General features: G+C 38.4%; 1 protein-coding gene and 2 pseudogenes across 2 annotated transcripts; 2 read left to right on the top strand and 1 right to left on the bottom strand.

The window, feature by feature from the left end:
- The first annotated feature begins 69,655 nt into the window (after positions 1–69,655).
- LOC149254911 (stress-response A/B barrel domain-containing protein UP3 pseudogene) lies at positions 69,656–70,532 on the top strand (annotated as a pseudogene).
- A 1,839-nt stretch (positions 70,533–72,371) lies between these two features.
- On the top strand, positions 72,372–213,642 carry LOC149254909 (stress-response A/B barrel domain-containing protein UP3-like). 2 transcript variants are annotated; one of them, XM_089460272.1, is made up of 2 exons: positions 72,372–72,569; positions 212,724–213,642. In XM_089460272.1, exons 1-2 carry the CDS (start codon positions 72,524–72,526, stop codon positions 213,530–213,532), a joined length of 855 nt encoding a protein of 284 aa, XP_089316398.1. In that variant the 5' UTR covers positions 72,372–72,523; the 3' UTR covers positions 213,533–213,642. The 2 variants fall into 2 exon arrangements, with proteins under 2 accessions (XP_089316398.1, XP_089316397.1); XM_089460271.1 differs by lacking the exon at positions 72,372–72,569 and adding an exon at positions 212,218–212,513.
- Positions 192,389–193,156, bottom strand: LOC149254910 (putative strigolactone esterase DAD2 pseudogene; annotated as a pseudogene).
- Positions 213,643–288,358: the final 74,716 nt, after the last annotated feature.

Here is a 288,358-nt window from a genome sequence, read left to right as displayed (position 1 = left end):
GTGCTTTGTCATTACCGTATCCCTTTGCCGCTGCTGCTGCGTGGAGGAACCCTTTGCAGGGGTCATGGATGTAGCAACGATCTTCCCCTTACTTTGGGAGTGAACGAGACAGATGAATTTCCTGGTCTGTGATATGAGCTTGCTGCCTTTCTTGGTAGTGATCAAAGATGTGGCGGTAGGTGGGGCTACCTCCGGTATCCTGTATAATGAATTATTCAAAGAAATAATGACAGCACGAGGCCTGGACTCATACACAGCATGTCGCCTCCACAAGTATGGTTGGCCTAATAATACATCGCAAACATCCAGAGGTGTAACATCACACAATACCTCGTCTGTGAAGGGCTTGATGCTGTATGGAAGGCGGCACTGCTGGCGAACTTTGAGATCTCGTCCTTCATGAAGCCACCCGATATTGTACGGCTGTGGGTGTGGTGTAGTCGGTAGGCCCAACCGCTTCACGACCTCTGCTGAAATAAGGTTCTTTTGGCTGCCACTGTAGACAATGAATTGTAGCGGCGAACCCTTCACCCACATTTGTGAGTGGAAAAGATGCTCCCCCTCTTCTGGATCTGCAGGTTCATTCTTTTGGATCTTGGCAGTGGCAACGGTGGCGCTGGGATCCGCATCAATGATTTTCTTCCCTTTGCCATTCCCCTTGTCAGGTTCTGGCTCAGGGTCAGAACATGCATCTGATTCGGAAGCCTTCAACTCGGCCACCAGCGACTGCTTGGTCCGACACTCACTTATGTTATGAGTGGGACTCTTGTGGAACTCACACCACTTTCCTGTGTCCTTCTTCGACTTCGTGGTGTTGTTCTTTTCTTGCGGCTTCGACGGGTTGTCTTGGGTCATCCCGCCTTGGCTTGGTCCTTTGGGCTTCGGATTTGCAGATCCAAAGTCTCGCTTCTTCTGTTTGAACTTTTGTTCGATTTTGACAGCGTATCTGTATGCTGTGCCGGGTGAGGAGATGTTCAAGAACACCATCTCTTCCTGGATGTATCTGTGCAGGCAGCCACGGTATTTGAGTACCAGATGCAGCTCAGAATCTTTGATACCCAACTGTGTCCGAAGGGTATGAAAAATGTTTGTGAACTCCGGCACATCTTGGTCTCGTCCCTGCCGCAGTGTGGTCCATTTGATGTATTTGTCCTCATAGCTTCTGACAGGGTAGTACTGCTCCTTGATGGCATCCCGGAAGTCATTCCAAGTGGGTGCGACTGAAAATAGTGAGCCTGTACTTTCATCCTTCTGCTCACAGTAGGTTTCCCACCAGTCCTTGACGTGGGGGGCTGCTTTGAGAAGAGCGAAAACAATCTTTTCCCGACTTGAAAATTCAGGAACAAAAAAATACCCATCTAGCAGATTTAACCATTTATCTACAGCATCTGCGTCTATTTTACCCTCAAAGATGGGGATTTCAAAATTAACTTGTACCTTAAACGACGTGGCGTTTCCAGAGTCGCTGTTGGAAGCCAATGCGTCGCCTCTGGGTAGCCGCTGAAGGATCTGCGCAAAGCTATCCATCATCGCATTCCTTTGCCGCTCGAGCGCTTCTTCGAGCAAGATTTTGATAGGATCTCCTGCCCCCTCGTCTTTCTTCTCATCCGCCATGGGAGGCCGTCGGGATTTGCGAGGCTGGTCTTGCAAAGGTTCGACCAGTTCAAGCCCTAACTCCTTATATCCCGACCTGGTTGGGGACATGCAAAGAAAAACAGAGAAAAAACAGACCGCTCTGATACCACTGATCCGGATTTAGATGGGAATGCAATAGATTACAGAGATAACCATAAATATAGAGATGCAATTGTCAGGCCAGGGTAACTCCTCATTTGAACGAGAGAAAACTCTGATTGATATTTATTCATTAGCTAGTACTTTATTTATACAAATACAAAACGGATCAGTTCATCTTCTAGATGACTGTCTGGCTTCACCTCATCTGTTTCGGATTAGGTGTCAACATTCCCCCCCTTAATCTGAAGGGATGTTGGTGAGTCCAAGCATCATTCTGAATCTTTCAAGCTTTTCTCTTCCAAGCGCTTTGGTGAAGATGTCTGCAATTTGCTCGTTTGTGGAACAATGACGGAGATGGATTGTTTTGGTCTCAACATGATGTCGGATCAGATGATATTTAGTATTGATGTGCTTAGTACGATCATGGAACTTTGGGTTCTTGGCCAACTTTATTGCAGATGTGTTATCAATCATGAGTGGAGTTGATTGTATTTGTTTTACCTGCAAATCTTCAAGAATTTTCCTGAGCCACACAATTTCTTTCGTTGCTTCAGCTGCTGCCACGTATTCTACTTCTGTTGTGGAATCTGCTGGTACTGATTGTTTGCGTGATCTCCAGGAGACAGCTCCTGATCCAAGACTCATAGCATATCCTGAAGTAGATACCCCAGTTTCTTTGTCTCCATCGAAGTCTGAATCAGAGTATCCAATCAAGTTGAAGTCGTCCACCTGTGTATACTTGATTCCAAGGTCTTGAGTTCCCTTCAAGTACCTTAGGACTCTTTTTGCAGCAGACCAATGTCCCTCACAAGGCCTTTGCATAAACCTGGAGAGGATTCCAACAGCAAATGAAATGTCTGGTCTGGTAGTAGTGAGGTAGATGAGACTTCCTACAAGCTGTCTATACTTAGTTGCATCCTCAAATTCCTTTCCTTCAATAGATGTGAGCTTCAAGTTTTGTTCCATTGGAGTAGAAAGGGGATTGCACTCTGTCATGCCAAATCTGTATAACAAATCTCCAATGTATTTCTTTTGAGAAAGAAATATGGACTTTGGGTGTTGGGTTACTTCAATGCCAAGATAGTAATGAACATAGCCCAAATCAGTCATTTCAAAATTTTTTCCTAATTCTTTCTTTATGGATGCAATATAGCTTTCATTGTCCCCTGTCATTAAAAGATCATCTACATATACCACAAGATATACAACTGTTTTGCCAACTTTCTTGACAAATAAAGTTGCATCATCAAGATCAAAATGATTGAAGTTGAGTTTCAGAAGATGCTCAGTTAGTTTTTCATACCAGGCTCGTGGTGCTTGTTTGAGGCCATACAAGGACTTCACAAGTTTGCATACTTTGTGTTCATGTCCTTTCACAGCAAATCCTTCAGGCTGGGACATAAAAACATTCTCTTTTAGATCTCCATTCAAGAATGCAGTTTTTACATCCATTTGATGAACTTTCCAACCGTTCTGAGCAGTTAGTGCAAAGAGTGTCCGGATGGTGGCCCATTTTGCTGTGGGAGCAAAAGTTTCCTCATAATCGACCCCTTCCTTCTGTGCAAAACCTTTTGCCACAAGCCTAGCTTTGTGCTTGTCAAGTGAGCCATCAGCTTTGTACTTGTTCTTGTAGACCCACTTGCAGCCAATTGGTTTGGTTCCAAATGGAGGATCAACCAGCTTCCAAGTGCCATTCTTTATGAGGGCATCATACTCCTTCTGCATCGCTTCTTTCCATTCATCATGAGAAGCAGCTTCTTTGAAGGAAGTTGGTTCAAAATCTGTAGACAAGTTCAATTCACAATCATAAGTAACATCCATATCAACAGGTGAATTAGAGTTATCTACATCACCTCCATCTTGTCGGTTTGAATTTCTGGTTCCTGTTTTTCCAATTTCATCAGGATGAACACTTTCAAGTGTCTTTGTCAGCCACTTTGGGGGACCTTTCTGAGATGGTCCAGGCTGTTCTGTTGATTGAGTTGGGTCTGAATCAAGATTGAGTCTCCCAATTCTATCAATTACATCACTTAAAGCATCATCCGTTGTTGGAGTGTCATGCAGGGGAGATTGTTCTTCAGAAGAAGATTCCACATGTTGATCTAGTATAGGAATCCCCCCTTCAAGATGTGGAATCTGATTATCAAACTCTTGAAATGATTTCGGTTTTGTGAATCTATCCAAGCGATCAAGTTGCCGCTCAACAACACTGTCAGATTTGGATGATTCAAGAAAAATGACATCTCTAGATAAAACAAACTTTTTATTTACTTCATCATAAAGGCGGTATGCTTTAGATGTGTTTGAATACCCCAGGAAGATACACTTACGACTTCTAGCACCAAGTTTGTTTCTATGTACCTTTGGTATTAAAGCATAACAGGTGGAACCAAATATCCTGAGATGTTTTACCGAAGGAACATGTCCATACCACAATTCATAAGGAGTCTTGTTTCTTATAGCACTAGATGGACATCTATTCTTTATATATGCAGCACATAGAACAGAATCAGCCCAAAACATTGTCTTTACATTTTTGAAGAAAAGCATGGATCGTACCATATTCAAAATTGTTCTGTTCATTCTTTCAGCTACACCATTCTGTTGAGGATTATAAGGCACAGTTGTTTGATGTTTAATCCCATGTTGGCGAAGATAGTGTTCAAATTCATTTGATGTATATTCTTTTCCATTATTAGTGCGAATAGACCCAATATGAGATTGTGCATCATTTTCAATCCATTTATGAAAATTCTTGAATGTTTGAAAAACATCAGATTTGTTCTTCAATAAGTAAACCCAACACATTCTGGTGTAATCATCAATAAATGTCATGATATATTTATTTCCATTTGCAGAAGAAACAAGCATTGGACCACATAAATCTGAATGAATAAGTTCAAGCTTCCTATGTGCTCTTGAATGTGAATCATGAAAAGACTGTTTGTTGTGCTTTCCTAGAATGCAAGCATCACATTGTTTATGTTTTCTAGGAATTGTAGGCAAACCAGCAACACCATTTTTCTTCAACAAGCGGAGACTATCATAGTTTAAATGTCCAAATCTAGCATGCCATAATAAACTTGATGGAAGTGCACCTTCTTCATGATGAGAAATATATGAGAAATGCTGTGCATGAGCAGAGGTTCCTTGCAGTTTAAGGAGTCTTTCTTCTTCTATACCCCTCATGACAAGTGAGTGGTCAGATGCCTTTCTTACCTCAAGCTTGCCATCAAACATGTGAATGGAGTGACCTTGCTGGCGGATGTGGACCAGGGACAACAAGTTTCTCTTCAGTTGTGGGAGATATAGAACATGATCCAGAAGAAAGTCTGGAAGACCAGGCAGTTTAAGCCTGATTGTGCCAAGCCCTGATGGCTTGATTTTTGACTGATCTGCAAATTATACTGCTCCATCAACATTGTTAGTGAAATCTTCAAAGAAATCTCTCCTATGAGTCATATGACAGGTTGCTCCTGAATCAAGCAACCAGTCATTTTTCGAAGAAGCAAGTGAAGCATTAAACAAATCTTCATTTACTCCAATATTACATTGTGCCTCAATATAGTGAGCAGATTCAGGTGCTTTACCTTTGTCTGAGTCATCAGTTTTACCTTTCTGCTGATTTCTTCTCTGCTCAACTTTGTCCCATGGTAGCTTGCATGTAGAAGCATCATGCGATCCATTTCGTTTGCAGCGAATGCAATGCAGATCTGCCTTTTCTGCTTGAGAATGTCTGCCCCCCCTGCCTCTGAAGTATCTTCCTCTTCCTCTTCGTCCACCTCTTCCTCTTGCAGAATCTTGAGCAGAATGCTTTTCTTTGTGAGCAAGGCAAACAATCTCTTCAGAAGATTCAGGGACTGTTTTCTTTCCAAAGGCTTTCTCTCTTTCAGCAAACTTTTTCACAAGAGAGTCAAAGGTTATATCTTTAAGGTTTCCATTTGCTTGTAAAGACTCAAGATAATTGGAGTAGGTAGGATAGAGTGCTTTGAGAAAGGCAATAAGAGAGATATCCAACTCAACCTTAGTGGATTTTATATCATGCATTATAGACTTTATTTCAGATGCAAGAGCAAGAGGATCATTATTTTTCAGTTCAAGAGTGAAGAGTTTAATCATGAGCTGAACAACTTCAAGTGCAGAATGTGTATCATAGAGTTCTTTCAGCTTTTGTAAAGCTTCAAAGGCAGTGGAATAGCAGGAAATATGACGACTTACTTCCTCATTGACAGATGCTGCGATCAATGCAAAGGCTTTGCTGTTCTTGTTTTCCCAAATGGCGAGTTCTTTGTCTGATGTGGGCTGCACAGGGTCTCTGTCTTCTTCTCCGACACACACACCTTTCCACAACTCATTGTAGATAAGGGTGTGTTTTACCATCCGGGACCATTCAGAATAGTTCTCCTTGCCAGTGAGAACTATTCCGACCATAGAAATGATTGAATGCATTCTGTGAAAAAAAATATCTCTGCCAAAAACACTTCTGTTGAGAGAGAGAAAAAAAAAAATCCTTATATGATAGCCTTATGCATTTTATTTTCCTTTAACATTCCATAGCATATATATATCACTGCTCACATATATATCACAGTTCAACAAAACTAAGACGCTCACTGCTTACATATATCAATATCTCAACAAAAACCGAGGGCGCTCACTGCTTTACATATATCAATATATTACAAACGAGGGCGCTCACTGCTTTACATACATCAATATATCACTGTTTAAAAAAGAGGGCGCTCCTATGACTTGACTATATCAGTTTTCAAATCCCGCAAAAATTGATGCTCAGATTACAAAAAAATATATTTCAGGTACCACACCACCTCTTCGTTGCCACAGATGTCTGGCAATGAATTGCTGGAATGAACGCTGGATTGTTGGATTGATACCACACTTCCGCTGCGCAACTTTGTTCTTACCACAGTTTACAAATAACCCAGCATCAAATACATTCAGAACGCAGCTTCAATACATTAACGCAGCAACAAATACATTAAACGCAGGCTTACAAATAACCCAGCATCAAATACATTCAGAACGCAGCAAATACATTAACGCAACAGCAAATACCATTCTCAATACATCAACGCTGGATACCATTCTCAATACATTAACGTTGGATACCATTAACAATACATTAACGCTGGATACCATTCTCAATACATTCAGAACGCAACTCTTTATAATAGAAAACGATACCTCTGTTCTTACCAAGATACCACTGTTCTTAATAAAAAACGCAGTCACAATTTAAGACAGTCTTAGGAGGATCAATAACAGACCATATCAATCATCGTATTGAAATGAAATCATGGTGAAAAGAAATGTATCAACGCTTCCATACATCGATACCATGGAGCAACTTACAACCAAATGCAGCCAATACCACAGTTCTTTATAGTCATAACAAACGCAGACTCAGTCAAAGTATATACCCACAGCTCTTTAAAAACGCAGTCTCAGTCTTTAGAAGAGCAATGACGCAGCGAAATTACACATTCATATCAAATGCAGACACCAGCGATTACCTGGAAACGCATACCATTTTGTTTGAATGGAATGAGGTAGGTTGAGCAGAAACGCATCAACGTACAGTTCCACGGACAGAGGGCGCAGTCTTCATGTCAGAACAGAGGGCGCAGTCTCATGAGAGGGCAGTGTCAGTCTCAGAGGCGTTCAAGTCAGAACAGACCAGGAGTTACAACTAATTTGGGACCTGTGCTCTGATATCATGTCAGGCCAGGGTAACTCCTCATTTGAACGAGAGAAAACTCTGATTGATATTTATTCATTAGCTAGTACTTTATTTATACAAATACAAAACAGATCAGTTCATCTTCTAGATGACTGTCCAGCTTCACCTCATCCGTTTCGGATTAGGTGTCAACAGCAATAACCATAAACACAGAGATGCAGCGGAAATAATGCTTCATTTCATTAATGGAAAATACTGAAATATGCTTACAACCAGAAATGGAAATAAACCAGTTAGGGCGATGGTAGCTTATCTCTGAGAAGAGATGTGCGGCTACATGCCTCTGAACTGTTCCGAACTGTGTTACAATGAGGCTCGAAGGCCTATTTATTGTTGAGAAACAATGGAAAACCCTTCACATCCCGAAACCTAACCCTAGAAGATGAAACGCCAAATTGTGGGCCCCGTTTGGGTAAATTGGTACATCAATTTCCCGGGGTCGCAACTTTGGCATACGATCTCCGTTTGACGCGTACGATAGCTCGTTAGAAAGATCTATCCAAGTACTACCACTTTGGGAGGCAACATCTATCCATGGACCCATGTTACCCAGAATCTCAAAAAAACGTCGTTTAGGGCCTCAAAACGGCTCCGAAAGTTCAGGACTCGAAAAACTGCTAAAAATAGTAAACTGTGCTACAATTTAGGAAATTGAAAAAGTTGAAAGAGACAGTTGTGGGGGTCCAAATGGGATAGGTGGGTGGCCACCAACATCCACCTGGATCAAGTGTAGTAAACTTTGATAGCTTAAAGATCAAAGATAATTTCCAACTTTTGAAATGAATATCTAATTTCAAAAATATCAAATGCTTTCACATCGTTGCCGCAAAATCTAGTTTGGTGCAAAGCCTCACTGGGCGAGACTAGACCTTATGGCAACAAGGGAAAAGGTTGCCACTGTCACCTCAACAACTTTTCTTTCACTTTTTAGTGGATTTAAACCACAAGAGAGACTTCCCTTAATCACCTAGAAAGATACTCAATACTAGGACTCAAGGTGATGAGTAAAAACTCTGTTGTTGGATAGAGTACTGACAAGGCCGAAGATGGCCTAGGTGTTCTATACTAGGGTTCAAATACTCCATGTCTAAGTTAGGGCTTGGAAGATAGGAAATGATGAGACATTCAATGTCATATATTATTCCAAGAAAAAAATCTTAAAATGATATTCAACAACTAACGAGCAATATCTTCCAATAGAGGCTAGGTTTAAAGAAGGGAATTATTTTATAGATGTTAGGTATGCATGAACAACAATAAAGAGTGATTTTTGCCCCCTATTTAGGTGGTGTAGACCGTGCAATATGCTAGATTGTCTTTAGATAATTTATAAATGCAATTCTTAAATTTTGAGCCCCAAACATATACTCAAACCACGCTTACATGCATAAATCTGCCCTAAAAGCCCTAACAACTTCCCAAACTCTCTAGGAGAGAAAAGGAGATGAAGCTTAGTTAATTTTAATGGATGATCAACACATTCTAGTTCAACACCTTATCCTTCTAGGGTTCAATGAAGTCTTTATGACAAAAATTCGAAAGAAAAAAAATTATGGAGTAAGGGGGGATGCCTAGGGCATTCACTTTTATAACCCTAGCTATTTCTCTTGTGAGGGGAGAAATTAAACATAGAGTCTACAGATTAAGAGTTTCCCTATAGGCTTTGGAGATAACATTTTTACATGCAATAATGAAGCAAAATTTCAATGATGATGAATCATTTAGTAATGGCATAATATAAAGCTTACTTTAAACATTAAGCATGCAAAATATCGATAACAAGAAATGAAAATTACAAAATCATCTACAACAAACAATTTTTTCAATCATAGAACAGTGTCCCTGTTGCACAAATAAACTATCTTTTAATAGAACAAATTAATTGTACACACACAGATTGTCAACTAAGGTAGGTCCGTTTTTTTCAAGGGTAGTGTGCAAAATATATGTAGGCAGAAACTAATAACTAATATTGATCAATATCAAACTCTTTCTATAAGATCATGGTACTCAATCAAAGCAAATGTCGTTTTAACTCTTCACTCTTGCACGGTGAATGCATCATTATCAAACCCTTGAATAATCAATCATTTAGCACACAACACTGGAAAATAAAATCACTCTTGTAGAATAAAAATCACTCTATTATTCTAACTCAAAGAACTAGCATTCTTGGAAATTAATTGCATATACCATTCAATCGCAATCACACAACCAACAAGGCAATAGCAATTGTCCAAACCATTGACTATGTAATACATTGTAACATATATAACAACACTCAGTCTAACACTTTGTTTTAGCAAGGACTCATAAAACTGTAGCAGCAATTGAACAATAGCAACATGATTAGAAAGGATTGATTCAAGAACTATGTTGTCACACGAGCAACTTATATTAGGTAAGCTAATTTAATACTTTGTAGCTACAATGTGTTAGTTAGAGTTTGTAATGGTGATAGCTAGAACTATAACAACACTAAACATAATATGTGAGGGAATTAAAATATTATTGCTACACTACCTCTATAACACAACAATCCTTGCTAAAGAGGAGATCCCTTCCTCCTTAGTAGGGAGTTGGTGACTCACAACATGCAAGCTAACATAACAAACCACAATTAAGCCATGAACCCATGAAAGGTTGCATTAACTTCTGAAAATTACAAGATGCATATTTCTCCAAAAGATGATGGTGTCACACCAGCATGGGGTAGAGGGTTGTTGTCTTTATAGATTTACATCACGTCTAATATGGACACCAAAATTAGCCATGATAATATCTCTATTCTGAGGCTGTCCAAACAAAGAGTCTTGTTTAACAAATTATCATAGTTTGCTAAAAATAAAAGAAATGTTGTTACAACATCTTCATTTAGTGAGAGACCAAAATGGGGAATCATAACTATCATAGTTGAGTTGGCTGAATTGTCAAAAAGCGATCCAATCCTTGCTGGCACATTGGTCTTGATTGACATAACTGAATAGCAACGCCCCTACTGACTCCTGAAAAAGGCATCGAGAAAATCGAGTATTTTATCAGTATAAAACAAAATAACAACAATGCCAAAACTTGTCTTTCTGTGTCAATGTCACAAAATTTTGGAGAAGCAACATTGCATCGCTTGGGAAAAAGAGAGTAACAGAATCCCAACAAGCCGAGTTATCTTGAAACATCCTTCTTGTCATTTTATTAGTGATGTTTCCCAAAAACAGTTAACCTCTTGTTAATATAGAATTAAAACTACATAAATTAAGGTGACATGAAAGGGTAACATACATTGGTCAAAATGGTAATCAATATAGTAAAATGATGTGATTGTAAGGGTAAAAGTGGTCGAAAAGATAAGGAAATGATAGTGAAAAAGATGTCAATTCCAAGACCAAACATCTTCCAATTGCAGCGATTGCATGTTCTCATGCAAACCCGTTAATTGACAGTCAACACATGTTGTGCATACAACTCAGTGAAATTATAGGTTGTTTTATAATCTGTAATAGCCCATATATACTTCAAAATGAACCAAGTCCAACTACCAAGTCTCTACATCTGCTAGTTTGAACTAAAAGTAATGCTGATACTTCAATGCTGGAAGCCAAATCAAAGGAAACCTCAATCTCAACCCAAGCCAATTGGGTTCATATCATTTGATACAATTAGCATATACAGGGTTCCTTGAAAGAGCATGTATAAAGTTTAGGAAGTAATATGGATCTTCATCCTTTTCGTTTTTGTCACATACTTCCCATCTCAGTGTACTACCATTTAATGCACTTTGTCTCAATTGCAAATTGCTCCTAGAACAAAGGTCTAAAACCTTTACGCAGACTTCAATTACCTTAGCCATTCTCTTTGGAGATCACAAAAAGTTGCCATATTTTCTCACCACTTCTACAGTAGAGGCTGGTTCTTCTTGGATCCACCACATTCTACTTTCCTGGTTTGTTGTTACAACTTCACGTGCTAACTTCCATCTTATCTTATTCTGCGCAAATGAGGTAAATTCCATTTGCTAGATATCTCCCACATAAGGTGAGAGACTGAAGCTCTTTTCTCCATAATAGACAAACTCATGCAGATACAACTCACATAGCAAATGTTTTTCTTCAAAACTGCGCTATTTGAATACTTCAAGAAAGGATGTCGGGGTGGTTATTTCATACGGTCTCCCTTATTTATCAATAGTAAATTGAAAAAGAAAAAAAATATCTTTAATAAATAAGGGGTAAGAAGGGGAGGGTTTTCTATAGCTCAATATTTTATGTACAAGGTTGTACATTTGCTCCTTATCCTCTTGTAACTATTGGACGTTTTCTTGCAGTTCCAATACTTGTTTATTTTCTTTCTTCCTTTAACTTGTCCCTTTTCAATTTCTGAATCATCGCTTCTTTAGCCTAGGTCTCCTTGAGATTGTGGATAATTCTCCTATGCTCACTCAATGGGATCACCCCTTTTTGTAATAACTTTCATCTGTCTCCACTTGCTCAATTATGCAAATATGAATACTATATCTAAATGACCATCCCTTCACTTTAGGTTGCATTGTTTCATCTATTGTTACAACAGTGTCTTCAAAAAGTTTATGTAAATCTCCTCTTCATCCTCTAACTGTATTGCCTTAGCTACTAGTTCTTGTGTATCCGTAGCATTTTTGATAGGTTCTTGTGTACCAACATTTTGATTTCCCTCAGGTTTCTCTGCCTCAACTGCTAGTTCTTGTGGGACAACATCGTTGGAAGATTCTTTTGTACCAACCTGTTGATTCTCCACAGTCTTCTCTACTTCAGCTATTGGTTCTTGTGTGACAACAAAATCTTTAGTAGGTTCTTGTGTAGCACCCTAAAACTCCATATCGTCCATTTCAAATTTCTTTTCCACTCCCATTGAGACAGATTTTGGATTTTCTACCTCGTCTCGTGTGTACCCAACCTCACTTATGAATTTCCCCACAAACTTTACACAACAATTTTTTAGTCTTTTCAGTTTCAAAGGGGGGAGAAGTTGCACTAGTCATCTCTTCAATCTCAGCCAGGGGAGTCTAATCTAGAGGGTTTCTTAGTATGAAATTTCTCTTTTAACATTGCAAGTGGTTTTCTCAATTCATCGTCTTCTTTCCTTCAGCTGTCAACTTCTTGAAACATGGGGTTAAATTCAGACTTACCATGAGGGGAGTTGTCATCCTATTTCTGCTTAGACTCCTCTTATTTCTCCTTGTTAGGTTGCTCCTTCAGATCCTCTACAACAATTGGTGTTTTAAATGAATGAGCAAGTGATGTTGTGACAATAACCCTAACTCTCTTCTTCGAAAACTTTCCACTCTCTGTTTGCAGGGCTTGTTCCTCTACAATAGAGCATGTTCCAAATTCCGAGTTCTTTAACTTCCCACTAGTTATGTCAACTAGTGTATCAACATGAAGGCATTCATCAACATGCGAAACCTTAGTGGATGTATCAATAGAGTGAGCTTCCTCGAGGGTATCAACAAAAGAGTCTTGTATAGGTGTGTCAGCTAGGGAATTTTTAGTGTCATTTCTTATGCTTGGCCCTGCTTCCTCCATCTCAGCATCGTCACTTTGTTCTTCATAATCACTTTCTACTTCCTTTTGAACTAACCCTATAGCAACGACCAAAAACCCTGCCCAAGTTATGCTTTGTTGCTCTAGTGCAACGATGATAATGAGCTTGATTAGCCCATGGTTTGGCCAATAAGTGTCAGGATGCTTAGCTAGCCAAATGTCATTGGCCATGTGATTTAGTGACTCCAAGAGAAAACATGACATGTTAATTAAGTGGGCCAACATTTGAACATGATAGTTAAAAATTACTTCAAACCGACTTTCACAGATAATGTACTTTTAATTGAAGTATGCTATGTCCTCCCATGGGTGTGGGAGTGAAGTTCTTTCCACCCCTTTTCCTTTGTTTCTAACCTATTCCTATTCCATTAGAAAAGTATCCTTTTCTAGTGGGACTAAGGTCTTCCTACTGAACCAACGTGTCTCTGTTCAAGGCAAGATTGTAACTTTAGCGATTACCTCCTTTGTAACTGCTACTTGAATTCCCCTCAAAATTGAGTCCCGCTTTGTCAGGCTCTATGCAAATTCCAGGGAAATATCCTCATTAAATCCACACAACTTGTTGAAATATGCCAACCATCCTACATAAAAAATATATATGCTCTTGGATAGTCTTTCGGTGCATCAGTTGAGTCGGGTTCATGATGCACATTTGCTTCCCCCCATATCTTTAGTTGTTGATGCAAACACTGTTACAGGTGCAATGATCGTAACATGCAATTGCTCATTTTGAGAAGAATGTTGAATTTTGCATAATTTGGAAAGTTAGTTGCAATTGTGTGTTTAATTGGTACTTGGGGTGCCATAATTGGCAAGTGATCCAGAATATACAAACATATTTTGAAAAATTACGCCGAAGTAATGACGACGAAAGGTGGTGACTGATGGATGGTTTTGGAAATGATGAGGTGTATGCAAAAATTAACTATCCATTGTGACAAGTCACGATGTTGATATTCTATCGTGCAATAACACGATGCGAATCCCCCCCCGTTGCCCCGCAAAACTGAAATGGAAGTTGTCCTCATCCACCGTGGCATTGTGGTAATGTCACACTTGAAGACAACAATGCAAGTAATGAGAGATATCACTTTTCAAGTACTTACTAGACATGATGACGTAGTGACTAATTAGGACGATGTTGACTCCATTGGGAGTGCATGTTGATGAAGCTCGTGGTAGGAATTTTTGGTGGGTCCCTTTGTGCGGTTGCAGTGGCAGTAGTAATGATACTTCTTCAGTGTAAGCAATGTCCATTGTAGCAGCAAAAAAATGTAACATCAATTGTAACCACAACTAGTTTTCAATGGAAGTACCAACAATAGGACCTAACTTTTAGTATCAACATCAATGACAACCTCTTTTCCTCAACATCAACAACAACATCAGGGCTTCAATATCAACAAGTATGTCAAAAGATTGTAAAAACAACATATGAAAATATGAAGCTATTATTCTCTATAAAGAAAAAGATGTAATATATTGACTACTAGCAAGTTGGTTTTTAGTCGACACCTATCTAACTATGCCCCAAAGGGGTTTTCACCATTAGATATATTTTATTTTCTTTGTTTTTGTATTTATCTCATTTTTTTTTTAAAGTGGAAAATGAATTAAGTGGTTGGCAGTGTAGAAAGATTCTTCCTTGCCCCAACAATTTCAAGATTAGAATATGAGACAATGTGAAAAAATGAATCCTTAGAATATGGCTTATGATACAATAGAAGGTAGTTTCCATTGGCAAGCAAAGATGTTTGTGACCCGTTGGTAGTTGTGAACTTAACAACCCCATTGTCTAAGACTATGTCCACTTCATAAGGACCTAGCCACCTGGTACAGAGATTTCCCTTAAAATACTTGAACCTAGAACCATATAGTAGAGCCAAATCACCTTTCTTAAACACCTTTGTCTTAATAAACATGTCATGCCACTTGGTGCATTGTTGCTGGATGCTATCAACCAAATGATGTTTTTGTGTTGTAGTCAAATCCAAATTCACCTCTAAAGCGATCACGAGTGTTTAGTCAAAAATAAGTGGAGACACCAACTCGTTGTCAGAGATGGGATAAATGAAATTTGCATTCAATAATTTTTTAAGTTATTCCTTAATGATATCTTTTAAAGTTGGGATCATTCATTACTATGGTTTCCAGACAAGATGGCACCCATCCTTTAAATAAATATGATGGGTACATAAACCAAGATGAATTCCCTTCATGTACGTATAATCCCATGTGAAAGATCCTTTATGCTTTCTCAACAACTAAATTGGTTTTTATGTTTATGCAGGAGATAAATTAGGGTTAATATTTAGGATCTTTTAGGGCTCCATTTCAATTGGTACACTCTTAATATTTGGGGTAGTTGGTATCTTCTTAGTAATAAGATCATTAGTGACATCATCCGAACTGGGATCATTCATTATAGAGTTCAAAAGATGGGATACTCACTGATTGTCAACAAAGGAGGTACTAATAAGACTTTTGATAGTGTCATCTTCTATTTCATTTTTAAAGCACAAAGCCTTACCAATAGTAAGGAGTGGTTGTGCATCATCCCTTTATGGATAAAATTCAGACCACAAAGGGTTTTCATAACCAACAATTGGTTTAGCTATAGGGTAAAGAACAAGTTTCTTTGTATTATTTCCACCAGATATTGTCATAAAACATGATGTAGACCTGATAAATGCATATGTAGTAGATAACCTTAGTTTTCCCAATATTAGGGTACGTCCTCCATTAGAGAAATTTTGAGGTCTAAAATGGGCCTCAAAACAAAAATGTACAACCAAAATCAACTTTATAAGAGCCAATAGGATTCAAGATGATGATGTCAACCATGGGGGCAATTCACAATTTTTGGAGTAAAAAAGTAAAAAGATTAAAAAATAAATAATAATAAAAAATCTATTTTTTCAACTCTTATTTTCAACTTATGTCCCTATGTTTTTACTCAAATTTCAAGCGAGAGTATTCATTGGATGCATTATTTAATTCCTCATCCAAGGAGTACCCATGTTTCATACTTTTGATGGACCCTGTTATACGAAAAATGAGAAATACATGAGAAATGTAATTGCAAACACATTTTTTCATTTATTTCTAATTTTTTGTGTAGCAGGGTCCATCAAAAGTATGCAACATGGGTACTTCTTGGATGAGGAATTAAATTACACATCCAAAAAGTTCTCCCACTCAAAATTTGAGTAAAAGTGTAGGGAGATAAGTTGAAAATATGAGTTGAAAGATTAGTTTTTTCTTCTTTTTTTTCCCTCTAAAATTTCATGATGTAATCTAATCTTATTTTATTATTTCCACTATTATTTTATAATATTCCTTAGGGGGGCCATTTTAGACCTCAAAATTTCTCTAATGCCTAGGCAGGTCATAGGATATAACACGTTGCATATTCCCAGGAGTCTACTGAAATGTTTATGTCTTCTAGAATTCCCTCATGCCAAATTTTATACCTATCATCTAGTTCCAGTACAATAGGGATTAGTCTTAGATCGGTGAATCTGAGTAGTTCAAAGGTTTCACTCCTCATCACATTTATTGCAGTGTCGAAGTCAACCAATGTTTTTGGAATTGTTGTTCCTCCAATGTGGATAGTTATTGTCGGATTCTCTATGTCATCATACTTGGTAAGTGGAATTTCACCCAACATCAATTCTAACAATTTTCCCACCACATGGATAATGGGAGGATCTAGGGGCTTCCTACCAGGTTTCTTTAAATAAAGTTTTCTTACTATTTTTTCATAAATTGGGACATCTTTGATTGCTTGGAGTAATGGAATTCAAATATACAAATTCTTTAATTCGTGCATAAAATTAGACTTAGGTTGTTGGGTAGCCTTAGCTACAACTAATCTCTCTACATAAGATGGATCCAAAGGAGTCTCAATGTCGATAGCGCAACCCCGACTGTTACATGTCCAATTGTAATAGTGGCATCAACTATTGTAGGAGTTTAAGTAGTAATAACATCACCAATAGTTAGCATGGTCTTAGTAGTAGTAATGTTACTAATTGTTACGAATGCTCCAATTTGTTGTTTATCTAGTGATATTTGGTTTGGAGTTTATTCGTGTTGAAATTCAAATGGATGATCGAATTTCTGAGCATGATAATTACATGTGATTGATATACACATTTTCTTTTATTATTTACTTTGTCCAATTATGTCATCAAGTAATTACACATTAATAATTTATCCATTAAAATATAGATCACAATGCAAAAGAGACAAGAAACACTAGGGATTAGGCTAGAGGCCAGGGAAAAACCCACAAGGGGAAAACCCATCAATCCTTTCTTTATATATTATTATTCAACAAGATAAATCCAAGTCAAACTAACCAGTGATCCAAGTTCCAATTTAGTGTCCATCAACAACCCAAACTCTGCCATAATTTTTTCCACAAGATCTTCAATAAGTCTTCCACATCCCTGTCCTTAGATTTCACGTCCCACAGAGATAAAATGCCTTAGGTAGATGCCATTCTTCAAACATAATTATCCTTCATATTGCTTGCATTTATGACAATCCACCTTTAGCTTGCATTTCATAGATACATGAGTCCTCCTATAGCTCACATTCTCCATAGAGATAAATGTCTTCATGTAGCTCGTATTCTTCATAAATAATGGTGCCTCAGTAAGTTCATATATCACATAAATATTAGCCACAAACATCTGAATTCTTCTTCCAAAGACGATCACTGAATTTCTTTCCAAATGATGGATAATAGGTGCCAATATATAGTTTTTCATTCATGTGAAGGGAGACATCCTTTGGGTAGGCCAACTTATCTTCATGGAGGGCCGACTTGGCATATTAGAGGGACAAATGACACTTCAAAAAATTCAAATTTACTTATTTTATAAGGGTCATGAAGAACATGCTGAAAAATAATATATATATATATATATATATTGCATAAAATACATATTGATATAATGACAACTATGAAGACCGAACCTAGTTATAATTTCAACACTTCCTCTTAACTAGGGAGGTATTCATAATGAGTCATCAAGATATTCTCAAGTTTAAGACTAGTATAAGAACAAAGGATCCAAATTGATAAGAATTAATGATTATAATATCATCATAACTAACATTTTTAAATTACCAAGGCCTTGACAAGTATGCTCTATCTCTCCACTAGATCAAAGCACAATGTTGGGAGGCATTCAATAGGACACCACTGCCTCTTGAGGCACATACTCCACCTAGGTCCACTAAAGTATGTCCTCAAAAGACCATTCCTTAACCCATTGTCATAATAATTAACACTAGGAAATGTTGGTCCTTCGAACCATTCTTTATCAGATCAATGTACATGACTTACAACTGTTAGTCCTGGTCATAGTAAAAATATCAAGAATTTCAGTCTCTAATGCTTGTCCAATCCACCATTCTCCCTATCCGTGTTCATGTATTTGAATTACAGTTGTTACTCCCGGCCATAGTACATGACACATGGAGAACAAAGGTGTCCATCCTCACTCCCTCTCAAACAGGGAGGAGATATCCACAAGACCAAGCTTGTCTAAAAAATATTCATCCTTTCCCTTAGGAAGGGACTTCATCAATTTATCGACCACCTGTTTGTCAATGGAGATATATAGTAGCTTCATGGCTCCATTCTGCAGCATGTCACAAATCATAATGTGCTTCAACCTTCCTCGTTCTCTGACAGTCTTCATAAAATATCGAATCTAGCATGTTGTGAAATAGTTTATCAAACATTTTACGGAGCCAAACTGCTTCACAACTAATTATACAAACTATCATATATTCTTTTACCTCCATAGTGCAAAATAATCCTGCTTCATGCTCTTCCAAGAAACTATACCAGTTCCCAACCATCAATAGTATCTCTATCATAGGCACTTCCATCCCAATCGATATATCCTCAAGTCCCAAGTTGTAGTGTAAGATCTTGCATGTCAAATTCTTCTTCCAAATCCCTCTAAAGTCAATATTTCTACCTTGAATTATAGTGAGCACCAGTATTGCAGCAATAATGCTGCAACTACTAGGTTGCCTACTTTACTCTTATCAACCCGGTAGTTCGTAACAAACTTGGAAGCGACGGTGCTGTATGCACAAGTACTAGTTCTTACTGCAGGTTGTCACTTGGTCAGCTGGCGCAAGATCACTAGGAGCTCAAGCCAACTTCTATGGATTCCAGAAGAAGCTCTATATGTAATGAAAGAAATGAAAGCTTACTCTACAGAGGCTACTCTACTTGTAGAAAGGAAAAAGATTGAAATGTAAAGTAAACCTAGCAAAACCCTACTTAACCAACTAATCCTATTTTCGCAAAAAGAAATATGAAAACCATGAAAGGAATGCCATTACCTACTCAAGGAAGTAAACAACATCTACTCAAGCTATTTCTAGAAGTAAATGAGAAAAAAACTTCTTTTTGGATTTTTATATATTTTTATGGGAAATTGACATGTATGTATTTTATTGTGTGTGAAGGTGGAAGCGAATAGGTGGTGTTGAAGGGCGAATTTGGGGTTTGAGGAGATGTAGGATGGTTTAGATGGGTCCTAGGAGGTCTCGAGTGGCCTTCTTGAGGCTTTTCCCGCAATCGGCCTTCAAAAGGAAGCCTACAGGAAAATCTAAGGAGGACACAGGTGATCTACAAGTGGTCTACAAGAGGATGCCGAGAGCAGTTTTGAAGGTTTTAAAGGTGTGAGAGTGGGTGGAAAGGGTAGATGAAGGCTGGGATGATGTGTTAGGGCACCTAGGGTTCACCAAGGATCACTAGGAGAGGGAAAGATGGTCGGGAGAGAGGAAAAAATCCTATGGAAAAACGTAGAAAACTAAGGCAGATTTGAGGTGAACTTTGGGAGACTTGTAGGGCATAGATCAGGGAGAGAATGTGATGGCTGATAGGCTGACCAGCTGTGAGAAGAAATATGCTACAAAAGAATTGATAATCAAACAATGAACTCAAGCAAGCAAAGAAATTAAGTACATCAAAAGAATAGAATTTTGCATCAAGCTAATCTACTTATGAGCTATGGAAAGAAATGTTGTAAAATGTTATAATGAGAGAAAGCATGGAAGAAGACTTATTGCAAAGACAGAAATGAGCATGGTGAAAGAGATCTAAAGAAAAGCATTAACCTTCTAACAAACTGCAACACTAGAAATCCTATGGAGAAGGAAAATCTGTGTTTTTGTGGTAGCAAGAGGGTGTTGGCCTTAGTTCATGGTCCCAAAGGGAGGAAAGGAGGCCAAAGCACTGTTGCTAGCCTTTTGTATCTTCTTTCTATCACTGTTTAACCTTCTATATAGAAAACACCAATGGAAACAACCTTCTAAATCACCAAAAGAAACCTATTCTTAACCAAGAAAGAAATTCATCTACGGTAACTAATTCATAAATTGAAACAAAGCATATAAATACAAACAAGAGGAGCTTGGATGCTTGGATTGAGCCCTAACCCAAGAGCTTTAGCCCTCTGAGGTAACTCAGTGCTATCTCAAAAATGATCTCATCTTTATTATCAAAATAGTAATAGGATTACATGAAACTGTCACCAAAAGTAAGCTCGAAGTTGAGCAGAGCAAAACTGCAATAAAAATCCAACAAAAATTTGACCCTAGTAAGGCCCTAGGCCTCTCTACTTATACAATTTAAGCTCCCAACAGCTTCATTAAAATCAGGGAGGCTTGGTTCCCAAGGCTCGAGATAAACATAAGTTATCCTCCACTTGTTCGACTTCCTCCTAGTGCATTGATTTGGCTGTTTGTGCTCCGAGCTACATGAAGGAGAATTCAAAGTGGGGAGTAATAAACGAGGGGGATTCCCTCCTATAAATCCTCTTCTTTGTCCACTTCAAATTATTGCTGCCAATTGTCCATTGAATTTTTGAATTTGTTTCAAAATTCAACAAAAATCTGCATTAAACACATATTAGACCTCATGGCATCATAACTAACCCAACTCACTCCGCAAGCATAAATATAATAAAAAAAATGCAATAAGCTAAGAGAATGGTTGATTTAACTATGTTAGGAGGCAAATTGAGCCCATATAATTACCCATTTATGAGGCTCATCATCACCCCCTACTGAAGGTGTTTCTCATCCTCTGAGAAACTTAGTCCATATCCTTGTCTTTGATGGCGTGGTGGCCTCCCTAACATCCCATGCTTCTGATGTGATCTCCTCTTCTTTGTCATGGAATCCTGCGTTTCTATCTACCTCTTCCCACTGCTGTTGCTCTTTTTCCTCTTTTATACCTTCTAGCATGCCTAGCAGCAATGGGGGACTCAATTTGAGGCCAATCCAATTAACCTTCAAACTCTACATGGAGCGCTTGTATAGTGGCACTCTCCCTAATGCCTCTTTCATCCTTGATGGGGAGTGATACTCCCTGATCTGAAAACTATATGGTAGGGTGTTCCACCTCCTCATACAAGCATGAATACAGTCATCCCCAAGTAACCTTTCTATATCCTCAAAATGTGCAATGGCTTGAGCCTGATCATTGATATATTTAGGGGCAATTTGGGGATTATTTGCAAGCATCTGGTGTGTGCTGATGAGAGCCATGGGATCTGATGGCTCAACTCTGATCATTAGTGGCTCATTCTTCTCCTTTACCATCAACTTCCTTATTTCTGTTGCCCTTAACTCTTCATGATTCATCCATGAGTCCATGGCCATTAGTTGCAGGTCCCCTAGCCTAGCATTGGGGTCCCACACATTCATGTCTGTGAGGGCCATGTTATGCAGATAGAATTCTACTATTTTTGCCTTGTCTTTTGATGAGCTTTGGTCACATTGTGTCCATAAACTATCTGTAATCTTGAAAAGGCATTGTACCTCTCTGTGCTAAAGTCTTTATCTGAAACTGTAGCCATTGGTCCTTGAGGTATAATCTATAGGATTTTGTTGGTGTTCTACATTGCGGTGCCTCCATGGACCAGCTGGCCATGCATGCCAATTGTGTCTCTTTCTCCTTTAGCTACCTTCTTAGCAATTCATTTTCAGTTTGGAGTTGGCTTCTTGCAATTGCCTCCCTATGTTTGACAACACTTAACTCCCTGCCCATTTCTCTAAGCTTGTTCTCCATGTGGCCAACATCCTCAACTCCCTTGGATTTGGCTATTTGCATCCACCTATGTGTTCTTATTCTTTCCTTTTCTAATTCAAAGAATAGGGGGATTGCAAATGTTTGTGGAATTATCCTTCCTCCTTCAAGGAGATGGTAATAGGAGGCAAGGCTGGGCTGGGGATCAGGTTCTTGTGGCTCTGTAGCTTCCTCCTTCCCCTTTGGCTGTCCTTCTATCCTTTTTTCAAGTTTTTCGGTCTCCTGTAGTCTTGACAGGGTCTCCTGTAGAACAGTCTGTGCCTCCTGTAGAACTGTTTTTGAGTCCTGTAGTTGCACTTTTTCCTTCCAGGTGGAAGATCTAGGAGTTCCTCTTTCATATGTGATAGGGGTTTTAGAGGGAGATTCTTCCCCTTTGACAGTGGGTGAATCTTCAATTGTAATGGGCACTGTTGAAGATGGCTGGGGTTTCCCTGATTTGATCCTTGTTCTTTTCTTGGCCTTGAAATACATTGAGGTCTGCCTCTTCCTCTTTTGTTTTGGTTTAATTGGGGTGCTGAGGGCAGTGAGAGTAGCTGTTGCCTCTCGTTCTAGGGTCTCAGGAGACAATTCTGTCTTTTCTGCCCCTTTTTCTCCTCCTTCTGTCTTTTTCTCTGCCTTTGTTTTTTTTGTTTCTTCCTACTCTGTTTTGGTTTCTTCCTTCTTCCCTTATTGTTCCTTAGTTTCTTCATCTTCTCCCCCTTGTTGCTCTTCCTCCTCACTATCAGAAGGATTTCTATCATAAGTGAGGGCCTTTTTGTCATCTTCTGCTGTCATGTTTCAGAAAATTTCCCATGCTATGGGGATTGTGAATGTATGGAGGGCCTCTTCCACTAAAATTTTAATTAACCCATGGTGAGCTAGCTGATCTGGACTCCCTGCCTTGAACTTAATGCTGGAGTCTATGAGGGACTATAGGAGGAAATAGGGGATGCTGAGTTTCTGGGGTGTTGGAGTGTCCATGCCATATCTCAGCTCATGAAGGATTCTAAAATGGTAGCCATAGACTATGCTATACCTCCCTTCACAGGAAACATACTTGATGATTTGGTAACTAACCTCATCACAAGGGTAGGGTATGCTTGTCCTTCTAATGCCATTTTTATCTTCTACAAGATGTTCATTGTTTTGGAAGAAGTTTCTCTTGGCAGCCTGTCCAATTGGTTTTTCATCTTTGCTCCAAGGTGTTACAGGGAAAAGTGTCTATATAGAACTGCTCTATCCCACTAAGGTGTGACAGCTGCCTTAGAAACAAACAGAGAAAAGCTACTTTCGTTTTTCCTTATGAATTATAGATAGAGAGGAACATAAAGACCAACCTCTATCTTGCGCTAATCTCCTAATTCGATCCCTCTCTTTTTTGATAGTCCTCAGCTACCTGCTCCCTTGCACGCCCAGCTTCACAAAGTACCTGTAAGATCATGGAAGCATAGCACTATACAAAGACATGGATCTATAATCATAAACAATCTAGGATCAGATGTAAATTGACCATACAAATGTAGCAAGCATCAATGACAGAAAAGCATGGAGGAAAACTTGAATAGCTTTTATTGATAAACAAGAAAAGAGCCAGGAGGAGTTACAACCAGTTTTTCTGACCCAGCATCAACCTCCCAACAAAGAAGCCCCTCTTCACCTCAAACAAAGCTTAGATCACCCAACAATCTGATGTTTGTCTCAAGAAACCAACAACAATTCCTTACAGTATGCAAAATTCCAGCCTCTGGATCTCTGGGATGAGGGATCCATATATAGATATCTGTAATGGAGATGAGTCAGCTCATGATTTGATTAGTGTCTTCCCTCTGATATTTCTTGCTTCCACTTGGAGATTGATGGCCTCTTACTCATCCTTGGTTGAATTCAGTGAGGCAAGTGTCATAGGAGAAGATTCTGGAAGCTTCCATTGCCTCTCCACCTCGCAGAATGACACTGCCATTTGTCATTTCTCGCCCATCGCACCCCACAAAAGGGATTTTTGAAATGCAACGCACCCACATAATGTATTTAGGTGAGATGCAACACACTTAGCCAGTGGAGCAACTGAAATGATCCTGTTTTGACCAATTCTGAGCAGTTTTTCATGGAGAACTTCTGGGAGAAGCTGTAATCTGTTGACTTTATTCCTTTAGGGGTTAGAACACACTTTTAGGGACTTAGGAACCCTTGGTTTATGGACATTTCATGCTTGGGGTTGTAGGGCCCAAAAATGTCTATAACAGTTGCCCCCTAAAGCATGAGGTCGTTAATCTTTTGATGTCGAGTGAAATGCTTTATTATGAGGATCTGAATTTCTTTCAATGCTGGGAGGAGACCTGTAATAAGATACAATACAATACATTATCTTCATAATATTTTCATGATCTAGCTGAGGCGGGCATTCCCATGCTCAACTTTATAAATTCATTTTCATGTACATAGGACAGACAATCGTCTGAGTGTAGACTGATGATTCTGATAGAGCCATCATCCTTTTGATTGGATGATCATCTCTGCAGCAATGATGTACATTTGATGTCTTTATTTTCCCTGAATATATATCGCAGCCCGGATGGATGAAACTAGATCTGGGGTCTTCAATCTCGTTTGATCTTCACTCGGAGTACAAGTCGATCCATGTGAGAAATGTTCTGAAGTCGAACATGGAAAGACATCGCTTGATTACCAGCCAATGATGTAAACTGTTAACAAGCGCGAGAGGAATCACTGATAATGATAATGACCCTCAAGGTACTGCAGTACAATTCACGTGGTGTGAATAAAGGACTTGGCGTCGAACACCACGCAAAATCTTTCGGTCGAAGGCCACTGATGTAAACCTATCGCCGGAAGTGAGAAACTTGCCATTGAGGCATGCAAGCTTCAAAGTACTGAATGGGGTGTTCCTAGATCAAATTCTTGGATAATGAGCTGATGTCGACAAGAAGTGATCCGTCACAGGAGGGCTTTAATGAATCCCACATCAATGGCACGGAAAGGAGCAAATGATTTTAATGGAGGTGAAAACGATCTGGTGATATAAGGTTCAGGGTGGCGGTCATGAAAGAATGGAGCATAAATGTATGGTAGTGGGTGAGACACAGGTGAATTCTCTGAATGACTTCTCCTGAACATATCGGCGACACTGATGTGATGGATTGGTAGCATTAACCCCAAATGTGGATGGTATGATGTGACCATGGTGATGTGGCCGGTGAATGAAACAACCCAACCCGACTCGGACACAGAGTGGAAGTGTCATGTTCAAGAGTGACTTGCTACCAACAAAGTTTCTTCAAGTTTTCTTCCCAATTTTCCCCAGTCATTGCTGACCAATACCTCTTTATTTTTGTCAAGCTTGAGGAGGATAACATATGCTTGTTTTATAATTTGCCCTTCGGGCAAACCCATCGCTATGTTTTAACGAGCCTAGCGATAGTGAAACTCGTTCTCGTCTATAGACAAGTTTGTCGCTATTACACTTTTAACGAGTTTAACGACAAAGATAACTCGGTCCTTTTCAATTTTAGAGAGTCTGAAAAGGAACGTAAAGGTAACTCCAAAATTCCTTTTTCGTCATCTAATCCCTTAAGTCCAAAAAAGTATAAAATAATATATAAGGGATGAATTTTCGATACTTTTAACGAGCCGAACAAAACAAGCGCTCGATCTTTTTGTGTAATAATCCCTCAGGTCCAAAAAGATTAAAATCTAGAGGAGGGATAGCACTTCCTGTCCCTTTAACGAGCTGGAGAGGCCAATGGCTTGGCAATCTTTTCATATTTTACGAGTCAGTTGAAAAGAGCTTAAAGGAGACTCGTATTTTGAGGAACGAGTGATAAAATGGGTAGCAGCTGATTCCAGGTAAGGTTTGGAATTTTCCAATCACGGCAGTGTCACAAGGATGGCTAGTGACTTAACTCTTCGCAGCTGTTCCTCAAAATGGGTAAACAATCAAATGGGGGTGAATGATCGGCCAATGAAAAAGTGGAGGTGACGGTGCAAACACGACCAAGGCTTTAATGGATGAAGTACTACATTCACGATGGTTATTTACTGGGGAATAGTTCATTTTTTAACGAGCTTAAACGCGGGGGGAAACATTTGCTCATGGATTATGTTTAACGAGCTTGAACTATGTGCTAAAACTGCTCGATGCGAGTTTATTTTTTAACGAGCTTGAACCTTGCGGTAACACTGCTCGATTAATCCAGTCGTGTGATAAGAATGTCTCATATAACACGACAACTTTTAGAGTTTTGCCCCACATCCTTTCTTTATGAAAAATAGGAAACGACCAATCCTACGAGTTTAAAGGGTTAGAGGACCTACAAATTTAAAAAATAAATAGTCGCTCTTCGCTTGCAAGCCAAAAGGTTTGCATGCCCCCAGGCATAAAACAGAGTTTCAAGGTTACCCCTTCTTTAGTCCGTTAAAACATTTGTTTTATCGAGAGAGGCCTACCTCTTACAAGTTACCCAAAGATCGTTCTATTCACAGCGCAAATAAAACACTTCTTTGGCGATGTCTACCGAAATAGACAAAGGTGAGTGAAGGAGGCTACTCCACTCACATAACTTTGACAAGAGAATCTTGTTCTAGAATAACCCCCTCTTCCAATAACGGACGGGGGTACATACTAGTCATATTCTCTCGCGGAAACCTACCTTATACCCGAAGTTTTCCTGCCGAAGCAGACCAGGGTGCATGCCCCCTGGGTTTCAGTCATGTCCCCCCGAATCACTTGTGCTCATCGGGTGGACGGACTGGAGATTGAGACATTTCTTGCGTGAAAAGACCATTCAGGGATGGTATATGACTATTTGCTATGCGTGATCCGGGAAATGAAAGCTGGTCTACGAGCTTGACCACTCTTCCTTCGTGCGGAAAACACATCACTCTAAAGAGTGATGAGACAATGGCTCTCATGTAATAAATATAGTCTCTTCCAAGGAGTAGATTGTAATCCAGGGGTCCTTGAACTACCATTACGTTCATGTGAACGATTTTCCCTCTCAATGTTATGGGCACATTGGGAAGGATCCCTAACGGTCGACTGGTTCCTTTGTCAAAACCTGTTAGATTTCTCATCTCAGGTAAAAGCGATGGCGAACCAAGCGCTTTCCAAGCAGTTGAGGAAAGGATACTCACAGAAGCCCCCTCATCTATGATGGTACCAGCCATAACCATTCTATATATTTGAACAATGATTCAGAATGGTATACTAGCTGGTAAACAGGGTCTGCCTAGTTGATTCCAGTCGAAGGAGACAACTAGGTTGCTTGGAGGTGGGACCGAATAGACGGCCGGGTACGACTCTGACGAACTTCCTTCCTGCGGTAAAGGAACGGGTAAATTGCCCCCATATTCGCTGGAGTTTGTGCTTATGAAAAGAATTTGGATGGTGTCATCCTTGTTCTCTTCAGTGACTGTATCATCTGAAGATAGAACCTCTGAAGGCAAGACCGGGTCAACTGCCGCCTCGACCTTTTGAATTTCATCTGGTATGGATTCAGATGGTTTATATTCATTGATAGATGCTTCGGCCGACCACCTGAGCGGGCCAGCCAGATTTTCAACTAGTGACGGACTCGGCAAGAGTTTTTTATATCCAGGAGGAAGTCGTAACGGTGAAACCGGACGATCATCCAAAACTATTTTAGCTTCGTCTAAGAAGGGACAACGGTGGACGGCATGATCGCCTTCGCACAGTTTACAAGGAAATCTATATTTTCCTTTTTGTCATGGGGCTTCACTTTCACTAGTTGACGGTGTGTTTTCAACATGACTATCAGAGGTTGACGACATCAGGTTGTGCAAACGAGGAGACCAGTCCCTTAAGATCCGAGGGATGCAAGGACAATCTCTATAATAGTGGTCTCCTTTGCAAATGACACATGGCGATTTAGGCCTGGTCGGTGCAGTGTGTGGATTTTCGTTAGACGACACTCGTTTGCCCCCATTCGCTTTTGGCTCCTTCTTCTTCTTCTCTTTCTTCTTCTTTTCCTTCTTCTCCTTAGGTACTTGACTTTTGGCTTTACCAGCCCCATCAAGCGAAGAGGAAGGAGGAGAGGAAGAATTAGAGGAAGTATAAGGTTGGTGGGTAACTCTGGACTCGTCTAGTTGTTGATTCGATTGTTCAGGAATTGTGGTGTTCTGAACGACAGAGGATGAGAAGAGCCATACAGTCAAACCAATTGTCAGTCCTGGAAGCGACAATGTGGCCATATGGGGTGCACCAACATCTCCCCAAGAGGAGAAGGGACTAGGATTTCCTCCAAGGGGAATTCCTTGGTTGGTGGACTCCATTTTCTCAACCCAAGATCAACATAGGAAAGGGTAATGAATATTCCGTTTAAAATAAATTTTAGACGCTTTGACACAACTTGTTTTTTCAATTTTTAATAGTTGAGAAAAAACAAAAGATGACTCTAGTCTCCTTCGATTTTTAATGAGCCTGAAGTGACAAGTGCTCAGATGGACCTTTTCTGTTAAGGAGTCTGAAAAGGAACGAAAGGGACTGCTCTGGAAATCTAGGTAGAGGGATTACCAAACCAATCGCAAAACTGCAGAATACTTTTTACGGTACGACAATCAATCTTCCCGAATGCTATGTTCAGTGCATTGCGATCGATAGGGCAGCAGACACGGCTTCCTATGGATAAAGGATTAAGCCTATTGGGGTCTCCCAAAATATACTCGACGGTACGTGGGAGCACAAGTCCGTACTAGGACTTATCGTCTCAAAGTGGAGGAATCACCCAACCATCAGTGAGAACAACAGTTACCAGGTTTTACGACGCCGGAATACGTCTCTAGCCTAGACTTCTAGATGTTGTGTGTTAAGTTCCAAAACGTTGTTAGATTCATTGAATTTATTTTAAGTTGATCTTGTTTATGAAGTTTGCCTTTCAGGCTCACCACGAGATGTAGATGTAATTCCTAAAATGCAATCTAAGATGATAAACAAACTTTTTATCTCCTTTGTGCAATGAAAATCTTAGCTACTAGGGAAAAGAAAGACAGAATCTTTTCACAAAGAGAAAAGAGCACACTCTAAATGCACTTTCCTAAATCAAGCCAATCAGACTGTCTATATGCAAATGCACATGCATGTATTTGTTTTTGACTTTCTTAGTATATGAATGCTAAAAAGAAAGTTGATGCACAAATCTGAATTTCTTTTCAAGCGACAAATATCAACAAGTTTCTTTTCGAAATCAAAAAATGGAGACGATCACAACACTTTACGATTTTGAACTGAATACTTGTTCTCGACACTAGAAAATTACAAATTCAGACCAAAAGCAATAGTAACAGGATAATCGACTATCAACAAAAATCAAACTCTTTCCTACGATTAAAATCGACACTTGCGACAGTTTCAAATAAAAGGACGACAGTACGATTACGCTACTTTTGCAAAAGAGAACTGTAAATGACTCAACAAACACACAAAAACATCTACAGTTCTTTTGTACAAAGGAGGCAGAATAACATCAAGGAAAAGGGGTTTCAAACAGACATATACTGATCACAGGCAGCAAAATTCAGGAATAGAACTGGAAAGAATGAACCACAGAAGCCACAACTGCACAGAGCTAGTCTGATCAGCGCACCTGTAACACAGAGAATCTGAAATGAAATGCAGCTTGTCCACTCGAGAAGTGCGCTGAAATTCAGAATCTCTGAACAGTACCTGCGTTGGGCCAGAAACGAGACTCTGTTCGGGTTCCAGGTCACAGTTTGCAGTTCAGTTCTTGGGTTTTGGCCGAGCAAAAAGCAATCAGTAATGCAACAATCAGGGGTAGATCTAAGGAGGATCTAAGAGCTATCACAGGGCAATCAAATAGTTTGTGAATCGACTGTTTAAATCATAAACAGATCCAGTAGATGGATTGAAGTAGCAGTTATCTACTTTGCATTTGTTATGGCAAATGCAGTTCGAATGCTACTCGTAAGTTTATGAAACAGACAACAAAGAATGATAAACAAAGAAACTAATTATCTCCCCAGTATGGTCGCCATTTTGTTACAGGGAAAAGTGTCTATATAGAACTGCTCTATCCCACTAAGGTGTGACAGTTGCCTTAGAAACAAACAGAGAAAAGCTACTTTCGTTTTTCCTTTATGAATTATAGATAGAGAGGAACAGAAAGACCAACCTCTGTCTTGCGCTAATCTCCTAATTTGATCCCTCTCTTTTTTTATAGTCCTCAGCTACCTGCTCCCTTGCACGCCCAGCTTCACAAAGTACCTGTAAGATCACGGAAGCATAGCACTATACAAAGACATGGATCTATAATCATAAACAATCTAGGATCAGATGTAAATTTACCATACAAATGTAGCAAGCATCAATGACACAAAAGCATGGAGGAAAACTTGAATAACTTTTATTGATAAACAAGAAAAGAGCCAGGAGGAGTTACAACCAGTTGTTCTGACCCAGCATCAACCTCCCAACAAAGAATCCCCTCTTCACCTCAAACAAAGCTTAGATCACCCAACAATCTGATGTTTGTCTCAAGAAACCAACAACAATTCCTTACAATATGCAAAATTCCAGCCTCTGGATCTCTGGGATGAGGGATATATAGATATCTGTAATGGAGATGAGTCAGATCATGATTTGATTAGTGTCTTCCCTCTGATAGTTCTTGCTTCCACTTGGAGATTGATGGCCTCTTACTCATCCTTGGTCGAATTCAGTGAGGCAAGTGTCACAGGAGAAGATTCTGGAAGCTTCCATTTCCTCTCCACCTCGCGGAATGACACTGCCATTTGTCATTTCTTGCCCATCGCACCCCACATAAGGGATTTTTGAAATGCAACGCACCCACACAGTGTATTTAGGTGAGATGCAACGCACTTAGCCAGTGGAGCAGCTGAAATGATCCTGTTTTGACCAATTCTGAGAAGTTTTTCATGGAGAACTTCTCGGAGAAGCTGTAATCTGTTGACTTTGTTCCTTTAGGGGTTAGAACAACACTTTTAGGGACTTAGGAGCCCTTGGTTTATGGACATTTCATGCTTGGGGTTGTAGGGCCCAAAAATGTCTATGACACAAGGTAATCCAAGAGGAAGGGTAGTAACCCTACTGATAAATTCTGGGGTGATTTCCATGGAAATACCTCTAAGAGTGATAGTGGCATGGGTTCTTGAGTGAGGGACTAAAGAAAGGGAAAATTCCTGAGCAACTTCCTCATCAAACCCTCAGAATTTCTCAAAAAATGTCATCCAATTTGCCTTGGTGAATATGGTTACTACTTGGGGATGTTCATGGAGCCTGGTTGAATTAGTGGGCTCCTTCCTTATGAATCCTCCTGTCATTGTGCTTATACCCCTTTTGAACATCAAATGTAGATATGGAGACAAGAATTTTGAAGAAAACAGGAAAACAAAGGAAAATTGTGTTTTGTTTTAAGAAAATAGGCAGATTTTTTTTATGTAATTCCTCTTCTTCTATGGACTCAATTCCTCATTAAAATGATATCATTCCTTGCAAATATTGATAATAAATGTGGGTATGCATGGAACCTACCTCCTCAAGCCAGAAATCGAGCAAAAAAAACCGTGTTTTCTTCTTAAAAACAACTCACTGCCCCTCCTGTAGAACTGCCTGGAGGTGCTCTTGTAGAACGCCGATAGCAAGAGGATGGATGAGAGTGATGGAGAATGATGGTTTCAAGGCTGTGGGGTGGCAAGGAGCTTGCTTTAGCTAAGTGGACGAGGATAGAATGAAAGAAAAGGTGGTGAGAGTGTTTCGAGGAGAGTACTTATTTCTTCTTTTAGATATTTCCGGTGATGGGGGTGAGCTGGAAAAAGGTACGTTGGCCATATTTGGACCGTTGGTACCCACCTGCCTTCTCATCATGGTTTCTTCCTGCAATCACCTCTCATCATTGCATCAGAGTTTTCAAACCCTCCACTACCTGTCCTTGGGATCTTTCTCTGAGTTGACTATGCGCACGTGCTGTGACATCTTCGGATGAGTGCAGTCAACTGGATGAAAGTGGCCAAGTTAACTGGCCACCTTTTCTCGTTCAACCCCAACCATCTCATTCGCTTATGCATATCTTTCAATTACACAAATGCAACAGAGGAGCGGGTTAGTCACTTACCTGAGAGTTGAGTGTATGTGCTGTGAGGTATTTTGGCTCCTTTTACTGCTGCATGCTCTCTGCTTTCTGAAGTATGGATGTTTGTCCTGTGTAGGTATCCTCTAGCTCGATCTAAGCTTCATATGTCTCCTTCAATCCCATGATTTCACTTCTTTTGCTGCTGTGGCTTGATTTTAATAGGATCAACTGCTACAGGAATTCCTACAGGAGCTCTTGTAGCTACTCCTCCCTTTAAAATTTCAGCTTATTTCTGTACTGGAAGCTATGAGGGTGATGCTAGAGATGCTGATGGAGATGGAGAGGTACTAGGTAAGCTGCAGGTGAGATTTGAGGTGCCGTTTCCTTTATTATTTTGTTTTTTTCTAAAAACTGGTTTTCTGTGTTTTTCTATGACAGGAAGGGGAAAAAAATGATGATGATGTGATGCAGGTGTGGAATGGATGGCAATGAGGGTTGATAGATGTAGGAGGGTTTTCATGTTCTTCATCAAGCTTCCCAACCCCTCAAACTACTTTTTGGAACCATTTCTGGCTCTCTGTGATTCCTACAAGAGCCTCTTGTAGAAAACACAGGGCCTCTTGTAAAACACACAATTTTCGGAAAAAAACATAGTGGGGTGGAAGAAAGGTCAGAAATGATGGAGAAGAGTGTGTAGGAGATGAAATAGGCTCTTTGGCATATTCTCTTTCTCCCTGTGGTCCTCTTGCAACCTGAAATACACATTAACATTCAATTTTCCTTTTCTTCTTTTTCTCCTCTTTTTTTTTTTTTTTTGAAAACAACTAGGGCGCCTCAAGGAGGTTTTCACCCTAATTGCCTGCCCTGGGCGCCTCCATGGGAGGTTTTCACCCAGGAACCTTATTCTCTTTTTTTTTTTTTTGCATCATTGAGCCACCTCAGAAGAGGTTTTCAACTCAATGATGGGACTCAAGCACCTCATGGAGGTTTTCACTTGAGTCCTTATTTTTTATTTCTCTTTTCTCTTTCTTCAGTGAGTGGGTGAAGTGGAGGCTAAAACATGCTCCAATACCATCACTGTCTTATTCATATCTTCAATTAACTCTCGCTTGGAGAGGGGCTTCTTGTAAACTTTCAACCTATGTCCATTGACAAGCATGGGGATGGCTTCCTCATTAATGGTTCTGATCAGAACTTAACCATTGTCATTGCATTTTTCCACAGTATAGGGCCCTAGCCATCTTGTCCTCAGCTTGCATTTGAGTTCTTTATACCTTGAATCATAGATCAGTGCCCAATCTCCCTCTTGGAATTGCTTCTCCTTGATATTTTTGTCATGCCATATCTTCCTCTGAAGCTGAACTACCTCTATGTGGATAAGGGCCTGTAATATTTGTTCATCCAATCCATTGAGCTGGAGTAGTCTTTCCTTCTGTGCATGGCCGAGGTCTAGGTCCAGATGAGCTACCATCCTTAGTGTATTTAATTCAATTTCTATTGACAACAAAGCCTTCTTCCCATAGACTAGTTCATAGGGTGTGAACCTTGTGGTGGTCTTCCATGTTGTGTTGTAGGCTCAGGTGGCCTCAACTAATTTGTTCGCCCAATATTTTTTCGCTGCTGCTCACTACCTTGGTCAGAATTCCTTCCAGAGCTCTGTTAGTGACTTCCACTTGCCCATTGGCTTGTGGATGGTAAGGGGTGGAAGTCCTGTGCTTTATTTTATGATGTGTGAGCAGGTCTTCAATCAAATTGGGAGTGAACTGGTTGCCTTGATCTGTGACCAATTATCTTGGATACCCGAACTTGTAGAATATGTTTTCTCTAAAAAACATAGCTACTTTTTCCTCTATTGCTGCTTTGATTGCTTTTTTTTTTCCCATTTTGTCAGGTAATCGGTGCACACAATGATGTATTGCTGTTGTTTTGAAGGAGGGTTGATAGGGCCCACAAAGTCCATGCCCCACTTCTCAAATGGCTCAAAGGTCACTTGAGGTTGCATGGGAATCTCATCCTTTGGAGTAGGTTTCCCCATACTTTGACACCGATCACATTGGCTGGTGTATCTCCTCACATCTTGATGAAGAGTGGGCCAATAGTAGTCTGCTTGCAAGATCTTGAAGGCAGTTCTCTTTGCTGCAAAATGACCTCCACAAGGCCCATCATGACAGGTCAGGAGGATCTAAAAAACTTCCTCATCTCTAACACATCTTCTCAAGATCTGATCTGGGCCAAGTTTGAAGAGATTACCCCCAATCTAGGTGAAAGGGGCATTTTCCTCACTATCTTGCTCTTCTCCTTTGAGGACAGGTGTGGTGGGAACTGTTCTGAAACCAAGTAGTTTGCTATATCAACGAATCATGGAGAGAGTACTGAGATAGAAAACAGGTGTTCATCTGGAATTTGATCATCCACCATTCCTTCTTCACCTGCAGGCAAATTTACTCTAGACAAAAAGTCAACAACAACATTTTCTTTACGAGGCTTATCAACAACGGTCAATTCAAACTGCTGCAGTAAAAGCAACCATCTAATAATGCGAGCATTTACATTTGGTTTGTTCATTAAATATCTAACTGCAGCATGATTAGTGTGCACGAAGGTTTGATAGCCTGTGATATAATTTCTGAATTTGTTTAAAGAATGCACAACAGCTAGGAGTTCCTTCTCGGTCACTGTATAGTTTAACTCTGAGTTTGACAAATTTTTGCTTATAAAGTATATGGCATAAGGTAAATTTTCATCAATTTGACCTAAGGCTGCTCCTATTGCTTTGTTCGAGGCATCTATGTGAATGTGGAAAGGGAGGGCCCAATTTGGGCCTCTCAAAATTGGGGCAGTCACAAGTTTACTCTTCAAGGTATCCAAGGCTTCTTGACAGTTTTCTGACCATACAAATTCGACATCTTTGCCTGGAAGACCAAACAGTGGAGAGGCTAGCTTGCTGAAATCTTTAATGAATCTTTGGTACTACCCAGCTAAGCCTAGAAAACTTCTAACATCTCTCACCTTTTGAGGAGGTGGGACCCTTTGGATGATGGCAACTTTGTTGGGGTCCACCTGCAATCCTTGTTGAGATATTGCATGACCTAGCACGGTCCCTTCAGTCATTAAAAATTCACATTTTTCTAGACTGAGGGACAGGTTCATCTCAACACACTTGTCCAAAACTTTTCCTAAGTTAGATAAAGCTTCCTGAAAGTTAAAACCATAAGGAGTAAAATCATCCATATATATTTCCACTGCATCATGAACTAGTTCAGAAAATATACTCAATACCGCTCTCTGGAAAGTGGCTGGAGCGTTGCACAAACCAAAAGGAAGGAATTGGTATGCAAAGGTACCCCAAGGACAAGTGAAAGTGGTCTTATCTTGGTCTTCCGAGCTGATTTGAATCTGATTGTACCCACTAAACCCATCTAGGAAGGAGAAAAACTTTTTCCCCGCCAGACCATCTAACACTTGATCTATGAAAGGCAAAGGAAAATGGTACTTTTTAGTGGTTTTGTTCAATTCCCGATAGTCGACACAGGTTCTCCATTTACCATTTTTCTTTGGCACCAACACCAAAGGAGAGACCCATTCACTGTCAGAGATGGGGTAGATGAATCCTGCATCAAGTAATTTTTGCAACTCTTCCTTAACAATGTCTTTAAGTGCTAGATTCATCTTCCTTTGACACTGCTTAACTGGTTTGCAATCTTCCTTAATGTATATATGATGAGTACACACTGAAGGGTGCACTCCCTTCATCTCCTTATAACTCCAGGCGAAGGCATTTAGATGTTTTCTCAATAAGCTGCACAACTCCTTCTCCTGGGAAGTGGATAGGGATGGATTTATTTTCAAGGTTCTTTCTGGGCCGAAATCTATATTCTTAACATAGAGAGAGGTCGGGTCGGCCATGCAGAGATAAGTTAAGGGGTTGTCTTGGGTTTATCTCACTATGTCCTCTAATGGTAAGACATTGGGGGGTGGATTCTGAATCAAATTTTCAATCATATCATTCTCATCTTACAGTTTTCCCCCCATGGTGGTTTCTAATTCACAAAGCGGTGCAGAATAGACTTCATCCTCATCCTCCTCCTCCAACCAGAGAAGTAGATCATGTTCTATCAAGGGTTGGGCAGGAGGGTATAGGATTAACTGTTTGGAAATATGCCCGTTCTTAATGGTCATGTTCCCTGCTCGACAGCTGATGTAGGCATCGACAGTAGCCAACTAGGGTCTTCCCAGGATGAGAGGATACCCAGTGAGCTTTGCCTTCGGCTGGAGAACTAAGAAATCAACAGGGTACTCCCAAGAATCAATGGAGACCATCACATCTTCCACAATCCCTTCAGGGGTCACAGTGGAGCAGTCTGCTAGCTGCAGTGCTATCGTGGTCTTCATCAAGGAGCCTTGGAGGTTAAGTTTGAGCATTATGTCCTTTGTCATCACATTAATGGTAGCTCCCAAATCAATCAAGGTATGTGGGATCGTGGTGCCATTGATGTGGACATCAACTACTGGGCTTCTAGAGTCTAGATATTTCGAACAGATTACCTGTCCCAACATCAGGTTGAACAGTTGTCCTATGACATTGATGGTTGGGGCATCTCTCTTGCGCCTTCCTGGATGCCTAAAGCACTTCTCTTTGATCAACCTATTGTGTATAGGCACATATTTTATGGCTTGGAGAGGTGGTATCTTCACACATAATTGTTTCAGTTCTCCTAGAAGTTCAGTTTCTTCTCGAGTAGGTTGTGTTGTCCCGGATAGTCTCTCAGGAAAGGGTGGAATTGCTTTAGGTTCATTTTCCTCTTTATCTTCCTCAACCTCCCTAGGTGGAGGCTGGCTACCTGGGAGAACCTTCCTAGATTGCAGGTTAATCTCCTGAATCTCCACAGCATAAGTTGGGCATGATGGTTCCCCACTATATACTTGCTGAGCCTGTCTGTTGTTCGGGTTCGGGTTTGGCTGGGCAGGAATTTGGGGTTGCCTTTATGGAGCAGGAGGCAATGGTTGTGGTTGAGCAGGTGGTGGAGGCAAAATAGCAGGAGGAGAGTTGTATTGGGGCTTCCACCCCCGATGAGATGCATTCCACTGAGGTTGCGGCTGAGCGTAGGATTGAAATGAATGAGCGGCTGGTTGGGCATGATATTGAGATGGAAAGGACCAAGGAGGAGGCGTGGACCAGGAAGGATGAGCAGGGGGTCCCCAAGAAGGTATGGAAGTGACTTGGTTGGGGTTGTAGTATGCTTGAGATGTCCCTTGCATCCCCTGCTAGTATGGTCTAGGTCCATGTAGTCTCCTTTGGTTCATGAAATAGAGTGGTTTAGTGGCTCCTTCAGCCCCCTGGTATACATCTTTAAGTCTAGGAAAGGAAGGGCACTTATTTGTAGAATGATATTCTTCACAGACTGAAAAAACCCCTATAGAGTTCAAGGGAAATTCGTTCCTAGGATGCCTCCTGGTGCATCTAGGACAAAAGATGGCCAAAGCCCTCTCTTCTTCCTCTTGTTTCCTTTTGATATGCAAGGTATCCATTTGCATGGCAAGAGTCTGCAACATCTCACTTTTGAAGTCTTCCAGCATGTTTCTGAGTTCACCTTTGATGGATGAATTGGAAGAGGAGGTATTGGCTATGGGTTGACTCCCCCCACCTCTCTTTCTAGTTGCTCTAGAATGGTTTCTAAAGACAATCTTTATGTCCTCATAAGATAGTTGGTCGATGTCTCCCCCGGCCAGTAGATGGAGGGTGTCTAGAAGGTCTTCCGGGATTCCCCTAAGTAGAACCAACTTCAGAGATTTAGGGTCAAGTGTGCACCTAGCCCTTTTCTAACTGAGTTGGAACCTCTCTTCATAATCTTCCAAGGATTCATCACTTCCCATGGTCATTCGAAAGATTTCTTCCTTGGTATTTTTTGACCTATAGTAGTCTCGATATTTGTTATTAAAGGCCTGCTGCATCTGAGCCCAAGTTGTGATGCTATTGCCAGGTAACCCCATGAACTAGAACAATGCTGCATCCTTGAGAGTATAAGGGAATAGTTTCAACTTTTGCTCATCTTCTGCATAGTCATAGGTTCGACAGATGACAACAAACTCAAACAAGAAGTTGTCAGGATCTTCTGTAGTCAAACCATGGAAGTGGGGTAGGGCTGAAGGAATTATATTCTTCATTTTGGTGTCCCCATTGGTCTCCCAAATGGGAAAGGTACCCTATATTCTCTCTCCATTTCCCCTATCATTTTTGTTTTAAGCCATTGGCTCAAGAGGGATGTTTTCTTCTTATTCCCCTATAGGTTCTTCAAATATCTCTGGTTGTTCACCTAAGGGTTCTTCTTGATCACTGCCACCGAAGAAGAGAGAAGGTTGGCTGTGTGATGTAGTGGGGGTGTTGGGCAAGAATTTTCCTGAATTATCTCTATTCCTACGAGGCATGAAAGGAAATATTTTTGGTTGGTTTTTGTTTTTTTCACTGATTGTACCTGCAAAACTAAAATGGATTGAACAATACAAATTGCAACTAACTGAAATGAACTTTGCTGAAATGAAATTTGCAGAATTGAAAAGGAAAGCAAGGAAATGCAGAAACTGAAAGAAACAACTATTCTACTTTTGCTGAAATGAAATTTGCAGAATTGAAAAGGAAAGCAAGGAAATGCAGAAATTGAAAGAAACAACTATTCTACTTTTGCTGAAATAAACTACTTAGCAGAATTTTGCAAGAAGAAATAGAAGAAAGCAGTAATCACAGAATACTTTGATGCTTCCCCGGCAACGACGCCAAAAAGTGGTGAGCACCAGTGTTGCAGCAATAATGTTGCAACTCCTGGGCTGCCTACTTTACTCTTATCAACCTGGTAGTTTGTAACAAACTTGGAAGCGATGGTGCTATATGCACAAGTACTAGTTCTTACTGCAGGCTGTCACTTGGTTAGCTAGTGCAAGATCACTAGGAGCTCAAGCCAGCTTCTATGGATTCCAGAAGAAGCTCTATATGTGATGAAAGAAAGGCAAGCCTACTCTACAGAGGCTACTCTACTTGCAGAAAGGAAAAAGACTGAAATGTAAAGTAAACCTAGCAAAACCCTACTATTAGCTCTGCTACAATTTTGAACCGTTGAGGGTCAATGACAGCTTGGCAGTGTTGTTGGTGCTTAAAGGAGCTCGCAGCAGTCTCTTTTTCCTTCCTCTTTCAGTTTCCTCACACCATCTTAACCTCCCGCTGTTTCTATTTTCATTCAAAATCCTTCGCAAACCGTAAATTCCCTTTTACCCCGCTGTTTCCATTCTATTCCAAAAACCCGCGTAAACCCATGTTTATTTAGCTTGGCGCTTGACACATGACCTGGGCATATAACTTGGTGCTCTCATATAACCCCCCCTGCTTTGATCTCCACCATTGGTCGCATCCTGATCTAACGGTGTCCGTCGTTTCTATCGCGCGCTAAGTCTTGTTCTTATCTCCACCATTGATTGCGTCCATTGCCAAATCTAATGGTGGATGCTCCCCCTGATCACGCGACCTGCGTGCACGTTAACCCGTGGGGGCGGTGGTTTTTTTCTCCCACGTGTTGCTTTCTTATTCGATCGCGGTGGTTTATACAGAAACCACCGAGCCCCATAAGTGGTGCGGGGAAACCGCTTACCGCCCTTCCCGTACGACCCCCCGCTCATTAACTGTCGTGCTGCTTCCGCTTCCGATAGCCATCCGATCATCCCCGCCCATGATCCGATGGTCCTCTTTCTTCCCGCGCATATGCCTCCCGATAACCCACATACGCCAATCTCCACCATTCAATTCGCCAGATCTAATGGCTAATATTCCATCGCGCTTCTGTTTCCTCCTGACGCTGCCCTCCAAGAGATCTAGGCCGTCCATTTGAGCTATCCAATGGTTAATGTTCATGCCCAGTCCATCGTCCGTTTTCAATGAATTTTTCAGTGTTTTTGGCTTGTCCCGTGCACGCGAAGAAGGAAGAGATGATCCAGTACTCAGCGCATTGAATCCTCAGCTACCTCATTCAAAGAGAAGCATGGCCAAGGACGAGAAGGACGATCCTCGAACAGTTCAATGAGTGTAGCCATTATTGAAATTCATTCAAATAATACCTCATCTGTTTAGGAAGGACATCAAAGTACCAAAAAGGCCGATTTTGTTCATTTAAAAACTCAGCTTGTAGTAGAAACCCATATCTGATAATAAATGTGGTTGGTGGTCCATTATGACCCCTCTGCGCATTGAAAATCAGAGAAATTTTGTAATCAACCTCTATATATAGCCAGAAGACAAAATTTAATAGGTTGATGAATGTTATTTTGATGTAAGGTTCAACTTTTGGAGACTGTAACTATCGTGATACTTGCAGCGTCTGGTCTTCATTTTCAGCTAATGCAAGCTTCTTTTGTTGTTAATTGCTCACTTTCCACTTCTTCTTATTTGTTACAGGCTGTGCCTGTTATGCATTTATTCATGTGCTGTAGATGTTTAGCATTAGAGGGGCTGTCATCCCACCTTTGTGTTAGAATCTAGCTTGTATCAGTTATAAGAGAATGGTCATGGGGATCCAAGTCCAATACATCCAACACAACAAAATTTCTCTTTTTAATTTTATGCTAGAACCCCATTCAATTCTACATATCATTCAAAAGAAAATATATCTCATGAATGGGGATTTGGATTATACTGAAGATCCAAGATTTATAGGTATTTGGTTAGAATAGAAGATTATATACAAAAACTGCATTTGACTCAATGCTTTAGATTTAAAATTTATGGAAGCTATACTCAATAATTACAACTCAATTCTTCACAATATTGAGCAAACAAAAATCAAAGATCATAGTGCTTAACATGTATTGAAGTGTCCTAGTGAGCCTTTTAGGCCTATGAGAAACATAAATGCAATTCAAGGTGCTTGCAAACCAAGGTAGGAGACCTAATTGTTATGTAATTACTAACCCAAATAGGTCATAGTGAAAAGGTCAATAGGTCACTAAATCTAAGGAATCACAAAAAAGGGAGAAATATGAATCCTACTAATTCCATTGAGGAAAAACCAATAAAAAGAAAGCTTCATAAAATATTTAATCCCTAACTCTATATATTTTAAATAGCCATGCATCTTGTTTTATAGGGATGTCTATAGTAGCTCTATTAATGTTTGTTTTTAGCTAATTGCACTAGAGGCAAGGAGATAACTGCACGTAACAGTAGGACGGAGGCAACCACAACCTTGGTCAACTAATGCTTTTAGATATCAAGGATCCTTTTCTTAGGCATTTTCTATTGGAATGCTAACCATTTCCATTGCTTGGAATGATGTTAAACTTGTGGGAACACATGTAGGGAGAATGAACCATGAAATCCTTGGAGTTTAGTTTCCAAACCCCAAACATGCAAGAAAACCCACAATGTACACAATCATCGACACACATAACCAACAAACAAACAACAAAGATTTGGTTTGAATCCCTAAAGAGATTGAAGGCATGCTAAACCTAACATAAGTGGATTTTTCTTACATTGAATCTTTTAGGTCTAGTCCTTGAGCATGCTAGTCCACTTACTTCAATGCAACTTCTTTTATTTCTAATCCCACACTCCAAGGACCATATTTAGGACCTTGCCTTGGATTCTAGTTTCCAAAACCCAAGCATGTAATTAATAACATGCAAGGAAATCCATAATAGAGATCTATTATCAACATGTAAGCGAGCCCACAATGATTAATAGTATGCAAGCAAAGAAACAAACAACAAACATTTTGTTGGAAGCCTTCCTAGAGTGTTTGAAGGTACACCAAACCCAACATTTATGGACTTATATTACAACAATCTCTCAGGTCTAGTTCCTATTGTTGGACCATGATTTGTCGCCATTTCACCATTATTTATAGACATCCTTTTAACTATTTATGCCATTCTTTCATCCATTGATTACTCTAATACCCACAATTTCTCGAAAAAGCATCACAAGCATTTCCAATGTTCAAAGTGGTTAATTGTCATACATTTTCTTCATTTTTAATGAATTAATTAGGATTATGATTGGTTATACTAATGACAATTTGGCCAATTCAAATTCTATAACACAACTCAAGTTTCTATAGCTATCCGTGCTTGAGGTGGTAGCACCATTCTAGAAGGAAATTCGACACATGGACTTTGTTTGTAAAGGTTCCAATATGGAATTGTGTTGGTCAAATTCCACCCAAATCGCATGTATGAACCTCCAACAAGAGATCAAAGGAAAAACACAATAGTTTTGACCATTCAACTTCAAATGTAGTTTCTGACCAAATGAAAATGAATTTAGAAAAAATAAAACATGGTTTTCTTCATAGCGAAGCCAATTAGGCTCCAAATAGGTGGTTTCCTCAAATTTATTACAGTTTGAGAGATTTTCCTGGTTATTTGGAGCCATATTTTCTAGATTGTGTGGACAAATAGATTGACAAATCTTATTTGATGCCCATTTAACAAAACATAGTAACACGAGCTATTATGTAGCAAATTCATGGCAAAAAATAATCACATCTTCAAGGATTTGATGCTCTGAATTGTAGAAATTGAACTATGGTAGAAATAAACCATTGAGATGTTCCCTTATGTAACTAGTTTTTTTCCAAGAGAGTCTCATAAATTTCTATTTGGAAATCTTATAAATTGATTTATTTTTCAAGCAAGAGACATAAAAAATTAAGTAGAGAATTGCTTTTATTATCATTTCCTTTTGAAGATTTTTTTTACACTTGAACTAATACAAGCTTTGTTCATGGAATATATGTGATTATATTTTTTATTCTAGTCTCATTATCTGATTTCTTAACAACTCACATTCACTAGGAGGCCCCCCTGAGGATATGTGAGAGATAATATAGATGTCCTTTGTTGCTTAGATTTAATTTCCTTTCACTCTGCAAATAGATTTGCTCATTTCATTTGAATGCTCTGTTTTAATTCAAAGCTTTGTTTTCACTTATTTCTTCTTGTTTTGTTAACAGGTCAAGTGCTTGACAATTAATAAAAAAATACCAAAAAGATTTTACTTTGATTGTATTTTAGAGCTTATTCTTAGATTCATGCTTATATAATCTATTGACGGTGTTGGGTACCGCCAACATAGAGGGGGTCTCCCTAATGTGAAGTCCCATTTAGACCTCACAATGTTTAGAGTAGGATATCCATCCGAACTATCAGCCTGACCACCATAACTTAAGGTTTTCCTTGATCTCAATGGATAACATAAGAGATTATGCATATAACCCTTTGAACAAACAAGTAAGTTGACATTGTGAAACACCAATTGCAATGTGTGAAAGGAGGCCTTCACGAGAGGGGAGACAAGAGTGAGTATCTAGAAGGAAAGTAATAGTGCTATCCTAAGAGAGGCACACGAGAGCAAGGAAAGACTAGTTAGTTATCTAGCGAAATAGTTCACATAGACACAACGATCATTAAAGCACATACAACAATCATTCAACAAGATAAGTACCGAAGCCAATGAACTAGTTAAATTTCCTTAGTACATATGAACATAACATATACTACAAACATCTAAAGAATAGTCTTACAACATTCACGATGCATGCATGAAAATGTGTTGGCTCAATGATATTTTGACTATTAGGTGAAATATCCAAGTACATAGTTACAATGGTGAGGCATTAGTTCCAATAGTGGAACATTAAGTCACTTATTTCTTCTCCAAAAGAATGATCTTCTCTCCTATGCCAAGTTGAAGAAGCCAAGGCTAGATCTCCAAAGTCTAAGCCTCCAAAACCACTTTTCTTGAGTTATGAGGTTTTTTTATAACAAGGGGAATGAACTTTCATATCCCCGTGACTCTTGAACTACCTTCATGACTCTTGAATTTCCAATGTGGCCTTTTGACTTCTGTAAGACTCTTTTGTCCATATGTGACTTTACATATTTCACATATGACTCTTGGACTTCCACCTCTTTTAAATTTTGTCCTTTTCCTTTAATAATACATCATTACATTCTAAATCATGTGGCAAGACACATTGACACCTATGATATTGTAATGAAACTTGTTCAAGCCACAACTTGGCAATGATGGCATGGCACTTTATGTTGATGCCGCAATGTCAAGTTGCTCTTCTTGTTGTTTTGTCTCCAATATTCATGAAATATCTACTTTGTTCTTCATCATCACCATCCAAAGGGTCTTGGATCAGTATTGGAATCTTCTGAGTCATCATGAAATGTCTTCATTTTGTCTTGGTCCAATATCTCTTCATGTATTCATGATGGTTCTTCTTTATGCTTCCTCTCTGCAAGTGCTTCTTTGTTTCTTCTCCTTGACATCTTCCTTGAGTATCACCTTTCCATGTTGAGTTGGTACACTTGCCAATGAAGATCACTCATGGCAAGGAAAATCAGTCTTCAAATCATTTATTATATCCTACTTTACCCATGGAAGAAGTGGCTTATGATAATCCTGTGTGAGAACTGAAAGAGGAAGGCTTAATGAGGATGGCCCAATTGAGTTCAATAGTGGCCAAGGAAGGCACCACTACTCTCTAGAAGTGCACCATGCGCTATGAGGAGGGGTTCTTTCAGTTCGAGCGCAGCGGGAAAGTGCAAGGAACAATGTGATGAGCATGTTGACTAAGACTGTGCAGTGCGCAGGGTTGAAAGGAGAGGAAGTCAATGAATACTCAATTTGAATTGATAGTGACTAAGAGGAGGCCTCATTGTGCTCTAAGACTACGCCATGCACTGAGGAGGAAAGATACGAAAAGCTTCATCGCAGAGGGGAAGTCTAGTGGGTAAGAGTTGAAGGATTGTTGACTAGAATTGCACTATGTGTTGGGAAGGAAGGGGAGGCCTAAAGGGTAGTGCATTTTTCCTCACTGGTGGCCCATTGTCTACTAAAATTGTGCCATACACTGAGAGGGAGAGGTTTGAGCCAATTTTTTATGCATTTGGCAAGGCTAGTGACTAAGGGTTCAGTCACTGTTGATTAGAATTGTGTTATGCGTTGAGAGGGAAGGGAAGGCCTGAGATTAGTTCAATTTTCCTCAAAAGTGGCCCTCTGTCTACTAGAAATGTGCTATGCGCCCTATGCTAGCACAATTTGCTTCTGCAGGGGTTATCTGTAAGAGGAGATTGTGTAGTTCACTGAGTTAGGCAACAAAAGGTAAGTCACTTTGCCTAGGAGATTTTTATTGCATTGAGAGAGAGAGAGAGAGGAGAGCTTGTATGGAAAAAATTTCTTTTGCAGAGGGCCACTAGAAATGCTTCATGCACTATACAAGGAAATTTTTCTCAAAACTCAGTGCAACGAGTCAGTACAAGTAAGAAGGGTTAGGTGACTATGCTTTGAAGGAGATGACCTTGAAGAGGAATCAATACATAAGTCTAGGGGGAAGATATTTCATCAATAAGCCTCGTGAATAGGCAATTCTCATCACTTGGTCAAGGATTGAAGCCTTCATAACTTGCACTAGGTAGTAGGACCAAGAAGAGCTCCAAAATGGCTAAGTGTGGTATCAGTAGAGTAAGAAAGGGAAAAACATACAAACAAGACTAAAACATGGATCACACACATGAATGCCATCAATACAAGCCATGGGAATGCACAAGACTCATGAACAAAAATCACACCTTGAAATGATAGGAAAGCGACAATTATTTCTAAGTGCGATCGTTGAAATGACACATAGCGATACTTAGAACACAAGTTACGACAGAAGTATCAACCACGACCAGGAAAGTGTGCTAAGCTGTAGGAATGTGTCTAGCACATATTCAAACATGATATGCAAAAAAGTGCACTGGAACTACCTCTAGTAATGTGCAAAGGTGCGACACATACAAGAGTGAAAACAACTAATAGTGACACCTGCGACAGTAAGAAAATGCGAAAACGACACTTGCAAATGCTAAATAAATTGAAAGTGACAAATGCCAAAGTGAAGATAACATGAAAACATCACTTGTTAAAGTGAAATTAATAAAAAATTATAGCCACGAACGTGAAAGCGACACTTGTGAAAACAAAGGCGCACAAAAGCGATAGTTGGTAAAATCACTAAAATAGAAGTACAATTGCAACAAAAGTGAGGGAGACTATCAAAGGGAAGTGCGCACTGACTGTTGACATAGGTTGAATGTTGCATACACATTGTATTGATGGACTACCTTTCCAAGCTTGCATAAAGGAAGTGTGCTTATGAATTCATCAAGGACTGAACATGTGTGGGCAAGTGACTTTGACAAATAGAAACTAGGAAGAAGACTTAAACACTTAGGACAACATCAATCGACAATGAAGTGACCATAGAATGACAGATCGTAAGATCTTCACTAAGATCCAAAATTCAAGTGTAGGAAAATTTTTGGAGTGCGTTGATCACAATGTCAACATAATCTTAATTGGCGCTGTTTTGGAATATGCATCAAATTGTTATCAATAGTTTGTTTCTTTTTCGTTATTGCTTTCTAAGATAGTTTCAATTTCATTAGATTAAATTTGCTTTCCCAGTTTGATAGTTTAGATTTCTTTTTTAAAATATCTTCTATTAAATTTATTTCGAAGCTTTATATATTAATATCTAGAATATAATTGCAAGGTTCATAGAATAATTTTCCTTTTCAAGTCAAGTAGATCAAGTTTCCCTTCAAAGCACGATAAAATAAATTTGTATTTTAAAGTTCAATAGAATAGGATTTAATTTCCTTGTTCCATAGAATAGATTTCAAAGCTTTCATAATAGAATATCTTGCCTTTAAATTCATTCAATTTCAAGTCTTGGGTTTGATTATAGTTTTTGAGAAAGGATATGTATGCATACTTACTAATATCTCGTCAAAAGTAGGTTTTTATTTTCAAATTACAATTGTTTTTATAGAATAATTTTCTTTTTAATTGAAAGTCAATGGCCTAGCACATATAGTGTAGTATGCTTCATAAGTTGACAAACCCTGGGGTTGACAATTAAATGCAAATAATTTAACTGACAATTAAATTACCCAACACATATTACTAGCCAATTCACTTGCTTCAATGCAAATTCTTTCATTGGTAATTTTGATCTCTGTGGACTATATTTGGAACCTTGCAAACACATATATTCATCAACACAAGCTCATATATGAGCTCAAATTTATTCAAATCTCAATTTAGTTTTGGTCATAGGGATTTTTATTGGCTCATTGATCCAAGTGGATATTGGTGGCCACCCGCCAATTCCACTTGGACCCCCACCATTGTTTCTTTCAGTTTTTCAGTTTCCATAATTGTAGCACAGTTTACTATTTTTAGCAGTTTTTCGGGTCCTAAACTTCCATAGCCGTTTTGAGGCCCTAAACGATGTTTTTTTTGGCAATCTTGTACTAGCAATTTTTTCTCAAAAATCATATTTTCGTTGTATTCCTCAAAGAGATCTTTCCAACGATGTATTATGTGCGTCAAACAGAGATAATATGACTGAGTCGCGACCTCGAGAAGTTGGCTATCCAACTAACCCCAACGGGGCCCATAAACTCTTGGTGTTACATCGCCTCGGGTTAGGGTTTTGGTTGTTTAGGGTCTGCTCTTATTGTTCAATAATAAAAGGGCCCTTGAACCTCATTGTAACACACTTCAGAGGCATGTAGCCGCCACATCTCTTCTCAGAGATAAGCTACCATCGCCTGAGCTAGTCTTATTTCCATTATGTTTGTAAGCATATTTTAGTATTTGATATTAATGAAATGAAGTGTTATTTCTACTGCATCTTTGTATTTATGGTTATATCTATAATTTGTTATGTTCCTGTTTAAATATGGATCAGTGGTATCAAAGCGGTCTACTCTTTCTTTGTTTTTCTTTGCATGTCCCCAACGAGGTCGGGATATAAGGAGTTAGGGCTTGAACTGGTCGAACCTTTGCAAGACTAGCCTCGCAAATCTCAACGACCTCCCATGGAGGATGAAAAGAAAGACAAGGGGGCAGGAGATCCTATCAAAATCTTGCTTGAAGAAGCCCTCGAGCAACAAAGAATGTGATGATGGACAACTTTGCCCAGATCCTTCAGTGGCTACCCAAGGGCGATGCATCTACTTCCAGCAGCTACTTTAGAAGCACCACACCCTTTAAGGTACAAGTTAACTTTGAAATTCCCATAATTGAGGGTCAGATAGATGCAGACGTTGTAGATATATGGTTAAATATGCTAGAAGGATATTTTTGCGTTCATGATTTTTCCAGCTGGGAAAAGATCACTTTTGCACTTCTCAATGCAGCTCCCCACATCAAGGACTGGTGGGAAACCTAATGTGAGCAGAAGGATGAAAGTATGAACTCACTATTTTCAGCTGCACCCACTTGGAACTCGTTCTAGGATGCCAGCAAGGAGCAGTACTGCCCTGTCGGGAGCTATGAGGATAAACACATAAAGTGGACAACGCTGCGATGGGGAAGGGACCAAGATGTGCTGGAGTTTACCGATGTTTTTCATACCCTTCGCACAAAGTTGTGTATCAAGGATTCTAAGAAGCATTTGGTTCTCAAATACCGCAACTGCATGCGCAGGTACATCCAGGACGAGATGGAATTCCTGGACATCTCCTTGCTCGGTACGACATAGCGATATGTTTTCAAGATCGAGCAAAAGTTTAAATAGAAGAACCGAAACTTTGGATCTGTGAATCCAAAGCAAGGGAAAGGTGCCCCCAAATCACAAAACAAAGGAAAAATCCAAGGCGTGGTGACACAGGCCAACTCGCCAAAGCCGCAAGTAAAGAACAATGACGTGAAGCCGAAGAAGGACACGATCAAGTGGTGTGAGTTCCATAAGAGCTCCACTCACAACACAAGTGAGTGTCAGGCCAAGCATTGACTGGTGGCCGAGCTAAAGGCTTTGGAATCAGATGCATGTTCTGACTCTGAGTCAAAACCCGACAAGGGTAATTACAAAGGGAAGCATATTATTGATGCGGAGCCCAATGCCACCATTACCACCACGAAGATCCATAAGGAGAACCCGAAGATCCAAAGGAGGAGGAGCGCCTCTTCCACTCCCAGATGTGGGTAAAGGGTTCCCCACTATAGTTCATTGTCGACAGCAGAAGCCAAAAGAACCTCATTTCAACAGAGGTCATGAAGCGACTATGTTTACCGACCACAACACATCCACAACCGTACACCATCGAGTGGCTTCACCAAGGATGGGATCTTCGCGTGAGCCAACAGTGTCTCCTTCCATACAACATCAAGCCCTTCACGGATGAGGTATTATGTGACGCTGCTCCCCTTGATGTTTGTGATGTATTATTAGGCCAACCATACTTAGGTAAGCAACATGTTGTGTATGAGTCAAGGCCTCGTGCTGTTATTGTTACATTGGGAAATAAGTTTTACAGGATACCAGAGGTAGCACCGCCTACCACCATCTCTTTGGTTACTACAAAACAATGCAGTAAGCTCATTTACAATAATGGGAATTTTTTTTTCCTGATGATATGCCCTCATGGAAAGAAGAAGACAGTGGCCACGACCTCTAGATAGGGCCCCTCCACACGACAACAACAGATGGACAAGGTCATGGAGGAGTACGAGGACATCTTCACCTCCGCCGCAGGGGTGCCTTTGAATTGTCAGGTCAAGCACTCCATCAATCTAACCCCTGGTGCATTGTTTCCCAATGGACCAATCTATTAGCACTCCATTCTGGAGAACAATGAAATCAAGAGGCAGATTCAAGAGATACTGCAGAAAGGTCACATCCATCCAAGTTCATCGCCCTGTGGGAGCCCAATCGTGTTGGTACAGAAGAAGGATGGGACTTGGACACTCTATATTGACTATCGAGTGTTGAACAAGATCACTGTCCGGAATAGGTACTCGATCCCACAGATTGATGACCTTCTAGAAAAACTGAAGGGGGGAAATATTTCAGCAAGATCGACTTGATATCAGGATATCACCAGGTACCAATCGAACCCTCCGATGTGTGGAAGACTTCCTTCAAAGCCAAGGAGGGCCTTTTCAAATGGTTGGTTATGCCTTTTGGGTTGACGAATTCTCCTGCAACCTTCATGAGGCTGATGGGTGACATCTTATGGCCAGTCACCAACTCATTTGTAGTGGTATACTTGGATGACATCCTGATCTTCAGCCAAAGCTGGGAAGAGCACCTCCACTACATCCGATAGGTTCTCCAAACACTGAGGCAACACAAACTATGTGTCAATTTGGAGAAATGCACTTTTGGCATGACCCAGGTTCAGTATCTGGGATACATTATTGATGAATGGGGGGTGCATATGGATCCAACCAAGATCCAAGTCATTCAGGATTGGCCAACTCCAACCACTCTGACAGAGCTCCACAACTTTCTGGGTCTTGCCAATTTCTACTGCAGGTTCATGTTGGGATTATCTCATATCACTTGGCCCTTGAGTCAAGTCACCAAGGGAGAATCGAAAGCAAAATTCTTTTGGTCTGAATCTCAATAGAAGGCATTCATAGAGTTGAAACGTCACCTCTGCTCTTCACCAGTGCTCATATTACCAAACTTGCAACAACCATTTGAGATCGAGACATATGCCTCTGACTATGCTATTGGGAAAGTCCTTACTCAACAGGGGCATCCAGTGGCATATCACAGTGATACACATTCATACACAGTCCGAAATTATCCCACTTATGACAAAGAGATGTATTCCATTGTGAAAGCTTGTCGACAATGGAAGCATTACATTTTGGGGAAGGAAACGGTCATCCACACAAACCACCGACCCCTGTAGTTCATACAAACACAAGGGAAGTTGCAGAATGATCGCCATCAGAAGTGGTCCACATACCTGCAACAGTTCCATTTAAATATCAAGTATAAGAAGGGCGACACTAATAATGTTGTAGATTGCCTCAGCTGACCATCGATCATGGCATTAACCACTGTGCTCAACTCTTGTGGGAACGAGACTTCTGATTGGCCACTTCTCTACAAAAGTGACCTAGAATTCGGCCACACATACCAGATGATCTTGGAGGGTCAACAAGTTCCAGATTTTCACCTCTAAGATGCCCTATTATGCCACTTGGGACACCTTTGTCTTCCTTCAAGTGAGCGTGCCAAGATGATTTAGGAAGCACACTACAGTTAGGTCATTGGGAATTTCAGGGTCGAGAAAATGGTGGTAGTACTGCAAAAGTATTTCTATTGGCCAAATCTTCGACAGGATGTCAGGAAGTACATCATATCCTACACTGTCTATGCCATTTCCAAACTGACCATCAAGAAGCAAGGCCTCTATACTCCGATACCTACCCCTAGTCGACCTTGGGAATCCATCTCCATGGATTACATGGCAGGCCTTCCTTCTACTAGGCATGGAAACAACTGTGCTTTTATGGTCGTCGACATATTCTCGAAGATGGCCATTATGGCTACCTGCAAGAAGAATATCACAACGGAAGCCACTACCAAACTCTTCTTCGAACGAGTGTGGGTACACTTTGGGATACCACAGTCTATCATCTCAGATAAGGATAGCAGGTTCCACAATACATTTTGGTCTAGTCTCTGGTTGATGCTGGACACCAAGCTCACTGAGTCCATAGCTTTCCATCCCTAAACTGATGGCCAGACAAACGTCGTCAATAAGATGATCGTACACATTCTGTGCATGTACAACTCAAAGCATCCATGCAAATGGGATGAGAGCCTCCCTTATGTCTAGCACATCTATAACCAGGCTCTCCACAGCTCAGATGGCCACAACCCTTTTGAGGTGGGCTTCGGATTCCAACCATTGTGCCCCATTGATGTGGCCATGCCATTTGCAGCTACTCAGGTAGATTTGGCTAATGTCCAGTCTGAAACCAATAAGGCAAACAACTTCGTTGAGCGCATCCATCATATCCGCCAATAGGTCCATGACATTCTGGAGAAATCAAATGCCAAGTACAAGCAGCGACATGATCAACACCAGGTGCCACACAAGTTTCAGGTGGGTGACAAAGTTTGGTTGCATTTGCAAAAGGAACGCCTTATCGGAGTCTATTGGAAACTCAGACCACTCTGATATGGTCCTTACACCATTACCAAGTCCATGGGAGACAATGCATTTGAGCTCAGCATTCCCTCATTCCTTGGCCTGCACCCAGTGTTCAATGGGGACTGCCTTCGACCATACTTCCCACCATTGCTAGACACATCAAACATTGCAGAACAACTCACACCTACAGAGTTAAATCCAGATTGCATGGAACAAGCCAAAATTGATTGGATCATGGACATGTAGATGAAGCACACTCGCCAGTAGAAGATCCAACTGTATCAAGTTGTCAAAGCAGGCCAACTCCTTCACCAAGGAGAGTGGCTCACTAGGGACAAAGTTCAGCAGAAGTTTCCTCATCTCATGGAGGAACTCAACGCAATGGGGACCATTACTTCCTAGGGGGGGAGGAATGATCCGGGTGGATATTGGTGGCCACCCGCCAATTCCACTTGAACCCCCACCATTGATTCTTTCAGTTTTTCAGTTTCCTTAATTGTAGCACAGTTTACTATTTTTAGTAGTTTTTCTGGTCCTAAAATTATGGAGCCTTTTTGAGGCCCTAAACGATGTTTTTTTTGGCAATCTTGTACCAATGATTTTTTTTGTCTAAACTCGTCTTTTTTGTCGTATTCCTCGGAGAGATCTTTCCAACAGAGTATCATGCACGTCAAACGGAGATAATATGACCAAGTCGTGACCCCGGGAGGTTGGCTATCCAACTAACCCCAACGGGGCCCATAAACTCTTGGTGTTACATCTCCTTGGGTTAGGGTTTTGGTTGTTTAAGGTTTGCTCTTATTGTTCAATAATAAAAAGGCCCTTGAGCCTCATTGTAACGCAGTTTAGAGGCATGTATCCGCCACATCTCTTCTCAGAGATAAGCTACCATCACCCGAGCTAGCCTTATTTCCATTCTATTTGTAAGCATATTTCAGTATTTGATATTAATGAAATGAAGTGTTATTTCTACTGCATCTTTTTATTTATGATTATATCTGTAATTTGTTGCGTTCCTGTTTAAATCCGAACCACTCATCGCCTTTGCAATCATTATTGTTAGCATGGAAAGTGGAAAAAATTTGGAAAACACTTTAAGGAAGTGGAAGTCTATTGCATTAGAAAGGCTAGATTTCTGTTGTGAAGATGTCCCTCAGAGATTGAAGGAATACAACATTATAGGAAAAGGAGGAACATGAATAATAGTCAAAGGCCTAGTACCCAATGGAGAAATTTTGTGCAGCGAAAAGACAAGGAAACCCACAATTAATAGCATGTAAGAAAATATACAATCATCCACAAATTAACAACATGGTAACAAACAACTAATTCTTCATAAGAAACAACAATTACCAAAACACAAGAAAATAAACAAAACCCAAATGTAAGCAAATCCACATGTTATAAGTACCAAACAAATTTCCACAAATATTTTAATGTGTTTAAAAGTACATAGGTTCATAAGATGGAAGGATTAAAATACTACCAGAGAAATATGTTTCCTTCACCCCAATACACACTCTCTTCATAGTTTCATGACTAAACTCTCCATTTTTCCTTGCAACAAGATCAGTAGAAGTAAAATGGAGTTAGAGATGTTCATTAAATAGTCTAAACTTAGATCACAAAGATATGCGAACTTCACCTTACCTTCGCTTTGTTTGCAAGTATAGAGAAGGCTAAAACCCATTTCAAAAATTCCATTGGTTACCCACAATAAACAGTTCCAAACCACATACCATCCTATATTTGAATGTGCGCGTTCTTATCTTCTTTTATAGCTCGACAACTTAAATGGAAGGCCAAAACTCAAATGTATCCCACCCAACATGGGACTACATAAGGATACGAGGGCGGGTTTTCATAGACATGGTGCTATGGGGACCACAAACAAGAGTTCTAGTAATTGAAAGTGGCGGAAAAAGAAACCACACCAAGTCTAATGGTGAACAAGGAACTTATGCATAGTTACAAGGGTAAGGTTAGACCACTTCAAGATGTAGAGACCACTCCACTATTGGGTAGATTGGAAATGGCTAGGAGAAGGGATGCCTTAGCAAAAGCGATGATAGGCCACCCACCATGACACTATTCAATATACAACGTATGCCACCATCATACAATGCTCAATCGACATCAATGTTGCCATAGGCCATGTCAACTCATCCATATAGACAATTCTTTAATGGAAAATTGGCTAGACCGCCACTAGTATTTTTCCCCTCACTGCTTTATCATGTTTTCTGGTTAGTACCAAAAGAAGGAATATAATTTTCCTTTACGAGTCCAAATTCTTTGACTTTACATTAGGTCACTTGCCTTTTATGAATTTTTATAATTTTTTAAAAGTTTTTAAAATTGGAAATGAATAAATAAATAAAAATAAATAAAATTTCATTCATTCCATTTATTTTAATATTATCGATGGGACATAAATGCTTAAAAAAAAATTGTTTTTAAATTAAAAAAAAAATATCTAATATGAATCTTTTAAAAACACCGTGGATCTTTTAGATGAAATTTTTAGTTTAATTCTTTTTATAAGAAAATATTACTTTCCATGTTATGTTTTGATTTTGACAGGACTAAATCTATGAATCTTTTAAAAACACTGTGGATCTTTATGAATCTTTTTAAAACACTGTGGATCTTTCAGATGAAATTTTTAGTTTAATTCTTTTTACTAGAAATAAAAAAAAAAAAAATATTGTCTTCCATGCTATGTTTTGATTTTGACAAGACTAATTTTATAATTTTCTATTTTAATGTTTTTATGAAAACAATTGTGAAATTGATTATATATATTTGATTAGAGAAATTGATAACTTGCTTAATTTCGTACTTCCATGATATGGTTTGATTTCAACTTCTATAACAATAACATCTAAGTATTTACTTACGCCTTTTTCGCAGATATAGGTTTGTGGGGGGATTTGAATCTCGATTCTCATTGTACAAAAGAGGAATTGACAACTAGGTTGATCTCTTACTTGCATTATATGGGGTCGATTTCAAGTTACAACCACTACCATTATAAATTGTAAGTGCCTACATATGCCCCTTCTGTAGGCATAAGTGAATCAAGGGCTTTGAACCTTAAACCTCCTCACACATAAGACTTCATTTTCACGACCATCACTAATTGAGCTAATCGCAAGAGTTTTTTTTTTTTTTTTTTTTTTCAGACGAAAAAAACATAATATTATATCAGGTAAAGATGAGAGATACATAAGCATAGTTCAGGCCGTCAACACTTTATTATGATTGCAATCGCCGATTAAATTACCCGTAAAAAATTATCTTTTAATGTTAGTACGACTTCTCATTTAATTTTTTAATTTGTATATTTAGTCTAAAACTTATTTAATTTCTTATTTTTTTATATTTAATATTTCAAATATTATTTCAATTTTTATATTGGATAAAAAACACTATTTTATAATATATTTAGCATTGTTATGTCAATTCCTTGTAATTTTTTATATTTAGCTTAAAATTTATTAACTGAATTTTTACATTTAAATAAAACACGATGTTAATAGTTGAATTAACCACTTTATAAGTAAAAACAAAATTTAAATGATTTTGTAAAAAATAAAATAATATATATATATATATATATATATATTATATATATATATATATATATATATATTTGATAGGAATAACAATTTTATAATATATTTAGCATTGTTATGTCAATTCGTTGTAATTTTTTATATTTAGCTTAAAATTTATTAACTGAATTTCTACATTTAAATAAAACACAAGTTGAATTAACCACTTTATAAGTAAAAACAAAATTTAAATGATTTTGTAAAAAATAGAATTTAATTAAAACTAAATACTTTGTGATATATGATTATTATTTCGTTAGTTTATTTTATTATTATTTTGTTGGTTGGTTAGTGTGTTTGTGATTAAAGGAATTATTGTTTAGTTTAAGAAAGTACAATTTAGACGTTTTACATTCTCAAAATTATCTAGAGATTACATTTGGCCTATGTTATACCAACCTTTAACATGGTTGGATTTTTAGTGTCTCCTTCTGACTACAATGAGTTTTAAATCATGGCCATTTTGTAGAATAAAACTCTCGAAAGCCAATCATGCTAACAAGATTTACCTTTTAAAAAGGAAATTAGGGTGGGCTTTGATCCACTTATGTGTGCACTAGTCACAAGACCATTTTAAATATGGTCTCTCTAGGTGCAACCACATGTTTGACCACTACTTAAGGTGCCCCATGGCTTTTAGGCTAGGCCCTCACATAAATTAAACCTTACGCAAGAAAAACTCCTCACTTTCAACCATTCTATCTAACCCCTTTGGGCTCTAATAAAAAAATGACATGGGTTGGGCATGGAAGTATATACTAGTGACAAAATTATTTTTTCATTTTTATTATAGTCTAGGTGCAGCCACAAGATAAACCATTATTTTAAAGTGTCCACATGAACTGAACCCTATTCAATAGTTAAAAACTCCCTGCTTTTCACCATCTAAGAGAATTGAACTTCATCCAAACTCCTTACTTTTCAGCCTTAAATCCAACCTCTTTGAATAGAAAAAGATACAACTTAAAATTAAATCAATGCAATGCAAGATAGATCATAGGATCAAATTGATCTATCTTGGTTGTTTGTACACACAAACTATGTTTACACCTCCTTCATTTTGAGCAACATATTAATAAAACGTTTTAATGGTAAGACTTTTTTCTAATTTCCAATCACTTTATATTTTTTTTGGGTAAACAGCAACAATGGATTTGAACTGTTGACCTTTTTGCATGGAGTTCCTTAACAATGCACACATTCACCATCAATCCAAAGCTATGTGGGCAATTACTTCATATATTATACATAATTGACAATGAAATATTTTACTCAACATAGATATTGAATTATTTTATTTATGGCCACATCATACACAATGAGACGTTTTTTAGTTAATCATTTTGAACAATAAATAAATAAAATGTTTTCACAATTAAAAAAATTCAAATGTTTCACCTATTATAGATATAATTGACACATAAATATATTGCTCATACACATTGAATTATTCTATTTATAATTTTTTGATTATATATCCATTAAATGTGAGTATGCATTCTCTATATAATTATTAATATTCCTTTTAAAATTATTACATGTAAATTTCATATTAAAACAATACACTTCTCTCGTATTATAAATTGGAAAGTAATTATAAATGGAATTATATATATATTTCGAAGTAGTATGATTAGTATAATTATATATAGAGCTCTCAAAATTCTGTGGATTTATAATAATAAATAATTCAATGCCTATGTTAAATAAAATGTTTCAAGGTTAATTATGTCTATAATATATAAAACAAAAAAAATAATACTAGCAATTGTCCGAAAAGGTACAAAGGGAGGCTGATAGGATTATTAAATTAGAATTGTTGAATTTCTCTAGAAGAGATGTTGGTTCAAGCCTAACGGATGAGCAATTTGAGCTAGCTAAACGCCTTCTAATTGTTTTTTTATTATGGTAAAATTATATTGATAATTCATTGGTTTTGCTTTCAAAAGCTTGAAGGAATTTGAAGAGCAGGTATAGAATTGCTAGAATTGCTTTGTGGGATTTGATCCCAAAATCACTGATTTGTAGATATATACTCAATGAAATGTTAAGCAGCAGACATGCAGAATTCAGAGTAGAATGAAATGGATAGGCCTCCACAATATTTTTTGAATAATTTATACTTATCTGTGCACTCTAGGGTATGTCTGCCTAAAACTATATATTTCTTGTAAACCTACGCTATATGGTTTAGCCACAGTTTTTTAGAATATAAATTCTAACTGTTATTGTCTAATAACATAATGATTTCTAGACTATGTGATTAGTTATATTTTTCTTGTTCTGGCAATGTTTTGGTAGCCTGAGGTATTTATCTATATATTTTTCCAAGCAAAACTTAATGAGAACCTGAGGAATACTTTGTCACATTTTGGATGGCATTCTTGATAAACCCATGAACATAGACTAGTACCCCTGATCAAAAAGGCTTTAATCCGGCACCTGCTATCACAAAATTAGCTAAATGCCTAAAAACATTGGCCATAGCCAACTGAACTAACCTCTTCGACTAAGATATATGTGTGTGGCATTTAATTCATGTCTCTAACCTCAAAAAAGGGAAGACGTTAGGTGAGACAAGTTTTTTTGAATACGTTGAAGTATTTCCAAGGTTTAGGACTGTTCTTTATGCTCAATTTTTGTAGTAGCCACTTATTCGATGCCTTTAAAAGGGCCAGAACTTTTGTTCTAAGTCTTCTCGGAGGATTCCATCCACAAAAGCAAATTTCATGGCTGAATGATATAGCTTTAGCTGTTGCATTTTCTTTCTCCATTATTGGTCATATGTAATTATTAAACCCGGTGATGGGGTAAAAGATAATTTAGTATCTGCAGTTTATATATGTTAGTATCTGCAGTTTATATATATATATATATATATATATATATATATATATATATATATATATATATATATATATATATATATATATATATATATATATATATATCTAGATATATATATATATATTGGAATGCTTCACAGAAACATACTTCTAGATAATTTAGTATCTGCAGTTTATATATATAGATATATATTGGAATGCTTCACAGAAACATACCTCAAGGGGCTGCAGTGCAAAGAGAGGCTTCCTTTAATAAAAGATTAATAAACTTATGCTATCCTGATTCACAATTGCTTACATATTTAGCGTTTTCCCTGCAACCTTTATGACCTTTTCCTTTTACTTGTTGTCCTCTTGAGGTTTGCTTCGAACTGAGAGTCCATATATCCAGTGGGCTGCGAGGTTTGTCACTCTGTCCTGTCATACGACATAAATTGCCGACAACTTGGGGGAGTCGTTTTTGTTGATTTGGTCATGGCGTTAATTGAAGTGAAGACGTTTATATGTAAATACTGAAGACCTCACCATTGTGAAAGATCCAATCCTCTGTGGATATGATGTGTGGAATCTAAACAGTTCAGAAGGTAACCCCCATAAGAGCTAGCTTCTGCAGACAATGACAGAGGCATTTGAGTTAATCATAGGATCAATCGCCATGAAAAAATAATGTGCATACACTATGTAGGTTGAGGTTGATGGTTGTTACATCGATCTCCATGGGGGCATGCTGCATATGGATGATATAGATCAGTCTCAACCAGTGTCGGGGAACTCCTGTAGTGTTGAATTCTTTGAAGTACCTACCAATAACTATCAGCTAAGGCAACCGAAACCATTCAAGGATTTCCAAGGAAGACAGAAAAATTTCACCATGCACTTCACAAAAAGCCAACAATGCTGCTCTTCAAAAAATAAGAACTTCAATTTTCTAAATTTTCACATGTGTGTCTTTGGTTTTACTGAGAATTGTTTGTATCTTTTGATCCCTTACTGTTCTCCACTAATCTCTTCCTAAACAGCAGCAGAAAATAAACAACACTCTGTGCCTCATGCAAGAGGGTATTTTTTTAGAATGTAGAATGTAACATATGCAATCTACATGTATTCTGTAGCAACAATGTGCATGCACTATTCAGTGCGAGAAGGATCCTAGCCCTTAGTAATGAATGGAACAAGGGCTACTATGTGACTCTTGGACATTGCCATTTATGCTGTGAATCTTCTTTTCTCATGAGTTCACAAATGAAATGTTTTGAAATTTTCATGGGTCAGAGTTCTTTTTCAGTTCAAATGATATTCAATTTTTTAGCAAAATTTTGCTGTGTCCTAATTGGAAATAAAAAGTTCATATTTTCATTATTCTTTTGTTATCATTCACAGGATTTTGTTTCAGATGATTCAATCTTCTGTGGGGTTTTTGATGGCCATGGTCCTTATGGTCATCTTGTTGCCCGTAGGGTCAGGGATTCATTACCAGTGAAACTGCATTCTTTTTGGCAATCCTTCAAGGATAAAGCAAACAACATCAATGCTACCGATACATACAATAACAAAAAGAAGGCAAAAAATGGCCAAAATGACTTGGGTGGTGATGGCCAAGTCAGTTCAACAAAGGAGTCCAGTCTTTTTTCTGCCTGGAAAGATACCTACCTGAAAGCGTACAAAGTAATGGACAAAGAATTGAGGTCTCGTCCGACTATAGACTGCTTTTGCAGTGGAAGCACTGCAGTTGCAGTTGTTAAACAGGTAATCTGCAATTAGTCGATATATTTTATATGTATTAGTTATGAATGAAATTTCGTTTCTTTCTGTTTCGTCCTGTTTTCTGCTGTTTAACTTGAAATAAGATATAGACGTTCCTTGTACTGAGGTAAAACTACATACCTTCTGTTTTAGATTTATAAGAAAAATATGGTACATTTTCAATGCCCAAAAAATTAACATTCTGTAGTTGTAAGTTTCCTTTATCAGAGAAGCAGTTCTTGGTTTAAATAGTTAACGGATGGAATAGCTGTGCATTTTATCCTTATTTTAAAAGGGGTCAAAACTTAGGTTACAGGGTAACTGTCTCTGTAGGTAGTATTCTCTTTTTCTTAAAATTCTACTCGGTGGAATTATTATTAAGCTGACAAATGAAATAATAGCAGCAAAGAGATACAATTACATATAAATCTTACGAAAGCCAGATAATCAAGAAAGTAGGAAACTATAGAAAAGGAAAACGAAATAACGTTAGGGGTGCTGACCGTCACCAAAGATCCCTGTGAAAATAAACAAGACATAACTCAAATTGTAGACAGCTTACCTTGAAAGCTTAACATTTTCTGGTAGTTGAGAAAACCCCTGAAAACTGAAAGTAGGAACACAGACTTTACCAGGATTAACGCCAGAGGGAGAGACAAAGACGACTGTTGAGGGGCACCAAATCTCATCTTGAGGCTACTGTAAACATGCAAATCTGTGGACACTCTCCCCAAAGAACCTGAATTTCTGACAGTCGCCAGGGTAGACTGGACAACAAAACCCTCGCGTTGTATTCCCAGCTTTGAGTTTTATTGAACGCATGCATGCAGAGTGCAAGTATAGGAAAAACCCCGGTGCAGGGTGGTGACCAGACGAGTAAGTTTAATGGGATAGTTAAATCCTAGGCAGGGTTGAAGCTATGTACAAAGCCCGAAGTCTGAGGACAAGGGGGCTCGACAGCAGAATCCCTGTCATTGCTATCTGCTTTTGAAATATGGGAAGGTGGAAAACAACCCTTCTGGGAGTGGTTACCCTTACAAGAGAACCCGAAAGCGGACGAGGATAAATGGTTACGACTTGAAAAGTAAACGTAGTGGATTGCAATGGCAGGACAACCAGCAAGAACAGGGACAGAACCCCTCTGTGGTGGATACCAGAAAACTTACAGCAAATAGTCTAGCAGTTATAAGACAGTAATTATAATTGACTGCAAATCCCCAAATTTTCCTGTATTGGGATTAATATCTCAGCACACAAAAGAAAAGTAAAGAATGAGAGATGCAACGCATATTATCCTGTAGGTGAGGCGAAGAAAAAGCATGGCCACAACAGTATAAAAATTTATAAAAGCTTGTCGACTAAAATACAAACTGAATTCACTTAAATGGGGTTTCAACTGATAGCCGAGGTATTACTACCAAGCGGCGAACCCAGAAACTTTTAGGACAAGAATAGAACCATCAAATGAAACAACAGAAACTATATAATTATAATGCAGGAATAAATGTCCAGGCTAATGAGTTCATGGAGCTTATAAATTACATACATCCTGGTAGAACCCTTGTTTTTAAAACAAAACCCTGGATTCATACCTAGACTGTCAATAAAAAATTGCAGAGTCGGTAACCCCGTTTAATATGAACAACACCCGTCTTAGGGTTTCATAGCACGGCCAGTGTGGATACATAGCCGTATCGGGTGAAGCCATTGCTGCGGGTGTGAGCCTCCAAGCGACTCGAACCCTTCACTGAGTAACCCCTGTGAATAATTCATGAACAAGAATTATGGTTAATGCATCTGTTGCAAAAAAATACCCTTAGCTGCAAATTAATGAGGAACTGAACGCAGAATCGAAAGAACAGACCATCATAAGGGAATTAGTTACCTGTAAAATTTAATAGTCCGCTGTCGTGCAAGAAACTGACTCCTGAGTAAACAATCCTGAGCAAACATGATCTGGCCGAAAACAGAGTAGCGAACGGAGGAGCGAACCAGAGCAGTTTTGTGAAAGGCAGCATAATCCCAAATGAAAGCCCTCCAGGCGAAACCGGAGGTTGATGAATCCCCAGGTGAGCAGCCTCCATCAGATCGCCAGAAGGGAGCTACACCATCGATCTGGCGGGGATTCCAATTGTCGGATTGGAGGTCAAAGGCGGTGCAGAGATGTGAGCTCGGAGTCAGAGAAAGCAGGAAGTTCTCGGCGCAAATAAACAGAAATCACGACAGATCCTACGAAAGGGACGGAAAGCCGGAAGTTCTCGGCACTGACAATAAACAGAAGTCCGTCGAATATGGATGCCAAGTGTCAACCTGAGATTGAAACAAGATAAACCATTATTTTAAAGTGTCCACATGAACTGAACCTTATTCAATAGTTAAAAACTCCCTGCTTTTCACCATCTAAGAGAATTGAACTTCATCCAAACTCCTTACTTTTCAGCCTTAAATCCAACCTCTTTGAATAGAAAAAGATACAACTTAAAATTAAATCAATGCAATGCAAGATAGATCATAGGATCAAATTGATCTATCTTGGTTGTTTGTACACACAAACTATGTTACACCTCCTTCATTTTGAGCAAAATATTAATAAAACGTTTTAATGGTAAGACTTTTTTCTAATTTCCAATCACTTTATATTTTTTTTGGGTAAACAGCAACAAGGGATTTGAACTGTTGACCTTTTTGCATGGAGTTCCTTAACAATGCACACATTCACCATCAATCCAAAGCTATGTGGGCAATTACTTCATATATTATACATAATTGACAATGAAATATTTTACTCAACATAGATATTGAATTATTTTATTTATGGCCACATCATACACAATAAGACGTTTTTTAGTTAATCATTTTAAACAATAAATAAATAAAATGTTTTCACAATTAAAAAAATTCAAATGTTTCACCTATTATAGATATAATTGACACATAAATATATTGCTCATAAACATTAAATTATTCTATTTATAATTTTTTGATTATATATCCATTAAATGTGAGTATGCATTCTCTATATAATTATTAATATTCCTTTTAAAATTATTACATGTAAATTTCATATTAAAACAATACACTTCTCTCGTACTATAAATTGGAAAGTAATTATAAATGGAATTATATATATATTTCGAAGTAGTATGATTAGTATAATTATATATAGAGCTCTCAAAATTCCGTGGATTTATAACAATAAATAATTCAATGCCTATGTTAAATAAAATGTTTCAAGGTTAATTATGTCTATAATATATAAAACAAAAAAAATAATAATATATGAAACAAGAAAAAGTTTTTTATATTATAATCCCAAGTAACCGAAAAGGTTATTTTCTAATTATATTAATTATATATATAGAGTTTACTTGAAATAGTTTAGTAATATAATTATTGAATTTTATTTATTTATTATTTATGATATTTTTAGTTATATATCTATGGAATTTATCGAATATGAATATATAGTTTATATATAGTTATGGTTTATAGGTTTTATGGAGACGTGAAAGTCAAAATTAAAATTAAAATTTCGGAAAGCTCTAGAAGTGATATTGGAATCAAACAAGTCTACCCTTTATCCCCTACTTTTTTTGGTTTATATATTTACAAACAAGAAGAATTGCTAAATCTGTAAGGTGGAGATGTGACCATTTGGGGGAGTTTGTGATAAGGCTTCTTGTATATGCTTATGACTTTGTGTTGATTGCTAAATCGACCCAAGGATTGCAGATGCAGCTGTATGCCCTTGAGCATTTTTGTAGAGCAGTGGGGATGCAAGTCAATACCAACAAGACTAAAATAATTATTTTTTCTAATAAAATGAAGCAGAGCCAACATATGTTCTTCTTTGAAGGCGATACTCTTAAAGAAGTAAATGAGTACAAGTACCTCAGGATTGATTTCAATAACAAGCTTAATTTGGAGGACCGCAGAAAGAATAGAATTTTAGGTGGGTGGAAAACATTATATGCTCTTCAAAATAGATGTAGAGAGACAAAGCTATGGGATTGGAAACCTACTGAAGTGCTTTTTGGGCTCCTAGTAGTCCAGTGATGCTCGATGGGTGTGAATTGTGGGCTAGCAACACCCCTATTTCAAAAAAAAAAAAAAAATGCTTGATTATGAGGAAGTTGATTGAATTTAGGCTTTTGTGATCCATATCTAGTTTCTGAGCAAGTTCAAAATAAAAAGTACAGTTCTTTATGAGATAATGTTGAGTGAAACAAGGGCAACTGCCATCGAAGCAATTGCTATGGTGAGTCTCATAACATATCTAAAAAGAATTGAGCAAATGAGAGTAGATAGATGGCCTAAAGTTGTCTTCAATGAAGACACCAGTGCAGAAAGAAAACATGGATGAGGCAAAACAACAAATGGATATATAAATGGAATATATACTTCAATGCTTGTCCCACAAATAGCAAGGAGTTAAAAAAATTTGTTATGGAGAAGTTCCACAAGCGTATATGGGGAAAATAGTAGGGTAGAAAGAAGAAGTACTATGTTGAGGAATTCAAGCTTACATGTGATCTCCAACAAAAATAGTGCAATGGAGCTAACATTTTGTGCAGAACAAAGATTATTATTGCTTAATTAAGAACTAACTTGCATCAACTTTGGTGTGAAACAAGATAGTAGAAAAGATCTAAAGAAGCTTGGGAAGAACTAGTGTGTATTTTGCGCACTTGGGGACAGTGGAATCGAAAAAACATTTCATTTTGGAATGTGATGCTTACATCAAGAAAGTATGACAATATTTGTAAGAAGAACTTCAGCGTAAATCACATGAGGAAAGACCTTTGTCGACGTGTTTCGAACCAACTAGTGTGGTTCATCGTCAGGACAAGTTGAAGAAACAGATCGAGCTATGCAAGTTAAATAGTCTGAGCAGAGCCCCTCCACGGCTATCTTGTCCAACGACTAATTTTGACTAAGGGACCAGAGTTAAAAAGTCAATTTTATAATATAGTTATATTCGATGACCAATCTTTTAACATATATAAAATTTTTATATAAATAAAATAATTTAATAGGTGTTAATGTTACTAGTTAGTTAAAAGGTTTAATAATAAAAATATAAGTTATAAGAAATATTATAATAACAATATACATAGGGTATAGGATAATAGTTAGTTAGAATGAGAAACGAGAAATATAAATAAAAGAAGGAAACAAATAATAAAATAAATGAACAAGGCTAGTAAGGGTAAAAGTTAGTTGAAAAGACAAAATTAATAATAAATCAAAATAAAAGGGGAAAAACAAATAAATAAAAATATATAAAACTAAAATAAAGCTAATAAAGGTACAGGTTAGTTTAAAAATTAAAAAATAAATCAAACTAAAACTTAGGAAAAAACTAAGAATGTGGTTAGTAAAGAACTAAGAATGTGGTTAGTAAAGGTTAGTTTAAAAATAAAAATAAAAATAAATAAAAATTAAAAATAAAATTAAAATTAAAATAATAATAATAATAAAAGAATAAAAATAAAAATACAAATAAAAATAATAAAAATCAAAATATATAATAGAGAACAAAGCTAAGGTAAAAAATAGTTGAAAAAGGAATAAAAATAATAAATAGATCATTATAATAAAATATGTATATATAAGGTATATAAATAAATAAATAAAAATACAATAGAGAGAACGACAAAAAAATAAAAAGGGGAGGGACAGGAAAAAGACCAATGGAAACCACAGAGCAAAACGGATCAACCCTAGGAGGAAGGAAGGCTCCAGGGGGAACACAAAAAGCCAGCACAAAGATTAAAAAGGGGGGGAAGGAGAAAGACTAAGACGACAGGGTAGGGATCCAACAGCTACTGATTTTCCAGCCGTCATCTCTATTGAGATTGTTAGGCCTTCTTTCAATCTCAATAGCTTCCCTGAATTTACGATGATGGAATTGAGCAACCTTAGCAACAACCTTGGCCTCCTCAATACAAACCTGATGCTTGGTCTTTTCCACATGCTCTGCTAACGCTGAAGACTTGGTTCTCCCATGTCTTAGGTCAGCTGCATGTTCGCTGATCCTCTGATGGATGGAGCGTCTTGTTTCCCCGATATAGGGGGCTCCACAAGAACAAGGGATCAAGTAGACCCCCTTCATGTTCATAGGGTCAACGGGGTCTTTCACCGATCGGAGGGATTTACGAATGGTGTTGAGGGGCCCAAAGGTAGAGGGGATATCATACCTCTTAAGGATCCGAGCAATTTTGTCTGTGGTTCCTTGAACATAGGGAAGATGGACACCTAGTCGGCGCTCCTTTAGTTCCTTAATAATTAACGCATTTTTAGTTTTTTCCTAAGTTTTAGTTTTATTTATGTATTTATTTATTTTTTAATTTTTAAACTAACATGTACCTTAGCTTTATTTTAGTTTTATATATTTTTATTTTTATTTATTTGTTTTTCCTCTTTTATTTTGATTTATTATTAATTTTGTCTTTTCAACTAACTTTTACCCTTACTAGCCTTGTTCATTTATTTTATTATTTTTTTCCTTCTTTTATTTATATTTCTCGTTTCTCATTCTAACTCACTATTATCCTATACCCTATGTATATTGTATTATAATATTTCTTATAACTTATATTTTTATTATTAAAACTTTTAACTAACTAGTAACATTAACACCTATTAAGTTATTTTATTTATATAAAAAATTTATATATGTTAAAAGATTGATCATCGAATATAACTATATTATAAAATTGACTTTTTAACTCTGGTCGCTTAGTCAAAATTAGCCGTTGGACAAGATAGCTGTTGGGGGGCTCTGCTCAGACTATTTAACTTGTTATTGAATTGAGACTTCTGTGATCCATATCAAATTTTTTAAGAATTCTTCGGCAAAAATCACATGGAGAAATTTTTGTCGGCGCGTTTCGAACCAACCAGTGTGGTTCATCGTCAGGACAAGTTGAATGAGCAGATGTGGCTATGCACTTTAAATAGATAAGGCAGAATATCCACTGACTCAGATTTCACGATGAGGTAACAACTAAAAAGACAACAGCTAAATTTGACCTGATAACGGCTAGTTTGACCATGATAAGAGGTATTATATTAATTTATATTATTATTATTATTATTTTTATTTTTATTTTTATTTTTTATATAAAGGAAATTTCAGTTATTAATACAGAATAACATAAAATAAATTAATTACAAATCAATTAATTTTAAATATATTAATAAACCTAAAAAATTTGTTAGAAATGTATATTAGAATAGGTAAAATCATTAAAAGATAATAATAAATAAATAAATAATTTTAAATATATTAATTAATAAGAATAAAATTAATTTTGCACTGTTAAATAAAAATATTAGTGAGTTATAACGGCTAGTTTGACTATGATAAGGGGATATATATATATGGTTATAGAATAAATTAATATAATAAAGTAAGTAAAACATAAAATAAATTAATTTCAAATATATTAATAAAGTAAAATTAATAATAATAATAATAATAACATAAATAATTAAATTAATAAAATTAATTTTAAAATATTAGTTAGTAATATAAATATTCAATTTTTTTATTTTTATTTTATTTTTTTGAGAATTCAAGGGTTGGAAATAAAAATTAATTCAAAATAAAATAAAATAAAATAAAAAGAGTATATTAAAATTAATCTAATAGTATATTAAAATAGATTAATTTCAAAATTCCCTTTATGTAAATTAAGATTAAATTGATTAAAAAATAAAAAATATAACTAAATAATAATAATAATAATAATAATAATAAATATACCATATTAAATTTACATAAGATTAAATTGATTAAAAAATAAAAAATATAAATAAATAATAATAATAATAATAATAATAATAAATATACCATATTAAAGTTTAAGTTAATTAATTAAAATAGATTTAAATTAATTTTTAATAGTCCAAAAAGATTTTACATAAAAATAAATAAATAATAATAATAATAATAAAGAAATTACCATATAAAAAATTAATATATTGATGAAATAAGGGTGGAAAAGAAAGAAAACTACTAGGAGGAGAGGGCTGGGATCCAGCAACTACTGATCTTCCAGCCATCCTCTCTATTGAGATTGTTTGGTCTTTTTTCAATCTCCAGGGCTTCCCTAAATTTCCGGTGATGGAATTGCGACACTCTAGCAATCACACTAGCCTCCTCGATGTAGACATGATGATTGGTTTTCTCCACATGCTCTGCTAAAGCGAAAGACTTAATTCTCATATGCTTGAGGTCAGCTGCATGCTCACTAATCCTTTGATTAATGGAGCGACCAGTCTCACCAATATAGGGGGTCCCACAAGAACAAGGAATAATATAAACCCCTTTCATGTCCTTAGGGTCGATGGGATCTTTTACAGATCTGAGGGATTTACGAATGGTGTTGAGAGGTCTAAAAGTTGCAAGGACATTATGCTTCTTAAGAACCCTCGCAATCTTATCCGTGGTCCCCTGAACATACGGAAGATGGACACTAGGAATTCGCTCTTTAGGCCCTCTTTTGGTTAACGAATTCTTAGCTGCTTTGAGGAAAGCCTTTTGTCCCAAGTGTCTACTATAACCGTTTTCAACAAAGACATTAAGGAGGTGGGATTTCTCCTCCTCGAAGCTCTTATCATCAGAGATCTTTAAGGCACGAGTTGCAAGGGTGTTGAGAACCCCCAACTTCTGGGCCGGGAAGTTTCTTCAACTTGTCCTGACGATGAACCACACTAGTTGGTTCGCAACGCATCGACAAAGGTCTTTCCTCATGTGATTTAGGCCGAAGTTCTTCTTACAACTATTATGAATCACAGAAGCCTCAATTCAATAGTATGACAATATATTAGCAACAATTTCCTCACATTGTCTTTTCAGAAAAAACTTAAAAAAAAATAAACCAACCAATCATCCATTAAAAAGATAATTGAATTGTAAAAAGCCAAATACATCGATCGATGCTGATAATTCCACAGGCTACTTTCAATCTAGTGGACGATCCATTCATCCATATATATATATTCTGTGGCTCTCTGAAAAAATATATTTATATTCTGTGGGGCCACGAGGATTTTTAGCTACTCATTATTTCACCTTTTGGGTTTGGTAACGATCCATTCATTCATATATATATATGTTCTGTGGGGCCACGAGGATTTTTAGCTACTCATTATTTCACTTTTTGGGTTTGGTAACTCTCCCCACTGCAAAAAAAATTCACGCGATCAAATATATAATAGACCGTTTCCAAGCGAATCTAAGACTCGGTTCTTTTTCTGCAACATGGACTCTTTGCCATCCAAGGTAGTGGAACATGTTGTTTTCTTCAATGTCAAAGATGACACTTCGCCTGAAATGATCAATGCCTGGATTTCTGGCCTGCAAGGGTTGACTTCATTGGATCAAGTGTTACAATTAACAGCAGGGCCTGCATTGAGATTCAGTTCTGGGAGTTATAAATATACCCATGCTCTGCACAGCAGATACAAGGATAAGCAGAGCTTAGCTGAGTATTCTGGTCATCCCGACCATGTCCATGTAGTGAAAGACCTTGGTCTGCCCATTGTAGATGACATATTTGGTCTGGACTGGGAGGCTGACCTTGGTGGGTTTGTGATGCCGTCCTACGGGGCCATCAGGGTTGCAGTCTTTAAACCAAAGGAGGGCCTAACAGAGCAACAGAGGGTTGAGCTGGTTGAAATCCTCAGTGGGTATAACGATATGTTTCCATCAGTTCTGCAGGTTAGTTTTGGTGAGAATTTTTCCCCCGCTAGGGCTAAGGGTTTTACATGGGGCTTCCTGTTACTTTTCCCTGGTGTCAACGAGCTGGAGGAGCTTAACACGAATGAGGAGCATGTCAAGATACAGTATGAGAAGGTTCTGCCGCTGATGGAGAATTTTATGGTTCTAGAGTACACTGTCTCACCCAACTCTGCAAATCAATGATTTTGAGTTCCCCTAGTAGGAACTTTGCACAAGTTTTAGACTATGATTTCACGCTATGATACAACAGTAGATTTTGAGATGTAAAGTGAAACTGAAATAAAACATAGAGCACTATTGAATGAAGTTTGTCTTTGAGTGTGAATTAACTTGCTTTGGAGTGAGAGCATCTATTAGGATATCGATAAGAATAGAAAGGATATCAATAGGAACAAAATAATCAGAAATTACATTAAGAGGCATAGTTTTCTGTGAAAGATGTAATTGTTGTATTAAATTGAATGAAGTTTGTCTTTGAGTGTGAATTAACTTGCTTTGGGGTGTGAGCATTTATTAGGATATCGATAGGAACAGAAAGGATATCAATAGGAACATAATAATCAGAAATTACATTAAGAGGCATGGTTTTCTGTGAAAGATGTAATTGTTGTATTAAATTGATTGTTTGTAGCCATGGCCTGTGTAGCTTCTTGTGGTTGACAATGTGAAAGGCCCCCATGCTAATGCAATTAGTGACCACCTGCCTCCAAAGTGCTGCTTTGCAAATGCAAACACTACAAATGACAAATTAAAGAAAAGAGGAAAGACAAAGGAACCGTTGTTGGAATGCTGAAGAGTGGTACAGTTGGGGAGTTAAAAGAGATCAGGATGCCTGATCTTCTAGTTTCTCCCAACAAAGCCACTGCCTATAAACCCAAGCATAATGATTGAAGAGGGGTTCTTTGGCAGAGAAGAGAGGGAATGCTGAGTAAAATCCACTTGAATGTAACCTGTAATGTTCTAGAGAGACAGACTCCATTGCAATTCTGCAATTGCTTAGACATAAAGATGCACATAGCCATTTGATGTTGGGGTTTTTCCTTTGGGATTCTCCATGGCAATCATTGTTATCTATTGTGTGTAATTGTTTGTGTGATTCAATTGTTTTGATTAATTGCTTCATTTTGGTGTATTACTGTGTGAATTTCATTTAATAAAAGTTCCACACCCTATCTTGGCCACAAGGGGGGGGGGCCGGCTACCCCAGGCCATCCATCTAACAGCCCATGGGAATCGATAGTTGAAGAAACAGAGCTGTTGACCGTTGTAGCAATTCCTGGTTCCCGTTTCTCAAACTTCTCCTGAAAATTAGCTCTTCACCCATATACGTCACTATTGGTTGTGTTTGGGAGAGATCGTATGCACTCCCCAACAGTTGCAACTTGCTCGATTGTTAATTCTTAGCAACATTCACACACTTTAAGTGTCAAACTGAATAGCCACAACATTAAGTTCAGTTTGTTGGAATCAGCGGGTGGAATCCATAGCCCAATTGTCCGTTTGCTTGGTTTCTGGCATAGTGAATATGCTTATGTACTGTGTTGATCATTAGCTATATGCAATGTGCCTCTGTAGAGAGCTAGGGAATTGCTTACAGCCATTGTTGGGTTCTGTTCCAGTATTAAATAGCCAACACGGAATCAACCAATTCACCCTCAAGCTCGTAAGTTGATCATTTAATTACAGTTATCTACTCCTGGGTGCATAATTATTAATTATATATGTGTGTATCTCATGAGAATTGCATGCATCCTGTTATCACTTGATTGTATTATTAAAGGGTAGACATATATATCATTGATTGAGTCTGGGTGCTGAACTTTAATAGAAACGGTGTGTACTGTTTGGTTGACATAACGCACAAGAGAGTGGGCTTGCTCCAAGGTTGACCACCAACATTTGTTGGTTTGACAACGAACTTGGTCAAACAGTTTTGTAACCGATTTAGTTTTTAGTTACGGTTAGTTTAGTTATATGTAACGGTAGCTGTTCATAGGTTATATTGAATACCATGTAATGAAATCATCATCGAATAAAACAGATTCATTTCAGTTTCTATTTCTTGGTCTTCTCTCTGTTCTTGATTCTTTCTTTCTCTGCACAACAAGTGGTATCAAAGCCTGGACAAAATCTCCTGTGATTTATTCCTGAGGACGGCTGAGACTTGAAGAATCGTGCTGAGCGGCAGACTTCCTGAGGGCAGCGTGACGGCTTGGTTGTGGACGCGTTGTGAGGGACGGCGTTGTTGAGAGCGTGACCTGTGGACGGGCTTGAATATTGTTTCCCTGAATCCGGGTATGAGTTTGGACGGCCCTGTGGACAGCGGCGTTGCAGCAAATCCGGGTATCGTTTTTACACAGAATTTTTTGTTTCCCTGAATCTGTCGGTGTTGTGAGACTGCAATCCGAGTATTGTTTTTACACAGAATTTTTTTGTTTCCCTGAATCTGTCGGTGTTGTGAGACTGCAATCCGAGTATCGTTTTTACACAGGAATTTTTTTTTAAAGAGAAAAAAAGGGTTTTGCAGTTTTTTTTAAAAAATTAGCAGATTGCAGATTTTTAAAGATAGCAGTTTGCAGTTTTTTTTTTAAAAAACAGCAGCAGATTTTTTGAAGGAAGGGTTTGCAGAATTATTATTATTTTTTTTTAAAAGACAGCAGCAGATTGGAAAGATTGGTTCAGAAATTTTTAAATTTTACAGCAGAGAAGAGTGTTGTTTTTACAAATACTGTAGAAGGAAAAGTTTGCAAGAGAGAGTGTTGTTTTTACAACTATTGTAGAAGGAAAAGTTTGCAAGAGAACAAAAGATTTGAAACTTGTCTTTCTGTTTGAATTGGGGAAGTTATTAGTTTTTTTTTTTTTTTAAAAGACTGAAACCCTAGGAAGGAGGAAAATGGCCAAGATGTCGAATGCTAGATTCGAGGTGGAGAAATTCACCGGAAAGAGCAATTTTGCTCTTTGGAAACTGAAGGTCAAGGATCTGCTTGTGCAACAAGGGTTGCACAAGGCATTGGATGGGGTTACTAAGAAACCCACAACCATGACTACTACAGAGTGGGAGGACTTGGATGCCCGTGCTCTCAGTACCATCCGGCTATGTCTAGCGGATGAAGTTCTCTTCAACATCGTTGAAGAGACCACGGCGTCAGGTTTGTGGGGAAAACTTGAAACCCTTTATATGACAAAATCATTAACTAACAGAATTTATCTGAAACGACAATTATACAGTCTTCGAATGAAAGAAGGTTCAAGCGTTGCAGAACATTTGAATGTCTTTAATACACTAATTTGTCAATTAACAGATATGGAAGTAAAAATACAGGAAGAAGATAAAGCCATAATCTTGCTGTGTTCTCTGCCTGAATCATGGGATCACTTCGTAACCTCGATCAGCTTCAGCTCTGCTGATTCTTTGAAGTTTGAATCAGTCGTGGGAGCTCTTCTGTCTGAAGAGGTACGAAGGAAATCCAGCACTGATACAACTGCATCAGAAGCCATGGTTGCTAGAGGACGCTCAAAGGAAAGAGGAGACAAACCAAGGGGAACTTCCAGGTCGAAATCGAAGGGCAAAAAGTGTAAGGCAAAATGTTGGAGCTGCGGTAAAGTTGGACACTTGAGGAAGGACTGTTGGAAACGGAAGGAATCCGAAAACCTGAAGAACGAAGCGAATCAGGCTGATTCAGGTATTGTAGACGAAGTTTTATCTGCTGAAGATTTGTGTACGATAGATGAAACTTCACCTGAATGTAATGTCTCTCATAGTTTTGATAGCTGGCTGTTAGACTCTGGTGCTTCGCATCATATGTGCCCACATAGAAACTGGTTTACTTCGTATGAAAATGTAAACGGTAGTTCTGTATTTATGGGTAACAATATGTCATGTCAGACTGTTGGGATGGGAGATATCAGGATTAAGATGTATGATAACACAGTTAGGACATTAACTAGTGTTAGACATGTGCCTGATTTGAAGAAAAATTTAATCTCTTTGGGAGTGTTGGATTCAGATGGTTATAAGTTTACAGGTCAGAATGGCGTTTTGAAAGTCTTCAAAGGTGCCCTTGTGGTTATGAAGGCAGAGAAGGTCGGGAATCTTTACAGGTTAAAAGGAAGTACTCAGGTCGGTGAAGCAGCGGTTGCGTCGGAAAAGGAAGAAGCAGGTACTTGTCTGTGGCATCAGCGTTTGGGTCATATGAGCGAGAAAGGTCTTCACATACTGATGAAACGTAAATCTCTTCCCGGTCTGAAATCCTTGAATTTAGATTTCTGTAAACATTGTGTATATGGGAAGCAGTGTAAACAGAGATTTAAAGTTGGTAATCATAATAGTAAAGATGTTTTAGACTACATTCATTCTGATGTGTGGGGGCCTTCCCCTGTTATGTCATATGGAGGTGCTTTGTATTTTGTAACGTTCATTGATGATTATTCTCGTAAAGTTTGGGTCTATCTGCTAAAAAGGAAAGCTGATGTATTCAATGTGTTTAAACAATTTAAAGTAATGGTAGAGAAAAGAACAGGCAAATCTATTAAATGTCTAAGAACTGACAATGGTGGTGAGTTCACTTCTGTTGAATTTGAACAATACTGTAAGGATGAGGGCATTGTTAGACACAAAACTGCTGTTTATACTCCTCAGCAAAATGGTGTTGCTGAGCGTATGAATCAGACTCTTATGGAAAGAGCCAGAAGCATGATCAACAATGCTAACTTGCAAAAGGAGTTGTGGGCGGAAGCAGTATCTACTGCTTGTTATTTAGTTAACAGATCACCCTCAGTAGCAATTGATTGTAAAATTCCTAAAGAAGTCTGGACAGGTCAGTCTTGTGACTATTCTCATTTGAGGATATTTGGCTGTGATGCTTATTCTCTGATTCCGAAAAATCAACGTTCAAAGTTAGATCCAAAGTCGAAATGTTATGTCTTTGTTGGGTATGACTATGCAGTGAAAGGATATAGGTTGTGGGATCCTACATTGCGAAAGATAGTTATTAGTAGAGATGTAACATTTGATGAATCATCTTTGTCAAAATCAAATGTTGAAAGAATTGAACAGGAACAGGTATCGCCGAGTCAACGAGTTCAGTTGGAGGCCAGATCTTTCAGTGGCAGTCGAAAGGAAGGAGAGACTTCTGGAGACAAAGGTGTTGAAGACACAAAGGAAGCCGTTGAAGCTTTTGAACCAGAGCAAGTTTCTGAACCAGTTCAGCAACCAGTCGCTCTGAGAAGGTCTACAAGGGCAAAGAAAACTCCCAAAAGGTATGAAGATTCTGCTGCTTCATCTTTTGCTTTGGTTACTGAAGATGGGGAACCGTCTTGTTATCAGGAAGCGATAGATGATACAGATAGCGAGAAATGGAAAAAGGCTATGGAAGAAGAAATGGACTCCTTAGCCAAGAACAATACCTGGGATCTTGTAGAGCTTCCTGAAGGGAGAAGTGTTGTTGGATGTAAATGGGTCTTCAAGTTGAAACGGAAAGTTGATGGTAGTATCGAGAGGTATAAGGCGAGACTGGTAGCAAAAGGGTATTCTCAGGTTGAAGGTATAGACTTTCATGAGATTTTTTCTCCAGTTGTAAAACTTGTTTCTATACGTACTGTGTTGGCACTAACTGCGTTGCTTAATCTTGAGTTAGAACAGTTAGATGTTAAAACAACTTTTCTACATGGTGATTTGAACGAAGAGATATATATGGAACAACCAGAAGGTTTTGTGCGAGGTCGCAGCAGAAGATTAGTTTGCAAGCTCAGGAAATCATTGTATGGTCTGAGGCAGTCTCCCAGACAATGGTACAAGAAGTTTGATTCCTTCATGGTGAGCCAGAACTTTATAAGAAGTGAGTATGATCATTATGTGTACTTCAAAAGTTTCAATGGCATATTCATTATCTTAGCTTTGTATGTTGACGATATGCTTATTGCAAGCAAAAGCATGGAAGAGATCAACAGGTTAAAGGCTCAACTCTCTAGGGCGTTTGATATGAAGGATCTTGGAGCAGCAAAACATATCTTGGGCATGGAGATACACAGAGACAGGAAAAATGGTAAGCTTTGGTTATCACAGCAGAAGTATGTGGAGAAGGTACTTGAAAAGTTCTCTATGAATAATGTGAAACCTGTTAATGTTCCGTTAGCTTCCCATTTTAAGCTTTCTTCGGTTTTGAGTCCTAGAAATGATGAAGAAAAGCAGTATATGTCTCATGTACCATATGCAAATGCAGTAGGCAATTTAATGTATGCGATGGTATCTACAAGACCTGACATTTCACATGCAGTTGGAGTTGTCAGCAGGTTCATGGCAAATCCAGGTAAAGAACATTGGCAAGCAGTGAAATGGGTGCTTCGATATCTAAGAGGCACAAGAGATCATTGCATCGTCTTTGATGGTAGTGAAGGATCAGTCTGCGGATATGTAGATGCTGACTATGCAGGTGATTTGGACAAAAGAAGATCTACTACAGGTTACGTCTTTACTCTTGCAGGTGGAGCAATTAGTTGGATGTCAAAGCTTCAAGACACGGTTGCATTGTCCACTACCGAAGCTGAATATATAGCTGCTTCAGATGCCAGTAAAGAAGCAATCTGGTTAAAGGGTTTGCTCGATGAAATCGGAAGGACGCAGGAGAAAGTGAGTGTACTTTGTGACAGTCAAAGTGCTATTCACTTGGCCACAAATCCTGCCTATCACAGCAGAACCAAGCACATTGATGTGAGATATCATTTTCTGAGACATGTGATCGATGGTGGAAAAGTAGCTCTTAAAAAGGTCCACACACGAGAAAATTGTGCAGACATATTCACAAAGCCAGTTACAGTAGAGAAGTTGCGGTGGTGTTTAGCTTCTCTTGGCTTGCAGGAAAGATGATGAATGGGAAAGTTGTTGTCAAGGTGGAGTTTGTTGGTTTGACAACGAACTTGGTCAAACAGTTTTGTAACCGATTTAGTTTTTAGTTACGGTTAGTTTAGTTATATGTAACGGTAGCTGTTCATAGGTTATATTGAATACCATGTAATGAAATCATCATCGAATAAAACAGATTCATTTCAGTTTCTATTTCTTGGTCTTCTCTCTCTGTTCTTGATTCTTTCTTTCTCTGCACAACAACATTTACATGGCAAATAGACAGGTTTTGAAACCGAATCTGAAACAGAGCCATTCTTGCTTGTTGGTGAATAGCATTTGCAGAAGCTTGAACTTAATGTGAAAGAGAATTGCAGAGAAATAAACTTCTAATTATGCAGAGGAGAATCTGTGTTGGTGAGACAGACAAGCCATAGGCCTACCATTTGTGAATCATTCCCACACTTAGCCATTATCGATTCACCATATCATTTATCAACGTAACTCAACCTGGAACCATAATCATAAGGAAACACAACATAAACCACACCACCAACAACAACATGGTCCACAATAAAATTTGCTTCAAGCCTGTCCAATTCACCTTAGAAGGAAAACTGCCCTAAGATTGTTGCACCAAACAAGAGTCAAGCACGAACAACTTCTTCCATTGGCTGAACTGTTCATTCCATCATGGATTGGGTCTCCATGCATAAACATAATTTGAACAGCCTTGCACACGGATGCCTCCTTGCTTGCCTCAAATGAACTGTTCAAGGCCTCTTTGTCTAGCAATTGTCCCTCATTAATTTTTCCACAAAATGGCTGACCCACACATCCTCAAAACATTACTAACGTGGTTACCTCTCTGACCACTTGCGTGGACCCGGCCTGTTTACACGCTACTGCTTCCATCGGGGCTGACCCTTGACTGCTCAATTGCCCGTTTGCTTGAACCATGCCTTTATGGAGTTAGCTGACACTACACACAATGCATTCACTTCTTCTATTCGTCAAGGCTTGCCCACTTTCGATTCTTCCTTGTCCAACATGTTGGGCCTGTGCACCCAAGTTTGTTGCCAAGAGTGCCTGAGGCAAGAGCCAAAGGCAAGATGTCTTGTCCATCGTCCAATGAAATGCACCGACCACCACCAAGTTGGTCCATCAAGCCCTAGCCAAAGCCATGTCTAGGCCAAACATCCATTGCAACATTGAAGAATTAGCCATCTCACATGGTCCCAATGTCTGCCTCTACACGGGCATGCCCCGTAGTTAGTTCATGCAAGGACAGAAATTCCATTAAGTTGCCAACACTTGAGTGCCAAGTCATCCTTGTATGTTAGCAACTTGCTTAAAATGCACTTCAAACAACTGGTTTTTTTCAGCGAGGAAGAGACCCTTACAGATTCCCTCACTAATTCGTTCACTACCATGGGTGAACATGATTGTAACTGTTTTCTCAGTTGCATTCTTACGTTCCAACACAAATCTCCATGTTGCAACTCCACCAAAGTCATTTGGGCACTTAGTTGAACCTTCAAGGATTCATGCATCGACCTTTCATGCCCAACCTGAGATAAGCAATCATTATAACCCATGCATTCAAACCAGTATGATGCACAACCATATGTTCATCCAACTGAAGTTTGCATATTTCATTTAGCCTATCCGAGTTGTCAACATGCCTTTGCATCAACACAATTCCCTTTGTGAGCTTGAGCAGAACTCTATGCCTGTAAAAGTCTCCATGAGTTGAGCCATCCCTGCTTGCTTGCCTAATATACAACAGTTGGATTGGACCTACTTGCCCATCCATTTATCATAAGTTGGACTAGGCCTACTCGCTTGTCCAATATTCACACTACAAGAACATACTTCCATGTCTCTCCATTTTGTCATTAGCTCCTCAAAGCACGGCAAAAGGAAACCTTATGGTCCAAACCATCCTGACAATTTGGCCGATATCAGTGTGTCAGTGAGTGACAAAGTAATAATTAGACTTAGCCAAACCATCCCATACTGATTTCGATAGTGTACAATGCCCATTGTTATATACCTATGTTGGTTTGTTCAATTGATAGTCATGTTCCACCCACCTCCAAGGAACTTCGTCTTGGTTACCTTCCATACACAAAGGCACAATACAAGTGTGAAGCTTTGCTGCAACCCTTGCCTCAATCATTATGAGGCACCTTTCCCATCATCAATTCAACCTACCCATGCAAGCCAACTCAATCACCAACTTGGCATGCTCACCCCTTAATTTGAATGAATTCGCCCTCAACTCGTCTTGTCTTTGTTACCCCACAACTCATCTCAGCTTTGCTTCACTTGAACCCACCCATGGCTCACCTTAGTTTGCCCAAGATGCTTCGAATGTCCATTGCAAGTCCACCATTTTTCCCAAGATAACTTCTTCACTGGACACCAAACTCTACCAAGAACCTTCCATTACATCATTCTATTAAAACAATGCACCTCTAGAGGCTAACTTTGCATAGTTCACAAGGTGCTACCATCTGACACATTTTGACTCCTATAGTTGCTACTACAATCATAACTTCACTCCAAATGTGCGCTTGACTGCTACCAAGCCTTAATGTTTTTTCCACTCGTAGTTGGATCTGTTCCATAAGTTTGTTCTTCCCATCAACTTCCAGACGTTGCATCCATTCCATAAGAACCTTCAACCTACAAATTGCAAGGCTCGACCAACTCTTCAAGTGGGAACAAACAACCAACTTTGTCTCCTTTTGTGGCTGCCATACCCAAGCTACTTTTATGTGAACCTCTCACAAAGGCATATCTCCATGGCCAAAGACTTCACTAAAGTGATCTCCACATTCTGGCACAAAAGTATGAATTGCCCCATCATCTCACAAAAGGTAGCCTTCACAACCTTCTCCAATTATATCCATGCCTCAAAACAACTTGTCACAACAGTGAAGAGCATCTGCCCAAATCTTTTTACACTCTAAAATCACTTGTCACAAAGGTGACAATGGTGAAAAGTATCACCAAAACATTTAGATCAGCTTTGCTACCACCTGTCACATGGGTAAACATTAAATAATTTTCCATTTTTTTTGTCTAACCACATGTAGCATTGGTTAGTTGAGTCTGATGGAGTGGCTCAACAGTAACTCTAACCACTAGACTACACATTCACCAAAAACCCTGGTCATTTCCAAACACTCCAACAAATAGTTAACCTACTTATTCAACATTACTATTCGTGATCCCACACTTGGCCATTATCATTTCACCAAGGTGATTTATCAATATAACTCAACCATGAACCATAAACATAAGGAAACACAACATAAAACACACCACCTGCAACACAATAGTACATAACTATTTAATGGGGAAACTTTCTCCTTCGAGAGAAAAACCCACTGAACCATGATTAGTTAAGTTCTTTACAAAGAGAACAACCACCAAAGTGTCAGGCTCTGATGAGGCCAAAAGTTCAAACCAAGAGTCATTCACAATACAACAACAAGAGAGAAATCACTTCTACAAACTGAACTGCCACAGATGTTGCTACCACAATCTTGCACTTATTTATTGGTCATTAAAACAATCCACTATGATAAGTGTCTAAATTGCAACAATGTTTGTCTCAAGCCCGACTAATTTGCCTTATAGGGAAAATTGGCCCGAGATTGTTGCACCCAACAAGAGTAAATTCTGAAGCACCCCTTCCTCTTCCCTCCTTAGACAAGGTCTCCACTCTCGTAAATAGAACATGAATAGTCTCACACACTTCTTGCATTCCTCCTTGCTGGCCTCAAATGAACTCTTCAAGGTCTCTTTATATAGCCATTGTCCTTCTCATTTCTTTTTATTGTAATAAAACATTTGATCCACATGTTTTCCACAAAACGTGCCTAACTTGGTTGCCTCCCTAACCACTTGGGTTGTCTTGGCCTACTTGCACACATTGTTTCCATCAAGGCTGCCCCTTGACATGCCCCAAGTGGCTCAATGGTGTTATTTGCAACTCTACGAAGTTTGCCTAAGAAATTGTTCCATTACCCATTGTTGGAATCGTGACAACAATTAAAAATAAATCTATATTGTAAAAACCAAAATTTACTTCAAGTAAATATTTGGTAGTTTGTATAATGGGTGGTAGTTCATGCAATGGTGCCAAGTTAGATATATCTATGTAGCCCGAGAGATGGAATGTAATGTTGTTGTAAGCCTTATCTAAGAATATTGTAATCTTGTTCGTTGAGCAATATAATACCGATACTTGCATTGTGGATGTTTCCTTGACACGCTGTCAGGTTTTTACCAAGTAAATCTTTGCTTTCTCCTAATGCTTCTATGTTATCTCGTGTCATTATTTCTTTGTAATTAATATTTTATTCAAACTCCTAAATATCAAGAAGTGGTATAAAAAAGAAGTAGGGGTTGTAAGCCTTGAAGCAATTTTTGGAGATCCTTGATTTAGTGGAAACCAACACACATAGAAGGAGCCAAAAATGTGCAAATACAAAGGTCGAGCCAGATACTTTAGCTGTCTTTTAAATCTTGAGCAAAGACAGAGGTTGAGTTGGATACCCTAGTTGTTAATTGTGCATGCACAGAGAAGAAGGCATGTGTGGTTGAGGGAAGTCTGTGTAGAGGAGAAGGTCCATGGAGTTGAGGGAACTCTGCATAGAGGATAAGGTTTGTGGAGCATTATGACATTCTATTCATGCAACAAGGGAGACTACTTGTTGTTTGCGAAGATACAAAAGTGTGGTTTTAGAGTTAAAGATACTCCAAAAGGAGTTTTGTTCGTGTCATAGGTTATTTGAGATGTAGAGGTTATTTGAGGTTTCGAGCATCTAAATCGTGCCCGAGTTGGTGAATGCCTATTACCCACCAAAGGTGGGTAACCCCATAACTTTCCCCCTAGCTTGGACAACTAACTAGCCAACAACCCTATACATTGTTCAGTTATGATGATATGCCACATTCCTCTGCCATTTGCACCGATCATACACCTCTCACCATCCGCCATTCCTCTTGAATGAAGGTGGGCTACCACTCGATAGGTACTTTAACCATTTTGAAATCAAGTGCTTTTTACTTAATGTTTTGGGCATTCTAACATAGATAAACGGGTGATCTAGATGATTGACTGATCTTGACTGTAAACTTATTTTCTCACCTTACTGGGGGGTTAGGTTTTAGCCCTAGTCTAGTGGGATCTTCTCTGAGGCCTCAGGGTTATAGGAGGGGCACTATTTGAGAAACTTGGATTGAAGTAGCGTGTAATATCCTAGGAAAAATTTTGCCCTTGGGTTTTTAGATAACTAGGGTTGCCAATAAAATCCCTTTGCTCATCCAATAGTGAAACAAATAACTCATCCAAATAACATTATCCATAATAATATCATTGTTCATTTAACAATAACAATACCATTGTTCCTTCACAACAATATCACTGTTCACTGAACATATCTAGTGCAATAGTTTATAGTATGGTAATTTAACCAGTCAAATACAGTTCCAATTTCAATAGAATGTAACCAACTAATGGTGGTATGCAACTTGGATTCCTTTTAAGTTATGATCAAAGAATTTGTTGGTATAACTTCAGGCCAATCCACTACAGGAAGACCATTGGTCAAGTCCGAATTCTTCAAGATGCCAACTAATTCTGTCTAGGGTCTGTTGAATCCGTCTTCTACTCATGTTAGGAGACTCTACTGAATTCATCTTGCTTTAATCTTATAAACTGTGAAATGCCAATTCTACTCAAGCATTTTGAGATAGGCTCCATTTTGGGATCAAAATGTTTAGTGCCTTCACCAATCTACTTTGTGCAAATGAATAAGAGACATATTTCAAACTTCTTCTAGGGTTCAACATTACCACAAAATTTCAATGAATCATCTGAGGCCTTTTGGCCTTCCATAATAGGTCGAATTTGAGGCTTGTTAGGCCTCTTTCCAGGGGTCTGTCCTCCTTCCTTTGTGTTGAAGGAAATGTAATTAGGTTCGGTCTTCATAAATGTACTTTTGATATTTGTATTTATTGAAGAAAAGAAATATTATTTTTATAATATATGTCAATGAGTTTCTTACTCATTGAAATAAGTCTAGCACTATTGAAAGTGCTATAGGTGAGTCAAATAGTCAAAAGAATAAGTTGAAGACCTTAAGGGCATGTTATACCTTGTATGTATATGTATTATTATGGTCAAGAGAATACCTCCAAGCAAAGTCACAAGCATCCTCCAAGCAATGACATCCTTGAAAGAAGAAATCTAAAGCATAAAAGCAATCCTCAAGTTGGCCTGCAATCAGTTGACAAGTCGGCCTAAATACAGTTGACAAGTCGACCTAAATGGAGGGACAAACTTCTTTATATAAAGGTTGTCCACTCCTCTATAGCGTACTCACTAAAGCTCTGAAATTAGTGAAGAGACAAGCGAAGATAAGGTCTTTAAGGGCAGCGTGGAAGAAGTATATAGAACCGAAGTTAGGGGGAGCATTTCTGGGACAACTATAGCCACACGTGCGAAGTTAAGGAAGGTTGCCTGCAGTTATGACAACAGTCACTAACAGCTCACAATATTTCATTGTTTAAGGCTCAATCCAAGCCTACAAGACCACTCTCTCAAGCGAAGGATCAAGGAGGAAAAGTGAAGGTAAGAGGGTTGTTCTAAGGCTCATTACAGTCACACGTGCGAGGGAAAAGGAAGTTGCCTCTGCTGTCATAACAACCCTACATTACAGTCATCCAAGTTAGTTGATTGGTGAAGAGAAGAAAGGAACCATCATAAGAAGAAGGGTCTCATCAAAAGTGTTTTCTCTAGTGCAAGTATCACAAGCTTACTAACAAGTTGAAAGAAGATCGAAGTGCCGAAAATAGGAGGACGAAGCGCCGGGAAACAAAATACCGGAAGAAGTGTCAGGGTATATGGTGTAGAAAGGAGTGAAGACGTGACTTGTGCTTGGAGGATCTCTTTGTTAGGGGTCTAGTGTTTGGCGTTGATCAATAGAAGCTTCAATAAGAGAAATTCACTAAAGGGTTTTCCTCTTAAGAGTAGAGAGGTTTTGGCCCTGACAGAGAGCCAACATCTTGTGTTCTTGTTTTTATGTTTTGGTAGCAGTTTGATGATGTACACACATATGCACTAATAATAAGAAGAAAAAGAATACACTAACAAGAAAAGTAGAAAGACTCCACAAATTGTTATCAAGTAACGAAGAATCACACTACACTACTTTGCCCTAGATTCTTCAACATGGTATCAGAGCTAAGGTGAAACATCAAGGATAGGGCAACTCAAGAACACTCATCAAGGAGAAGCATCTACAAGGTTGAAGCGTCTAGCCTAGAAGTCTCAATCACTTCAAGGTCAAGAAGGGTATACAATCCATCATTCATCAAGAAGTTCTACAAAGCTAGAAGAAGAGCCTTATATAAAGGCACCTACAAATAAGAGCAGATTGAAGCAGGACCTACATCTAACTACAAGTCTTCAAGCAAACCTCATCACCATGCAAGTTTACTTGGAGAAGGCAAATTGAAGAACATCAAGATCTAGGGAAGACAAGCCATCAAGCCTTTAAGGAGGAAGCAAATCCATTACATCTCAAAATCTATCTAGTAAGTACATATCCCCTTTTGAATATACATCAATGTCTTTTTGCAAGGAAAGCAATAAATTGGTAGAAACCAATAACTTTCTTGCATGGGAGAAGAGGATTGATCTATTACTCAAGGAGAATGAACTCCTAGAGCATATCAAAGGGAATACCGCTATCCCTGCTAAGGAACAAACTCAAGCCTTAGCCAAGTACAATAAGGATGAGACGAGAGCTCAAAGGATTCTAATAGAATCAATTAAAGGCTCTCATTCCTTATGTCTCCAAGTTTGAGACATCAAAATAAATTTATGATAAGCTAGTAGAGCTATTCTCGGTATCCACAACTGGAGAAGTAATATCTCTAAGAAATGAATTATACAAGATGAAGATAACAAAGGAAGGAATAGCTCCCTACTTCATGAAAATATCTGAAATGAGAGATCAACTTCAAGAGCTTGGGGAAGTCATCTCTGACAAAGAGATGACAATTGTAGTACTCAATGCTCTACCTAAGGAGTGGGGAAACTTCACATCAAGCATATATGCCAAGAAAGAAGTAACCACTCTCAGTGAAATGTGGTCTCTATGTAGGACAGAGGAAACCAGACTTAGGCAAAAGAAGACGTGGGATCAAAAGAGAAAGTATTTGCTACCATGGCCAAAAGAAAGGGTAAATTTGGCAAGTTTGGTCCACGAAGAACAAACAACAAATACATGTTCAAAATCCAATGTTTTGTATGCCAAGAATATGGACACTCAAAAGGAATTTTTCTAAGCTTAAGAAGGACAACAACAACAAAAGGAAGAGGGAAGAAGCTCACATAACTCAAGAGATGAAAGAAGAAGGAAAGAAGCAAAAGAAGGAAGATCCTACAGATCTCTACTATGACTAGGTCAAACTCTTTACTTCTAGACTTTTTTCAAAGTTTTGAGTAGGATAGGAGCATGTAGGAATAAATTAAAATTTGCATGGCTAGAATCATCCTCCAGAATCTAGTAGCATGATGTACATAGAGTTCTCGATACTCATGAAGATTTAGCATTTGTGATAAGAACAAAAATGCATGAGTAGAAATATCTTCTAGAATATAGGAGCATGACATATATAGCTCAAGATATTCATGTAGAAGAAGCATACCTAGTATAGGACCTCATCCATGATGAAAGAAAAAAAATTGTTCATGATTAAGAATCTTAGAAGACCTCCATCATCAAAGGAAAAGAAACATTTGCAAGGCAAGGATCTTTAAGATCCTATGATGGAATCTTCAAAAGAAGGTTCATGAACCAAGGCAGATGTCTCATTGGGAATCCCATTCATGGGATTCAAGAAAAGGATGATATGCATGCAAGCTAAGATGAAGCAAGAAGGGCCACACCAAAGGATGATCAAAGGAGAATCAAGATGAGGTATGTATGCATCAAAGTTTAGTCATGTTATCATTTGTATATTATTAAGTCATGGGTATAGTTCTATAACATGATCAAGCATGAAAGAATCTCTTTCACCAAGAACATGCTCGAAGGCATGTACCACAATGCAATGAAGGTCAACAAAAGAATATGCTCACATAAGGAGCATAAGATCGCTGACTAAGAAGCAAGAAGAAATGTTGACAAGTCCAGAAAGCAAGCAATGAAGGAATGCTCTCACAAGAAGCATTAGATGGTTGACCTATCTATCTAAGAAGAAGCAAATGAAGAAAGAGATCAAACATGTGAAGAACACCATGATCACCGAGAATCACTATCTAATAAAATGCTTTGAATATATCTCCCGAAAGAAGGCAGGACCACTCTAACAAATGAAGGAGCCTTGACACTTATGAAGGCCTTGGAGATATAAAAGATGCAAATAATTGATTATACTCTACAAAGATGTCGTGATGAAGAAATCGTCCAGCAAAAAACAATGTTGAAGCAATATCAGGATTAAGTCATGATGCGCTACTAGGTCGAAGCATTTAAACAAGAAAGTACAACGAAGCATCCATGAGAAGAATATTCCGAAGCATGGACAAGATGACAAAGGAGTAGCCAAGATGACAAGAAAACCTGATGAATGACAAGAAAGCCACTTTCCACGAAGGAAGCAATGACATGACAAACTAGGGATGAAAGTGATCGATGGATGGTGCCCTACCTAGAAGAAGTTCGAACAAAGGCTTCATGACATCAAGAAAGGAAGGAGATCAAGCAGCTAAAGGACCCACCAAGAAGAAGCTGCTGATGAAGGAAAGAGTCCCCAGTTAAGAGGGAGCTCTGATAGGTCCCTGATCAAAAGGGAGTTTTGGATCACCCTTGATTACAAAGGAGCGACAATTGTGTTTGTCCATTTCATGGGTCATGCACTAGACTAGGACTAACAACCGTAAGTCTAAATGAAGGTCGTGAATGGAAATATATACACAAGATAGACACATCATTCTTATCTTCACTTGGAAAGAAAGAATGGGAGGATTAGGTAATCATCTAGCATATGATACTCTTTGAGGATGTGTAGGGAATCCAAGACAAGAGTAAGCAAGAGGATCGATATTCTTTAAGGGTTGGGAACCCAAGATAAGAATAGTCCTAGAAGATCATACTCGGAGAACACCCGGGTGGGTATGTACCTTGAGAGACAATGATGAAGGTGTCTATAAATCATTGGTCTCGCCAACATTGTAGCTCATGGTCTCATGAAGAGATGGAGTTGTTAGTCAAGGCCTTGCACTATGGCAATGTTGATGAATATGATGCTATAACAGATGGATTGCTAATCCGGTTTCTCTTATGTGAATTCTTCAAGATTGATAATAGCCAAACACCTTGGAATGTTATATGAATACCTCCCTAGCTAAGAGGGAGTGTTGAAGGAAATGTAATTAGGTTCGGTCTTCATAAATGTACCTTTGATATTTGTACTTATTCAAGAAAAGAAATATTATTTTTATAATATATGTAATGACTTTCTTACTCATTGAAATAAGTCTAGCACTATTTAAAGTGCTATAGGTGAGTCAAATAGTCAAAAGAATAAGTTGAAGACCTTAAGGGCATGTTATACCTTGTATGTATATGTATAATGGTCAAGAGAATACCTCCAAGCAAAGTCACAAGCATCCTCCAAGCAACGACATCCCTGAAAGAAGAAATCTAAAGCATAAAAGCAGTCCTCAAGTTGGCCTACAATCAGTTGACAAGTTGGCCTAAATACCGTTGACAAGTCGGCCTAAATGGAGGGACAAAATTCTTTATATAGAGGTTGTCCACTCCTCTATAGCGTACTCACTAAAGCTCTGAAATTATCAAAGAGACAAGCAAAGATAAAGTCTTTAAGGGCAGCGTGGAAGAAGTATATAGAACCGAAGTTAGGGGGAGCATTTCTAGGACAATTACAGCTACACGTGCGAAGTTAAGGAAGGTTTCCTGCAATTACGACAACAGTCACTAACAGCGCACAATATTTCATTGTTTAAGGCACAATCCAAGCCTACAAGACCACTCTCTCAAGCGAAGGATCAAGGAGGAAAAGCGAAGGTAAGAGGGTTGTTCTAAGGCTCATTATAGTCACACGTGCGAGGGAAAAGGAGGTTGCCTCTTCTGTCATAACAACCCTACATTACAGTCATCCAAGTTAGTTGATTGGTGAAGAGAAGAAAGGAACCATCATAAGAAGAAGGGTCTCATCAAAAGTATCTTCTCTAGAGCAAGTATAACAAGGTTACTAACAAGTTGGAAGAAGATCGAAGTGTCGAAAGTAGGAGGACGAAGTGCCGAAAGAAGTGCCAGGGTATATGGTGTAGAAAGGAGTGAAGACATGACTTGTGCTTGGAGGATCTCTTTGTCAGGGGTCTAGGGTTTGGAATTAATAAATGGAAGCTTCAATAAGAGAAATTCACTAAAGGGTTTTCCTCTCAAGAGTAGAGAGGTTTTGGCCTTGACAGAGAGCCAGCATCTTGTGTTCTTGTTTTTATGTTTTGGTAGCAGTTTGATGAAGTACACACATATGCACTAATAATAAGAAGAAGAAGAAGAAGCTAACAAGAAAAGTAAAAAGACTTCACAAATTGCTATCAAGTAACGAAAAATCACACTACACTACTTTGCCCTAGATTCTTCAACACTTTGCACAAAATAGAAATCGTTCTTTTAGATAGATTTTCGGTGGTTCCTCCTCCTTATTTCGGCCTAGACAGAGCACAAATTATCCTTAGTAATTCAGTCTAGATTTTGATCATAGATCAAATCATAGACTTTGCTTTCCTTGAGGCTTGACTTTGAGGTAGGTAAACAACGAATTTAGACAAACTTTCTTTTGCAAAGATCATCAACAACTTTTTTTGAAGCATCTTTATCTTTTAGAGATAAAAGATGGACTGAGGCCATTCGATCCCTCCAAATAGGCCCCAAGGCCTTCTCGACTTACTAAGACAGTCTCTGAAGCCTTCATATCTTTCATTTGATGTTTTTCAGTTTACTACAATAGATCCTGAGGCCTTCTCGACCCTCTGTCTCAAGCTTTGAGGCACCTTCGGCTGACTGAAACAGACTAAGGGCCTTTTGGTCTGCCTTCAACATAAGTTTAGGCCTGTGACCTTCTCACAGATGCAAGGATCAAACACGATTTTCTCTTCCTATGATAAAAATGAAACTTCTGTCTTAAACTAGGGCTTTGACTGTTTTTTTCATAGATTCGGACCAGGACTTCTTGGCATACTCCTTTAACATAGAGATTAGATGATTTCTTGTCCTTAAAAATAGGTTGACTTGTGAAGGTTGTTCTCTCACCCAAAAGCTCTGATACCATGTTGATTTTTCATAGGTCTTCTAGCTGATAATTACTTCTAATGATTTTACTTTAACTTTTCATTGTATTCACATTAATCATTAAGCAATTACACAAAAGACCTTCAATAGTAGAACAAAATTGATAGTAGGATCATAAAGAGACGACCAAACACGAGACACAAGAATTTACCTTGGGAAAACCCCACATGGGGGAAAACCCAAAAACCTTTTCTATAGAGAAATTTTTAAGATCAACAGATACACATTTGATCTTTCTTAGTCAAAATGAAGTCAATCAAACCAACAATGTGTTAGAAAATGTAATTAGGTTCGGTCTTCATAATGATCTTTGTACTTATATCGTTGTATATTTTATGTAAAAACAAAAAGAAGAAAGAAAAAAATTATTATTATTATTATTATTAGTATTAGTTAAGTATGTTCTTCATGCTTCTAGGATTAGTTGAGTCAAGGTCCTATTTGGACTTCTTGTAAATAAAAAGAGAAAATAATTTTCTAGATGTAATTTTGGGTCAAAAATGCCTCTATATACCAAGTCAACCCTGCCCCAAAGGACATGTCTATTCGCACCCCTCCAGACAAAATAAATAGAAGATGATTTGAGTTCATTTGAACACACAATTTGCTTGATTGGTTTTGAAATCTCAAAGACGGAGGGCCAAAGTCTAAAATTGAAGAAGGTTTGTGTAAGTTCTGCCTCATCGTATCTATTGTTGAAGATTTGTTGTTGGTCTCATATTGTTGATGGATTTGTTGTGCGGAAGGAGGGTTTGACTTAGCATCTAGAAGGTTGGTCATGGGTCTTGGATATTTCACTCTGATTTGATTCTATAAGAAGATTTTATTTTTATTTTTTTTAATGGTTCTCTTGGTTTTCCCCTTGGAGGGGATTTTCCTTAGCTTGGAGCCTATGATCTTCATATTTTTACATTTGATAATTGTTTGATGAAAAATAACATAATTAAATTAATAAAAAGCCAACAAATTTCACAAGTAGTTATCAAAGAAAGAGATCTAATTTAATTTGTAAGCCTCCCGATTTTTCAGCACAATGTAGCCTTGGTCAAACCTGGTCAACCAACTCTCATGTCAAGTCACCAAACTGCCCAATACACTTGGCCTGATCTAATCTGCTAGGGCTGAAATTTGGCCTGCTTCTGCACTAGAGAAACTCAGGGCTGTTGCTTAAAGATGCCCAGAAATTCACCCTTTTTGTCACACGTGTGAAGTCCTTCTTTTTTCATTTCTGCTTCGCTTGGATTAGAAGATTGTTATCGCTTGAGGTCAAATGGTTTCTAGATGAGGAGGTCAAATCACATAAATATATATTTCTTGGGAGGTCGAATGGGTGCCACAATAGGGCTGGGCCAACTCGACCAAGTGGAGGACAACTTGACTTCTTTAAGGTAAAAAATATTAAAATTAAAAATTCAAATTCTTTCTTTTGAAGCCGACATGAAGAACATGTCCAAAATATATTATTACATATACATCAAGGGCTAAAATGTTAAATAATGAAGATCGACAACTACAAAATTTGTTAGGCTAGTAGTAACTCCACGAATGAAATTGTTGTTTTTGCATTAAGAGAGAATATGAATATATACAAGGAGAGGGAGACTATTGAGTTTCATCTCCCAATGCCTCTTTGTCTTCCAACTTCCTTTATTTTTCTATTTACAATATTTACATAGATTTTCCTAATCCCAAATATTAGGTGTCAACATCCCCCCCTACCCCTTAATTTGAAGGGATGTTGGTGAGTCCAAGCATCATTCTAAATCTTCCAAACTTTTCCCTTCCAAGCGCTTTGGTGAAGATGTCTGCAATCCTCTCATTTGTGGAACAATGTCGTAGGTGGTTTGTCTTGGCCTCAACATGATGTCGAATCAGATGGTATTTTGTATTGATGTGCTTCGTTCGATCATGGAAATTTGGGTTCTTGGCCAACTTTATTGAAAAAGTGTTATTAATAAAGAGAGGAGTTGAATGCACTTGTTTCTCCTGCAAATCTTTTAGAATTTTCTTTAACCACACAATTTCCTTCGTTGCTTCAACTACTGCCACATATTCTGCCTCAACTGTGGAATCTGCTAGAACTAATTGTTTGCATGACCTCGAGGAGACAACTCCTTATCCAAGACTCATAACATAACTTGAAGTAGATACTTTGGTTTCTTCATCTCCATCAAAATATGAGTCAGAGTATCCAATCAAGCTAAATTCATCCACTTGTGTACACTTGAGTCCAAACTCTTGAGTTCCCTTCAAGTACTTTACAACTCTTTTTGCAGTAGACCAATGACCCTCACAAGGCTTTTGTATAAACCTGGAGAGTATTCCAACAACAAATGAAATGTTTGGTCTAGTAGTAGTCAAGTAGTTGAGACTTCTTACGAGTTGTCTATACTTCGTTGCATCCTCAAATTCTTTTCCTTCAATGGATGTGAGCTTTAAGTTATGTTCCATTGGAGTAGTCAAAGGATTGCACTCAACCATGCTAAACCTGTTCAATAGATCTCCAATGTACTTCTTCTGAGAGAGGAATATAAACTACGGATGTTGGGTTACTTCAATACCAAGATAGTAGTGAACATAACCCAAATCTGTCATTTCAAAACCTCTCAGTTCTTTCTTTATGGATGCAATATAGTTCTCATTGTTTCATGTCATCAAAAGATCGTCTACATACACCACAAGATACACAACTATTTTTCCAACTTTCTTGACAAACAAAGTTGCATCATCAAAGATCATAATGTTTGAAATTGAGTTTTAGAAAATGCTCAATCAACTTCTCGTACCGGCTTGTGGTGCTTGCTTGAGTCCATACAAGGATTAACAAGCTTGCATACTTTTTGTTCTTGACCCTTCACAACAAATTCTTCTGGTTGGGACATAAAAGCATTCTCTTTCAGATCTCCATTCAAGAAAACAATTTTTACATCCATTTGATGGACTTTCCAACTGTTCTGAGCTGCCAAGGCAAAGAGTGTCCAGATGGTAGCCCATTTTGCTATGGGGGCAAAAGTCTCCTCATAATCGATCCCTTCCTTTTGTGCAAAACTTTTTGCCACAAGCCTGACTTTATGTTTGTCAAGTGAGTCATCTGCTTTATACTTGTTCTTGAAGACCCACTTGCAGCCAATTGGTTTGGTTCCCAATGGAGGATCAACCAACTTCCAGGTGCCATTCTTTATCAAAGCATCATATTCTTTCTGCATCGCTTCTTTCCATTCATCATGAGAAGCGACTTCTTTGAAGGAAGTTGGTCTGAAATCTATAGACAAATTTAGTTCACAATCATAAGAAACATCCATATCAATAGGTGAATCAGGATTGTCTACATCACCTCCATTATGTCTGGTTGAGCTTCTTGTTCCTGTATTTCCAACCTCATCAAGACAAACACTTTCAAGTGTCTTTGTGAGCCATTTTGGAGGACCTTTTTGAGATGGTCCAAGCTGCTTAGTTGACTGAGATGGGGCTAAATCAAGATTTACCCTCCCAATTCTGTCAATCACATCACTCAAAGTGTCATCTTGATTAGTGGCTTGAGCTTCATGCAGGGGAGAGTGCTTCAAAAGAAGATTCTACATATTGATCTAGTATAGGGATCCCCCTTTCAAGATGTGGAATCTCATTATCAAACTTTTTAAACAACTTTGCATGTCCGAATCTATCCAAGCAATCAAGCTGCCGCTCAACAACATTGTCAGTCTTGGAAGATTCAAGAAAGATCACATCTCTAGATATATAAACTTCTTGTTAACTTCATCATAGATATGGGATGCTTTGGAGGTATTTGAGTACCCCAAGAAGATACAATTATGACTCCTTGCACCGAGTTTGTTTCTTTGTTCCTTAGGTATCAAGGCATAACAGGTGGAACCAAAAACCCTGAGATGTCTCACTGAAGGATTGTAGCCATACCACATTTGATAGGGAGTCTTGTTTTTTATAACATGAGATGGACACGTATTCTTTGTATACATAGCACATAGAACCACATCAAACCAAAACATCAACTTAACATTCTTGAAAAACATCATTGAACGTACCATATTTAAAATTGTCTTGTTCATTGTTTCAACTGCACTGTTCTATTGGGGATTATAAGGCATGGTTGTTTGATGTTTGATCCCATGCTAACGAAGATAGTTTTCAGGTTCATTTGAAGTATATTCTTTTCCATTATCAGTACGAATAGAGCCAATATGAGATAGTGTATCATTTTCAATCTTTGCATGAAAGTTATTGAATGTTTCAAAAGCTTCAGGTTTGTTCTTCAATAAATAAACCCAACATAGTTTGGTGTAGTCATCAGAAATGTCATCATATATTTATTACCATTTGCAGAAGGGACATGCATTGGGCCACATAAATCAGAATGAATGAGTTCAAGTTTTCTATGTGCTCTGGATTGGGAATCATGAAAATACTATTTGTTGTGCTTTCCTAAGATACAAGCATCACATTGCTTAATTTTCCTAGGAATTGTAGGAAAACCAAACACCATTTTCTTCAACAAATGAAGGCCATCATAGTTCAAGTGCCCAAATCTAGCATGCCATAAAAGACTTGATGGAAGTGTACCTTCATCATAGTGAGAACTGTATGAGAAGTTTTTTGCACGAGCAAAGGTTCCTTGCAACTTCAGTAGTCTTTCTTCTTCTATCCCAGTCATGACAAGTGAGTTATTTGATGCTTTTCTGACCTCAACCTTGCCATCAAATATGTGAATGGAGTGTCATTTCTGGTGGATGTGGACCAAAGACAAGATTTTTATCCTCAACTCCAAGAGGTATAAAACATCATGCAAAAGAAACTCTGGAAGACCTGGCAGTTTGAGTTTGATGATGCCAAGCTCTGATGGTTTGAGTTTTGACTTGTCTGCAAAGTAAACTGCTCCATCAACATTGTTAATGAATTCTTCAAAGAAATCTCTTCTAAAAGTCATGTGGCAAGTTGCTCCTGAATCAAGCAACCAAGCATCTTTCCATGAAGCAAGTGAAGCATTGAATAGGGCTTCAATTAGTCCAATGTTGCAATGTGCCACAACATAATGAGTGGACTCGGGTGCTTTTCCTTTCCCTTTGCCAGGTGTTTTACCTTTTTCTTCATTTCTTTCTTGCTCGATTCTGTCCCAAGGAAGCTTACATGTGGAAGCATCATGTCCATTTCTATTACATCATATGCAATGAAGATCAGACTTTTCTCCTTGGAAATGTCTGCCCCCTTGCCTCTAAAATTCTTCCTTCCTCTTCCTCTTCGACCACCTCTTCCTCTAGAAGAATCTTGTGCATGATTCTTCTCTTTTTGTGCAAGGCACACAACTTCTTCAGAAGACTAAGGAGTTGTCTTCTTCCCAAAAGCCTTCTCTCTTTCAGCAAACTTCTTCTCAAGGGAGTCAAAGGAAATATCCTTAAGTTTGCCACTTGCTTGCAATGACTCAAGATAATGTGAATAAGTGAGATATAGTGCCTCAACATAGGTTGTGAGAGGAACATCTATTTCAACACCAGTGGCTTTTATGTCATGTATAATGGATCTTATTTCTAATGCTAAGGCAAGAGGGTCATCATTTTTCAACTCAAGATTGAACAACTTGATCATCAATTGAACAACTTCAAGTTCAGAGTGTGAGTCATATAATTCCTTCAACTTCTTTAAAGCTTCAAAAACATTTGAAAATGGTGAAATATGACAACTCACGTCATCATTTAGTGACGTTGCAATCAAGTCATAGGCCTTGTTGTTCTTGTTTTCCCAAATGACAAGCTCCTTATCTAAAGTGGGTTTTTTCCGGTGCATTGTCTCCTTCTCCTTCACAAACTCCTTTCCACAACTCATTGAAAATCAAGGTGTGTTTTATCTTCCTAGACCACTCATGGTAGTTCTCTTTGCCAGTGAGAACTACTCCCACTATGGATATGAGTGAATGCATCATCAAAAATATTATATGCTTTCAATTCAAAATCACAACCTTACTTAATGTCTTCTATTAGGTAAAAGATTGATTTAATTATGTGGATATAAAAACTTCACAATAATTCTTTAATGTGGCATATATAACATGTCGCCACTCTTTAATATATTAATGTGCCACTACTCCTTAATATGTTACCACTCTTTAATATAATATGACACTACTCCTTAATATAATATGTGTCATATCTATTTAATTCAACACACTTCATATATTATATGCCCATTATATATTAATCACATATGGCTCAATAAATAAAAGATTTCAAACAATTTGGAATGAAGTCTTTGCTTAGCGCATTTTCACTTCTCAATGTTTGTGCAATGAGTGGTTATCTCCATCTAAAACAAGGACTACGACCATAAAAAAACTATTCAACAACGCGCATACCAGCCAAAACGTAGATAATCTTTGTATGTAGATGAGGGATTCGGTCTGAGTTTTGACTTGTCACGGTGCATACCACTGAAATGCGAGCCATTAACGCAAAGGCATTACCACGACATTACACCACACCAACCATACGCAACTAAATCAACACTTCAACAAACCAACAACATTTGAACAAAACCATCCCACACGAATTTCAAAGTACAGTCTTCAAAACAAAGTAAACACATAACTCAACTCATGTATTCTTCACGAATTTTAGGCCATAAGCACTGGCATTTGCAATGCACAGTCTTCAAACTTAGCCTTTAAAAAAAGTGTTTAGCGCATAGCGACAGCAACTCTTCTTTTACAAGTTGGTCTTACCATACGTCTTCAACGCACAACAAAACCAATGAACCAACGCTCACTGAGGATGTTCAACGCAACTCCAAGGCTCCAAATTCTGGTAGAGGGATAGAGAATAATGGCAGGGAAAAAATGCGGAAAATGGCAGAAGTTACAACACAAAAAAAGGCTAATTTAGGACCTATGCTCTGATACCATGTCAGGCCAGGAGTAACTCCACGAATGAAATTGTTATTTTTGCATTAAGAGAGAATATGAATATATACAAGGAGGAATAGGCACTGGAAATCCTTGTGCTGGTCAAAAATAAAAATAAAAAAAATTCCATATTTTCTTTACATTTAATTTTTTCTAATTCCTTCAAGGCAAGCCATTAGGGCTATTTAGTAGGACCAAATGTTGATTTTCTAATGCAATTAGGGTTAGAACAATAATTCTGAAATTATGATAATTGCTTTTGATGTAGATCTTCTTTTAGCTTGTTCCAATATATCTTTCAACAATTATCCTTAAGAAATTCAACGATAAATAATAGTAGAACATTAGAGATAGCAATGTACAAAAGAGAGACAAGATTTACCTTGGGAAAACCCAACAACCTTTTCAATATAGAAATTCTTCTTATTCAATGAGAGACACACCTAGACCTATGGTCAAACCTGGTATTCTCCTCCAAGTCAAGTCACCTAAATAAGATCTTGCACTTCGTTCTCGGTCATACACTTCCAAAATTTCGGCCCTCACCACAAAATTTCAGCACTACAGCAGTTGCCTCAGTAACCCAGAAAATTTCAGCCCCTTGCAGCAATTGCCCCATAAACTGTGAATCAAAGAGAGATTCCTTCACATGTGCGAGTTGCTAGAGAGAGATATGAGAGAGAAAACTCAACCTTCTTCTTTCTCCTTCTTTGCCCTTTGTCCTTTTCTCACTTGCCCAAAAATTGTCTTGGGAGAGGAATGCAAATTGCCTAAATGAGGAACTCGAACTACCTTTATATAATAGTCTGTCTAGGGTGAATGGATGTGTCTCTTGGCCAAGGCCGACTTGACTTGGAGGGACACTGACTTGTCACTTTTGGAGCCAAAAATTTCATTTTAAAAATTCAAATTTACATCTTTTAAAAGTCACAATGGGACTTTGACTCAAAATAATTTTTTCTTTGACTCAAGCATTTATAAATATGCTTTACAATGATAAATATAATTACATCAAGTGACCACAAGTACATTATGAAGATCGACCATAGTTACAAATTCAACACTCCCTCTTAACTAGGGAGGTATTCATAATCATTGTCATAGATGTTCTCAAATTGAACAAATTTCTCTAAAGAAAAGGTTATCCATTATTATCAACATCATCATCTATCATCAACATCCACTAGCGGTCATATCCAGGGCGGTACCAAACCCATGGCAATGTCATCAACATATCAGGACTCACTCCTCTATAGTGATCAGTCCTCAAATCCCATGGCCACCACCTAAGCCAAAATGTCGAGACCCTCAACTAGAACACAATCACTAACCCTTATTGGTGAGCACTATGAGCCAAAACCTCATTCAACCCCTTCCTGGTTGGTAATCGGGTCTAGATGTTGAACCAGACCTCACTCCACCCTACCCGGTGTGTGATCAGGGTCTAGGTGCTCACTCCACCCTTCCGATGTGTGATCAGGGTCCAGATGTTGAAGGAACTCACTCCACAATGCCTAGTGTGTGATGAGGGTCCAAGACTTCACTCCAACATTTCTAGTGTGTGATCAAGGTCTAAGACCTCACTCCACCATTTCTGGTGTGTGATCAGGGTCCTCCTCCAAGAGACACTCACTCAACATTGTCTGTTGAGCCCTCTAGGTCTCTTGGACCCATTCTCCCTTTCGGGAGAATGTCCATCTGTGTTGCAGACAAATCAACACTCCCTCTCAATGAGAGGGGTGATCTCCATGAGCCCAGCTTGTCTCTGAAGTACACAAACTTGTCCCTTAGTAATGGCTTCGTTAGAACATCAATTGTCTACTCATTGGTGGAGATGTACTCGAGCCTTATTTCTCTCCTCTACACCATGTCACGAATGTAGTGGTAATTGATCTCAATATGCTTCAACCTATCATGGAACATGAGATTCTCTGAAAGCTTCACAGAACTTTGATTATCGCAGTGTATCATTGTCGGTTCCAACTTTCGGATGAACAATCTTGCAAACAACTTCCAGAGCCATACTGCTTCAGTGCAAGCCCCATTGGATTCGACGTATTCTGCTTCAGCGGTGTTGAGTGTAATCAACCTCTGCTTCCGGCTTATCCACGATATCATAGTGGATCCCAAACTAAAGCATACTCCTGAGGTACTCTTCATGTCTTCAACACTTCCTACCCAATCAATGTCATATATCCTTGAAGTTGTACATCCTTGTTTGCAACATACCTCAAGCCATAGTTCATTGTACCTCCTAAATATCTCACGATATGCTTTGTTGCAATCCAATATTCGTGTCTTGGTTCTACCTAGAACTGACTCAAGGTGTTCACAATAAAGCAAATGCTTAGTCTGGCGTTAACCAAATACATCAACATACCAATCAACTGCCAATACATAGATGGATCTACCAATCTGGAGTCAGAGCCTCTTAACTTCTTCAAGTTATTCACCATGGGAGTTGCCATGGATTTGCAATCCATCATATTGAATCTCTAAAGGATCTCTAACACATACTTTCCTTGACCAAGGAAGGCTTCACCAGGTTTTTTCCATACTTCTAATCCCAAGTAATAATGCATCAACCCAAGATCCTTCATGTCGAACTCAGAAGCCAACTGCTTCTTGCATTGAATGATAAGAGGCTCGACACATGTCAGAAACAAGTCATCAACATATAATAGTAAGATCATATGTGCATTCCTCACAACCTTAAAGTAAAGGTTTGGATCGACTTCACTTTTGGTAAATCCCAGTTTCATCAGATAGTTTTCGATATGAGCATACCAAGCTCTTGGAGCTTGCTTGAGTCCATACAAGGCCTTTTTCAACCTACAAACATGAGACTCTTTTCCATGTACCTCAAATCCTTGAGGTTGCTCTATGTACACCTCTTCCTCAATTACTCCATTGAGGAAAGCAATCTTTACATCCATCTGGTGTAGTTCCCATCCCATGGAAGCAACAAGTGAAATGATGGATCTAATGGAGGTGTACCTAACAACTGGAGCAAAAGTCTCATCATAGTCTTCTCCCTCTTTCTGGGAGAACCCTCTAGCCACGAACCATGCCTTGTATTTGTCAATACTACCATCTGCAACATGCTTTATCTTGTATATCCATTTGGAAGTCACCACTGACTTCCCTTCAGGCCTTGGCACAATCTCCCAGACATCATTCTTCATGATTGATTGGTACTCTTCATTCATCGCTTCCTTCCACACTTGCTAGCTAGCTACTTCTTCATATGTGGAAGGTTCTTCATCAATAAGTTTTTTCATGAGAGCTGCATAGCTAGAGAACCTCTTGGGTTTCTTCACTTCTCTAGATGTGCCATCAGGAGTTGCATGTCCTTTTGCCTCTTCCAATGTGGATCTAAGCCATGCTAGTCTCTTCTTGATCTCTGGAACTATGACTGGTTCTGTTGGATCTTGAGGCCCTTCTGGCCTTCTAGTACATTTTGTAGAACTCGAGTGCTCCTCCCTTAAGGCTTCCTATTTTACTTCTTCCAAGGAATCTATAGAGACTTCCTTAGACCTCCAATATGCCACTTTCTCATTGAAGGTGACATCTCGACTGACCTTAATTCGTCACTATTCTAGGATGAAAATTCTATAGGCTTTTGAAGATTCATTATATCCAACAAATATGCCTTTCCTTCTTAAAGGCTCAAGCTTGTTCCTCTTATCCTTAGGAACATGAATATATATAGGACAACCAAAGATTCTCATGTGCCCAACCTGTGGCTTCTTTTTGGAGAAGGCTTCTTCAGGAGTCATACCTTCCAAAACTCTATGAGGACTTCGATTTTGAATGTACAAAATTGCTCGTGATGCTTTGCCCTATAAGTTGAACGACAAGTCCAAATCATGCATGATGTCCTTGACAGACTCTTCAATGGACCTATTCTTTTGTTCAGCTACATCATTTTGTTGTGGATTATACAAAACAATTAACTCCCTCCTAATTCCAGCTTGCTTCCAGAAAGCAACCAGTTCCTTTGAGGTGTATTCTCCTCCATTGTCAGATCTCAATATCTTGATCTTTTTACCTGTCGAGTTTTCCACTTTAGCTTTGAATTCCTAGAACTTGTCAAATACCTCATCTTTTGACTTCAAGAATATATCCATCTCTTCCAGGAGAAGTCATCAATGAATGTTATGTAGTATAAAAAATTTCCAAGTGATTTTACAGGCATCAGACCATAGACATTAGAATGAATAAAGTCCAAAGCTTCCATAGATTTGTTGTCATTGTTTGGAAGTGGTTTCTTGATGTTCTTCCCAAGTGCACAGCCTTTGCATACACCATCGTTCTTCATATGTAGTTTAGGAACCTGTGACACTATTTCACTTAATTCAAGCAATGCTCTGAAATGAAGATGTCCATACCTTCGGTGCCATACTTCACTTGGATCTATTTCGTCATGTACTAATGCTTGATCAGGTTGATTCACAAGTCTTTAGAATCTTCCATCACGAATCCCAATAACCCTAGCATCATTTATACTAGAGCCCTTTGACCATACAAGTACTTTTCCATCCACAAAAACAACCCTATATCCTTTATCTTCTAAATAGGAAACAAAGACAAGATTCTTTTTCAAACCTGGTACATAAAGGACATTGTTGAGATGTACGTATTTACCAGATTCCAACTCTATGGATGTCTTTCCAAATCCTTTGACTCCATAGTTGTTATTGTCTCCCAATTCAACCCTTTGAGATAACTTCTTCTCTTCATGCTTGAAAGATTCCCGCACTCCCTAGTCATGTGTCTTGATGCTCCACTATCTGCCAACCACAAGTCATTATCATCTGCAAAGGAACTTGTCAAGGCATAATAGTAGAAGAAATATTTTTCACCTTTGGGCTTCTTTGACTCTTCATCTTCTTCAACTTTTGCTGCAGAAGCATGTTGTTTCCCTTTTCTTTTCTTGTTAGCCATATTATGACACTCTCTCTTGAAATGTCCATATTCTTGACAACCTCAACGGATGAATCCTCAAGCCCTCCCACCTCAATCTGCAGGAATAGAGCTATTAGATGAGGGGAAGACGAAGAATCACTTGGAACAACAAATTCGTTTGTCGCAGATTTAGAAGCTCTAATACCAGTGTACGTTGGGGAACTTGTGAAAGACTCATATCCGTGTGGATTCATCGAAAGGTGAACAAGAAATTCAAACTTCTCTTTCATTAAAGACCAACCAATATCACTTTCAGAAAATTCATAACAAAAATGAATTAAACGATCATGAAAATCATCGAGAGCTTTATCAGGTGCTTTTTGCAATCGCCTGATTTTCTTGAAAACAAATCTGTAGTCATACATGCCAAAGGCACGGAAGAGCTCTTTGACAAGATAGTCGAAAGAGTGTATGGACGCAGTCGGCATTGTGTAACACCATTCCTTGATGCATGCTTTCAGATGTGAGAATGAGCAACCTACAAGTAGCATCCTTGCAGTGGATGTTGTGTTTCTTGCAAAACTCAAGAAAGCTAGCAGTGTGCTCAAGAATGGTTGTTTCATCCTTGCCATAGAATTTAAGATTTGACAAGTAATTAATGATTCTCGCTGACACTTTCAGATTTATGATTCTAGAAAAACATGTAGGGGTTATGATTTGGGGAGAAGCCATTAGATGATACATAAAGTTGAAAATAGACTTCACGGGCTCAACTTGTCATATGGCCCTCCTTTTAGCACCATAAATGTTGACGGTGCTAGACTCACCAACATTCAAGGGATCTCCCTGATATGAAGTCCCAATTAGACCTCACATTGTTTGGTGTAGGAGTCCCATCCGAAATACGGCCCGATTGCCGATGTAGTGGGTTTTAATGATGTGCCTTGGCTGCAATAACACATAGAGTGATGTATAGTGACTTTGGTGAGAACAAGTGTGTGACCCTGTGGAAAGTCAAGTGTGATGCATGAAGGTTCTAACACACGAAAGGGAAAATGAGTGAGCCCCTTAGAAGCCTATAATAGTACGCAGCTTGAAAGGAACACACGAGCATAAATGACATCACAAGCTAATATGTGAAATAGTTCACAAGTTAACAGTGATGGAATTAAACAACAACATGCATTCAACAAGATTCGTACCAATGCAAACGAAATAGTTCATAAGCATAAGCGTAAGTTAAATAACATACATTGCAAACATAACAAGAATAGTCCTACTATATTCACAACATATGCATGAAAACGTGTTGGCTCTGAGATTTTATTAAGTGAAAGTTCCAATCATACATACACCATTAACGAACCACTAACCCCAATAGTGGAATGTGAAGTCAACATCACTTGCTCCTCCAAATAAAGATACTCCCTCTATGCTACGGAGAAGCCAAGGCTCTCACAAACTCCCAAGCTCCTGATTCTAAGCCTGGGACTAACCAAAAGCTTAGCTCCCCAAAAACCCCTTAGATGAGCTATGAGGATGTATTTATAACATGAGGGGTTGACTCTTCAACTCCCCTTTGTGACTTTTGGACTTCCCTCATGACTTTTCAACTTCTTTACAAAATGACTCATTACATTACATCATGACTCTTCACATTCCAATATCAACACTTGGAATTCCACTTACAAATTAATTATAAATAAATTACAATCTACACTTGAACCCACATAAGACCAAATTAGGTAGAACCAACTAGACAACATAATAAGACAAAACATATCATGCTTGATTTTGGGGAAACTATAGCTCAACAACTTCCACTTGATGTTTCTCGACTACGTAGCAGTGCCAAGCTTGGTATTGTGCGATGATATCCCCAAATTGTGTGAATCGTCTGGTTGGAAGAAGACTCTAGCCTCCATGGCATCCAGGTACACTGACTTCGAACCAATTTGTGTTTCTTTCTTAAGCAGGAGCAACATTGTGTTGATTTTGACAGGGCCACTGATGTACTTGTGCATACTTTGTCTGTTCACCTCCAGATCTTCCTTGATGGTTATCTGTCTCCATTGTTCCAAGTATTCATCTATCTCATGCCTGACCTGGTTCCTGCGCTTGATCTCTGTGAGTGAATCGACTGATGGGATCCTGTGAGATTTCACCAAGAAGTTCAGATTGTTGTATAACAGTGCATACAAGGCCTGAATGTTACCAATGAATGAGCCGAGTTGTTTGTTGTTCTGGATTAGCATCTGAACTCTATCTTTCTCTAGCTCTGCCTGTTGCTTTGTTTTCTCTTCCAATTCAAGCGATGCCCCTTTGTATTGCATTGACCATTCATGCACGACAATGATGGAAACTTGTACATTCCTAAGAGTTTTGACAAAATATTTACACTATTGCTACAAACCATGCAAGTGGAAAATTGCCTTATGCACGGTAACAAGCTCCTCATAAAGACTTTGCAAGGTATCTCCCAGTGTCGATACTTCACTTTGTATCACTGCTTTTAGTTCTTCCAAATGGACCTGTGCGAAAGCTGCATTTTGAGCTTTTGCTCAGAGTTGTTCAACCTCTTTCCTAGCACCCTGCAAGTTCTTTTCCATTACTTGTTCTCAACAAACAAATAATTTGTATTTGACTTTGAAGCACCTGCAAAGGCCAATTTGGATGTGGCAACATGCTAATTTTAGGAAACATTGGTATGTTCTATGCTTTAGAGCAATTTTACTTCAATTTCTCTAATAGCCCAATATCAATATCTAGTTTAGCAATCACATCAATATGATAGTAAAATGCAGATAGAACATAAACATAAACGGTAGAAGACACACCGAGACAAGAGGACACAAGATGTGGCACCAGCCAACGACAAACCCTAATTGTTGGAAATAATACTAAGAGGGGGGGGGGGGGCGGTGAATTAGTATTATCAAATTAATCATTTTTCATTTCCATAATCAGATTCATATACGCTGCTTCAGTTAAGGGAACTCGCGTGTACACGCAACTGTGTTTAGTGCAACTAGCATATATCCTGCAAACTTATGATTCAGTTAATTCATCATCTATTGATCTTTAATTAGTGCATCAGAACCATATAAACAGTAACTAGGTGCAATAAAAACATAACAGATCATCACACATAAGAAACACACATGAACACCAAGATATAAGGTGGAAACCCAATGTGGGTGAAAACCACCTGCTGCAATCGTCTCTGTCTTCTTTTAATAATAAGAGAATTCTATTTATTGTACTAGTGCAGTCTTATACTAGTACGCAGGCTTCTACATGTAGAAGGCTACAACTTTCTCTTGTTCTCCAGCTTCTACTGGAAGGGAGCTACAACCCCCTAGCTCTTGTACTAGCTGATATGTTTACTAGTACGTAGGTGCCGGCCTACAGAAGGCTACAACCTTCTTCTTTCTTATAGGGACCACGTTTCATAAATTTTCAAACCGAATCCATCAACAACATCATTCAATCATCAAATATATCTGCATCAACCAATCTCCTATTGAACCAACCACAACCAAATCAATCAATCACTTTGACAACCCATCAATCTGATCTTTCAAAATGTTGTCAACAAAATACATAACCAGAATACAAGCCAGAACCCAGAACACTGCAACAACAAACAACAACAACTAAAACATAGATAGTAAGGTATACGCTATTTTCATGTGCTGAACCTGTGTGTATACACGCTTTCCTCAAAGCCAACCAGCGTATACATCTGCAAATATTAATTCATAATTACTGCAACTATACCAAACTTCAGTTATGCCCAAATCATATCATTTACAGAATAATATATGCGTCAATATTCAGATCTAGAATATTCATGAGCAAAAACACATAATGATAGTTCATTTTACGCCTTAAGATCCTGATCCATCCTTAGATCTTATCCTCCATCAACTGCTAAGGTTCCTCCTTGGTTCAGATCCAACAATGCACCATAACCCAATAACCTGCATACTAGATCTCACACTTCATCAGATATTCAATGCTTAACTACCTTGGCCTAATGATCTTCTCCTCCTTTTATAGTTTTAGGCCTTTCTCAATACCATGGACCAAAACCACTTAGAACCAATACCTTGGATCAAATACCTAGGGTCAATACCTCGGACTCGATACCTTGGACCAATACCATGGATCAAAATACCATGGACCAAATACTTCGGACCAAAAACTTAGTTTTCCAAGGTATACGCGCTTTTCCTTTTGTGAAAGTGCGTGTGTACATATACGCGACTTGTATACAGTGAACCCATGTGTATACGTGGCTTGGCCAATGGTGAACCTGTGTATACCTCTCTTTCTTCATTCTGTGAAGTCTGATCTATAACTTTGAGTTGTTAACCTGCTGTATTGTGATCTGTCATCTAAGAGGGTTGCCATCAAGGACAACACCCGTGTCATAATTGCAACACCAATGTGGGGAACCCTTGATCAATTCTTCTTATAGTCTTCAATACTTCAACAGAGAGAGATAGTAGAATTTACAAATCTGATAATTTATACCATCAGCAAAAGAGCCCTAACAAGAAAAGTCAACGTTGGTCAACAGGGCATATTTGACCCTCAACAATTCGGTCAACTTCAGTCAACTTCGGCCTTCAAACAACAAGATGAATTAGCCCTCAAAACAGTGAGAAATCAGCCCAGTCAAAATCTAGTCAAACAGTCAACCTGCGGTCAGCCCTAGCTGCAGTCAACATTGGTCAAAGTCAACATATTACCTCGATTTGTGTGCCCTAAAATGCGCTCTGTTGGGACAAAATTTCTCCACCAAATTCCGCAGTCAAAGATGGTCAACGCAACCCAAAAACAACCTCTAAAATTTGGTCAAACTTGGTTAACAGAGCCCAAAAAAACCTCTGAAATTCAGTCAAACTTGGTCAACGCTGAAATAGAAAATTGCCCTTCTTTCCTTTGCACGTGTGGAGAGAGATGCTGCCCAGAAATGCGTACCCAATCAGATAAGGAGAGAGAGAGACGTGTGAAGATGTGTGTGCCCAAATGAGGATGAGGCATCATGTATTTATAACAAACGTTAAGGATGAATAGACGTGACTGTTGGACTTCTGAGCCTACATAAGCTTGCTAGCCGACCTTGACAATTTGTCCATAATCAAAATAAATTCATAACTTCATTTGTACATGTCAAAATCGAATGATCTTTAGATCAATCCTACACCTCTCGGAGAGAGGAATCCAAGAAAAATATCAGCTATCATAAATAAGATGACCCATGTAGAGTTTGGTCCTAGTTCCCAGTTTTAACACTCCCTCTCAACTGGGGAGAACTCCACCTGCTAATCCATCTGCCAATCTGTACTATCTTTTCCATCAATGCACTGATCTACTCTGCTGAACTATGAAGAAGAAGAAGTGATCAAGAATGTATCATACCACTCTCTACTGACCCGTAGTCAGTCCCAATCAAAAAAGAGTGTCTCATACCACTCTTACTGACCCGGAGTCAATTCTAATTAAAGGGAGTGTCTCATACCACTCTTACTGACTCGAAATCAGTTTCCATTGATCCCAGATCAATATCCGTCATCCTAGCATAGGGAGTACAGTGGTACACGATGCATCCATCTGTAGTACTATCTCCCTATCCTCATTTCCCTACTCATTGGCCAGATGAGAGGTACTTCCCATGAGTCCCAGACTGCATGGGTAGGATGTCTCAACAGGAGAAGGATGAACCACTCGTCCTGCCTACATGTCGCCAAGGGGTATTGCAGGGGAAGCTTGAACCACTCACCCTGTACACATCAAACCACTGGGGGATGGTTGAACCACTCACCCTATGGTTGCTCACTGCTCCAAGAAGTACCCCAAGCCCCCTAGAGCTCCCAGAGCTCAATGTTTATCTCATACAGGACCCTCATAAGAGGGTCTCTTTACAACTCCAATTCGTTCTTGGAAGGCCAAGAATTTGACCTTCCCCAGGGGCTTTGTTAGAATATTGGCGACCTGCTCATCAGTCCCAATGTGATGGAACCTTATTGCTCCTCGTTGTACCATATCCCAGATAAAGTGGTACCTGATATCTATATGCTTGGAGCGATCATGAAACATGGGATTCTCTGATAATCGGATCCCACTCTGGTTGTCACAGAAGATCACGGTGGTATCCAACACATGTCCAAATAGCTCACTGAAGAGCTTCCTCAACCAGATAGCTTCACAGGAGGCCATACTAGCAGCTATGTATTCGGCCTCGGCGGTGCTCAAGCCAACCGATTTCTGCTTCCTACTTATCCAGGATATCGAAGAAAAACCCAAAGAAAAACAACATCCAAAAGTGCTCTTGCAATCCACCACATTGCCAGCCCAATCAACATCAGAATAACAATGCAGCCTCATATTTCCGGCAGTGTATCTCAGTCCATGAGTGATTGTGCCCCGAAGATATCTCAAAAGATTCTTGGCGGCAATCCAATGTATATGCTAAGGCTCAACCATGTATTAGCTCAATGTGTTAATTGCAAAACATATGTCCAGATGGGAGTTCACCAAGAACATCAATGCTCCTATGAGTTGACGATACTTAGAAGCATTTCCCAATTCAGGTCCAGCAGCATTACCACATAACTTCTTAAAGTTAAGTTCCATTGGAGTAGTCACAGGCTTGCAGTCCACCATCCCAAATATTTCCAATATCTTCACAACATATTTTCCTTGATAAAGGAAAATTTCACGTGACTTTTGCCAGACCTCTAACCCTAGGAAGTAGTGCATCGGTCCTAGGTCTTTCATCTCAAATTCAGAAGCCAACTCCCTCTTACATTTGTGAATGAGAGGGTCTGCACCTGTTAGAAAGAGGTCATCCACATAAAGTACCAAAATGAGAGGTGTATCATTTTCAACCTTAAAGTAAAGGTTTGGATCGACTTCACTTCTAGTGAATCCCAACTTCATCAGATAGCTATCGGTCCTCTCATACCAACCCCGAGGTGCTTGCTTCAATCCATAAAGATCTTTCTTCAATCTGCATACACAAGATTCCCGATCATGAACCTCAAACCCCTTAGGTTGTTCCACATAGACTTCCTCTTTGATTGAACCATGTAAGAAGGCGGCCTTGACATCCATCTGATGTAGGTTCCATCCTTGTGAGGCAGCAAGTGCTATGATCGAGCAGATGGTGGTGAATCGGGCAACATGTGAAAATATCTCATCGTAATCTTCACCTTCTTTTTGAGAGAAGCCTTGAGCAACATAGCGAGCCTTGAACTTTTATGCACTTCCATAAGCTCCATGCTTGATTTTGTAGAGCCATTTAGAGGTGACAACTGATTTGTACTGGTGTCTAGGGACCACATCTTAAACATCATTCTTCATATTTGACTTGTATTCTTCATTCATAGCATCCTTCCATACTTGTTGCTTCGCAGCTTCTTCAAATGACGAAGGCTCATTTTGAATGATAGTGCTCATGGCGGTCAAATATCCTTGATACATGTTCGACTTCTTGCTTTCACGGAAAGTCCCCCTTGATGCAATGTGCCTCTCAACATCTTCGAGAGTCTCCCTAAGCCATGAGGGTCTCCTTTTGGAGGAGGAAGGCTCATGAGGAGGAGGATCAATAAGATCCATAGGTTCATCAACATCAGCGATCATTTCGTCCTCTTTTTCACCCTGATTTCCTGTGTCAACTTCTTTGCCCATCCTTAGGATAGGAACGTTGTTGATCTTCCTGAGAGCCATATCTTCATCAAAGGTGACATCATGATTTATCTCAACTTCCTTTTGACTAGCCACATAAATTCTATATCCCTTAGAATTTTCACTATAGCCCACAAAGATTCCTTTCTTCCCACATGCACCCAATTTGCTTCTTTTCTATTTCTACACATGAAAATATATGGGCTTCCAAAAATTCTAAAATGAGAGACATCAAGTTTCTTACCAGTGAACATTTCTTCTGGAGTCTTGGAGTATAGCGCTTGATGAGGGCATCGGTTTTGAACATTCACGGCGGTATTGGCAGCTTCAACCCATAGAAACTTCGGAAGGCTCTAATCATGACGCATGGCACGAACAACTTCTACAATAGAGCAATTCTTCCTTTCAGCCACACCCTTCTGCTCAAGAGTGTATGGCGTTGTAGTCTCCCTCTTAATGCCAACTTCTCTACAATAATATTGGAATTCATTGGATTCGTACTCGGTCCCATTATCAGTCCTCAATATCTTCATTTTCTTCTCGAATTGGTTTTTGATCAAGGCTTTGAAGTGTCGGAACCAAGTGAACACTTCATCTTTCTTCTTCAAGAAGTGGATCCAGGTCTTGTGAGAATAATCATCCACGAAGGTGAGATGATATAAGTATCCTCCCAAGGAGTTTGCGGGCATCATACCAGATATGTTGAAGTAGATCAATTGCAATATGTATGTGGTCTTACTATTACTTGAGGGGAATGGCCTCCTTGTAAGTTTTCCTTTGGCACGTCCTAGACATACACCTCCATGCTCTACTTTGAACTCGGGCATACCTGCCACCATCTGTCTCACTTTAGGTAGGGCCTTATAATGAAGATGGGCGAACCTTCGGTGCCATAGTTCAGATTGTAGAGATGTGTCGCAAGACATGGCTCCCAATGGATTTCCTCCAACTTGATAGAAAGTGTCAATCCTAAACCCAAGAGTAAAAGCATCTTTAAAATTTCTTTTCTAAAAACTTACCTTTCCATTGATAAAATCCACCTTGAATCCTTTATCTTCCATTGTCGAAATGGACACTAGGTTCTTCTTGAGATCGGGTATATATAGTGCTGCTTGCAAATAAATAGTGTTACCTTGATTCAATTGAAGGGTAACATTCCCTACTCCCTTCATGGGATAGGTGGCATCGTCTCCAAGGATGATCTCCAAGTTTGTCTCTTTTTCTATCAGATTAGAGAGGGCTTCCTTGTATCCGGTGAAGTGCCTTGAGGCACCACTACCAATCAACCAATTTCCCAAAGTGTCCGGGGGAGAGGCAGTGGAGAGCGCTGATATAAGATAGTACTCTTTTTTCTTATTGTTAACAACATTGGATTCTTCATACCTAGAGTTCCTTGATTTCTTGGAGGGTCAACCATTTCTTTGATGTCCCACATTCCTTTTTCCCTTGCCATTGGACTTGTGATTTCTTTGATCGTTGTTGTTGAAATTTCCCCCAGAATGATTGTGATCATCATCATGCGATGTGTCCCTTCTATTTGGACACTCCCTTGCATAGTGGCCAAACTTATTGCAAACAAAGCATCTTCCCTTCCTTCCATTTTTGAATCCCAGTCTTCCTTGGCTTTCCTTCTTTGAACCTCCATTGTTCTTCCTCTTGGCATGAGCAGAGAATGCAGTGGGGTTGCTTCTATTATAAGGCATTTCTTGCTCCACCATTCTTGTTTCTTCTTGAATGCAGCTCGACATCAATTCTTCAAACCCTGGAATTCGATCATTGTTGAGTGTAGTGGTTCTAAATACATACCACTCAGGTGGGAGTCCTCCAAGGGTGGTGAGAATAAGTTTCCTATCAGGAGTGACTTCTCCAATCAAGAGTATATCATTCTTAATCTCGGTAATCCACAAGAAATAGGATTGAATGTCCTCATCCTCCTTCAACTTATTTTTGAGAAAGAGAATTTGATTATCATTACTAACCTTGAACATGTCGACCAACCTATCGTAGATCTCCTTGGAGGTCTTTAATTCAGAGATATAGGCCACTAGATTCTTGTCAATGGAATTCTTGATAATCTTCTTCACTTTGACTTCAGCCCTATTGTACTTGGTCTTCGCAGTAGCGGGTGCATTTGAAGGAGGCTCAGGGATTTTACCCTGCACATAATCCATCGCTTCTTTTTCTTCCAAGGTCAAATCAAGAGATATCTTCCATCCATGATAGTCAGATTTATCATGGAGCTTGTCTTGAGCCAGGAAGTAAGATGAGGAAGCCATTGAATCTTTTGTCCTTGTCCAACTGTCTTTGGTGATTGCTCTTTTACTCTTGCATGGGCTTTGTCTTTGACTTAGCTCTGATACCATGTTAATTTTAGGCAACAATGGTATGTTCTATGCTTTAGAGAAATTTTACTTCAATTTCTTTATTAGCCCAATATCAATATCCAATTTAGCAATCACACCAACATGATAGTAAAATGCAAATAGAACATAAACATAAACAGTAGAAGACAATCCAAGACAAGAGTGTGAAATTTTTTGAATCTTTATAAACATAAATCCTACTGTAGTCAGTGGTTTAGCATATCCTACTTGTTAGTTCATTCAATAAATTATTTAATTTATAAACAGTGATGAAAAACACTATTGCATACTACACTGGCATACAGATCATAAACTTAAATGATAAATGAGACAAACACACAAGGGACACCGTTATTTTTTGACAACACGTCCCCAAAAAAACCCAATGCGAGAAAAATGATGCAACAAATAGAGGGTTTGTATTATTAAGCAAGCAGAATATAAGTACAACAAGTTGCCTCTCACACCGGCTAACCTTTCAGAGAAATCACGGCAACAAGAAATACATACGAGGGTTTACCTCATTCCCCTAGTCACAGCTGATCCAATGAGCGATCTAGCTCCTCCCAACAAACACTGCGAAGTCCCTATGCAGTCACTGCGTGGGCCAACGTCTTGCCTTTAGAAGATTGTGTCACCTCTTCTGTTGGATCGATTTGCTGGAGGAAGACTGTTGTTCATCCCTCCTGGTTTAGAACCTTGCTTCCTTAGTGAAATCTCGGGCTACTGACGAATACTCTGCACTTCCATTGCTAGAGACCCTCCTGGCCTGCGTCAGTTCTGCGTGAGCCCCTCCTGGGCTTCGTAGGCCTTTGCGCTGCCTCTCTGCTATGTACTCTTTGGCTCAGAACTTCCTCTCCGATCCAAATCTCTGCTTCTACCCCTCTCACTGCAACTCAGATCACTGGTTCGATTTTCTCAGCAAACCACGCCCCAGAAAAATCGAACTGACTGATCAATTTTTGGTGTATCTCCAGTTGACCCTCAAGCCTTTTCTTATACTTTTCCTGTTGATGAATCAACGGCTGAGATTAAGTCCCTAATAAATGGCTAAAATTAAGTTAGACTTGATCCTCGTCTCTTAGAAGCTTCTCACCCATATTTTCATTAATACCCATTAATATTTTTATTTTCCTAAGTTTAGACTTGGGAACCCCATTAAAAATATTAATTATTTTAATAAAACACAATCCTGGTGGAATTTCATCAAACAATTTCTGGGTCTTGGAGATCTCATGTGTTCTAACCCCTCCACAGAATTTCAGAGCTAGAGCACATCCGATGCTACCCAAAATCAACAAAGAGGATACAAGATGTGGCGCGAGCCAGGGACAAACCCCAATGTGGGGAAACCCTTGATCAATTCTTCTTATAGTCTTCAATAGTTCAACATAGAGAGATAGTACAATTTACAATTCTGATAATTTATAACAGTAGCTCTTCAGCTTATCTCTGTGTTGTTTCTTCTGCTATTGCTTCTACTCGTCATCTTTGTTCTTCTTCTTGCTTCTTTCCTCTTCCGCTCCTATTCTTCCCTCTGATGTCATTACGCTTCTTGCACCCATTGTTTCCTCTTCTTCTCTGCTGCTAAAGTCGCTTTCATAATGGCTAGGTTTACTTTCATCTTACAACTTCGTTCTCCCCTTGGACTTCGCACAACCTTCCTCTTTCCCTTCTCACACACTAAGTTCGTACTTCTGCTAGAATTGCCTCTAGAGTGCCTGTCTGCTGCGAAGCAACCCATGAAGTGCCTACCAATCTGATCGGTTTGTGGGACTTAGAGGCATTGTAACAATTCCTCCATCCATCCTTCTCCAACCACTGAAAGGTCCCAATTAGCCACTGAAAATGGATTCTCGCACAGTGGTCTTTGAAAATACTCCTTGGATTGTATGGATTGAAGTCCCGAGTATTGAATGAAAATTTCTTTATCGCCTTCCCCTTGGTATCCATAACTCTCAAGTTCTTAATCTTGTACAATCTGATCTGCAAAGGAAGGATAGGCCAAGGTGCTTTCTTCTTCCTATGCAGAGTTATTGATAACCATGTGGAGAGATGATACACAACCTCTTGCATGATTAACTTGTCGGTGGCATACCTTGGTAAAAGATGCGGCGACTTCTGTCCATCAAATACCCTGTAGAAAGTGCCATTTGGTGAGGCAAACCAATCTACTATCTGTGATACTACTTCCATTGCCCCATGTGACATGCAAGGTGGCTCTTCCTCAAAGATCATCTTGTACAATGGAATGAGGAAGTGATCAGTTAGCTTCTCCATTACTCCTTTGTGTTTGCACTTCGAAAAAAGCTTGCAATAAAGATATACAACAGGCTCTCGTAGTGTTAAAGTCTAATTCATGCCAGGGAATGCATTGTGTGCGCAGATTGCATCTAGTAGATATGTAGACATATAAAATCTAGCTTTCCCACCCTTATGAGGACTAAGGGCATTAGACACATGTATCCACTGCTGCTGAGCCAACAAATCTGACCAGTTTAATGGTTTACCTTCGTTCACAACCTGGTCCAATAAGAAATACCACTCTTCAGGAAAGGTCTCGGTGCTCTGCTAACTGTATATTCTGCAACATAGGATGATCAACAACTGATACACTGTTATGAAACCAGCTCACAAAAAGATAGAAAAGGTAGATGAACGCCTTAGAAATAAGCCTCTTCGAGGGGCAACCTCCTTTACATTACACAAATGAACAATTCTTTGATGATACAAATCACAAGACCTCCTTTCTATATATAGGAGTCTAAGGGTTCATAATATAATCAGAGCCGGCATAACAATAATAATGTAAGGGCACAATAATAACAATAGTGGGCTTCTATGGGGCACAATAATAACATTATGGGGACTACATGGGTACAACAATATAATAAGGGGGTTGTACTAATAACAATAAGGGGTTACACTAGTAGTATAGGGGCCTAACATGCATCTCTCCTTCAAAAAGTGTTGTTCTCAACGCTTGAGTAGTTCTTGATGCTTCTGTATAAAATTCTTGTCCTCCCATGTGGAATCTTTAGCTGGTAAGTTATTCCACTTGATGAGATATTCTGAAATTGATCGATTTCGTAGCTGTCGGGTTCTTGTTTCTGTGACTGCTCCAGGCTCCAATATGATTTTTCCTTCCTCGTCAAGTTCTGGCAATATTGTTTGAACTAAGATCTTCTGCAACTTTTGAATGAGTGGCCACACTTCTTCGTCCTTCCATTCATACCTTGTTTCATTTATCCAATCTGGTTGGATATTAGAAATGGCACACAACAAGACTTCCACATCCTCATCCTTTCTTGAGAGTGCATCTGCCACAACATTTTGCTTCCATTTTTTGTAGATGATTTCAAAGTCATAACCCAACATCTTTGTGACCCATTTTTTTCTGTTCTTCTAAAGATAATATTTGTTCTAAAAAGTATTTAAGACTATCATGATCCATTTTTACCTTAAAGTGTCTTCCCATTGGGTAAGGTCGCCATTTCTTAAGTGCATGTAGTATTGCCAACATTTCCTTCTCATAAATAGCTTGCTTGAGATGTAGCCGTAAAAATACCCAATCACCTACATCAAAACATTTTTCATTGCGATGTTGATCTACATGTTGTTTTATTTGATTCTGCACCAAAGTGGTGTTATCCTTTAAAAGTTGGAGAACGTGTTGTTGATGCTTAATGTGATCTTTCACTGCTTGAACCTTTTTCTTCTTGATATGTCCTTCTATCTTTAGAGTTTGAGGAGTGGTAATTTCTTCCAATGTTTTACAAGATATGGTTGGATTCATTTCTTGATGCTCGATGTGATCTTTCACTTCTTCAACATTTGTCTTCTTGATATGTCCTTCTATATTGATAGTTTGAGGAGTGGTAATTCCGACCAATGCATTACAAGATATGGTGGGATTCATTTCTTCTTTCTCGATGTGATCTTTCACTTCTTGAACCTTTTTCTTCTTGATATGTCCTTCTATCTTGAGAGTTTGAGGAGTGGTAATTCTTGCCAATGCTTTACAAGATATGGTCGGATTCATTTCTTCTTTCTCTGGGGTTGGTTCCTGGTTTATATCCTCTTCTTTTGATGTTTCTTGATCATTTTCTTCCTTCTCTTCATAATCTATGTAAAATAATTTCTTCTCAACACACTTATGACCTTTAATGCATTTGCTATCACGATTGTAACAAAGCCCTTTTTCTCTTTTTTCTTCCAATTGTTGTGATGTCACCCTTGTAGGTTGTGGAAGTCTAGGAGAAACAACACTTCCATGTTTATAGTTGTGAGGGGTAGAATTCCTTGTTTCCATAATTTTGCTTTCCACATTTCTTGCCAACCTGAATGCCTTCTCCAATGAATCAGGGTCCCAAAGACGAACCTCAGGTTGAATGTTATCCTTTAAAGTCCCTATGGAGACATCAATCCTCTGCTTCTCTGGAATATCATTTTCGCTAATATTCAATTTTTGAATATCCTCAATGTGATCTGCCATTGAACACTTTTGTTTGAGATTTATCAATTGGCTAAAGAAAGTGTTTCTCTTTGTATCATCATAATGTGCTATCATTTCCTCCATGAAAATTGACCACGTGACAAGTGGTTTACGATAACAAAGCCATTTATACCATAAAAATTGATTTGGTTCTAAATAATTAGATGCAGTACATACCTTTTGTAACAGTGGTACACCATGTAGATCAAAATATTTCTCCATCTATGGTATCCAATTTACCGGATCCTTGCCATCAAACTTCTTCATCTCGCTTTTTCTTGATTTTAGGAGCTCGCTCTTTAAATGACTGTAACTCTGTAATTTCGGATCTTTCAGTTCTGAAATTGCAGTGGTCCTCTGCGTCATCTTTTCATTGCCACCAGTCTGATCGAAATTGGGTTCTCCAAGAAAGAGTTATTAACAATCTCCCAAGATGACCTGATTATACACCTTTTCAGAATAGCGAACTTGTATGACTTGCCACGTGTCACTGTTTTGACCTTTAGATCTGACCAATACACACAAAAAACTACAGTCCATCCTCTTTCTGTAACTTCTTACGAAATTTCAACTTGTTGCTCAGAGAGAAATTTATGACAATTTTCCCAACGTCACCTATTTAGGATGTAATTAGGGAGTCTGCAAAAACTATAACTTCCTCAGATCATATATTAGAAAATATAGCGCAACAAGATCTGAAATTCGGACCCAAGATTCAGAACAATTTCTTCTCAAATGGGTTTTTTCTTTAGCTTCTAAAACTTCGTAGCGAAAATACCACGATGACTTGTTTTAGATGAAATTCTGGAGCTTGTAAAAACCCTAACTTCCTCATATCATATCTCCGAAAATATAGCGAGACAAGCTCTGAAATTCGGACCTGAGGTTTCGCGCGAGTTCGTCTCAAATGGGTTTTTTTTCGCTTTTGAAACGTCGCAAAAAGAAAGTTATAACGAAAATTCCACGATAGAAAAGGATGAGGATGTGGATCTACCTTTTCTATATTTTTTAGGCTGTTTTCTATCTTTTTGATAGAAAACAAACATGCAATAAGAGTCACCGCAACAACGACCGCTAACGGGCAAATGTGACACTTGTGAAAGGCGAACGACGAACCGAAGCAACACTTGTACAAGTTAATATACATTAAAACACCAATAACCATGAAAAGAAACAAGCAAAACATTACTCACAGAAGCCAAACGACAAAAAACGACAAAAAAAGCGACAAAAGACGACTAAAGCAAAATTTACGTGAAAAAGCGTCGCAAACTCCACCAAAGGCTCCTTGATCTCCTTGGGAATGCTAGAGCTCCAAGATTGAATGTACAAATGAGCTCTAGGGATGTGAATTAAATAGATCTGGACTGATTGAGGCTTATGATGCAAATGCCTAAAATGAAGGAAAAAGCAACACTTGGCAGAAAGTTCCAAAAATAGTGAGTGTGCCACCTTCGAGAAACTAATTAGTGAATCCCTATTTTCTAGGGATGCTTTTTGCTTTTTTAGGAAACTTGCATGCACACTACCAAGAAGGATTGCGCAATTCCCGAGGACTGGGCAACTTCTTGACTCAGTGCATTGTGCAGTTTCTGAACTCGAGATGGTTTGCGTAGTTTCCATCATCAAGGCTGGGCTACCATCCAGAACTACGCAATTCTCAAGTTCAATGTTGGCCTGCTAAGAGGGATTTTTCAATTTATGGAGACAAGGCTAACTTGCCTTCCAAGATTGCGCAGTTTCTGGAGGCAAGCCCAACAATGCTGCAAGGTCAAGTTAGAAGGTTGCTTGTGGCTGCAAAAGTTCAGATCAAGGTCAAAACAATCAAACACAAGCACAACATAAAAAGATAATTCTTGATCTAAACACGAATACTTGAGGATAGTAAAAGATGAGATCTTGTGGACAGAATTTAGGCTCCAAAATCAAAGCATCGGAAAAAAATTGGAGGGTGGTTGTATCAGCTACAACATAAGCTTAACAAATGTAGTTTCTTTCAGACAGAGGTACATTACTTGGGACATGTTGTTTCCAAGGAAGGCATAACAGTGGATCCAGAGAAGATAAGGGCTATCATGGAGTGGGCGGCTCCTAGAAATTCAGATGAGGTAATATCATTCATGGAGCTAGCAGGTTACTACAAGAGGTTCATCAAGAACTTATTTTGCAGTGCATATCCTATTACGTCACTGCAAAGGCAAGGTAAGAAATTTGAATGGACAAAGGAATGTGCAGTAAGTTTTAAGTAGTTGAAGTAGTTGTTGACAAATTCTCTAGTTTTAAAGATTGTAGATCGAGACAAAGAGTTTGCGGTGTGTACAGATGCCTGCAAGAGAGCACTTGGTGGAGTCCTTATGAATGAAGGACATGTAGTGCGCTATGAGTCATGAAAACTGAATCAGCATGAGCAGAATTATTCGGTACACGATCTTTAGCTAGTAGTGATCATCCATGAATTGAAGATATGGAGGCACTATCTTCTTGGAAAGAGGTTTGTATTGATGAGTAATCATATTGGATTGAGGTATCTATTTGAGCAACTGAATCTGAATGCTAGACAAGCTAGATGGTTGGCCATGATTAGTGAGTTTGAATTTGAGATCAAGTACATCAAGGGTAAGGAGAACATGGTTGCAGATGTTCTTAGCAGGAGGATACAAGTGAATCATATAGTAGCTATGCATTCCTATGGGATAGACTTACAGGATCAGATCTTACAAGCAAGATAGCAGGATGGCATGTACATGGAGCTTATGCACAGGTTATAAAAGGGTACAGATGGTCAGCATGTGGATTATCGCCTTACAACAGATGGTTTGATTAGATTTAGTGACAAGATATATGCGCCAGACAACAATGAGCTCAAGAAGACTATCTTGCGAGAATTTCATGCCAAAACGTATTCAGGTTACCCAGGATACCAAAAGACATTAACAGCAGTGGGAAGTTTTATCATTGGCCGAAACTGAAGAAGGACTTGGCATAGTTTGTGGCTAGATGTTTGGACTATCAATAGGTAAAAACAGAATGTAAGCATTCAGGTGGACTACTATAGCCGATTCTGATTCTAGAGTGGAAGTCGGAGGTCATTTCCATGGATTTCATCACGTTTGTTGAGGACATCTAGACAATGTGATTCCATCATGGTTGTGATAGACAGGTTGAAAAATGTAGTGCACTTCATTCTAGTAAAATTTACGTATTTAGCTAGTTATGTGGCATAGGTATTCATCAAAGATGTAGTGAGTTTGCATGGAGTTCCAAGGAAAATTGTGTCAGACATGGATGCTAAGTTCACTTCCAAGTTTTGGAAGGAGGAGTTTGTAGGTTTGGGGATAGAGTTGGTCTTCAGTACAACTTATAATCCGCACATAGAGAGGGTCAATAGGATATTGGAAGACATGTTGATGATGTATGTGCTGCATCAACAGAGGAGATGGGAGGAGTACCTTCCATCGGTTGAGTTTGCTTATAACAATGGGTATCCAGAGTCACTGCGGATGAGTCAATTTAAGGCACTCTATGGGCGTAGTTGTAATACTCCCATTAGTTAGAGTAATCCAGTTAACAGGGTGTTGATTAGATCAGATATATTAGCAGGGATGGAATAGGATATGCAAAGAATAAAAAAGAATCTAAAGGCAACATGGGACAGGCATAAAAGTTATGCAGATCGAAACATGTTGTTTAAGGAATTTCAGGTTGGGGACAGGTGTATTTGCACATCAATTTGAAGAAGAGCTCCTTGAGGATTGGATCATGTACCAAGATGGCACCTCAGTCTTGTGGACCTTTCAAGATTGTTGAAAGGATTGGACCAATAGCCTATCGACTTGCACTGCCTCCAACAGTGCAAGTCCATAATGTTTTCCATGTGTCATTGCTTAAGAAGTATGTGAAATATGTTGATCATGTGATTGACTGATTTGTATTGCAAGTAGAGCCAGATGGAGAATTCCAGTTAGAACCTCAATGTATATTGTAGAAAAATATGCTCATGCTCCGGAACCGAGCAATCAAGCAGGTTAAAGTGCAACGGAAGCACTTTAGGCCCGATGAAGCTACATGGGAGATGTCGGATCAAATGTGGGCTATGTATCCTTCTCTATTCGTTGGTTGAGCGAATGTTTTTGTTATAAGTTTTGGTGTGATGTTTTGGTGTGTATATATATATATATATACCGCCATGATTTGTGTTATAAAGCTCCAATAAGCGGTATGAGGTGTTGTTATGGTTGTTATGTTGTTATGTGTCATGTTGGTTTGCTTCTTAGCAGGTTGATCATTGTAAATATTACATCATGCTAAGTTACAAAGCTCCATGAGCAGTATGTTTTGCTTTTAGCAGTGTTGTTAGTTGTAGGTGTCATTGAACACCGAGGATGGTGTTCCCCCAAGGGGGAGGATTTTGTCACAACTCTGGTCAAAATTCCATGTAATAAAGTTAATAAAGACAAAATAATAACCAAGGTCATCGGACACGTATTCCAAGCTGAGTGTTGGGAAAACCATCATAGTGTGGGTGTTCATTTGGTTTATTGTGGCTAAGGAAATTGGCAAAGACAATGGCAAAGACTTTGGAAAGGTAAAGTGGCATTAATTGACATTTTATTAATGAAAATAATGGAAATTAGGAGAAAAGGAAGGTGAAATATCACAGGTTGCATGTGAGGAGGAAAATGAAGGAAAATAATGGAAAATTGAAGAAAATAGAGGCCTCATTAATAAAAAAGCTTATGAGGATCAAACGGTACCTTTTGTTAGTTCAATTTTGGAGCTCTCTCTATTCTCTCTCTCTCTCTCTTTCACTCTTGGACATTTAGAGAATTATTGGAGCACTTTAGCATTGGATCAAGGAAATCAAAGGAAGGACAAAGGAGGTAAAGGGAAGCAAAGATCAAGCAATGAAGAGCATGATCAAGCAGCTACAACGGGATTACTTGCAGGTATGGAATTGCATGTGTGATTTTCTTTCTAGATGATGCATGCATGATACATGCATGTGTGTTCTTGGTTCTCTTGTTGTCGTTGGCATGGGTTTTTCCAGGTGTGATAATGTTCTTCAACCTTGCCTTGCCTTTTCTGGATAGCCATGGTGTGGTGGGTTCTCTTGTATTTGGTTGAGTTGGATTACCAGATGTATTCGAAGTTGAGTGGGGTGGTCTCAAGACTATTCACAAGGCCTAGGAATCCTTGGATGGATACACGATAAAGTCTAGATGTGAACACTTCGATTGAGCCTAGGAATCCCTTGATTGGTGAATGGTGAGATACATGGTAAAGATCACTAGTGAATACCCTTGATTGGGCCTAGGAATCCCTTGACCGGTAATGGTGGGATGCAAGGTAAATCCCAGAGAGTGGTGACCTCGTAGGCTTAGGAATCCCTTGATCGGTAATGACGGGATATACATTAAAGTCGAGAGGTTGAGATAGACAAATTCATCATGGTTTAGGTGGAGAGATCTGGAGGCATCCATGCTTGTTGAAGGCCTAGTGATCCGGTGGGGATTGCGGTAAATCCTAGTTCTATTGATGAGGGTTGAGGTGGTTTGGCCTCGAGAATCCCTGGTTGGTTTTGTTGTAAGTCTCGCATTTATGCTTGGAATGTGTCACAAGGGTGATTGGCTGAAAGAAAGATTTGGTTCAATCAATATATGGTCTGGTGGTTCGTGGAAGTCCCAGACCTAGTTGGCTTATGCATTCATTAATAAGAGCTCTTTCTCCTTTATATTTCATGTATAAATGTATCAGTTCATATGTGATTTTTATGGTTGTTATATCCTTGTTATTTATGTTGGTTATATGTTGGTTATGAGTATGTTTTATGATAGACTAGAAGTATGGATCTCATCATGTTTTGATTTGCAAATGAATGTACAATAAAATATATGACTTAATATATGATAATGCAACTATTATGATAAAGCAACAATGATTTTTTACGAATCTCAGATAAATATGAGACCCCTATGCTCAGATATGTTGTTATGACCTGTAGATTACATGTTTGTGACATGTTTTACGAAATGTCTGTCATGGCTAGTAGGGGTCAGATTGAATAGTTGTACCAATGATTGTATTAGTAGCCTTATTCCATTGTTATTTATCATTTCTGAAGGTTTCATGAAGTTTTGGGTAGTGGCTTGAGTCCTGGCCTTGAAAAAGTGGCACAAAATCCAAGGTTGTTGGCTCAAAACTAGCTGAAAAGGTCCACAGTTCACAATGTATTTCACGTTTTGTGTTAATGCTCGTACTCGTCGTTTTGTCATTACAGTCCAATCCGATGGCACTTTCAATGGATCCATCCACTAACTTTTTGAGAGTAGGTCTCATACACAGGGATTCTCGTATCTCGCCATCACTGGAAGCTCGGAACATTTCAAATGTTGAGCAACTCATGCGTCGAGCTATCGACCGCAGCCACAGCAAGTGGCGCAGGTTCCAACATTATACTCCCCAAAATGCCCAGAGTAATTACAGTCCTCTTAACTATGTAGAGGGAGATTATTTTATGCAGATGGAGATAAGTTGGCATGCCTTGTTGTGGGAGCAAATGGAAGGCCTCATTCACATGCATGGCTTTTTATGTCAACCACTGAGGGTTGAAATCAATGAAATTTCAAGTTTCCTTAGGGTTTGGTCACCTGGAAAGGTTGGTTGGCTCCTGAAGGCTCTGTAGCATGTGTGGAAGGTCAAAATCGTTTTTTTTTTGTCGATTCCACTTCCTTAATTGTACATGGGCAGTTGAATCACATCAGAGTATCCTCTTGTCACATGTTTACCCTAGTGAACCTATTAACTTGGGTAAATGTGGGAGGAGGATTGATGTTAGGGCTGAGGTTGAAATTATAAGAGGAGATAGAGTAAGTTAGTGGTCAGTTCGATGAGCACAAAGAGTGTGTATTGGCTCAGTAAGAGAAGGTTTTTTAGTTGTCAGTGAGCACATCTGAGATCGAGAGGTAAGAAGGAAGAGGATGAATAACCTTATCTTGGCTTAGAGTTAGCATGGTCGTATAATGAGTTGCATTGTGCAAGGATAGATCAACATGTGTGGTCGTACAATGTGCATGTGTGCGCAGGAGAGCATATTTGTGCAAGCTTTGCACAGAGGTTGTCTTGCTTTTGATTCACATCAGTTATTGGGTGGAGTTTGTTGAAGAAGGGAAGCATTCCCTTGTCGTATAAATATTTGGAAATTTTATTATTTGTTGAGCTAATAGAAAACACACATAGTTGCAGGTTTTCCCTAGAGTTGGGGTTTCCTGGGTATATCTTTTGTTCCATGTGTTGAATGTGTTTGTCTTTAGATTTATTTATTTTTCGTCATGCATGCTAAGTTAGAAAAACTCAATGTATTTTCAATTTAAGTTTCTGGAACAACAATTGTTTGCATTTTTGGTTTTACACTTAAAAAATTGCAAATCAGTTACCACGTTTTAATGAAATCTAACATATCTTTTGATGACATTATTGTTGATGGGAGAGACTAGTGTAATTTCACATGTTTGCTTTTATATGAATATGGATATTGGGATGCTTCATCTGCATGATTTTTATGGTGGATGGTATTCTTGATGATGCCATATTTATATATGTTTTGTTACATGGGAGTTACAAAGTTAATGAAAATTTTTCATGGACATGGTCATGACCCCACCTACTAATAAGAAAATAATTAACTAAAAAGGCCCTTTCTAAATGCATTCTTGTGAATTAAAAAGAAAAAGGGTTTATCATAATACAAACATTAGTTATAAAGCAATTTTTCCCTCCAACTATCTAAGGAGAATATAAAACCAAGCAGAAAGTAGAGAAGGGCGATGGAAAATAATAGTGAGGTTAGGTATGCATAAGTTTCAAAGTTGTCATTTTTTATATGATTACTTTATTCTAGAGTACGATAGCTTATTTGTTTTGGTTACAACATAAATCCCTCGAGGAGTGGCAAGAAGAAAGTGAGCTCAACAATTTCTGGTACTTTTATTAAGGTCGTTATCTATTTCTTGCATTATTTTCTGTTGTTAGAAGGTCTTACATTAGTTATATCAGTGCTAATTGGTGTACTTTTTGTAGAACATATTGTTGATCCAATCTTATCGAAAGAATCCAAGTTTCCCACCCCTTTGTCTTAATTTTTGGCATTTCGAGTGTTTATCTATGAGTATTTTTACATCTTAGACATTTTAGAATTTATTTCTGGTCTAGAATCTCACAGGCATCAGCCACAATAGTATAAAGTACTCATTTTTTACTAATAAAGTCAATAGTTGATAGCCTATATGTTTCTGACATATTTCCCCCCCAAAAAATTACTTTATGTTATTAATCTTTATGAGCATATTTTTTTACATTAGTGGGATAGATTGTTAGTTAATTTTTACGTTGGTGACATTATTAATTTTTGTTTTGAGACCCATTTTAGACCTAAAAATTTCTCTAATGTGTTATAAAAAATCTGTCTGTAATTTCATTTATTAATTTGTCCTCAATTTTCCCAAATTTCAATTTATTTGTGTTATATAATGTACTCGAATAGTTTATATTATCTCCCTTTCATTTGTTTCATTGTTGTAAGTAATTTTATTTTATTTTATTGTATGAATCTGTTGTGTATAGTTTATTGTAATTTAATTCAGGGCAATAAACCTCGGGCATAGTCCCATAATCTCACCCACCTAGTGAGATTCGAGGAAGTTGGCAGTGAAGCATAATAAATCTCACTCGACAAATAATGGTAAAGTGTCGACAGACAAGTGTGAAAGACATTAGCGCATTTTCGCTTCAACGCTTCATTCCAATCCCTAAGTCACATGGTGAAATAAGTTAAGCCTTGATGGTAGGGGTGCATAACATTTGATATAAGCGTGCGATTATGCAAAACGTTGGAGCACATTATTGTTATCTGTAGTTGATTATGGCTCTTTCAAGGGAGCTTGAAAAGAGCCATGAGCATGGTATATTAAAATGAAATTGATCCACAATCATGATTAATGGGACTAAATTATCCCACACTAGAGGTTGAAGTATGAGTAGGTTAGATCAATCCAAAATGGAATTTGGTCACCATGCTTATGAGAGAGAAAGGATGTTCTTCCACATCAAGTATGACTAAACCCCATTTAAATTAGATAAAATGGGAGGAGAAATAAATTTAAAAGTATAAATTATAATTATAATTAGATGTGCTCTTCAATATAGTGTGGGAAAGATGTTGTAATGACATTTAAAATGAAGCATTAGATCAAAAAATTAATAATAATGAAACATAATGTATAATTAATTAAAAAGTAATAAATAATAAATCTATTCAATTCAATAAAATTTATAATATGCATATAACATTAAAATAAATTAAAATAATAATGATTCATATTTGTAACCATGATATTTTAGAAGATATCCCCTGATCGGAGTGATATTCGAGCTAAACATGTTAAGGGCATTGATGGCAAGGTAATCGGTTGTGAACCAGCCATATTAGGGAGGGAGGTGAAGGCTCCATGTCCCACAACTCACAATAAACTTTAATGGACATGCGCTCACATGAGCGATCCACCAAATGCTACTATATGACATTCAATCAAGCAATCTCTCTATCCAAGATGGTTGGGATCTTGTGCATTTTAGAAATTGCTCAGGTGGTATCGAGCAACCTTCCGCCTTTATTGGTTTTTCCCTATTGGAAGAGGCAGTAGCGCTGAAACTATTGGCACTCTAAACACTTCAATACTTTGGGAATGCCCTAGTCTCATGCTTATGTTTTTAGCCAAAGCTTGTGGTCTGGCTCACACAGGGTTACAACAAGATACAAACTATTGTGGAAATGGAGGAATTGGGCTCCAGTGTTTTGCGTGGGGACCTAGTCAATGAGGAAGGAAACCTCATGTTTTTAGGTTTCCCTCACGCATTACTCTCTAGTTTAGACCGAGCTGCTATTGTTTAGCTCCAAGTATATTATTGTACTTCTATATATCTAGGCACATTTTGTTAATTTGAACTGTAGGTTTTATTTGGACTCTAGTTTATATAATGACTATAGAGCTAGGAATAAAGTATATAACATTTTTGGAGCAAAAATAATTTTATTCCATCATTGGTTTGGTTTCCCTAATCGAAGAACGCAGTAGGAATTGTTGATGTACCTCTTGTTTTCCAGGTAATATAAATTTTGTCAGCTTACAAAAAAAAATTCAAAAGATATTATTATTTTTTATCTTTTAAGTTAGGCACTTTACATTATGTCAAATGAGGATTACATAGAACAAAATTTTTCTACTATTGGTCTTCCCAAAGGACCCGAAGGGAAACCAGACTTGTAATATAAGTTCAAAGTCTCAAGGTTGCTAATACCTCATCTAACTAGAGCATACTGTAAATAGAAACTTATAAAAATATGTTATTGACATGAGAAGACAAAAAATACTATTGGTGCTGCAAGCAAAAAATAGCGAGTCATGACAACTATTGGGTATAATATCTAGTCACCTATTATGGCTGGTCATTACCCTCATCTAAGCAGAAGGAGATGTTGGTTGATCTCCTGGCTAGAAAAGTCAACTTGTGGTCTATATTGTCAATTTTTCCTCTCAATATGATAGAATTCTCCTAGTGAGTCATCTTGTACCTCCCTATGTGGCCTGCAATATTCAAATGACATTTAACGTTGTGTCAACTTTGCACCATGATCGATGAAGTGACAGGAGTGCAAGCAATGGACCAAGTATAGCATGAGCTACAACCCCCTTTCATGTGAGCTAGCATCATATCAAGGCGGGGTAGGGAGGGGGGGCGGGAGAACACTTGCTCCAAGGCACCTTCCATGAGGGATTTCAAATGATATAGTCTTTTATTTTAAAGAGAACGGGTACAATTTTTATATTCAAAATCTGGAATTATGCGGACATAACAACTTTTACAAAACTTCACAACAAAACTAGCAGTAGTTTGTGCATCTATGTCCAGATCCCAATATATCCATATTTTTAGTTAGTTCCTTCTACAAACCTTTGCCACTATTATGAAACACTAAAACTTCCCGTAGTTTCTAAACGAAATGCCTAAAATAAGCACAAAATGACATAACATATAACAATCAATAAGCTAATTAGACTTCCTTACTTCCTCACATTCCTCCTCTTTCTGTCTGATCGGCCCGACACCAACATATTCTTCTTTTGTCTGAGTTTGCAACTGAACAATGAACTTGTTTGGAAGCCTTGCAATAATCTCCTGCACCTCTCTAAAAATGTTGTCACTTATCAAATCGAGTTGGTGGTCATAAGGTCCATCTCCAACTTCACAACCTATCGTTCCAATGTGGCCTGCACGGCTTCAAACTTAGCATTTAAGCACTCGACATTTGCAGCCCTACCTTTCTCTAGGAGCTTGACATGATGGGTTAGGAGATCCATCCTCCCCATAAGAAACTTGAACAAAAACTCAGCAGCCCTTTTCCATCGAGTAGTGTCCTCCATCAGGGGTTTCTCATCCTGCAATTTTTGAGGCTCCATCATTGTACCTTCCTAGCTTAAATTGTTTTCACACTAGCACTCTCCTTTTACTACGACAATTGAATCCAAAGGGGATTGCATCAATTTATAACCCACGCGCTCCTTGTCCTCCCTCACCTCTGCTTGTGCCATTATCTCATGTAAATCCTCGATTTAAAGACCCATTAAATACTCTTGCTATCCAATGGATCGCCCAAACCACCCCTACAACCAATTCGTCGGTGATCGAGATGATGGCCATCATTTCACCATTAAAGCGACTCTATGTACTACAGGCTCAATTCCTTGCTAAAGCGACAAGATTGTTGCTCTTCTGATGGAATTAAATGATCCCTGCTGCGAATAATTAGAGAGAATGTCCTTGAAATCCTTGGAGAGGCCATGCATTAATATCATCCTTGCCTTATACCCTCTGTCTTGCCATCCTGCTATGGCTTTGCACATTCTCCAACTCTCATCTTGATCGAGGGAGGTATTAACTCCTCTGGCCATCATAAGCTATGGAATTGGAATATGACCTGATGGCCTTCCATCTATCTCGTAGTCGCCCTCACCTAATTGAATCTCGTTATTTCCCAGACCATCGACGACGGAATTAAGGTGACGAAAGATATGAAACATTTCATATTTTTCAAAATTTCCTAATTGGTGTTCAATTCTCAAAACATGGGTGGATTTTTATCCTTTTTCCTTGCGATCATAGGAGAAAACATCCTTATTTCTATTAAGGAGTCGTCTATCACTTTAATTTTTTTTATCCGCAAAGATAAATCTAGATCTAACTCTTTCCACATTACGAGCAATTCTTCTTTATTATTTGTTGCAACCCCTAAGCCCCATGAATATTTTATTTCAACTTGCTCGTCAAGGCAAAATAATACACCTCCCGCTCTCGGTGCCCCAGATTTCAGATAGTATAATTAATAAACATATAAAAACTTAATAAAATTTATTCAATAAACCTATAATGAGAAATAAGAATACTTGTTTTTTTTAAAGGTGGTTCACAGATATTGGGTGGCCGCTACATCCACGGGAAAATCCAGGTTGATCAACCTGAAGGGATCTACCCGTCAACCAAACAAGTAGGGCCTAAACCCAAGGGTGTTGAAGAGATTTGACCCCGTGACCTCCCCACTGGAAAGGTACTTAACAATAGGAACTTGACCAACTAAGCTAACCCTTGGGGCTAAAAATAATAATACTTAAAATCCATTTGAAAATAATGATCTATATACATAACTATTATATTCAACGCTTCATAAATTTGATTTTTTTTATTTGCTAGGTAATGTGAGCGCTTATATGACTCACACGCCTAACCTGTGGCTCGAGTAATCGTGACCTAGTGGCATCTAACTTGTCAATATCACGCATGGATCACACTTGGCCTGGGCCACACCAACCCTTAACATGGCTAGATTTTTTTCCCACAAAGTTTTTAATCGATGACCTTTAGACCACGAGGTGCCTTAACTGAGAATACCTTGTCACTGTCTGCTGTACGCCCCGTGGGAAAAGCTTATAATTTTTTTGTAAGTCGATATTTTATTCATATGGTAAAAAAGATGTACATCTAGTAGAGCAAAAATCAGGTGGTCTCACCTCGACCAGGTTTGTTCACCAATGTTTGTAGTAGGTGACAAAAATACGAAAAGGAGGCTAAGTACATCGTCCATAAACAAAAGGGCCAAAGGCACCAAAAGATAAAAAATACATAAAAGACACTTGATAGAATATTAGTCATTCCACGTAATGGAAGTTGGGTTATCCAGGGCAATTCTTGGAGGTGGTGGAGGTGGAAGTTGCACTGGACGTGCCCTTCGAAGTGAGCCAGCCAAGTCTCCAACTTTTCCACTTTTTCTACAAGGTGGTTTTGGCCTTGCCAGACCACCACCACTCGCTCTCTGACCTGGCATTGAAAATAGTGCATCTTGTCTAAGGTGGCCACCAACTCAACATGCTCCTCCCTTCGAACTTATTCAAAGACTCCACCCTATCTAGAAGAGATTGAATTAGTTCCCGGAAATTCTCTAGACAACAATGTTGAATTCAATCCAAAGGGGACTGCATCAATTTATAACCCACGCACTCCTTGTCGTCCCTCGCCTCTGCTTGTGCCATTATCTCATGTAAATCCTCGATCTGAAGACCCATTAAATACTCTTGCTATCCAATGGATCTCCCAAACCACCCCTACAACCAATTTGTCGGTGATCGAGATGGTGGCCATCGTTTCACCATTAAAGTGACTCTATGTACTACAGGCTTAATTCCTTGCTAAAGTGACGAGATTGTTTATCTTTTGATGGAATTAAATGATCCTTGATGCGAATAATTAGAGAGAATGTTCTTGAAATCCTTGGAGACGCCATGCATTAATATCATCCCTTCCTTATACCATCTGTCCTACCATCCTGCCATGGCTTTACACATTCTCCAACTCTCATCTTGATCGAGGGAGGCATTAACTACTCTGGCCATCATAAGCTATGGAATTGGAATATGACCTTATGGCCTTCCGTCTATCTCGTAGTCGCCCTCACCTAATTGAATCCCGTTATTTTCCAGACCATCGACGACGGAATTAAGGTGACGAAAGATATGAAACATTTCATATTTTTCAAAATTTCCTAATTGGTGTTCAATTCTCAACACAAGGGTGGATTTTTAATCCTTTTTTCTTGCGATCATAGGAGAAAACATCCTTATTTCTATTAAGGAGTCATCTATCACTTTACTTTTTTTTATTCGCAAAGATAAAGCTAGATCTAACTCTTTCCACATTATGAGCAATTCTTCTTTATTATTTGTTGCAACCCCTAAGCCCCATGAATATTTTATTTCAACTTGTTCGTCGGGGCAAAATAATACCCCTCCTGCTCCCATTGCCCCAGATTTCAGATAGTATAATTAATAAACATATAAAAACTTAATAAAATTTATTCAATAAACCTATAATGAGAAATAAGAATACTTATTTTTTTTAAAGGTGGTTCACAGATATTGGGTGGCCGCTACATCCACGAGAAAATCCAGGTTGATCAACCTGAAGGGATCTACCCGTCGACCAAACAAGTAGGGCCTAAACCCAAGGGTGTTGAAGAGATTTGACCCCGTAACCTCCCCATTGGCAAGTTACTTAACAATAGGAACTCGACCAACTAAGCTAACCCTTGGGGCTAAAAATAAGAATACTTAAAATCCATTTGAAAATAATGATCTATATACATAACTATTATATTCAAAGCTTCATAAATTTGATTTTTTTTATTTGCTAGGTAATGTGAGTGCTTATATGACTCACACGCCTAACCTGTGGCTTGACTAATCGTGACCTAGTGGCATCTAACTCGTCAATATCCCGCAGGGATCACACTTGGCCTGGGCCACACCAACCCTTAACATGGCTAGATTTTTTGCCCACAGAGTTTTTAACCAATGACCTTTAGACCACGAGGTGCCTTAACTGAGAATGCCTTGTCACTGTCTGCTCTACGCCCCGTGGAAAAAGGTTATAATTTTTTTTGTAAGTCGATATTTTATTCATATGGTAAAAAAGATGTACATCTAGTAGAGCAAAAAGTAGGTGGTCTCACCTCGACCAGGTTTTTTCACCAATGTTTGTAGCAGGTGAAAAAAATACAAAAAGGAGGCTAAGGACATCATCCATAAATGAAAGGGCCAAAGGCACCAAAAGATAAACAATACATTAAAAACACTTGATAGAATACTAGTCATTCGACGTAATGGAAGTTGGGTTATCCAGGGCAATTCCTGGAGGTGGTGGAGGGTGGAAGTTGCACTAGATGTTCCCTTCGAAGTGAGCTAGCCAAGTCTCCAACTTTTCCACTTTTTCTGCAAGGTGGTTTTGGCCTTGCCAAACCACCACCACTCGCTCTCTGACCTGGCATTGAAAATAGTGCATCCTGTCTAAGGTGGCCACCAACTCAACATGCTCCTCCCTTCGAACTCATTCAACTGACTCCACCCGATCTAGTAGAGATTGAATTAGTTCCCGAAAATTCTCTAGACAACAATGTTGAATTACCTACGGGTTGGGAGTTGAACGCTTACCAGACCCTCGACTAGCCATTCCACCTCACCACACACCACCACTACGTTGAGGTTGCTAATACCTCCCACCTCCACGGGAAGCCTGCTTTCTACCACCACAACCACCACGCGTTCCAATACCCGATAGTCGGGAGTGACCAACAATCTTGCCACCCCAACATGTCCTGACTACCACTATTGCCAAATATTTTGAAGTAGCCAACCTCGCCTAGTCCCCACGACCCACATATCTTGGTTTGGCAAGGGGGGAGTAGCGCCCACGACGCGAGGAAGGTCGCATATTGAATAGTATAGGAGAGCCAAATTCCCCAACAGTCTTTAGAGTCCAACCCACTAAAACTTGCCCAGATCTCCACACCCAAAGACCATATCTCCCTTCACCCACAATTCTCTGCAGACAACCACACGCTATAACCTGACTACCACCTTGCCACCAATTAAGCACCCTCGGTGAGAACGTGAGCTACTTCAGAAGGAGAAGGTGAGAGAAACTCGCCCCAAGCCAACGCTCCCCAAGAATCCTTGTGTAGCCCACACCCAAATGTCGACACCAAATACTCTGGAGAGGTGGCTCCTCTATCTCCATCGCACACTGAGAAACGCCCATGAAACCACCAGGCATGCCAATTTTCGGATCAAGCACCAAAAATGAAGAATCCCTCGCACAACCACCACCACCCCTAACAGCACCACCTCCAGAGCTCATATGTTGTATATTTTTTCCTCTAGACGCCTCCAACAGACCAACTACTCGCACCTTCCAAAATCCATCGAAGACAGAAATACCAAGTTCCCCCAATTACTTGCAACTGCACTATGCAAGCACAGTAAAACCTAGGTTGCCTTTGGAGAAAAACACTAATGAATTCACATAGCCAATAATCGTAGGGAAAGATAGGATGCCGCCACCCGGTGCTGAAAGCCCCCTGCCGACGCTTGCACTTGCCTACAGAATATCGACCAGGATCCCAACACAGGGATGAAACACAAACGCAAATGTCGTCTTGTTAAGCCATCCCGCTCATTAAACTTTCACCAGCCACATTCGTCGAGATAAGACTAAGGTTCACATGATCGCATTTAAAATTGCAATTAAACCTCCCATTACACTAGTTCAGATGAAATGACTAGGAGGCCAGTCCTCCGCCGACACGCCAACTATTAACGATCATGGGACTCGGTGGCCACATGCTTCGAGATTCTCACCCCCATTGGGGAGGAAAAGCTTATAAATTTAATTAATAAACATATAAGGATTTTTTTTATTTTTTTTTAAGTTATAAAACTTGTCAAAGGAAAATTCCAAACACACACACATACATATGTATCTATATGTATTATCAAGATTTCAATAAAATGAAATATATATAGATATATATATATATATATATATATATTGTAAGATCATGGTATTTATATTACTTTCAAAAGCATAGACATACATCGATATTTATCACTACTAGTCTACCACTTAGGAAACTAGACCAATAGCATAAGCACAAATTTTTCTCGTTGTTCTTATTGTTCTTTACTTGAGAGTCTAATAACCAAAAATTGGAATAGTTTATAGCATAGAAAACTAAAACTAAACTTAATAACATAAAAAACAACATGAAGTTGAAGTGTTGTTGCACAAAATTGTCTTGTTGATCTTCATTTTGTAGGGGTGTCCTCAAGGCCCAATGGTTGTGGATTTCTGTTAAAGTTAGACGAAGAAAGGTCCATGTTTGCCTGGTTCTTGCTAGAAGTGTGACCTTTCTATTAAGATTATCCACCTTCTTGAGAAGCTTTGTCATGCATATGATTAACTCTTACTATGTGTCTACCCTATCTATGAGAACTCTTCCCATTAGAGTTTTTATATGCCAATACAAGTTACCAATTTTCATGTAGGAGATTGTTCAAGCCCTAGTAGAATTCCCAATTATGGTATCCAGTTTGTTATCTCTTGCTCTACATGTGTATCGGGAATGAATCTTCGAGATTTCTTGACTTGTTCCTCCACATTAGAGATAACACTTTGAATAGTTGCAATGAAGGTTCTAACCCTGTGCATAAATTACCTTCAAACAATTCTAAAGAAGAAAACAGAAAATATACAAAGGAAAGAACATAAAATAGACACAAATATTTTTCCCCTGGAACCCAAAATTAGGAAAACCAGATTAATTTTTCATTACATTCCTTTCAATGTTACAATACATTATATACATGTTGAAGCATTCATAAACAACCCAATCCATTAACCATGGATTAGAACATAATTGTAGTACCCTTGATCGAATCTACAAAATACCATGGGAAAAGCCTTCATGTGTAAAACCATGTGCAAAATCCATGCACAAAACCATGAGAGGGTCCACCCAACCTCGAGTGGGTCCATCCATTTTTTTTGCCAAGATGTTGCCCCAAACTTAGCCCTTGTTTTCCTTGCCCCCCCCGTTGCGCCCTATGCAACATAACAACACCTGGAGCTAATCATGCAAAGAATATAACACATACCCAACATGCAGGGATAATATCCATGTAGTACTCCATTGCTTCTCTGGCAGCGCCTTGAGCTCTGGTGCCATGAGTTGAGGGTGGATTGAGATTAGAAGGGGGGTACAACAAGGGCGTCCTTGCTTTTCACTACAATGTTGTCCTGAGGATCTACACCTAACCATAATGAAAGGAAAATGATTAGGGGGTGGGGCTAAAAAGGAAATCTTCTCAATTAGACAAATAGGAAAGGAAGCCAAATGAAAAGAAAAGCAAAGGGAGAACATAGAGAAATAAGCGAAGGAGGGAGGAAAGGTAGAAACAATGAGAGATCAAAGGAGGAATAAGGAAGGGAAGAGACAGAGAATAGAGGAGGGAGGAGTCAAAGGGGGAGAGCCAAGAGAAGTAGGGAAAGACCATGGAAACACTAAGAGAGATGGGGTGAAAGGAAAGAAAAGGAGACATAAAGGAGAACAAGGAGAGAGGCTTAGAGTGAGCTCGAAGGAAAAATTAGATCCCCCATAACAATTAAACCCAGAGTAGGAAAGAAAAACTAGAAGCCCAAAAAACCTGAGAAGGAACTTAAGCCATTAGCAAGAGAGTCTAAAACTGAAATAGAATTCCAAATTATAACAACCAAAAGTCCAAACCTAACGTTGCTTTGCGAGGTGGCTCCAGAGTTGGAGAGTGACGCGTGAAAAAACTTCCCCCAAGGATAAAGATAAAAACCTTGAGCCTTAAGAGTTCCATGAATCAAGTTTTCCCGTGCAACAAATCCAATTATGGTCGTCTCTCTCCATGGTTGTTTAAATGCACGTGGAGGCATTTATTATTCATGAACGGATCTCCATATCGTCACCTCTTAGAAGTATTTACTTGGCTCTACCCATTACCTCCCATTATGAGTGGCAACCTTATTTCGTTGTACACAAACCAGGTTAAATGTACGTTCCCCAAACCTCGCATGAACCAAATCTGTTGTACTATAAATGATTTCAAGTTACCTCGCTTCCCTCTATTCATGTGGTGGTCATGAATACATGCAAGCTACTAGGTGGAGGGTAGCCTGCCATCCCTTCCATTTTCTTTGGTTCTCATCTAGAGTCCCAGTGAGGCGCCCTTTCTTCGCACTCTCCATGGGGAGATAAATGAGAATATTTCTACATATAGATGTGGAATTTATATAAATAAAACTAATATTATTAAGAACCATCTTATATATATCTTAACTTCGGACCTATTAATCCTTGAGAGGAATCAAATCTCTCGAGGTGCAAACTTTTTCTTAATTTAAGATGGATCTATGTTGGTGGTGGCTCGTAAAATATTGTCTTAAATAAAAAAATAATAATAATAAAACATAATGTTGGTTCAATAAAAAAGGTAATAAACAGTGAAAGGTATAAAAGTAATAAATTGATTCAATTCAATGTATTATAATGTAATTTTGTTTTTATTATAAAGTTAGAAACAATTTTTTGATTAAAAAAATTATAATATATATATCACATTAAAATAAACTTAAATAATAATGATATATATTTGTAACCTTGATATTTTAGAACATATAATTCATAAACATACAAAAACATAATAAATTTAATTACTCAGCATAGATCCATCTTAACTTTGGATCTACAAAGCGTCGAGAGGGATCAAATTCCTTAAGATGCAAACATCTTTTTGTGTTGTAATACTTGAAGAAATATTTACCCCTACAAATATTTAATTCTTCTCTAAGCTTCATAGATCACGATTTAAGATGGATCTATATTGTTCTTAATAATATTATTTATATTAATTTAAATTTCACATCTTTGCATATAGAAATAGTCATATTTTTTATTTTATTAAAACTTTAACAACACACATAGACACATATGCCCTTAACATTTTCCTTTGACATTTTTTATAATTTTTATAATTTAGTTTTTTGATGTGATATATATATCTATATATATATATAGTTTGGGACAAATGCTTACCATAGATATTTAAGTTCTTATTATAAAAAGATGTTTAAGAGAAATTTGATTCCTACAATAATATATTTATATAGAGATATGAAATATATATATATGTATATATATATATATATATATATATATATATATATATATATAAATGGTAGGTATAAATTGTGATTCATTTCACTGTATAAATTAAAACAATAATTTATATTTGTAACCATTTCATATCTGTAATAATTTTTATTTCAAAATTTCATATTTAAATTTACTTAATAAGCATATAAAAATTGTAAAAAACAAATATTATGCATATCACATTAAAAAATCAAATTATAAAAAACTATAAAATATGTGAAAGAAAAATTTCAAGTGCATATATATATATATATATGAATTAGGGTTTTTGTAAAACTAAAAAAAGTATATATATCAACATAAATCCATTTTTAACTTTGGATCTACCAAGCATCAAGAGGAATCAAATACCTTGATGTGCAACTCTTTTTTAAGTTTAGATCTATAGTTAAGATGAATTTGTACTAATAGTTTATTGTAAGTAATTGCATTAGCTTGTGAATCTACAAGAAATTATATATATATATATATATATATATATATATATATATATATATATAATTTCTTGTAGATTCACAAGCTCATGCAATTTACTAAAGCACAGGACAAAATCTACTTCTACTTTCAACCAGCGGAAGCCAATAGATCGATGAAAACAATATGAACAAGAAGAAGACAAATAAATGGCACATAACACAATATTTATCCGGGGAAAGCCACTACTCAAAACCGCTACTATCTATATTGCATTAATTGGAAGATCCGAGAAGAAAGTACAAAACTTGTTCTCTCTAGAACAACTACTGCACAAGTATAATCAAGTCTCTGCTCACAAGCTAGCTCAAGCCAAACCTAACCCTATTCTCCTACTCTCTAATCCCCTACTTCTTTGCACCATTCCTGGTCAAAGAATCTGGATGAATACAATATGCTCTGCTCAACCTACACAAGTATTTCCTATCCTCTGCCTTATGACTTCCTTTGGCCAATACTTAGCCAAATTCCTAGCCTTCAAGCTTCTGATTCGTTTTCTCAATTCCCGAGAAAATTAACCCATATTTAAATGGAAATTCCTCATCCATAACTGCGCAATCCAAAATTAGGTCCTTCTCTGATTGCATGCATGATAGTTACAACTCAGTAAATAATACAATTGATAGTACATTGTATGTGCACTCTAGTCTAAACTGGGTCTTTCTCTGAACCAACATGCATGAGTTTCTCATGAGGGAATATTCAGTTAACTGGAGTAACACTAGTGCACCAATTTACTGTTAACTCTCTATTAGTTCCTCAAACAATTTGGAACTAATTTAACTGAACTTAACTCAGTAAACTGAGGGATCTAATTTCCAACTCAATTTAAACTCATCCTGGATCCCTAAAACTTAAGGAGAACATATACATGACTTCATAAAGACTTCCAACTTGAAATTCCTAAGCTAATTAAGTTAATTAAACTTAATTGACTATTTACAAGTTGCTATGAGAATAAAATTCTATTTTAATTCACAATTTAATTCAAGGACAAATTAAATTGGAATTTCTATATTCTATTTATAACATTTCTTCTTGTTATTTTCAACACTCCCTCTCAACAAGAAAGGAATTCAACTCGATCTAATCCTAAACCTTTGGAATATTTTGCATGCAACACTTCTCTAGTGTTGTTGCTACAACAACTCCAGAAACAAAAAAAAAACATCCAAGATGAATCAATATGATGCATCTCTCATCAAAGTCTCTGACTGCCATTGCCTCTTTCGGCTAAAAACTCTATGCTTCTATTGACTCTGTCTTTCTGCACTGTTGTCAACCCTTCTCTATGCTCTTCAGCATTTGACTTCTCTAGCCTTTGTCACTCTGATCTCTGGCTGTATCAATCACCACTGATTCGTCCCGCTACTATGTACTATGGGCTCCCGTAGCAAGGTACGATCCATGAGATAAAACCTTTCAATGGACCCTGCCCAATTTCAGCCCTCTTGGGACTATCACTTCACATCACCCCACCTCACACCTGGAGGTATGGTTGCATGTGCTCCCTCTACCCACGTGACTTGAAACTTTCCGCCACTGGAGGTCTCTGCATGAATGGATGCCTCCACTCGGTCTCCTCTCAGCTTCTCCATTTGTGGCTGCTCCACAATTGTCTCAGACTGCTTCTTCTAGGGCTGCATGTTGAGAGGTAATTTACTCTCCCTCTCAACCACCAAGTCTCTAACCTTTGTCTTGCTCCTCAAGGCTTTGCATGCATCTTGTACCTCAAATGCATACAAGTTCTTAGCTAGCACACTAATTTGTTTCATCTGTCCTGTCGTCATGAAATTATCTGGAAAACAAGTTGATTTTAAATTAGTGATATCTCTCTCATCTGAACTCTGATTCAGCCGATTTGTTTTTGAAATTGGATATTTATTCACAAGGAATCCAGATCTGCTATTTGTTTCTAAAAATTTTGCACAAAAAATTTCATATCTGCTTTGCAAACTCGTGGCCCAAAAAAATTCCAACTCCGATACCATGTAGAGATTTCTACATATCTAACTCTGATACCATGTAGAATTTTCCTACAAATCTAGCTCTAATACCATGTAGAATTTCCTGTAGATTCACAAGCTCATGCAATTTACTAAAACACGAGACAAGAATCTACTTCTACTTTCAACCAATGGAAGCCAATAGATCAATTGAAACAATATGAACAAGAAGAAGACAAATAAGTGGCACATAACACAATATTTATCCGGGGAAAGCCACTACTCAAAACCCCTACTATCTATATTGCATTAATGAGAAGATATGAGAAGAAAATAAAAAGTTTGTTCTCACTAGAACAATTCCTACATAAGTATAATCAACTCTCAGCTCACAAGCTAACTCAAGCCAAACCTAAGCCTATTCTGCTACTCTCCAAGCCCCTACTTCCTTGCGCCATTCTTGGTCAAAGAATCTAGATGAATACAATATGCTCTGCTCAACCTTGAGCTTAACCTGCACAAGTATTTCCTATCCTCTCCTTGATGACTTCCTTTGGCCAATACTTAGCCAAATTCCTAGCCTTCGAGCTTATGATTCCTTTTCTCAATTCCTGAGAGAATTAGCCTGTATTTAAAGGGAAATTCCTCATCCATAACTGCGCAATCCAAAATTAGGTCCTTCTCTAATTGCATGCATGACATTTACAACTCAGTAAATCTACAATTGATAGTACATTGTTCGTGCACTTTTCTCTGAACTGACATGCATGAGTTTCTCATGAAGGAATCTTCAGTTAACTGGAGTAGCATCAGTGGATGCACTAGTGCACCAACTGACTGTTAATTCTCTATTAGTTCCTCAAACAGTTTGGAACTAATTTGACTGAACTTAATTCAGTAAACTGAGTGATCTAATTTCCAACTCAATTTAAACTCATTCTGGACCCCTAAAACTTAGGGAGAACATATACATGACTTCAGAAAGGCTTCCAACTCGAAATTTCTAAGTTAATTAAACTTAATTAACTATTTACAATTTGCTATGAGAATAGAATTTGATTTTAATTCAAAATTTATTCAAGGACAAATTAAATTGGAATTTATGGGTTATATTTTTAACATTTCTTTAAAATTTGGGTAGATCAACTCCGAAGGGAATCTTTTAAAGCCTGACGACCATACTAGCAGGGCCTAACCCCAAGGGCGTCAAGGAGAATTGACCCTGTGACCTCCCGATCGGTGAGGTACTTAACAATGGGGACCTACTATCTATATTGCACAACTGACTTTCCACTGGTTCCTCCAACAATTAGAACTAGTTTAACTGAAAACAACTTGAAATAACTACCCTTGATTACTACAAATTAGAAATCACACATGCTTAACTAAACTCCAACTCCTCTAACTCGAATTTACTGAGCTAATTGAATGACAAGAGCCATGTCACACAAGTTAACTGCATCCAAGTTATTTATTGATGTGGAGATTCATTTTTTCTCAAATTGACCAAGGAAAAATCAAATTGAGACTTTCTTGCTGCATTTTTCAACACTCCCTCTCAGCAAGAAAGGGATTATCAACCACCTCTATCCTACACCTGTGGAACTTGAACTTCCCTCTTGACAAAGCCTTTGTTAAAATGTCAGCATCTTGTTCCTCTGTCAGAATGTATTGTAGCAACATTATCCACCTCTACACACAATCCTATAAATGGTGATACTGGATATCTATATGCTCGGATCGATTGTAAAATACAAGATTCCCAGAGAGCTTGATGCAACTCTAATTATCACAATAGATCATAGTTGGGTCCATCATTTGGCCAAACAGTCCCACAAGTATCTTTCTCATTCAGATTGCCTCACATGATGCTTGATCAAGCTGAGAGCCACGGATCTTTGCTTCATGATGTACTAGGAAATAGTTGCGGACCCAACACTAAAAATTCCACCTGATGTACTCTTTCGGTCTGATGGACTCCCCACCTAGTTTTCACTTGTGAAGCCACACAACTTCACTCCCTTTTGTCTGTCTGTACCATATTCCATACTAGGTAGTGCCTTTGAGGTACCGTAAAACATGCTTAGGTGCCTTCCAAAATAATTTCGACCGCCTAACCATAGCTTGGCTCAACTAGTTGAATACATAATAGATATCTAGTCGTATGTTCACAAGATACATTAGTGAACCCACTAGCTATTGATAAATGGTAGCATCCACTTCTTCACTTGAAGTGGCATCCTCCTTCCTCCAGTTGGTCGCTAGAGGTGTCTCCATGGGTTTACAACTATCCATGCAAAATCTCTGTAGTATCTCATTTGCATACTTTCCTTGAGACACAAATAGTTCCCCAACACCTTGCCATACTTCCAACCCAAGGAAGTAGTGCATGAGACCCATGTCCTTCATTTAAAATTCCCTTGCAACGTCCTCCTTGCAAGATTTAGTTAGTTTCTCATCACCAGTTAAAATTAAATCATCAACATATAAGACAATAATAAGAAATTTACCTTCTACAAAGATGTGATAGATGTTTGCATCCACTTCACTTTTGGTGAAGCCCAAACCAATGAGATAGTTGTCGATCCCGATGTACCAAGCACGGGGTGCTTGTTTGAGATCGTACAATGCTCGCTTGAGTATGCACACATGAGACTATTGATCAAATGTCTCAAAGCTTTTTGGTTGCTCGATGTACACCTCCTCCTCAATAACCCCATTGAGAAATGTTGTTTTTACATCCATCTGGTGGATCTTCCACCCCATCTGCATAGCCAGTGCAAGAATTGATCTAATGGATGAATACCTTGCTACAGGAGCAAAGGTTTCCTCATAGTTAATTCCCTCAACTTGATAGAATCATTTGGCCACAAATATGGCCTTATACTTCTCTATGCTTTAGTATGTTGCATGCTTTACCCTTAAGATCCATCTTGGTCTCAAGACCACTTCCCAAACGTTGTTCTTTAAAATGGATTCGTACTCTTCCACATTGCATCAACCCATATAGGTTGCTTTACTACTTCCTCGACAGAGGATGGCTCATCTATTAGAGCCATGTAGCCAGTGTACCTCTCAAGTGACTTCCTTGTCCTGCGCAAATTTGAAGGAGCTCCCACATTCTCCCTTGCATCCTACACAAGTCTATCAACTTCTTTGGATGATTCTGCTTGAGTGGAAGTCTCCACTCTCCGCTCCTTAATTTGTAGTTGCTCCACAACTTCCTAAGGTTCCTCCTTTGGAGCTAAAATTTCCTCTTCTGGTGTGATTTGAAGCTCCCTCTCAAGAGAGCACGGCATAGCTTTCTCCTCATCAAACTTTACATCCCTTCGCACAAGTGTCAGGGAAGGTAAGTAGACACAATAGTTGTGAGGAGTTTATGTGTAACCCAAAAATACCCCCCAACTATGTTGTCATCTTAAGCTTCTTCCTTGATTCTTTGGAGACATGGCAGTAAACAAAGGCTCCAAAAATGTTGAAGTGCGACACATCCGACTTCCTCCCCGAGAAATCATCCTCTGGTGTAATCATACCAAGAATTCGACGAGGACTCTAGTTATATAAATAGATTTTTGTGTTGCATGCCTTAGCCCACAAATGTAGAGGTAGACCTTGGTCATGTAACATAGCTCTCACTTCTCCCATAATGTTATGGTTCTTTCTCTTAGCCATCCCATTCTGTTATGGGTTGTGGGGTGTTGTCAGCTCTCTTCGAATACCTTAAAAAAAAAAAAAAAATCATTTGAAATGTACTCAGCTCCGTTATTTCTCCCAAGAGACTTCACCTTCTTGTCAATTTCTTTCTCAACTAGTGCCTTTAATTCTACAAACTTGGAGAATGTCTCATCTTTCTTCTGCATGAAGAAGGTCGATCACTTCCTTGAGAATTCATAAATAAAAATGACAAAATATTTGTGTCTGGTAGTGGATAATGTCAAGAAAGGTTCACATAAATCATAGTGGATCATTTCCAAGATTGCATGTTCTTTGTTGTCTCGACCATGGAATGTGGATTTTGCATACTTCCCCAAGGTACATCATTTACATACATCACGCTGCTCAAGTTCTCTTTTAGGGAGGTCAATGTTTATTTGTTGCATAATCTTCAAGGTGCCATGATGCAAATGGCCAAGTCTTTTGTGCCAAAGTTCACCAACATCGCGGCTCTGCACTTTCTCCACTTTACTACTTAATGTAGGACAATCTTCCACATCTATCTTATACAAGTTCTTCACATGAACCCCGATCTGCTTCACCTATCCCATGGCTATGTGTCTTAATAATTCTTTCCCTTTGTTGAAGATCACATCATAACCACGGTCTTCTAAAACTGCAACAAAGATGTGATTTTTCTTTAGTCTTGGAACGAACATGACATCCTTGATTCTAAGAGGGGATCCCATCTCCCTCTGAAAGGTGACTATGCCAATCCTGATCATGTTGTACCTTCCATCACCCCCCAACTTGATGTGCATCTGGATATCTTTCTCCTCTAGGTCACTGAAAAAGCCTCTACACCCTGTCATGTGGAAAGATGCACTTGAGTCCAAGTACTACGTGCTCCCCATCATTGTTCTTTTCATGTATGTGACAAGGGTGAAGTAAAGATCGAACTGTGAAGCCAAAGCTTCACCTACTACTCCTCCTGAGGTATTCTTGCTTGAATTTTTCTGTGCACACTTCGTGGCATAGTGTCTAAATTCATGACAATTGAAGCATTTAATTATGGACAAATCTTCTTCTTGCCCCCTTCGCTGGATTTTAGTTTGGTTTGATATTTCTTCTCTTTTCCCTTCTTTCCCTTCTTTCCCTTCCTAACCAATGCAATTTTTTCTTCATCCTCACCCTTGGATGATGTCCCATCTTTGGTATTCCACCTTATCTCCTCTTGCACCAAATCAAACCATAAGTGTTCCCAATTCGATAATTTCTCCCGCCCATTCAATGAGTCTTTGTAGCTATGCCAACTTTTGGGAAGGCCTAGAAGATCTAGGCTTACCAAATCATCTTTTGCAACATTAACACCAACCCCACCAAGTTCATCATGAACATTTGTAAATCTGCTCAGATACAGCGGGATAGTGTCATTCTTCTGCATCTTGATATTTCAAAGTTTATCCTTGAGAGTCAGCTTCCTTTGGTCACTACTATTCTCGAACAATTTTGTCGGTGCTTTCTACATTACGAAAGGATTTTTTTTTCTCATGGAGATTTGAGACAATGTGAACCTGTACTCCCTCTAAGATTATTCTCCTCACCTTGGCTACATCTTTATTCCATTAGGCTAGGTTTTATGCATCAAATGCTTGTGGCTTTGAAATGTTTTGATTGACATATTCTAGTAATCCATTGTCATCCAATACCACCTCCATGTGGTCTTTCCATGCAATAAAATTAGAGCTACCTTCCAAGACATACTCTAGTCTTAGCTCGTTGAAGGTCATATTCCCAACTCTATATAGATCTTGCTACACTAAACTGCAAATTCGACCCTCCTGAGAAACAACTATGAAATTCCTATTCTAACGTGAATCCTACTTTGACACCATGTAGAAATTATGGTGTAGAATTCCAACTGCTCATGAAATTTTAATCTAATTCACAAAACACAATCCTACTCTACTGCTCTGTGGAACTCAATTCACAATTTAGAACATTAATCACAAACATGCAATGAGAAATAACACACATGCACACAATATTTTTCCAAGGGAAAGCAATCTACTAAAAACCCCTTTGCCTGCTTGCATTAATTTGATGAATAGAGATGTATTACAATTGCTAGCTCAATCTAAGCTCAACCTACAAGTGAATAACCTATCTCTCTTCTCACTGAGAAGCTATGACCTAGACTTAGTCAATTTCTGCCTCTTCTTGAGCCCCTATTTCTTTGCACAATTCCTAAGGAAAATAGGCCCCTATTATTTAGGAATTTCCTCCAAAATGATTGCACAAGTCCCAACATTGATCATCTGACTACATGCAACACTTGTACACTCAATGCTAGTCTACCACTGATGTTATACTACCTTGGAATCTCCACCACAACTGGGGAGTTCGAATTCTCTACATGCACTAACTATTTTGCGTTGATTGATCAATTAATTGGATCATCATTGAGTTAGATTGTTGTCCCACTGCACAATTGACCTTCCACTAGTTCCTCCAACAGTTAAAACTAGTTTAACTAAAAACAAATTGAAATAAATGATCTTGATTGCTACAAATTAGCAATCACACATGCTTAACTAAACTCCAACTTCTATAACTCGAATTTACTAAGCTAACTGAGTGACAAGAGCCATGTCACACAAGTTAACTGCATCTAAGTTGTCTGTTGATGTGGAAATTTGAATTTTCTAAATTTGACCGAGGCAAAATCAAATTGACACTTTCTTGCTGCATTTTTCAACACAATGTACGCCCCAAAATACATTTCATCTACCAACAAAGGTTTATAGTTTGCATGTGCTAACTAAACCATCCCTTAGCTTTCCTAGTGTCCAAGATCCAATCATCCCATTAAATGAGAACCTGTGTGTCAGATAGAGGGGCTCTATGCATGGGGGTTGCAACTTGAACTTGGGAAATTTCCTCCCTAATTGGGCGTGGAGGTAGCTCTCAGTCTCACCCAGTGAATCTTTCTACTCTTTGGTGCACAAGGGATTTCCCCCTCAAAGCTCGATCTTAATAATATGTTGCCCCTCTCCTGACTCGTGCCCTTTGATGTGGCATTATACCCTGTGAATTCTCCTTCTCCCACTCCAAATGATCCACAAAGTGATAATCTTTGCCCCCAAGGGGGCCACATAACACCTGGAACCACATTGAATCTCCCACCTAAGGACCTGTGCATGACCAACAAATACCCCACTCAGTAGACCCTTAGGCACCCCTTGTAGTGAGAATAATATAAAAAATCCCCAAGGCAACTACGCCAACCCATAAGTTGCCACCTCAATTCAGTAGTGGCTTCCAACACCACCGCCCTACTTCCTCGTGGTCGCTTGAATGAAGTGCTAGACTAGAAATTATTCCTTTGTAGTGCCAGGGGGACAAGGAAGTTAACAAAGATACCCTAGCCCAAATCAAAATCTCCCCTTGCACATATAGTATGGACAACAATTCTCTGCCTCCCCCCCATCTTCTCATATTTATGCTTGCCAACACATATTTTCTGTGGATATTAAAGTGTAAGGAAATTGACACTCCAAACTTCAAACCAAACACAATTGGAAATATGGTCGAGCTATACTAGGGGAGAGACTACCTGAAACAAATAACCCACCCCCTTGGTCCTCAAATCACTTCCACAACCAAAATTAATTACCAAATTATCCTAGATTGACCCAGTCAATACTCAAGCTTTCAAATCTTCCCTAATACACACCGAGATAGAAAGAAGAAAAATGGAGAAATTTTGATCTTGCCCGACATAAGTGGAGTCCCGTGAGACCAAGCAGATGGGGCAAATCTTTCCTCATCTTGTCACCCTATTCCAAAACTTGCACACAGGTTCATATTGCTTATTCCATTTGTTGAAAATTGTCCTCGAGGTAAAGGTCCATGCCCTTCTACTATTAGAAGTGTCCCCACCATGCCCAACTCATTCCCTCAAAGTTAAAATCCCTCCACTCCACAACGACCCCAAACTACTACCATACAGACTGGTACAATCCTACAGGTGCAAACCAAGACCGTATATATGGATCATGGACCACGAAATCTATGGTTCATCTTCCTTTTTCTCTCAGTCCCCCCCTTTCCTTTTCCTTGCAATTCATTATTCCTCCACCAATCAAACAAGGGAGGCAGACGGGTATAAGAACAAGAGATAAAAAAAAAATCACCTATGTAGTCCTAAACCTGATTTTTCCTCTAGCATATAAGTGAACATTGCCTAAATCTCATGACTTTCCTTCCCTCCTCCATCTATCCTTGGATTAACATAACAATTGCCATAATTATGACATTTGCTTTCACATGCATGCACCTACGTAGTACACCATTAACATGACGAGACCTACACACTGTTGGGCTCTGAATATGTCATATTATTCATTATATAAAGCCCCCATTCATGATCCACATTCTCTCATTTATGACACTTTCCATAGCAATTATACCACTAACTTCCACTAAATGTACCTCTTTTACCTTGTGGTTAATTATGATGGATTTCTTATCTTTTTAATGGTTAAATGTGTTTTTAACATGATTTTACCAATGATGCTTTACTAATGTGATTATGTGGACAAGAAGCATGTTCGGGTATGAAATATTTTGCTTATGTAACAACTCAATACCAATCTGGCAATTCGGTACCCGTTTCTGCACTTACACGAATGGGGAAAAAAGTCAAAATTATAAAATATGTTTTTTTTCTCAAAGAATCACAAATTAGGTGCCACATGGGCCTAATATAGTGGTACAAGCTTTGGAATATTCCCAACTCACACATGTGGGATCCTAGCACATGATTTAAGCTAGAGCCAAAAATAAGTAACAATTTTGAAACTGCCATGTTTTGCCTCGATTTTTGTGCATATGGTAGGGAATCTCAAGAATCTGAAAAATGGGTTTTTTTACAACATAGCAATTTACTTAGATTTGAAACCGTTTCCAAAAATTCCATGGGGATTCAAATTTACAGCTGGTCCTTCGAAGCAAATTTGTACAAAATTTCTGAAAAAAACCAAATTGGCAAAAGTGTCTAAACAGTCAACTTCAGGCATGATTTCCAAGGCCATGGAATTGAATAAGGAAATTACAAGAGACATTTTTGTTGATAATATGGTAAATTAGGCTCCATATAAACAAATCTCCAAAATACATCATAGTTGAAGAGATATGGTTGTTTCTTTAACACCAATTTATATAAAATTACGAAAAAACCAGAATTCTGAGATAATCCTCTAAAGTTGTAAATTCTTGTTCTCAGTTTAGGGGATTAGATATTATCCTTAATCACTGGTTTTTATGTATAAATAGAGCCTCATAGAACTGAGAAAGGGGATCATGAGTTTGTAATTGAACATTCATAAAGGAGATCTAAATTCTTTTCCTCTTTCTAAATTTCTGAGTTTGCTTCAATAATACCAAATTTGTTGATAATTTTATAATAGGTTGTGATTATTTTTTTGATCCTGTAGACTCTTGATCGTGCATGTCAGGTGAGGCAGGCCCCCCTCAATCTGATATGTGTTTTCCTTTATTTTATTTTTATGTGCTTTCATTTGCAATAGATGATTAGTTCAGTTTTTTCTTACAAGCCGTTATTTCCATTTTGAATTATGCTCTTTCACAATTTTGATAATATAAAACTTAGGGATCGTTTCTTCTTTTGTGTGCAAACTCGGTTCAATTTTGTAATCACATTAGTTTGTTAATGTAATCATTAAATTAAACTCTGTTTTATACATCCTTTGTCTCCGTTTATATACATCCAATACCAACAATTCCATAATTTGTTATGCAATTGATTGCAGGGTTATCCCTCCATACATATTTCAAGTAAATAAATCATTTCATATATTCTCAGCATCTTATCAATAAATGCAAACTTTGTTGTACCCAAATTTAATCTATTTACAAGAGTACTATTCCAACCTTCAACAATGCTCTGTGAATGTGCTCTTTAAAACCAACAATTTGACACTCATAGAGTTTGATCATTCCCATTTCACTTTGTTGTTTTATGTTTATGAGATTGATTTGGTTACAAGATTTCATCATATATGCAATCTATTAACATAGGAAACACAAGGTGCATTTCTTTCATTTATTTCCTCTCACATAAAACATTAATTATGGTCATTCACTTAGTAAGTTTAGGTTGTATCATTTTTGGTAAGTGTTGTACTCATTTGGAGAATTGTCCTTGGGATTTAGTTTCATTTATTTATAATTCATTTATACATTGCATTGTCTTATTTTTTTCATCTAAGTTTGGTTTTGATTTCTCACGCTTTTGTTTGTAGTTTCCAACATTTACTTTTATGCAATTTTCTTTTCTACATAACGTTTAATGAGTTTTTGTGTGCATCACTATAGGATTAGAACCATTAAATTCTCAAGACCTAATAAGCTAGTTATAGAAAACCACATCAACATTGTCTGTTAGTTATGAAAGATTGTGATTTGAAACCTGATAAGCTTTAGAGTTCCACAGTCGAGTGACAAGTTATAATCTTTAGTGATTAGTTCTCTATAGTACTAGTCATTTAGCATAGCATAGAATAGGCTCTAATCCTGCGTTTCATGTGCTTGCATCTGTAAGTCTTACGATCTCGGATTCGATAATTAAATTTTGGAATTAAAATACATATAATTCCACCAACATTTTTTGTTGCCCCACCTACCAATTGCAAAAGCAATGTCCATAATCTAAACCTAAAATTGTAGGAAACATGGGAATAGAGCCTTCAATATAAAATAAGTTTAAAAGGTTAACCCGTTGAGGCTATGGACGCTTGCTGGTAGCAGGTATTGACCTATGATACCACTAGGCAAACCCATCGGGGCTATGGATGCTCGTGGGCAATGGGGCATTCTGCCTAAAGAAGTGTCAACCAAACCAAGGCTTTTGTCTACACGTGTGGATGAAGTCAAGGGAAAAACAAACTCCATAAATTTGCTACTAAAGAACGACTTTAAGGTAACCTTGAGACCTCTGTCATTGGTTTTTCATACTATATCTAAGATTTAATTACCTTAGAAGTGGGACCATGATCGTAGAGAATTAATAAAGCTTAATTGAAAAGCTTATTCATAATACTTGGATGACTATAAGACTTTGGGATTTGGTTAGTAATAACTAATATTTCATTGGTTCATCATTTGTTGTGATCATAAAAAGCCTCCTAATTTTCTACAAAAAAGGAGAACCCCTTAAATTTATAAAAATGTTTCTTTTTATTGAGCATAACATTGTTAACGATTGACGAAATCATATGTAATTAGTGATTTGGAATTTCTTTTATGCTTGGTGTTAGTTTAACATCATTTTAATAAATTCAAGATGACTTATTAATAAAAGTTCATTATTAATCTCATTCATTACATTGTTTTGTTTTTCAAGGCTCTTTGTTGATCTGAATTGGATCATTATATTTTTTTTCATCAATCTCAATACATTTGTAGTGGAAAAATCAGAGGAATCAACTCACGAGACCATTTTTACCGGCGGGGCCTAGTTTGGTGAAACAAGGTCTAAAACCTTCCAAGAGCATTTTGAGGCATCCAACGACTTTTTTGGGGGTTAAACTTTACCTCTTTATTATAGCACCTTTTCATGCTATTCTACACACAGAGAGACCTTTCCAACGATGCAAGAAGTGCGTCAATCAAAGTTTGTATGCAAAAGTTATGCCACTCAGAAGTTGACCTTCATTTTTTCATACATATAGTTCGGGAGGATGCTGCGTCAGCTCCCGTTATTCATAGAAAAGGGGATAACCACGTGTTTGTGATGTAAAAGACTCTAGAATAATCTATTTTGTAACTCTAGTTAAGAGTTGATGTAGTCAAAATTAACCACTAGTAGGCTATCGAGTCGTGTTATAACTGGGTCACTAGGAGGAAGAGGCATTCCATTATTTCGAGATAATTTTGTTCCATAGCTAATAAAAGATAGCCAAGAGAGATACGAAGTAAGGCACATAGAGAGGATATTTGCATTGTAGCAGCCCATGGGCCACAAACATTACTTCTTTGTACTGCAACCATATTTCCATACAGAGAAAGAGAGTGAAGCAACCTCACCTTCCAGCTGAGTTTTCTCCTGAAAGGCTTTTCTAGATAGCATATCTTGTGTCTTATGTGTGTGAGAGCTTATTTTTACGTTCTTTACTTTTCTACATAATTTCCATTCGCATGCATGCACTAATTACAGTAAAATCTACAGATATAGAATTTAAATAAAGTTGTAATAATGTAAAAATACAACATTTTAATATATTATTATCAAATTTGTTGTGACGAACTGTCTAGTGGAATATCCACGACAGTTTATAGATCATTTGTATTAGAGCCATCTCAACAACCCTCCTCACTTCTTCAGTATCTCACCTTGTTTGCATGAAGACATGCAAAAGCTCGGGCATGGGGGAGTGGTTGCTTGCGACCTTTTCAACATCTTTAATTCATTCTCTTCAACTTCCTTTAGCAGATCAGATTGACATTCACCATTCAAGACTCCCAGCCTTACTTTGCCTCATCTTCAGCTCCGTACAAATTCCATTGTGACCTACAATACAGATCAAAACTCAAAAGGTATACTTGATGTAAAACATGTTTAAGACTCTTTAATTCATTAAAATTTAAGGAATCTTGATGATTAACCACTTCTTATTCCATAAATCTTCACCTTTCTTAACCACCATTAAAACCTCATTTTCAAATCCATCAATGCATATTCTAGTAAGACCATAAGAACGAAAAGAAAAGTATTGTGGTACATGAATACAGATAAATATCTATAGCATCCTCTCCTTGTACATCATAAAGAATTTGCAAAATCATCATCTGAATGCTCTCAATACGAGGATGAAGTCATTGTTGCTTATCTGAGAAAAGAACCACAAAGTGAATAATGGTCTTACAAAGTTTCTAGCCCTTATCCTCATCATTACCCTATATCATCCACACTCCCTTCCTAGTCCATATTTTGTTTGTCTTCAATTTATATTACTTTTTTGTAAAATATATCAAGTCTATGATGATATGAAAGTTCACCTTTAATCACATGCACCAAGAAACAGTGTCATAGGCAAGGATTGTGTTTGCATGAGGGCATGAAATGTATCATGCATGGGGGAATGTTGGGCTCTGAATATGCCATTTTATTCATTATATAAAGTCCCCATTCATGAGCCATATTCCCGCATTTATGACACTTTCCATAGCAATTATACCACCAACTTCCATTAAAGGTACCTCTTTTACTTTGTGTTTAATTATGATGGATTTCTTATCTCTTTAATAGTTAAATGTGTTTTTAATATGATGTTATCAATGATCCTTTACTAATGTGATTATGTGGGCAAGAAGCATGCTCGGGTATGATTTTTCTTATGTACCAACTCAGTACCAATCTATGCAGTTGGATACCAATTTCTACACTTACACGAATGGAGAAAAAAACTCAAAATTATAAAATATTTTTTTATTTCTCAAAGAATAACAAATTAGGTGCCACATGGGCCTAATATGCTAGTATAAGCCTTGGAATATACCCATCTTACACATGTGGGATCTTAGCACATGATTTAAGTTTGAGCCAAAAATAGGTAACAATTTTGAAACTGCCATGTTTTGTCTCGATTTCTATGTAAATGGTGGTGAATCTCAAGAATCTGGAAAATGGGTTTTTGCACAACCGTTTCCATACAGTTTCAAAGTTACAGTTGGTTCTTCGAAACAGATTTGTACAATATTTCTAAAAAACCCAGATTGAAAAAAATATCTAAACAATCAACTTTAGGCACGATTTCCAAGGCCATGGAATTGAATCAGGAAATTCCAAGAGAGGTTTTTGTTGATAGTATGGAAAAATAGGATCCTTTGAAAAGACTCTTCAAAATACTTCATGGTCGGGGAGATATGGTTGGTTTTTTTTGTAGCTTATTCTATCTCTTTTCACAAAATGCTTTAGGTGATGTAGAACCCTCCTAGAGACAACCCTCGGGTTGAAGGAAAGGGTCAGTGTCTAGGGCATCCAAGAGGAGTGATTTTAAATATTATCTTAGGGCTTTTGTTGCACTCCATATGTCACGTAATTTAGAATGAGATAATTTATAGTTTGGTTCAATAGCCCTTCACCAAGGTAAACTTAAGCAAACACATAAATCTAAATACAGACTGGTAGATATGGCTCATCTCAATGAAAAATGTCCTGATTTTGGTGGCCAACACACAACAATACATAGCTTAACATTTTTGTTGTAGTAAAGATGACCAAGAGGAAGGAAAGGAGGGAAATTGATGCAGAGGGATCAGTATAACACAGAATCCTAAGCAACAAGTTCTAGCATAAATATGGAAGAGTGAGGAGATGAAAATACAAAAAAATTGGAGCATGAATTAAGGTCTCAAGCTCTATGCCACATGGATACATCCTGTCACTAATTAGCATAAATAAATTTGTGTTTACACAGGTACTGCAGGTTATAAAATAACACAAGTAAATATGTTATCAACACATATACTTTTTACTATTTAGCAGCATACATACAAGCATAAGTGAGAGTGAAGCCAACAGCTTCATTACACAATTCCATATGAGGAAAGTCATACATGAAGTGATATACAAAGAGGAAATCATAGTGTGCATTGCTCTGATTGGAATCAACAAAATAGTGTCATTAATATTTGAAGACATATTCCGAAACACCAGTCCAGCATATTTAACATTTTGTATCAGTCGAAACACCTCACGAACAAACAACTTGAACCAAAAGTGGAACCGCTTTCTCTGCAAACAAAACTCAAAATTTTCCAAATAGAATTTGCACCTCTCAAATGCAGAAATTGGGAACCTTTCTAAAGAGTTTTTCCCCTCTTTTTATAAGTAGAGGGGAATCTTTAAAAACAATTACAAAATATCTTAGCCAAGCTATAGCTGTCTAATCGACTAGATGTCTCGGCGTGCAAAGGTTCTGCTGCCCAAATCATTGCAACATATTTGATTCATTTCTTTAAAATATGAAAATTACAGAATAACAGAACGAAAAAAGTTGAATGATGGTCAAGCAAAATATCTCCATGCCATTATTGTGATTGACTTTGATCATGCCACGCCTTTTACCATGATGTTCCTCCTTAGCTACCCGGTCGGTTCTCCTGTCGCTTTCGCCTTAACTGCTTGAATTCCCCACTTGCTGGAACCAAAAGCGATCAAAGATGGTGGCATTAGTGGTGGTTTCTAATCACAGTTGCCGACTCATCCATATTTTATCACTTTTGTGTTACACTATCGAAGCTGAATATTCCTCGAAACATTAGCACAACGCCGCTTTGGAGTTGCAACTCATCGTAGTTTCATTCAAAAATACATTATGAAAACACAAAGTACCGATGTCTTCGGCCCCCCTGTGATTAGCTCCTTATTCCTTCTCAACCATGGGACCATTCCCTGTGATCAGAGATTATAATGTTTAAGGGCTGCAATATCAGGGCCTTCATCTATCGTAACTTCATTTAAAACAATCGTTACAAAATCGTAACATTCCAATGCCTCCCAGCTCTCTTTGTTTGGCCCTCTTCCTGGGTATCCCATAAGACCAGGTGCTGTGACCAAAGACTTAGCACTGAGGGGTTGCTATATCAGAGCATTTCTCCATCGTAACTTTATTTAAAAAAGCCTTCTGAAAGTGTAAAGTTATGGTGTCTCCCAACTCCTTTTGTTTAGCCCATTTATATTTTTCCTCCATGGGACGAGGGGTAGTGATCGGAGGCTTGGTGCTTGGGTGCTTAAGGCTTCAGGGTCCTGTAATGGCTTACCTCCCTTTATAGTTCATGCTTTTCCAATGGTCCTTTTGAATGCTTGCGACCAAGTGCTACCACATATCGAAGCCCCCTTCACCATCAGAATTTTTTCAAATAAGAATTTACTAAGAGTTACGATCATTGCCACTTCCGATGGGGCCCATAGGACTTAGGTGCTAAATATTCCTTTGGTTTTGGGTTCTATGGATTTCTCATGATCGACCACCACATTCTTCAGAGCTCCTTCATTCAAAGGTTCTTCGAATTAAAGTTTCGATGACCTTCCCCTCTGAAATGTTTTATAATGCTTGGGTGCTTCACCTTGGTTCAAGCCCCAAGTTCTATTGGGTCTTCATGACCAAGCTCCATCATACATTGAAGCCCCTCTTCATCGTAACATATTCAAAAAATAATTTAAAAATCTCTAATGCCACCATCCTACGAAATCTCATCTTACCACTTACGTGCTTCGACCAGCCCTACCCCCTTGGTCCCTTTAGATTTCCATGACCGGGTCTTTGTAGATTTCAGAGCTCCTTCCATCGACAGATTTCAAATTTGGAATTAACATAGAAGTTATGATATTTCACACTTCCAATGAGCTAATATCTCTTAGTGCTTCGGCTAACTCTGCACCCTTGGTCCCTTTGAGTCTTCGTGACCAATTGCCAACTAATTTCAGAGTTCCTTCTGTTAGGGTCCTATATAATAGGATTCATAATTTTGAATTGGCTATGGTTAGTCTTGTAATATTGTACATACTTTTGCTTTCTGCAAAATGTTTTCCATATTAAAAGTTAAAAAATATAAAGAGGGTATGTCCTAAAAGAATAATCAAAGGACAAAAAGAAAGAAAAAATAAAAATAAAAAGTGAAAAGTGAAAAATATGAACCCCAAAAAGAAATAAAAATAGATCATGAAAGTGTGCAAATTCAAATGCCACTCCTTTTGCTTTACTTTGTAAAATAAGATTGTGTGCAACTTGTCAAAAATGCCACAATCCATGATGGTCAAATAGTTTAACCTTGACCCATTCATGCTTTAATATTCATGTTGATAGATAGAGAATAAAAATCCAGCCAAACTGTTTAACCTTGGCAGATTAGTAGTTAGGTATAGAATAATAATGAGCTCATTAGTTTAATTTCAGCCATTGGAAGTTATAAAGTTAGAATTAGATAGTTTGCTTGTCAAAAGAAAATGAAATAAAGGGTAAGCAAGTTCAAATGCACCCAATAAATGAAGAAAAAATGTTAGGGTAAATAAAGGGTAGGTAGAAGAAGTTTTGCAAAGTGCACAAAATTGCTAAGTCAAAAGCACATTTGTCATGCTTAATCCTATGTTCCATGTGCAGGAGGAATTGTGAGAAAGAAAGGATATTCACCAAGCTTGTTTACTAACTTCCCCTCATTTCACTACACCCCCACATACTTATTTTCTAATTTCCCCATTATCCCTACATTACTTATAAATACCATTTTCCCCTCATTTTGGCCTTTACCCCTTGATTTCACACAATCCCCTAGAAATTACCCTTCAAAAATCATCCCCCCTTCCCAAAAACCCCTTTCCCTAGTGTGAAACCCATTCCCCATTACAAATATCACCTTCCCCCATTATTAATTTCCTTTTCCCCCTAAAAACCCACAAAAACCCTTTATCCTAAGTTTTTCCTAAAGTCCCGCATTATGTAATTAACATCCCCACTTCATATTTCCCTGATACCCTTTTTGACCCACCAACCCTTGGTGCAGTTAAAACCCCCCCCATATAACCCATGGTCCCACCTTTATTAACCATTTGATTATATTGAAACCCCGACATTATTGGTTAATTAATTACAATTCTTTGTAATTAAACCCCGGGCCCCGCCAAACACTTTCCCGACTCCGTCCGTGCAACTCAACTGCGCAATATCCCTCCAATCTCCTACCCAAGATCCAACGGTGTACAACCATATCGCGCGGATTCATCGTCCGACCGTTAACAGCCCGAGAGCATGTGAGATTTGCGGTTTTGGTTGGGCACTATTCTGCTACGTGGCGGCACCAAGTTACATCATGTGCTCGCGAAAAATACCACCCGCCATCCAAAAGCAGTGCGATGGCGCACAAAACCACCTCCCCACCTAAACCAAAAACTGCCCACTGTTCATTTAATAATTTTCGCGCCAAAATGTGACCGTTATCGGTTAAAAGGCCGAAAAAGCCCCAATTCGCTCTTTTCATTCATTTTCATTGTAAACCTCTGCTAAGCCATTTGTGACACCCTGAACCTCTGAGCGACCAATTCAGCCACTTTTACCACCCAAAGACACTGCGGACACCAAATTGAAGCAGCATATAACCAGTTCAAGCCTCAGTACCCTCTGCAACTACCACAAAACCCAGTCTGTACACCAAATCGCCAATTTCCAGGTATTCTTGGAAAAAACCAGAACGACCCTTGAATTTGAAAAAACGCACAATTATAACTGAATGATTAATTAATTAAATTAATTAAGAAACCTCCTTGAATTGAAAAAAACCTACTGTACACCTCAAACCCTGTTTCATAGACTGTAATTACCCTCCCACTGTTCCAAAGCTTCTAGACCTCACTCCTGAAACCACTCAAAGCCTAATTCAATTCAGTAAACCCAATTATGGCTTCCTAAACCTCTTTGGATGTAATACCTCTGCAAACCCCTCACCTGGATATTGACCACCTTGCATTAGCGGACAGAGACTTCCAAATTAAAGACATTGCTTCCCTTGCCTATCTACTAAAACTCCACTTCTAGAGTAAAGACAAGTTTTTAAACCAGAATGATGGCATTAATCTTTGCGAGTCCAATTTGCTCAAGTACTTGTTCCCAAAAGTACACCCATTCCAAGAAATCAACCACTTGGCCAAGCTAAAGAACAACTGTTGGCCAATATCATTGACTTTATCAATGATATTTGGCCATCCATTCAAGTCATCTTTGAGCAAACTGACTTAGTCAAAGAGGCTATAGAAGAAATACAAAGAGTTAAGGCAAAACTGAGAGACATGCCAAAAGAAGCCACTAGAATAATCCATTTCCTTAACTCTAAAAACAAATATGAGTTACAGGAGCTGGACATACTTGACAGGACTGGCACCATACTAGAAGTAAAAAAAATGCTCACCAAGAGGAATTTGATGATGAATCTTGAAGAGAAATGCCAAACCATGCAGCTGGCTATACACAGGTTCATGGTAAAGTTTGATGTTTTGAGGCAGAAAGGTCTGCCAAATCCCTTGGTAATAAATGACAAATTGATGCCACGGGAAGACTACAACAGAAGGATAAGAGAGATGGCAAGGGATCAGGCAAATAATTCTTCTATTGGTAATAAATGACAAATTGATGCCACGGGAAGACTACAACAGAAGGATAAGAGAGATGGCAAGGGATCAGGCAAATAATTCTTCTATGAAGGAAATGCCTACTGGAAAGGTTCTATATCAGACATTTGAGAACTTGTTTTACCTCCAGCATGAGGTAAAACACCTTTTTGTAAATAAACCCACTTTTGCCAAGTACATAGAAGCAGATGAAATTTACAGGAGGATGGTAAATATTCAATTACCAGATGCAAACACATGGGAAAAGTTAAATGACCTACTATAAAAATGCACAATAGAAGTGAAAACAACACAGTGAAAGAAAAGTGACAGATCAGCCAGATGAAAGAGTATCAGTTGAGAAAGGGAAAAGTAAAAAGAACAGTCAGCGTGAAGACCAACAACAAGGCAGAGAATAAACAACAAAAGATCAGAGCATAAAGACAACACAACCAAATAAACAGGGACAACATACAACAGTTGAACATCTGTCTCTATCTTCTTGCATGAAGATATTTCTTTCTCCTAGATTAATTCCCAAGACAATTTAGGATATTTTGTAAACTATTTTTGGATAAATACTTCATAATTCGAAGTATTGGGGGTGGATTGCTAGACATTTCTATAGTTGTATTGATCTAAAACCTGAGGGTTATTGTACCAATTTTTCAAGTCAGCGGACTAGACTGAGTAATAAAGAGATTGCATTATAGGATTCATGTGTTGAGCTATTATAGTGAAGTATTTATTTTGTCAAATTGTTATTCTCTTATGTATTTCAAAAACTTACATGTTATCTAAATTGAATGAATTAACTGGAAATTTATTTCAAAATTTGTTTAAGTACACTCTGTCTTGAACAATTAATTGTTTCTATGTTTTCTTCTGATATCTGGATCTGAGAATCCTTAATTGCTCTCCCATCCCAGTTGAACTCTTTCACTTCTTTCATAATCCTATCTAAGGGACCCTTAATTGCTCCTTGGATCCGATTGAAAACCACTTCACCATCTAGCCTTAAGATCTAAAGTAACTCAGCTATCTTGTCCTGTAGACACTATTTTTAGAACTTGATCCAGTCCTGTTTGTTTGACACTTGACCCCATAGCTCAATGGTAAAAGGCATCCCTCTATCCATCTAAGTCAGTGATTCCACCACCAAATCCAAAGAAAAACCCAAGTACAATCATAACTAGCCTAAAATCAATTAACTAAACAAAGTTAAATCATAAAGAAAGAGCCCTCTCTGAGCATTAGGAAGGCTAGATCTTAATCTTCAAAGTAGGTTTGTAGTTACCTCTATCATTTCTTTCACAACAGCTCAAGAGAAATTTTGGAGTGATAACATATTGGCGACCATACTAGGGACTCTATCCTCAGTGTAATAAAACTTTAAGGAAATCTTAAATCTCATCTTTTGCCCCTTAAGGTCATTTTTTGAGTTGTTAAAAAGTTTCATAAAAACAATTAAAAAAAATAAAATTTTGGCTTCCAGGAAAACACACTATACCAGGGCAAATCCAAATCCAAACCCTACTGCAATAGTTGATAACGCTGACAAAATTTTAAGGAAATCAAAAAAGGTAGAAACTCAAGGAAGTAGTAGTCAGTTAATTAAAGCAAACTCCCCAAAGAATTATCAATTTTAGAGGATATTCAGTTTAATTTGTCATTTGAGCTTTCTTTGTTTAGAACCAAATCAGAAAATTCAATTCATGAAACTGTAATAAACCCTAATTTCATTCAATTTATTGAATCAAAAAAGGTGCCTATACATCCAAATTTAGATCAACTTGTTTTGAATACTTTTGATAAACTAGAAGCTTTAACCTCAACCTTGATAAATCATATAGATGATGCTTATCTTCAACAATCAGTGGAATTAGCTGCCCTCATTGTCGCTGCCTTTGAGCTTTCTAGAGAATCTTCAAAAACTGTAAATACAACTTCATTTACTACCACCTCTCTTATAATATCCACCACAGTTCATTCCCCTAAACCATTGATACCTCTGCTTCCTCTCCAACCGAACATCTCAAGTTCATCTAGTTCATCTACACCCATCTCAAGCCCTTCTTCTAGCACCACTACTTTGCCCCACAGTCAAACCAAAAACTCAGCCATGGCAAACAGATATGCACCTTTGGTTTTACCAGCCCAACTACATGCCATGCTCCAAGATTACCAAATCAAAATCTTTTTGTTTGATGCTACTGGTAAGTGTACTGCCCAACAGCATGTGAACAAAATGACTGATTACTTTGAATTGCATGAAATCGATGAGTCTGATGTCCAAATGAGGTTATCAGGAGACGTTAACAAATGGTTCAAAGGTTTACCAGCTAATCATATTGCAAATTTAGCTACTTTTCATATATTTTTTATTGATAGATGGGAAAGAAATAAAAACCCTCTGCAAATACTATCTGAATATGATAACATTAGAAGAGCTCCTAATGAATCAATTCAGGATTATTGTATTGGGTTCAACAATATCTACAATGTGATCCCTGCTAATATTAAACCTCCACCCGGCCTGGCATTAATCAAATTTCCTGATGGTTTTGACACTGATATGTCATACCAATTAAGGGAAAAAAGCCCTGAAACATTGGAACAATTGCAAAATAATGTTGTTAGTGTAGAAGCAAATTTATTAGCTAAGAAAGCTAGGATGAGAAATGAGAAAAGAGTTGTCATTAAAGAGGAAACTTCCACTTCAGATGGTAAAATAGATAGTTTAGCTAAGAGTGTAGAAAGGATAATGGATAGATTAGAAAACATGGAAAGAAAAACTCAATGGGAAAATCAACAGCCACCCCCAATAAGAAACCCCAACTTTAGGAAGAATCCTAACACTGGAAAGAATGCTATATGAGATCAACATATTAGACCACCCTTCCAGGAAAACTATGCTGAGGGTTCACAAAACCATGAAGAAGAGGATGACACCCAGATAAACCTATTAGGGATTAAAAACGAAGAGGTTGTTTTTCTTACTCAGGAAGAACAGGAATTGTACATGCTACAACAATTACAATTAGAATCTGGAGAGTCCTTTGACTTCAAACAAGGCTATGAATCTACTATATATGAAGTTCACAAACAGTACAGCCTTAGAAGCAAAAAGAATACTGAAATTCCCACTAAGAAATCAATCCAAACCCAAACTAAAAAGATAACAGAAGCTCTTGTGACCAAAGTCCTACAAATTCTCCCTAGGGGAACTCAAGAGACTTCCACCAAAAATTGTAGATATAACTTCATCTGAAACTCAAACTGAAATTGTTACTCAGACCATTCCAATTAAGAGAATTCAAAACAAAATAGTTGGCACACAAACTAAATTACCAAATGCTGAAAAAGAAGATAAAAATACACATACCACATTTACTAAGGAAGATCTCATACAATCATACAAAACCCAATTGTCATTCAACATTAAGACTGAGATAGCAAAATTGGAAATAGTAGTTCCTTTGACCGAATTAGTGAAAAATGAATAATATAGAGCACAAATCACTGAAACATTAAATATAGGTGAAGGAGAGGATGTTGTAAACTTGAATGATGATTAACCTGAGTTATTATTTGGTCCAGAAGTAAATGGCACCCATCAACAAGGGGGTATCTCTCCATTCTACATTAGCTTAAATGTTCATGATAAAGTCTTACATAATGCTATGCTAGACTCAAGGGCATCCCATAACTTAATGCCAAAAGAAATCATGGAGAGATTAAACTTAGATATCACCAGACCATGTAAGGACCTGTTTTCTTTTGATTCCAGCCAAGTCAAATGCCTTGGCCTGATTAAAGATTTGTGTGTGACTCTAGTCCAGTGCCTAGCAAAGAGTATTGTGATGGACATAGTAGTTGCTGATATCCCACCCAAGTATGGAATGCTATTATCTCGCTCATGGGGAGCAAAATTACAGGGATCTCTACAATTAGACATGTCATATGCCACCATATCTGTTTTTGGTCAACAAAGGAAACTTTACAGAGAAACATTGATGAAATACATGGTGAGTAGTGCAGAAAAACCACAGAATTTCCCTATATACTCCATGCATTCTGATATGGACTCTTTCATCTTGTATAATTCAGACAATGACAAAAATGAAATCACAGCTGTAGAAGAAAAATACAAAGCTCCTGATAGTGAAAACATTTTTCATGAGTCCCTATGGCATTTAGATTTTGATGGCTCTGTGAATAGATTAGGAGCAGGTGCAGGAGTTTGGATTCACAACATGGAAAATAATCATTTTGAAGGTCATGCATTTAGATTAAACTTTAAATGCACAAACAACATGGCAGAATATGAATCTCTAATCTTAGGAATACAAATGGTTAGAAAACTTGGAGCCAGGAGAGTTTCTATCATGGGAGACTTAGAATTGATTATAAAACAAATCCAAGGTGAATACTCTATGAATAATCCTAGACTTAGCAGCCAATACAGAGAGACTGTCTTGGATTTGATTAAAGACCTTCTTGCAACTGATTTTCTGCCATTCCTGGGAAACATAATATGCAAGCTCACAGTCTGGCCACTTTTTCTAGTACCTGCAAATTTCCTTTTCAGCCCAACCACCAGTACACTGCATCAGTGAGACATAGGCCTATTATACCTGACAATTTGAAATATTGACAGATTTTCTCACAAGATTCTCAAATTTATTATTTCATGAATGCCGAAGGATAGTTTCAAAACTATAATATAGATATTGATTGTACAGTAGATAATAACATAGATAGTGAGATAAATATAAATGCTTTAGATGTAGGTAAACCCACTAATTTCACTAAAGTACAAATAGATAACCTAAAAAGTGTAGAAATAGAAGAAATAATGAATGATGATCCTGAAATTTTAAACCGTAAAAGTAACTTTTTGCCTAAGGGATTAGTCCCATTAGAAGATTTGTTTGATTCAAACAATGTAGCTAGGAAACCAAAAATAGAGCTTTTAAGAGCAGATATAGAAGAATGTAACACATGAACAAAAGAAAAACACAAGCTTATCAAAATATCCAAAGCATTACCTCCAAATGAAAAGTTGAAATACATAAGTTTGTTCAAAGAGTTTCAAGATGTCTTTGCCTGGAGTTATGAAGACCTTAAATCTTATGATACCAGCATAATTCAACATAAGATACCCATCAAAGAAGATCATAAACCCTTCAAACAGAAGCTTAGGAGAATTAATCTAATTTTTATGCCATTAATTGAAAAAGAGGTAAAAAGGATGTATGATGCACAGATCATAGCACCCATTAGATATTTAGATTGGGTCTCTAATTTGGTCACTACTAAGAAGAAAATAGGAGAAATTAGACTCTGTGTTGATTTTAGAAACTTGAACAAAGTGTCATTAAAAGACAACTATCCTCTCCCAAAAATGGACCACATTCTTCAGAGGCTAGTAGGCTCATCCAGAATTTCGTTGCTTGATGGACTTTGTGTTGGCATTATGACACAGGTTTGGCACTATGACACAGGTGTTGTCCTTGATGGCAACTCACTCAGAAGGCAAGATCATTGTTCAGGCTCTCAGAATGAAAGAAAAAGAGGTATACGCAGGTTCCCTTTTGACAAAGGCGCGTATACACACTGGTTCTGTAATGCAAAATAACGTATACACTGGTTGGTCTTAATTCAGAAGCATGTGCACGCAGGTTGTACACATTGAAGTAGCACACGTCTCCTGAAATATGTTTTAGCTACTTCTATTTATTGCTGGAGTGTTTTGGGTTCAGAATTGGTGTCTGGTTACTGTTATTGTTTTCTGGGTACAACATTCAGAGAAGTGACTATTTTGAATCAGTTTTGTTTGGTGAAAAGGAAATTGGTTGATGCAGATATACTTGATTGATGTTATTCATGGATCCAGTTTGAAAACTTATGAAATGTGGTCCCTGAAAGAAAAGAGAAGGTTGTAGCCTTCTGTAGGTCAGCACCTACGTACAAGTACCTCGGCTTGTACAAGAGAAAAGGGGGTTGTAGCTCCCTTCCAGGAGAAGCTAGAGAATGAGAGAAGGTTGTAGCCTTCTGCAGGTAGCATCCTGCATACTGGTATAAGACTGCACCAGTACAGAATCATTGTAAAAAGAAGTTTCTAATTAAAAGAAGATAGAGACGAATTGCAGCAGGCGATTTTCTCCCACATTGGGTTTCCACCTTATATATTTGTGTCCATGTGTGTGATGATCTGTTCTGTTTTATTGCTCCTATTTATTGTTCTTATGATTAATGAAGTCCTGATGCACTGATTAAAGATCTACAACTAATGAATCTTAAGTTTTCTGATATACGCTAGTTGTTTTAGACACAGTAGCGTATATATGCAGCTTCCCATAGCTGAAGTAGCATATACAAATCTGATTGTGAAATGAAAAATAATTGATTTGATAATATTGATTCACCCCCCCCCCCCCCCTCTCAGTATTATTTCCAACATTTTATGGATACAACCAAATATTAGTTGAACCAGAGGATCAAGCAAAGACTACATTTACCGATCCCTGGGGTACTTTCATGTACTTGAAAATGCCTTTTGGATTGATGAATGCAAGAGTAACATTTCAGAGAGTTATGGACATAGCCTTTGCCAAAGAAATCCATGAATTTCTAGTTGTTTACTAAGATGAAATCACCGTTTTTTCCAAATCAGATAACGAACATCTAGATCACCTAAGAAGAGTTTTCATTAAATTTGCAAAGTGAACAAAATTTCTAAGTCAAAAGCACATTTATCATGCTTAATGCTATGTTCCATGTGCACGAGGAATTGTGAGAAAGAAAGGATATTCACCAAGCTTGTTTACTAATTTCCCCTCATTTCACTACACCCCCACATACTTATTTTCTAATTTCCCCATTATCCCTTCATTACTTATAAATACCCTTTTCCCCTCATTTTGGCCTTTACCCCTTGGTTTCACACAATCCCCTAGAAATTACCCTTCAAAAATCATCCTCCTTCCCAAAAACCCCTTTCCCTAGTGTGAAACCCATTCCCATTTCAAATATCACCTTCCCCTATTATTAATTTCCTCTTCCCCCTAAAAACCCACAAAAACCCTTTATCCTAAGTTTTTCCTAAATTCCCACATTATGTAATTAACATCCCCACTTCATATTTCCCCGATACCCTTTTTGACCCACCAACCCTTGGTGTGGTTAAAAAACCCCTGCCATATAACCCATGGTCCCACCTTTATTAACCATTTGATTATATTGAAAACCCTGACATTATTGGTTAATTAATTACAATTCTTTGTAATTAAACCCCGGGCCCTGCCAAACACTTTCCTGACTCTGCCTGTGGAACTCAATAGTGTGATCTCCCTCTGATATCCTACCCCAAGATCCAACGGTGTATAGCCATATCGCGTGGATTCATCGTCTGACCCTTAATAGCCCGAGAGCATGCGAGATTCTCAGTTTTGGCTGGGCACTATTCTGCTATGTGGCAGCACCAGGTTACATCGTGTGCTCACAAAAAATACCTCCTGCCATCCAAAAGTAGTGCGATGGCGCACAAAACCACCTCCCCGCCTAAACCAAAAACTTCCCATTGTTCATTTAATAATTTCCGCTCCAAAATGTGACCGTCATCGGTTAAAAGGCCGAAAAAGCCCCAATTCTCCCTTTTTGTTCATTTCCACTGTAAACCTCTGCTAAGCCATTTGCGACACCTAAACCTCTGAGTGACCAATTTAGCCACTTTTACCACCCGAAGACATTGCAGACACCAAATTGAAGCAGCATATAACCAGTTCAAGCCTAAATACCCTCTGCAACTACCACAAAACCCAGTCTACATGCCAAATCGCCAATTTCCAAGTATTCTTGGAAAAAGTAGAACGTCCCTTGAATTTGAAAAAACACATAGTTATAATTGAATGGTTAATTAATTAAATTAATTAAGAAACCTCCCTGAATTGAAAAGAAACCTACTGTACATCCCAAACCCTGTTTCACAGACTGTAATTACCCTCCCACTGTTCCAGAGCTTCTAAACCTCACTCATGAAACCACTGAAAGCCTAATTCAATTCAGTAAACCCAATTATGGCTTCCCAAACCTCTCTAGACGTAAGACCTCTACAAACCCTTCACCTGGATATTGACCACCTTTCATTAGCGAACAGAGACTTCCAAATTAAGGACACTGCTTCCCCTGCCTATCTACTAAAACTCCATTGTTGGAGTAAAGACAAGTTTTTAAACCAGAATGGTGACATTCACCTTTGGGAGTCCAATTTTCCCGAGTACTTGTTCCCAAAATCACACCCATTCCCAGGAATCAGCCACTTGGCCAAGCTAAAGAATAGTTGTGGGCCAATATCATTGACTCTATCAATGATATTTGGCCATCCATTCATGTCATCTTTGAACAAAGTGACTTAGCCAAAGAGGCTACATAAGCAATACAAAGAGTTAAGGTAGAACTAGGATACATGCCAGAAGAAGCCACTAGAATAATCCATTTCCTTAACTCTAAAAACAAATATGAGTTGCAGGAGTTGGATATACTTGACGGGACTGGCACCATATTAGAAGTAAAAAAGGTGCTCACCAAGAGAAATTTGATGATGAACCTTGAAGACAAATGCCAAAGCATGCAGCTGGCTATAGATAGGTTCATGATAAAGTTTGATGTTTTGAGGCAGAAAGGTCCGCCAAATCCCTTGGTAATAAATGACAAATTGATGCCATGGGAAGACTACAACAGAAGGATAAGAGAGGTGGCAAGGGATTAGGAAAATAATTCTTCTATGAAGGGAATGCCTACTGGAAAGGTTCTATATCAGACATTTGAGAACTTGTTTTACCTCCAGCATGAGGTAAAACACCTTTTTGTAAATAAACCCACTTTTTCCAAGTACACAGAAGCATATGAAATTTACAGGAGGATGGTAAATATTCAATTACCAGATGCAGACACATGGGAAAAGTTAAATGACCTACTGTAAAAATGCACAGTAGAAGTGAAAACAGCACAGTGAAAGAAAAGTGACAGATCAGCCAGATGAAAGAGTATCAGTTGATAAAGGGCAAAGTAAAAATAACAGTCAGCGTGAAGACCAACAACAAGGCAGAGAATAAACAACAAAATATTAGAGCATAAAGACAACACAACCAAATAAATAGGGACATCATATAGCAGTTGAACATCTATCTCTATCTTCTTGCATGAAGATATTTCTTTCTCCTAGATTAATTCCCAAGACAGTTTGGGATATTTTGTAAACTATTTTTGTATAAATACTTCATAATTCGAAGTATTGGGGGTGGATTGCTAGACATTTCTATAGTTGTATTGATCTGAAACCTAAGGGTTATTGTACCAATTTTTCAAGTCAGCAGACTGGACTGAGTAATAAAGAGATTGCATTACAGGATTCATGTGTTGAGCTATTACAGTGAAGTATTTTCTTTTTTCAAATTGTTATTCTCTTATGTATTTCACAAACTTACATGTTATCTAAAGTGAATGAATTAACTGGAAATTTATTTCAAAATTTGTTTAAGTACACTCTGTCTTGAACAGTTAATCATTTCTATGTTTTCTTCTGATATCCGAATCTGAGAATCCTTAATTGCTCTCCCATCCTGGTTGACCTCTTTCACTTATTTCATAATCCTATCTAAGAAACCCTTAATTGCTCCTTGGATCACCATCCAGCTTCAAGATCTGAAGTAACTCAACTATCTTGCCCTGTAGACACTATTTTTAGAACTTGATCCAGTCCTGTTTGTTTGATACTTGACCCCATAGCCCAATGGTAAAAGACATCCCTCTATCCATCTAAGTTAGTAATTCCACCACCAAATCCAAATCAAAACCCAAGTACAATCATAACTAGCCTAAAATCAATTAACTAAACAAAGTTAAATCATAAAGAGAGAGCCCTCTTTGAGCATTAAGAAGGCTAGATCCTAATCTCCAAAGTAGGTTTGTGGTTACCTCTATCATTTCTTTCACAACAACTCAAGAGAAATTTTGGAGTGATAACACCTTCCATCAGAGGTTTTCTTAAAGGAAATAACATAGAGTTATGATGGCCTCTTCCTCCGAAATGCAGACCCCCGAAGTGACATTAGGCTAACGTCATTATCTCCACATGGTGTCTCCTGAGTGGTGACGTGTGTCACCCATATTTGTTTGTTTAGACCCCTAAAAATGCCAAAACTGCCTGCCACGTGTCCTTGTCCCCTCACATCATGCTGACGTAATCTTTCTTGTGAGCTCATCAAGATCAATCACCAGCTTCCACGTGCCTTCGTTGAAGGAGAGAGAAAAGGTTCATGGGGTCTTTGGATTTTTGAATGTTTCCTTTGCATTTCTCTTTCCTCCGAGATTTCAATGCTTTCAATATAACGGGTTCCAAAACGCTAAAGTTTTGATGGCCAAAACTCTGAGGTCTTGCCCTATTTTGCGCGCCTTGGTCTTTTGGAACGTTTGTGACTAGATGCCAGCCCGCCTCGAAAGCCCCCTTGCATTGGAACTTTTCAATTTGGGATAAACATGGAAGTTACGATATTCTCCGCCTCCAATGGGCTCCTAGCTCTCGGGTGTTAAATACTCCCTTGGCTTCAAGTCCTGTGGATTGTTCATGACCAAGTCTTGACTTGTATCGAAAGCCCCCTTTTTATTGAAACTTTATCAAAGTGGAATTAAGAGGGAGTTATGATATGATCCACTTCCAATGGGCTCCAAGCTCTCAATGCTCAACCCCTTGCCCTGTGCGCTTGGTCCTTTGGATGTCTTTGTGACCAAGGGCCAACCTAAATCAGATCCCCTCTTCATTTCAGCTCCAAAATTTTGGTACTTCCATTTAATATAGGCCTCAAAAATTTCGACCCTCTCTGTGATTTTGGCCTCCTCTTATGGATTTGGGATTGTCTTTTGGCTTTTGGCCTCCTCTTCGAACTTACGCCCTCTGAGATTTGTTCTCCTTTTGACCTTTTTGCACTCATTTGACATGATTTGGAAAAATTTGAACAAGGTACAGTACATGACAACATTGGCTCCAATTAGGGATAGTGCCTTGCTAGCAAGGTGCTGAGAACCTATAGACTAGTAGCTTTTACCATTGGGCATGGAGTCAAAAATATATTCAACCTGTAAAACCAGAAAATCTCCCTAAAACTTTATTTGCAAGGAATCCTACCCTCATAATACTTGAAATAGAGAACTACAAACTCTAAAAACTGGAAATTAAGCACTCGCATAGTGATCTTATTTGTGTACAACTCCTACTTATGCACAGGGCTCAATTTACCCAAGTGAATTCAACCTTCCAATTATACCAATCCAACATCTGATTACTAGACCTTATGTCATTGTTCACTTGAAAGTTAGCAATTAAAATAGGCATGAACCATTTGACATTTTGAGGTAAAACATTTAATACATACCCCATAATTGAGATATGTTGTTGACTAAAGAAAGATTCCATGTAGTCAACCACTGAATCATAGAACTGATGAGAAAAATTCATAGCCACCTCCCTTTCTTGAACAATTTCTAGGAATGAATCTTTCTGCAAAAGGAAGCCATGAACACTGCTTGGTTCTTCAACTTTGAGCTCTTCTTGAAAAAAATTGTTGTTGGTAGTCTTCTCTCCACTTGCTGGTAAGTAAATCCCTTTGAAAATATGCAACAACATCATCCTCCTTTGAATCATATGAATCATAAATCGGAGAATCTTCATCAACTTTATTACTAGCTTCTTGAACTTCAAAAACAAAGGTAGGTAAAAACATGGGCCAACAAAATTGATCAGCAACTGTTGATATATACTCAGAAGAAGAGGTTGTCTTTATTTGTTGGGAATCATTCTCTTCTTGTGTTTGTCTAGGGCCTATGCTAATACCTTGTACTCCATTTGAAGGATGTAAATCATAAACTGAAGCTTCTTTCTCAACCCCATTTTCAACTTCCTCTTTTTGAGCAGCTTCCCATGATTGGGACTATTGTGGTTCTACATTGCTCAACTTCCCATCAGAGTCATACAAATCATAAGAAGGAGAATCATAAAATTCAGCAGAATAAGATCTTTGAGGGTTTGTTTGCAACTTGATGATGTCTCCTTCTTCCCTTTCTTGATTACTGGGTGATGCTTCTTGATGCAAGTATATATCTTCTTGGAGTTGAGCCCCACAAATATCTTGAGTAGCATCATTAATCTCATAAATATTTTCAACATTAAAATGTTCACAACAATCTTCAAATAGACCACCCGGTGGATATAATCTTTTGTAGAAATGATTAAATGTTATGTGAAAGCTCTTTAAGGAAGATATGTTGCCATGGGGTATTTTTTTATACCAAACTCTAACATCTTGATCTAAAGAATACATGAACAATTTCATTTTCACATCTTCAAGTGCAATACCTTGTTGTCCTATGCATTCATGAAAATCCTTTAGGTGTTGGTTTGGGCTTTATATGTGCTTCCACTGAATCTAGGAAAACAGGTGGACCATTCGTGATATGGAGGAACATTATGGGGATAACCAACAAGAGAAGAAAAATCTAGTGAAGCAAATTTGTTAGCCAAAAATGAAGGAGGGGCCATTTTAGAAACCCCTTTAGGTGAGTGATCTCAAGGTCAAATGTAGGGGAAGTTTCTAGTTGTTTATCATAAGAGTGAGTATGAGGCCCCTTGAAAGTCAAAATGACCAATTAAAGATATAAACAATGGAGTTGGCAAGGTGTTTAAAATAAGATTCAGAAGTGGAGTCGCCAGTGTGAGAGATCTTCAACCCACTTCCCTTACTTACCCGACAAAGGGAATGTAAAAATTATCATACTCGGGGAAAAGTACTTTGATTCAGTCCCCAACAATGATGCCAGAAGATGTTGTAGCTTTTTCTATCTCCTGTCGCAAAATGATTCAGGATATTTAGAAGCCTCCTAGAGACAACCCTCGGGTTGAAGGAAAGGATCAATGCCTAAGGCATCCGAGAGGAGTGATTGTAAATATTATCTTAGGGCTTTTGTTGCACTCCATATGTCACATAATTTAGAATGAGATAATTTATAGTTTGGTTCAATAGCCCTTCACCAAGGTAAAGTCAAGCAAGCACATAAATCTAAATACACACTAGTAGATATGGCTCATCTCAATGAAGAATGTCCTGATTTTGGTGGCCAACACACAACAATACGTAGCTTAACATTTTTGTTGTAGTAAAGATGACCAAGAGGAAGGAAATTAGGGAAGTCGATGCAGAGGGTTAGGTATAACACAAAATCCTAAGCAACAAGTTCCAGCAGAAATATGGAAGAGTGAGGAGATGAAAATGTAGAAAAAGTGGAGCGCGAATTAAGGTTTCAAGCTCTATGCCTCATGGATACATCCTGTCACTAATTAGTATATAGAAATGTGTTTACATAGGTATTGTAGGCTATAAAACAACACAAGTAAATATGCTATTAACACAAGTACTTTTTACTACTTAGCAACATACAGACAACCATAAGTGAGAGTGAAACCAACAACTTCATTACACAAATTTCAGAGGAGGAAATACATACATGAAGTGATATATAAAGGGGAAAGCATATTGCGCATTTCTCCGATTAGAATCAACAAAATTGTCTCATTAATCTCTGAAGACAAAGACAAAAACACTAGTCCATCATATTTAACATTTTGTATCAACCTAAACACCTCACAGACAAACAACTTGAACCAAAATTGGAACCGCCTTCTCTGCAAATAGAACTCAGAATTTTCCAAACAAAATTCGGGCCTCTCAAATACAAAAATTTGGAACCTTTCTAAAGAGTTGCTTCCCTCTTTTTATAAGGAGAGGGGAAGCTTGAAAAATAGCTACAAAATATGAAAATTACAAAATAACAGAAATGAAAAAAAAATTGAATGATGGTCAAGAAAAATATCTACATGTCATTCATGTGATTGCCTCTGATCATGCCACGTCTTTTACCATGATGTTCCTCCTTAGCTAGCCAGCCGGTTCACTTGTCGCTTTCACCTTATCCACTTGAATTCCCCACTTGCAGGAACCAAAAACAATCAATGGTGGTGGCCTTAGTGGTGCTCTATAATCACAGTTTTTGAATCATCCATCTTTTATCACTTTTGTGTTACACTATCAGAGCTCAATATTCCTCATAACATTACCACAACATCGCTTCTGAGCCGTAAGTCACACAAAGTCCTGATGTCTTCAGACCCCCCGTGCTTAGCTCCTTATTCCTTCTCAACCATGGGACCATTGATTGTGACTAGAGATTATAACGTTTAGGGGTTGCAGTATCGAGGCCTTCATCTATCATAACTTCATTTAAAACAATCGTTACGAAATCGTAACATTCTTATGCCTCCAAACTCCCTTTGTTTGACCCTCTTCCTGGGTATCCCATAAGACCAGGTGTCACGACCAAAGACATAGCGCTGATGGGATACTATATCAAAGCTTTTCTCCATCGTAACTTCATTTGAAAAAGCCTTCCGAAATTTAAAGTTTCGATGCCTCCCAGTTCCTTTTGTTTAGCCCCTTTATATTTTTCCTCCATGGGACCAAGGGCGGTGACTGAAGGCTTGGTTCTTGGGTGCTTAAGGCTTTGGGCTCTTGTCAGGGCTTATATCTCTTTATAGTTCATGCTTTTCCCATGGTCCTTTTGAATACTTGCGACCAAATGCTGATACATATCGAAGCCCCCTTCACCATTAGAACTTTTTCAAATAAGAATTTACCAAGAGTTACGATAATTTCCACTTCCGATGTGGCCCATAACACTTAGGTGTTGAATATTCCTTTGTATCTGGGTTTTGTGGATCTCTCGTGACTGATTGCCACATACTTCAAAGATCTTTCCAATAAAAGTTTTGATGACCTTCCCCTTCGAAATTCTTTATAATGCTTGGGTTCTTGGCCTTGGTTCGAGCCCCTAGTTCTACCGAGTCTTCGTGACAAAGCGCCCTCATACATCAAAGACCCTCTTCTTCATAAGATCTTCAAAAATGATTTAAAAGGCCTTGATGCCACCATCCTCTGAAATCTCATGTTAGCGTTTAGGCAATCCGGCCAGCCCTGTGCCCTTGGTCCCTTTAGATTTCCATGATTAGGTGCTTGTAGATTTTAGAGCTCCTTTCATCACAAGATTTGAAATTTGGAATTAACATAGAAGTTACACTATTTCACACTTCTGATGAGCTCATAGCTCTTATTGTTCTGGCTAGCTCTATGCCCTTGGTCCCTTTAATTCTTTGTGTCCCACTACCAACTGATTTTGGAACTCCTTCCATCAGAGGTTTTACAAAATGAATTAACATAGAGTTGTGATGGCCTCTTCCTCTGAAATGTAGACACCGGAAGTAACATTAGGTTGACGTCATTATCTCCGCATGGCGTCTCTTGAGTGGTGATACGTGTAACCCATATTTATTCCTTTAGGCCCCTCAAAATGCCAAAACTTCCTGTCACGTGTCTTTGTCCAGCCACGTCATGCTAACGTAATCTGCCCTGTGAGCTCATCGGGTTCAATCACTAGCTGCCATGTGCCTTCTTTGGAGGAGAGAGAAAAGGTTCGTGGGGTCTTTGGATTTTCGAAGGTTTCCTTTACATTTCTATTTCCTCTGAGATTTCAGCGCTTTCAACAAAGGCATTTGTTAAGGGGTTCTGAAACGTCGAAGTTTTGATGGCCAATACTCCAAGGTCTCGCCTTGTTCTGCTCGTCTTGGTCCTTTGGAATGTTTGTGACCAGGTACCCGCCCGCCTCGGAAGCCCCCTTGCATCAGAACTTTTCAATTTGGGATTTACATGGAAGTTATGATATTCTCCGCCTCTGATGGGCTCCTAGATCTCAGGTGTTAAATCTTCCCTTGGCTCCAAGTCCTATGGATTTCTCATGACCAAGTGTCAACCTATATCGGAAGCCCCCTTTTCATCGAAACTTTATCAAAATGGAATTAAGAGGGAGTTACGATATGCTCTGCTTCCGATGGGCTCCAAGCTCTCAATGCTCAACCCCTTGCCCTGCGCGCTTGGTCCTTTGCATGTCTTTGTGACCAAGGGCCAACCTAAATCAGAGCCCCTCTTCATTTCGACTCCGAAATTTCGATACTTCCATTTAATATTGACCTCCGAAATTTTGGCCCTTTCTGTGATTTCAACCTCCTCTTATGTCTTTGGGACTTAGGATTTTGGCTTGTGGCCTCCTCTTCGAACTTTTGACCTTTCACATTTGTTCTCCTTTTGACCTTTTTGCTCATTTGACATGATTTGGAAAAATCTGAACAAGGTGCAGTAGGTGACAACAGGGTCTTTAACACCAATTTATATAAAATTACAACAACAAAAAAAACAAAATTCTGAGATTTTCTTCTAAAGTTGTAAATTCATTTTCTGAGTTTAGGGGATTGGATCTTATCCTTACTCAATGGTTTTTATGTATAAATAGAGCCTCATAGGACTGATAAAGGGGATCATGAGTTTGTAATTGAACATTTGTAGAGGAGATCTAAATTCGTTTCCTCTTTGTAAATTTCTGAGTTTGCTTCAATAATACCAAATTTGTTGATAATTTTATAGCAGCCTATGATGGTTTCTTTGATCTTGTAGACTCTTGGTCGTGCATGTTAGGTGAGGTAGGTCCCCGTTAGTTTAGTATATGTTGGCCTTTATTCTTTTTATGTGCTTTAGTTTACAATAAATAATTAGTTCATTTTTCTCTTACAAGCTATTATTTTCCATTTTGAATTATGCTCTTTCACAATTTTAATAATATAAAACACAGGGATCGATTCTTCTTTTGTGTGCAAACTAGGTTCATATTTGTAATAACATTAGTTTGTTAATTTAATCATTAAATGCAACCCTATTTAATACATCATTTGTCTATGTGTTATACACATCCAATACTAACAATTCAATAAATTCGTTATGAAATTGATTGCAGGGTTATACCTCCAGACATATTTCATGTAAATAAATAATTTCATAAATTCTTAACATCCTATCTTAAATACAAACTTTGTTGCACCCAAATTTAATCTATCTACAAGAGTACTATTCCAACCTTCCACAATGCTCTGTGAATGTGCTCTTTAAAACCAACAATTTGACACATATAGAGTTTGATCATTCCCATTTCACTTTGTTGTTTTATGTTTATGAGATTGATTAGTTTACAAGATTTCATCATATATGCAATCTATTAACATCATATATGCAATCTATTAACATAGGAAACACGAGGTGCATTTCTTTCATTTATTTCCTCTCACATAAAACATTAATTAGGTATGGTCATTCACTTAGTAAGTTTAGGTTGTATAATTTTTGGTAAGTGTTATACTTATTTGGAGAATTTTCCTTGGGATTTAGTTTCATTTACTTATAAGTCATTTCTAGATTGCATTGTCTTATATTTCCATCTAAGTTTGGTTTTGATTTCCTATAGCACGCTTTTGTTTGTAGTTTCCAACATTTAATTTTCTGTAATTTTCTTTTCTACATCATGTTTAATGAGTTTTTGTATGCATCACTATAAGATTGGAACCATTGAAGTCTCAAGACCTAATAAACTACATACATAAATCCACATGAACATTGTTTGTCAGTAATGAAAGATTGTGGTTCGAAACCTTATATGCATTAGAGTCCCACAGTCCAATGACAAGTTATAATCCTTAGTGATTAGTTCTTTCTAGTATTAGTCATTTAGCGTATCATAGAATAAACTATAATCCTACATTTCCTGTGCTTGCATCTCTAAGTCTTACGATCCTAGATTCGATAATTAAATGTTGGAATTAAAATACATATAATTCCACCAACGCAGACTACCCTTTTTCATAACTACACACAAGCATACTCATAACTTGAACAATCAACATTAATCTCCACCTGGGGCAGGTGCCATGTCCCCCAACATGTTTACTAAGTGGGGTGGCAACATCCTGCCCCCCCCCCCCAGACTCATCACCCCATCTAAGGAATTTTGTCATAAACTATTTAACTGAACAAGATTTTGTGTTTCCATTGTTATGCTTGTTGTTTTTCATAGTTTTATTTTCCAATTTTATTATTTAATACTTTCTTAATGATTTGTTGTTTTTTATTAATTATTTGGTTTTTAAAATGTATATACAATTATAAATATTTATTACACTGAGAGGCGCCCTACACTCCAGTATGTAGGAGAAATTGTCTTGTAACATTACATTTCAAAAATAATACTTATATTAACAAATTAAAAATATATATAAATAATTAAAAATAGTCATTGTCCACCTTAATTTTACACCAACATATATCCATATTAATCCTCGATCTATCAAGGGCTGAGAGGGATCAACTTTGAGGTGCATTTTTTTTAAACTGTAAAATTTAAAGAAATGGTTGCACCTCGATAAATTTGATCCCTTTTAGTATGTGATAAATCATGGGATACGATTGATCTATCCTGGATGTTTAAACACACACATGTACCATGTTTACACATCTGCTTCACTTTGAGCAACACATCCATAAAGCGTTTTAATGGTATGGATTTTTTATTTTCAATTACTTTATATATTATACACGTAGTTGACATTGAAATATTTTATTCAACATGGGCATTGAATTATTTTATTTATGGCCACATCCTTCGCATTAAGATGTTTTTTTGTTATTCATTTTGAGCAATAAATCAATAGAATGTTTTCACCATAATATATTTCACTCAACACAGAGAATATATATATATATATATATATATATATATATATAACATTGAAATATTTAATTCAAGACGGGCATCAAATTATTTTATTTATGGTTTTTGTTTTTGTTTTATATCCATGGAATCTGAGCGCACTCTCTCTCTCTCTAGTTATTAATATTTATTTTACACTGCTACATTTGAACACCATAAGCATTGAAGCAATTATACATCTCTTTCATACTATGACTCTCTTTCTTTTATATATATATATATATATAAACTTGATGTGCATATCATATTTCCTTGTTATTATTTTTTAAATACAACATATAAATGTTATATTAAAAATTACATAAATTACATATATGCATTATACTAAAGAGAGAGATTACTTATGATTAACATTAAAATATTTTTCTTTACTTTCTTATCTTTGTATAGATATATATGAAGTTGATATTGAAATATGTTAAATTAACACAACCACATTAAAAATATTAATGTGGTTGATATAAGCATAAGGCTTCATTTGTATCTACCAACCATTAATAAATATATAATATTAAAAATAATATTAAAAAAACTATTACAACAAAATTAATAGTATTACTATTATTATAATTAATAATTAATAAAAAAATATTATAATCATCTTAAAATCATTATTATTATTACTATTCACATTATTAATTATAATTAATTAATGTTGCTATTATTATCCATTATTATTATTATTAAATAATAATAAATAATTTTAAATTAAGTAATATTAAATAATTTAATAATTTAATTAAACAATAAAAATAACAATAATATTGTAACTAAACATATTAATTAATAAATCATTTAATCAAATATTAATAAAAATCAATGAATAATAATTTATTTATATTAAAAAAATAAGCATAATAATATGTCACAATGTCATGTTGGACCATGGTTGACCATAATTCACGTAGCACGACCACGACCACATTAGTAGATGTGGTTGATATACGCTAAAGGCGTATAATTATTATACAATTATTATGATTTTTTTTTTTTGTAAGCTTGGCAATACTTTCTTTTTCTATTAATCGTATATAGGCAGATAACCAAAAATATGTTTGGTGGCCTCAACCTACCCAAAGGAAACCAAATTTGTTTGTCACTGATCAGCATCATATGTCGTCCAAAATTTAAATAGTTTGAGAATATCCATCCATGCTAAATATGCTATCATATCTACTATATGTTTAATCCTTCTATTATCAACATAAATGTTATCCGACTAGATCATTATAATAACAAAAACATTACTTTTATCTAATCTGATTTCAATCAATTGATGATTCAATAGGAGTCGGGTCCTTAGCACTTGACCTGGGCACTTCATTTTGCAGCAAGCTTTGAATTTGTTTCTCCATTTGGCCAAAACGGACATTCTGATGATATTGTTGCACCTACACAGCCTGAATCTCCCTTTGAATATCCTTTAAGCTTAGCCCCTCTTGTCATGTTCGTGGTGGTTCTTTTAGGTCCCTGTTTGTTGTCATGGTCCTAGCAAACATGTTCTTCATTACCCAGTAAAGTTGGACAGTTTGTCTAAATAGCGTTTGACGGACTTGAGTGTGTCTCGGATCTATGAGTAAGGTGTTATGAAACCAGCTCACATTACATAAATGAACAATTCTTGGATGATACAAATGAAAATACCTCGTTTCTATATATAGGAGTCTAAGTGGTCCCAATACAATCAAAGCCTACATAACAATAATATTGTAGGGCACAACAGTAACAATGGTGGGCTTCTATGTGGCATAATAGTAACAATATGGGCACTACATGGGTACATCAATATAATAAGTGGGTTATACTAATAACAATAAGGGGTTACACTAGTAGTATAGGGGCCTAACATGCCCCTCTCCTTCAAAAAGCGTTGTCCTCAACGCTTGAGTAGTTCTTGATGCTTCTGTATAAGATTCTTGTCCTTCCATGTGGAATCTTCAGCGGTTAAGTTCTTCCACTTGATGAGATACTCTGAAATTGATCGATTTCGTAACTGTTGGGTTCTTGTTTCTATGACTGCTCCAAGTTCCAATATGATTTTTCCTTCTTCTTCAATTTCTGGCAATATTGTTTGAATTGGGATCTTTTGAAACTTTTGAATAAATGGACATACTTCTTCGTCCTTCTTCCATTCATCCCTTGCTTTCTTTATCCAATCTGGATGGATAATAGAAATAACACAACACAATGCTTCCACATCCTCATCCTTGAAGAGTCTTCCCATTCGGTAAGGTCGCCATTTTTTAAGTGCATGTAGTATTGCCAACATTTCCTTCTCATAAATAGCTTGCTTTAGATGTAGCCGTAAAAATACCCAATCGCCTACATCAAAACATTTTCCACTATGATGTTGATCTACCTGTTGTTTCATTTGATTTTGCGCTGAAGTGGCGTTATCCTTTAAAAGTTGGAGAACTTGTTGTTGATGCTCGATGTGATCTTTCACTGCTTGAACCTTTTTCTTCTTGATATGTCCTTCTATCTTTAGAGTTTGAGGAGTGGTAATTTCTTCCAATCCTTTACAAGATATGGTCAGATTCATTTCTTGACGCTCGATATGATCTTTCACTTCTTGAACATTTTTCTTCTTGATATGTCCTTCTATCTTGATAGTTTGAGGAGTGGTAATTTCGACCAGTGAATTACAAGATATGGCTAGATTCATTTCTTCTTTCTTGATGTGATCTTTCACTTCTTGCACCTTTTTCTTCTTGATATGTCCTTCTATCTTGAGAGTTTGAGGAGTGGTCATTCTTGCCAATGCTTTACAAGATATGGTCTGATTCATTTCTTCTTTCTCTGGGGTGGGTTCCTGGCATATATCTTCTTCTTTTGATGTTTCTGGATCCTTTTCTTCCTCCTCTTCATATTCTATGTAAAATAATTTCTTCTCAGCACACTTATGACCTTTAGTGCATTTGCTATCACAATTGTAACAAAGCCCTTTTTCTCTTTTTTCTTCCAATTCTTGTGGTGTAACCCTTGTAGGTTGTGGAAGGCTAGGAGAAACAACACTTCCATCTTTATAGTTGTGAGGGGTACGCTTCCTGGTTTCCATAATTTTGCTTTCCACTATGTCACAAAGCCCTTTTACTCTTTCCAATTGTTGTGGTGTTGCTCTAAAGAAGGTGTTGATCTTTGTATCCTCATAATGTGCTATCATTTCCTCCGTGAAAATTGACCACGTAACAAGTTGTTTACGAGAACAAAGCCCTTTCTACCATAAAAATTGATCTGGTTCTAAATATGAGGATGCAATAGATACCTTTTGTAACAGTTGTACACCATGTAGATCAAAATATTGCTCCATCTGAAGTATCCAATTTACCGGATCCTTGCCATCAAACTTCCTCATCTTGCTTTTTCTTGATTTTAGGAGCTCGACCTTGAAACGGCTGTAACTCTGTTCTTTCGGATCTTTAAGTTCTGAAATTTCTACCTGTAGTAGCCTTCTGCGTCCTCTTTCCAATGCCACAAGTCTGAGCCAAATTGGATTCTTCAAGGAAGAGTTATGTGCAATCTCCCACAGTGACTTGCTTTTAGACTGGTTCAGTAGAGCGAACTTGTACGATGTACCACGTGTCACTGTTTCAACCTTTGAATATGAAACACACACACATGAAACTACAGTCCGTCCTCTTTCTGCACCTTCTTACAAAATTTCAATCCGATCCCCAGAGAGAAAGTTATGACGATTTTCCCTAGGTCACCTGTTTTGAATGTAATTCAGGAGTCTGCAAAAAGAACAACTTCCTCAGATCATATCTCCGCAAATATCGTGCGAAAAGCTCTGAAATTTGGACCCAAGGTTCAGCGCGATTTCTTCGCAAATGGGTTTTTTTTGCGACTTCTGAGACGTCATAGAAAAAAAGTTATAGCGAAAATTCCACGATGACCTATTTGGAGCAGCGAAACCCTAGAATCCAAAGCTCTGATACCAAATGTTATGAAACCAGCTCACAAAAAGATAGAAAAGAGAGATCCACGCCTTAGAATTCAGCCTCTTCGAGGGGGCAACCTCCTTTACATTACATAAATGAACAATTCTTGGATGATACAAATGAAAATACCTCCTTTCTATATATAGGAGTCTAAGTGGTCCCAATACAATCAAAGCCTACATAACAATAATATTGTAGGGCACAACAGTAATAATGGTGGGCTTCTATGTGGCATAATAGTAACAATATGGGCACTACATGGGTACATCAATATAATAAGTGGGTTATACTAATAACAATAAGGGGTTACACTAGTGGTATAGGGGCCTAACATGTTTCTCATTCCTTCGTTGGAAGTGGTTCTGTCGCTACCATGGCATTTAGCTCTGCCTCCCATGTTGAAATTATGGCCTTATCTTGTGTTGGAGTTCCTCCATGGTATGCATGCATGAGGTTCTGCATGTTTTCCTCTCCAATTTTCATGCCCCTCTTCCATTGGGTCTTGTTGGTCAAGGCCACCGGCATTTTCTTTTTCTTGTCTATCTAATTGCAAGCACGACAACCCCCTCTTCTTCCTGGCCCCTCTTCCACCTTCACCATTCTGCTTTCACTCAGAATTTCTTTTAGCCACCACCACTCTCTAATTTTTTCCTTATCCTAGAGCAGGAGTGGCGGAGTCCAAAGGGGACGAAAATTAAATAAACCTGTAAGAGTAGCATAAGCAAAAACATTATAAACAAACCTTATGTCAATATTGAACTCTGACCATTCCATGTGAAGTACCATTACAAAGTCTTAAATTTTGTTTTGAGGTATATGACCTGATTTCCCCCCAGTCCCTTCATGTCCTTCCTTCAGCCTCACTGTGCGCAATGGTAAGTGATACTCAACCCTCAACCACTTAATTCTCCCCTTGGACCAATCGTCCCACTAGGTTCCAGGCTTAGGCGCAACGACAACCAAGTTGATGGACAAGTAGGGTTTGGGGTATTTAGGAAAAGGAATGTAAGAGGTTGACCTGTTCTAACTGATATCACAAGCCCGCCGAGGTCTGGAGCCCCCGTTCCTCCCTCCTACCCCTCTGGTCATTTAAACTACCCTGTAGCATGACTTTAATTGAATTGGCTGAGAGAAAGGTGAGGAACATACCCATAACCCCCCCTAGTCAGTCATACGACCCTCTACCCTGCCATGTCTCCAATTCCATTGGATTGAACTCGCAATGGCGTAATTATCGGCCGCATCGGGGTTCAAGTCCCCCAACTCCTAATTATTTCCTCTCTACTCCATAGGATGACTTGGAAGCCAAGCAGCGGTCGGTTGGTCGAGATTATCGATTTTGTGGTGCCCCAACACCTCGTTCCTATCCCATTGGGTCTGTAAGTCTCCCAAGAACCAGACTAGACAGACATGCATGCATTACAAATCCCAAAACCCCCTCTCACTCCTCTCTGGCTCTGGAGATTGCCAGATGACGACAGACCCTCAAGGGGCCTCATCCCCTTCTTTGTCCCAGACTTTTGTTTTCGATGAGGGCAGGAGAAAATTTCACTATCGAGGAGCCAAGAGCTGCTCCTAACCCTCCATGGATCCTCTTATTCAGCAACAAGCTACCATACATTGCAGAAAGTAAAAATCTAGACATTAACAACAAAGAACTAAACCAAATTTCTTTTGAAACATTCGAAAGCACCACCATTCGATGCCAGACTAACCTCCATTCTTGCAGCATTGACTCCATATCAAGACTAAGGCAGGCCGGAATTACATACCAATTTCCTTCTGAGGTGTTGAAGGCGTTTACATGGTGGTGGCAGCAATCCCTCCTCCTGCAGGCAAGGTCCTCCCCCCAGCTTCCAATCTCGTCGCCTACTGCTCGTTTCCTCCTCCAACCTTGCATGCATGCACTAACTTCCTTCACCACCTTTCCTCCTTGATTACCTTCTGACCTTCCCTTTTGTTTTCCTGAGGTGATCGACACCTGCCTTTCTCTCCCGGTACCTCCTGTCATGTGTGTGTGGGGTCCTTGAGTGGGTCGCCCACTAACCCTAGCCACTTGTCCCTTAAGCATGTCCACAATCCATCGTTGGATCTCCTTTCCCATCACACCTCGATTAGGGTCACAATTATTATGATTATTATTATGAATACTATTATTAATTAATATTTAAAAAAAATTGTAAGTCGAAATTTTTCCATTACTTGAAATGTATATACAAAGATGTCAAAATGCATGTGGTTTCACCCCAACCAGGTTTGTTGACCAATGTTATTACCATGCTACATAAAAAAATCAAAATTCCTAACAGAGAGGTCCACAGCCTTATAGGCCTTACATACCAGAAAACAAAAAGAACTAGAAAGACACTGGTTACCATCATAAGTCATTGAGGCAGGAATGTTTGGCCCCGTTCCTAGAGGAAGAAGACGAGGGTACAGGTAGTTGACATGTTTCTCAAAGTGATCAATCCAAGCTTCCAACTTTTTGATATCCTCAATCAACAGATTTTGGCCATGCCAAACAACCACAATTCTTTCGTGGACATGGCATTGAAAATAATGGATTTGCTCCATCTTGGCCATAACTGCCTTGTGTTCCTTCCTCCAGACCCTATCATGAGATTCTAGTATGTCTATAACAGATTGAAACATCGTCTGGAGCACCGTATTTTTCCCAGCTTGCCTAGTAGATGCACGTCCAATTGACCCCACGCCACCCGGATTGTTGTTATACCCCTGTGTGCTCAAGACTCAACCACGTCTTGTTCCCCTGCACCCACTGTCTGCTCCACGACTTCTCTAAATCAAGATCCTTCTACCCTTGCCTTCTACAGGATTGGTCGAAGACCTTCACCCACCCTGAGCTCCACGACCCCAACACCCAATGTCAGGCACAATTCCAGCACCCTGGCAGCTGCTACCATCACCTACTCTCACACTGCCACCCCTGACTCCATCCAACATAATTGACCCCTCCCCAAGATGGGATACCTCCACCTTCGCCTAGACAGGAGCACAAGAGGAACGTAGACTTGGATTCATACCGATGGTTGCACCGAAACCTAGACCCCTGAGGCTAACCCTAATCCACACTAAGGACACCTAATCAGTCCCAGCACTACGCACCCAGAAACGACACACTCTGTTAATCGGCCACCTTCCACCAGAAACCCAATAGGCCACACCACAGACATAGAAGGCAAGAAAACCTAGCTCCATTGGTCGCCTCGACCCAAATTCGCCACGAAACAATCACAAATCCAGGCTAGAGCTTCAAGATAACCCCTCACATGGAAAAGGCAGAATAACACCTCTTAGTTGCACACAAGAAAAACTAGAAGTTTAGGCTCCCATAAACCTGACCGACATAAAAGCCATTGGGCTTCACTTAAGGGAATTCTTCTACTAGCAGCCCCAGGAAGGAAAGGCCAGCCAATGTCTATGCCAAAGATCTAAAACAACACTAGCACAAAAACTCCCGCCCGAGTAAAACCGCCACCACCAGGAGATCGAGTGTCACTTATAATAACAACAAACACCTTACATAGACAAATGAGAACCACCACTCGGAGTTCCAAAGCAAGAGACCATGCAAGCCCAAAACATGAATGCCCAGAACCAACTAGTTCTTCAACCAACACACCTTCTAACTAAGGAATGAAAGGGAAAGTTTCACCCAAAGCAATAGGGAAAAAGTTGTTACCTTATTGAGCTCATATGAGGAGTGATAATCGAAAGACCACCACCATACCCACACAACCCAAATAAATGAGGACACAAGTAAATTTGTAACCCTTAATGAGCCAAATAACACCCATAATTCTCCATGCACCATACTACTTAACTGTTGTAACGTCGACGTCATTGATCCACGAGACGGTACAATTCCTTCGCACATAGGTGAAGGGAAATGTTTCACACATTCGAATGCATAGTAATTAACCACAACATGATGAAAGGGCTTATTGGCTACCCTCCTCCACTCATACCTTATGCCATATGTCATGCTTCATGTGACGCAGGGTTCCAAGTGTTCAACACCCTCGTCGGGGAAGGCTGCTCTCTAGTGACAATTTGGCCGAGCTCAACCAGAAGCGATGAGTTATAGGGAAACAACCAATCTAGGAGAACATATTGGTCACCTTGATTACTGCCCTAGTTGGCTAACCTGTCTACAACTTGATTCCCTTGCCTTCTAACATGCTCCATGATTACATATTTGAAGGACATATGAGCCTGGATTCTCTCATAGATAGATTCTAGTCTCTAGCTCTTGACCACCTTTTCCATAGGACAACCATTGATCAACTTTTGAAGGATATAGATTACCAACTGAGAATCCCCTGAGACTTGGAGATTTGTAAGACCTGTCTCTATCACTAGTTGGAGACCCTTCTCCAAGGCTAATAACTCTGCGACATTATTATTAGTGATACCACATGATGCTGCAAATAATTTAATTTCCTTCCCATCTACATCCCATATCATTCCACCCAATCCTTCAGGACCGGGGCTGCCCTTAGAGGCACCACCAAAGTTCAAATTTGAAGAATATTTGAGGGGGTTGAAGAAACTTGTCTACCGATGGACTTCTCACCGCTCGCACCCGAGAGTGAGACAGAGAGGAAGCAGTAGGGCAAATATCTAGGACCCAGAGAATATAGGACTCTCTTCGATCAACTTTCCAATCTTCGTCCTCCCAATGCTACACAAGGATGGTCTCTTTGATAGTGTGTTTAATAATGTCCCATGTGTGATTGATCCTGATAGGCTCCAAGTGGAAAACTACCTTATTCCTAGCTTTCCAAAGGTTCCACAAAGTGAAACCTTGAGATAGGCCCCATGCTCTATTTACTATTGGATTCTTGAAGAGGTTCCAGCGCCATAGCTCCAAATATTCTTTCAAGTTATTCACCGACTGGTCCTAAGCGCCAAAAAGATTTGTTACTTGCATCCATAACTCTTCTGCCATCAGGAAAAAGATAAGGATATGATCCGTTGTCTCTTCCTCGTTTATACAAAGAGGACATTGTGATGGGCCTTCAAAGCCTTTTCTATGGATTCTATCCCAAGTAAGGAGTTTACCATGCCCGATTAGCTAGAGGAAAAAGGCTACTTTGGGCCAGAAACCTGAGTACCATATTCTCTTCCATAGAGGATCTTAATCTAGATCCTCATTGGTTGAAAGAATTGCATACGCTTCATTTACCGAAAACATACCACTGGATTACTATTATTAATTTTATTAATTCATATTATTATTATTATTATGTCACAATGCGACATTGGACCACAACTGACCATGATTAATATTATAAACCTAATGAATAATAATATATCCTAGGTATATGGACCATTAGATTGATAAACTCCAAGGTATTAACTCTAAAACCCCTAGGTATTATAAACCCAAAGGAACAATATTAAACCCAATGAATGGATATTATAAACTCAAGGTATATAAACCCTAAGATAAATATTATAGATCGAAGGGAATAATAAACCCAAGGGATTAATACTATAAACCCAAGGGAATAATATTAAACCAAAGGGATAAATATTATAAACCCAAGGTATATAAACCATAAGATAAATAATATAAACCCTAAAATAAACATGGTTGAGCATGGTGATTTTCACATTAGCACAATCTTCGTCACAATGTGAAGTTGGCTTATGGTTGACCATGTTTGATTTTCATATTGAGACAACCTTTGTGATAATGTGACGTTGGATAATGGTTGACCATGGTAGATTATCTTATTGAGACAATCTTTGTCATGATGCGACATTGGATCATGGTTAACCATGGATGACCATGGTTGTCACAATGTGATGTTGGACCAAGAGACAATATTTGTCACAATGTGACCATGGTTATTGACCACAGTTGACAATGGTTGATTTTGATATTGAAACAATCTTTGTCATAATGCGATGTCGGAACATGGTTGACGATCATTGATTTCCATATTGAGATAATCCTTGTCATAATGCAATATTGGACCATGGTTGACCATGATTGATTTTAATGCCGAGACAATCTTTGTCACAATGCAACATTGGATCATGGTTGAGCATGATTGAGCATGGTTGATTTTCATGTTGAGACAATCTTTGTCACAATGCAACATTGGACCATGGTTAACCATGGTTGACCATAATTGATTTTCATACTGAGAAAATCCTATGATACACCCTCAAATAAATATTATAAACCAAGATATAAAAACCCTATGATAAATATTATAAACGCTAAAATAAACATGGTTGACCATGATTGATTTACATATTGAGACAATCTTTGTCGCAATACGACGTTGAACCATGGTTCAACCTTGGGTTTATAATACCTTAGGGTTTTAGAATTAATCCCTTAGGTTTATAATCTCAATCCCTTGGGTTTATCAATCTAAGGGTTAATTCCTTAGGTTTAATATTATTCTCTTGGGTTTATAATATCAATCCCTTAGATATATTAATCTAAGGGTTCATATTCCTACGGTATAATATTATTCATAGAGTTTATAATATTAATCCCTTGGGTATATTAATCTAAGGGCTCATATTCTTAGGGTATAATATTATTCATAGGGTTTATAATATTAATCCCTTAGGTTCAATATAAATAATGGTAAACCAAGGATTTATATACCTTGGATTTATAATATTAGTCCCTTGGGTTTAATATTATTCCCTTGGTTTTAATATTATTCCCTAGGTTTATAATACCTTGGGGTTTTAGTATTAACCCATTGGGTTTATTATTCCCCTTGGTTTATAATATCAATCCCTTGGATTTATTAATCTAAGGGTTCATATTCCTAGGGTATAATATTATTCATAGGGTTTATAATATTAATCCTAGGATTTAATATCCATTGAGTTTATAATCATGGTCAATCATCTTTATTTTAGGGTTTATAATACTAATCTTAGGGTTTATATTATAAACCTAAGGGAATAGTATTAAACCCAAGGAATGAAAGTATATAAACCCTAAGATAAATATTATAAACCCAAGGGAACAATAAACCCAATGGATTAATACTAAAATCCCAAAGGATTATAGACCTAGGGGAATAATATTAAACCCAAGGTATAAATATTATAAACCCAAGGTATATAAACCCTTAGATAAATATTATAAACCCTAAAATAGACATGGTTTACCATGGCTCATTTTCATATTGACACAATCTTTGTCACGATGTGAAGTTGGTTTATGGTTGACCATTTCTTATTTTCATATTGAGACAACCTTTGTCACAATGTGATATTGGACAATGATTGACCATATTAGATTTTCCTATTGGGAAAATCTTTATCACAAGCCATGGTTGATCATGGATGACCATTGTTGTCACAATGTGATGTTAGACCAAGAGACAATCTTTGTCATAATGTGACTATGGTCAGTGACCATGGTTGACCATGGTTGATTTCCATATTGAGACAATCTTTGTCACAATATGGTATTGGAACATGGTTAACCATGGTTGGTCTCCATATTGAGGCAATCCTTGTCACAATGTGACATTGGACCATGGTTGACCATGATTGATTTTAATGTTGAGACAATCTTTGTCACAATGCGACGTTCGACCATGGTTGAGCATGGTAGATTTTCATATCAAGAGAATCTTTGTCATAATGCAACATTAGACCATGGTTGACCGTGATTGATTTTCATACTGAGAAAATCCTATGTTAAACCCTCAAATAAATATTATAAACCACGTGATAAATATTATAAACGCAAAAATAAAAATGGTTGACCATGATTGATTCACATATTAAGACAATCTTTGTCGCAATACGACGCTGAACCATGGTTCACCCTTGGGTTTATAATACCTTGGGGTTTTGGCATTAATCCTTTAGGTTTTTTTTTTTTTTTTTTTTTTTCTGAATAAGGCTAGTTCTATTATAGTACAAAAAGGTCAAAAATTACATCAGAGTTACAACAAGGCCATGGCCTTGTAAATCCTGCCCAAAAATTGACAGTTTGCCCAGATTTACACCTTCCAAAATTGAACACAGTCAAAATTTGGATTACTATCTTCTATTGTGTCTTCTCCTAAGACTCGAAACAATGACTCTAAACAGTACGTAACGGGGACATGCTGAGATAGACAAACATGGCGATGATGAGCACCGCTTAAACATGGACTGACTGACATATAGACCCATACTGCTGACACATAGACATACAGACTCATACTGTCGAACTGATACATAAACATAGGATTCAAAGACAGAGTGATGCTCCTGCGGCCTAGGCTGCAGAGAGCGAACTGCTTGACTTGATCATTCATCGTCCGTGGTGTAGGGCGCTTCCTCAACTCGGCACCCAAATTGCAGAGAGTCGTCAGAATCGGAGAGAGGGACCACCGCGCTGGAAGGGAGACCCTGAACAGGCTCGCTTGGACCCGCAAGAGCTGCTGGAGTAGCTAAGGGGGAGCTTTCCCTAACAGGGCATTGCAGGTCAATTATAGGCACTGTCCCTTGAACTTGAGGTGGGTTTTCCAGAGTTGCATCTGCCTGATCTCTGAAAATATCACAATGCTCAACAGTTACAGAGACAATAAAAGTAGAATTGGCGAGTGTGCAGGGTATCTGATACCTGACCGTAGGATGCGCCTCATGTCCACAATCAATTATGCGTTCGCTCCCCAGTCCTCTGCCTCGTCCGGCTCTGTTACCATGGAGGTGCTGCTGCTCAGACGTAACTTCGACGGAGGAGGAAGGAGAAATGGGGGCAGGCCTCTGAGTGGTAGCCCGTCCGCGAGAGCCTCCGCGTCTACTGCACATTCTCAGTCTCTCACCCCACATTGCTGGATAAAGAAGAACCCGCTTGCAGAAACCCGGAGAGGAGGGATTAATTAGGACGGGGCCGCCGAATTTGGCTCACAACGCCTGGGAATTGCTCTCAAGCTTGTGACAGTCCCTGAATTGGCCACAGAGCATGAATGCCCTTTCTCATTCCCCCGCTCCACCGAGTAATGCGTCAGTGTTGCAGCGGAATGCCAGACGATTGCAGAAGAATGCGCAAGTGTAGCAGGAGCTCCCGGTTTATTAATCGCCATCGCACAGTTAGCTAGGAGACGAATTATGGAAGACAAGACTAGCATTAATGCCCTCATTGATATTCCAGCATGTGAACCTCTCTTACATCCCGCGAGGTACTACGTGTCACACATGGGCTGACCCCTGCCCATGTGACTCCCCATCTGTCTGCCGCTCACCTTAAGCACCCGCATCCGGGAAATCCTTTAGGTTTATTATATCAATCCATTGGGTTTAATTTATTCCCTTGGGTTTATTGTTCCCTTGGGTCTATAATATCAATCCCTTAGGTATATTAATCTAAGGGTTCATATTCTTAGGGTATAATATTATTCATAGAGTTTATAATCTCAATCCCTTGGGTATATCAATCTAAGGGTTCATATTCCTAGGGTATAATATTAATCCCTTAGGTTTAATATAAATCATGGTCAACCAAGGGTTTATATACTTTGGATTTATAATATTAGTCCCTTGGGTTTAATATTATTCCCTCGGGTTTATAATACCTTGGGGTTTTAGTATTAACCCCTTGGGCTTATTATTCCTTTGGGTTTATAATAGCAATCCCTTAGGTCTATTAATCTATGGGTTCATATTCCTAGGGTATAATATTATTCATAGGGTTTATAATATTAATCCTAACATTTAATATCTATTGGGTTTATAATCGTGGTCAACCATATTTATTTTAGGGTTTATAATATTTATCTTAGGGTTTATATACGTTGGGTTTATAATATTAATTCTTTGGGTTTAATATTATTCCTCTGGGTTTATAATCCCTTAGGTTTAATACTAAAAACCCAAGGAATTATAAACCCTGGGGAATAATATTAAACTCTAGGGATTAATATTAATCCCTTGGGTTTATTATTCCATCATCCCAAAGGAAAAAGGTCTCATACACCATCCATTATCCCATTTTCCTATAAACAAAAGAATCACGTACACCAATTGATTGTTTGATTAATTCTTACCCTTAAAATTAAATTATTATTATTATTAAACAATATACACTTTATTTGCTGGTCTCATACACCATCCATTATCCCATTTTCCCATAAACAAAAGAATCACGTACACCAATTGATTGTTTGATTAATTCTTACCCTTAAAATTAAATTATTATTATTATTAAACAATATAAACTTTATTTGCTTGTGAATATTGATTATCTTACCTTTTATATTTTCCATTAAAAATTATAAGAAATAAACACTAAAATTCCTTGCTCAAAGGAAAACATAGTTAGAATTCCTTGCTCAAAGGAAAACATAGTTAGATTGTAAGATTTCATGACAGTTATTGAGTAATTAATACCATTCAGATATGTTGAAGGTTATAGATTATGGAGAATCCCATGTCAATGAAATGGGCTTTGAATATTGATTCTCTACCTTTTGATATTTTAAATAAAGCACTATAAGGAATAAACCCTTAAATGCTCCCTTGGAAAGAAAATCGAGTTAGAATTGTAAACAATTCAATTTATTCCATACTCTTTGAAGGTTTTGAATTATGGAATATCCCATCTCTTTGAAAATTTTGATGGATCAATTATTTAATGACATAGAGACTTAAAAAAATCATTAAACATAGACACCATTTCACATGTGAAAAACAAGGAGCACCCAACCATTTTATGAGGAAACTAACTCACACCCAACCATTTTATGAGGAAACTAACTAACCAACATCAACTCGTATCTTGCCAATCTAACAACCAAAAAAAGAGACATGATAATTCCAAATGGTCATCTAATGGATTTGATTATTTTATGGAAACTAAGTTGGAAAATCAACTTCAATTATAAGAACCTTAAAAAGGTTTCATACGGTCATAGTGGCCTCTAATGTGCTCAAGAACACATAATAATCTAGATCGCTTTGCATAAACATATCCATGTGATAGACATGAGTTCACTGTGAAATAAAAAGACACATACCTCTCAAGAAGATATAATAACAACATTCGTTTAGTAGTGGCCCAAACAGAGCTTCAAACCTAAAGTATGTGATAGTTTTATGTACATTAATCCCCATCATACATGAATGAAATGCGATAACCAAATTTTAGGGGGAAATCAAATTTCATGTGAGTTAATCCTCATACCTATTACTTCATAGAATGTATAATTTTTTTGTAAGCTTAGGTGGGACTTCTCATTTTCGAGTTTTTACATGTTCATTTTTCACCCCATTTCCAGGGAGGGTAGCACAAGAATCGAACTCAAGATCTCCGGTTCGGTGAGACTTCAATTCCACAGCCATTGCCACTTGAGCCACCCCATACGGACTTCATAGAATGTATAATTACATTGGAATAATATATAAATAAAGTGAAGCATATACAAATGCGTCTATTACCAGGAAAAAAGAATGGGGAGATCTAAAGGATTGAGGATAAGGCCATAGAGCTCATATTTTAAATTGGTATCTACGAACATTGTGATGTGAACTCTGAAAGGAAACTCGGCTAAACAAATAAAAAAAAATGAGAGACAAAGCTTTTGACTAAAACCTACGATGTGAGCTGGAAGATGAAAATCAAATGAGAGATAAGACAAGAAAGAAAATATCTTTTATGCCCAAACTAACAGGCTAAGCAATAATAAATTTGTATAAATAATAACCATACAGAATAACGAAGAATATCACTTATAACCACAACACGTGAGATTGTTTCTCTATTTTTTGAAGTTAACTTTCCCACACAATCATTTATGTATATTGTTGGAGTCACGATTGTCGTTACACCAAAACCTTCAGGTGTTAGTAAACAGACACATCGTTAGTGTTAAGCACATGCCACAAAACACACGGGAGCGTTGGATTAACACCGCCATTAACACGGAGCACAACAATCTCCCCCCTCAACACGAGCCAGGTGTATTTCGAACTCGAGACCTCTGGCTCTGATACCACTTGTTGGAGTCACAATTGCCATTACACCAAAACCCGCAGGTGTTAGTAAACAGACACATCGTTAGTGTTAAGCACATGTCACGAAACACACGAGAGCGTTAGATTAACACCGCCATTAACGGAGAGCACAACATATATTAGAAGATGAGATAGATGATTTGATAACAAACATAGGGAAAAGGCTAGAGCTGAAGGAATGCCATGAAAAATAACTCACCAAACATACATAAAATCTGTTTTTAACATCCATATAGAAAGTTATAACTGCAAAAAGATTTATAATACAAAGATGTCTCTCCCTGAACCTGATGATGGGTTGCTTGTACCTTATTAAAATAGAAATACAACAGATAATTCACAGAATAGAAAATCCATTCAAAACTAACCACTGTCCTCATTAATCTGATCTATATATTCAGTAACCTGCAAGGAGATTAGTAAACAACTTTGCAAACATACCGAGTGAAGTTAGCTGCCGAAGATGGCCATCTGTGTCAAGTATGTGCACTGAATTCTTCTCTCCTCCAAGGTTGCATTGCATGTAATATGGCACGCTCAATGGAACCACTATGTCCTTTTTAGTCTGGATGATACTACATGGGGTCTTCACATTGCATAATATGTTTCTCACATCACTCTGGAAGATGGTTTTGGCAACCACGAGTGCGAATTCACACTTCATATTCATCATTTTTCTACTGAATTCCTTTACCAGAGAGGGCTCATCCACGCCAACTAATAGAGGAACAAAGCCTGAAACCCATGCTGAATAGTTCGATTTCATTGCACTGAAAATTCCATCGATGTCTCCACGTTGAAATCCTCCTTCATAAGAGCAATCTTTTAAATACCTGAAGAAACAACAATAGCAACGCGTGTGCATAAGCTGAATACAGAGAGAAAAGAGGAATATCTATGGGGATTAAAGCTTAAATTATTGTACTTATGATCTGTTACCTTGGTGAGCCACATAGTAATATTAATCTTTCAAACAATTTTGGTCTTTTGATGGAGGCAAGGCAACCCACCATAGCAGAAACTGAATTACCTACGTAAACACACTTGTCAGCTTTAAGCTCATCTAAAATGGCAAGGAGGTCATCCACATAAGCAGAGAGTGAATCTGTATATGATTCGAAGTTGAAAAGCTTGGAATCAACATGCCAAAGAATACCATATCGAATACAACATATTAAAATGTTCTTCTAGTGCAAATCCTCTCTGCAAATTTGTAAAATCTTCAAAGGCTCAAAGGAACCCCTTAATTCTATTCTGCAACACATCATTGCCATCTATTATTCAGTTTCAAAAAGGCAGCCCAAAATGAAGAATACAATCACGAAAGAAAAAGAATGTTTCCTCAACAGGTTCCCTAGTGCATTCTTTGCCGGAGCTGAACAACAAAATATATGCGGCTGCGGAGTTCTCATTTGCATGGATGAGAAGCTTCAATTTCTAATTTCTTGGAACGGAGGATCAGGCTCTAAAAGGATGGCTGAGGCTAGAGCTCTAGCAGGCTTTCTTGCCTTCTGTGTTTTCTTTGATGTTCAGGCTATTTCAATCTATGGTGATTCCAGGCCGGTGATCGATCATGTAAATGGTGTTTGCCACATAAGGAGCCCTCACATGGCAGGCTGGATGGACAAGATAATGTTCTTATGGGGACTCACGAGAGATTGTTCCATTCAACTCATTGGTCATGAACAGAATCTCCAAGCTGATTGCCTATCCAAGGAAGGTCTGCTCTTAGACTCTGGGTCATGGTCTATGGAAGTAAAAGAGGAAGAGTATCCCTGTGGGATTTCTTTATCCCTTGTTATTAAATTTTGATGCTTCTTTGTTTTTCTTCTGAAATGGTTTTTGGTTTAAACCTTTGCTGATGCATTTGACATGCCTTTTGGCTGACCTGTAAAGTTTCTCAGTTCAATATGTCATGATCTGGCTTGTGATGTTCAGAGGTCTGTCTCTTTATGGACCTATGATGTTGTATCTATCCTCGATGCTTCTATCGTGGCTGCTCCATGAGCCACCCTTTTGTATTTTCTGAAGTTTTTATATTGTCTCAATATAATACAATGATGCTTTCTCTCTGGAAAAAATATATTAAAATGTCCACAAAGAGCTAAAGAATTTGAAAATCATGGACAAAATTTCTTTCATCAATAAGTCACAATTTTTTTTTTTTTCCTAATTTGCATAATGATCTTGATCAACTAATTAAGGGAATTGTCATGAAGAGCTTCTTCCATTACTGTCATGCACTAAATTGAGAGAAAGACTCTCTCTTGTATCGAATTACAACGCCCCCCTTCTTTCATGGTGAATGGCCATAATTATTTTCACTATTGGGAATCTCGTATCTAATTCTGCAACTTGTAAGGCTTCGCCCCTACTTTCAGAGCGAACAACCACAGAAGGTGGAGTGCTATTGACAAACATGATTTGCATTGTAATAGCCTTTGTTTATGGTCTGCTTGTAGTGATCGGATCACAAACACAGGCTCGACACTGTCTAATCACATAAGTTTCACGATTGGGGATCTTGTATCGAATTCTGCAACTTGCAAGGCTTCGTTGCCTACTTTCACAAGGAACGACCAGAGAAGTTGGAGCACTATTGACAATGATAACGTGATGCAGGCACGATGGGCCAATTTAATTCCTTCGGCCACGTTCCCAAGCACGATCGAATCCATTCGTTTTCACGATGTAACACACCTTCCTCGAAATCACAGCAGTGGATGTGTTATTCAGATGAAGAATCCATCATTGCTATTGCTTTAAAAGTCAACGCTGCCTTATCCAACTGAGGTTGAAATAGAGAGCCTTTGGTTAATAAGATGTTTTTTTATGGGCAGTTCCTAAAATGCCATGGATGGAAAGGATCTGCCATATATGTGAGAATAGGAATATTGAGGATGAAAACCACTTCCTCTTACAGTGCCTCACGTACAACCACATTAGATCTTAGTTTCACAATCTTTGTTACAAAACTGACCTTCCTAGCCTTTTACAATGTCAAAATTATCATGAGCTCGGGAGGCTTCTCTCCAACCTTTTTGAGTATAGGAATAAAATCTTAAATCAAAATAAATAATTTGTTTCTTTAAGTCCGATAGACCAATGTTTGGTCTGGGACGTTAACCACCACCATCATCATCACCATCAAATATTTTATTTAAAACAAATATTGAAATATACTAAAATATTAAAGGAAATACACATCTCCCTACTAAAAAAAAAAAAAAAATTACTTCCAATTATTTAACTCTCTTTATATAAAGGTGATATAAACCTTTATATAAATTTATCTTACTTTGTATGGACATTGAAATATTTTATTTATGGTGGACACTCTTTTGCTATTAATATTTTTTTTGAAATAATACATGTCAAAATTATGTTTAGCATAAAATTAGTTAGACATCTTTATACTAAGGTATAATATCTATATTATAATAGATTACACATGTCAACTCCATATTGAGTAATGAAGGAATTATGCATCTCCCTCATACTTAAAATGTAGTAAGCAATTATAAACAAATGAGAGATGTTTCATTGTCAAATACCTTATCCCTTCTTATATATAAAAATGATGTAAAATTAAGGTGGACATCTTAACGTGGATGATTTGGCCATAAATAAAATAATTCAATGCCCATGTTGAGTAAAATATTTCAATGTCAACTATGCTTATAATATCTAAATTTATTGGAAATAAACAGTTTCTTACCATTAAAATGCTTTATTGGTGGGTCGTTAAAAATGAAGAAGATGTGTAAATATGGTGTGTGTGTGTGTATATGGTAATAATTTTATTATTATAAACAAACAAACAACCAAGATAGATCAATCTTATTCCAAGTTCAATAAGTACCCAAAGGGATCAAATCTCTTTAGGTGTAAACCATTCTTTAAGTTTTGCAATTTCAAAAATGTTTGAACCTCTAATTTGATCCTTCTTGATGCTTAATAGATTTGAGATTAAGATAGATCTATACTAGTTCTAGATATTAGGATTTTTACAGTTAAAAAAAGAAGAAGAAATATTTTACAAATCTTTAAAATATATTTTGATTGATATAATATATATTTCCTAATCACTTTTAAAAATAAAAATTAAATTCTTTAAAAAAATGGAAATAAAAAATTTGCAATCTTTAAAAAATATTTTTGTTATTAATACATATATTTTTACAATTATTTAAAAAATAAAACCATAGTTTTAAAGAAAAAAAATTAAAGAAATACTAATATATTCATCCATCTTTTTTGTAAGCTTGATAGGACTATATCTTCATCATGTCCAATATATCACTCTGATTGGGACGTGGAACTGAACCTGTGACTTCACATTAAGGAGTGCCTTAATAGAGCACTCGATCACCGTCTATCCAAGACCCCGTGGACACTAATATATTCATCCATTATTTTCTCTTTTTACATTTTATTTTATATTAATTAGTGATTTGTTAAGTATAGTGTTTTGTTATCTATTTATGTGCTCATAATTAATGAATTTGTTTTTATTTCGAAATAGATTTCAAATATGAATTTTTTTTTCTTCAGGGAAAGAAAGAACACATGATTTTTATTAAATAAAAACTAGTACATGAGTGTATAATCTCTATCTGACAAAGAAATGATTATCAATCTAACATATATATGATCAAAACAAAAAATATTCAAAAAGGTCATGACGACAAGGTGTGTGTAGGATCCTTCAAAATTTGCACAAACAGTATGAACTAAAGTTAATATGAGGATTGTTACTAACTAGATTATATTTAGAATACAAAATACATATAATAGCTATAAATCAAGGTTCGCTTCACTATATAAATTAAAATAATGATTTATATTCATAATCATTATGTTTTAAATTTTCATATTTAAATTTAATTAATAAGAAAAACAAAATATTTTTTCTAATATTTTTCTCACACTATATATTTTTTTTCCAAAGAAAAAAACGAACTTTTTATAATTATGATAAAAAGTTACATATCATATGTCGAAGCATTCCTTTGATTGTATGATGGATCATCATAAAGATCTGTATGAAGACTATTCTGCCTTCCTTCAGCAAAAGAGAGGTGGAGCATACTGAGCATAACAAGAGCCTCCTCTATAGAGGAAAAGAGCTCCCAACACCATCAAAAAGTATCAACAGTTTTCCATATATTTAGCATCCATGGTAATAAAAAACAGTAGCAAGCATCTTTCCCCCGGGTCTCCTCTATCGAGGAAAACAACCCAAGTTGAGAAAGGATGTCCAAGTCTAGATTTTCAAAAAAGAAACTCTCAGCTGTATACAAAAAGAAACTATATAAACCAGTCTGCTAAGTCTTCAGAAGCATGCATCTATACATAAGGAGGCTGGTCCGAGAGATGGATTTCTCCATTGTTTTCCTCCACTATTCTCCAACTACCCATAGCTTGTTGTAGACCTTCTTTAGAAAGCCTGTCTGCTGAATCGTTGCGCTCCCTGTTAATGTGATGAATAGAGAAAACATTAAAAGATAATTTTAAATGCTGAATTTCTTCTAATAAAGGATACAAGATATAATTTTGACATCTGCTTTGATCATTTTCCCATTTGATAACATTTAATGAATCCCCAAAAATCTGAACTGTGAAGATGTTCCTGTGTATAAGCCAACATAGGAGCAGCTTTAGAGCAGATAATTCTGCAAAATTATTTGAGCCACTGCCTAAGCCCACAGAAACTTTTAGAGGCTGTCTTTCGTTTATATGGATGATTAATCCTACTCTAGCTTTGTTATTTTGAGATGCTCCATCAAAATAAGCCCATGGCACTCCTTCCTTGATTTGTTCTTCTCTAACCTGTCTAGGCATCCTTTCTTCCTCTGAATCAGGTATGTTTGAGTAAATAGATGTACATTGAATGGTGATTGATTCAATAGGGGTTTCCTTCTCTAGAAAGATGGTTCTGTTTCTTGCAATCCAAATACCCCAAGAGATAATAGGAGGCAGATTTCGCAATTTCCCATTTGAATATAAGCGCCACCATTTATGCCATGCTTCAGGGATATTTCCCCCTTCCCAGGCTGCCGGTAATTGAATAGGCTTCTCAACCTTTACCCATACTTTTTTAACTACAGGACAACCAATAAAAAGGTGTGCTATAGTTTCAGAGTCATTTTTGCACATAGGGCATCTTCCCGGCCCTGACTTAAACCTGGATTGGAGAATGTCCCGTGTAGGGACTTTTCCTTTTAGAATACACCAGAAGAAAAACTTGGCTTTAGTAGGGCACTTTAGCTTCCATAATGACTTGGCTCACCATTCCGGATCTCCCAAACCTTTCTTAGTCATGAGGAACTTGTATCCAAATTTTGGGGAGTAGGATCCAGAATTAGCGTGAGCCCACACCAACTGATCCGGTTTGTCTTCTAACCTCTCACACTATATATTAAATTAATGCTACGTATACAATATTAAAAAATCAAACGAAAATATTATAATGTAAAAAAAATGTGTTGTATTCTCTATCTATCTATCTATCTATCTATCTATCTATCTATATATATATATATATATATATATATATATATATATATATATATATTAGTGGGGTAGTCCCCGGCTGTGGTCCAGCAGTTAGGTGGGGAGGTTTGGTCCCCACAAGTCTCGTGGTCCAATCCCGTGTACGACTATGTATGTCTGAGAGTTGCTCCAGATGCGATTTCTTCAGTTGAAAAAAATATATTGGTGGGGTAAAATAATCCCTTCATTAATCAGAGAAAATTACGTATCTCTTGAATTTCCAAAGAGGACTAAATTCAAAGAGAAATTTGAAACTAACAAGCTACCTACTACGAATAGACGTTTAAAAAACTATTATGATAATCATAATAATGTATAAAACTCCTTGAGGACCCAAAATTGCAAGGGGAAATGCCTCTCACATTTGAGTTTTAATTTAAAAATTAAAAACAAGTTTTTGTTTTTATTTTTATTTTTCCGTCATTCACGGTCTTTGGAGATCAGTGATCACTACGTCCACGAAATATTTGTACTAGGTTGATCAACTCAAAAGGATCACTTCCTACCGTCTCAAACACAGAGCCTTACCTCGAGAGTGTCAAGAGAATTGAACTTGTGACCTCTTAACAACATAGGTGCTTTAACAATGAGGACTCGACCAACTGAGCTAACCCTCAGAGCTTTAAAATAAGAATATTTTGTATATAAAGATGAAAATTTTATGTAAACATAAATAATATTATTAAGAACAACTTAAATTCAACTTAATTCCAAACTTATTAATTATAAAGAAAAATAAAATCTCTTCACATGTTTCTTCAAATTTTATATTCAATATTTTTTTGCATTGTGAAAAATTTAATCTCTCATTAATAACTTTAGAATCAAGATAAATTAATGCAAATTAAAATTATATTATATATTTCATCTATTATAATAAAATTTGAAAAAATAAATATCTAAATTCCAATATTTTTAAATATCTTAACCTTTATTAAATCCATAAATGATTGGTACACCTCACTGGCCAACTTTTAAATATACCTTTAAAACCTAATTTAATCCACTCAAATAAATTTATACCACAATTAATAAATTAATATCACCTCCACCAATGAATTGATTCTTTTTAATAAATTTTAGAAAAATAAATATCTGTAATTTTTTTTATTAATGTGGTTTTAAATGTCTTGACTTTTATTAAATTCATAAATTATTGGTACATTTTTTGCTATTTTTTGTAAGCTTCACTGGACTACATCTTCATCATGTTTAATATATCACCCTAATTAGGACAGGGAATTGAACCAGTGACTTCAAATCAAGGAGTGCCTTAACAAGACACTCGATCACACCCGTGAACCTTACTTACTAACTTTTAAAACCTAATTTAGTTCACTCAAATAAATTTATTCCACCACCAGCAAGAGCCACGTTATGGCCATGTCACTACTTTTGTTTTTTTTTGCACATTGCCATCAAGTGGCTTTTGTTTATTGTGCAACAATGACTAACATTTCAAAAAAATCTAAAATAGTTACTATAATATTCAATTAATAGTGAAGTCCCACTAACACAACCAGTTGAGGATGGGCCTAGCTAGCAAAGCGACCCAGAATCAAACCTCGCGGGGTGGTTGTGCCTGCGCTAGGGGGAGGAGACACGCTAAAAAATCCAATCAACATGGGGATGGTGTGGCCTAGGCCAAGTGTGTTCCCCGGGTGACTTTGACAGATTACATGCCCCTAGGTTGCGGTTTCTCAAGCCACAGGTCAAGCCTGAACGATCACAGACAACTTGACAAGCAAAAAAAAATATTCAATTTAATAAAAATATTTAAAAATATATTTGATACCAAAATCTAAATGCAACATTATACATACAAAATTTCATTAAAGAGAATCTCTTAATATAATTAAAACATTTCTTAATGAAAAAAATAATAATAAACACTTTTTTCCCTCATCATCACCAAGGGCCATTATGTGACCGAGCATGATGTTAAAGGGAATCATGTTGACTTGCTTGAGTGAATATGATATTTGTTAAGTTATTTAATAATTCCCTTAGGTGTACTTCCAAATTGTTTAAATTTAGTTGTCAATGGTTCAAGAAAATTGGAGGCATGCATGGTTTTACATTTTTAGTTTTTTTTTAAAGTTAAAAAAAAAAAAAAAAAAAAAAAATCTAACCATCTACATGTGGAGTTGTTTCTTTATGACTTCTCTTCCTAGTAGTGTAAAGAGAATCTCATTATTAATGACTATTTATTGCTCATTTTAACATTTATAATTGTGAGTGGTTGGTGATACATACTATTTAATGTAATAATTAAAGAGTCAAGCTATATAATTATTTTTTATAAAGTCAAGCTAAATAATAATTAAGGATTTGTGTTGCCAACTCACTAAAGACACATATAATAGTAATTTAAACTTGATGACAACAATTAGTCATGATGATGTATGTAATAAAGTAGTATGTTAAAGACACACATATTAGTAATTTAAACTTGATGAAAACAATTAGTCACGATCATGTAAGTATATAATAAAGTAGTGTGTTCTTATGGCCAATCTATAGATGAGAGAAACAAATATTATTAGTGGTCAAATAACTTTGTGAACATAAAATTATAGTTAATTTATATTAGTTTTGATTTTGAGAAGTTGTAGTTTATTTGTTATATGTTTTGGAGATTTTGGGGGTATATTTTTTTGGTCACTATGTTGAATCCATATATATTTGCACTAAAAAACTTAGTTTAAACAACAAAAAGTTAAAATTTGACCCAAAAAAAATATTTAGCCATATTCCAACTAAAAGCTCTAAAACATATAATAATTAAACAAAATCTTTTTAAAATATTAAAACAATATTTATTTATTTATTATAAAATAATTATTAAAATTGTAATTTTAAATTGGAATTATTATTTTTAATAAAATAAAATTATTATTTTTAATATTTTATTATAGTTTTATTTTGTAATATTTACTATTTTATTAATTTTAAAATAATTTTTATTAAAATTAATTAAAAAAATCAAATTGATAAAAATATCAATAAAATCCAAGGTCGGTTAAAGTTAAGTTGAATTTGTGATTCCTCACCTTATAAAGAAAGAAATAAATTATTTTAACGTCCAGGAGGCTAAATATAGCCTATGAGACAGGTTGCTTCTTCATCTACTTTATGTATTTGACCCTTTTTCTATGAAGCTTCAAAATAAATGCTCCCAGCTTCTCGACAAACCCCTTGCTAAATAGATTTTCCCAAGAGCTAGTTGCGAGCATATCTGTATAACTTTCTGTGTTGTCTTTGAAGGCCTCACATTCTAAAATGAAATGTTTTTATGTTTCCACATTTCCGAAAGAACAAAAAATGCATACTCTTTCCTCCCACACTTCCTTTGGCCTTTTCCAGCGCCCTGTTTCGCAATGGAGTTGATGAAAAAAAGTCCTTAACTGAGCAATAAGAATTTTGGCTCTCCAAGAGATATTGGCCTCTATGTATGCTTTTGGTTGATGACTATGAGAGGGGTTAAACACTTCAATATAGTATTTTTTCTTTCTTCCTATCTCCTTACGCTTGTGGAACTTTTCCATAACAAAAGTTTTTATCTCTTTGTTGTTTATGGGACATGCGTTCAAGCAAATACCCCATTTACTAAACCATTTGTTATTTTGTTTCATTCAAGTTTTTTTGCTCTTGCACAATCTATCATTAAAGACAACCTTAGGCCATCTACCCTCTTCCATTTGCTCAATTTTTTTTAAATACCTTATGACTCATACCATAGCAATTACTTCAATAGGAGAAGTCCCTGTTTCACTTAACAAGATATCATAAGGAACTGCACTTTTAATCTTAAATTTGTTTGTAATCAAACGCTTCTGAATTTTCTCAATTTGTCTCCATTGTATGTTGGATGTACCGCTGGCCCATAATTCACAACCATAGAGAATCACCAGAATCACTAGAAGCCCAAAAAGAGTTTGAGTGGTTTTCCAGTCCCATAATTCTACCTCTCTACACCTATTTTGAAAAGCATAAAATGCTTTCCAACCCCCCAAAGTTCTTTTCTTTCTACAATCATTCCAGCTTAGATTTTTGTTGAAGTCAATTCTGAGGTATTTGTAATCTGCAACTTCTTCCAGAATGTTGTCTTCAAAGTAGAACTTATACTGGTTATGTTTTCTTTTCTTAGAGAAGACCACTACTTTTGTTTTGTTGATGTTGACTTGCATCCCCACACTTCTACAAAAATGTTCAAGGGATAGTAAGTGCTCTTGCAAACCAAGAGCCAATTTAGCAATCAAAATAAGGTCACCTGCATACAAAAGAAGCCTTATAACAAACTTACCCAAATAGATACCATCACCCCCTTGCGAATTTAACCACTCCTCAAGTTTGTCGATATATAAACCAAAAAGGGTAGGAGACAGCGGGCAACCTTGCTTGACCCCGATATCGCTTCTAAAACTTTCAGAAATCCCTATTGAAGTCCTAATTTTGACTTTCACCTCTTCATACAGCCTATGCACAGCTGCTCTCAAATGTTTAGGAACCCCAAGTTCCTTCATTCTGTGCCAAAGCTTATCCCTAGGAACCTAGTTAAATGCTTTTTTGAAATCATCAAAGCAGCAAAAGACTTCTTCCTTTTCTCCCAAACTTTTTCAATGATGTGCCTTAAATTTATACAATGATCCATTGTGGAATGTTTAGGTCTAAAACCTGCTTGCTCTTTAGCACGCTTATCTCTTTCTTTTGCCCACTTGCTAATTTTGTTTTCTAGCATGCTTCCAAATAGCTTTGCAAACAAAGGGTTTATCTTGATGGTCCTATAATTGGAGGGATTATCTGTTGGACACCTAATCCTAAATGGGTTAGTGTGGAAGTCGAATGGACAAAAGCAGTCCAAGAGACCTTGGGATCTGAAACCCAAGAGTCATATGTTGTACTATAAATGTATATCTGATGTTAATAAAAAAATGAACTCACTGATTTATCTTTCCTAGTCTTTGCTGTCCATGTGTGTTTAACATGGTATCAGAGCGGGCGATCTCCTGCCCTGCTCCATTGTGAGCCACCTGTTTCTGTGAGCCACCTGTTTCAGCGCTGCCATTCCTCTGTCGTGAGCAGTCCTGGCCCTCTGCCATATTCTTTTCAAGCGCTGCCTTATAACGCCTCTGTCACCACTGCGCTCTGTCCATAAATGCCCCATTTAAAGCGCTGATCCATCTGCGATTTACTGACTGCCAAGCGTTTCATGATAATTATGCTGCTCCTGTAGCTGCTCCACCTGCATTTAATACGCTGCTCTCTGCATACGAAACGCTCCTTGTAACTGCTCATAAACGTTTCATACCTGCCCTCTCTGTACCTGCGCTCTGGACTGCCCATGAACATTCCTGAAGAAGCGTTGTCCTGTCCAATGATGTCCCATTTACAGTTTATTCAAACCGCAGCCTTTTAACAACTCCAAAACTTCTTTCATATTCCGGGTCGACTTTGCATGAAGGTATTTCCTGTTATGCCTAAAGGCTTTCGCAATTTCTTCAGGTGTTAAACCGCAATTGCTGATAAGAAAATCAGAGACAACCCCACTGCGTAGTAAAGTTGTGGATGATGGTGATATTTGGGTGCAGAAATTGGAGAATGTTAGATGAAATTTGGCAGTAAATGCAAATTCAAGAGGAGAGGTTGCCTTTGATAATGTGTATTGGTTAGTTATCACTCGTTTCAGTATCATCATCGCAGAAGGAAGGAGGCGATAAGAATCAATTACCTGGAGGACAGAACGCCTCAAGAACGAGACGAGTCGATAGCCTTTCGGAGAAGGTTGGAGAGGGCTGAACGATCACAATGTCGTTCAAACAACTTTTCCAGCATGTGACTCATCCTTTTCTATGGTAGCATCAGCTGTTGTCCGAATGTCTTCGTGAATATCAAAATGAAAAAGCGGTCCACTTTTTCCCCTTACCTTATTTGTAATTAGCTCATAGAAGCTATGTTGATGTGGAATGATGAGGTCCTCCTTCACATAGAGTAAATTCTCTACAGAAGTTGTTCGAATCTCTCTAAATTCAGGTGCGAGTTGCTGCTGAACAGAACGGAGAAATTCAGCTATTGTGTCTCCTTTGCGAACCTGAATAACTCTTCTATGAGTAACTGTAAGTAATCTCCAATGGTTCATTTCTAATATGCTCTTGTTCAGTCAGCCACTTCTTCCTCAACCGTTCACATTCAGCCTGACTGATTCTGGCCATTTATGCGTTACAAACTGAACAAGTGGGTAGTGAGCAATTCTGAAGGGTTTCAATATTGATAGAAACCATCACGCATCTGGCATTGTTTTTTCTATTTATCACTGTAGCTGTGATCTTGCATAATTTGTGACTCGACAACATTTCCATATTTCTTGAAATAATTCTTTAATTCCTCATCTGCAACCGATGGAGGTAAGCCACCAACAAACAGTTTCTTTGTCTTTGGACCCTTGATTAAGTCCATGCTTTCTCTTGGAATAGAACGTTTAATCTCAATCATTCTTCCATCCAATGTATGCGTGTCTTTTATAACGGCATCTATAACTGAAGGATCTAAATAAGTCACAAACCCAAAACCACGAGGGTGCTCCATCAACATATATTCTGAGATGTATCTGTCATATATTATGTTATCGTATTTGAGTAAATATACGGTGCTGCTCGATACATGATATGTGACTTCGTAAAAATATAAAATAATTTGTTGAAGTTGGATTGTGGGCACATTTTTAAAGGGTTTTATTTGAAAGTCCGAACGCGTTGTCTTGAATTTTAGTCCCACACCCAGTAAAACTTGGTGGTCTGCGTTGAAAACTGAAGATATGCCAATGGTTTGATCGTATGCCAAATGCTTTACTTTTGAAGAAGTGGCTTCAATGCATATCATAAAAATGAAAACTTTGGATTACCTGCTTGCTTAGCCCGAGCCATATTTTCAAATTCAGGCTCCTATATTTACAACTGTCTAGACAAAGAGGAGCTCGGATCTTGGACAAGACCTGCAAGAACAATGAAGTATTAAGGCTCGGATCAGGTACCTTGAAACTTGAATTGTGTCCTGTAGGTGAGCATCATTGAAGCATTTGTTGAAGCTATTTTGAGGTAATATAGATACATCCTTTAAGGCACTTGATGAAGCCTTGAAGAAGAATTTACAACAGCCTTGAGAAAGCCTCTCAAAGCCATTTTGAGCAAACCTTGGAGTATCATCCTAGAGCACATTGTGAAGCACTTGAAGAATTGATTGGTGCAGAACTTGAGCAACTTATTGAAGATACCTTGAACTATCAACTGCTAAATTTCTTGAAGTAATTTGTTGGTTGTTTTTTCCCTTTAAGCTACAGGGCTTTCTTGTGTAACTTGAAGATATTTAGTAGCTGACATTTTTTGTGGGATTTTGGAGTTCGGTTGTTACTAATTGAGTCTGTCAGAAAGCATATATATATATATATATATATATATATATATATATATATATATATATATATATATATATATATATATATATCCAAGTTGTTGTGCTGCTGCTAGGGTCTAGACAGTTTGTTCTACAGGATGAGATCAGAATTATGTGCTGGTGTTGAGCAGAAGTTATGTTTGGTTTGGTAATCAGATTGATGTTGTGATCCTTCTGATTGAAGAGAGGAATATATATGCCACTCACATGATTTGACAGAGATGTATTTGGCAGTTTTATTTATGTAGGGTTTTCTAGTAAGAATATGAAGATACTATTGTTAATGTTGCTAATGTGCTGAGTGAATGAGAACCAATCAAATAATGCCCAGTCATTATGACTGACCTAGTGATTGGATATTAATGATGTTGCTAAGAGTTTGTGATACAGAAGTAAATTTGGCTTGATTCATTTGCTGCACATTTACAAAGGATTTTCCTGTGTCTTTGTACTGTGAGTGGGTGTTACTTTTACTCATTGGGTCATAGTTGTAATCAGTCTTTTAAGGGGTTGTAATTTTGACAATGAAGAATATGCCTCGAATTACTGAAATATTAGAGTTCTTAAAAACTCTGATATATTCCTCTAATCATGAAACATTCCAAGTCAGCAAAGGCTCTCTCTCAGAAATTCAAACATGTCTACAATATGCACAAGAGAAAATTGATTTTTTGCAGCTTGAAACACAACTACAGCAAGAAGAATTAAAAAGGAGTCATTCTGAACCTGTTTCTGTTCAGAACAATGAAGCAGACTCCCATAAACAGCAAGTCAATATTGTTCAAGTTCATTTAGATCCAGTACCCGATAAAGCAGCAGTTGTACATGCAGATGCAGAAACTCAATCTTCACTTCCCAAGCCCATCATCAGACCTTGGGAACAGCTTGTCCACAACAAGCACAGAATTGGTCTTGGATATGACAAGGACTTGTCCTTTCATATTCCAGACTATGCCAAGCCCATTCGGTTTCAGAGTGCTGGATTCATTCATGATAGTTCACTTGCTCCTCATCACAGTTCAGCTTCAGTTGTTCCAGACTTTGCCCCTCTTCCACAGCAACAGCAACAACAACAACAGATTGTGAAATGCCAACACTGTGACCGAGTTGGCCATCTGAAAGATCACTGTTTTGATCTTCATCCATGTAAGCACTGTCATAAAACCAGTCATTCTTCACACAGATGCTTCAAAAACAAACGTCCTGCAAGAACAAAGATTCATCTTGGATGGATCGCTTCTTGGCAATGGGCATCAACAGCCAAGAAGATATTCCAAACACATATTAGAACTTGTTCCAGAATATTGAACAGTCTTGCAGTTGAGTTTTCTCCATCTTCTCACCTTGTACCTGACAGGGGGGAAATGATGGTCATCTACAAGCTTCAAAGTCACATCAAGCGAGCCTGAGCCACAACCTGCCACACCAGTTTCAGAGTTGTAGCCAGAGACAAAGATGCCTGAACATGCCTTCAGTTGGCAATTTGGGACACTTCCTCTAGCAGAAGACTCCAGCTTCTTGCCAGTTTTGGAAGAGTTCCAGGAATCACAGAGTTGTTGGTCATCCTTAAACCATCACAGATTAAGAACACTTCCTCTAGTAGAAGACTCCAGCTTCTTGCCAGTTTTGGAAGAGTTCCAGGAATTGCATTAAGCATTCCAGAGTTGTTGGTCATCCTTAAACCATCACAGATTAAGAACACTTCCTCTAGCAGAAGACTCCAGCTTCTTGCCAGTTTTGGAAGAGTTCCGGGAACTGCACTAAGCGTTCCAGTGTTGGTGGTCATCCTTAAACCACCGCCCTTTTTTACCAACATTTCATAGAGCACATTCAGCCTAGTGCTGCCATGCATTTTTGCACATTTTGTATTACAGCTCTCTTCTTGGACTCATACATAACCCTTCGGATTAAGGGGGGGAATGTTGGACACCTAATCCTAAATGGGTTAGTGTGGAAGTCGAATGGACAAAAGCAGTCCAAGAGACCTTGGGATCTGAAACCCAAGAGTCATATGTTGTACTATAAATGTATATCTGATGTTAATAAAAAAATGAACTCACTGATTTATCTTTCCTAGTCTTTGCTGTCCATGTGTGTTTAACATTATCGACGTCACTGCTCTTGGAAACAGGTATTTCCAAACTAGTTGTCCAATCTGTGGGGAGCCTTTGTTGTATGATGTTGTTGAAGATTTTTGTAATGTGAGGTGCAAGAATCCTTGAGCCCCATTTTAGATACTCTGCTTGGAGTTCAGCTAAGTCTTTTGATTTTCCAACACTCAACTTCTTGATACTCATCTCTACCTCTTGTACCGTGAAGAGTTCAATATCAGTGTTGACCAAGGGGGGAGGGTCAACCTTGGGAACCTGTTCATAGAGTTGTCTTGCATAGTCAAACCATTTAGAAGCTATAATATTATTTCCAATTTGTATCTTTTTCGGTTGGTACTCCTTCCAAAATACTTTGGGATTACTTTTTCCAAGGAAGATTAGTTCTTCCCTCCTTGAAACCATGAAATCGACCTTTTTCTTGCTTAGTAACTGCTTGTAACTTTTGAGTTTTATGTTGTCCTTGTTTGACTCTTTCCACATTCTCCTTGCCTTTTTGTATTCCTCGTCAAACCAAGCATTAACCGGAAAGCAATTTGTTTCAGACTTCTTAATTTTTGCTCTTTTGCACTTTGCAAGGGCACATTGAATTAAATGCGTTAATTCATGACTATGAAGGCTGTGAATTGCAATTTTCCCCTTCTCGAAGAGCCTCTCGAGCGTCATTTTGAAGGTATTACAATTTTCTGGGGTCAAAATAATTTTACCCTGTGGGAGATTTTGTTGGACATGATGAATTTTTGACTCTAATTGTTTCTTTCCAATCCAAGAGAAACATAAATAAATTGGCTTGTGATCTGATTTGAAGTCCCACAGTGGATCGTGAGTCAAAACTTCCTCCATTTTCTCACACAAACCATGCGAGCAAATAGCATAATCTACCACACTTGCTCCATTGTAAGTATTGCAAGTGAAAATACCGAACTTTGCCCATTTAGTCAAGCCATTACAAATGACTAAATCAAAGGCCCCACATAGAGTAAAAAATTGTTCACCGAAGAGATTGCAACCCTTGTCCTCTGAAATTATTTCCCGCTGATGATTACTTTCCTCTGTAAGCCAAATAGGGTGACAATCATCTTTACAACAAAGAATGCTAGCTTGCTCACTTGCAGTCCTAGCATTAAAATCACCCACTATAAGGACTTCACCTAGCTACGAATATGTTTCAATATCCTCTTTTAAGGCTGCAAATGGATCTTTGTGGTCAAGCCCTCTACCTTTGTAGATTTTTGAAACCTGTGGCGCAAAATTGCATGCTGCAATTCTGATGCGATTTCCATTTTCTGATATTTTAAACCAAATGAATTGCTTGTTTGAGTCTTCTTTTTCTAACTGACAACCTTCTTTCTTCCTTACTAAAACCATGATACCCCTAAGCCTTTTTCCATTCCCTGTTGCCTTGTTCCACACTACCATCTTCCAATATCCTTTAAATAGAGGCGTCTTACACCCTTCATGCTCATGTGTTTCTATGAGGCAAATTATGTCTCTATCTTCCGCAATAGGCCCTAACCCGGGTCATCGTCTCCATGGGTAACCTCTGCAGTTCCAACAAACTAATCTTAAGGAAACCTAGGTATCACTTGATTGCTATTTATTTTGACATGCAAGACTCACATTTGAGTCTTTGTCCCTGCTTTCCCATACTGACCTTGCTTTCTGATTTCCTATTGAAGAGTTTGTTGCCTCTTCTTTATTACCATCTTGCTGCTTTGTTTTGGAAGGAGGTCCAAATCGCGCTATCACAACTTTGCCTTTGTAAATCCATGCTCTCTTGCCTTCATCTCTTGCTGCCCTATCCTTTAAAATTTCATCCCTTATTTCCTCCTATTGTTTTACAGTTAAATCTTCTTCTAGGAAAAAACGAGAACCCCTCAAGAGATGTTTCTTGCTTAGAATGATATATTTATCACACAAGCTAGGCATAATGAATCTTATGGGCTTGGCTCTCTCCCCGTTAAACTTACCCACCCTCCATGCTCGACATATTTGTCCTTGCCATAGCAACTTGTCTTTCAAGGAGTCTTTTGCAAGGTCAAGAGTACATTCATTTTTCCCATAACCATTCACCCCTTTAATAATTATGTTTGTTGCCTTGTTTTGTCTTTCCTTGCCTTCACTAACTTGCATGTTGTCACCCTAAATATTTGTTCCTCCTTCCTTATTAGCATAATTGATAATAACTTGAGCCCAAGTTTTGGAAACTTTGGTGGAATCTCCTTTCGTTTCTTCTCTTGCGTTCTCTGCATGGTTGTTTATTTGGGCAATCATTTTCCCTTTATCTTGGGATGATTTCACATTCACCACCTCTGTACTTTCCACTACAAATTTCTTTATGTTTTGCACATCCGCCTTCATGTCTTGCCATTCTGTCTTCCTTATCAGGAGAGCTTCCTGTAGCAATGCCACTTGTTCTTTTAAAACTTTATTTCTTTCTGCTAAAACCTTGTTCTCAGCTGTTATTATATGAATTTTATGATCTCTTTCCCGCCCTTTAGCTTATAAAACCTCAAACCTTTGTTTTGCATTTAACAATTCTTTCACATAAAGATCATATGACCAGGTGAGAGGTGTGGATGTGGGACTATATAAGGTAGAATCATCAATGCCTTTTCTTCTGGACTTCTTGTTGCCATGTGCTTGTAAAGGAGACTTGTTTGAGTGCTTTTTGCGAAGGGCTTGAGTACTTTATAACTTTTGGCATTGATTGAAGTATAAATTTATAAAAAAGAGACACTACAAAATGAGCAATCATTATATTCCATCAACACAAGAGGGTCTATTTGATTTATTTGTTTAGATGTTGGTCACAATATTATTGTTACTCTCAAGATATGTTACTCAACACTCACTAAGGAGAGTAAAATATCTTAGGGTCTCATTCTAATTTAGAGAGTAAAATATCGGTGTTGAGAGTAAAAGTGCAATATCGTGATTCTAATTTGGAATCCCTTCCACCACCAAGAGATTCTAAATCGAAATCCTCTCTAGACGCGACTGATTGTACGTCACCATTGGAAGAATTGGCAGGCGATAGAGAGATAACAAAAGATTACGTCTGATTATATCCGTACGTCACCACTAGAAGAATTGGAACCTTCCACATTACGATGATGGTGATGAGCATGCAATTCAAATGGATGACAACGACAAGGAAAGCTCAAGGAAGAACAACAGAGGCGATCGACACAGAAAAAGATGTGGCTGTGCTGGAAAACTACCTTGGGAGTGACGCAGAGGTAACGATAAATATGAAATGGGGGGCAAAAGACAGAACTAGATGGGGCTTATGTATGGCCTCAGACTTTGTAGCCCTAGTGGAAGCGACGGTCATACGTCATAACATTTTTTTAGTACAGAGCCCTTTAACCCTAAAGTAAAACTTGTAAAACTTTAAAAAAATTCAAACATTTTATTGTACGACAAAACTAATGCTGCAGCGCGAGCACTATGTCACTGAGTGAAAGCAATGACTTGATAAATTGACATCATAACCACCAATAAATTCATTCCCTTTTAATAAAATAAAATAAATAAATATTTTTAAAATTTAATTTACTTTTTATAAATATATTTTTAAATGTGTGGAATATTATTAAATTAATAAATTATTGGTAAATCTAACCAACAAACTTTTATATATACATTTAAAACCTAATTTAAACCATTCAAATAAATTTATACCACCACCACCATTACATTCATTCCCTTTTAACATTAGTTTTCAATTTTGCCACGCAACAAAGTTTTGAGTATTTCTATTGGTTTATGTGAACACTGCCTGGAATCACATTTATACCACCACCAATAGATTCATTCCCTTGTAATTCTTATCATTAGTTTTAAATTTTGCCATGCAACAAAGTTTTGAGTATCTCTATGAGTTAGTGCGAATAGTGCTTGGCTTGATTTTTTTAATCCTTATACCACCACCACCATTACATTCATTCCCTTTCAACATTAGTTTTCAATTCTGCCACGCAACAAAGTTCTGAGTATCTCTATTGGTTTATGTGAACACTGCCTGGAATCACATTTATACCACCACCACCAATAGATTCATTCCCTTGTAATTCTTATCATTAGTTTTAAATTTTACCATGCAACAAAGTTTTGAGTATCTCTATGAGTTTGTGCGAATAGTGCTTGGAATCACACTTGATTTTTTTAATCCTCTTTTTGGATTCAATAAATTAGGACATTACTTTCCATGCCCTTGTTTCTTCAGAACTACCCTCACTCTTCTCCCCATAAGACCTTTTCTATATTTGACAACCAGAACGTCCTTCAAAAAAATCTAATCTAACTCGTTCTAGCGTAGTAAAAATATTATTGTCATTATTGTGCATCAAATGGCAATGATTAGGCTAGGCATGAACGCTCTCTGCTCTCAGATTAATGCAGCAGGTATGCTTTCATTCTATGTAACTTCAAATCTAAGTTGATCCTTAACAACCATTGATACACACATCTTCAGATCTTCCTATCTTCATATGATTTGGTGGGTAATTTGGTACCTTCAACCTCCGCGAATATTTCACTGTTCAGAACTTCCTATAATTATGTGGGTATTGCATATCTTCAACCTTTGACATTGTCATCATTTGGGTTTTGCAGGTAATTTTGGACAAGCTGCAGGACCATTTGTAAGAGGAGGGCTTTTGTCCCCATATCCGAAAACTTCAGGCAATCAAAGAGGGAATTGGGCGTTTCACAAGCCAATCCCAAAATCCACTTCATTTTCTGCAAACTTCTCTGCAAATATGGCCTCTCTGCCTTCCAAGGTTGTGGAACATGTTGTTTTCTTCAAAGTCAAAGATGGTACTCCTCCTGAAAAGGCCAATGCCATGATCTCAGCCCTGCAAGGATTGAAGTCACTGGACCAAGTGTTAGACTTAACAGCAGGTCCTGCATTGAGATTCAGTTCTGGGACTTACAAATATACTCATGCTCTGCACAGCAGATACAAGGACATACAGAGTTTAGCGGATTATTCTGCTCATCCTCAACATGTCAATGTAGTGAAAGAGTTTGTTCTACCCCTTACAGATGACTTACTTGCTCTGGACTGGGAGGCTGACCTTGGTGAGCCTATGCTACCATCTTATGGGGCCATTAGGATTGCAGTCCTTAAGCCAAAGGAGGGTCTTGCAGATCCACAGAGGTTTGAGCTGGCTGAGATCCTCAGTGGGTATAAGGGCTTTTTTCCATCAGTTGGGCAGGTTAGTTTTGGTGAGAATTTTTCTCCTGCTAGGGCTAAGGGTTTTACATGGGGTTCCCTCTCACTTTTCCCCGGTGGTAAAGAGCTGGAGGAGCTTAACGCAAATGAGGAGGATGCCAAGATACAGAACGAGAAGGTTCTGCCCCAGATGGAGAATTTTGTGGTTATAGAGTACATAAACTCACCTACCTCTGCAAATTTATGATTCTGATATTTTGTTCACTTACTAAGAACGGTGAACAATTTCCAGACTAAAGACATACTATAATACTATTTGAGATTTGGAATGAAATAAAATATAATATTGAGTATGAAGTAGCTTCGTCTGAGTCTAAGCATTTATTAAGAGATCAGTAGGAATATAGATCATCAGAAATAACATCAAGAGCATGGTTTTCTGTGAAAGATGAAACTGTTGTATTCAATTGTTTGTTTGTAACCTGAACATGGCTTGTGTGGATTTTATTGTTTCATTTTTCAGTTTGTGGCACTTTTATTAACTGTAAAGTTGAATGACTGACATCTTGAAAAAAGAAAGAAGTGCAAGTCGTGTGTTGCTATAATCAAAGTTACTGAATCTTCTTATTACTCGGCGAGTTTACTGGCTCAGCTAAAACCGAACCAATTTTACTTGGGGAAGTAAACATTTGGTCAGCCTTGAGTATGACATATAGACTAGAGGAATTTAACCAAACTGTACAATTACTCTTTTTCTTTCCTCCAGATTCAGCAAGTTCAACAAGGAGAATCAGCTAGCAGAGTATAAAACCTACATTGATGAAAACCGCCTAATTCTTCAAACACAGCTATCTAGGTGCATATTGCAGCCGGATTTGAACTGCTTTTGAGGATTTTCAATCTGTGTGAGAGGACAAGTCGTTACCAGAAACGCCCCAGGAGCACCCCTGAAACGCCATTTGGCATTTCAGAAACAGATTCTGATGGGAAACGCCTTTGAAACGCCAGTGAAACGTTTATCTCATGCATCCATTTTCTGCAATGGCGTTTTGGATTTCAGAAATGCCAAAAATGTCTTTTTGTCCCTCTCCTGAAATGTTTAACAATTTTCTGAAATGCTTTGGCTGTGCACACTCGTGTTCGGGCATGAAGCTTAAAATAACACAAAAGAAATGCCACTCCGCTCTGAAAGCAACAATCTGAACTCTAACCTAAATAACCTACAAATAAAACCTTAAGCACATCCTTACTTGTGCTCAAGAGAATTTGTTATGATTGTTATTCTTGATGTGTAGAATTGCTGGTAATCTGATTTTATTTATTTATTTTTCCGTATCCTATCTGACATTTTTTGAAAAGTTGTTCTTTCGTATTATGCAAAGTATGTTATCCAAGGTTCAAATCCCCCTGATTAGCCTGTGAGCCATGTGTGGGCGTGCGTGTGGTTCACCTAGGGGTTGTAATAGTAGTGGTTGGAACCCCCTGATTAGCCTGTGAATTGTGTGTGGGGGTGTGTGGGGTTCACCTAAGGGTTATAGTAGTGGCAGTTGGAATTGATCACATGTCACGCGAGTACGAGCCCAGTCCAGTTGTCGATTCCTCTAGTAAAAAGAAAAAAATATCCATTCCTGTATTTGTTTTGGTGCAACTAAGTGATTTTTCTGTGATTTTTTTGAAGTTTTGTTGTCATGGACATGTCAAACTTGTGATTTGAGTTGTCCTACCTGCCACATACAGACATACAAAATTTTCATTGAGATTGGGGGTAGTTTTTGAAAATTTTAGATTTTTTTGCAGTTTTTTTGTTAGCTGTTTTTTTTTATCACGATTCACGCCAAGAAGGCTGTTATGGAGAAAAACTTGATTGTATGATGTTTTGTGGGTTGGATTATCTGGGTCCAGTAGACCGTTTTGGTCTCGTGGACGTCATTAAAATTCTTCAATTCAATTCAACAATTCCCTATTAAATTTTACATGCCTTATGTTTATTTTGATGTCAGTGAAGAGAATTTGTCGTGTAATGAATTTGTTATTAAATTTTACATGCCTTGTGTTTATTTTGATGTCAGTGAAGAGAATTTGTCGTGTAATGAATTTGTTTTTGTTAAATTTTTAAGTTTTCTTTGAGCTTTTTATTTGTATAATTTTTTTCCCAAGCATTTCCCAAGTCTGACAAATATACTTTTGGCTTGCCAAGTCATTCCTTTCATAGAATCCTGTAATTTTGGTGTTACCATTGAGGTGGGAGTTAGAAAGAGCATGTTGGGAAATGGCACTACTTTGACTGTGGAGACACAAGTCTTGTTTGATGATTTTGATGCCGAGGATCCCATTTCAAAAAATGGGGATGAGTTTTATGATTGATCAAATTAGTGATATGTAGTAAGCCAATGGCTTGTAACGTGTTGTTTTTTGTATTGTAGAGGCTATTTAGAGTCTCATTGATTATTGTATATTGTTTCAAAATTCAAATATGTAATGCACTTGTTGCCATTGTAATAAATTCACCCTTATATAAATCTATTTAATTTTTTAATTTTTTTAGTAGATTAAGTCATAAATTGAAATTGGTCTGATTATAAGCCAAGTTTGAGTCAAGATTAAGCAGACCCTCAACCAATTTTGAGGCCGAGTCAAAGTCTGAGATTTAAAACATCGTGTTCAATGAATTTCCACAATAAGTAGATCACTAGGACTCCATAGTACATTTGATGTAAATACGTACTGGGTGTGAAAGCATCTCCTGTTACTCCTCCATCTAAATCAGAGAAAGATTGAAGCATCTATTTGAAAGGAGTACAAAAATACATAAAAGTGCTGAAAACAAAGCTATGACAAATACAAAGAGAGGATGTCAAGGTAAGATAAGATAAATGTAGGAGGCACTTCTATAAAAGTGAAAAAAATAAGATATAATCTCTAAGAACTACAATCCAAGATTTAAGAACAAAGCCAAGAGAAAAAGTCCCTTTTTGTGAGAGAGAGCTTTTCATCATATTGCAATAGGTAGACTGGGTATCTTAGTAGGTCTATTCCATCTCAGTTTTTGTTCTCCCCAACATTTATACCAAGGGGAAAAACCTCGAGAAAAATGTCATGTACAAGAGCACAAAGGAGAGAAGATCCAGCACTGCTAGTGTTGCCATTAGGGACCAAGGAAGGAGATTGAGAGGTATGCCCTTCCACCAAGTCAATAATCTCAGTATGTGAATCTCTCCTAACATTTGAGGATGTAGAGAAGAAACTCCAAATAAATAGTTGACTAGATGAACTAGAAGAATTGGGCTGCTATGAAATGTGTTGTTGCTTGGAAGAAGCAACCCACTATTAAGGTTTGGGGCAATGTTGACTGTTTTCTGGTGTGATGTGACCCATAATGGGCTCTAAGATGACATATTTGTAGGGATCTTGAAGATTTATGATGGCTTGCTAGTAGAGGGCATATGGGCTTTCAAGGTCTCATGGATCCAAAAGTAGAAATGAAGCAACTATTGGCCTTCTAGTTGGAGCCCGTGTTAAATGGGAGCATTGGGAAGAAAGGTGTGATTGTCTTGAGGGTGTTTGGTTGGGCTGTTGCTTGTAGAACCTAAGATTGGAGTCTGAGGGCCTCCCTCATAAATAGAGCCAGTTATCTTTAGTTCAAATATGGGTAGAAGGTGGAAAGTGTATTCTATAAATCCATAAATAGATAGTAGAACCGTCTCTAAATCTCATAAGAAATGGGATAGCATATGTGAAGTGCTCTTTAGTGTTTGTCTTGGTCTCCTCGAGATGGAAATGAAGGCATGTCCTATTTGATTGTGGGAAATGATGCTCAACTTCCACTTGAAGCTGATGCGAGCCCACCTGGAACTAGGCAAGGGGGATTCGTAACGCACACGTCCAATGAAAAAATGTAATAATGAGGTCATCCCTCAACTCCAAGAAGTGCTTTGCATAAAAGGCCATCTTCAGACGTGTTACCCAACACTTTGTGGGTGATATCCATAGAAGAAATATTTTCTCCTAGATGTTCCTCAGCTGGTAGCCAACAACCCTTTGCAACCACTAGATAGCTCGATGTGCCAACATCTATGCCACTTGAGCCAGCCATGTGGTCCCTCGCCCATCTATTATGATCGTATGTTTGAAGGTGGGCCTCCCGACCCCAAAGGTATGGCTTTTCATTGGTGTAGTTGAGTAATTTTGTTTACTTATCATGGACACTTTTGGGCATGGATTGGTGGGGGGATTCGACGGAAAGAGTGGGCTAGGTCTGTACTCTTGTCTCCTCTGCCCGATTTAGTGGTTAGCCTTGTATCCTAGTCTCATGGGATCTCCTTTACTGGCCATTAGCTTTAGGGATGACACTACATGGGAAATCTCGATTTTGGTTGCGTGGTCCTGCTTCCCGACATCATATACATCACTCTCCTCCGCTCATTTTAACCCCATTCATCATTTTCCCATCCAGGTCCACATTTGTCCACTGGGTCCACAAAAGGGTTAGCCTTCCCCTCCCCTTGTCCACACTTTGGGTCGGGCTTGGAACGATGCCTTGGAGGTTGATGCAGCTAAAAAGACAAAAAAAAATCATAATTTGGCCACTCTTAACAGGAAATGTACCACAAAATGCAAAAGATGGTTGAGACATACAAATTTAGCACGTGGGCAAAAGTCAAATATGAGCTCGACCCCTTATCTATGGCCATCACCTTGGTTCCTGTGTGTTAGTTTTTGGTAGCATCGGATGTGTTGTAGCCATGAAAATTGGTGGAGAGGCTAAGGCACATGAGTTCTAAAGAACCCAAAAGCCGTTTGCTGAAACTCCACTCAGATTGTATTTTATTAAAATAATTAATATTTTAAAGTATTAATGGGTATTAATCAAAATATGGGTGAGAATGTTTTAGAAAGCGGATCAAGTCAAGTTTTAATCTTAGCCGTTGATTAGAGACTTAATCTCGGCCGTTGAAGTCTCAATGAGAAAAGTATAAGAAGGAGGCTTGGGGTTCATTTAGAAAGACACATGGAGAGAACAGATTGATCTGGAGTTCGATTTTTGGGCTAGGAAGCTGAGAAATTCGAACTAGGTGATCATTCTGCAGCAGAGGGGCAGGGATAGTTTGGGAATACTGGGCAGAGAGGTGGAGAGCCACTAGTGGAGGCAACACAACATCTAGAGGGACTGACGCTGGGCTAGTTTGGGCCCACGCAGTCTTGACGCAGAGCCAGAAGGGCCAACGCAGAAGTGAAGCTGCCCTCATGCAGAAAGCCGGAAACTGTCGTAACAGCTGGGAGAGGTTGATGCAGAAGTTCCAGGAGGCAGAAGAGACAACACAAAGATAGCCTGGGTTAGCCAGTTTTGTTGCCGGATCAGCCGGAATCTGCCGGGTGAAGTGAGGTAATCTCACAAATTTTCTTCCAGTGTATTTTTTCTGTCACTGGATTGCCGAGAGGGAAACCGACATTGTATTCAGAACTGCTGCTTAATAATATAAAACCCTCAGTGCTGCTGCACCGGTTTTCCCGCATTGGGTTTTCTGGGGACTATTTTGTCCAAAAATCACTGTGTCCTATGTATCTTGTTCTTTGCTCAGTTTCTTGTTTCATGTAATCAAATTTAGTTGGTGTAGGCTGCAGAAGTAATTTACTTCAGTATTATTCAGAAAATAACTTGATAATGTATATTAAAATCAAGTAGGAGAAGTAAATTCAATTTTGTTGCAGTATGGGTTCCTTGAGTGTAGGAATTTTCACACTGTGGGCCTTAAATGAGCCCCCTCTACATTAAGGAACCCATGATTGTCCCAACCCTTAGTGGGCATTGAACTGCCACACCTTAAAGGGGGTATTCAATGCTACATCCTACACATTATGCTCTTATCCCCTGGAGCCTTGAGTAGTTATGAAGAAAAATCATTCAAAGGCAAAAGGCATATGAAGAAGGGTGGAAAAACAAAGGCTGGGGTAACTCATGTACCATGATTGCTCCCTCCTACACTCATATACACAAGTGCGGGCTTCCCATAATATAGCTACCCTTGTACCATGGCATGTGGCTTGGAGCCTTCCCCTAATCCCCACTCCATGTCATCATTATATCACATGCCACCTACCACTTGATGGATGTACCATGGACATGTCACCCCCTTTAAAGGCTGAAACCACCTAATAAGGTTTTTCGTTAAACCCCTTATTGAGCTTGGAGACACTTGTACATGCCAAGGCCCACTATGGAAGGGCATGCCATTATGAAGTGTCCGCTTGTGTGTGTTAATTTGTAAGCTCTTTTACTTGATTACTTAATGATTTGTTGTATTGGAGGGCAAGGGGACGCATTGGATCTTATGCAGGATTGTAGGTGGGTCTCCATTTTGGGTTTGGTCTCCCTATACGGGGTCCAAACTCTCTAGAGAGCCACATTGGTACTTGTAGGGTGAGCGTTGAGAGCCACGGGCCTCCACCAGAGTAGAGAGCACTTCATGGATCTCCAACACCATCCAATGATTGCTCGTGTTCCACCTTTGGATGAGGATGATGTGCCTGGATCACCATTCCCAACCGACTTCACACTTGTACCACATACTTAGCAAAATTTCTAGGGTCCAGATGAGGATGTGTCTCATCGTGGGAGACAAAGGGAGGGCTTATATCATCATCCTAGCCCTTACAAATGGTTTACATGCATTATCGATTCACTTGGAGATCCATGAGGATGTCATTGTGCCCCCACACCCACTTGGGGACACCACACGTGACTTGTTTGGACATCAAGGGGCCAACCCCTTATTCACTATGTTTGGAGTCTATTCTCTCACCTTGGCACACTTTGGACTCCACTAGGCCTTCTCAATGGCCCAACGACTCATTATGTTTACTATTTTGCTCTCTTGAGAGGCTTATCTTTCTATTTTGGAGCTATCTTGGTGGGCTTGTCACCAAGGGATGTTGTTATTACACATTATTTTATTATTTGAGGCTTAATTAGGCCTAATTAGGCAAATCAAATTCTTTAGAGAGGATATAAATTGATGAGAGACTCATTCATTCCTCTCATCATCACTTGGATTGGATTAGTATCTCTTGAGAGATTTTCGCACTTTTTGTTGGGATGAAATTTTTGGAGTTTTCTTGATGCACTATGATGTTTGGATTTTCGCTATTGTCTTTGGAGCTTCTTTCTAATGCGAAGTTGATGAATGGATATACTCTCTCTCTCTCTCATGTAAGTGAACTTTAAATGCTATTCTTGTTATCTTACTTGTCTAATGCATGTTATTGTTATCATTATTCTTGTATGGGTTAAAGTAATGCAAAATTCTTTTGGAGACCTTGAATAAGTGATTTAATGCATGTGTTTCTCTTTGAGGGATTGGGTGAATGTTCCTAGAGGCACCTCTTAGGTTGAAAGACCTCGAAACTTTATCTCCTTTGCAAATTTGAAGTATAAATCCCTAATAACCTAGTTGTTGCCCTTGGAAAGGCTAGCGAAGGTCAATTAGGGCTCCTTAGCTCACGAAAATCTTCGATCTATGTGTATCTTGATTCCATTAAGCCCAAGCAACAATGCACTGATCCTCACATCCATTTGGTGGTCAAATTTATCTCTCTTTTCTCCACTTTTCTCAATTCTAGGCCTAACCTTAGAGGGTCACCTAGGGCATCAAGCGAAATTCCTTGTAGCCATCCAAAGCCCTTGAATCTTGGTCCACTACTGCGCTTAAACTTGCTCAAGAGGTCCTCCTAGCTTAAAGCATATTCGATGGTGGAATCTCAAGATATAGCAAGCCCTAGCCACAATGACGAGACCATTCCTTTCCCTAGGTTGATTTGGGCTAGTGTCCTCACTTGGATCATTACATTTAAAATTCAAAAGAGAACTTGTCCTTTGATCCCATTCTCCTCCCTAAACTGGTCAAGCCCTTCTAGTGTTGATCAACTCCACATGCTTGACCTAGTTTGGGTCCACTTGGGTTCTTTGTGGCTCCATAACTCTATAACTCAAATTCCACAAGGGCTACATTGAATCCATTTCTCCACAAGGATCCTTAAGTCTAGGAAGCCCCGTGTCAAGGCATATCCTCCAAACCTAGGCTCAAGTATCCTCTTAGCCCTTCTTAGAGAGCCTATTAGTGTGCTTCTCAAGCAAGTAAGCTAGTTAATTGAGTCTCTCTTGTGAATAGTCTTTAGGAATCACCATATCTTGTCATTGATCCGTCCTTTATTGTGATTCCTCCTATACCGGGACTCCTCCCATCAGTGAAAGTCCGTAAAGAGCAAGGAGTCTTAGCTGAGGTGACAGTTGGCTATGGCTCCATTGTTGCCTCTTGATCTAGTAGTTGCTCTTTAGGATCCCCTCTTAGGACCCCTGCTAGTTTGAGCGATAACTTTTTGGCGCTGTTACCGAGGACTCGAGACGTGTGCCTTGTTTCCCATATGACATTATTGACATATCAATTTGGCGATTCCATTGGAAGAACGAAGCCCTAGTTCTTCATTAAGCTTCAAAATTAATGCTTGTAGGGTGAAGCAAGCATCTATCAAGGCATTTAATTCACCCTGGCAACTCCATTTTAATCCTAAGATGCAAAATTATGAAAAATGGCGTATTGTCAAGAAGAAAATACCCTTGGCTCTCCATTTGCAAAACTCAATGATCAAGAGCTTCAAAAACTACAAGAAAATGTGGACCAATATGTTGAGTTTTGTGAAGATTTGTTGGAGAACATGGATAAAGAATTCATGCTCAAGTTTCATGGGATAACACAAAAACAACTCTACATAATAATGTGTGCCTATGAGAAGGATCCTAGTTGTCTCTTTGAATTTGCTAGCCAAACCTGTGCTTTTAATATTCTCACTGACCTTATCAATGAAAAATATTATAATCAATCGCGAAGCCCCATAGAATGTAATCAAATGGATGATCAAGGTGACTTTGAAGAAAATTCAAATATGGAAGACCATCATGAAAGTGAGGAATATATGGAAGAATGGAATCCATCTAAAGAAGATCACAATGGCCATAATGCCATAGAGGACCTTCAAGATGCAAATTTATTGAGAATGTGCATGGCATGAGTGAGAACCCCATTGAAGACCATGAGGATGAACACAATGAAGTGGGGACTTTCGTTCAAGAAAGGACATTTGAAGATATGAGTATTGTAGCTCGCTACGATGATGACATTTCTAATTTCTTGTGCATTAATGAAGGAAAATGGGATGTGGGCAACCATCATTTTGACTATGACCCTATTTATGATACTGACACGAAAAATGAGGTTGAAATTGATTCTCTTTTTTTGCAGAACATTGTTCATGATGATATGCGTACCCTCACCATCGAAAGGGAGGATCATTGTTTTCCCACGCATGAAGAAGGTTTGTTGGAAAGAGAAGGCTCTATTTATGACATTGATGATGACATTGACGAAGGCCTTGCTTTCCCATGCCTTCTCCAGGATCCCAATAACATAGCTACATTATCCATGAGCCCTTGCCTTGCCCATTCTCACATTATCACCATCATTAACGATCCCTTTTCCCCTCCTAGGTATGATGTTGAGGAAGAACCATCCACTAGATGCATCCCTCCTTCCCCCTCATACCCTCGGGGTTGTGAATACAATCACTCCATTGAGCAACCAATTTGTTGTCCCCTTCCGTGTTCTAAGTCCCCTTTTCCTTCCCATCATAACCCTGTGGCATCCATGAGGCATAACATTATGAAGAGGGGTTGTGATAGGGAGTTCTTGAGTTTGATTGTTCATTCTTCCATCCTGTACCTAGAAGAGAAGCTCCACACTTCTAGATTGACTTATTTTCCTTCTTCTAGGACTTCCTATTACATTTAATGGATATCATATTTTCCCACCTCCCACCCGCATCATCCTCCATGTGATTGTGTCCACATTCGCTTTGGGATTTGCTACATGAGTAATCATATAAGCAGGCATGTTTATATTGATCTAATGATATGTTGGTTGCACTAGCTTTATGATTACACTTAGCATTAGCTTTGTATCATATGCATGTTAGGGTAGGATGCATTGCATATTGATTTTTGCATAAGAACTAACGTCATATGATATTCTCATGCTAGATTAGTTGCATTTAGATTAAAATTGCATTTAGAGTAAATTTTATTTATTTGTTGATTTTTAGTGGCCTAATATAAGCATGTGCAATCATGAGACACCGTGAAAGCATGTTGCCCCGTGTGCTTGATTTGTGATATGTGCAAGTGACAGGTTTGCAGTACTAAGAGATTGCTGGTGTTCTCATGACCTCCTTGTTCGAGTACGTTGATGCACTCTTCAGAAAGATCATGTCCCAGTTGGAGCCAGATGTTACCCACCACTTTGTGGGTGATATTCATAGGATAATTTTTTTCTCCTAGATGGTTCTCAACCAGTAGCCAACAGCCCCTTGTAGCCACCGGATAGCTCGATATGCCAACATCTCAGCCACCTAGCTAGCCATGTGGTCCCTCGCCCATCTATTATGATCGTATGTTTGAAGGTGGGCCTTCCGATCCCAAAGGTATGGCTTTTCATTGGTGTAGTTGAGTAATTTTGTTTACTTATCATGGACACTTTTGGGCATGGATTGGTGGGGGGATTCGGCGGAAAGAGTGGGCTAGGTCTGTACTCTTGTCTCCTCTGCCCGATTTAGTGGTTAGCCTTGTATCCTAGTCTCATGGGATCTCCTTTACTGGCCATTAGCTTTAGGGCTGACACTACATGGGAAATCTCGATTTTGGTTGCGTGGTCCTGCTTCCCGACATCATATACATCACTCCCCTCCGCTCATTTTAACCCCATTCATCATTTTCCCATCCAGGTCCACATTTGTCCACTGGGTCCACAAAAGGGTTAGCCTTCCCCTCCCCTTGTCCACACTTTGGGTCGGTCCTGGAACGATGCCTCGGAGGTTGATGCAACTAAAAAGAAAAAGCAAAAGCATAATTTGGCCACTCTTAACAGGAAATGCACCACAAAATGCAAAGGATGCTCGGGATATACAAATTTAACACATGGGCAAAAGTCGAACATGAGCTCTACCTCTTATCTATGGCCATTGCCCTGGTTCCTATGGGCTCTAAATGATCCCCCTCTACATTAAACAAGCCATGATTGGCCCAACCCCTGGTGGGAAATGAACTGCCACACTTGAAAGGGGTATCCAGTGCTATATCCTACACATCATGCTCTCATCCCTTGGAGTCCCGAGTAGTTATGAAGAAAAATCATTCAAAGGCAAAAGGCATATGAAGAAAGGTGGAAAAACAAAGGCCGTGATAACTCATGTACCACGATTGCTCTCTTTTTACACTCATATACCCAAGTGTGGGCTTCCCCTATTATAGCTACCCTTGTACCATGGCATGTGGCTTGGAGCCTTCCCCTGATCCTCACTCCATTTCATCATTATATCACATGCCACCTACCACTTGATGGATGTACCATGGACATGTCACCCTCTTTAAAGGCTTAAACCGCCTAATAAGGTCCTTGGTTAAATCCCTTATTAAGCTTGGAGACATTTGTACATGCCAAAGCCCACTATGGAAGGGCATGCCATTATGAAGTGTCTACTTGTGTTCCATGATTTGTAAGCTCTTTTACTTGATTACTCTAATGATTCGTTTTATTGGAGGGCAAGGGGACAAATTGGATCTTATGCAAGATTGCAGGTGGGTCTCCATTTCGGGTTTCGTTTCCCTATATGGGGTCCAATCTCTCTAGAGGGCCGCATTGGTACTTGTAAGGTGAGCGTTGAGAGCCATGGGCCTCCACCAGAGTAGAGAGCACTTCATGGATCCATAACACCATTCAATGATTGCTCGTGTTCCACCTTTGGATGAGGATGATACAATTGGATTGCCCCACTCGCTTCACACTTGTACCACACACTTGGGAGAGGTTCCAGGGTCCAGATGAGGATGTGTCTTACTGCGGGAGACAAAGGAAGGGCTTATGTCATCATCCTAGCCCATATAAATGGTTTACAGGTATTATCGATCCACTTGGAGACCCATGAGGTTGCCATTGTGCCCCCACATCCACTTGGGGACACCACATGTGACTTGCTTGGATATCAAGGGGCCAACTCCTTATTCACTATGTTTGGACTCTATTCTCTCACCTTGGCACACTTTGGTCTCCACTAGACCTCTCAATGGCCCAACGACTTATTATGTTTACTATTTTGCCCTCTTGAGAGGCTTATCTTTCTATTTTGGAGCTATTTTGGTGGGCTTGTCACTAAGGGATGTTATTGCACATTATTTTATTATTTGGGGCTTAATTAGGCAAATCAAACTCTTTAGAGAGGATATGAATTGATGAGAGGCTCATTCATTCCTCTCATCATCACTTGGATTGGATTAGTATCTCTTGAGAGATTTTCGCACTTATTGCTGGGATGAAATTTTTGGAGTTTTCTTGATGCACTATGATGTTTGGATTTTCGCTATTGTCTTTGGAGCTTCTTTCTAATTCGAAATTGATGAATGGATACTCTCTCTCTCATGTAAGTGAACTTTAAATGCTATTTTTGTTATCTTACTTGTCTAATGCATGTTATTGTTATCATTATTCTTGTATGGGTTAAAGTAATGCAAAATTCTTTTGGAGACCTTGAATAAGTTATTTAATGCATGCGTTGCTCTTTGAGGGATTGGGTGAATGTTCCTAGAGGCACCTCTTAGGCTGAAAGACCTCTAAACTTTATTTCCTTTGCAAATTTGAAGTATAAATCCCTAACAACCTAGTTGATGCACTTGGAAAAGCCAACGAATGTCAATTAGGGCTCCTTAACTCACGAAAATCTTTGATCTATGTGTATCTTGACTCCATTAAGCCTAAGCAGCAAGGCACTGATCCTCACATCCCTTTGGTGGTCAAATTTATCTCTCTATTCTCCACTTTTCTCAATTCTAGGCCTAACACTAGAGGGTCACCTAAGGCATCAAGAAAAATTCCTTGTAGCTATCCAAAGCCCTTGAATATTGGTCCACTACTGCGTTGATGTTTGCTCAAGAGGTCCTCCAAGTTTAAAGCAAATTCGACGGTGGAATCTCGAGATATAGCAAGCCTTAGCCACAAGACCATTCCTTTCCCTAGGTTGATTTGGGTTAGTGTCCCCACTTGGATCATTGCATTTAAAATTTAAAAGAGAACTTGTCCTTTGATCCTATTCTGCTCCCTAAACTAGTCTAGCCCTTCTAGTGTTGATCAACTCCACATCTTGGACCTAGTTTGGGTCCACTTGGGTTCTTTGTGGTCCCATAACTCTATAACTCAAATTCCACAAGGGCTACTTAGAATCCATTTCTCCACAAGGATCCTTAAGTTTAGGAAGCCCCGTGTCAAGGGATATCCTCCAAACCTAGGCTCAAGTATCCTCTTAGCCCTTCTTAGAGAGCCTATCAGCGTGCTTCTCAAGCAAGTAAGCTAGTTAATTGAGTCTCTCTTGTGAATAGGCTTTAGGAATCACCATATCTTTCATTGATCCATCCTTTCTTGTGATTACTCTCATACCGGGACTCCTCCCATCGGTGAAAGTCCATAAAAAGCAGAGAGCCTTAGCTGAGGTGACAGTGGGCTATCGCTCCATTGTCGCCCCTTTGACCTAGTAGTTGCTCTTTAGGATCCTCTCCTAGGACCCCTGTTAGTTTGAGCGGTAACAGTACTCAACTTGCCTAGTGGGCTAATCCAAGTGCCTGGATCCATTGCATGTAGATGTCCTCCTTGGTAATCATGTCTAGCTCTTGCTTGGTTGGCAGGGAGATGTCTAAGGGCGTCTAAAGAACCCTTGAATGGGAGGTGGTCATCCGTCAAGACACCAATTAATTATTGTAGATGCATGACATTTGAAAAGTAATAGTAAGCCTACCCATTGGGTTTGAACAAGGCAATGGCCTTTGATGAACAATATACTAGCTAATGATAATGTCCTTTTTCGTATTCGTGTCAATGAAGCTTTGTACACGATACACAAGTTAGACTAGGCTAAAATTGGTTTCAAGTTGTAGGACATGAGGGGTGTTTGAGAGGAAACCCAAGGTCTCATTGATGTAATATTTTGAAGTGGTGTGGGTGTTTGCATATCATTTGTTGCCTCGAGTAGATAGGACAACAAGGAAGAAATAACTGATCCTCTTGGAGATCTTTGGTAGGGTAGTCCACGCAAGTATTGCAATCTATGCCTGAAAATTTCCCTCATGAAGAGAGCTTGGCATCATTGGTTTGTATAACGAATGAATGTGGAGAAGGAATCCCCCTAACCCTAAATGAGATGTTCCTCATAGATGGTCTCTTATAAGTGGCATAACTAACAAGTCCTATCGGGCCGTGGTGTTAAATTTCCAATACCAATCCAGATTTATTTATGCCTCAACAATTTTTATTCCCAGAAAATTATTAAATAAAATTTTGAATTGCTATGAAAATAAAATCATTAGTATTTGACTTCTGAAATAAAATATTTGCAGTGGAAAAATAAAATTAGAGAGATCCATCACATCACAATAGTAAGTATACAACTATAACAATTTTCCTTCATAAAAATCCTTGAGAAAATCTGGGCTTATACCCATAGAGAAAAATACATAGAAAAATGCACAGTTGGATCATATAACTTGGCCCCCACTAGAAAATTGGCCCACTAGATAAATCAACCTCTTCACAACTTGACCTCCTTTGTGCTTCAACAGTTTAGCCTCTTGGAAATATTCCTGAAATTTCTCTACACTTTTCCTCCCTTCTCTTTAGTCTAGTTGAGCCTCTCGCTCTAGGGAACGCCACTTCCTCTACTTGTACATCTTCACCTCTTCCTTAGGCTTGTTTTATAACTTTATTAAACCAAATGCCTAAACCTAATATCCTAAGTGATTGATGGTTGAGATTAGATCTCGCGTCATGTGAGATCAAGGTTTAGATCATATCTAAGTCACTTAAATAATTTTATTATTTATCCTTAGTACTTTGGCTTAATAGTCCACAATAATTAATTGACATTAATTATTGTAATTTTCCAAAGTTAGACTTAAGAAACAAGTCATAAATCACCTACTCCCCCAAGAAAGCACCTAAAGAGACAATCAACCATCTTCTAAATGTTGAGACACCAAGCTCATGTCGAAGACCTTTTGAAGCTACCAAGAAAGTCAACACTCCCTCCTAGCAATGAAGGGATTCTTCACCACCCCTAGCTTGTCCCTGTAAAACATGAACTACCCTTTCACTAGAGGCTTGGTGAGAATATCTACCACCTGCTCCTTTGTGGAAATGTACTACAATCTCACAACACCTCTTTGGAACCTATCTATAATCAAGTGATATCTAATCTCTATATGTTTGAACCTGTCATGAAACACTGGATTTTCAGAGAGTTTAATGCAACTTTGACTATCACAGTGAATCACTGTGGGATCCAACTCAAGACCAAATAACCCTGTGAGTTGTGAAAATTTCATCTATCACAACTGGAAATTATTTTCCTAATTGTTAATTTATTTAACAATTTATTTGCTGTTTGCTACGACAAATACCAAATAATTCACATTGAGATTTTCACAAACAAATAATGCGGAAGAAAAATAGTGTTGGAAATTGAGAAATTCTAGCACACACACAAGAATTGTGACACCGTTATGTTTGGACAATTGTCCCTGAAAAAACCCAATGTGGGAAAACCGGTGCAACAGTTGAGGGTTTTATTATTTATGCAGCAGTAGAAATTCTGAGTACAATAAAATGACGCCAAACTGGTGTTTCTATCTGAGAAAAATACTAGCAAAAATATTTGAGGGAATTTACCCTCCTCAAGCAATCCCACAACAAACCAAGCCTCAGAACTGGCTTTGGAACCCTCTGCGTCAGCCTTCTGTGCTAACCCTACTTGTACTGCCCAGTAATTGCCTCTGATGTGACGTCTAACCTATTGCTGCCACTAGAAGTGATTCTTCCAGCCTCCTGGAAATTTTCCCAACCTCTGGAAGTTGAATCAACCCTCCTTCTGCCTGAATCAAACTGCCTATCTTGAGGCATTGCGCAGTCCCAATGCTGCCTCCTAAGGAATATTTTCAGCCATCTCTTCCGACTCTTCCGGAACTGGAGACTCCTCCCGATATCTGCTACTCTGCCCCTCTGCCACTTGCAACTTGACCTCTGACTCAATTTCTCCTGCTGAATCACTTGCATTGGAAAATCAAACTGTCTAGATCACTGAGTATCTGCACTAGTGTGTTCTCCATTTACCCATTGATTTTTTCTTATAATCCTTTGTTGGAGTATCAACGACCAAGATTAGAACTTAATCAAGGGCCCAAATTAATTCCCTGTTGAGACGTGTGAGTTTCTAGAGAATTCTCACCTTGACTTAATTAATTATGATTAATTAACCAGTTTTCTTAAGTTTAGACTTAGGAAACATTAAAAAATAGGTTAATAATCTAATTAAGTCATCTCTAGGTGGAATTTCCAGAAACGATTTTTGGGTTATGGAGATCTCATGTATTCTAGCCTCTCCACCAAGTTTCATGACTAGAACACATCTGATGCTACAAAAACTAACACTCCCTCTTAGCGAGGACTGTGTTCTAGTGCTGCACACCCTGCTACAACACTCTGTCTCTGTATCATCCTTTGTCACGCTGCTGATGTCTGGCCATACTGCCCACCAATCACTGCGCAACTCTAATGTTACATCCGTGTTGCCGTTGACCCTGCTACACTGCTGCCAACACTGCAACTCCCTCTCATCTATTGCTGCTGCAATTGCAACTACTGCAACTGAGAAGCATCCAAAATAATATGTCCCTGCTACTAAAACAGGTTCTCCACCATACCCATTTGTTCTATGAAATAAACAAACTTAGCTCTCCCTAGAGCTTTCTTGAGTATATCTGCAACCTGCTCTTCTGTGCGAACATACTGTAGCTGGATCGCTCCACGCTGTACACAATCTTTTGATGAAATGACATCGAATATCTGTGTTTCGACCTGTCATGAAACACTGGATTCTCAGAGAGCTTAATGCAACTCTAATTATCACAGTAGACACTGGTCGCCTCCATCCTTTGCTTGAACAAGCTTACTAGCAGCTCCGAAGCCATATAGATTTGCACGTAGTTGTGCTTGCTGCCATATACTCTGCTTCTGTAGAGCTCAGTGCCACTAAATTATGCTTCCTGCTACACCAAGAAACCATCCCTGATCCAATGCTAAATAGTACCCAAAGGTACTTTTCCTGTCCACTGAACTGCCTGCCCAATCTGCATTTGTGAACCCACATAGTTTGATGTCATCCCCTTGGGTATATCTCAACCTATACTCCACTGTGCTGCGCACATACTTCAAAATATGCCTCGCTGCTGCCCAATGTACCCTCTTCGGTTCTACTATAAACTCACTGAGGGTATTGACTGTGAAGCAAATATCGAGCCTTATGTTGACAAGATACATGAGAGAATTGATAAGTTGTCTATACAAGGTGGGGTCAACATCCTTGTCATCTGATGCATCTATCTTCTTCCAATTGGTGATCATGGGCGTAGACATGGGTCTACAATCCTGCATTCTGAACCTCTTCAGAATATTTGTAGCATATCTTCCCTGCCCAAGGAAGATCTTCCTATCCTTCTGCGACACTTCCAATCCTAGGAAATAATGCATCAACCCCAAATCCTTCATATCAAACTTTGTTGCTAGATTCCTCTTGCAGTTCTCTATGAGCTCTGATGATCCTGTCAAGAAGAGATCATCCACATACAATAATAGGATGAGTGGCTCCCCTTCTACCATTAAATAATAAAGGTTGGGATCTGCATCACCTTTGATGAATCCCATTTGCTGCAAGTAGCTGTCAATCTGACCATACCATGCCCTGGGAGCCTGCTTGAGTCCGTATAGAGCTTTCTTCAATCTGCACACATGAGTGCGCCTCTCATGAGTCTCGAAGCCCTCTGGTTGTTCAATGTACACCTCTTCCTCTATCACCTCGTTCAAGAAAGCTGTTTTGATGTCCATTTGGTGAATCTGCCATCCCATTTGAGCTGCTAGGGATATAACTGACCAAATAAAAGTGTATCTGGCAACTGGAGCGAAGGTCTCCTCATAATCTATCCCTTCTTTCTGTGCATACCCCTTTGCCATGAACTTAGCCTTGTACTTCTCCACGCTACCATCTGCAGCATACTTGATCTTGTAGATCCATCGAGAACCTACAACTGACACATTCTCAAGCCTTGTCACTACCTTGCAAACATTATTCGTCATGATAGAGTTGTATTCTTCTACCATGGCATCTACCCACATCTGATGTTGTGCGACTTCTTGAAAGCTAGAAGGTTCTACAACCTGAGCTACCAATGTTTGATATCTGTCAGGCTGCCTGCGCTCTTTCTTGTTTGTCCTAGGAGCTCCAACAAATTCCTCGCCATCTCTCAATGTCTGACAAACCTCTCTGCTAGTTTGACCACTAGTAGTGGGAGGTTCTACCTGTTCCTCCTCATCTTGCCCCTGCTACTCCGTTTCTTGAGATCTCACTGGATTCCCTGCTTTTGAGGAAATGTTAGTACTGCTTACTATACTGGATCCCTGTGACTGTCCCATTGGCTGCCCCTATTGCTGGACAAATGGAGTTTCAGCTGGCTGATTCTGATCACTTGCAGGCATCTCACGAGATCTCTTGAAAGCTCGATCTTCCATGAATTTTATGTCCCGTCTCACTACAATCTTCCTATTCCTAGGGATGTAGATCCTGTATGCCTTGGAGGTCTCGCTATATCTAACGAGAAACCCCTTCTCTGTAGTCTGATCCAGTTTGGTGCGCTTCTCATCTGACACGTGGCAATAAGCAACGTTGCCAAAGATTCTGAAGTGACTAACTTTTGGCTTCTTCACTATGAAGACCCCTTCTGGCGTTTTCTTCCCCAATGCTCTATGAGGAGTTCTGTTCTGAATATACACTGCCGTGTTACATGCCTCTACCCATAGAAACTTGGGCAAATCCTGGTCATATAACATTGCTTTTGCAGCCCCAACTATGGTTCTGTTTTTCCGCTCTGCTACCCCATTCTGCTGTGGATTATACGGAGCTGTCCATTCTCTTATGATGCCTTCTTTCGCACAAAAAATCTATGAAGTCTTTATCAATATATTCTCCAGAGCGAAGCACCTTGATCTTCTTCCCTGTCACATTCTCCACGAGGGCGTTAAACTCTCTAAAACGATTGAAGACTTCATCTTTGGTCTTCAAGAAGTAGATCCAGGTTTTCTTGGAATGGTCATCAATAAAGTTGACAAAGTATTCGACACCATTGAGAGCTCTAGTGGACATCGGGCCACAAATATCTGAATGTATAAGTCCTAACACGCCATCTGCTCTGCTGTCACTTCTTGGGAATGCTGCCTTAGCATACTTCCCAAGTACGCATCCTTTGCACACATCATCGTGTTCCATGCACAAGTTCTGGAACCCCTATCACTGTTTCCCTGAGCATCTTGAGTGCTCCATGGTGTAGATGTCCCATTCTTCTATGCCATAACTCATTTAGATCCTTCCCACTGCTATTGTCACTGCCTATTAGTGCCATTGGAGAGTCAAGCTGCAATCTGTACAATCTATTGCTTTGAACTCCAATCTGTCTTACCCTCTTCCAACTTGAGTGTTTGACACACTTTCTTTCCTACGAAGTGGATATCATATCCCTTATCTTGTAACTGGGATATTGAAATCAGGTTATACCCAATCTTGGCACATGCAATACATCTATAGCACTGGTGCTTGCTCTTGACTCCCTTTGAAAATTGATGGTACCTCTCCCTACTGGAGTACACTTCATTCTGTTTCCCATCGTAATCTGGAAGTCCATTTGCTCCTCATTGTAGCTCGAGAAATATTCTCTAACCCTTGTCATATGAGTTGATGCACCACTATATATATACCAGACACCCTATGAAGCTGATCCTGACAAGCAAGCAATTTCGTCCTCCAACCTGGAAGACAAATTTGAAGCCTCCTGAATGTCAATTCTATCCATGGTCATAGAAAAGACAATTTGTGTGTTATTCCTCTTTTACCCAACGTTGATTCTATTACTGCAAAACGTTCTGCGTCCAACCAGAAGTCTGCTCAGTGAAAATCTGAGTTGCTGCTGCTCCCTCTGACTGCTGGAATCATTGAATCTGGCAAGTCAATTTTTTCTGTCAACCTGCACTGAAAAATTGAACTCTTGCCCAACAATTCGAACTGTCTGTCTGAGCTTCTCGATTGATCACATAAGCTCCGATACCATGTGAAAATTTCATCTATAACAACAACTGGAAATTATTTTCCTAATTGTTAATTTATTTAACAATTTATTTGCAGTTTGCTACGGCAAATACCAAATAATTCACACTGTGATTTTCACAAACAAATACTGCAGAGGAAAAATAGCGCTGGAAACCTGAGAAATTCTGTAATATTCCTAATTAGCCCTAGCTAATTGGAATATTCGATTTTGCCAAATTTTGCCTTCTATAGTTATTTTGTAAATAAAAAAGTGAGAAAGGGGGACATAACTCAATTTTAGAATAAAAATCACTTCCTAGTAGCACAATGTTGTGACTTAAAGGGAGAGCCAAGGGGGGGCAAAAGGGGGACGCAGAAATGGAGCCCACGCAGACACATGGAGGGACTGCGCAGGAGGGGAGGAACACATGGCAAAAGGGGAATCACGCAGGAGAAGGTGAGCATTGGGATTGAGAGAGGTAGAGGCTATAAAAGAGAGAGGAGCCCCCTCATTTTGATCATTCGGTTATGTGCATTTGTGATAGTCGTTTTGGCTTAGAGCACGCTGGCTATTTAGCTAGTCTGCAGCACTGTTTAGAGCATTGAGTGTCTTTGTTTGAAGATCTCACCCTTAGCCCCGGGGGACTTCGAGTGCCTGCTCGGGCAAGGTATTTTTGTTGGCATTTCAGCAGCAGTATCTTCAACATTTCAGCAGTGGTTTTATCAATGTTCTGGAGGACTGCGCAGCACTGGGAGAGGGACGCAGTTCTTTTTGGGAGCAGTCTGGATTGAGGGTTTGTGGAGGATTTGAGCCGAGGGATTGAGCAAGAGATCAACTCTTGCATATTGGAGGAGTTTGGTAGAGTTCTGGGCTGAGTTTCGGAGGGTTCTATTCAGTGGCAGCGCAGAGCAGTGAGGAACTGCGCAGAACCCCAAGGGGGTGATTTTCGGGGGTCGGCCATTCCAGGAAAGCTTTCTGGGTTTTTCTGGGTTTCTTGAGTAGAGTCCGATTCCAGAGTTTCAGCTTTTTCTGAGGAGGGGAGCAGTCCCAAATCCTCGTTTGATTTCTAGCAGCAGCAGCAGCGCAACAATTTTCCCAGCAGCTTGGACGCAGATCAGAGAGGGGCCATTCCTTTGCTATTCTGAGTGTATTTCTTCACTTGCCTTGTGCAAGTAGAGGTGCCATCTTCCTGATCACCTCCTGTACTCATTTTATTACTCAGTATAATAAAATGGCTTAGCATTCTCTCTGCATTTCTTGTGTATCTGTTTATGGTTTATTTGATATATATAGTATCATTGTTACTTGTATCTCTGTGAGCATTCTCGGCTATTATACCACTTGTGTGTTTCTATTATACTCTTAGACAGAGTCTGGAAAGGGCCAGGTAGCCTCCGGATCTCGTCCTCTTTTTAGAGGCGACATATCTGGTAAATGCCCTCCCAGTCCATCTCTGGTTGGAGTTTGCTTGTGTTTGGGGTATATTCCTGATATGGGATATTACAGTGGTATCAGAGCATAGATCTGGCTCAGCCTGTGGAGCTAGCAATCTATGACACCGGGGGAAAAACCCTACATTTGTTACAGAGGTAGGAGGTACAGAGACACTGAGGGTAGGTTGGAGAATACCTATAGAGAGGGAGACTGTGTTCCGGTGGTGGATGCAGAACAGGAGGAGCCTATGGTGGACGTAGAACAGAGGGAACCTGTGGTGGATGCAGAGCAGGAGGCTCCAATGGCAGATGATGACGGGAAGAGATTTGCGGATATGCTCCTCGAATTAGTGCAGGATTTGTCGAGGCAGATTGAGGTGATGGGGCAAAGATTCACGAAAGTAGAGGTCAGACAGCGTGAGAGCCCACGGGTTTTCTAGGTTAGTGAGGGATCGGGAGCATCCCACCATTTGCCAGAGCAGCGTGATACTACGCAGCAGGTGGCTTCACATGCCCCTACACGCTCTACCATGCCCACTTTCTTAGGAGCAGACACGGGGGCCGTAGCCCAGCAGGAGGCAGAGCCTGGACACATGGGTGATTGTTTTGCAGAGTACCAAGCCTATGGGCAGGAGTTCAGGGAAGCCCTCTCATTCTGTGATTTTTTTCAGCTCCAGCGAGATAGTAGACCCTGCGACCATCACAAAGGGTACCAACATTATCATGATGGTGACACCCACCGTGCAGCGAGTAGATTCCACTTGCCTACGTTTGATGGCTCATCAAACAGTTCGACAAAGTCTTGGGTGGAGAAGCTGGACATTTATTTCCAGCTTAATCAGATGTCGGAGACAGAGGCCATCAAGGTGGTGACATTGCATTTGGATGGTGAGGCCCAGGATTGGTGGTTTCATGGGATGGTTATAGTAGGACACTCCATGGTGACGACATATGCTGAGTTCACCAGGAGATTGTTGGAGCGATTCGATCGGAGGGATCCAGAGCAGCATTTTGTTGCGCTGACAAGGCTCAAACAGACAGGGAGCCTAGAGACCTACATTGCAGATTTACATTGCAGATTTCTTGAGGGTCTCAGTGATGGTGCCAGATCTATCCACGACACGGAGGATCTATATGTATGTTGAGGGGTTAGCAGAGCCACTTTGGGGTCTAGTTAGATCCGCTAGACCGACCACCCTTTAGGATGCTATCAGCAGGACCCGGGACCTACAGGATGTCTTACCTAGGACCCAGACACCTTACCCCAGAGACAGACTTTCCAGTCTAAGGGGAAGGATGTGAGGATTCCTCCTCCAAAGGGGAATCCAGGACGGGTATAGCTTGATGACGATGCCAGGAGGGAGTTAAAGAAGAAGCGGTTGTGCTTCACATGTCAAGAGCCGTGGGCACCGGGACATAGATGTACTGCTGGCAAAGCACATTTTATTGAGGTCTTCTCCGAGAGCAGTGGAGAAGAGGATGACGAGGATGATGTGGAGGCGGGAGATAGCCATGCCATACAGGGACCTTTGCCACCTCCACCGCCAGCAGCAGGTGGTGCACCTTTTGCACCTATCGGAGGGACCCTTGCAGCATTGCGAGGAGTACCCAAATATCTGACGCTATGCGTACGGGGGACAGTACGTGGCCAACGAGTATCAATTTTGGTGGACAGTGGGGCAACCCACAACTTCATCGAATGCCCAGATGGTTGAGCGGAGAGGTATATAGACAGAGAGCTTCGATGGGTTTTCAGTCTTCGTCCCAGGAGATCAGACCATGACGTGTGCTCGTTATGTTCCAGAGCTTTCAGTGACGATGGGAACCTACACATTGACAGACCACTTTTTCGTGGTCGATATTCCGGACACCAACATGATACTGGGTGTTCAGTGGCTTATCACTCTAGGGAAGGTCACGACAGATTGGAAGACCCTAGAGATGGAATGGGATGATGAGAAGACAGGGAGACATGAGAAGATACAGGGACATCACACATATCCGCCTCAGACTGTTTTGGCTCATCGGATGGAGGCAGTCTTCCGAAAGGCGAGCATAGAGTGGGCAGTGGAGATGCGTGCATCAGAGGCAGGGACTTTAGGGCAGATGGTACACCCAGAGATACAGTCTATCCTTGATCGGTATGCCATAGTGTTTGGGGAGATTCCACTAGGACAGCCGTCGGACCGGGGGTTTGAGCACACTATTGAGCTTGAGCAGGGCATACAGGCAGTGATTACTACCCCCTATAGGCATCCCAAGGCCTATCAGGATGAGATAGAGTGGGCCATTTAGGAGTTGCTGGCTCTTGGGCACATTCGGCCGAGCACGAGTCCTTTTGCTTCTTCTGTGGTGTTGGTGAAGAAGAAGGACGGTACATTGAGGATGTGCATTGACTACAGGGCCCTGAATAAGAGGACACTGAAGAATAGGTACCCCATACCCAGGGTTGATGAGTTGATGGATGAGTTGAGAGTAGCATGGTTCTTCTCAAAGATTGATTTGAGATCAGGGTACCATCAGATTCACGTGAGGGAGCAGGACATTCCCAAGACCGCCTTCAGATGTCACTATGGGCACTTTGAGTTTTTGGTGATGCCCTTCGGGCTAACCAACGCCCCAGCTACATTCCAGTTTTGCATGAATCACATCTTCCGTAGTCACTTGAGGAAGTTTGTGTTGGTGTTCTTTGATGATATACTCATTTATAGCAGGACGTGGGAGGAGCATCTCCAACATATTGAGACAATATTACGCATCTTGGAGGAGCAGCAGTTCTATGCCAAGCTCTCCAAATGTGAGTTTGGGTTGACGGAGATGTTATACTTGGGACACATCATTGGAGTGGACGGAGTGAGGGTCCACGAGGAGAAGATTAGGGCCATCAGAGATTGGCCGGAGCCGAGAAACGTGATGGAACTTCGAGGATTCATTGGCATTTGTACTTACTACCGGAAGTTCGTCAAAGGTTTCTCATAGCTTGCTGCACCCCTGACAGATTTGACGAGGAAGGGGGCATTCAGTTGGTCGGATACAGCGCAGTGAGCCTTTGACAGGCTCAAGGAGGTTATGAGCAGCTGCCCAGTGCTTGCATTGCCAGATTTTACGCAGCCATTTGTTTTGGAGTGTGATGCGTCGGGAGAGGGGATCGGCGCAGTATTGATGCAGGGAGGTCACCCTATAGCCTTTGAGAGCCGGAAGCTCCTTTCGCACGAGAGGTTGTATTCTATATACGACAAGGAGATGCTGGCCATCATGCATGCATTGGCTAAGTATCGACAGTGTTTGGTGGGGAATAGGTTCAGGGTGAGGATTGATCACAACAGCCTCAAGTTCTTTTTGGAGCAGAAGCAGTTGTAGGAGAGGCAACAGAAGTGGATCAATAAGATCCAAGAATATGACTTTGACATTGAGTATGTCAAGCGTAAGAACAACGTGGTAGCAGATGCCCTTTCACGTAGACCAGCCACGTTGTTTTTTATGAGCTTGGATACAGACTGGAGGGCTCGACTCTTAGTAGAGTACTCCAAGGACAGGTTTGCATGTGAGATTCTGGATGGGCAGGTGGTAGATGACAGGTTCAGGGTGATCGATGAGATCATCTATTACAGGGATCAGATCTTCTTGACTGAGGGGTCTCAGCTCAAGAAGAAGATACTCCAGGCATCACATGACTCACCATTGGCAGGCCATCAGGGGTTTACCAAAACCTACAGGGCCATTAGAGAGAGATTCTCCTGGAAGGGCCTCAAGGAGGATGTACTTTGGCATATCAGGGAGTGTGATGTTTGCCAGCGGAACAAGGGAGAGATGAGCCATCCCGCGGGTTTATTGCAGCCGCTACCCATTCCGGAGGGGAAATGGGAGAGCATTTCGATGGACTTCATCACAGGATTGCCCATGGTACAGGGCAAGGATTGTATCTTTGTCGTCGTTGACCGACTGACAAAGTACGCACATTTCTTTGCCATATCCGCACACTACACAGCAGCACAGGTGGCCGAGTTGTTCTTCAGGGAGATCTTCAGGCTACATGGTCTTCCTAAGACCATCGTCAGTGACAGGGACAACCGTTTCATGGGCGGGTTTTGGTAGGAGCTTTTCTAGTTGGTGGGGACAGAGTTGACTCCGAGTACCAGTTATCACCCATAGACGAATGGGCAGACAGAGATAGTTAACAAGTGGCTGGAGGGCTACTTGCGTAACTATGTCTGTGGGCAGCAGCGAGCATGGCTGAAGTGGTTGCATCTGGGGGAGTATTGCTACAATGCTTCACATCACATATCCATTGGTATGTCACCATTCTATGCCTTATCTGGGTATCATCCTTTATCTTTTGTTGACGTGATGTTTGGTGACAGCAGGGCTCCTAGGGCCAAGATTTGGATCCAAGAGAGTCAGGATATCCTTCGAGCTCTCAAGGATAACATGGCTACAGCGCAAAACCAGCAGAAGCTGTATGCTGACAGGGGTTGGGTAGAGAGGCAGTTCGAGGTGGGGGACATGGTCTACCTACGATTACAGCCATACCGGCAGTCGTCACTGAAGCAGAAGGGGGATGAAAAGCTCAAGCCCCACTTTTATGGGCCATACAGGGTGATACGCAAGATTGGATAGGTTGCATATGAGTTGGAGTTGCCCCAAGGCAACAAGATTCATAACATTTTTCATGTATCATGTCTGAAAAAGGCATTGAGGCAGCAGGTAATAGTGACAGATGAGCTACCACCTATGGATGATGAGGGGCATTTGGTATTGCAGTCGGAGGCTATCATTGATACCAGGGAGAGGCAGTTGCGGAGCAGGACGGTCCAGGAATTCTTGGTGAGGTGGAAGAATTTGCCGGATGAGGATGCCACTTGGGAGAATGAGAAGATCTTACAGCATCCATCACTTCAGTTGCTTGAGGACAAGCAACATTTTGCCGGGGGAGACTGTAATATTCCTAATTAGCCCCAGCTAATTGGAATATTCGATTTTGCCAAATTTTGCCTTCTATAGTTATTTTGTAAATAAAAAAGTGAGAAAGGGGGACATAACTCACTTTTAGAATAAAAGTCACTTCCTAGTAGCACAACGTTGTGACTTAAAGGGAGAGCCAAGGGGGCCAAAAGGGGGACGCAGAAATGGAGCCCACGCAGACACATGGAGGGACTGTGCAGGAGGGGAGGAACACGTGGCAAAAGGGGAATCACGCAGGAGAAGGTGAGCATTGGGATTGAGAGAGGTAGAAGCTATAAAAGAGAGAGGAGCCCCCTCATTTTGATCATTCGGTTATGTGCATTTGTGATAGTCGTTTTGGCTTAGAGCACGCTGGCTGTTTAGCTAGTCTGCAGCACTGTTTAGTGCATTGAGTGTCTCTGTTCGAAGATCTCACCCTTAGCCCCGGGGGACTTCGAGTGCCTGCTCGGGAAAGGTATTTTCGTTGGCATTTCAGCAACAGTATCTTCAGCATTTCAACAGTGGTTTTATCAGTGTTCTGGAGGACTGCGCAGCACTGGGAGAGGGACGCAGTTCTTTTTGGGAGGAATCTGGATTGAGGGTTTGTGGAGGATTTGAGCAGAGGGATTGAGCAAGAGAACAACTCTTGCATATTGGAGGAGTTTGGCAGAGTTTTGGGCTGAGTTTCGGAGGGTTCTATTCAGTGGCAGTGCAGAGCAGTGATGAACTACGCAGAACCCCAAGGGGTTGATTTTCGGGGGTCGGTCATTCCAGGAAAGCTTTCTGGGTTTCTTGAGTAGAGTCCGATTCCAGAGTTTCAGCTTTTTCTGAGGAGGGGAGCAGTCCCAAATCCTCGTTTGATTTCTAGCAGCAGTAGTAGTTTTCCCATCAGCTTGGACGCAGATCAGAGAGGGGCCATTCCTTTGCTATTCTGAGTGTATTTCTTCACTTGCCTTGTGCAAGTAGAGGTGCCATCTTCTTGATCACCTCCTTTACTCATTTTATTACTCAATATAATAAAATGGCTTAGCATTCTCTCTGCATTTCTTGTGAATTTGTTTATGGTTTATTTGATATATATAGTATCATTGTTACTTGTATCTCTGTGAGCATTCTCGGCTATTATACCACTTGTGTGTTTCTATTATACTCTTAGAGTCTGGAAAGGGCTAGGTAGCCTCCGGATCTCGTCCTCTTTTTAGAGGCGACATATCTGGTAAATGCCCTTCCAGTCCATCTCTGGTTGGAGTTTGCTTGTGTTTGGGGTATATTCCTGATATGGGATATTACAAATTCTGTTATAAAACCAACTCACAAAAAAATAGAAAAGATAGATGAACGCCTTAGAAATAAGCCTCTTTGAGGGGGCAACCTCCTTTACATTACACAAATGAACAATTCTTGAATGATACAAATGACAAGACCTCCTTTCTATATATAGGAGTCTAAGGGGTCATAATATAATTAGAGTCGACATAACAATAATAATGTAAGGGCACAATAATAACAATAATGGGCTTCTATGGGGCACAATAATAACAATTTGGGGACTACATGGGCACAACAATATAATAAGGGGGTTGTACTAATAACAATAAGGGGTAACACTAGTTGTATGGGGATCTAACATGCCCCTCTCCTTCAAAAAGTGTTGTCCTCAATGCTTGAGTAGTTCTTGATGCTTCTGTATAAAATTCTTGTCCTCCCATGTGGAATCTTTAGCGGGTAAGTTCTTCCACTTGATGAGATACTCTGAAATTGATCGATTTCGTAGCTGTCGGGTTCTTGTTTCTGTGACTGCTCTAGGTTCCAATATGATTTTTTTGAACTGGGATCTTCTGCAACTTTTGAATGAGTGGCCACACTTCTTTGTCCTTCTTCCATTCATCCCTTGCTTCGTTTATCCAATCTGGTTGGATAATAGAAATAGCACAAAACAATGCTTCCACATCCTCATCCTTTCTTAAGAGTGCATCTGCAACAATATTTTTCTTCCCTTTTTTGTAGATGATTTCAAAGTCATAACCCAACATATTTGTGACCCATTTTTTTTTGTTCTTCTAAAGATAATATTTGTTCTAAAAAGTATTTAAGACTATCATGATCCATTTTTACCTTGAAGTGTCTTCCCATTAGGTAAGGTCGCCATTTCTTAAGTGCATGTAGTATTGCCAACATTTCCTTCTCATAAATAGTTTGCTTGAGATGTAGCCGTAAAAATACCCAATCGCCTACATCGAAACTTCTTTCACTGCGATGTTGATCTTCTTGTTGTTTCATTTGATTCTGCACCAAAGTGGCGTTATCCTTTAAAAGTTGGAGAACTTGTTGTTGATGCTCGATGTGATCTTTCACTGCTTGAATCTTTTTCTTCTTGATATTTCCTTCTATCTTGAGAGTTTGAGGAGTGGTAAATTCTTCCAATGCATTACAAGATATGGTCGGATTCATTTCTTGATGCTCAATGTGATCTTTCACTTGAACATTTTTCTTCTTGATATGTCCTTCTATCTTGATAGTTTGAGGAGTGGTAATTCCGGCCAATGCATTATAAGATATGGTCGGATTCATTTCTTTTTTCACAATGTAATCTTTCACTTCTTGAACCTTTTTCTTCTTGAGATTGGTAATTCTTGCCAATTCTTTACAAGATATGGTCGGATTCATTTCTTCTTTCTCTGGGGTTGGTTCCTAGTGTATATCCCCTTCTTTTGATGTTTCTTGATGCTTTTCTTCCTCCTGTTCATAAGCTATGTAAAATAATTTCTTTTCAGCACACTTATGACCTTTAGTGTATTTGTTATCACAATTGTAACAAAGCCCTTTTGCTCTTTTTTCTTCCAATTGTTGTGGTGTCATCTTTGTAGGTTGTGGAAGGCTAGGAGAAACAACACTTCCATCTTTATAGTTGTGAGGGGTAGACTTTCTTGTTTCCATAATTTTGCTTTCCACTTTTCTTGCCAACTTGAATGCCTTCTCCAATGAATCAGGTTCCCAAAGACGAACCTCATGATGAATGTTATCCTTTAAAGTCTTTATGGAGGCATCAATCCTCTGCTTCTCTGGAATATCATTTTCTTTATATTCAATTTTTGAAAGTCCTCAATGTGCTCTTCCATTGAACACTTTTGTTTGAGATTTATCAATTGGCTAAAGAAGGTGTTTCTCTTTGTATTTTCATAATGTGTTATCATTTCCTCCGTGAAAATTGACAACGTAACAAGTGGTTTACGAGAACAAAGCCCTTTATACCATAAAAATTGATCTGGTTCTAAATATGAAGATGCAATACGTACCTTTTGTAATAGTTGGACCTCATGTAGATCAAAATATTGCTCCATTTGTAGTATCCAATTTACCGGATCCTTTCCATCAAACTTCCTCATATCGCCTTTTCTTGATTTTAGGAGCTCGATCTTGAAACGATTGTAACTCTGTAATTTCAGATCTTCCAGTTCTGAAATCGCGACCTGAAGTAGCCCTTTGCGTCGTCTTTCCAATGCTACTAGTCTAATCGAAATTCGATTCTCCAAGGAAGAGTTATGCACAATCTCCCAAGATGACGTGATTATATACCTTTTCAGAAGAGCGAACTTGTATGAAGCGCCACGTGTAACTGTTTTGACCTTCGGATCTGAAAAATATACACAGAAAACTATAGTCCGTAATCTTTCTGTATAACTTCTTACGAAATTTCAATTTGGTGCTCAGAGAGACAGTTATGATGATTTTCCCCAGGTGACTTGTTTGGGATGTTATTTGGGAGCCTGCAAAAACCCTAACTTCCTCATATCATATATCCAAAAATATAGCGATCCAAGATCTGAAATTCAGGCCCGAGGTTAAGATCGATTTCTTCTCAAATGGGTTTTTTTTTGTAGATTCTGAAACTTCTTAGAGCAAACGTTATAGCGAAAATTTCATGATGACTTGTTTTAGATGAAATTCTGGAGCTTGCAAAAACCCTAACTTCCTCAGATCATATCTCCGCAAATATAGTGAGACAAGATCCGAAATTTGGATCTGAGGTTCAGTTTGATGTCGTCTCAAATGGGTTTTTTTTTTGCTTCTGAAACGTCGCAGAAAAAAGTTATAGCGAAAATGCCATGATGACCTATTTGGAGCAGCGAAACCCTAGAATCCAAAGCTCTTATACCAAATGTTATGAAACCAGTTCACAATAAGATAGAAAAGATAAATGAACACCTTAGAAATAAGCCTCTTCGAGGGGGCAACCTCCTTTACATTACACAAATGAACAATTCTTGGATGATACAAATGACAAGAGCTCCTTTCTATATATAAGAGTCTAAGGGGTCATAATATAATTAGAGTCGACATAACAATAATAATGTAAGGGCACAATAATAACAATAGTGGGCTTCTATGGGGCACAATAATAACAATATGGGGACTATATGGGCACAACAATATATAAAGGGGTTGTACTAATAACAATAAGGGGTAACACTAGTAGTATAGGAACCTAACAAATTCTAGCACACATACAAGAATTGTGACACCGTTATTTTTGGACAATTGTCTCCATGCAACAGTTGAGGGTTTATTATTTATGCAATAGTAGAAATTCTGAGTACAATAAAATGACACCAAATTGGCGTTTCTATTTGAGAAAAATACTAGCAAAAATATCTGAGGGAATTTACCCTCCTCCTCAAGCAATCCCGCAACAAACTGAGCCTCAGAACTAGCTCTGGAACCCTCTGCATCAGCCTTCTGCGCAGGCCTTACTTGTACTGCCCAGAAACTGCCTTTGATGTGACGTCTAGCCTGTCGCTGCGACTGGAAGTGATTTTCTGGCCCTGTGGAAATTTTCCTGGCCTCTAGAAGTTGAATCGACCCTTCCTTCTTGCTGAATCGAACTACCTATCTTGAGGCACTGCGTAGTCCTAGCGTTGCCTTCTGAGGAATATTTTCTGCCTTTTCTTCTAACTCTTCCAAAACTGGAGACTCCATCGGAAATCTGCTACTCTGCCCCCTTGCCACCTGCAACTCGACGTCTGACTCAATTTCTCCTGCTGAATACATGCACTGGAAAATTGAATTGTCTATATCACTAAGTATTTGCACTAGTGTGTTCTCCATCTACCCATCGACTTCTTATAATCCTCTATTGGAGCACCAACGACCAAGATTAGAACTTAATCAAGGGCCCAGATTAATTCCTTGTCGATTTGTGTGAGTTTCTAGAGAATTCTCACCTTGACTTCATTAATTCTGATTAATTAACTAGTTTTCCTAAGTTTAGACTTAGGAAACATTAAAAAATAGGTTAATAATCTAATTAAGCCATCTTTAGATGGAATTTCTAGAAACGATTTATGGGTTATGGAGATCTCATGTATTCTAGTCTCTCCACCAAGTTTCGTCACTAGAACACATCCGATGGTACATGGGACAACAATGGTACATGATGCAGTACAATGATGGGTACAGTCATGATTATTGAAGCATGATGAAATGCAGCATAGTGATGATGGGTGCAACATGGTGCAGCACAGTGAGGTGCAACATGGTGGTGAGGTGCAACACAATGATAGGTGCAGCATGGTGATGGAGTCACCTTGGAGAATTAGTTGAAGCAGCATGTCTTCAACTGAGTTCAACTACCTCATGTATCATCTTCTTAGAGATGATCTATGCTTCTATTTAGATAAATCAAAGTGTTGACTTCTGTTGTAAATGTACTATATCTCTCTCTCTGGTGAACTATTGAAGAACATATAAGAAGAATTGATCAAGGGTTCCCCACATTGGGGTTTGTCCCTGGCTAGCGCCACATCTTGTGTCCTCTTGTCTTGGCTTGTCTTTTGCGATTTATGTTTATGTTCTATTTGCAATTTAATATTATGCTGATGTGATTGCTAATCTGGAAAAGATATTGAGCGAACTGTGAAAATTGAAATAAATTGCTCTAAGCATAGAACATACTTAAAATTAACATGGTATCAAAGCTGAGTTGAAAGAGCAATCACCGAAGACAGTTGGGAAAGGACAAAAGGCCCAATGGATTCCTCATCCCTCTTCAAATTCACCAAGGGTGAAGTCGAAGCGGAGAATATTATCAGAATGGCGCAACGGAAGCTTCTGATGGCCTACCTAAAGATCACTTCAATGGGAAGTTCAGATCTTAGGGTGGAAGGAAAGGAAGATGCCTTACTTACAATAAGTTCGGCCATTATGCGAAGGAGTGTCCGAATGGTAGGGACACATCACTTGATGATGATAACAATCATTCTAGGGCCATCTTCAATGATCGGAGGAATGACAGGTAATGCAGGTCATCAAGGAAATGGCTGACTCTTCAAAGAAAGCAAGGAACTCCAGGTATGAAGAATCAAATATTGTTTCTGATAAGCAAAAGGAGCATTATCTTATAGTGGCCCTCTTCTCCAGACTCTTTGGGAATCTGGCTTATTGATTGTAGTGCTTCAAGGCACTTCATCAGATAGAAGGGTGCTCTCTCTAAACTGGTAGAGATTGAAACAATCGTGGAATTATACTTGGAGTCAATGCCACCTATCTCGGAAAGGGTGTAGGAAATGTTACCCCTCAATTGAATGAGGGTAACACGATTCATTTAGAAGAAGTTATTTATGTACCTGATCTCAAGAAGAACCTGGTGTCCATTTCGGCAATAGAAGTCAAAGGTTTCAAGGTGGCATTCATCGATGGAAAGGTCTGTTTATTATGGGGCCCTACTCGATGTGAGTCAGATGGTGACAAGGATGCCTAAATTCAAGAAGAGCATGAAGGTACATGTCCGAGATGTACTGAAGGAAAATCTTACAAGGGGACCATTCCTCTCATGTAGCAGGTCCACATGTGTGGAACAAATAGAGGGGTTTGAGATTCATGATCAGGAATCTCATGTATGCAAGTTGAAGAAAGCCCTCTATGGCTTGAAGCACAACACCTCGGGCTTGATATGAGAGAATTGATGGCTCTTTCTGAGTCGATAGAGAGGTAAGACTTCCAGATCGAAGTTTGCCAGAGGGATCAGCGTAGAAGCTTCAACGAAGAGGAGGTTTCTAGTGTGACGCTGTGTTCCGCAACAGTTGCTGGGGCAGAAAAGTGTCAGAAGGAAGAAGAGAGACACAATTGAGGGAACTCTTCCTCAGAGGACTTCCAACCCAGAAGTCCAAATTCTCATTTGCTGAGCAGTAGTAGGGAGCAACAGATCCACTGACTCCAATAGGGAGTGCGTAGACCAACCCAGCAGCAGCGCAGAGGAGAGATGAGGCAGTTCAACACTTCATTGGCAGAGATGGGAGCTAGTGGGTTGCGAGATCAGGATCGGTTGGAGGGTGCATCCAACTATGTGATCTGGAAGGCAAGGATCTCATGCCTTTTGGATGAGCACGATCTCAAAACATACGTCGACAGTGTGGTAGTTGTACCCGCGGATCCAGATTCTCTCAAGAAGTACAAGGCCGAGATGGCAAAGGCCAAGAGCTTGATCCTCGACAAAGTGAACTCCCTATAGAGGATAGATTGTGTTAGTTTTCATTCATTGAGGAAGACAATCTTCACATATATATAGTGAATCCTGCAACCCATTTGCACTGCAATAGAAATCACTGCCTTGATGGATGAGTATTTGGCTACTGGGGCAAAGGTCTATCATAGTCAATCCCTTCCTTTTGAGAAAACCCCTTAGCCACAAATTGGGCTTTAAACTTATCCACACTACCATCTGCAACATGCTTAGTCTTGTAAAACCATCGAGAGCCAACCAAAATTTTTCCATGTGGCTGTGGCACAACCTCCTAAACATTGTTCTTCATGATCGAAGAGTACTCTTCCACCATAACATTCATCCATAACTAATGATCGAATGCCTATTGAAAGTTGCAAGGCTCGACCTCAATCAAGTTATCAACTCATTCATCAATGCCATATAGCTGGAATATCGTTGTGGTGCCGTGCTCTATCTGACTATATATCTAAGAGTACCCACATACTCCTGAGCATCTCTCCCTGTGCTGGGAGTTTGAGCTTGAGTGAGAGGAGCCCTCTGCCCTTCGTCTGGTTCCTCTTGCTTGGCGTGCTCATTCAACTCACCACTCTGTGTTACTATATTATGAGGAGCTTGCACTGCTTTTGTCTTTGGTGTCTCCTGCTCCCGAACCTCCATTGTAGAGTTATATGTGCTACGAGACCTCTTGAGAGCCCTTTGCTCCTCAAACCTCACATCCTTTCATAACACTGTTATCTTGAGTGCCAGAATGTAAATCTTGTAGGATTTTGAGGTTTCACTGGACCCCACAAGAATCCCCTCCTCTGCAATAGGTTCTAGCCTTGTCCACTTTTTTGATGGGATGGCAATATGCTAAACAACCCAAGATGCGAATGTGTGTCAAATATGGTTTCTTTCTTGTGAAAGCCTCCTTGTGTATCAATCTTCTCAACACCTTATGTGGACTTCTATTCTACAAATAAACAACAATGTTGCAAGCCTCTGCCCATAAAAACATAGACAACTCTTGGTTATGTAGCATAGCCTTGGCCGTTCGAATAATGGCCCCATTCTTTCATTTCACAACCCCATTCTGCTAAGGGTTGTATGGAATCGTTAGCTCCTTTTTGATACCCTCACGTGCACAAAAGTCCTTGAAGGCATTCGAGGTGTACTCGCCTCCATTGTCGAACTTGAGTGTCTTGATCTTTCTCCTGGTCTACTTTTCTATGAGGGCTTTGAACTCCTTAAACCAACAAAAAACCTCGTCCTTATTCTTCAAGAAGTATATCCAAGTCTTCCTGGAAAATTCATCTATGAAGGTCACATAATAATGGTATCCACTTAGGACACTTCGGGCCAACACAAATCTGAACGAATTAGGTCCAAAATGCCCTTGGCCCTAGTATCGCTGCTCAGAAAGGTGGTATGCCCAATGCGCAAACCTTGCACACGTCATGCTGCTTGACCACGATCTCTGGCAGTCTAGTCACAATCTCCTTGAGCACATTTAGTGCATCATGGTGCAGATTAGCCATCCTTCTGTGCCATGACTCCCCCAACTCTCGGTTGCAACTCACCAATGTTTGCGTTGGCTCAAAATGAAGCCTGAATAAATTACCCTTTCAGAATCCTATCACCTTTGGTGTCCTGGAATCTTTAGGCTAAATGTACACATTTTCATCGTCAAGGGTCACAGTGTAACCCTTGTCTTCCAAGGTTGCAACAGAAATAATTTTTTTGGTCATTCTCCGGACATACAACACATCTTCTATGGGCAAGGGTTTACCTAACTACCTCTGAAACTTGACAGTGCCAATTCTAGCTGCCTTGGCATTGTCCCCAAGTTCTATGTAGAAGTCCATTTCTTTCTCCTTCAATTTGGTGAAATACTCCACTCTTGTCATGTGTCAAGAAGCCCCACTATCAATGTACCACACGTTTATGGCTACTGAACTCGTAAGATAGGCAATGAGTGAAAACTCATTTTCAAATTTGGCTACAAATTCATCCACTTCAGCTGTAGCAGCAACCTTATTCTATTTGCCCCTTTTCTTGTTAGGGCATTGGTTGGCAAAGTGTCCTGGCTGGTGATAAGCAAAACATTTTATTTTGCTAGGGTCTTTCTTCTTCTCTCCCTTAGAAGTCAACCCATCTCTTGGCCCTTTCTTTGCCCTAGGTTTGCCCTTACTGGCTAGGGCAAGATTTTCTTCCTCCTCAAACTTCTTTTTCTGGCAACCACGCTGAGCCCCTTCTCTGATTTCTTGTATGAAATCGTTCCTCATTCTTTCCCAAGTGGGAAGGTGCTCTCAACTCATGATGCATTTCACAAACACATTTGACTGTTTCATGAAGCCATTTAAGGCTATACACAGCAGTTCTGGTTCAGGGATTATCTCCCCTGCAACCACCATCTCATCCCGTAGTTGAGTGATCCTGGTCAAGTCGGAAGCTACATCCTCACCCTTGGACATTCTTATGCTATGTAGCTGGTCCCTCAGTACCTTTTTTCAAGTTTGGTAGTCACTTTGGTACAACTTGGTGAGTGCATCCCACATTTCTTTAGCTGTCTTCTTCTTGGATAGATGGAATCAAGTGGTCTTTAACCCCATCCAAAATAATCTTGTGCACCCTCGCTTCTTTCACCTCATGCAGGTCTAGGGCTATTGGATTTGAAACTCGTGGAACAACTGTGGTGTTGAAAAAGCTCCACACTTTATTTTCCTTGAGAGTGGCTATAATTCGAACCCTCCACTGGAGAGTTCAGGGACCCTTCCAATCTATCTTCATATCAAATGTTGGCAGCCATGGTGGATTAAACCTTAGAATCACTTGTTTGCTGAAGGCTTGAATTCCTTTGAGCTGGTACCTGTATCAGATGCCCTTGGTTTCGTACTTAGAGACTATTGCTCTGATACCATGTTCGTTTTTTTTCGAACCCATGCAGATTTTAATGGCCAATAAAGTACACCCAGAACGAAAATAAATAATTCATTCAGATCTGAATTTTATGACATGAAATACACTGGGTTTCTAACTTAGTATGCACAACAGAAATAAAACTATCACAAAACCAAGCACATAGAATTATTTGACACAATTTTACCCTGGAAACCCCAATGTGGGAAAACTAGCAAATTTGGGCTTCTTATTCAGCTCAGAAAATTTGACTATAGCAAGAGTATACTTCAGAAAACTTCAGCAGCAACTCAGCTCTGCGCAGCCTATTTGATCCAGCAAACTCGTTGTACGGCCAAAGAGAAATTTGGCCCGTACGGTCTTGCAAAATCAGACTGTACGACCTAGCCAAAATCAGCCTGTACGACCCTATCAATTCGGCCCAGTTAAGCACTATCAAATTGGCCTAGTTTGACCTTGCTAATTCGCACCTGTTCGGCTTGGCAAATTTGGCTTGTACGGCTGTGAGGAATTTTGACCTGTACATTAAGTAAATTCAGCCTCCTTGCTTGCTTACTCGCTGCCCCTGAGACAACCCATTCACTGCCTTCTCTTGCTGTCAGTTTGATATCCTGCTTCACTTGTGCCAATCGATTTCTCTCCAACAACCTATTTCCCTCTTTATAATTTTTTGACCTAATCTCTAAAGTGATGGAGGGCTGAGATTGCATCTCCTCACTTGAGATCTATGGTCATGATACACTCTTCCATTGGCCCTTTTAACTTTATAAAAATTTGGCCAATAAAGTCAAAAAAAGAAATTAATGACTTTATGCGTAAGGTCTACACTTAGGAAATAATTAAATAATTTTTGTGAGAGAACCTTTGGATGATTTACTGCATGTCATGGCACTTGACCAATGCAGAATCACCTTCCAAGGTACAGTTTCAACAGATTGAGGCATTCTCAGATTGTATGCTTCCGTGATTCATGATATAATGAATCTTCCGGAGAAATCACATAGATGACAAAGGGTCAACGCGTTTCGAACCTAGATCTAGGTTCATCGTTTGGACCACGATGAGGAGCAAGATCAACAGACCAAAAATAACGTTAGGTCAGTAATCTTTTTGGCCACCTTCAATCTTATTCGTTCAAAAAGACGAATTTTGATTGCCACATCCCTTCCGTGTAGGGATATAATCTCAGATTGTGTGCTTTTGTGATTCATGATATAATGCTCAGATCTTCCGGAAAAATCACATAGATAACAAAGGGTCGACGCGTTTCGAACCTAGATCTAGGTTCATCTTCAGGACCATGATCAGGAGCAAGATCAACAGACCAAAAATAACGGTAGGTTAGTAATCTTTTTGGCCACCTTCAATCTTATTCGTTCAAAAAGACGAATTTTGATTGCCACATCCCTTCCGTGTAGGGATATAATCTCAGATCGTATGCTTCTGTGATTCATGATATAATGCTCAAATCTTTCGGAGAAATCACATAGATAACAAAGGGTCGACGCGTTTTGAACCTAGATATAGGTTCATCATTAGGACTACGATGAGGAGGAAGATCAATAGACCAAAAATAACGTTAGGTCAGTAATCTTTTTGGCCACCTTCAATCTTATTCGTTCAAAAGGATGAATTTTGATTGCCACATCTCTTCCGTGTAGGGATATAATCTCAGATTGTATGCTTCTGTGATTCATGATATAATGCTCAGATCTTCTGGAGAAATCACATAGATAACAAAGGGTCGACGCGTTTCAAACCTAGATCTAGGTTCATCATCAGGACCACGATGAGGAGCAAGATCAACAGACCAAAAATAACGTTAGGTCAGTAATCTTTTTGGCCACCTTCAATCTTATTCGTTTAAAAAGACGAATTTTGATTGCCACATCCCTTTCGTGTAGGGATATAATCTCAGATTGTATGCTTCTTTGATTCATGATATAATGCTCAGATCTTCCGGAGAATTCACTGTAGGATGATGCACTGTAGGAGGAGAGTTTGGACTCTCTCAATCCTAGCCCAGTGAAATTGAAGCAAACTAGGTCTCCAAACCTCAAAACCATAGACGACAATGGGTTCCATGGACTAAATATCTTGGAAGTGACTTTAAAAGCATCAATGTGGAAAAAGTCGAAGTCGGGATTAAATCGGCAAGGGTCCAGAAGTTGAAAAAGTCGTTAAAGTCTGGAGTTTTTTGAAAAAGTCGGCAAAATTAAAAAAATACAAAAATATTCATTTTTTAAAAAATCCAGACTTTTTCAATAAAATCCCGACTTTTTCAATAAAAAAAAAAAAATCGTTAAAGAAACTACCTCATTCACGATTTTTTGGAAAAAGTCCTGATTTAATCCCGACTTTTTCGATTTAATCCCGACTTTTTCAACTGGGAAAAAATCGGCTGATTTAATCGGCCAGCCAAAAAAATCGCATTTTGGGGATTTAATCCCGATTTTTTCCCGACTTTTTCCACACTGAAAAGCATTGTCTCTCTATAAGGGCAAGGGAGCCAGATGGATGAATAACACTACAATACAAAAATTTACACAACAAAATAAGACTAAGTCACTTCATTTTTACACATGAAATTCTCTAGAGTGCATGTCCTATACTAAAGGATTTACCAAAACACTTGCCTATTTTGTTCTATAGTAGCAATAAACTTTCAGGAACCCTAACTCACAGAATATTACATCACTGTTTTCATGTCAGATGCAGCTTTTTTGGGTCATTTACATCTCAATGCCCAAGGAACAGGATTTGTTATGGAGTTCACATTTGATTTTTTATCAATTAAATAATCTTTTTGGTGCACCTACTGTTTCTCTTGCGAATATTTGAGACCATATCCTTTATATAAGGCAGACTCTAAAATTTATTCAGAAGAACATTGTGCCTTTTAGCGTTTATTGAGGACAGTTTACAATAACATTCAATTAGAATCGTAGCTGTTTGCAGATGTGTTTTTGCATATTAAATTCAAGCTGTAGTCACGGTCTTTCTCTATATTTTACTTCTCAATCCCTATGCAAGTATGATGATCAGCATTTTTCAACCCTCATCATATAGATTCAGTTCCAAATGCAGTTGTGTATGGATTACTATGGATTGTTGTCAGGGAAGCAACATGTACGCCCACTAAAAAGAGTATATAGGATCTTCTTTCCTGTGAAATGGTAACTATTTGTTTGCCAGTTCCAAATTGACAATCAATTAAGGATCTGCACATCAGAACCCAATGCAATTTCCTACGATTTAATAATAAACTTCTGAGCATATGGACGTGGCTTAAAGCTTTATTTGGCAGATAATAATGCGTACTCTATATTCTAAGGCAACTAACAGTAACACTGTTATTGAAATCAAATGTAACCTCATACGGAGTCCATTATGATTACTAATAGCATATGTTAATACTAAATAACATGACAATGGATAAACTACCCGAAAATATTCAGACTAGCGTAATTAAGTTCATCGCCCAAGTAATAACCTAATATCAACTCTATGAAGATTAAAAATTAGAGGGAACTATTGAACAATAAGATAGAGATGGAAACCATTTGTGGTGTTGTAAATTAGAGGCGATTTGTACATTAAAGCCTCAATTGCTTATGTAGCAAAGGCATGGGATGTTTAATGGCAGTGATGATGACAAAATGAAGAGGTATCATTTTATCATTCTATATATTAGTTCTTTTTGTGTTCTTCCGAGTGTCATCGCTATGGAATCTGAATGCGTTCATTCAATGCTGTCTCATATAATATCACCTGTGTTCTTTCAAGTGTCATCACTATGGAATCTGAATGCGTTCATTCAATGTTGTCTCATATAATATCACCTGTGAAACTGAGGCATTTATAATCTCTTATGTTTACCTAGTTGCTGCATATTTGTAGACATGTCAATAGACAAGTTTGCTAGAATGATGTACATACATTCGTATGTGAATGTTAGGCAGAAGCCTCTATTTGGTAGTAATGGATGTGATTCATTATTTCATCTTAGCTTCCAACAATAGTTTGAGTGGTATTGAGCTGGTAGCCTTGAACTCTAAACCCTCTTTTCAATATCCGTCATTATCAAAAAGAAACAAATCTGTATGTTATGTCTTGTAGAATAATTTTGGTGATGTTTCATGATTGCTTTCTTCTACTAGACCATGTTGAACTTCAGAAGTATCCCAGGTAACCGCTTTTGTCTCGTTTTCCTCCTGTTTGCAAGGATAGCCTGTTTATATTCCATAAATCTCCCTTTTTTTGATGCCTTAGAAAAATACTTTATTTCTCTAGATCATTGTTTGTATCTGTGCCATTATTTCATAGCATGTTGAAACAAGATACATAGGAAACAAGTGTACAATAGAGTTTCTTTGAGACGTTCGACAAGTTATTCTAAATATATCGTTTACTTCTTAGTTGTTGCTTGTGATTGTTTTATGACATTACAAACTGCCACCTGTTTGGCATGGCCAACACAAATAACTTAACTGTTTCTGCCAAAGACAAGTTGTGCTCATCAGGTTTTATTTATTTTAATCAGATTTTTTCTGGGAAGGTGTCTCTCATCATGCCAAAAGTCCTACTTGATTAAATTAATCAGCCATTTGCAGATGTCTTTATTCAATCCGGATCAGTCAAAGGATTTCTTATCAAATTATTCGACCATAATTTTTCTAAGAAATTTTTTTTTTTTTTATGATATGTTAAATTTAGGTATGTTCTATGCTAGAGCAATTTATTTCAATTTTCACAGTTAGTTTAATATCTTTTTCCAGATTAGCAATCACATCAGCATTAAAGTAAACTGCAGATAGAACATAAATGTAAATCGCAGAAGACAAGCCAAGACAAGAGGACACAAGATGTGGCGCTAGCCAGGGACAAACCCCAATGTGGGGAAACCCTTTGTCAATTCTTCTTATATGATCTTCAATAGTTCAGCAGAGAGAGAGATAGTACATATACATCAGAAGTCAACATTTTGACTTATCAAAATAAGAGCAGAGATCTTCTCTAAGAAGATGTCACATGAGGTAGCTGATCTGAACTTAGGTGAAGGCAGACTGCTTCAACAGATCCTCTAAGGTGACTCCATCACCATACTGCACCTCACTGTGCTGCACCTCATCATCATGCTGCACCCGTCACTGTGCTGCACCCATTCACTGAGCTGCTCTTGTCACTGAGATGCAACCAGTCATGGTTGTACCCATCATGGTGCACTATGTTGCACCACTCACAGTTGTACCCATACATGCTGCTGTACATACTGCCTCCACTATGCTGCAATCATTACAGTTGTACCTATACATGCTGCTGTACATACTGTCATCATGCTGCTGCACTAACTGCCCCCTACAGCCAACCAAAACAGCTTTTTCCCTTACCTTAAAACTGCCCACATCAAACTCGGCCTAGCTGAAGCGTTTAACAACCCTCCACGCAGTCACTAAGAAACCCTTGCTATGATGCTATGGCCTATGGCTTAGCACATAGCAACTCTGAAGTAAATGTCCTCAAAACAGTTACATAAACATCATTAACGCAGCAACACTAAGGAGCAGACTTCAAAGCTTTCCTTTACTGTATAACTATGTCTTATCAAACAGTCCTTAAGGCATGTCTATATCACACAGTCACCTACAACAAACATGCATCTTAATGTTGTGATAAGACATTTCCTTGCTGCGTTATAAGGCTACCTTTTTTGCTTCATTGACAGTGGATGAATGTTCCCTTAGGACTGTGGATAAGGGCTGCTTCAGGCAGCGTATTAGGGCCTTCATTAACAGCATATTAAGGTTCCTTCTGGACTGCGTATAAGTATCTCTTGGATAGCATATTAGGACCTTTCCTAACTGCGGATTAGGGCCTTCATTTAGGGCCTATATTAGCTGTGTATAGAACCTCCTCTTAGCTGCGTATTAGGGCCCAGTTGCTGTGGAATAGGATCACTGTTTAGCTGTGAATAAGGGCTCAACAGACTGCAGATTAGGGCACCTTAGGACAACATATAAGGGCCTCTTTAACAGTGAATTAGGGCCACCCTTAACTGCGGATAGAGCTCCCTCGTTGACTGCGTAGAGCCTTCTCTTTTGACTGTGTATAGAACAGCAGTTAGGGCATCTCCCTTTAGGTCAGCGTTTAGACTTATTCTTTCCTCCATGACAGCGTTAAGGTCTCTCTCAGAATGCGGATTAGGGCATGGCATATTCCCTTTGACTGCGTCTAGATGTTCCTCCTTTGATTGCGGCCAGGCTGCTGCTAGGGCATCCTCCTCACTGTGGTTAGGGCATCATAAGACTTAGGTCAGCGTATACTCTTAGGATCTCTCGTCCCACCAAAACCCAAAGACAAGTGGAGAGGAAGAGATCACAAGAAAAGTGTGTACAAATGACTTGCAAGCCACCCCTTTTTATACTAAAATTTTGAGCACAAGTGGGGTTTATTTGGTTGCTGGCCGACCTTGACGAATTGTCTTATAACACAAATAAATTCATAACTCTATGAATACTTATCGGAATTGGATGGTCTTTAGATTAATCCTACACCTCTCGATGAGAGGGATCCAAGAAAAATATTAGCTGCCATTAATAAGATGACCCACATGGAGTTTGTCCCTAGTTGCCAATTTTAACACTCCCTCTCAACTAGGGAGAACTCCATCCGCTGATCCATCTGTCTGACTGTACTATCTCTGCCATCAGTGCCCTGCACTGCTTTGCTCTTCTCTGCTGAGCCGTGAAGAATAAGAATTGATCGAGAATGTCTCATACCATTCTTTATTGACCCGAAGTCAGTTTCATATGAGGAGAGTGTGTCATACCACTCTTACTGATCACAAGAGAATGTCTCAAAACCACTCATATTGATCCCAGATCAGTTTCATTGGTTCCAGATCAATGGAGGTCATCCTAGCATAGGGAGTACGGTAGATACAATGATGCGTCCATCGATAGTACTACTATGGTCCCTATCGCCATTTCCCTGCTCATTGATCAGATGAAAGGTACTTCCCATGAGTCCCAGACTGCATGGGTAGGATGTCTCGACAGGGGAACTAATCATCCTGTTCACTGGAGAACGAATCATCCTGTCCCACAGTTACCACGTGAGAACTAATCATCCCGGCCCACAGGGGAACTAATCATCCTGTTCCACAGTTGCCACGGGGTGTCACAGGGAAGGCTGAGCCATTCACCCTGTACACAACGCACCACAAGGGGAGGGTGAGTCGCCCTATGGTCGCGTGTTGCTCCAGTAAGTACCCCAAGCCCCCCAGAGCTCTCAGAGCTCAATGCATGCAATATGCAGGACCCTTATAAGAAGGTCTCTCAACGACTCCAAGTCATTTGGGAAAGTCACAGATTTGACCTTTCCCCAGGGTTTTGACAAAATGTCTACGGCCTGTACATCAGTCTCAATGCGATGGAGCCTCCTCGCTCATCGACTTAGCATATCCCAGATAAGGTAGTGTTTGATGTCTATCTGCTGGAGCAATCATCGAATACGAGATTCCTCAACAATCGAATCCCCCCTGGTTGTCACAGAGAATCACAGTGGTATTCATCATGTGTACAAATAGCTCACTAAAGAGCTTCCACAACTAGGCAGCTTCACACGAGATCATACTCGTGGTAGTGCTTATAGCAACCGACTTCCGCTTCCTGCTCATCCATGATATCGAAGAAGAATCCAAAGAGAACCAGCACTCAGAAGTGCTCTTGCGATCCTCTTCACTACCTGCCCAGTTAGCATTCGAATAATCATGTAGCGTCACATTTCCGACATTGTATCTCAATCCATGAGAGATTGTGCCCCGAAGATATCTCAGAAGATTCTTGGCACCAATCTAGCGAGGCTCAACCATATATGAGCTCATCATGCTAACTGCAAAGCATATGTCCGGACGGAAGTTCACCAAGAACATCAATGCGAATGAGTTTATGAAACTTAGAGGCATTTCCCAAATCTGGTCCGGCATCATCACCATATAACTTCTAAAGTTAAGATCCTCGAGGTAGTCATGGGTTTGCAGTTTACCATTCCACATTCGGAATCCAACTCCCTCTTACTTCTACAAATGAGAGGGTCAACACCTATTAGAAATAGATCGTTCTTAGAAGGTGCCGGTATGAGAGGTCTATCATCCACAACCTTCAAACAATGGTTTGGATCGACTTCACTCTTAGTGAATCTTAGCTTCATCTGACAGCTATCAATCCTCTCATACTATGCCCGAGGTGTTTTGCTTCAAGCCACAGAGGGCTTTCTTCCACCTATATACATGAGATTCTCGATCATGAATCTCAAACTCCTCGGGTTGTTCCAAACCTGTGGACCTGCTACATGAAGGGAATGGTTCCCTTATAGGATTTTCCTTCGGTACATCTCAGACATGTGCCTTCATGCTCTTCTTGAATTTAGGCATCCCTGTCACCATCTGACTCACATCGGGTAGGGCCCCATAAATAGACCTCTAGTGTTATAGATGAGATATGTCAATTGACATGATCCCCAATGGACCATCCTGCAACTTGATACAAATTGCCAACCTTGAACCCATGAGAAAAAGCATCTTTTGAAAATTCTATTTTCAAACATGTACCTTTCCATCAATGAATGCCACCCTGAAACCTTTGACTTCCATTGCCGAAATGGACATCAAGTTCTTCTTGCGATCAGGTACATAAAAGAGATTCTGTGAATGAATCGAGTTACCCTCATTCAATTGAGGGGTAACACCCTTTCCAGGATAGGTGGCATCGACTCCAAGTATAATCCCACAAATGTTTCCATCTCTACCAAATTAGAGAGAGAGCACCCTTCTATTCGATGGAGTGCCTTGAAGCACTACAATCAATAAGCCAGATTCCCAAAGAATTTGAAGGAGAGGGCCAATACAAGATAACACTTCTTTATCTTATCAGAAACAACATTTGATTCTTCATACCTAGGGTTCTTTGCTTTCTCTGGAGAGTCGGCCATTTTCTTAATGACCTGCATGCCATTTTCTTGATGACCTGCATTACCTATCATTCCTCTAATTATTGAAGATGTCCTTGGAATGATTGTTATCATCATCAAGTGATGTGTCCCTGCCATTCAGACACTCCTTTGCATAATGACTGAACAAGTCATCTGTCTTTCTTTCTACCCTTAGATCTAGACTTTCCAATGAAGTGATCTTTAGGTAGGCCATCTGTTAAATTGGCAACTAGGGCCAAACTCCATGTGGGTTAGCTTATTTCTGGCAGCTGATATTTTTATTGGATCCCTCTCGTCGAGAGGTGTAGGATTGATCCAAAGATCATCCGATTCCGTTAAGTATTTATGGAGATATGAATTTATTTTGTTTATGTAATTATTATCAAGCCGACCAACACTTATGTAGGCTCTAGAAGCCCAACCGACGTGTCTATTCAACCTCTACATTTTTAGTATAAATAAGAGAGGATTTGATGTCATTTAGAACACATTCTCCATGGGAACTCCTCTTCTCCACGTCTTGGGTTTTTGGAGAAGGAGGAGAACCAAAAAGATACGCACATTCTTCATGTGCTCTCCTCTCCACATCTTGGGTTTTTGGAGAAGGGGAGACACTAATGAAGGATGCCCTAAGATGTTGCCCTAATGGATCTGTCATAACAACACAGGATCTGGCAGCGTGGTTTAAGGATCTATATGCAGTCGTGAAGGAATAAAATACGTTGACCTAGCCGCAGTCAATAACCATATCATGCAGGCCCTAAATCTGGCAGCGTAGTGGACATATACATACGCAGTCATTCTGGCAGTGCAATGAACATATATACGCACAGTTAATGAAGCCGCAATCTTTGGAATGAAGACGCAGTCCATATATATATACGCACAGTTAATGAAGCCGCAATCTTTGGAATGAAGACGCAGTCCATACATATATTACGCACAGTTAATGAAGCCGCAGTCCATACATATATACGCACAGTTAATGAAGCCGCAGTCCATACATATACGCACAGTTAATGAAGCCGCAGTCCATACATATACGCACAGTTAATGAAGCCGCAGTCCATACATATACGCACAGTTAATGAAGCTGCAGTCCATACATATATTACGCACAGTTAATGAAGCCGCAGTCCATACATATATACGCACAGTTAATGAAGCCGCAATCTTTGGAATGAAGACGCAGTCTATATATATATATATATATATATATATATATATATAGATATACGCACAGTTAATGAAGCCGCAGTCCATATATATATACGCACAGGTATGAAGCCACAGAGGTATCGGGTCAAGGCATGACTAAATGCCACATTCTAGATATGGAACGCAGTCATATATGTCCCCCACAGTTTGGAACACGCAGTCATATCTGAAACCCACTATTTGGAACGCAGTCATAGAACCTGCAGTTATATATGGAAACGCAGTCACGTATGTAAACGTAGTTAGCCGCAACCAAGGTATGAAGCCACAGAGGTATCGGGTCAAGGCATGACTAAACGCTGTTACAAAGACTCATATACACAGTTAATGAAGACAGTTACACGCTCATGGAGTTTTGGTCTTCTTGCCTCCTCCCAGTCTTAATGTCTTGGCACACCATTGATGAAGCAAATCCAGGAGGTATTCTTGAAGCAGTATCCTCATAATAGCCAGTAGTGGTTAGGGTTTGATCTAGGACTATGTTCTCTGCATAACCATTATAGCATAGAAGATCACTATATATATCTCTTCAATAAGTATATAAGGAATGAACTTCGTCACATGTTCCTATGATCTTGATGGCTCTAATGTATCATGATGATCTCAGCGGAAGGAATGATGAAGTAAAGATGCAGCATGATGGGCAAGTTAAGTAAGGAACAACATGATGTATGGGCAGCGTGATCTATGAGATCATGAGCAGCATGATGGTGCTAACGGTAAGGTGCAACAAATGGATGAGATGCAACACGATGATAGGTATCAGTTGAAGTATAATGTCTTCAACTGATCTCATCATTATAGGAGATGATCTATGCTCAGATCTAGATAAGTCAAAGTGTTGACTTCTGTTGTAAATGTACTCTCTCTCTTTCTCTGCTGAACTTTGAAGATAAAAGAAGATCTGATCAAAGGTTTTCCCCACACATTGTGGGGTTTGTCCCTGGCTCGCGCCATATCTTGTGTCCTCTTGCCTTGGCTTGTCTTCTGCGATTTATATTTATGTTCTATCTGCAGTTTATCTTAATGTTGATGTGATTGCTAACTATGAAAATTTAAATAAATTTCTCTAGCATAGAACATACCAAAACTTAACACCATCATAAGCTTCCGCTGTGCCATTCTGATAATGTTCTCTACTTTGATTTCACCCTTGGTGAATTTGAAGAGGGATGAGGAATCCATTGATCCTTTTGTGCTTTCCCAACTGTCTTTGGTGATTGCTCTTTCACTCTTGCTTGGGCATTGTCTTCACCTCAACTCTGATACCATGTTAAATTTAGGTATGTTCTATGCTAGAGCAATTTATTTCAATTTTCACAGTTAGCTTAATATCTTTTTCCAGATTAGCAATCACATCAGCATTAAAGTAAACTGCAGATAGAACATAAATGTAAATCGCAGAAGACAAGCCAAGACAAAAGGACACAAGATCAATGTGGGGAAACCCTTCGTCAATTCTTCTTATATGATCTTCAATATTTCAGTAGAGAGAGATAGTACATATACATTAGAAGTCAACATTTTGACTTATCAAAATAAGAGCAGAGATCTTCTCTAAGAAGATGTCACATGAGATAGCTGATCTGAACTTAGGTGAAGGCAGATTGCTTCAACAGATCCTCTAAGGTGACTCCATCACCATACTGCACGTCACTGTGCTGCACCTCATCATCATGTTGCACCCGTCACTGTGCTGTACCCATTCACTGAGTTGCTCTTGTCACTGAGATGCAACCAGTTATGGTTGTACCCATCATGGTGCACTATGCTGCAATCATTACAGTTGTACCCATACATGCTGCTGTACATACTGCCTCCACTATGCTGCAATCATTACAGTTGTACCTATACATGCTGCTGTACATACTGTCATCATGCTGCTGCACTAACTGTCACCTACAGCCAACCAAAACAGCTTTTTCCCTTACCTTAAAACTGCCCACATCAAACTTGGCCTAGCTGTAGCATTTAACAACCCTCCACACAGTCACTAAGAAACCCTTGCTATGATGCTATGGCCTATGGCCTAGCACATAGCAACTCTGAAGTAAATGTCCTCAAAACAGTTACATAAACATCATTAACGCAGCAACACTAAGGAGCAGACTTCAACGCTTTCCTTTACTGTATAACTATGGCTTATCAAACAGTCCTTAAGGCATGTCTATATCAGCTTCCTTTATCACACAGTCACCTACAGCAAACATGCATCTTAATGTTGTGATAAGACATTTCCTTGCTGCGTTATAGGGCTACCTTTGTTGCTTCATTGACAGTGGATGAATGCTCCCTTAGGACTGTGGATAAGGGCTGCTTCAGGCAGCATATTAGGGCCTTCATTAACAGCATATTAAGGCTCCTTCTGGACTGCGTATAAGTATCTCTTGGACAGTGTATTAGGACCTTTCCTAACTGCGGATTAGGGCCTTCATTTAGGGCCTATATTAGCTGTGTATAGAACCTCCTCTTAGCTGCATATTAGGGCCCAGTTGCTGCAGAATAGGATCACTGTTTAGCTGTGAATAAGGGCTCAACAGACTGCGGATTAGGGCACCTTAGGACAACGTATAAGGGCCTCTTTAACAGTGAATTAGGGCCACCCTTAACTGCGGATAGAGCTCCCTCCTTGACTGCGTAGAGCCTTCTCTTTTGACTGTGTATAGAACAGCAGTTAGGGCATCTCCCTTTAGGTCAGCGTTTAGACGACTTCTTTCCTCCATGACAACATTAAGGTCTCTCTCAGAATGCAGATTAGGGCATGGTATATTCCCTTTGACTGTGGCCAGATTGCTGTTAGGGCATCCTCCTTACTGCGGTTAGGGCATCATAAGACTTAGGCCAGCGTATACTCTTAGGATCTCTCCTCCCACCAAAACCCAAAGACAAGTGGAGAGGAAGAGATCAAAAGAAGAGTGTGTACAAATGACTTGCAAGCCACCCCCTTTTATACTAAAACGTTGAGCACAAGTGGGGTTTATTTGGTCGCTGGCCGACTTTGACGAATTGTCTTATAACACAAATAAATTCATATCTCTATGAATATTTATCGGAATCGGATGATCTTTAGATCAATCCTAACCTCTCGATGAGAGGGATCCAAGAAAAATATCAGCTGCCATTAATAAGATGACCCACATGGAGTTTGGCCCTAGTTGCCAATTTTAACACTTTCTTCTACCAGACCATATTTAACTTCAGAAGTATCCCAGGTAACCTCTTTTGTCTTGTTTTCCTCCTGTTTGCAAGGATAGCCTGTCTATTTTCCATAAATCTCCCTATTTTCTGATGCCTTAGAAAAATACTTTATTTCTCTAGATCATTGCTTGTATCTGTGCGATTATTTCATAGCATGTTGGAACAAGATACATAGGAAACAAGTGTACAATAGAGTTTCTTTGAGACGTTCTGCAAGTTATTCTGAATATATCGTTTACTTCTTAGTTGTTGCTTGTGATTGTTTTATGACATTACAAACTGCCACCTGTTTGGCATGGGCCAACACAAATAACTAAACTGTTTCTGCCAAAGACAAGTTGTGCTCATCAGGTTTTATTTATTTTAATCAGATTTCTTCTGGGAAGGTGTCTCATCATTCCAAAAAGTCCTACTTGATTAAATTAATCAGCCATTTGCAGATGTCTTTATTCAATTCGGATCAGTCCAAGGGTTACTTATCAATTTATTCGACCATAATTTTTCTAAGAAATTTTTAATTGTTTTATGACGATGATCTTAAAATAGAACAATAATGCCATCGATTACAGCACGAGCTATTGAGCTGCTGTTAAATTGGAGTTTCCCAATAAAACTTCCCTCACCTTGAGAATAATCAGAGTTTAAAGCTGCATCTTTTTGGTCAATCTAGGCAACGTTTTTCAACTGTTTGGAATCTGGATGGCATTGAGAGTTGAATAAATTTTTTTATTCTCAAGCTTTTCAAGCAATCCACGTACTATTTTTGGGGGATTTCTAATTTATTAGCCTAACTCTTTAAATTGGCAAAAAAATAATTTACCATCCAGTCTTTATAAATTATCTGTCAGTAACATTCCAAATCATCAAGAAATTTGACTTGATTCTTTTTCTGTTTAAATTGTTCCTTCAGCTTGGATTTCCCATCTAATTCTTTGAGCTCTGCTTGAGTCGGGCAACAAGTTTTGTGGTGTAACTTGTAGTTTCAAATATGTTTAAAAGCTTGTTATATTTTTTTGGCCAAAGAACTTGGTGAGAGCTTTGTGTACTTTGAAATAATTTACACAAACTTAGGACATGGCATGCAAGACAAGCTATTGTGTAGCATGCGGTTATAAAGTCACTGTGATGGCAAATAAAGCGGGTCTTCTCTATCGTATTTCCAGCTCCTTACTCAAGCATGGCAGAAGGTTCAAAGCACGATAGAGGAACAACAATTGACCTTGATAGGATGTTGGAATTCATTTTAGGCGGTATAAATATCATGACTTTCAATGGATTAGTTATAATTCTCTCTTATCCAACCGAGTATGGTTTCTACTTGCATTGTTTTCTAGTCTTACTTGTGCATGTCACTCTAGGTGTTGTGCTAACTCCTTTTAGATGCATCCTCAGCACTGGAAATGGCTGACTTTTCTAAATCCCTTTTATATGGCTTGTACATATATATATATATATAAACAATAATTATAAGGATTATTGAGAGGAGACTGATTTCTTTCCCTGAAAAAAACTGTTAAGGATTATATTAGCAAAATCAGTGCCTAGGTCACTGCAGTTTACATCCAGAGTTTCAAGAGCAGCCTTCTCTTGGACAATTCATAAAGATTCTAATCCTGTCTACTATTTTATACCAAGCTTCTATTACATACATCGAGAGAGAATTCTAAAGTATACAATTTGTTAAACATGTTTAAAAATTCTACAATTTTATACCAAGCTTCTATTACACATCCAGAGAGAATTCTAAAAGTATACAATTTGTTAAACATGTCTAAAATTCTACAATTTTATACCAAGCTTCTATTACATACATCCAGAGAATTCTAAAAGTATACACTTTTTTAAACATGTCTAAAATTTTACAACTCCTAGCAGGCATAAACAAAACTGATGCCCAAGTCATGAGAGCTAATCATCAATGTCTATTATATTATCAGCTAAGACTACACGGTTCAGGTCTGGGAGTCCTGGTGCCATAGATTGTGCAGAGTTGGAAGATGAAATTTGGGCCTACTTGGATGGGTCTCCTTTTTGGATTGCTTGAATTGTGACTAGTTGGGATTTCACTCTATAAATTTCCTGGCGGAGATCCTGGATTTGGATCCTCTGATCAGGCATAATTCCCAGCAGTGCATCCATTTTGGGTTGTCAGCCTGGCGAGCTTTAAATTGAGTGCTGCAGTTTCCTTTTGTTTTATCTTTTCCCTTCTCCTACTCCACACAAGGGGTCTTGCCATGCCCGTGAGTGCTGTCAATGATCTTGATAAAATGTGCTTCAGTAAAGATTTTGATGGCTCGAGACAGGTAGGCGTCAAAATTCTAGAGGGGAGAAAGGCCGATTTGCAGGTTGCAGAGGAGAGAAGCGTGGCAAGAAAACCTCCACCTCCACAAACTTCCAGAGTACAGAGCCATACTTGAATGAGGAGGGGAATTAGGCAGCACAATCCAATGAAAATGCTATTGAACCATAATGGCTTCACATGGTCCCTTGTATCCTCCATCCTCCATGTGGTCTGTTGTCCTTTGGAGCATGGGATGAGAATGACAAGGTTCGAGTTATAGATCCTCTCCTCTCACACAAGATTGGCATGAAATAACACATGAAGCTTCATTCATGTGTGCAGGGGAATGTCATTTCACCACAAATATTAAGCACCATGCAATAAGCCAATGATTGACTGTGTCTTTACATCTTGTCTGTTGAAGCGAACAAGGTTCCTTCTTTAGATTAATTACTCCAGAAGACTTGGAATATTAAAATATCCACGAGGATACAAATATTATATATTAAATGTACGAATGAATGATTATACAATGAGAGTGAGAGACTTGCTTATATACCAAGCAGGGGTCTCTTCATGGAGAGTCATGTCTTATTTAGACATGACTCTTCAACCTAATTACTAATTAACTAATCATTATTTATGATTATTATCATTGACATTATTTTACATTATTTCTTATATATTTATTCATAACATCTGTTGGATCATAAGAAATTGATATTCAATGGGCATGATGTAAATGCCATTGAACCATAATGGCTTCACATGGTCCCTCGTATCCTCCATCCTTCATGTGGTCTGTTGTCCTTTGGAGCATGTGATGAGAATGACAAGGCTCAAGTTATAGATCCTCTCCTCTCACACAAGATTGGCTTGAAATAAGACGTGAAGCTTCATTCATGTGTGTAGGGGAATATAATTTCACGAAAAATATTAAGCACCATGTAGTAAGCCAATGATTTCACTGTCTTTACATCCTGTCCGTTGGATCATAATAAAGTGATATTCAATGGGCATGATATGAAAATAATAAACCAATGTTTGGCTTACTGCATGGTGCTTAATATTTTCCGTCCTTTCACTAGTAGTGGGCATGAGTGCGATTGTGAGGTTACTTGTGGGGAGTTAAATCAAGTATCCAACCACACTTCTTGATGTATGGATCCTTCTTGTGCTGACAATTGCATGCATGATGTGTGGTTGATGGGATAGGCATTGGTGGTTGTAGGGGAGAGTCTTAGTGAATAGAAACTTCCGTCATGGATTCATTGACCAATAGGGTTCCAGATGCAAGAGAGATCGCATGATTGGCTAGAGAATCCGCCAAGGAATTGAGATGTCCGATCACATGTTTTGCCTAGATCTCAGGGATAGAGGATATGTGGGTCAAAATTCTCCTTATCTGAAGAGTTTAGCTTGATGTAAGAAGGAAAAGTGCCAAAGATGAGGTGTCTTATGATATTGTTTGAGTTGCTGCTATGGCCAAGGTGTTGGGGAAAAGGAATTAGGCAAAACTATTCCTTGGAGTAGGCCATATAGTTTCCCTAGTTGTTGGATCTTATACCCAAGTTCCATTTATATGATAATTCAATTTGTCCCCAGGGGCCATATAGTGTCCCACTCCCCCCCTGCTACCCCTAGTTTGTTTGTGTATATTTAATATGAATAAACATGGGAAATTTCTAGCAAGTGCATTTTATGTGAAATGTTTAACCTTAGAAGGGATCAAAGGTGAATTTCCCATTAATTTCTAAATCCTCAAGGTATATTGGAACACATCAAGAAATGGGCAATCCCACATTTAGAGTCTTAGGTAGTGGGGAATGCAGAGGTAGCAACAAAAGTGGACAATCAAGAGAAGTAGCTAGAAACGCTGGTAGCAAATAGTAACATGCAATATTAGTTGATTCTAGGTATTGTAAGGAGCTTCTACTCAGCGTCCTTCTTAGAGGTTTTTACTGGGCCAGTCAAAGTGGTGGCTAAACATGAGAAGACATTTAAATAAGTTCTAGGAGAAAATGTACATGAAAACACCAATTTGGACCTCATCCTTCAAGGTAACATTAAACAAGAAGCCCTCAACAAGCATGCTTTCTTCTAAAACTCAAGGTTTTTGATGCAATACAAGGTTGTTTTGTTGTTCGACTAGTTCATTAAGCAAGAAGCCCTCAACAAGCATGTTTTCTTCTAGAACTCAGTGTTTTATGCAATACAAGGTTATTCTGTTGTTCAGCTAGTGCATTAGGATAAATAGTAATAAGCTTTTTAGTTATGTTGAAAGGACTACTAGAGTATCATAGCATGCATTTTTTAAAAATTTTAAATATTATCGAATCCCAAAATTTAGACTTATTTTTTATTTATGTTAATTCATGTATGGTGCAATCACAACTTTCCTTTATTATAATCACTATTCCTTTTAGCTAATCAACAAGACAACAAGATACAAATATATGGATATATCCCCTCTTCTTTTCTTGTCATCTCGTTTAACGAATTTCTAACATTTTTAATTGAACCTATTTGATCTCTATCCTTGGGGTCTTCATGGTATAAGGAAATTATAATAAGAAAATAAACACCATAACCTTATTTTTCCAATTAAATATATGACACTAGTTTACATTAGTTCAAATATATGAATAGTATCTTAATAAAAAATATAAATAATTAAAAATCTTATACATTATCATCATAAAAGCATCAATGTTCTATCTTAGATAAGCACTAATCTCTAAGTATAAGCTTAATTCATGAAGCACTAAATGACATGGAATACTATATGTATACCTAGTAAGCCTTTTATATTCTTATCATAATGATAATAAGTATTCTGATCATAATATTAATAAGTATTCTAATTTAAGGTATTTTAATCTGTAATTTGAAAAATAAAGAATCATTGAATTCATTAATTAAATAATTAATCATTATTTTTTCTAAATTAATCTCATTATTATATCTTTAAGGGATTTATTTTAATGTATTTCAATTTCAGATTTATCTGAACTTTTAGATAGTCCAAGGTTACAATATTAAATGGTACAAATTGATATCTAGGTAAGCAACAATAATACTTTAATAGGCGGGGATGTTTTCAAATGACCATCTTAGTTTGTATGGTCAAATTGTTTATATTTGTGGAGGTGATCATATAAATAGTTGCATATATGTGTACACATTTTGTCATATGCACTTCCCTGTTTTTTTATTGAACTTGTCTTCATCTTTACATAAACTCACATCTACATTTTTTATTGTTTTAGATTCTTCAAACATAATTTGCATATTTACTCCTCGTAAAGATTTACTATAGAATATGCGTTAGAATAGATTATCAAATTTAGATAATTATTTTTAGAAATTCATAAATAACAACTATTATAAATAATATTTAAAAGAATTAAAAATAAAACTCAAGAAAATTAAATGCAAATATAGTATTCTTATTCCCACATTTTCTTAGTTTAATGTATATTTATGAAAATGTGATATGTTTCTATTCACCTTAAATACATTCTTTAATTAATAAAAAAATATTCACAAGAATAAATTATTTTTACTTTAATAATAAAATACACACTATTTCAGCTCTTAAGGTCAGCTTAATTGCTCGAGTTTTCGTTGCTAAAGCACTTCCCTAATGGGAGGTCATAGGGTCAATTCTCCTCAACACCTTCGGGGTTAGGCTTTGCTAATAAGCTGACAAGAAGTGATCCCTTTAGGTGGATTTGTTTAGATATTTCCTCAAGAGAAAAAATAATACACACTATTTCATTTTAATAATCATATAAATTATTTTCCTAAAAACACAAAATTCATATAATATTGATAATACTATATATATATATATATATATATATATATATATATGTATATATATATAATTATTATCATTATTGTAAATTTTTATGTTTATTTTTTATAAGTTGTGTGTAGTTCATCATACATGGTATACAAAGATTTAATAATATAACATATGAATTATAACTTAATTTAATAATGATTAAAAATGTAATATTATTCTTTTTAATAATCACTATAATCATAATGTTAAAGATAGTTGCGGACTTCCATTCATAACTTGTATTTCTTTGTTTATGTTTTTATCATTTTGATAACTTGTATTTCTTTGTTTATGTTTTTATCATTTTGTGTTGGAAACGTTATTTGAAGTGTAGTATTATTACTCAAATTAGTGTTATTTGAAGTGTAGTGTCAGAGAGAAAAGTCTTAACCCCAATAAGAAATGTAAATGTACCAAAGTATGAATTATATTCTCATTCTCATTCACCATTCAACGATGTAAGATAAATATGATTAATGAAATCAAGAAATAATATCAACCAACTTTATGGTGCAAAATTTATGGAACTTAAGTGGTAACATACAGCCATTGACTTGAAAAGAATCAAGTATAAAATACAACATTCACTATATCATTTTAATCGTGTCAACAAAGCAAGAATGCCACCAAATTTTAGAAGACTTATCGTAAAACATCACCCACTTAAAGAGGTTCCATGCATATCCATTGGTGAGTTCAGGTTCTAATTATTAGGTGGAATTTGAGTCAAACTTACTATTGTTTTTATATCATATTTAGGAGATTTAGGACATCAATGATTAAGTTGCCTCAAATCAGAGTTCAGTTATCAATTCCAGTGAAATATGGATGCATATTTCAAAGCATTTAAAAATGTATTGAACTATCATAAGATCCACATTTATGTGAAAAAGGGCCCATTTAATAGATAATTTAGGCATGAAAGTGAAAGTAGACTAGCAAGTATGGAATGGTTAGGAGCCTAACTAGAGAATTAGCAATATGTTTGGAAAGGAGCCTAACTGGAGTAGTAAAGCATTCAAGCATGAATGAGCCACTTATGGTGTTTAGCATAGTCTAACAAATTGTTCTTGAGATTAGATGTTGTAAACCTTGTGTATCAATAGTGAAAGAGAGACATCAGGCTTAAAAGTGTGAAAAACATGTATTGAAGAGCTAATTTAATAGGCTTATTTTCATGCACATTTCCATTAATAATGTAGGATTAATGCCATAATGCATTGTATACTTGCATTGAAAAAAATTAACCAACCATTAAACCCTTTTAAACAATAGATTTCCAACCATTAAAGAGCCAAATCGTATGAGATGTTTAACCATTAAACTTTTCAAACAATAGATTTCCAACCATGAAAGGGCCCAATCATATAAGATATCTAGCTTCATGAGTAGGTTTTTTTAACTAGAAGTTCCATCGATTCATTAGATTGGTTGGTTATGATCATCGAAATCTCAAGAATTTACTTAACTTTCAATTGTTAGACCAAATTATTAGGCCCCTCTGTCAATGTGTGAGTGCAAGAAAATTTTCTTTAAACCCTTGGGTCCCAAATGGATTATTTTTAGTATTTTCTAGCATCAAAATTAGATGACATAAACTCAAAATAAGATAAGTTTTCTAGGACACTAGAGTTCGTTTACCATGAGAGTTTGATCCATCTATGAAGATATTCAAATTCAACAAACATCTAATGTTTATTTAGCTAGCTATACACTTGAGTATAAATTGGCAAAAAATCCATGCAAGTCCTTAGTGGATCTATTCCTTGGAAAACATTATTTAGCATAAAGCACTCAATCCTTAGCTAGATTTTGAAGGATTAGTCACAAATTTTGGGTCTAACCATCTAGATCTAAATAAAACAACTTGAAATCCCCTATATTGCAAATAAACAAAAAAAGAAGAAAAAATGAAATGATTTTTAAGTTTTTTGGTTGTAGAGATCAAACAAGAAGACAAATACCTATCATTGGACTATGGGGTCACTAAATCCACTCATTGTGTGATTCTTTTGTCCTGAAGTGTCAATGTTAAAGGTCCCAAGGAGGATTACCTTGTACGTGTTGATTAGATAAGTTGAAACCCTTAAATATGGATGGAGTGGGTAGTCCCTTTAAAATCCACCCCCAAATACTACAAGATGAACTCTAAGTTTAACCAAATGCAAAGGTATAACCTAAGGTTGTCCACACTCAATGCAAAAGAAATGAAAGCAGTTGATGACAACAATTTGGGAAATGAATACTATACCTTAATTGCCTTGTCATTAGAGCGCGATGCCCTTCTCTAGCCTTGTGGTAGCTCCTTCCTCCAATGTATCTAAAAGTAACAAATGCCTTACAATATACCTTTGTACACAACTGAGAGAATATCAATACACAATAGAAGCAAGAAAAGATAAGTCTCTTTCAATATTCTCCAACAAAAATCCAATGATAAGGCATCATCCTTATATAGATAAGGAGTTGTTGACCTCACATCGTTTGGGATAGGAGTCCCATCCAGGAAATAGGTGTGACTATCATTATAATGATCTTAAAGATTTGCCTTGGCTGCAATTTACAACATAAGGGAGCGTGCATATACTTTTGAGATAAGAAAGTTAACTTTGTGAAACACATAATTGCAATGTGTATAAGGTACTTTCATGAACGGGAAAAGAAAGAGTGAGCCTTTAGAAGAAAAATAATATTACCATCCTAATAAAGACACACACACATACATCGTAAGACTCATTAATTAATCTACAAAACAGTTTGCAAAGTAATACCGATAATGAAAGCAAGGGAACACAATTCAATTAAGATGTATAGCAAAGCCAACGAAATAGTTCATTCTCTTTAGTACATATGAATACCAACATACATCGCAAACATGAAAGAATAGTTTTACAACATTCACGATACATGCATGAAAGTACGCTGGCTCTGAGGGCTTTTAAAACATTAAGTGAAAGTTCTAAGATACACAATTACAATGATGCATCACTAGCCCCAATAGTGGAACATGAAGCCACCACTTGCTTCTCAAAAGAATGATGTTCTCTCCTATGCTAAGCTTGAGAAGTTAAGGCTAAAATTACCTTGCTTGAGTTACGAGGGCTTATTTATAACAAATGAGGTGACCTTTCAAATTCCATGTGTGACCCTTGGGCTTCCACACATTTTACATTTTCTAATTTTGGAAATTACAAAATTACATTCCACCAAAATTGTGGTGAGAATACATGGAACAAAATAACACTCTTGTGTTCACATTTTGAGAAGCTACAATTTGGTGATTGTGACATGAGACTTCATTGTAATGTGTCAATGCCAAGTTCTTTTCTTTGCTGCTATGTCTTCAACTCTTCATGATAGATTTGGAATGTACTTCATCTTCACCCTCCAAAGGGTCTAGATATAATACTGGAGCCTTCTAAGTCATCTTGTGTTGCCATCTATCTGTCGTAGTTCAAAATTCCTTTATCTCTTGCATTATGGTCTCTTTGTGTCTAAGCTCCACAAGTGTCTTCTTGGAATCTCTCCTCGATGACTTCTTTGAACATCATCTGCCATGTTAGGATGATAATACCTGCAAATGAAATCCACTCATGGCAAGACAATATTAGTCCTAAAATCACCTATTCTACCATGTTTTCCTATGTAAGACGCTGGCTGTGATGGGATAGTGCACTAGGATTGAGAGAGAGGTTTTCTTGTGCATAGGGCATAGGTTCATGAGGTAAGAGGTAGAGGTCTGGGCACTGGGAGTGTGCACTGTGCTAGGGAAAGAGAGAGGAATAATCTTGGGCGCAGAGCGTAGGTCCTGGAGACAGAGGCTAGAGGCTTGAGGACTAAGGATGCATAGTGCACTATGACTGAGAAGTAGACTCTAGGTTGAGCACAGGTTGCAACTGCAAGGGCCAAGGGGTGGCCTTATTGTCCACTGGGAATGCGCAATGCACTCCATAAGGCAGGGTTCTCAAGGTTTGGTGCCGAGTGCAGGTGCAAGCAGTAAGAGGTTGGATGATTGTGCTTTGGAGATGCGCAATGCGCTTGTGAAGGGAGCTGGCCTTAGGATGGGTGTAGGGCGTAGGTGTAAGCTTCAAGAGATTGATGTCTAGGTCCTAGGGGTGCATAATACACTCATGACTTGAGCTGAAGGGTAAGCATGTTCATGATATGGTGCAATATATGAGGATACAAAAACAACCCAAAATTGACTAAGTGTGAGATCAGTTGAGTGAAGAAGAGAGCAAGAAAATGCATGACATGATCACACACACACATACATAATCAAACTCATGACAATAATATGCACAATACTTGAAACCAACATTTATACATTGAAACAACAACAAAACTACACTAGTCTCTAAGTGGGATAATTAAAGTGCAAGTCTTTGTGATTGAAGTGTCGACTGTAAATAGGAAGTGTGCTATTACTTAGATACCTTTTTAAAATGAGCCCGACCATCTTGAGACACCAAAAAATTCATGCAAGCACTGAAGTGACACATGCAGGAGCCAAAATAAGCAAAAGCGACACATGGGAAACCAAAAGCGACACATGCAAATGAAAAGCAAGCAAAAGCAACAATTGAGAAACTTACCCGAATGATGGCGCACTCGCAACCAAGAGAGATAAATCTCCTTGTGCTCCAAAAGTGTGTAGAGCTCAAAAGAAAAAGATGATTGTGAAATGAGCTATGGGTTGGTCTCTTTATAGAGGGAGAGCACATGCACTTATTGTTAGTGTTTTATGGAAAATTATATTATGCAAACAAAAGTGAATTCCCTAGATCTACTGGATGATCTAGAAACAACAGAAACCAAAAAGGACAACGTTTTCCTCAGATAAATTAATAAATGGAAGAAAGGCCTACCTGGAACCCAATGCTAGTCCTCCTCTTTTCTTGGCTTGTAGACTTTAGGTCCAACTCCAATTACTATAAATGGAACCTGCAAGACAATCACAACAAACAAGAGAACTACAAGACATCCATAACATAAACTAATATCTCTATTCAATGAGTCAAGTGGGCATTGAAATACATATGCATCAAATATACACAAAGCATAGGAAAACAAAGCTTCTTGTATTAATGAAATATAGGAGAAGATTACAACCCTATGTTTGTAGTTCTTGACAATGTAGAATCTCCCACCAAACTTGTCCTTCCTTAGCCACAAGGCAAGCCTTTAATCACAACTCAAGGATGATAATTGATCCTTATGTAAAAGAAACAACATTAGGGCATAGCTAAGAGTCTCCAAAAGGCAACCTAGACTCTATGGGAGGCAGTGAATTTATAGGGTAAAAGTGGTAGTTTAGGATTTACCAATATAGGCTTGAGATCCACATATGAAGGAGGATAAGCTCTAGGGATAAGAGACAAGACCTCTAAGATAGGATAAGATAGGAATTCAATATATTAATCAATAGTAAATGGTTAAAACCACTTTAGAAGTTTATGAAAGAAAAAGTTTCGTAAATATTTTTTATTTTTCCCAAAATTCCAAAACCAATGCACCTGCAAAAGAGAGCAACTTGCATTGGTCAGTGCAGGTGCTCAATTATGCAACATGCAACCATCACAGGTGGATTGAAAGGTAGGATGCACTGGGGCCAAAAATGAGTTTTTAAGCTGATAAAAGTTCGGATGAAGCAATGGTTGGTCGAGATCATCTGTTACAATACATAATCATCATGATATCATCGCTGAGATAGGCATACCCATACTCAGCCTATAAGCCAATATTACATGTACAATAATCAAAGTCATGTTCACTAATGGTAGAACTGTGGACCCATTCTTGGATGAATTTTTGAAGCAATCATAGCCATCATCCTTTGTGATTTGGTATGAATCTTGAAATCGTAGTCCGGATGGATGAAACAAGATCTGGGGTCTTGTACCTCATTCAATCGATAGTACAAGTCTAACCATGTAAATAAATGAGTTGGAGTCAAACATGGTAGACACCACCTGATTACCAGCCAATGATGTAGGCCATTAACAGATACGAGAGAAACTAACCATAATAATAATGACTCTCAAAGTACTAAAATACAATCTATGCAGTGTGAATGAATGAGCTCAAGTCGAACACCACACAAAATCTTTCGGTCAAAGGCCAATGATGAGCACTCATCGCCATAAGCAAGGATACTTGCCATTAAGATATGCAAGTTCCAAGGCGCTAAAGGAAGTTTTTAAGTCAACTTACTGGATAATGTGCTGATGTCGACAGTAAATGACCCATCACAAGAGGGCCTTGATGCATCGCCCATCAATGACACAAAATGGTTATTAAGATTTTGAAACAGATTATAGTGATGTAGAGCTACTTCAGGAACAACATACATGAAATAAGGCTTAAGGGTATTGTAGTAGATGTCAATTGAGGGTGGACTTTCTCTTGAACATATCAACAACACTAAATGGAATTGGCAACATTGACTCAAAGACCCATGATGAAGGTGTAATCAACAATGAGGTAAGCAAATTCCCCAACCCAAAGCAGTCACGAAGATCAAGTGAAAGAGTGTCATGTTCAAGTGCGAATTGTTGCCATTAATAGGTAAAAATCTCCATTTTCCCAATTTCCCAACCATTTATGGCTAATACCTCTTTATTTTTTACAAGATTGAGGAGGATAACATATGATTGATCTATAAGTTCATCCTTTGGATGAATCCTTTTGAGTATTTTTAATGAACCCTGAGAAGGAGTGGTTCGATCTCATCATGTTCGATGAGTCCAACACTGTTTGATAATTTTACGAGTCCAATGAAGGTGTAACTCAACTTCTTTTTCATGTTTAGAGAGTTTGAAAAAGAGGCGAAAAATAAACTTCCAAAGGTTCATTTTCATAAATTTAGTCTCTTGAGTTCGAAAAGGAATTAAATGATACTCAGGAGAACCTTTTAGTCATGTTCAATTAAAGTATTCATTTTTCGTAAATAGCCTATCCCAGTTAAAATTATATTAGGCATATGTCTTTTCATTTACTTTAACAAGTTTGAAAGGACAAGTGCTTGACAATCTTTTCATATTTTGGAGTCTGAAAAGAGATGAAAGAGGATTCTAGGGGGTTCCTTTTTTGTAGGTTTACAGAGCCTGAAAAAGCAATAAAAGTGTGCTTTTTCGTCAATATGATCTGTATTCAACTTAAAATTTGCATTATACCCTTCAATTAACTATTAACTTGCCCACAACACCACAAAAGGATTAAAAATATATGACATATGGTAAAAATTAAATCAAAATATTGAAAATATATTAAAATAGTAACTAATTGACCATAAATAGTGAAAAGTAATAACATTTCTTTACCATTTTCATTTTTACCTCTTATGAGTGAGCTCTGAATGCATTCTACCCTCAAACTTCAGCAAGTGATTGTAGCCAATCCGATGGCCATTTTCTAGTTCCATCAGTTCTAGATAGAAGATCCATGCTTTCTCTCTTTTTTCATGGTTTTTATTTCCCATTTGATGCAAATTCTTGAGAGTTCTCAGTGTTATAGGGTCTAAATTTTTTCCCTAGGCCCATCACACTATCTCTGTATCGAAAGGTGCATTGGGTCTACCTGATCTACATTGGAAAGAGTGGATCAATGCACCTGTTGGGAAGGCAAAGTGCACTTGGTCGCTTTTTCCACTAAAAGGCAGGTGTGACGAGCACAGTTTGAGAAAAAAGTTTATGATTTCGAGGTAGATTTCTATCAAAGTTTTGCACAAGATTGATTCTGAGTGTTTTTCTTGTGATTTTGTAGCTATTCACCAGAGCAAAAATGGTTTTAAGATGGAGAGAAAGAGAACATGGATCTCAAGTTTTGGGTGATGAAAATGACCCAAAAACAATACGAGCCTTAAGGAATTGTGGGCTCCTTAAGTTGTTCTGGATTCTAGGAATGAGAACCCAACTTGATTTACTGGAATATTTGGTTGGGACATGGGATATTCATGGACCATTTTTTAGGATCGGAGCACATGCTGTCACAATAGAGGTGGAGGATATCTATTTATTGATAGGGTTATCCTGAAGAGGAGCTCCTATCTCACTATCTAACATGAGAAGGGGTGGTGAAACTGTGAAGGAATATGGTCATTGTAGGCCTGATTCTCAAGCAACAAAGGATGGAAATATAGATATCGAAGATGTCATTTAACCTCCTCTCAAGATGATCCTCTTCACTATTACTCGGTTGAATGGTAGTGCCGCTTTGCATTTGGCTACCAAGTCCCAAATGCAATATGCATTAGAGTGCATAAAACCTATTGTCTTCAACTGGAGTGAAGGGGTATTGACTAACTTGAAGGAACAACTCAACAGAGCAAAGGATGGGTGCTTGAAGAACTTTGGGTATGGTTCTATTTGATTTATTTTACTTTGGAGAGGATACCATTACTCTATCCTCAGCGGATTTCTTGCGAGCTTCCAGGACCTAGGGTTCCACAGATGAGGCAATGGGTAGATCTCATGTCTCGTCATGGGGGTGCACCTGTGATGAGCTTTACCCCTACTTTCTTTCGATGGTTGTGGGTACATTATCATGATCGAGGACTATCCATGTGTCAGAGTTGATTTCCGAGGAGACCCAGAGCTCATTTTACCTAAAGGTGAGCAATGGGGTGATATAGGTAAAATAATGTCATTTTGAATGTTTTTATGGTTTTTTGGATTTTACCATTTTTTTTTTTTTTTATGTTTTTAATGTATCATAGACTAACTATTAGTTTCACATGAAAATATTAGACCTGTAAGATCAACAGTCTCATCGTATCTTCAACGATAGGGACAACCACAACTTGCATAGATTGGAGTTGCTGCATGTACAAATGGGGAGATGGAGGAGGCCAACATAGCTGAGACTCTTTCCCAGTTTGAATGTCATGTTGAGGGTTTGACCCTTAGCGTGGCAGAGACTAGGATCAATGAGATCCCTATGTGACTGCAGTGGTACACTATTGGAGTACCAGAGTGCGTCAGTCGATTGATGTGCAAAGTTGCTCATGTCGTCGTGTGTTATTGTGATAAACATCAAGATTTTTCGACTAAGAGGCCTTTGAGCCATATTTTGTCTACATTAATTTTGATATTATAGGCTGTGTGGCCATATGTGTCTCAGACAATTTGTTTTTGTAAAACCAAACTCTATATATAGTTATCTATCGATGTTTCCTATTTGGTCTATTCTCTTGTTCAATGTGTAATGCTGATTGAATTATTTACATGTTTTGCAAGTGTCTGTAGAAAACATATTTGGATAATGCATCGGTTAGTGTGTTTATACTTCTAGGAATATGCTGATATTTAATGTAATCAAAACATCGTTCAAGGAGAACCCTTTAAAACATGCATAATAAAGTTGGACTTTTATTGACTAAATACAAGCTATTTAAATGTTGACTACAAGACGTGAGTCAATTATGACAACTAAATAGTGAATAGCACACATAATTCGATCACTGTGCTACACTCATCGATATTATTAGTTGAGCAACAAATACAAATTACTTGTAGACTTACTAACTCGTCATCATGAGCATAGATTTCCCAGATTGCGGAATAAAGGTTTTGAATACTACGACTAGCGCCATCAACATAACTAACATATGGTTGAGGGAATACCGACATCTACAAATCAAATGTAATTCAAGATTAACAGAGACAGTAGGAAATTCAAAGAAAACACACTGCAAACACACTTAACACACCTATATAGTATGTACAAAGTGACTATGCAAAGGTAAACTAGGCATGGTATTTTTTCAGGTACAATCCATTTCTAGGCTGTGCCAAAGGGATTCCATCAAAGTTAGCCAGTTCATAGGCCCCTTTTGATATTACACATTTGACTATGTACAGACCTAGCCATAATGGTTCGGGATTCCCAGCTCCTAATTTGTTGACTTCCTGTGTATAAAAGGACTAGGTCACCTTTTGAGAAGGCATGAGGTTTAACATTCTAGTCAAAGTGTGCTTTGACACATTTTTTGTGAGCCTCATTGGCCATTGCAGTGACGCTTTACGTCTCATCTAGGTGAACCAGATGAAAAAATGATATTCTTTTGCAAAAGTTGTGGGAAGAAGCTCGATGACTAACTTGAAGGATGGAATCTCACACTCAATTGGGAGAACTGCTTCTAGAACATACAACAACTGAAAGGGTGTGAATCCAGTCGCTGTTTGGATAGATTTTCGGTATGCCCATGAGGCAGAAAAAAGAATGGTTGGCCAATTCGTCTTATGAATCCTTACCATGCGTTGTAGCATCGTTTTCAAAACCTTGTTAATGACTTCTACTTTCCAATTATCTTGTGGATAATAGGTAGTTGAGCTATCATGCTGAAGACCCAACTTGGCAGTAAGTTCATACATCATGTAATTTCAAAAATGTTTGCCATGGTTTGTAATGATAGCTTGAGGTACACCAAATTTGGAAATGACATGGTTAAAAAGAAATAATGCAACATTTTTACTGGTGTTATCATATTTAGACATTGCTTTGACCCATTTGGTAAAGTAGTCTACAACAACAATAATGTAGCCATGCCCCCCGACCAAACGAGGGTTATAGGTCATAAAGTCAATGCCCCATTTGGAAAATGGTCCAACGACAATAATTGGATGCATGGGAGCAAGTGGAGCATGGGATTTCTTATTATAAATCTGACATACGTGACATTTATGGATTTCTAGAATACAATCTTGAAACATGGTCAGCTAGAAATAACCAACATGTAAAATCTTTTAGGCGTCTGCATAGCCAACCATGTGTCCGTCACATGCTCCAACATGACAGTCATTCAAGGATTTCTCAGCCTCCTCATGAGTAAGACAACGTTGAAATATTGAATCAACACCATGGAGGTACAAAGTGTCACCAATTATGATGTATTGGAAAACCTTGTATTGGATTTAATGCTGATCAAATTGAGTAGTATCAGGCCAGAAAGTTTGGGTTTGGAGATAAATGATAATATATCCATACCAAGGATCAGAAGAATCCATCAGAACAACATTTCATCTGGAATAGAATCATCAGTGGTCAATTCTGATTCAAACGAGGGAAGGTCACAAATCAGTTCAACGAAGACTAGAGATTTCTTTAATTTGGAATTGATGAATTCCAAATCAAACTCTTGAAGGATGAAAATCCATTTTGAGTACTTTCCCCCCAATAATTGACGTGAAAAGATGTAAGTAATTGGGTTGCAATAAGAAATTACAGTAGTATTCCGAAGCAGTATGTAGTGGTGAAACCTTTGGACAACTTGGACAACTACCAAAGCTAAATTTTTGATGTGTGAATACTTAGCTTCAGTGTTGGTCAAGTTTTGGATCAAGGAATAGATTGGGTGTTCGTCTCCTATATCATGTTCTTGTACCATAACCATTGCAATTGTGGTAACTACCACAACTAAATAGAGGAAATAGTCTCGTTGATTGCCAAGGGGATACAGAAAAGATTCTCTAGTTAACACATCTTTCAAAGTGTCAAAATTTTTTTGGGGCAGTGTGATCCCAATGGAAGGGAACCCGTTTTTTTGTTTTTTGTTTTGTTTTTGTTTTTTTGTGTTTGTTTGTTTGTTTTGTTTTTGTTTGTTTGTTTGTTTGTTTTGTTTTGTTTTGTTTGTTTGTTTGTTTTGTTTGTTTTGTTTTGTTTTGTTTTGTTTTTGTTTTTTTGTTTTTGTTTTTGTTTTGTTTTTGTTTTTTTTGTTTTGTTTTTTTGTTTTTTGTTTTTTCCCAGTAGGTGAGTAAATCCTTTCATAAGTTCTGCGTAGTTAGGGACGAATCTCTGTAGAAAGTTAGCCTTCCCTTGAGGGCATTGTAAGTGAAGAAGTGAAGAGGGAGTAGGAAAATTAATGATTTCCTGGATTTTCATAAGATCGCTGCAGATCTCGTTCTTGGACACTACAAACCCTAACAATTGACCAAATTGAACACAAAACACACGCTTGTGCGGATTCAATCGTATGTTATAATGCCTAAAACGTAGTAAGATAGCTTTGATATGTAATGGATGATCCTCACGATGTTTGGAATGGGCATGCAAATCATCAAAATAGGGTGGAACTATATCCTTAATATCATGGAAAGCATAATTCATTTCCCTTTGAAAGGTTGCACCAACATTATTTAGACCAAAAGGAAGTTTGCAGTAGGAAAACATACCCCACAGACAAATGAAGGCGGTCTTATGCTGGTCTGACGGTAGAATGTTGATATGATTGTAACTGGAAAAACCATCCATAAATGAAAATATTTCACTTCCGTAGCATTCGTCAATGATTTGGTTTATGAAAGGGGTCAGATAGTTTTCCTTCGAACAAGCTCTATTGATATCCCTATAATCAACACATACTCTAATTGTACCCTGCTTCTTCATAACGAGAACGATATTCGAAACCCAATCAGTCAGAGGAACAAGATAGATAAAACCAACATGCAAAAGATTTTCAACTTCTGCTTTTATGGAAACAAATTTCTTCAAGTGAACCAGATGTAAACATTGATGAAAAGGCTTAGCATCCAAATAAGTTTTAATCTCGTGTACAACAATGTTTGGATCTATGTTCAACATCTCTTCATATGTACAAGTGAAAACATCATGAGATTATTGAAAAAGGTCCTTATAAATCTTGATCTCATTGGGAGAACAAGATGCACCAATGTGGAAATTTTCAACAACTCCAGGTTTGATAGAAATATCGAGGGGTATAGTCTCCTCAATATTAGCTAAATTATTCTCAGAATTCACCTCATGAACAGAGATAGAACCCTAAAATGACTCAGTAACGTTGGGCGAATAATAATCTTCAAGATTATTCTCAATAAATTCAGGGAATGAGGACCGATTATGATGCTCGTCCCTTGGAGATTCATCTGCCATCATGATCTCCACATTAGGGGATTTTTGAGGTCTAAAATGGGCCTCTTAAGAAAAATGTACAATGAAAATAAAATTTATAAGAACCAATAGGATTCAAGACGATGATGTCAACCATGGGGGATGATTCACCATTTTTGGAGTAAAAAAGCAAAAAGATTAAAAAATAATAAAATAATAAAACTACTTTTTCAACTCATATTTTCAACTTATCTACTTAAGGTTTTACTCAAATTTCGAGCAGGAGTACTTGTCGGATGCAAAATTTAATTCGTCATCCAAGGAGTAACCATGTTGCATACTTTCGATGGACCCTACTATATAAAAAATGAGAAATACATGAAAAAACATGATTGCAATCACGTTTTTAATGTATATCTCTTTTTTATGTGTAGTAGGTTCCATCAAAAGTATGCAACATGGGTACTCCTTGGATGAGGAATCAAATTTTGCATCCAACGAGTGTTTCCGCTCAAAATTTGAGTAAACCCATAGGGAGATAAGTTGAAAATACAAGTTGAAAAATGGTTTTTTCTCTTTCCCTCTAAAATTTGATGCTGTATATCTAATTTTATTTTATTATTTCCACTATTATTTTATAATTTCCTTAGGAGACCCATTTTAGACCTCAAAATTCCCCTAATGTAATGTCTTTGTCGGTAGAAAATGTATCGTTGAAAGGGTCAAAACCTAAATCTTGGGAATTATCAACCCAATTTACTAAGGTATCAGTATCAAGATTTGCCGAATAGGCAGATTAAATGACTTGATACTCTAGCTCAATGGGACTGAGAGACATACAATCGCCAAATGATTCGATGTTAGATTTGTTAGGTACTATCCAAGGATCAAATGGAATAGTAGAAGACGAAATCATATTAATAGAGGCAACTATATTTGGAATGTCAGGAGGAGGGAGTGTAAAATTTCCCATCAAGGATGAATCTTTAAGTAATCCTATCTGACATGTTGATAAGGTTGTAGGGATTCAACTACAAGTGGAATACTCTTAGTGACTTGGGAATCAATGGAAAAGAAGGCAAGCTGATCGATGGCTATGATGCCCCTCTAGTGAGGGAAAGAAATCATCCTAAAATAGGTTGAGATCATGACTGCCATGGCATAAAATAATGTTTGTCCCAGTAAGATGTTATAATCTAAAGGTTTTTCGATGACTTAGACCTCTACTGAGACTATTTTGATATCTGATTCTACTTGTAATGAATTCAGGATCCCGTAAGGTTTAAATCCTCCCCATTCTAAATCTTTAAGGGTGGATGGTGACTGATTAATTTGTGGAGAATAATTGGATTTCCAACATGAAAGTGACATGATTCAAGTTGAAGCACCTTCATCTATGATCGCGCAGTGAGTAGTTTTATTTATAACGACAATTTGAATCATGAAAGCGAAATGGGGCAAGAGTTTAGGAGTATGGTTCTCATGATTAAATACAACAATATTTGAATCTCAACGATCCAATCCAACCGATGCTAGTAAAGAATTCTTTTGGGCAAGACAACTCTGCAACACCATGAGTGTTAACATAGTCGAAGGAGTTTGAGCTAAATCCTCAACTATGTTGTAATTTTGTGCAACTCTCCCTGAGGATTAAATGTTGACTTATGAATCATCCCTTTAGGCAGTTTGATAGTCAATTCAATAGTTGGATTCTCTGGTTTCTCTATATGGAGAGGACCAGAAGCAGGTTGAGTAGAGTTGGAAGGTTGATCATCAGACTTTCTAGTTGAAGGATTCAAATTTCCATAATCCTTATTCCTTGTAGCTACCATGACACCATTCTTATTGCTAACAACAGATAACATCATTTCCTGGGAAGAAGAAGATTGGTTTTGAGCAACTGTATTTGTCTCCTAGGTTGGAAAGGTGTTTGTCAAAACGACAAGGGAAGTAGATGCAACTTTCAAAAATTCATTGATCTCTGCACGATGTGGACAGTCCTTTGTGAAATGTTCATCATTACAGATGTTAGGGTCCTATAAATTATAGGATCTCAAGGTGGTTGAGTATTCTTTATTTGTGATTTCATATTGTATATAAATTTCAATATTCAAATGATTTCCAAAAAAAGTAGAAAAATAGAAAATGAAAAGAGGGTATGTTAAAAAAAAAAAAAAAAAAAACATGAACCCCACAAAAGAAAAAATAGAAAATAACACTAAAAGTGCTGCAAGTCCAAGTGCCACTATTGATAAGTTAGATCTTTTATTGTATTTTCAAATAAGGATTGTGTGCAAATTGTTCTTGAATGCCACAATGATTGAAATTCTGTTCAGGTCATACTGTTTAATCATGACTGAACTCATTTAAATTTCTGTTAAGTAGATCAATGAATGAAGGTTTACCAAGCAGTTTAAACTTGGTAAATCAGTAGCTAGGTAGAAATAAAATTGACTCAACAATTTAATCTGAGTCAATGGAGAAATAAGTGATAGGATAAGGTAGATGTACATAAAAGAAAAATGATTTGGGTATGCTAGCTTAAGTGCACCCTGCAAAGCATGAAGAGAAAATGTTAGCTTAGAAAAAGAATGGAATGCAAAAGGGTAGGTAGAAGCACTATGGTGGTTAGAGGAAAAACATGAAGATTTTATCCTAAAGTCAAATATCAAGTATTATTTTCATGTGTAGAAGAAAAGACAAAGGATTGAAGTTGTACTCTAAAGAGTAATATATCAATTAATTTTGGTGTATTAATCCCCTATTCCTAAGTTTTAAAACCCCAAAGTCGCCCCTCCGCTCATATTTTGGTCCACCCACCTATTCCTAAGTTTATTACCCCGCCATATACTCCAAATATTCCCCACTATGCATTAAATTATTTTCTCACGACCCCACCGAGCAACCCGTCACCTCACATTAACACTCCGCCACCTCTCACCTCATCTCCACCCACCTCCCAAGATCCGAAGACCCATACATCATTTCGACCCCCCCTCACCATCCGAACTTTACCATCGGGGGGGTTCCGAAATGGCCAGTATTTGAAACCGCGCCCACCGCTACGTGTCAACACTATAGCATTTCGGATCCGCCTCGGGCGAAACCGTTAACCACCTCCCCCCCTTTGAAAAGCGGTTTCTTCGCCTCCTGATACCACTCTTCTACCCGTTGTGCTCCCGCTACTCACTTTCCACCACGTCATTTGCCCATTTATTCCACAAATCACATCCACTCCCTCCAAAACTAAGCCGTTAAATAATTAAATGGTTTAGCCGTTAATCCATCGGACCCATGCCACCTTCAATGTAAAAACTAGACTGTTATGTAATTCTCCCTTTCACTCATTAACCGGTTACTGAATTCATACTCTGCCACTATTATTGATCTGTGACAGGTTTTTTGGACCAAACTCCGACATTTTCACCCGCCAGCGACACAGTCCACTCACTCGTTTTCAGCCTATTACCTCTATTCTTGTCCACAAATCCTAAGTCGTCTCTGTGTATTGAAGGTTGTGATACAATTTTCACTACTGTCCTTATCCTTATCCGAAGATTCCTACAAAGGACAAGGGACCAGAAGAACATTTCAATCCTCTAATCTATCCTCCCATTGACTTTCACCACATCCCTTTGGCTGATAGAGACCATAAAATCCATGAAACGCTCTGTGAATTTGACCTTTTTGAGATGTATTTCTGGCTCGAGGACAAATACATAGAAAATTCTGATGACATTCAACTGTGGGAATCTAATTTTCCCCGCTATATTTTTCTCCATACCCACAACACCCCAGAATTTATTAGGAAGTGTCATGCATGTTATTTGCCAAGCCAAAGATCCATCATTGCACCCACTGGAGAAATTCTATTTGCTATCACTCCTCAAGCCATAGACCAGATGATGCAAGCCCCTAAAATAGAAAATTCCACCCCCTTTTCCTATGAAGCACTTGTTGAATTGTACCAGAAATTGGACTTTGCCAAGAGGGCCAAAACCCTTGAACTTTTCTTGATAGAAGATGCCCCATTTCCAAAGAAAAATCCTCCCTATCCCTCCTCTATTTTCCCTGAGAGAGCCAAGCAAATTATCACAATCATCTCTTACCTCCTTGGCTACTACTCAGATCAGTGGGTAGATGAGGCCATTATAGGATTTCTGTCCATTTTCTTTGCAGATTCTAAGCCCTTCATTATGTTTAACTTTAGCCAATTTCTTGCAGATTCAATTCATTGGCAATTTATCAAATTCCATATTGAGGAGGTGTTCAAGTATGCTTCTGTTTAGTTTATATGTTCTTATATTTTCAGGGAGACAACATCAAGCTTTCTTTACAAAATCTAGATGAAAAAGGGAACCAACAGTTAGTCATATTTTGGACTACTCTTGTGATGAAGGAACAAAAGGAATACACATACAAACAGTTCATAGAGATGTTTGTACATCTAGCAATTAGTCTCTTAGGCAACAGAACATAACCGAGGATCAGTGAGGAAATTAGGAAGGTGTTGCAGCTATTAGACCAAGTTCAGACAAGGGATTGGTACCTCTATCAGAATTATACAGAATTGAGAATATTTGGGTGTGAGATTGCCCCTTACAAGCTGCCTAAATTCCTCCCAATGAGGATTTTTGCTCTAGAGTACATAAGACAGATGCTTAATATGGATGAGATCCACTTTGTAGCTGCCAAGAAGAAGTCCCAATTCAAAATTAAAACATAGATAGGGCCTTTCATTTGCAACAACAGGGCAGTAGGGGAAGAAGCAGATAAGCTACTAAAATAAATGCAGTTCAGCCTTAGTTTCACCTGGTCATATGATCCATTAGGGGTCATTTATAAATTAAGAGTGGAAAACAAATCCATTGCCTATTTTCACACAGCCAGACCAGAGATAAAGAAGTACAAAAACCAGCTAGAATGGGCCGAGAACACCCTACAAGAGGCAGCAAAGCAGCTGGTATCATCCTCGACAGTACAAACTCCAACCATGCAGGAGAAAACAACCAAGAGAAGCAGAGAATAAGAGTCCCCTTCAGGGACTGGAATTTTCAGTGAAGGCTTCAAAATTATGCATAGGAAGGAGGCCAAGCTTAGTTCCAAACTAAGCCTCAGCAAGGATTTAGAGTAGGAGAACATTATCACCACTAATAAGCCACTTGTTTCCTCATTAGTGGGTGTTCAGACCACACTGTGTCCCACTACCTCCACGACTTCACAAGATTAGTTGGAAAATGCAGTGCAAAACATGTCTCTCTAGACTGAAGAGATTAAAAGATTGCAGGCTCAAGTCAATCTTCTACAAGATCATCAAACAAAGATTGAGACTTTTCATGCAGCAGAGCTACAGAGAGCTCAAAATTAGATAGAGGTATGGAAGAACTCAGAAGCTCAGTTCTCTATTGGCTACACACTGGCCCACGTTAAAGAAATCATATGGAACAATATCATTGAATAAATAGATGAAATCTGGCCATGTATCCAGATTATATTTTAGAAGAAGGAATTGATGCAGAAATCCAAGCAAACCATTTCCATTATCAACGTTGAATTGGGAGAAATGCCTGCTACAACCAACAACATCATAAAGTTCTTCAATTCCAAAAACATATATGAGCTGGATGATCTAGGAGTAGATGACATA

The sequence above is a fragment of the Pinus tabuliformis genome, chromosome 7, assembly GCF_031772625.1.
Source record: "Pinus tabuliformis cultivar Carrire ecotype Pingquan chromosome 7, CPIR1, whole genome shotgun sequence".
NCBI lineage: Eukaryota > Viridiplantae > Streptophyta > Pinopsida > Pinales > Pinaceae > Pinus > Pinus tabuliformis.
This window is presented reverse-complemented; position numbering and strand designations above follow the sequence as displayed.

Bases quoted from the DNA above. Each gene is read 5' to 3' on its own strand.
- LOC149254909 (XM_089460271.1), top strand. From the start codon at position 212,459: ATGGCAATGATTAGGCTAGGCATGAACGCTCTCTGCTCTCAGATTAAT. The intron at 212,514-212,723 runs GTATGCTTTCAT...TGGGTTTTGCAG, and splicing joins CTCTCAGATTAATGCAGCAG to GTAATTTTGGACAAGCTGCA.